The 288,358-nt window shown below is 44.4% G+C and overlaps 3 protein-coding genes, 1 long non-coding RNA gene and 1 pseudogene across 12 annotated transcripts in view; 3 read left to right on the forward strand and 2 right to left on the reverse strand.

Moving 5' to 3' along the window:
• Positions 1-3,045: 3,045 nt before the first annotated feature.
• Positions 3,046-59,197, reverse strand: EXD2 (exonuclease 3'-5' domain containing 2). Of its 3 annotated transcripts, none has more exons than XM_019733490.2 (9): positions 58,757-59,197; positions 29,523-29,902; positions 16,934-17,190; positions 12,801-12,927; positions 9,609-9,940; positions 8,525-8,631; positions 8,131-8,266; positions 6,771-7,127; positions 3,046-4,494 (listed from the first exon to the last, which is right to left on the reverse strand). In XM_019733490.2, exons 2-9 carry the CDS (start codon positions 29,853-29,855, stop codon positions 4,278-4,280), a joined length of 1,866 nt encoding a protein of 621 aa, XP_019589049.2. In that variant the 5' UTR covers positions 29,856-29,902; positions 58,757-59,197; the 3' UTR covers positions 3,046-4,277. The 3 variants fall into 3 exon arrangements, with proteins under 3 accessions (XP_019589049.2, XP_019589047.2, XP_019589048.2); XM_019733488.2 differs by lacking the exon at positions 58,757-59,197 and adding an exon at positions 39,155-39,254; XM_019733489.2 differs by lacking the exon at positions 58,757-59,197 and adding an exon at positions 31,033-31,120.
• Positions 59,198-59,300: 103 nt separating this feature from the next.
• DCAF5 (DDB1 and CUL4 associated factor 5) lies at positions 59,301-144,472 on the forward strand. 4 transcript variants are annotated; one of them, XM_019733487.2, is made up of 9 exons: positions 59,301-59,507; positions 83,726-83,869; positions 86,477-86,513; positions 87,525-87,664; positions 89,434-89,563; positions 108,128-108,341; positions 122,032-122,098; positions 133,775-133,902; positions 139,815-144,472. In XM_019733487.2, the coding sequence occupies exons 2-9, from the start codon at positions 83,758-83,760 to the stop codon at positions 141,579-141,581; spliced, it is 2,595 nt and encodes an 864-aa protein (XP_019589046.1). In that variant the 5' UTR covers positions 59,301-59,507; positions 83,726-83,757; the 3' UTR covers positions 141,582-144,472. The 4 variants fall into 4 exon arrangements, with proteins under 4 accessions (XP_019589046.1, XP_019589044.1, XP_019589045.1 ...); XM_019733485.2 differs by having other exon boundaries at positions 59,305-59,686; XM_019733486.2 differs by having other exon boundaries at positions 59,334-59,686; positions 87,528-87,664.
• Positions 80,198-81,035, reverse strand: LOC109448207 (developmental pluripotency-associated protein 2; annotated as a pseudogene).
• A 47,110-nt stretch (positions 144,473-191,582) lies between the features above and the next one.
• On the forward strand, positions 191,583-280,385 carry ACTN1 (actinin alpha 1). Of its 3 annotated transcripts, XM_019733475.2 has the most exons (22): positions 191,696-192,074; positions 238,701-238,815; positions 243,141-243,260; positions 249,748-249,834; positions 251,800-251,887; positions 252,448-252,526; positions 255,483-255,564; positions 257,015-257,100; positions 264,415-264,507; positions 265,845-266,075; positions 267,615-267,762; positions 270,778-270,928; positions 271,434-271,542; positions 272,009-272,149; positions 273,154-273,336; positions 273,643-273,777; positions 274,933-275,112; positions 275,817-275,963; positions 276,934-277,014; positions 277,499-277,564; positions 278,746-278,904; positions 279,172-279,905. In XM_019733475.2, the coding sequence occupies exons 1-22, from the start codon at positions 191,970-191,972 to the stop codon at positions 279,328-279,330; spliced, it is 2,745 nt and encodes a 914-aa protein (XP_019589034.1). In that variant the 5' UTR covers positions 191,696-191,969; the 3' UTR covers positions 279,331-279,905. The 3 variants fall into 3 exon arrangements, with proteins under 3 accessions (XP_019589035.1, XP_019589034.1, XP_019589036.1); XM_019733476.2 differs by lacking the exon at positions 277,499-277,564 and having other exon boundaries at positions 191,583-192,074; positions 279,172-280,385; XM_019733477.2 differs by lacking the exon at positions 276,934-277,014.
• Positions 280,386-286,303: 5,918 nt separating this feature from the next.
• LOC141570539 (uncharacterized) overlaps positions 286,304-288,358 on the forward strand; it is a 35,472-nt gene continuing 33,417 nt past the window's right edge. For both annotated transcript variants that reach the window (XR_012494629.1, XR_012494628.1), the window contains exon 1: positions 286,304-286,746. This is a non-coding gene — a long non-coding RNA (uncharacterized LOC141570539). The remainder of the gene's footprint in view (positions 286,747-288,358) is intronic.

Genomic DNA, 288,358 nt, shown 5'->3' on the forward strand with positions numbered 1-288,358 from the left:
TTTGAGGCTTATGCTGACACAAAGACAACAGGCTACCCATTTAGCAAGAGAGAAAAATTCAAAACTAATAATGAATAAGGAAGCTGGGGCTCAAAGCTCAAATGCTCTGAGTTCAATCTGGAGAGTATGCGATTAACTAGCTCCACTCAGTCCAGGCAGAGAAGCACCGTTCTAGGCAGTGCGCACCACAGTAGAAGAGGGTACAAGCCAGGGCACGTGAACTAGGTTCTTTGACATTCCCCCCTCCAGTGCAGAGAAAGTCAGTTCTTGGTTATCATTATCCCCCGTGACTACTCATTTGGTCCCGTTACCCACAGTGTCTAGGGACCTCCAACCAGAGTTGGCCACAGACAGAGCCAGTTAGGAGGAAACAATGGTCTAATCTACTTCCTACCTTTCCAAATAACATACTGGCATTTAAGCAACGGCCTTGGTGCCTCAAGCAAAGGCAGTGGCTAATGCATCTCCTAGTAGCTGGCGGAACAGGGACTTTTGCACAAGCAGGACATCTGGCTGCACGTCAGCCCTGCTCCGTCGCCTGATATGAAACTGTTCCAGGACTGGGGACAGGCAGAAGGTATTAGGCTCCAGCATGAGGAGGCAACTTGGTGAATACCTGCAAAATCTAGCTGAATTCTAAAATGAAAATATTTGGGGGATTACATATTCAGATTATTCAGATCAAGAGTTAATCATAACGAGAATCATTCTTATACCCTCTTTTAGCGCCCATCATCCCCCAAAACTTATTCTTACTGTATTCCTGAGGGATTAGGTACTTTAAAAATGAACACCTGAACAACAGAAAAGACAAATGATCAGAAAGAGGAATTCTTTTAAAACCTATAAACTAGCAAACTGAGAAACCATCTCCTTTAAAAGTAAAAAGTGATACCTCTCATGAAGACGAGACATAATGAAGAAAAAAAGAAAGAAAGGATAAATGAATGAATGAAAAACTCAGAGACAAGGTAAACTAAGAATTTAAATTATAGTCAAATGTTAGGGTCCCAAACTAACAGGCAGTATAGGAAGCTGAACAAAAGCTCTTTCTGCCTGCTGGGCTCCTAGGAGCCTAACAGGAGGAATTAAAATGGCTTTATTTCAACAGAACACATTTTGTCATCTGATCTCTATCTGCGACATGGGTAATAATAAGTAACTTATGGCTGCACTGGTAAGAGGGAAACAAATCCCTGACTATTGTGCTTTGTTCACTTTAGAATGGCAAATCACTAATTGCTTGTCCATTAGAAAAAAAAAAAGATCTGTCTGTAACTTTTATTTTAAAATAAAAAATGTTATTTTTAATTAAAAATTTTTTACATTTTTACTTTAAAATAAAGTTTTTCTACAAAAGACATTGACTATAAGGGGAAAATGAGGCAATAAAGGGTAGGACATAAAAGGGAAGCCGAGAAAAGACTCTGAGCCTACAAACATAACAATCAGAGCACATTCCAAGAGGTCCCTGCTATGACACTGTCTTCTCACTGCCACTCACATGGAAACTCAGCAAATGCACCGGGACATGAGCCACAGGGCTAACAAGAAGCATTACCGTGAGATGCACTCTTAAAGGTGCATCAGTTTGTACTCACTCCAGCAATGGGAGTTCCCTCCTCACCATCCAATTTCTAGGATTCTATTCTAGTAAAATGATTAAAGATATAGTCAAAGATTTATACACAAGAAAGTTTACCACAGTGTCACTGATATTAATTAACAAAGGACCTGAAATAACCAAAATTTTCAAGTGCAGGAATAGATCATTAAAGCAAGGTAAAGCCACTATGAATCTACTTTCAAAGATTTAAACACACAGTAAATAAATTACTGTGATACCATATTAAGTGAGGGGAAAACTAAGATACCAAGTTGTATATATGTATGACTCTCAATTTTGATTAAACATTATATAATGTGCTTTTTAAATTCTGAAAGGAAATTTATAAACATACCAGCAAAGGTCAGCTCCATTCTAGATAGAAGGAAGATGGATGATTTTGATTCTTTTTTTAGACTCATCTCCAATAAGCATACCTCACTTTGTATCAGAAAAAAACAATAAATATTTATTTTATAATATGCCTACTCTAAAATACCTCATTTGAAACAGTAATTGTCAGTCTTAGGGAAAGGCTGCTAAAGTCCAAGGTTAACACGTTGCGTACGGCAGGGTTTAAATCCCTCGTGAAGATTCTCGTGATCTGTACACAACGTGTTAACTCAGAGAACAAAAAGATTCAACTCTCCACAGTAACTCTTCAGGAAAGGCTGAGAAAGCTCATGTGCCACAGTCTAATATGTTTTTCTATCATGGCTGCTGGCTCTGTTACTGGGCTTTGCAGGAAGCTCTGTTGGAGAACCCATTCCTTCTTTCCACAGCAACCACTGGACCTTAAAAGACTTTTGTCTGTGTTTCTTACCTCCTAGCTCGAGGCTCATAAGAGAACAAAAGAGCCCTACTCCCTGTTTCAGAGGAAGAAGTTTTTCTTGTGAAGCTATCAAAATAATCCCAAATAAACTACGCAAAATGTGAACCATAAGTCATGAGTTATGTTCAGGAACCATGTATTTTAAAAGCCTCTTCTCAAGAATGAATATAAAACAAAAATCTCTGAGTGCCACCTTGTGGCCAGCCTACTACACGACCACCTAGCCCATCCCCATGGTTCTCCACCACTGGGCTCCATGCAATATGACCACAGACACACAGGCTCCTAATAACCTACTGCATTGAACATCCAGTCCCCAAAGTGGCTGGTACTATTCATTTTCAAGGATTTCTACTTTAGATCCCAGAAATGCCTGTTTGAGGAAAGTGGGAATAAAGGGGCAGAGAAACAAAATGCAGGATGTACACATGTATTTGTGGGCTGCTGTTGATGGGCCAAAGCTGCACTGAGTGCTACATATCCATCTGTGTGCACATACCATGGTACTGCCATGTGGCAGGGTCCTGTAGGATAAATATCTCCTCCCCGAAGAATATTTACCAATTTTATAAAGTTATGAAGAAAAAATTTTTACATTTACAATCAGTGAGTTTTGTGCTTAGAAGTTTTATTTATCAATGTTAGAGCAATCATTACCGACTTGGGCACAATTTCAATGCAGAACTCTTACTGGATTCTGGCCATAAAATTCTTTTTTAGTTTTTTAAGATCTTATAAAATAAGAAAGTTTTCCTAATACTTTAGAAAAAATACTAATCACCAGTAAATTGATTTCATGCTCAAAGTGGTGACCTCACATTTTCAAAGATAAAACACCACTGTTTTGAACATCTAAACATATTAATTCATCTCGGTGTCCTCTCATGTTACAACTTGACCAAATGACTCGGAGAGAATGAAGTGCTCCAAAGAGGTCAGTATGCAAATCTGAAGGGACCTGATACTGATTCTGAGAAAAGAGAATCTTCCTTTTGAAAGGGATTAAGCTAAAAAACCTTGCCATTCTGGGCAGGAGAATTGTAACAAGCAAACAATAAACAGTATGAAAGGGAAAGTTGAGCAAATTACCAAAATTCTCTTGGGAGATGGTGCTTATGCTTCTCACTGTCCCACCCAGATTGAAGGCCTATTTCCAGAAAAGGATCCCCCCAGTGTTCGGGTGGGCGTGTAGGGCAGGAAGTTGCTGCTTTGGTCCTGGACCTGTAAAGGGGAGCATTGTCAAGTGTATGTGAAATAAACTGAAATGATCCAGATGGGATAGATCCCAGGCAGGTAAGCTATGGGGAGAGCATTAAGCCAAAAGAATTATAATTATGAGATTGAACTGGAAAAACGAATCTGAACCGTTGTTCACCTCTCCAACCCTCTGGGAGAACTTACTCCCCCTCCTAACCTGATGGGATTGAAATACTTGACAACCAATTTGATATAAACCAACATACTGGACAGGGAACAAATGTATTAAAAACCTGACAGTCTTGACAAGTCACTTCAGGGAGAATCCTTCATTTACCATCTGCACAGGGAAAGTGGAAGAGAAAGAGTAAAATAAAGGCCACGGCCCCCCCTGTCCACAGAAATAAAAATAAAAGGGAGGAAAAAAGAAATTTCACCCTGCCTAACCCAAATTCAAAACTGTAAGCTCTCCTTAAAACAATGGCCTTGCTCCACGAGAAGCATCCTGGGATCAGTATGGGTTAGTATTCTGAGATGTGTCACCAGGCTTTGACAATTATCGATGTATTAAAACAGGAAGAGGTGACTTTTCAACCTTGATTTCAGCTTCCCAGCCGTCCGAACCTGGGAGGGGAGCAGCTATCACCACAGCTTGACAGGAAGGTCTTCCCCGTATTTCCGGAGCAGCTTCTGATGGTTGTGGTCCACTGACCACTGCTGGGGCAGGTGCTTGGGCTGCATGGAGTCCAGGAAGTGCTGACGCCAGCGGCTCTCCAGCTGCATGAGGGAGCGCAGCCCGCCCTGGCTATGACACTGCACCACCTTCAGCCCGTGAGGAACATAGTTGTCATTGGAAATCCTGCCAAGACACAAAATGCAAAGGGTCTGAGGGAAACGGTACAGGACGGTCTCACCGTGGGCTACAAGTGCTGTGGGCCCTGGGGCTTCCATAAGGGCACATGGGAGACTGCTAGACTCCTAACTGGTTGGTTACTTTAACGTTTTTAAAACATCCTCTTTCCCATATCTGCCTTTTAGAAAATATTCTGGGGGGTGGCCGGTTAGCTCAGTTGGTTAGCGTATGGTGCTGCTAACACCAAGGTTGCCGGTCCGTTCCCCGCATGGGCCACTGTGAGCTGCGCCCTCCTTAAAAAATAGAAACAAAAAGACAGTTTGGATATATTGCCTATAATCTGACAGAAGGCATGTGGGGATTGTGAGTTATACTTGTGGGAAAACCACCGCATGATGCTCAGCCCCTGCTGCAGGGGCCCTGCTGTCTGGCTGGTGGTGGGTGAAGAATGCTGGTCCTGTATTTACTCCAGGGTGCTCAGTTACCAACTCACTCTCCTTTTAAGTTATTCATCCTGAACCATACTCAGTACTTATGTGAGGCTGTTAAACCAGCCCACATGTGCCAGTTTTTCATAGCAGTGTAATAATATCTGAATGTAAAATGAAAGGTGGGACAGCCCTTTAGTGTCTTCCTTCTCACAAAAAGAATGCCAAACCACATCCATGAGAAATGTTTTGGTCACAAAGAAATGCTGCCGTGGTTGCTCGTTGTGCAGCTGGTGCTGGGGAAGAGGGAGACGAACCCTTGCCTCCTTCCCAACTACGCAGAGGCCTTAACAACTGCTCTGATACCAAGCGAACGGTGTGCTCACCTGCCGTGAATAGATTACCTTGCTCAAGGAAGCTCCCTGCCCCGCGGGCTCAGTTCCTCTCCTGGAAGCCCCACCTCACTCAGCCCTCCCTCCCAAGCCCCCACCAGTCTAGCAGTGTCAGTGCCTCTGGGTATCTTCAGACATTTTATTATTTAGCTCCTGCACATCCCACTAACTTGTCTATCTTTCCCCAACCAGCTGTTCTTCTCGGTCCTAGACATCAAGTGCAGCATCCTTCTATCCAAGTCAGCAAGAGGGATTTATTAGAAAGGTCAGTGGCTGAAAGGGGAAGATTTGCTCTGTTAGGAAATACATTTGGGATCTGGTTAAAGGAGCCAGTGTCATTCATCTCTAAGATGACCTTGGTAAGTTACTTAACTTTAACCTCAGGGTATCTACAACCTCGCAGAATGGTTATAAGGATAAAATATAGTAATAATTTTTTTTTTAAACTGAAAGATTTTTTTTAAAATGTAAGATATAATGTTAGCAGTTACCAGTTAGAAATCTAAATCCTACCTCAGAGGGTTGTTACAAGAAATAATCAAGATGATTTATATAAAGTTTATTAGCTTGGTTAGATTAGTGTATCTACAAATATTTGTTCAATAAATATTTACTGCTATTAATTAAGGTGCTTTGGTTTTTTGATAACAAAAATATTGTAGGCAACCAGCATCACTATCAGGGTTTTGTGAATTTATCAGTTCAGTTATTTCAACCCCTAGGACTACTGAAAAAAGTGAGAGCTGGGAAGCAAAACTATAGCAGAGAGCCCAGTTTTTATCATCTGAGCCATGGACGCATTCATTTCTCCAGATCATACACTTCTCATTTAGGAACACTGATATAAGTCACATGAATTCAACTGTGTACTCATGGAGAAGGCGGGAGAAAGCAAGGAAGGAAGGAAAAAGGAGAAAAGTCATTTAAATAGTAACAGCAATTCTGGCCAATATTCCATTCAGTGGGCCAGTATTCTGGAATGCAGGTGAGATAGGAAACATGAATCCATTGGTCTCAATTCCCACAGACCTGGCTAAGGTAAGAGACATAAAACCACATACACTGTACTTCAAGGGCAACGTGAGAGATTTGAGGGTATGTTTTGACTATTATTTTCATTTTATGTGCTGACTTGAGGATTTATTTCTGCACTGAATATATAAGGCACAACTCCACTGCATTTGAACTCTCCTGCTGGTCATGAAAATGACTGGACATAAGTATATGACCTTAAAGGGTCAAGGATAGAGGCAAGTCTCCCATGGAAAGGAAATTCTCAAATACATGGTTCTATCCCACCCCTGTGGTATTTTAAGCCATTAGATACTTATGGGAGAAGTCCGAGGTTATGCACGGCACCTGAGCGAACACCCCCTCCCTGGCAAGCATTCTCGCTAAGTAGTCAGGATTAATGTCACTGTTATGCCTCAATCCCTTCTCTGACCACAGCTGTCCCTTGTACCTGGTCTCCAGGCTGGCAGCCTCTTGAAGCATCTGCTCCGTGACCATGTCTGTGTTATAAAACTCTCGGAGTCCTTGCAGCAGCTCCTCCTCCCGACGAGCAGGCAGGCTCTCCGCGCTGAGCAGGGCCCTGGCCCCAGAACGCACGTGCCGGCGCTCAGGGTCTTCCAGGAGGCGCAAGCCCTCCTCAGAGCCAATGGGGGCCTGGCACTCCTTGGCCAGCTGCTGCTTCAGATGGTTGTCGTGGTGGTTGGAGATGGCGTGGCAGGACGTGCAGAGCAGCAGCACGTCATGGGAGTTGTGGTCCTTCATCTCAATGGGAAAGTGCTTCCGGTACTCATGTGGAACCACGTTCTTCCTGAGGAAGCCCGCCCAGAAGGCAGTGTCATTAGCATATGACACAGAACATACATGGAGCTCGCAGGAGGGCTACTGGGATTCTGATCTGGACCTAAATGTGACCACAAAGCCTTGGGCCCCACAACCCAACAGAGAGTACATAAAAACAATACTACCTATTCCCCTGTGGGCCCACCTGCCTACCTACCTGGGCCTTAGGTTCCCCTCTTCTTAAAGTGAGACTAGACTACCTGTTATCAGTCTTCAGGGGAAGGTCAGGGGTGGCAAAAACCTAATAACCTTTGAGAAGTTTGTGCTCCAGAAGGAAAAGTATCAGAGAAATGAAAAGAAAGTCGAATGGCCTTTAACATTTGGAAAACAACTGTCTCAAAGCATGTTGCACGTAACCTCTACTCCTGAAATTCTGGGAGCCTGGTGACCTGAAAAAGCCAATTTCCTCAGCTTGAATAATCCCTTACTCTAAGATTATTTCCCTGGTTCATCAGAGTCCATCATTATTTTCTAAGGAGAACTAAGCTCTCAGGAAAAACTCCTGGTAACCACAACTACTTATCTCACTTTGCAAGGGGAGAAAAAAGGAAAGTGAGTTACTTCACAGAAGTCCAGGAGGAAGCCTCGTCATATGGACACTTCGTGAACAGTACCAAAGATCAGAAAGCTTGTGAGCCACTCGGGGGGCGTATAAGGACAGAAAGGCAGCTTCTGAAGGAACTGGTCTCAGTTCCTTCACGAGCAAAAGGGAACCACTCTCTTTATGGCAAACTGTTACTGAGAAGAGTGCTGCAGACCAGAAAGTAAGAACTGGGCTCAGGAGAGGTGGGCACCACTAACACAAAGCCAGGCAGAATGTCAAAGCTCTCGGGGAAACGGAAATGTCCCGTAGGGACAAGTCTCTCAGCCAAAATGGGCAGATTCCAGCAAGGCCCCTTAGGGCTCTGCATGTGGCCACCCAGGCAATTTCCATGGAGGCAGACAATCAGGGCAGGCAACCCCACACTCACCGAATGTACGAGTCTTTCTTGCCACAAACTACACACAGGTTTTCTTTCACCATCAAGTAGTAGTCTCCTGGGGATTCAGGCCTTCCCGCAGGTTCAAACTGTAGCTTCACCACAAAAGGCTCTTCACTCACCAGCTCTATAGAAAAAATAAGTTTTCGTTAGGTGTGACTACTCACCTCTCCCCTGGGAAAGAAGTACCCCACCTTCATTGTTCTCAGCTCTGTCCTGGCAGACATCACTATTTCTGGATTTTCAATAGCCCCATCCCATGTGACTCCAGACCTCTGTCTGCCTTCTTCTACGCATCCATCCCTCTCTCTTATCTCACTCCCCACTCCTGCCAGAGCCCACATGCACCTAATTATAGATAAAATACGACAGCTGAATCTCAAACCTCCAATGCCTTTGTCCAGGTACCACTGAGCTTTTCTTCGATCACAAGTGCACAGGGGCTGTCCATCAGGAGCATGGAGAAAGCAGTTATCATAGAGGGGTGATTTTCTGCAGGGAAGGGAGAGAGAAATCTAAAACCGAAAGCTAACTATTGGTCCAAGAACCAGTTGCCTCCCATGGTTCTCTTCTGAGCGACCCAAGCTATTCTCAAGACTAGGGGCAAACATTACATTTACAGGGGGGAAGAGGCAAAAAACCATGTTAATTCCTCCATCTGCATTGGGCTAGGAAACAGAAATAAAAATGAATTAGTTTATACTTCTGGTTTTTATATTTATGGATTGGGACATTGAGGACTGAGTTGGGTAGTGTTACACGGTTCTATTATGAAAGCAAACAGGAACACAGCACCAAGAAAACTGTCCTACAGAGGAATCATTGGATTATACAAAGTAAATTAAAATTAAAGAACTTCAGTCTAAAGGGATGAGGGCTGCGTGCATTTATTTCTGGATCATACGCAATACTTGCTTCAATTTAATCATCCAATTCCTAAAGGCACTTTGCTACAGGGACCAAACTTCCACTCCAAAGCACTTATCAGTCATCTTTCTGCACTGGACCCGTAAGCTGTGTAATATTGGCTTAGAGCTGGATGCTATTTTAAATAGTCAAATACAAAATGAACAAGATGATGCACTTCTCCTGAAAAGTATGATGTACTTCATGTTATTTTCACAGCTATTCTGAAGCAAGCAGGAATAATAATTATACCCTCATTTATAATTGGAGAAAGTACCGGTCTAAGGTCAAATCAAGATCAGTGACAAAGCTAGGTTAAGCTCTCTTCATTTCCACTCCAACCATAAAAAAGTAAAAGAAAGAGAAAAAGAGAAAAACACACAAATAAATCAAAGGATAGCTCCACATGTCCTTGAAGGAAAGGAAAAACAAAATTAATCCCTGGAGAGCCTCTGCTGCCTTACCACATAAGCCTTCTCCCCAGACCCAAGGTGAGGCATCGCATGCGCCTTGTTGGAGGCCGGGCCTCTGACTCTTTACTAGACAGGGAACAACTCAGTTACCTGGCAGAATAGCCCACCCCCAGGGGCTTTCTTTTATGTTTTCTGGGGTCTCTCCCTTGGTGGTTGCCTGGCACCGTTACATCAATCTTAGACTTCTTATTTCTTGGCTTCTGCAAAGATTCTGTTGCTTCCCCATTAACCTCTTCTCCCAATCTGCTAATGTCTTTGCTTCGGAACGGGATGTCTACCACATCCTGGCATTTCTCCAAGACTTTTCTCCAGCCGATGAGGTCATCGTTTTCTTCTAAAGTTGAATTCCTAGAGAAAGGGTATCCAAGAAGATGGAGAAAGAGAGCCACTGAAATCTGGGCATCCCTGGCAGCATAAATTACCTGAAGAGAAAAGTCAGAGATCAGTGGAATCTGGAAGGCAAACCAGAGAGAGCAACTGCAAAGTCAAGCACAAAGATATAAACAATTTTAGTTCTAATTCAAGTCGTATAATACAATAACCTAGGCATCACGTACTTCTTAAAAACTTGTGGTTATGAAAAATTTCAAACTATACAAAAGTAAACCAAATAGTATGATCCCTATGTTTTCATGTTCCCTATGTTTTCAACTAAAATAGTTACAATAATGACTTAACTCTAAATGCTCAAAAATCCTAAAGTATATAAATCAGTGAAGTTTCTTTCTATCTACAGCCAAAACTGCTAGACAGATTTTCCTCCAGTTTGGGATAGGGTAGTTACCACAGGTCTGACAATTAGTATATGAACTTCACATTGGGGGTGCTTATCACCTAGAACAGCTGACACCAAGATTCATTAAGAGGCCCTACAGTGAAGTTCACTGCCATACCTCTTAATAAGATGTTGAAAACAAGGAAAACAAACAGTTTCAAACATGGGCCTCACATCAAAAGTCACAAGGGCCAGTTTCTGGAATTTATTTATTTAATAATGGTAAGTCATTCTCCCAAGCAACTGGTCACAGGGAAGCTGGTCATAAATAAAAGTAGTCAAAACTATAATTAATAGCTTTTCTCAACAAAGGCTATAAAGACTTTGATTTCTTTAATTCATTTCTAATAACCCAGCCTGGTAAACAATACTATTAGTAAGGATTTTTTAATGCTTTTAGAATAAAACAAGTTTGGATAACGTTTTCCACCTAGACCCAACAATCTATAATACATATCTAGCAGCAAGCTGTCTCCCATGGGAAAAGTACTTGAATGTGAAGAGTTCAGAGCACTTTTTAACAAATTATTTTCAAATGGTAAGGAAACCAAGGCCTTTTCAACAAATGGTACTGAACAACTGGATATCTACATACAAAAGAATGAAGCTGGACCCCTACCTCACATCACACGTAAAAATTAACTCAAAATGGATCATAAACCTAAGTGTACGAGCTAAAACGTAAGACTCTTAGAAGAAAACATAGGAGTAAATGAGTTGGGTTAGGCAATGATTTCTTAGATGTGACACCAAAAGCATGAGCAGTAAGAGAAAAAAAAATAGATAACTAGACCTCATCAAAATTAAAAATTTCTGTGCTTCAAACGACCACACCAAACCCAGATGTTGGGGTGGTGGGGTGGGATGAGACGTGGCTGCTAATGGGTATGGTGTTTCCTTTTGGGTGATGAAAATGTTCTGAAATTCGATTGTGAGGATGGCTGCACAACTCTGTAAATATACTAAAATCCATTGACTTGTACACTTTAAATAGGTGAGTTTTATTGTATGTAAATTATATTTCAGTAAAACTATTAAAAGGAAGAAAGGAAAGAAGGAATGAACAAATGATCCAAGGCACAAGGAAGTAACTTACTTAGGGTCACAGCAAAGCAGAAATAGCTGTAGAAACAAATTCAGATAATTTGATTACTAGAACTCTCTTCACAGGATACTAACCTTAAGATACTAACTATTGGTATCTCTTTCCATTAACAATGTTTTGGAAGGATGAATAAGTAAGTGGTAACCGACTCAGCAAGCAAGAGAAGGCTGAGACCTAGGCCTACAGGGGCTGGTAAGCTCAAAATCCAAAAATCAAATTAATTTGAGCCACAAAGAATGGTAACGCATAAGGAATGGGAGGCAGCAGGTATCTGTAAAAGCAAGGATACAAATAGGAGTGAAAACAGGAGGATAAGGTGAGACTCTTCATAAAGAACCCTTACAACTCCAGATATCCTCTTTTATACCACAGGGCCAGATAATTACTTCTTCTCTCAGGCAAAAGAGTAAACGTTTGTAGAACCCAAACTAAAATGAAATCAATTTATGTCAGGAAAAAAATGGAGCTGGCCAATGCAGTCACATTGAAGAAAACAAAAACTTAACATAAGTTGCAGGAATTTACAGTTCTCTTCAGAAATCAGCAGAGGTAGCCAGCCAATCCCCAAATGCCAAGTCTGTTCACACCATGTTTGGACTTCTTTGTTCCCTCTCTCAGCTACCCTGATTCAAACAAGGAAGAAGACCACTAGGCAACCAATCAGCTGAAATAGCCAAGTAACTTCTGCATATACCCCATAAAAACCCTTTAGTTTGTGAGCAACTAGGGACTCATTGCTCCCGTAGCCTTGAGTTTCTCGCCTTGCAGGTCAAAACCCTTGCAATAAACTCTTCTTTCTGCTCTGCTTTGTTTTACTCAATGTACAGGATTTGGTTTTTGACACGTTTAGGTCATACAAATGGTTAAATCACAGAGGATCAGGACCTAGTAATACCAAGCACAGTGAAAGTTGGAGGCAAAGTGTCACCTGAAAAAAAGGGGGATTATGGGAAAGTCTACGAACTGAATGGTGAGATTGCTAGTACCTTTCCCCACTCAGCTACCAAAATATAGGCTGTGGGGCTTCTACCTGTTGGGCACAAGACTAGAAGATCCATCTCTGGAGAAACTGAATAGCCTGAGAAAAAACTTATAGTTACTGACATATGATTGTAATCTATAATTACTGATAATAAAACCCACTAGTCCAAAAGCCTGGCCATGTGTGCCATACTCTCAATCCATTTTTTTTCATGTCAAATTTAAATATTATTTTCTGCAGTTTCTAAAATCTCATTAAGCATTATTATAGACCAGTCATCTTGGATATCATCGGACAATGTGTCTATTTTAAGGCATTTCTGCCCAATGCTTATATCATATTTGAGGATTAAAAATTTAAAAACAGTTACACTTCACAAGCAATGACTCTTCCATCCTTCACTACTCTGATAAGAAGTACCTGGTCCTCAGTAAGAGTCTCAGCATCCCAGTTGCTGCAACGAAGTACAAGGGACTTGTCAAGGGGAAAGTTCAAAATAGTCTCCGCGAGTGATTTCAGGCTAAGCCCATTACAGAGCAAATTGTTTCTACAAGAAATAAATAAAATCATGTATCAAAAATGGGAAAAGAACAAGAACTGGCAAATAAAAAAAACATGTAAATGGCCAATAAGCAGATGACAGATCATCTCACTAGACATCAAATAAGGTAAAATAAAAATTATACACAATTTTTTAATCTATTAGATTATATTCTTAAAATAACTATATCTAGTATTCGTGAAGCATGAAGAATCAGTCTAACCTAAAATTTGTGAACTGTATATTTTTATAACCTTTATTAAAAAGTTTAACAATGAATAGCAAAATTAAAATTTTGAACAAAAAATTCTGATTCAGCAATTCCCCTTCTAGGAATCCATCCTAAGGACAAATGGACATAAAACAATCTTCATTGTAGTGCTATTTATAGTAGTAAAACATTGGGAACAACCTAAATGTCCATCACTATAAGACTGGTTAAATATCCATGCAATTAAATTCCATACAGCTATTAAAAATAAGAATGTGGATCTACATTGATGTAAAAAGGTGTCCATGACATGTTAGTTAAGTAAAACAAGACTGTGAAAGAAAACATATGTTATGGTTCCTTTATGTTAATACCGTGTTTCCCCGAAAATAAGACCTATCCAGACAATCAGCTCTAATGCATCTTTTGGAGCAAAAATTAATATAAGACCCGGTCTTATTTTACTATAAGACCAGATCAATGTAATGTAATGTAATGTAATGTAATGTAATGTAATGTAATGAAATGTAATGTAATGAAATGTAAATGTAAATGTAAAGTAATGTAATGTAATGTAATGTAATGTAATATAATATAATATAATATAATACTGGGTCTTATATAAGGTCTTACTTTTGGGGAAACACGGTATATATACTACACAATACATTTGTGTATGCAATTCTAGGTATATGAGGGAGAAGAAGCACAGAGATAACTAGAAAGATATTAATCAAATGTTAGTGATACTGTGTTTCCCTGAAAATAAGACTTAGCCGGACCATCAGCTCTCATGCGTCTTTTGGAGCAAGAATATAAGACCCGGTCTTATATTAATTCTTGCTCCAAAAGACGCATGAGAGCTGATGGTCCGGCTAAGTCTTATTTTAGGAGAAACATGGTATTATCTCTGGGTGTGGGCCTTGAGGTGATTTGATACCTTCTTTATATTTTTCTATATTTGAGTCAGCTACTGTTGGTGTATTACTTTTCAAATTTGAAAAAAATGGTAAGGCTATTTTCACTGAGGGTGTGAAGGTACAATAAAACTAAATAACCTTTCTGCTCTTCAAACACTTTTTGATTAAAATAGCTGCAGGGTGGTGAAAAAGAAATTAATATGTCCGAGGATTGGAGATTCCAAACGACATAAATGTGAAATTAAGAACATATCCACCTACACAAGTGGAGCTGGCTTGCTGGTTACCAAGTGAGATACTAGAAGTTTTAGAGCAGGAAACTCGGAGGTGGAGGTTCATGTCTGTGTTACAACATGTAGGACTGCTCAGGTACTGTAGGAAGTGAAACCATTATGATGATGAAAAGGAAGTCTTTCCTTACAAGAACAAGCAATAAATTGATAGATTTCATCACCCCCAAAAGGAGCACTGACTAAAAAGTAAAAACAGGTCCAGATACACTTAGATAAAATACATAAGGTCTTGGTTCAATTAATGGAAATTAAGGATTTGGGTGAGACATAAAACTTTCTGTTGTTTATTAGAAAGCATAAAAGTAATGAGTGCTTATTATTAAAAATTCAGACGAGATAGCAGTATGATGGGTGAGAAGCGAAAGCCCTCCGCCCCACACTTCCACTCCTCAGGAATATGACCCTCCAGACTTTTTCTGCACAAATAACAAATGGTTCGATGGAGTAGATACTGTTTTCTGGCTTTTGTTTTGTTTTTTTGTTCTGCTACTTGCTCTATCACTCAATGTATCAGAGACCTCCTTCCATGTCAGTAAATACAATTGTACTTATTTCAAACTTTTTAACAGCTGTGTCATTATGCAAGCATGGATATTCCATAATTCTTGAAATCAATAGCCTCATTGAAGGACAGTACTTAATTTTTAGTTATTTAATTCCATTTAGGTCATTAGTCTTTTTTTAAATGTCATATTTGAGAAGGTTTCACATTGCTTGAGGATGAATTAAAAACAAGATGCCACCTTTGCCACTTCAAAGTTTCATTAGGAAAGACTCAAAAATCATATATAACAATCTCTATAATAAATCATTTTCAGTTAACATATAATAAAAATATAAAGAGCATGAAGAAAAGAAGACAGCATTACAAAAAAAAACCCCAAACAACAACCAAAAAACTGTGTCCCACCCCCACCCCCCCACAAAGAAAATTGAAAGTAGCAACTACTTTTGATCAACATCAGGAACAACCCATAATTAACTAACAGGGCTAAGTACAATTCTTGCACTAGAATGCTAAATTTCTTACACTATAATGTCAAAAAAAATTATTTTCACTACTGTGGTGTTCAATAACAAAATAATAATTTTTTAATTTTAATAAAATTTCATTAAAAAATGAAAGACCTGATAAATGCTTCATTCTTATTTTTAGAAAAGTTCACGATAATATTCAGCTTTGGCCAAATTCTTATTCTGACACTTGGCCATTCTGCATTTAGCCAGAAAACTCAGGGCACAATTTCTAGATATTCCTAGAGAGGACCGTAATTGCATGGAAAGAGACTGGGAAGGCCAAACCAATCAGATGATGATGGTGTGGAAGGTGATAGTGAAGATGATGGTAACAGGTGAAATTTACACAGCACTCTCTATGTCAAACACTATTTCTAAGTTCTTTATATAGTTTAACTCATTTAATCCTCACACCAATCCTATGAGGTGGGAACATTATTATCTCTACAGATGAGGAAACTAAGGAATAGTGAGGCTTGGTAACTTGCCAAGGGTCACACAGCTGGAAAGGGGCAGCGCTGGGATGCGCTGGGATTGGCGCCCACACAGTCAGCTCCAGAGTCAACTCTTAGCCACCTCTAGCAACAGAGTAACAGTGGCACTCCTGTGAGGAGGCAGTGCCAAAGGATGGAGAGCCTAACCGAAAGGTGGCTTCTGCTTTTATACTCCAAACACTTTTACAGAGTTCAACATTTTTCAGTATTTCCCTGTATTACTTGAAAAAAAATTTGATACTTTACTTATGAATTTTATTTACATAAGCCAAATTACTAAGCTAAAATAAAATTTCATTTTATACTAAAAAAATTACAATAAGCATAGATTTTAATCAGGCCTTTCCTTCATTTATCAAAACCTACAAACTTTTAATGGCAGTGTCATCTGAGGCAAGGAGACATGCTGCGTCAGTTCACATTATTAAACCGAGGACTTGGTAGGTATATACATGAGAAATTAATTGCGATTCCTTAAAAAAAAAAAGTTAGAATATCATTTCCATAGAAGTAGAATTCCAAGGGAAAGGCACATCTCTCTTCCTCTCAGTAAGGATTAGAGTTATCATCAATTTTAGCCTAAAGCAGAGTATGCAAATTCAAATACTTACCAGGAAGAGTCAGGACATGCTCATCTAAAGAGGACAGTGCTACCCAGCCAACTATTGCCATCTAGAACTATTGACCTAGTATAATCAAATCATCTAATTTTTCAAGAGAAGCCAGAAATACAGATTTTTACATTAAATTTTCTGGATTTAAACTAAAATTTCCCAAAAATATCATATTAAAAAAACAAAACCAAAAACATTTGCAGCCCTAATTTAGCCAGTGGGGTCATCAGTTTACAACCTATAGTTTATAGAGGCACCTTATTAATGTTTCATCTAAAAAGACCAAAACTACAGTTTTCTCAGAAGTTGGAATATTTCCTCACAAATTCAATCTGCATCTCAGAAGCCTCTAGGCTTGTAAAGAATTTCAGATGCTTCACTATTGATTCTCATTAATCTACAAATCTTGCTAAAATATTTGCCCGACAGCTAACAGCAATCCCAGCACTCGTACCAACCATACCTCTGCCTCATGGCTAGGTAGCGGACGTCCAGGCAGCCCTTAACTACAAGGCCATAATCCTGCAGAAGCTTGCTGGCATCTTCTGAACATCCAACTCCAACTTTTAAAATAGTGCCATCTGCCAAAATGTTCAATAACGTTTTTGGTAGTGTTTTTCCTCCACAGATCAGCTTGGGCAAGCGAACCAAGACACAGAAGCCACTTGGGGAGGCCATTTGAAGGAGTGACAGAGGACTGGCTTTGCCTTCCAAATTCACCTGCAACAGAGGAAAAAAACAGTTAACACCCTAGCACAGCACTAAGGACAACATGAAATTGGCAAAAAGCAAGTTTCAGAGATACACCCTCACCTTCCCACAAGGAGCAGCTGACCGGATTTTGGTTCAAATCTAAGGATCAGCCTGTGCTAACAAATGCAATGTACTCTGAAGCAGCAACTTAAACAAAGGTTACTGAGGGCCGAAACTCCAGGGCGTGCAATATGAGCAGTCCATAAATAGTGACCAGCTGACACAGAGGAGCGCTGGGACTCGTTGGCAGAGTCATGTAAAACATACAGGTTCTAAAAGGCTAAGGAAAAAAACAAACAAAAAAACCCAAAAACGCTAAGGAGCAGAGTGCCAAATGATAAACATACTCTTTTATTATCCAGACTCTAATGTACATGCCATTGACTTGACTCATTTACCTTATCATCACTGCCTCAAGATCCGATTTTTAAGAAGAGGTAGGAAATACAATACTATTATAAATAAGTGGTACCTGCCGATATAATAAATCCTGGTAGCACAAAGTGCTTTCTCAGCATCTTATGTCGTTTATAAAAGAAAAAGAAAAATGTATACTGAGCATAAGCTAGGATGCTTATATCTTAAGGATTGAAAATAACTTTATATATTAACTGTTCTAGCTTTAATCTTTTTGAGGTAATAGATAAGTTGTAGAAAATGCTAAAAACTAAGGAAGTTATTCCCAGAAAAATTAACACAAAATTCACATGAATTAAAGGCTCTGTAAAGCTATCCATGGACACCAGACTAAGTATGTGATAAATTCCAATCCTCATAGTTTTCAGGAGAGGAAATCTAAGGTCTACAGGTGAAGCAGTTTGCCTCAACATGAAGAGATAATGGCAAAATCAGGACCAGAACCTACATTTCCCAATCTTTAGAACAGTTGTTCTCAACCAAGATGTTTGTACCTCACCCTCAGGATTTTTGGCCATGCCAGGAGAAAGTTTTGGTTGTCACACCTTGGGGAAGAGTGCATTGGTATCTAGCAGTTAGAGGCCAGACTGCTGCTAAACAGCCTCAAGGTACAGGATGGCCCCTCACAACAAAGAATCTGTCCACAGCGTGAACAGTGGGCACCCTGCCTGTTCTAGGCAGTGCGGTTCTCTCACTACCACAGTATCAGCGTGCTAGGCATTGCACTCGGTGCCACCGTGAACGTAAAGTTATACAAGAAATGGAACATGCCTTAAGGATTACAGCCGTACAAGTGGAGTACAGTGCACACAAACTCACATCCTCAGAAATCGCGTGGTAAATACCAAAGGAGTGGTCCAAACAAAGTGTTACAAGTCATCAGGGGAGGGCTATTTCATTATGGAGTGAGTAAAATCACAGAGAGGAAATAGTCAAGATTACAAAGAACTGCTGTTAAAGACAAAATTCAGGAGGGCCCTTTGCCCTCGACTTCAACTTCAGTGCTAAGTAAAAGCCATGGTTTAATTCACAAAAGCCTTAGGATTTCCCTTCTCAGGCACTGCTTTGTTATCAGTGAGGGCTATTTCCGTATCCTCAAATTGAAGTATGCCAGCTTGATCTCTAATGTGTCTATTTCTTGGGGCTCAGCCAAGGTCAGAAAGACCTAAAAGAAACTGAATACTGGGTCCTCTTCTATAATTCATCCGATTGTGGCCAAATTGCCTTTTTTATTAATGAGTAATTCCCTCCCTCTGTAATACCAGCTTTCTCTAGGAAAAAGCTATAAATCTCCACTTCTAATATTTAGCACTGCTAATTTGACATAATACTGCAAATACCTAAGGCTGGATCTTTGTACATCTTTTCAATCAGGTTCCACTGTATAAAATACATTAAGTAAATACATAGGTGGACAGATACAGTAAGTTGTCTTTTTAATACTGTTTCTGGATTGTGTTTAAGGCCTAATGTATTATAATTAAGGTTTTGCCACTGGAAATCCAAGTGTTTATGATTCCAATAGGGACCAAATTTATAGTGAATGTATAACTGGAAGAATAATACTTGGAGCAGAGTCAACTTGGTTTAGGGGTGGTCAGTCAGCTCAGGTGGTTAGAGTGTGGTGCTAATAACATCAAGGTTGCCAGTTTGATCCCTGCTATGGGCCACTGTGAGCTGCGCCTTCCTTAAAAAAAATAAAATAATAGATATCTAGTCTTTATTTCTCATATTTTCCCCTTTTGCTTTCTAATGTTTGTTTCCCTTGATATCACTTACTATTTATGGAAAACAATGGAACCCTTGGCTTACCAATGTTATGTATAATAGGGAAAAAAAATGACGTTTTAATTTCATTAGAATTATTTAATCCAGTAGTTTCTGATTTTTTTTTTCTTTTGATCAGTCAACTCATATAAAAAATGTTTGGGACATACACAATATATATGCATATGTGTTTATAAATTATATACATGTAGTACTATACTAATGTGTTATACACATTATTAAATATACACAAAAGTAAAAATTTTAAATGAATGATGCCATCAATCATTCTAGACAAAATTTCTAACACTTTTTTCCATATTTCAGTGATTTACTTAGAGAACATTGGTTTGGAGATCCTCCGAGGGCCAGTGGAAAATCCATTTTAACTTCAGAAATCTTTTTTTTTTAAATAGAGCATTGCATATTTATTGTAGAAAACATACAATTATACAAAAAGAAAAATCATATCAAAACTCCACAACCCAGAAATAACCACTGTTAACATTCCACATTTTTTTCTTCCAGATTTTATTTCTTTGTATTTAAAAATATTTGTATTTTTACCTATTTGGGATTATATGCTATGTAGTATATTTTAATTTTTATATTTTATTTTCTCTATTACATTTTCTGTATGTGATACATAAAAGTGATATGACTTGTATGTAATTTACAAAGCATAAATAATATAATGAACACCTATGAAATTAATCTTTATGTAGGATTCCTAAAAGTCCAGAGCTGATAAAATTTTCTGGAAAAGCAACTGATTCTTTAAATAGCCCCACGATGGCAGTAAAGAGTAAAGAATGATCTGGTACCATGTTCTGGGCTCACACAGGTTAACTAGTGAGCATCCCTAGTCCGTGGTGTTTGTATATCAGTTAAATTTAGCCCATAGCTTTGAGACAGGAATTAGCTTGTCCTATCCAAGTGACAAAAGGAAGGCCCAATGAGGCTGGAAAGTAGGAAGAAGAATGGGAAGAGAACAGATGGACACAACATCAGGTATTGAGAGAGGCCAGAGCATGTAAGTCCTTAAGAACATGTAAGTAATTAAGACATCTCGGTTTTATTTGAAGCAATGGAAGGGTTTTAAGCAGAGGACTGACACGACCTGATTTACATTTTTGAAAGATCACTTTGGTTACTACATGGGGAAGGGACTGTAGGAGCACAAGAGTCCAAGCAAAGAGTCAGGAGGCTATTGCAAAGGTTCAGATGAGAGATACTTGAGGCTTGGACTAGGGAGGAAGTAGAAATGCAGAGAAGTAGATGGATGCAAAATCTATTTTAGAGATAGCACTGGTAATACTTCCTAAGTGGTAATAGAAGGAAAAGCGAGTGGACCTCAGATAATCCTGAAGCCTGGGCCTGCAGAAGGATACTCTTGGGAAAATGACCCTCACTTCATTCAATATTTATTGTACCAATTATTTGCTCCTGTTAAGCAAGGACGTCCATAGCCAGAAACTCCAGAAAAAAAATCAGGCCTTAGTCAGGGGCCAGAAACATATTTAACATCCATCCCTACATCCCCAGGAGAAAGGCAAAATAATAGCTTCTAAAAAAAAATGTCAGCATCCTCATTTTGTACAGGTGACTCATCCATAGTTGTATATCACCATAGGTAACTCAGGAGCATCTGGAAACTCATACCTCTTTCTGGTAGCATGCTGTGTTATTTCCTGGTTTCTATAACCACTTCTTTGAATTTCCATATATTTTGCAATTAAAGACACTTAATATACTATAACTATTAGGTTGGTGCAAGAGTAATTGCAGTTTTTGCAATTATTTTTAATCTTCAAAACCGCAATTACTTTTGCACCAACATAATACCTATTTGTGTCTAGACTTTCAATCATATCACTTCTGTTTGAAAACCCTTAGGTGGGAGGATATCTCCCTGATTTAAATCTTAAAGGTGGAGAAGACTAGGGGTAATACAGGTTTGGGAAGAAAAATCAAGAGTTCTGTTAAGAACATGTTACATCTGAGATGACTATTGGACATTCAAGGGGACATGTCAAGTAGGCCGGTGGATATTAAAGGCTGAAGTTCTACTTTTGAGAGTCATCAGCATATCAATTATATTTAAAACTATAAAATTAGATGAGATCACAAAAATTAAAAATAGAACTATCAGATGATCCAGCAATTCCACTTCTGGGTATTTATCCAAAGAAAATGAAAACACTAATTCGAAAAGATACATGCACCCCTATGTTCATTGCAGCATTATTTACAATAGCCAAGATATGGAAGCAAGGTGTCCATTAGCAGATGAATAGATAAAGAAGATGCCACAACACACACACACACACACACACACACACACACACACACACACACAAAGGAATATTAGTCAACAATAAACAAGAATAAAATCTTGCTGTTTGCGCCAACAGGGATGAACCTAAATAGTATTATGCTGAGTGAAATAAGTCAGACAGAGAACGACAAACACTGTATGATTTCACTTATATGTGGAATCTAAAAAATAACAACAACGACCAAAAAAACGATAAAACATAAACAGACTCACAGATACAGAGAATAAACCGATGGTTGCCAAAAGTGGGGGAAGGAGTTGGGGGATGGGTGAAAAATGTGAAGGGGAATAAGACATACAAATCCACTTATAAAATAAATAAGCCACAGAGATGTAAGGTACAGCACAGGGAATATAGTCAATAATATCATAACTGTGCATGATGACATCATAAGGTACATAAATATTGAGTCATTATGTTGTACACCTGAAACTCATATAATATTGTAGACCAATTAAACTTTAATTAAAAAAAATTTTTTTTAAACTGGTTCTCCAAAAAAAATAAATGAGATCACTTAGGAAAAAGAATGTAGATTACAGGATATAAATTAGTGGTCCATGGACCCATCTGCTGACCCATTGAAATGTTTACTTTTTGGTTTTTTGTCTCCATATATTTAAAAACTTGTGCCAGAATTTTGAAATTAGTGGAATTCACATTTTAAAATGTCTATATTCCAAGTTCTCCTTAAAGAACTGAACAATCTGGCAATACTTGGCTTGAACTGTATAGCAGCTTCCCCACTTATATAAGGTATGAATTCTCTAATTCACCGTAACATCTTCTCAACACTGAAGCCAACTGTCATTTTCCATGTATCATGGTATTTGTACACCACTATTTTTCTAGTACAAAGAAGTATTTATCAGGATCCGTGTCTCTATCAAAACTAGGGAAATGAAAGATAGACCATAGAGGCCTATGTTTAAAGACTAAAAGGGAGGAAGCATATTTCTTTATGAAACTTAAGAATATTCCTGTGCATTCAAAAATGTAATCATTCTACATATTCACTTACATTTCCTGTCTGGACTTTGCACGCATCTTAGTTTGTGATCCCCGAGGTAGATGGAGAAGAAACCGAGCCTGAGGCATGCCAACATTTAGATGTCAGGTAAAAGGGGGATCAGAAAGAGAAAAAGAGGAAAGAACATTAAGATAGGAGATAGGAAAGTGTGAGGGCATGAAAGCCAAGAAGAGAATGTCTTGTGTAGGGACTGGGCAGACGCTTTTGAGAGCTAGAATGAGTCCAAATAAGTGTCCACTGGATCGGAAAACAAGAAAGCCATCAACTTGATTAGTTTTAGTGGAGTAGTATGGTAGGGTGTCAGATGAAAATAGGTTGAAGAATAAATAGAGAACAGCAAATTGTACCCAAGCAACTAGAAGAAAATAAATAACAGAGAAAGAGCAGAAATCAATGAAATAGAGCCTACACAATAAAGAAGATCAACAAAGCCAGACGTTAGTTATTTGAAAAGACTAATAAAATTGATAAACCCATGGAAAGAGTAATCAAGAAAAAAAGAGAGAAGCACAAATAAGCAAGAATGTCAAGAATGAAAAAGAAGCCATCCCTACATATTCATCAGACAGAGGGAAAAAACTGGAAGATATCATAAATAAGTTTATGCCTATAATTTAAAATTTTGAGAAACCAGATTAAGATGAAAAATGTAATTTATCAAAACAGACATGAAGAAACATAAAATATGAATAGCCCAGAAACTGTATTTTGTATCCAGAATTCAAAACTTCCCTTAAAAGAACACTCCAGATGGCTTCACTAGGAGATTCTAATCAAACATTTAAGGAAAAAAGAATGACAATCTTACATAAACTGTTCCAGAGAACACAAAAATAAGTAATAGCTCTAACTCATGAGGCCAGCATAACTTTTTAATCAAAATCTGACAAGGTGATTTTTAGAAAGGAAAATGATGAGCCAATATCACTCACAAACACAGATTTTTTTTTAATCTTCTAAAAATCATTAGGAAAATGAATTCAGCAATGTATAAAAAGAATAAAACATCATGACAAAATTGGATTTATTCTAGGAATTCAAAAATCAGTGTATTTTGGGGCAGCCGGATGGCTCAGTTGGTTAGAGCTCAAGCTCTGAACAACAGGGTTGCCAGTTTGATTTCCACATGGGCCAGAGAGCTGCACCTTCCACAACTAGTTTGAAGACAACAAACTGACGCTGAGCTTCTGGAGGGGCGGTTGGATGGCTCAGTTGGTTAGAGCGCGAACTCTCAACAACAAGGTTGCCGGTTCAATGCCCGCATGGGATGGTGGGCTGTGCCCCCTGCAACTAAAGATTGAAAATGGCAACTGGACTTGGAGCTGAGCTGTGCCCTCCACAACTAGACTGAAGGACAATGACTTGGAGCAGAGGGGCCCTGGAGAAACACACTGTTCCCCAATATTCCCCAATAAAAAATAAATTTAAAAAAAATCAATGTATTTCACAACAGAATAAAGGAGAAAAACTACATAGTCATCTCAAGAAATGCAGAAAAAGCACTTGATAAAATTCAACAACCATTTATGATTTTTTTAAAAATCTCTTAACAAACCAAGAATAGAACTGAATGCATTTAATCTGGTAAAGGGATCTACAAACTAACCTATTGCCGATATATTCAATATGAAAATGTTGAAAGTTATCATTTTGAGACAGTGAAAGAGGCAGAGGGGCCTACTACTACCGGTATCGCCACTTCTAATGAGCTCTATATTGTGATCCTAGCCAGTACATCAAGACAAGAAAAGAAATAAAAATTGTAAAGACTGGAAAGAAATAAAATTGTTATTTCACAGATGATACAATAGTGTACATAGATATCCAAAAGAATCTACAAGTAATTAGAATTAATAAGTGAGTTTAGTAAGGCTTAATATAAGAGAAATATATAAAAACCAATTGCATTTCTATATATTAGAAACACAAATATTTTTAAGATTTCATTTATCATAGAATGAAAAATCACAGAAACTGTAAATCCATTAAGAATAATTAAAGATCTAAATAAATATTCTTAGATTAGAAAACTCAATATTGTAAAGAAGTCAATTCCCCACAAACTGATTTATTGATTCAATGCAATATTAATCAAACATCAAGAATTTTTTTTTGTCGATTCTAAAATTCCTGATTCTAAAATGTATAAGGAAATGCAAAGGACCAAGAATATTCAAGACATTCTAGAAAAAGAACAAGATGGCAAATCTTGCTGTCCCAGATATCAACAGTCATTATAAAACAACAGTACCTAAGACAGTTTGTAATCATTAGTGTAAGAATAGAAAAATAGACCATGGCAGAGTCCAGAAACAGATCTACTCATATACAGACTCTTGTTCTATTGTAAAGCAGCATTGCAAAGCAGTGAGAAAAGGTTTATCTTTTCAATTCATGGTGCTAGGATAACTGGATATCAATATGGGAGGGAAAAAAAATGAAACTTAACCCTACCTCACATCACACACACACACAATTCCAGGAGAACTGTAAATCTAATGTACAAGGTTAAAACCACAAAACTCCAAGAAAATAATATAGGAAAATATCTTCATGACTAGGGGTAGGATAAGACTTGTTAAACTACACTATATTGATCTTCTGATCATCAAAAGATAACCTTAAAAGAATGTAAAGGCAATTCACAGAATAGGAGAAGACATACACGATATACATTTAACTCACAAAGGGTTCATATCCACAATATATAAAGAACTCCTACAAATCAGTAAGAAAAAGACAACTCAATAGAAAAAGAGGCAAGAGACTTAAATAGGTACTCCATAAAAGAACATATCTAAATTACCAAGAAAATATAGAAAAGATGCTCATCTCATTAGTAATCAGGAATACGCAAATTAAAACTACAATGAAAAATTACTACACCCATCAGAATGACTAAAATTTCAAAATCTAACAGTACTGATGAAGATGCAAGAGAAAGGCAATTTTCATATAGTCTTGGTGGGAGGTTAAATTAGTAGAATCACTTCTGAAAACAGGTGGAAACAATGAGTATGCATACTCATGCACTACTGATGAGAGGGTAAATTGGTTAGAATCACCTTGGAAATAGTTTGGCATTATCTATAAAAGTTAAAGATATATATACAAACTTGACCCAGGATTCCACTCATAGATACACATGCCCAATAATAATGAGTGCATATATTCATTGCAGCATTCTTCGTAAGAGCCCCAAACTGTAAACAACCCAAATGTCCATCAATATTAGAAGAGATGAATAAATTGGGCTATACGAGTATTTATACAATGGACATGGCAATGAATCATAAAAAGAATACATACTTGATGATTTTTCATTTACATTAAATTTAAAAGCAGGCAAAAGTAAATTATAGTACATACTTGAGCAGTAAAAGTATAAAGAAAAACACGAAAGTAAATATCGTGAAATCAGGATAATAGCAACCTTTGGTGAGGGGGAGACAATGATTACAAGGGGAGCTTCTGGGCTACTAGCAATCTTCTGTTTCTAGATACACAGCTGTTCTCTTTAGATAAATCATTTCGCTGTTTTTGTTTCAGGCATTTTTCTAGATGTGTTTTATTTCACAATAAAAATGATTTTTAAAAAAGACTCAAAGGGCAAGTTAAGCAGCAGATTAGACAAAGCTAAAGAAAGAAAAATGGAACTATAAAGAGACCTGAAGAAATTATGCAGAATAAATCCAGAGAGACTAAGATGTGTTAAATATAAAAGAGCTGACCAGACATGCAGAATAGCATAAACGCTTGAGAGTACCGCTGATCAAATTCCAGCAAGAAAGGAGGAGGAGGAGGAAGAACAGAAGGAGGAAGAAGAGGCAGGGAAGAAGAAGAAACAGAAGAAAACACAAGGCAAAGACAATCTTCAAAGAGAATTTTTAAATTGATAAAAGATACTCATATCCTCATATGCAGATATCTCTCTGAATCCCAAGCTGGAAATACAGAAAGAAGACAAAGCCTGGTTTCATCATGGTGAATTTTAGAACCACAAACTCAAAGAGAAGATCTTAAAAGGAGCTACAAAAAATTAGATTACCTACCATGTTTTCCCAAAAATAAGACCAGCTGGACAATCAGCTCTAATGCATCTTTTGGAGCAAGAATTAATATAAGACCCAGTCTTATTTTACTATAAGACCGAGTCTTATATAATATACTATAAGACTGGGTCTTATATTAATTTTTGCTCCAAAAGATGCATTAGAGCTGACTGTCCGGCTAGGTCTTATTTTCGGGAAACACGGTATAATCAATCAACATTTAGACTGACTTTCAATAGCAAAAGAAGACAATGAAAAACTACCTTGAAAATGATAAGTTGTCAAACTAGAATTTCGCATCCAGCTTTCAAGATCAAGAGCAAAATAAGGACACTTTCAAAACAATAACACTGTTTATTATCAATGAGCCCTCAAGAAATGATCTTCTAAAGTGTGACCTTAAAGAAAATGACCCCAAAGGGTCTGAGATATAAAGAAAGATGAACAAAGATAAAGGTAAACACTTTGGTAAATGTAAACAAATACTGGCTGTAAAACCAGAGCAAACAAAATAACTAAACAAACACACAAATGTAAATGAAAGAGAAAGGGAAACAGAAATGGAAGAACAGTGAAAATAAGGATGGATGACTTTTTTATAAAGTTTTTCTGTGGCAGCAATCGGAGAAATGCAATCACTCCTGAAGCGAGATGTGGCATCCAGCGTGAATTCAATACACATCAAAAGCCAAAATGAGGGTGGGCCCGGTGGCTCAGGCGGTTAGAGCTCCAAGCTCCTAACTCCGAAGGCTGCCGGTTCGATTCCCACATGGGCCAGTGGGCTCTCAACCACAAGGTTGACAGTTCAATTCCTCAAGTCCCGCAAGGGATGGTGGGCAGCACCCCCTGCAACTAAAATTGAACACAGCACCTTGAGCTGAGCTGCCGCTGAGCTCCTGGATGACTCAGTTGGTTGGAGCGCATCCTCTCAACCACAAGGTTGCCGGTTCTACTCCCGCAAGGGATGGTGGGCTGTGCCCCCTGCAACTAGAAAACAGCAACTGAACCTGGAGCTGAGCTGTGCCCTCCACAACTAAGACTGAAAGGACAACAACTTGAAGCTGAATGGCACCCTCCACAACTAAGATTGAAAGGACAACAACTTGACTTGGAAAAAAGGCCTGAAAGTACACACTGTTCCCCAATAAAGTCCTATTCCCCTTCCCCCCCCCAAAAAAGAAAAAAAGCCAAACTGAAGTGGGTTTTGGATTATTTGCTACTTCAAATGTTCCATGCGTCTGCTATAGTAATTAAACATATTATTATTAGGCAACTGCTGTTACGAACTAGTCACTTCAGAACACCCTGTTGTTGCTGCAAATTATATTTCATTTAGTTGAAATAATCAAGGTATTTGGCAAATGTGAATTTTCCTAATCTACTAAAACTCACTGTTTACGAATGTTTTCTATTGTTGTTAGTGTAAATACCTCTAAAATGATATAGAAATTTGTAAAGATTTCTAAAATGATATAATTTCTTATGTAGAATAAAGTAAAGGTGCCCAGTCATTGCCTGATGGCTCAAGGTCATTGGTATAAACAACTACTATTGCTGATATAAGGAAATTCCCTCAGTAGCTAAGGTGTAAGGCCTTGTGTGACTATGAAACTTTTCCCACACTGTCAGGTATTCTCTTCTTGGTCATCATTGTGTTGGCATCTAGTAGTCCCTCCTACCAACCTTGATCCGATTTTGTGGCAGCTATTATGCTTCGGACCTCTTTTCATTGTATTTCCTGGTTCTTGGCTATCTAGAATATTCTAGATATCCACAAGACAAGTATCAGAGATGGCAAGGTATTAAAGTATGCTGAATTAACAAACGAGATACCACTGATTTATTCATATTTTTGGAATATCTTGTTTCAAGGAGATTAAAGTTCACTCTCTGAATCAGAATGACGGAAGAGTAGGCGTGCCATATTATCGTCATCACCACTATGCAACAACTACCCCAAAGTAACAGTCATTAGAAAAATTAACCAGATGGGTTAAGAAAGCCCTCTGCTCAAATGCTGGTTACCAGCTTCATGGCCTCGGGCAAGGAACTAACCGTTTTTATGCTTCCATTTTCTATCTATAAAAGTGAAAATAATAGTATCTCCCTACATAGAATTATTATGAGGATCTAAACTAAATGAAATGATGCAAACAAAACATCATAGTACCTGTCTTGGAGTAAACAATGTTTCAAATTTTAACTTTTTTTATTTTTAATCCAAACTTGTGTCTGGATTAAAATAGACTTTCTTAACTATCTTCTCCATAGCATCCTTATGAAAATATTATTTAAAATATCAACAGTAGCTAGTATTTAATGAGCACTTGCTACATGTTAAAATTGTGCTGAAGACTTTAGAGAGGCTATCTGAATCCTTAGCAAAGCCCTGAGAGGCAGACACCATTCCCCCTGTTATAAACAAGTACACTGAGGTTCAAATTACTTAAGTAGTTTGTCCAAGTTCACAGAAGGATGTGGTGAAAATAAAACTCATATAGATCTGACTCCAGAAGCTACGATTACAAGCACTCCCCTATCCTGAGAAGAGAGGCAATTTCTCCAGCTAAAATCTGCTTATAAGCAAGTTGAGAACAAGCTACTTCTCCTTTAATCTTAGCCTCTACCTGACTCGTCAAGGTCCCTAGCTGGAAAAGCAGAAAATATTTGTTTTATGTTTGCTTGTTAACTTACCCACTCACAGTCAATTCCCAGTACTGGAAAATCTTCTAACTGACTCCTAAGTAAGGGCTCGATTTGATCCCACTCTGCCTCCTGAGACACAGTCACCACCTTTGCTTCACGGATCCTCTCCTGCCACGAGGCTCTGGAAACACTGGAGTGTAGCTGGTCTTCTTCTGGAAGGGGCAGCTCTCTCCTGCCTGGAGCTTGCTGCTGCTGCTGCCACTGCTGGGTCCCTTGGCTCGTTTTTCTCCTCCGGCGCTGGATGCCTTTCCATAGGACAAACCCTCCCACAGCCACACCAAGAAGGGTGGTCACTGTCAAAGCCACTAAGTGTCTGGACATCTTCAACTCTGCTGCTGTTTAGGAACGCATATCACTAATCCCACAATCTGCAAAACAAATGGCAACAACATATTTACATACAAAATTTAAACCTATATGGAAACAAATTTTGCCCTAGAAAGTGTTCCATTTACATCCATGTTCCTACAAACTAAAAAATAATGGCTATAAAATGCCACATGAAACAGTGACATTTTAATTTTTTCACTTTTGTACATTCCATACTCCATCTCTACTTGCATTCAGGGCTCTCTTAATCATATAAAATTGTATCAAGGATAACAGAATAAACTAGACTCTCACTTCCATTTACTGCTATATTAGTGAGTAAATTTTAGTTAATGGATCTTCTTCAAGGTGTTTGCACTTTAAGCCTTCAATCTCTAATAGGTGAATGGAAACTTCTGCTTTTCAATAAAAATCTAATCATCAGCAAATTGGTGATGACATTTTTTTTTTTTAACTTTTCTGGAAGGTGTGGGCTGTGGGAGACAAAGCAAACAGGCTTGCGTAAACATGGGTTGTCTTGCTCCAGAAGTCTCAGTAGTTCTCCATAAAAACAGACCCAGATATTTAGGGTAAACTAGGGCCGTACAAAAGGGAAGCTAGGACTGGAAAAGAAAAATGAAAGAACAGAACCTAAACGGAGATCCAAGATGCTCAGGAGGAAGTTGAAAACTGAAATGTCTACAAGGTCAAGACAGGATAACATAAAAAAGTGAAGCAAGCCAAGCAAAAGAAAAGGGACACAGATGCCCTGTTAAATACAGATGTGTTACATAATGATGTTTTAGTCAATGACAAACTGCATATACAACAGTGGTCCCATACACAGTCCATTACAATGGAACTGAAAAATCCCTATCACTTAGTGACGTTGTAGCTGTCGTAATGTCATTACTCACGTTATTTGTGGTGATGCTGGTGTAAACAAACCTACTGCAACACCAGTCAAATAAAAGTATAGCACATACAGCCATGTACAGGATATAATACTTGATAATGATAATAAACAACTAAGTTACTGGTTTATGTATTTACTATATTGTGGTTTTTATTGTTATTTTAGAGCGTACAATTCAAGGGCCCTTTCTATGGTAATCCTGACAGACCTCTCTATCTGGTTTCTGACCTGGTTGGTCCCTACCTGAATACATCTAGGGACAGAGTTCATTACCTTAAGAGATAGCTTTTGCTGAAAAGTTCTTGCATTCTGTAAAAGTTCGCTACATAGAAATCGCTCTCTTTGATGTTCAGTCTGGTCTCTGAAATAACAAAAGTGTTTACTCCTTCCTGAGAGCTTGTGAAATATGTGAAAATAGCTCTTAGTACATTCTACTTAACCCAACCGGTCTTCCTGTGACCTAGTTTATAGACCACTCACCATTGCCTACATCTTTCTGAACAGCCCCAAGTTTGTTAATGCATCTCTTAAACTGTGACACTCAGGTCTGTATTCAGTACTTGAGACATGGTCTAATGGGTGTGGGTTACATGACACTATTACTTATTTTACCTATACTTTATGAATGCCTTATGAAAGAAGTTTTTGAGTAGTAGAATCACACTGATGGGTCATAGAAAACGTGTGGTAAATTAAAGTTCACTGATACCAAATCAAGTTCCCCGTTTTACAGATTTGAAATTTATATTTTGCACTTAAATCTAAAACTTTACTTTTCTTTCTTCTAAGTTTCATCTAATTTATTTCAGACAAATGTTGCATTCTTTGAGACCAATTTGCACCTTGACTGTGTCTCCCTTCTCAATTTAAACATGATGTTGTATAGAAAAGTGAAATTTTGTTTTCAAAGAAAATAACGTATTCTAACGTGTTTTTATTAAATCATTTTAAAATTTCTTTTTGCATATCATACTATCTCCACATTTAATAATATTAAAATAAGGTTAAATCAAATAACTTTAAAAAGCCCCAAAGTATTGATTTGCTTCCATTGAGAGGGGTTCCTTCAGACACGAAGTTTCCAGGCACACAGTCAGGTCCCTGATTTATTCTTTATTGTGTGCGGCCTGTGTAAAAGAAAGGCTTCAGAAAAATTGCAGGAGCAATCGGCGTACCTCCATATGAAGGAATTATTGGCAGTATTTAAAACATGTAATTCATTTTTTATTTGGAGAGGTTTTGTGTGGGTTTTTTCCCAGCCAAAGGATTGATTCAGCAAACAGGTAAGTAGCACTTTCAATAAGCCAGACATTATACTAGATTCTGGCTAAAAAGAGTTAAAAGGCACAATCTACTTTAAAAAATTTAGAATTTAGAACAGGAGGAATACGTGTAACGAACAAGTTCCAATAGAAGGAGATAAAACCAACACAGAAGCACACACAAGTACAGGGATGGCAAAGAGGAAAGAGTGGGGGTATTATTAAAAGCAACACTTGCTGAGAGAAATGATACCTGAGATTGATACTGGTAGTGAAAACTCAGCAAAAGTTCTCCAGGTACACAGGACAGATAGGAGAAGGGCATCCCAGGCAGAGAAATGTATGTGCAAGGATACAAAAAGCATGAAGCATCACGGTATAGGTGACAAAGCTCAAGCAAATTGAACATGTACACGTACTGTAAGAGTAAAATACTTACCGAATTTTGAAGACTTATTAAGAAAAAATGTAAAGATGTCTCATTAATAATTTCCATATTGATTTTTTTAAGGTGACCTTTTCTTATTGTACTAAAACATATAGAACACAAAATCTACTATTTTAACCATTTTTAAGTATAAATTCAGTGGCATTAACTATATTCATAATGTTGTGTAACTATCACCATTATCCATTTCCAGAACTTCTTTACCATTCCAAACAGAAACTCTGTACCCATTAAACAACAATCTCCCACTGTCCCCTCCTCCAAACCCCTGGTAACCTGCATTATACTTTCTATCTCTATGAATTCCATATTCGTTTTTTATATCTATGTTGAAATGATATTTTGGATATAAGGGTTAAATAAAACATGTTATTAAAATTAAGTTCACCTTGTTTCTTTTTATATTTTTAATGTGGCTACTAGAAGACTCTAAGTTATTTATGGGGCTCCCATATTTCTATTGGACAGTGCTATGCTAGAGCATAGTGTGCAAGTAAGATGACGCCAGAATGAGGAGACACAGGTCAAGTCATAAGGGGCCCTCCATCACCCTTAAGGTAAAACGCTCTAGGTAATAGAGCTATTAGCAGACTGATAGAGGGAGTAACAGGATCAGACTCATATTTCAAAGAGCACCATGATGGCAGTGTGGGTGCTACACTGGAGGAGGGCAAGGCTAGAGGCAGGAGACCTGTGAGAAGACTCAGAATAGTAGAGCCAAGATGGGAAAAAGATCCAAATCAGGGCAAAAGAAGGCAGAATGGAAAAGAACCACAGATCCTAACAGAATGGCTATTTTTTATTTCAAAACTACATAAAACCACAACCACATATACACCTATGTATAATCTCAACAAGAAATGTGCAAAATCAATATGAAGAAAAATAGAAAACTTTACTGAAGATATAGAAGACTGGAAGAGCAGCAATATATTATAGCAGCTATCACTTACAGGGCACGCACGCATCGTGTGCCAGGCACTTTACATGTATATATACTCATGTATACATTATTTATTTAATCCTTTAAACAACCCTTTGCAGAAGGTACTATAATTACCCTATTTTTTAATAAAGAGAAGGTTGTTTTACAGAATTACTCAAAATAATATATAAATTCAATGCGAACTTAATTTTTAAAAACTGAATTGACCATAAAGAAAGTGAAAAGACAACCCACAGGACGGGAAAAAATATGTGCAAATCATATATCTGGTAAGGACATGTATCTAGCATATATAAATAACTATTACAACTCAATAATAAAAAGGTAAATAAACCAATTAAAAATGGGCAAGGATCTGAACAGGTATTTCTTCAAAGAAGACATACAAATGGCCAATAAGCACATGAAAAGATGCTCAACATCATTAGCTATTAGGGAAATGAAATCAAAACCACAATGAGATATCACTTCACACCCTCTAGGATGGCTCTAATCAAAAAGGCAGATAATAAGTTCTGGCAATAATATAGAGAAATTAGAACTCTCATACATTGCTAGTGGAAATGTATAATAATGCAACTGCATTGGAAAACACTCTGGCAATTCCCCAGATGACTAAACATAGAGTTGCCATATGACCCAGCAATTATACTCTTAGGTATATACCCAAGAGGAATGAAAACATATGTCCACACAAAAGTTCACAGCAGCATTATTCATAATAGCCAAAAAGTAGAAACAACCCAAATGTCTATCAGCTGAGTAGTGGATAACATAATAGCATAGCCATAATGTCATGGGTTGTAATGTGTCCCCCAAAAAGATATGTTGAAATCCTAGCCCCTATTACCTATGAATGTGATATCATTTGGAAATAAGGTCTTTGCACAAGTAATCAAGTTAAAATGAGGTCATCCTGGAGTAGCACGGGCCTTTACTCCAATATAACTGGTACCCTACATGAAGGAGAGAGGAGACTCAGAGACAGACTCCCACAGAGAGAATTACAATATGAAGATAGACACTCAGGGAAGATGGCCATGTGGAGACAGAGGCAGAGATTGGAGTGAAGCAGCTGCAAGCCAAAAAAGGCCAAGGATTACCGGCAACCACCAGTCTCAGGAAGAGGCAAAAAGGATTCTCCTCTAATTCCTTCAGAGAGACCACTGTCCTGCTGACACCTTGCTTTTGGACTTTAAGCCTCCAGAACCGTGAGAGAATACAATTCTGTTATTTTAAGCTACCCAGATTGCATTACTGTAGCCCTAGGAAACAAATACACCATAGGATGGAATTTTATTCAGGAATAAAAAGGAATGCGTACTCATACATGCTACACAACATGGATAAACCTTGAAAACATGCTAGGTGAAAGAAGCTAGTCACAAAATATCACAAATTGTATGATTCCATTTATATGAAATATTCAGATCTAAAAAGGCAGAGAGATTATGGCCAGGTAATGGGGAGTGACTAACCGCCAATAGGTACGGGTTTCCTTTGGGGCTGAGAAAAATGTTCTAAAATTAGATTGTGGTGATGGCTGCACAACTGTGAATATACCAACAATCACTGAACTGTACACTGTAAACACTGAATTGAGAGAATTACATCCCAATAAAGCCACTTAGAAAAACTATTTGACAAGCTGATTCTAAAATTAATCTGGAAAAGAAATTGTAAGTCTAGCACCAAAATACTGTTTTTTAAATAATGAGTACATGAGCTGTTAAGTATATGATTTCCAATGAAATAATTTCCAATGATAATAATAATCATAAGGGAGCATTTCCCCTACTAGATATCAAAGTATAATATATATTTAGTACAGAATGTTGTGGTATTGGTCTTGCAAAATAGAAAATTAGACCATAAAATTTTTTTTTTTAATTCAACTTTATTGGGGTGACAATGGTTACATAGATTTCAGGTGTACGATTCTGTAATACATCATCTATATATCACATTGTGTGTTCACCACCCAGAGTCAGTTCTCTTTCCATCATCTTATATTGGATAGGCCGTAAAAACTTACTAAAAGTCAACCTAAAAATCTTATGTCCTAAGAATGCAGCTTGGTAACTGTCAGGTTGGAAGGTCCAAAATACGGTCAGATAGGAGTGTGGGCCAAATTCCATTTACAGCTAGGGTCCTACCAAACTGCTCCCAGCCCCCAAGGAAATTATACTCTAAAATTAAAATGGCTATTATGAGGAATGTTCCAACATAGAAAATAAAAATCACTTTAAAAGTTCACTTGAAAGTATGAGTTCCCAAATTGAGCAAACAGAATGAGATACCTATTTTAATTGGCATGTAGAAGATCACAAAGGTTTTAAAATTTCTAAGTAGCTTCACTGAAAGATTTATTTGAAAGGACTAATGATTAATTAAAAAGATAAAAGGTACCTAAGACAAAAGACCATAATACAGACTTGACTACGACTGTTCCACCCTATCATTTATAAAAAAGGAGTTCTATTAAATTGGCTTAAACACACAAGTGCTTGCATGAGAATTATCAAAAATATAACAGAAACTAACCCAAAAGCTTTTTCAGAATCACATGATCTGGGAAAATATTTCATATTAAAGCTGGTTTGAGTTTGGTTTGGATAAATTGGCATATCTTTAGAATCATCAGCATTAAATACTTTTACTCTACTTGGGATTATTAGTCAAATAAATTCATGTTATCTCTGTTGTGTGGACAAAGAAAGGGGTTCTATGGAAAGTAACGTCACAGTAATCTGATCATAAATCCCTAACTTGGAATTTGTGATCAGATTACTGTGTAAAGTCATGGTGGGTAGTCACACCCCCAGCTTTACTAAAAGGATTATCTTTGCCTTAAGTAAACCCAATCCATTGTTTCTGTGCATGTAGGTTAACTAACTCACCTTTGATGCCCCCTTTCAGACCCCTCCTTCTAAAGCCTGCAAGAGGTAACCCACCTTTCTTTCTCACACCTTCATGTAATCTTCCTTACTTCCCTCCTTAATCTCAAATGCATAAAAGAAACTGCAAAACTGTTATCCTGCGGAGCATTTGAGATCTTGCTCCCAAGCATATGTCATCAGTTTGTCTCAAATAAGCTCTTATAAAAAGTCTCTAAAAGAAAAACAGAGCGGGGCCAGCCTGGTGGCTCAGGCAGTTGGAGCTCCTAACTCCGAAGGCTGCTGGTTGGATTCCCACATGGGCCCAGTGGACTCTCGACCACAAGGTTGCCGGTTCGACTCCCACAAAGGATGGCGGGCTGCGCCCCCTGCAACTAGCAATGGCAACTGGACCTGGAGCTGAGCTGTGCCCTCCACAACTAAGACTGAAAGGACAACTTGAAGCTGAACAACACCCTCCACAACTAAGATCGAAAGGACAACTTGACTTGGAAAAAAAAAAGAAAAAGTCCTGGAAGTACACACTGTACCCCAATGAAGTCCTGTTCCCTTTCCCCAATAAAAAAAAACCTTAAAAAACAAAAAAAAGAAAGAGCAAAAGAACAAAGGGAGGAAGGAAAGGAGGACGGGAGAGGGAGGCAAGGAAGGAAAGCTTTGAAAGGAAGGGGAAAAACAAGGGAAGAAAGAAGGAAGGAGGGAGAGAGGGAGGGAGGGAGGGAGGGAGGGAGGGAGGGAGGGAGGGAGGGAGGGAGAAAATAAATTAGGCCATAGGACAGAAGAGTCCAGAAACAGACTTTTTGTGTGCGAGAAATCGGTACATGATAAATGTGGCATTTGAGACACATGGGTCAAGAATTGACTGAAAATTCAGAGTGACACTGTTTGGAAAATAATTACGCACATACCACACACACACAGGAACTGAAGAAAAACTCAAACATGTAAGAATTTAAAGGAGAAAATACAGTTATAAGAGAAAACCCTGCCCTGTCTCAGGGGAGAAGAGGGTTTTTCAACCTCAGCACTACTCACATTTTAGTCCAGAAAAATTCCTTGTTGTGGAGAGCTCTCCTGTACCTTGTAGGACGCACACCACCACCCCAATGGACAACCAAACAATGTCTCCTGACGTTGCCAAATGGCCCCTAGGTGGCAAACTACCACCCATTTGAGAACCACTGGGGGAGGAAATGACAGCCAGAAGATAACAAAATGCATACGTAAAAGATTGATACATTTAAATATCAAATTTAACACTTTGGTCCAACAAAGTTGCCATATGGCTAAAAGACAAGCAACAACTTGAAGAAGCACTAAGTTGGGAATAAATATTTAAAACTTATATAAATGACAAAAGGTTAATGTCCAGAATATATAAAACACTACTATATGTACAAAGACAACCCAATAGAAATGAGACATTTCTCAAAAGAGGAAATACAAATAGCCAACAATCAAGAAAAGATACTCAGTCTCACTAGTAACTAGTTTCATATTAAAATGTCCACAACCTCCTCCCACCCAGCAATTCCACCTGCAAGTTTCTATTCTTGAGACATGCGCACAGGGACTGTCGCATGTGGAAGGATTTTTCTATGCCACATTGTGTCTAACAGTGAAAAACTGTAAGCAATCTATGGGATCTCAGGTACTACGGAATCTTAGCATACTATGGATCTACACGTAGATCTCTATATATTGACAAAGAAAAAGTTCCAAGACCCATTTTTAAATACAAAAAAGTCGAGTAACTGAATAGGTACAATTTGCCGTATTTGAAAAATATGCATTTGTAAAAGTTTAACACGAATGTATCTTATACGTATAAACACATGTCAATAAGTGTAAAGAAAAAGAAATAGAAAAACACACCCCAAAAAGGTAACAGTTCTTTGCGGCAAGAAATAAAAGCAGGAAAAAATGGAGAGGTAAAGAGATAGGTCAAAGATGATCTATTTTGTTTAAATTTTTTACATGAATGTTTTACTAGATTTTATGCATGGACTACATCTGAAATTAATATAGAAGAATAAATGCATTTTTAAAACAAGCTCAAACTGACGAAAGTTAATCATTCCTTCCCCGTTAAACCTCTTTTCTCCCGCACTTCGCAATTCTGATAATTAACAAAACCTTTCAGTGCAGTTCCTTCTATCCTTGAAATACAACAACAAAAAAATACGGTATAATTTGGTATTTCAAAGGAGTGGATATCTAAGCGAAATCGTTTGCGTCCAATACATCAAAAGCTTATAAAGGTTTATTTTAATGAGCAGGTATCAATTTTGCAATAAATAATCATTAACGTTCTGGTTTTGATCTAGCTCAATGATGCGAAAAATAGAGGTGGCTCCCAGCAAGGCCCGAAACAGCGGGTGTGGCTGGGAGGAAAGGGGTGGTAACAGTGGGAGGCGGGGGCAGGTCCATACGAATCGAGGGGAGGGAACTGTAACTGGACGCGTGGGACACGCAGCGCTAAAGAGGCTGCTAGGTGCTGCGGCCGGCGCTTCTTTTTACTGGGTCAAGAAGCCATGAGGTCGGTAGATGCTCCTTAAGAGAGGAGACGGGGATTCAAGGGGGTTACCTGGGGGGCGGCGTGCGGGGTCGCGCACCTGGATGCTGAACCGCCCCCGCCGTGGGCGAGGGGTGAGAGGAGGCCCCGTCGAGGGGCGGGGAGAGGGGCAGGGCCAAGTCGGTCTGGGACTGCGGGGTTCTCGCAGTCGCCCCCGCACACAGTGACATCACCAGCTACACTACCCTTCTCGTCAGTCTGCACTGGAAACCCCCTCTGCCCATTGCACAAGCCAGGCGAAAGGCTCAGCAGCTCCTGATCCTTACTTACCTGCGGCCCCGTTCCCACCCGAACACCTGCAGCACCTCACACAGAAGAACTGGAACCTCTGCGGCCACCTGCTCGCATCCACCCGGATCCACTAGGGCCGATACAACTTCCGGTCCTGCGACGGGCTAAGAGGACGTAATCCTAGCTGGGGTGTATAAATGGGTGGCGCCATCTTGTACGGAAGATGTTGCCTCCCCAGTTTCTCCACTGCTGAACAAAGGGTCTCTTAAAATTTGAAAGGCTTAACGCCTCTTCAGAAAAGTGACGTTTTTGTTTTTATATTTGTTTCTGGGGTGGTGTTTTTGTTTGTTTTGGTTTTGGATTTAAAGGGAGAAACCTCTGGAACCCTCACAAATGCAATATGGGACATCTAATTGTCATTACTAATTAGCTTCAGTAGTGTTTTAATATTGCATTAATTTTTTTAACTGCTAAATGATGAAGGTAAATAGGAGAGAGACTTGTTGAAATAATGTATTACTCATTAGCAGTGCATTTTATACTATAGCCGTTATAATAATTTGCCATCTTTTATAACAATAACCACAGTACCTTCCGTTTATATTTAAAATTATTCTTTCAACCAGTCTTTATCAACAACTCTTATATATGAGGCAGCAAATGTATGCTATGTGCTATTATTTGTCATAGAATGTGTAAATCAGGGGGGGAATGAGATGTGCATAAACAATATGAGGTATAATAATAGCTGCCATTTGTTGACTGTGTGATCACAGTGTACTGGGAACTTTGCAAAGCATTTTACATATTTTATCTGATTTCATCTTCATAATAATCGAGACAATACTGTCATTAGTGCCATTTTACATGAAATTGAGAAAAGTTAAATTTATCAAGGTAGCAAAGCAAGTAAGCACTGGAGCTGGGAATCAAACCGCAGTATGTCAGATTGCAAAGCTTGTTACCCTCATCCTCTATATTGCCTCCATTACAGGAAAAAGGTTCCACTAGACAAGTACCCATAAGGGAAATTTCTGCCAGATGTAGGGGATTAACCCCTGCATTTTAATCTGTTCCATTCTGAAAGACATAAATAAAAAAGTAAAGAGTAAATGCAAATTAAAATCACTACGAGATACTATTACATACTCATCAAAAAGGCTGAAATGAAAAAGACAGACAATACCAAGTATTGGCAAGATTGTGGAGCAACCAGAACTCTAATATGTTACTGAAAGGAATACTTTGTTAAACCTTTTGGCAGTATCAGCTAAAGCTGAATATATGCATAGCCTTTGTCCTAACAATTTCACTTCTAGTTGTATACCCAACAGAAATATGCATATATGTTCACTCAAAGGACACGTATAAAAACATGCATACCCGTACTTTGTCCTAGCCCTAAACTGGAAACTACCCCAATATTCATGCTGTAAGAAGTCAATGTAATCATTACTCTTTGTGGAGTAATGACTCTGGAAGAGAACATGGAAGGCTCACGAAGAGCTGATAATGGTCTATTTTTTAACCTGGTTTACATGTGTGTTCAGGTTGCATATCTGTGGGCATATATACTTCAATAAAAAAAAAAATTTATGAAAGTAAAGGAGTGAAAAGTTTAGAAACCCAAAGAAGAAAAAGAACAGGAGAGAAGATAATAGCAGACAAACAAATGTCAATATAATTTTAGAAGACAAACTAGCTTAAAATGGCAGAATTTTGACAATTGAGGGATCCAATCAATAATGAACTACCTGGGTCCATAAGCAGTCACCCTACACTGAAGCCCAGTCAACAAGCCCCATCTGTGCATGAAGATTTTCCTGTCAGCTTGTTAGCACCTCACTCTTTGTCTTAGTCCATTCTGGCTGTTTATAACAAAATACCATTGACTTGGTGGCTTATAAACAACAGAAGTTTATTTCTTGTAGTTCTGGAGGCTGGGAAGTCCATGATCAAGGTGCTGACAGATTTATTGTCTGGTAAGTGGCTGCCTCCTGGTTTATAGACAGCTGTCTTTTCACTGTCCTCACTTGGCCAAATGGATAAAGAGCTCTCTTGGGCCTCTTTTATAAAGCACTAATCCCATTCATGATGGCTCCACTCTCATAACCTAATCACCCACCAAAGCCCCCACATCCTGATAACATTACATTGGGAGTTAGTTTTCAACATACGAATTTTGAGAGGACACAAAACCTTCAGTCTATGGCACTTAAATATGAAAAGATATCCAAGAATCACCAGTCATTGCAGGAACGTCTTCAACACCATTAATATTCCCTAAGGAACGTGTATAGAACTTTGCACCCAGCATTTTGAGAACACATACTTTTCAAACATACAAGGAAAACTTAAGAAAATTAATTTTGATTTAGGCCGTTGAGCAACTTTCTACAAGTTGCATAAAATTGCTCTCATACATGTCTCATTCTCTGACCATATTACAATTAAGTTAGAAACCAATAATAAAATGATTCTTTAAAAAACTCCATATATTTGGAGATTTAGAAAACATCTTAATGGGGGTGTCCAGTTAGCTCAGTTGGTTAGAGCGTGGTGCTAGTAACACCAAGGTCGCTGGTTTGATCCCCGCATGGGCCACTGTGAGCTGCGCCCTCCTTAAAAAAAATTATAAATAAACAAATAACATCTTAATAACAAAGATCAAAGAAAAATCCCAATGGAAATTTATAATATTAGATTTGAGAGGCAATAAAAATACTGTATATGAAAATTTATGACATAAAGGTAAATTAATAACCTCATATTCTCTTACACTAATAAATAAGAAAGACTAAAAGTTAATTATATAAGTGATCAGCTTAATATATTAGAAAAAAAGAATAAATCCAAAATAGTAGAAGATAAAGATCACAGAATAAATTTAAATAGAAAAAGATGCAATATAGATGGACAACAAAACTAAGATTAGATCTTTGAAAAGAGTAACAAAGAAACAAAGTCCTGTGAGATTGATTGAGATAAAAGAGAAATAGCAACAAATAAATATTAGGGCTAAAAAGGGGAACATCACAAAATAGAGCAGAGATTTAAGAAACAAGAAAATAATGATGAACAGCGTTATGCCAAAAAATTTGATGAGACAAGAGAATGAAAAGATAAGCCACAGACTGGGAGGAAATATCTGTAAAACACATATTTAATAAAGATTTGTTATCTAGACTATACAAAGAACTTTTGAAATTCAACAACCCAATTAAAGAGTGATCAAAAGATCTGAATAGACACTTCACCAAAAAAGATATATGATATCCAAATAAGCATATGAAAAGATGTTCAACATTACATATTATTAGGGAATTGCAAATTAAAACAAGATACCAGTATCTCATTCAATGGCTAAATCCTATTAGAACGGCTAAAATCCAAATACTGACAACACCAAATGCTGATGAGGATGTGGGGCAACAGGAACTTTCATTCATTGCTGGTGGGAATGCAAAATAGTCAGTTGTGAAAACATTTTGTCACTTTCTTACAAAGCTAAACATAGTTTTACTATATAATCCAGCAATCATATTCCTAGGTATTTATCCAAATGAGTTGAAAACAAGTCCACACAAAAACCTGTACACAAATGTTTATAGCAGCTTTAGTCATACATTGAAAGCAACCAAGATGTCCTTCAATAGGTGAAGGGATAACCAAATGCTCGTACATTCATATAATGGACTATTACTCAGCGATAAAAGGAAATGAGCTATCAAGCCACAAAAAGACATGGAGGGACCGACCTTAAATGTGTATTCCTAAGTGAAAGAAACCAGTCTGAGAAGGATACATATTGTATGATTCCAACTATATGACATTCTGGAAACGGAAAAACTATGGTGACAATGAAAAGATCAGTAGTTGCCAGGCGTTCCTAGAGAGGAAAAGAGGGATGCATAGGTGGGGCACAGGAGATTTTTAGGGCAGTAAAACTATTCTGTATGATATTGTAGTGGTGGACACATGACATTATGCATGTGTCAAAACCCACAGCACTGTGCAACACAGAGAAAACCCTAAAATAAACTATGGACTTTAGTTAGTAACAATGTATCGATATTGGTTCATCACTTGTAACAAAGGTACCACACCAGTGCAAGATGTTAATAAAAAGGGAAACTGCAGTGTTTTACCAAAAATAAGACCTAGCCGGACAATCAGCTCTAATGCATCTTTTGGAGCAAAAATTAATATAAGACCCAGTATTAATATTATATTTATATTATATTATTATTATATACCTGGTCTTACAGTAAACTAAGACAACTTAATGCCAAGCACTAGGACATCATGTACAGAAAATTCAAGAGGTGGCAGGAAATGCTAGTCGCCATTCTCTCCTTCTGCTCAGGGGGCATTTAAAAATTGCACTTAAAAATACATTTTTTTTTCTCCATTGGAAATAGAGATGACTATGTGACTGGCCAATGAGGTGTAAACAAAACTTGTATAAACAAAGTTTTTTGCAATAGACTTTTGGTAAAGTTCCAAAAAAGGGTGCAGACAACTGCCACAGGCCTTTTTTTGCCTTTCTGTCATCGCCCTTCCACTTATTTCTAAGACTAGGGCTTGATGGCTGGAGCTCAAACAGCTCTCTGGCACTGCAGTGGCACCCTGAAGATGGAAGCCAGGTGCTTAGGAAGGTGGAGTGGAGAGGTAAAGCTGCCTGCACCCTCTATGCCTTCTGTAGTTTCCATGCTAACCCTGAACTGCCTATCTCTGGACTTCTTTTACATAAGAACATAAACTAACTTTTTAGGCCACTTCAGGGAAGTCTGTTACTAGCAGTGGAACCCAGTCCCTAACTGATACAGGAAATGAAAGATATTACTAATAAATGCATGCCACATAGGTCAACTAAGACCTGTTGAGCAGAGTGCCCAACATTGAAGATAGACAATAAAGATTTTTAATATGGCACCCCTTATTGGATTTGTTTAATGTGTGGAAGATAAAGGTTAAAACTTAGAGGAACCACTAAATAGGCTCTTTCTGAAAAACCTGTTTCCTTCCATTGAAATGCTATCCATCTTTTCTGCCCACTGATCTCTTCTATAAACTTTCTAATATTAGGTACTCTACAGATTATAAAAATACGTAGCTATGCACTCAAGAAGCTTGCAAGCTAGTTGGAAACACAAAAAAGACTGTTAACAAGTGAGAAAAGGTGTTTTTTTTGGTGGTTTAGAGATATAGGGAACTTTTTTTTTTTTTCTCTTCAGGAGCTGGAATGAGACTACATCTTAGCAACAGAGTCTGTATTCATTTAGAAGAAATTCATTTAGGCTCCTTAGAATGAGCGTGAAACTCACACATTCCCAACGGGACAAGTTTACCTAACAATAGGGGTTGGAAGGCTGGTGAATCAGCATTCCTTTTGTTCTGCAGTGAGTGGTGTGATTTGGGGCTCAGCTGAATTGCTTTGTAGGGTAAAGGGGTGAGGATTTAAAAGATTTAGGGGAATCAATCAGAGGTAGAGGAGTCAGCAAAGCTCCAAACTTCCTGGGAGAAAGAGAAAGTCATCTCAGAGGAGACACTCTGGCGGAGAAAGACATGTTTAAAGTGTTTGGGGAGTTGAGCTGAAGTTCTTTGCTGTGGGTTATGTGTGTTATGTAATCTCATCTATTAGGTAAAGTTCAGCAAATTCTATATCATTCTCTAATACTTTTGTTCTAATAGATTCTTTGGAAGAATATGAATAGGTGTTACATTTTGCATCCAGGTTTGCTAGAGGAAAAGACAAAAGGTTATTTCTAGGCTTCCGAGAGCTGAGGGGAAAGGGTGGACTGTTGATGTGTAAGTCACAGAGAAAAGAGCACAGGAAGAGACTACCAGTTAAAGATGACGAACTGAACCACATGTAACTCCACTTCCTCCTGAAATTCCTCTAAAAAAATGGGAAAAACACAAAAGTTCAATGTAGAAAAGATACAGAAAAAAGACCACCCAAATGAGAAGAAACAAGCTATTTATTCAGAGCTTGCTACAGTAGGGAGTCACCCACCATCACTTGTGTTTGGCAAAGATTCAAAGGACTCAGAACAGTGGAAAAGCTTTATGGGGGGGCGGGGAGGGGGGTGGGGTGCAGGTCTTAGATATGCTGTGATTGGAGGTCATTGCAGTGGGGAAACCAGAGATGGGCTAACTAGAAGCCAGGCTTCTTATGTGATTTGATTGGCTTTCTCTGGTTGGTCCGGTGTTAAAAGTGGGAGCAAAATGTAAGGAAACTGATTTATTGACAAGGTCAGACTGTTCTGAGCTGATTGTCTTAGAGGTTGTGGTTTGGCTTCCCAAGCTGGTTGCTGCAGAGGTCATGAGTCAGAGTTCTACTGTCACATATGGTCTGGCCATTTTCTGTCTCTCAGAAAACAGAAGAGGAGATAAAAATCACACTTTGGAAGCTGCAAAACAAGACAGTGGGAACTGACTTTGCAGACTCATCATCTATCAAAGGACAGTCCTCTCAAGCCTGAAAGGTCCCAGAACACCACCAAAAGGCTCAAGAATGGGCAGAACCAGGTACTTCAAGAAGCAGAAGTAAATTTGGGACTAAACGCAGAGTAATTGATTAAAAGTCTATTTCAGAAGCAGTTAGACCACCAGATTTCCTCCCCAGTTCCTCCTGGCCCTTGCAGATGGCTTAAGATTGATTCCCTGGAAAGGGTAGAGGGTCCTTTGTCAGTTAAGGGTAGGGATACCAGACTGAAAACATGAGGATTCCGTGAAAATTGTTTACATTTGAGACTCCTGCCTTACTCTCTCACATCAGCAACCAATGTTAGAAGCTAAATGTTAAAGAAAAATTTTCAGATAATTCTGTTATGAGCATATATCAACATTTTGTTACTATCTTGCAACAAGGAAGAAGGCCTATTGTAGAATATAGGAGAAAGTGTGATCAGGAAATGGAAAGCGATGCATTGTTTTAAACATACCCTTCCCTCTTTTCAGAGTCTATGGGGTTTATGCCTTTTATTGTCTTTGAACTGTTTTATAATGCTGAAGAAATATAAGCTAGTTTGTAGAAAAATGATACTAATGCAAATGTTTTAATTATTGTCTTTCAACATGCAAATAAATTGTATCAGGTAAAGTTTCTATTGGCATCCCTCCCCACTCCTTCCCCATAAGCCAGCTTTGCATCTGTTAAGAATATTGATTTTAACATTTCTGATAGACTTAGATATTTGTCTAGTGTTTGGATTTTCCTTTGAACTGATTGGAATGTCTTTCCCACTTCCCTCATTAATTAATGAGTTGAATTAAATCTTTGACATGTATTAATTTCGTATCTGCATCTGAGTCATGATTTTCCTTGTTTTTAAGACTATCAGTCTTTAAGAAATCCAGTTCAAAAACTACTTTTGGTGCGGAGACTTGGGAGGAAAAGAGATTGGTTAGACAATCATTTTAGATACAAAGAAGGAAAGAATATTTAGTAAAAGTCACTACACTCTTAATTAAAAGGGGAGTGGGTGAGTAACTGGTTTCTCAGAAGTTTTAACCCCATTAGTTTTTTAGAATTTTGTGTAGGCTTTTATCAGAAATTCTAATTTCTTCAGAACTGTAAATTACATCATGCAGAAAGATTGCATCCCATTCCTAGTTTGGATTTTTTTCTTTTACAGGATTTTGATTCCCAAATATCTAGTCCAAAGCAGTGTCTCTAAATACCAACTATACCAATGCTACTCGAAGTTCTGGGTTGAGAGGAGAAAAGGATCTTGCTCTAGAATGTAAATCCGCATTCTGCTTCCTTCATTGAAAAAAATCTTCCTATAAAAATGTCAAAGGAACCAAAACTTGGTGCTTGCTGACACAGATTCTTTATGTTCTGGCACAAGCTTTTATTTTGTTGAGGGCTGACAAAAACAGTTTGCACAAAATGTGGCCTGTACCTAAAATGGAATATTATTCATCCTTAAAAAGGAATGAAATGATAATACATACACAACATGGATGGACCTTGAAGATTTATACTAAGTGAAATAAGCCAGACACAAAAGGACAAATAATGTATGATTCCACTTATATGAGTTAGCTAGAGAAGTCCAATTCATAAAGACTGTACTAGAATCATGGGGCCAGGGCTGGTGGAAGGCAGGGATGGGGAACTATTGTTCAATGGTGCAGTTTCAGTTTGCAGGGATAGAAAACTTCTAGAGATAGACAGTGATGATAGTTGCAAAACAATCTGAATGTACTTAATGCTACAGACTGTACACTTAAAAATGGTTAAAATGGTACATTTTAAGTTATACTTATCTATTTTACCACAATTGAGAAAATGATTAAAATAAATTTTATGTTATGTATATTTGCCACAATTTTTTAAAATTGCAGACTGGCTAGTCCAGAGACTGAGCTTTGAATTGCAGTATATTAGACTCCAGGTTTCTAAAATTAAATGTATCAACCCCAACAGATCTTTTCACATGCTACAAACTCGTTCCTCTCTACACCCCATCCCATATATATTCTACTTCTTTCTCCACTATTAATTTAGTTACCAATTCTAGAAACCTTTGAAATGCCCTAGACTCCTGCCTCTCCCTCATCCTTTTGGATGTACTCTGAACAATGACTAACTCAGCGGATTATAAAGACATTGTTCCTCCGTTTCAAACCCACCCATCTATATACACTGTTTTGTAGTGCTGAGGCTGGGTTTCTGCAATTCCCAGGTTTCCTTTACAAGGCTGGTTCTTTGTTAGGATCTGCAAATAGTGAGAGATCAGAGGCAGAAAGGAGGGAGAGGGACTTGCTCTTTCCTGTTTGCTTCCTGTTTCTATCAGTGTCACCCAGGCAACAGTTCTTCATGCCAGCAGCAGCAGTTGGTTCCAGCTTTGGCCTTCTTTACATATTCCCAGAATGAGCCTCATCACATTCCTCAGAGATACCAGTCCCAGCCAGCCAGCAACCCTCCTGACAGGTCTGAGTCCTAACACTGCAGGGCCCCCTCTGAGCTGCTGAGGTGCCCGAGTAAGTCAGCAGCATTCCTCCCGTAGGTCAGGGTTCCAGCTCTCTAGGACCCCTCCAAGGTTTGGTCCCAACAATCCCAACCTTGACCCTTCACTTCCCCATCCACTTTCAGTTTCTACTTCTTTGTTCCACTTTCCCTTTTCAATTCTCCAGTACCTGTCATAGCTCCACTAACTCTTTATATTAATTTTCTCAGTTAAGACAACTGCTATCCTTTCTGTTTCTTTATTGAATCCTGATTAATATAGAAATGGTCCTAAGAGTGTTTCTAGGAAACAGAATCTCAGATATAGGGTTTTGGGTTGATTTGGTCATATCCTTAAACTCAAATTCAATATTGAGCAACTTGTCAATGGGAAATGGGAGGTAGTGGCATCATAAATTGTTAGCTTATCACCTTTCGTCATTTGTGTTGAAGTGCTCACTAAAGCGAGTGCTTTGGAGCCATATTTGACAGTAATGGTGACTATCATAATTGTAGGTTGGGAAGGGCTGTATTTGAATTCACTGAAAAACTTACATAGAGAAATGGAAAGTTTCAGTCATTAAACATTCAGTTCAAGTCACAGAGAACAAAAGCTTCTATGAGAATCCCTTCTTTTTTGTATCTGCAGACTAATCTTGCTGAAAATCAAACATAAAATTTAATAGTGCATGTTTCAGAATTACAACATAAGTTGATTTCATCACCTTGCCAAACTCTTCAGTGAAATATAGGGCATTGATTGGGAAGGGTGTGACACTGAAACTTGGAATGGGGACATGTGGGTTCACTGAAACAAAGTTAAGATTCTAGAATGCCCAGATCTCTCGAAATCTTCAATATCAGTGGAAACAGCCCGCTATCCCTTGCTTAAGAGCCCTGTAAAAATAAAATGACCTGAAGGATGTCTATTTTCCTCAAGTTTCATTCCAACCACTCATTTTAACCTGTAGTTCAGGGTTTCTCACCATATTGGGCAGTGGGTAATTCTTTGTTGTGAGATGTCCTGTGCATTGTAAGATATTTAGCAGCACTTACTACCTAGCAAATACACACTTTAAATAAATAAAATATAAAGACATAGTTTGAAAGTAAATAGAGAAAGATATGCAAACAGTAAGCCTAAGAAAGTAGAGTGCCTGTATTAATATCAGATAAAGCAGATTTCAAGATAAAATGTACTACAGGAGATAAAAAGGGGCATTTTATAATAATAAAAGGGTAAATATAAATATATCAGAAGACATAACAATCATAAATGTGCATATACCTAATAATAAAGCTTCCCAATAAATATATAAGGCAAAAATTACAGAACTGAAAGGGAAATGGACAATTACACTATCATAATTGGAGATTTTAACATCCTTCTCTAGGCAATCAATAGTCCAATCAGGTAGGAAATCATCAAAGACACATAAGAACTGAACAATAATATACTAACTCCTTTGTCCTAGTTGATATTTATAAAACTCTCTGCCCAACAACTGCATGCTTTTCAAGTGCGAATGGTATGAACACCAGGAAAGACCATACATGTTAAGCCATAAAACAAATATTGACAAATTTTTAAACATTTCTGACAATGGAATTAAATTATAAATAACAATAAGATTCTAAGAAAACTCAAAATATCTGGAAATCAACCTACACACTTTTAAATAATCCACAAGTCAAAAAGTCACGACAAAATTTTTTTAATGAATCATAATGAAAACAAAGCATTTTGATATTTGTGGGATACACATAGAGCAATGCTTAGAGGAAAATTTATAGCTTTAAAAACATTTATAATAGGAAAGAAAGACCTAAAATTAGAAAAACAAGCACAAATAAGCCTAAGGAAAATAAAAGGAAATAATCAAGATAGGAGCAGAAATCAACAAAATAGGAAATGGGCAAAAATAGCTATAATCAATGAAAAATAAGAGCTATTTCTTTGAATTGATCAATAAAATCCACAAGCCTCTAGCCAGATTGATCAAGAAAAAAAGAGAGAAGACAAAAATTATCTCAGGAATTGAAAGTTGGCTTAACATTTGAAAATGAACCAGTGTAATTTACCTATATCATGCCTGCTTTACAGATGATTCTGCACCAAACAGAAAACATTGCTGAAGCATCATAGCCTCCAACAGGAGTGTCCTTCAAAGACAGTGGTGAAGCAAAATCCTCTCAGTGGGTAGATCTTCAAGAAATACATTTGGTTGTCCACTTTATTCTGAGAAATAGCCAGAAGCATAGAGCAACGCTGATTAATGGGCAGTTGCTAACAGTTTCATTGTATGGTTAGGACTTGGAAAGAATAGTGGCATTGGAAGATAAAAAGAAAGAAGGTATGGGGAAGAGACATGTGGATGGACCTCTCAAGTGGGCAGAATATCATATGTGACATTCCAATAAAAATGCTCACAAAAGGGCATCCACAGCAGAGGAGGTTCTCAGTTAGGCTGACAAGATGACATGTAGTATGAATATCACCTTCACCTCTTGAATCCAGACACAACACTGTTTGCTCAATGAGCTCAAGTACAATGTGGCCATCTTGCAGGGATGAAAACTATGCACAGACTCAATATTAATGTCCCTTTAATAAGTCTGACCTGGGTAAGTAAGTCCCTCAGTGAACCTAACATACCTATAATAAAGACTTACACTAGACCCTCAAAATGACATTCCCTGGGGGAAGCAGTCAGCCAATTGGTAGCAAGTTGCTTACACTGGACCCCTTACATCACAGAGGTAATAGCCATTTGTCCTTACTGGAATAGACATGTATTACGGGTATGGATTTCTCTTCCCTGCTCATATGGTGCTTCTGCCAGCACCACCATCCATGGACTTATCTACTGTAATGTTGTTCCATACAGTATTGCTTGTAATCGAGAAACGTGTTTCACTGTAAAAGAAGTGTGGCAATGGGCTCATGTCTGTGGGATTCATTGATGTTTCCATGTAACATTATTCAGAAGCAGCTGGCCTGATGCAATGCTGGACTAGCCTACTGATGGCTTGGTTCCAATGCCATCGTCAGTGAGGAGATAGCATCTTGAAAGATTGCGATTGTCTTACAAATTTCAATACATTCTTCAATATATAGTGCTGTTTCTTCTAGAGCCAGAATAAATTGATCCATGAATCAGGGGTTGGAAATGGAAGTGGCTTTTCTCTTTCTTACACCTAATAATCCACTTCAAGAATTTTTACTTCCCATCCCTGCAACTTTGAGTTATGATGGTTTGGAGGTCTTAGTTCTCTACAGAAAAATGTTTCATAACATTTTTGTAATGAAACATAACAGTATTTCTATTGCATGGGAAGTTGAGATGCCACTTAGTCATTTTGGGCTGTTTATGCCACAGAAAGGAATATTCAACTGGGTGAGGTGATTGACCCTAATTACCAAGGGAGAATTGAGTCTCTTACACAACAGGGACAGGTACCCAAGATTTTCTCTGGAAGCCAAGAGATTCTCTGGAAAGCCTCTGAGCACTTCTATATCGAATAGAAAAATTAATGGAAAATTAAAGCAACCAGAAAAAAGCAGGACCCTGAAGAGGATTTAGATCCTACAGGAATGAAAATTTGGTTCACCCCACCCAGCAAAGTACCCAGACCAGAAAAAGAGATTCTAGCAGAGGTCAAAGAAAATAATGAGTGGGTAGCGGAAGACAAGTTATAAATGTCAACTATGATCTGGTGACCACTTACAGAAATGAGCACAGTAACAGCTATGCATATTTTCTTCTAGCTTTTATGTGTGTACATCAAAAGAATCTCTCTCCTGACTCCCCTTGTTATTTCATGTAAGGATTGCTGGTGTTGGTTAATTTTATGATTTAGTCTTTTGGTTTCAACATATTCACAAAGATCTTGACTGCATATGAGAAGTAACTAACATGGCCCATATATGGATACTGTACCTATAACTCAGTGGCAAGCATTCTCCTGACTCAGGGCATTTGCACTTGCTATTTCCTGCTTGGAATGCCCTTCCCCGAGCTATCCATGAAGGCTTCTCCTTCTCCTCCTTTTAATCTTTATTCAAATGTCACTGTTTTTGGTGATGCTTTCTCTGACCACCCTATTTAAACCTCAATACACTTATCACCATCTAATTTATTGTATATTTTACTTGTTTACCTTACTGACTTTCTGTGCCCCCCTCCCTTTGGAAGGTAAGCTCCTTAAGGGCATGGGATATTATCCAGCTTGTTCACTGCTACGTCCCCAGTGCATAGAGAAATGTAGACACTCAAAAAATATTTCTCGACTATGGAACACTATGTTATGCAGGAGTTTAAGATAATGAGGTAGATCTATAAATACTAAACAAATTGTTATTCATGTTTTCCTCTCAGAAATTGGGGGAGAGTGTAAATATGGATTTTAACTTACTATCTAAGTTAAAAAATTTTTTTTTCAATGTTGGGAGACACTTGAACATGCTTGCCAACGTAGGAGAAAAGGCCAGTAGCATTGGAGTGGATTAATATACAGGAGGAAGAGGGGGTAATTGGTGGAACAACGTCCATGAGGAGATAACATGAGCTGGTTCCAGAGCACAGTGAAAGCACTGTCCTTGGACAAGAGTTTTGCATGGGGAGACGTGAAATTGAGGGAGTTCTCAACTGCTGGACTTCATGATCTTAGTGAAGCAGATGGGGAAGCTAGAGGCAAGGGTTTGCGGACTGTGCTCAATGTGTGAGGGTTTAGGAATGGTATCACGGTTATGTCAACAAAACTATTTTATTTAATCCTCACATCAGTCCTAAAGGTATTATTATCTCCACTTTAATATATTATTCCATTTTACAAACGTAGAAACAGAAGCACAAAGATTATATAATTTGCACAAGACTACACAGGCTGATGAATGATGGAACCATTCTGGGAAGTGCTATCTAACCCAAGTTACTGCACCTGTCAAGGCCTCACGTTCCTCAGCAATGAAGTGGAAATGGCCCAAGCTAACGCCTCCTCTAACGTAACAGTCCCCACAGTGGAGTAGGATGGGCACATCCAGGGTGTGCATGATGGTCCATTGGGATGTTAAAAGAAAATGTTAGATTTCTATTTTTTAAATCTAAACAAATTAAACAATGGACACCGGAGTCCTTATTTGGTCTGGACACCAGCTGGTTAAGGAGTCATTTTGGTATCTTGAGGGAGACATAGGAATTCCGCGTGTGGATTGTAATGGTGCTTGCTCATATTACATTTTTTGTGCTTAAGGGATGACGTCAATGTGTTCATTTTTTGTAGAAACAAGAAATTTATGAAGCAGAATCTTTATAATACAGTGGCCTATGATTAAATGGGGATCAATGACAGAGATTTTTGGCCTCACTCAGAGATTTGCTAGGCGTTTCCTGTCAGTATTAAAATAGTTGTCAGAACCTATAAATAACTTGTACTTTTACAAAAAGACAAGCATTTGAACTTTGCTGCCTTTTTCAATAATGATAATAAGGTGGCTGTCAGTAGTATGCTACTTTATAGATACTAAAAAACAGTGTTTTAAAACTGTTTCTTCAAGATAAAGTTAACAGTGTAATGAGTGAGAAAACTGCTTTTTGAAGCTATTGTACCAGGTGTCATCAAACAATACAGTGAATGTTTGAATAAAAAAAATTATTACAGTAAAAGACACATTGCCATTAATCCCTCTGAAAATATTCCCCCTTGCTTTGAACACACTTATTGCATTGTTCTTGCCACTTTCTGAAGCAGTTCTGGAAGTTCTCTTTCGTGAGTGTCTTTAGTAGTTGCACTGTTGTGGCTGCCTCGATGTCCTGAATAGATTCAAAACGTTTACCTTTCATGGTCGTTTTGACTTTGGGGAAGAGCCAGAAGTCGCATGGTGCCAGATCCGGTGAATATCATGGATGAGGACACACTGTAATGTTTTTATTTGACAGAAATTGCCGTACTAGAAGCTGTGTGTGATACGGAGCCTTTCCGTTGTGATCACAAAATACAGTGAATGCTGCTGCCGAGTGCCATCCAAAGGAAAGACAGGGATCTTCAATATGGGAAGTGTCTCTTCGAACCTTAGTAACAGTGTGTGACAAGTTTCAACTTGTTTGGTGCAGTTGACCTATGGTTGAGAGATGTGTTTTAAAGTGTGCCATAAATCACCCTCCATCATGACAATGCTCTGTGTCACACATCGCTTCTGGTATATGGCAATTTCTGTCAAATAAAAACATGACGGTGTGTCCTCATCCAACTTATTCACCAGATCTGGCACCATGTGACTTCTGGCTCTTCCCCAAAGTCAAAATGATTCAGGACATCAGGGGAGCCATGACAGTGCAACTAGACACTCAGGAAAGAAGACTTCCAGAACCGCTTCAGAAAGTGGCAAGAACGATAGGATAAGTGTGTTAGAAGCAAAAGGGTATATTTTGAGGGGGATTAATGGCAATGTGTCTTTTACTGTAATAATTTTTTTAAACATTCACTGTATTGTTTAATCACACCTCGTATCAAATGAATACTCCTGGCCATTGAAAATTTCTGTCCACTTCCACTCCATAAAGATGATTTCAAACTAGATTTCTTCACTCATCATGAAGAATTATGCATGGCAAACTTGAACCAAATGTCTGGAAAGTAAGTTGGAATGTGATTTGAAAATTCTGAATATAATATTCTGAATTCGCTATAATTACTGAATTCAATTGCTTCACAGCCTGGGTATTCACTTCAAGACCTGAGAAAAATGCTCCCTTAAAAAAAAAATGAGTTAGAAATAAAAACAGAAGGAAATTTGGGGACTTCAATCAAAAATATGTGGGAATTAAACAATACACTCTTAAATAACCACTTGTTCATGGAAGAATTCACAAGGAAAATTAGAAAACACCTTAAGATGAAGTGGATCTGAATAGACATTTCTCCAAAGAAGATATACAAATAGCCAATAAGGATATGGAAATATGCTCAACATCAGTAAGCCATCAGGAAATTGCAAATCAAAACCATAATGAGAAACCATTCACCCACTTGCATGGTTATAAGAAAAAGGACGGACAATAATAGGGATTGGTGAGAATATGGAAAACTTACATTGCTGGTAATAATGTAAAATGGTCAGCCGCTTGGCAAAGCAGCTGGAAGTGCCTCACAAAGTTAAACAGAGTTATCGCATAATCCAGCAATTCCCACTATCACCATGTTTCCCTGAAAATAAGACTTAACTGGAAAATAAGCCCTAGCATGGTTTTTCAGGATGACATCCCCTGAACATAAGCCCTTAATGCATCTTTTGGAGGAAAAATTAATAAAAGACCCGGTCTTAGTTTCAGGGAAACATGGTAGGTATATACATACCCAAGAGAAATGAAAACATATGTCCAAACAAAAACTTGTACACAAATGTTCATAGCAGCATCATTCACAATAGTCAAAAAATGGAAACAGTCCAAATGTCCATCAACTGATGAATAAATAAACAAAATGTGGTATATCCATACAATGGAATATAATTTAGTCTGGAAAAAATGGAGTACTGATACATGCTACAAGAATGAATCTTGCACACATTATGCTAAATGAAAGAAGCCAGACACAGGACCATATACTGTATGATTCCAGTATGAAAATATCCAGAACAGGCAAATCTATAGAGACAATAAGTGGATAAGTGATTGTCAGGGGCTAAAGGGAAGGAGGAATGGCGAGTGACTGCTAGTGTAAATGGGGTTTCTCTTTGGGGTGATGAAAGTGTTTTGGGATTAGATAGTGGTGACAGTTGCACTGAACTGTGACTTTCCACTGGTGAATTTTAGGGTACATCAATTATATCTGATAAAATTATTATAAAAAATGAAAGGACATATGTCCTATAGATCTTGTTAGAGGAATCTCTATTTCAATAGATCCGTTTTTCCCCCAAATTAAGATTGACTGCTGTCCATTTGAAATGACCAATAAATAATTCATCCTTTAAAATTCAAATGATGTTACAGTTAAGTTATATGTATATAATATGCATTATTTGTTTGAATTAATATCTCTTACCTATGAGTAGCAGTTTATTTCAAAGTTGAAACTATTTTTAAGTGAAAAATGAAATGTCTGAGCATGCTAAAATTTGGGAAATGTTTGAGAAGGGACTTATTATTTTCTTAGGGTTTTTTTTTTTAAACAAACAATTTCTAAAGTTTGAGCATTTCCTTAGCATCTAGTCAGTTTATAAAGATTCTTTACTCCTTCTCCAGTGATATCAGGGCCAAGCAAAATAGAAGTTGAAGAGTAAATGAATTTCTGAGAACGCTACATCTGATCAGTATGCAACCCTTGGTGAAGCAATTAAGTAAGGGTTCCCATGTTAAGTAATTTCCGTATCTTGGTTTTGTCGAAAATGAATTTTCAAAACAGTGTTACAAGCCTTCCAGAGTATAAATGTTAATATATGGATGTTTCTGGGCCTAGGTAAGAAAAATAGGAATTTTTCACTCTTCTCCCTCTTCCTCCACATATTCTATGCAGTGAAGAGATTACTCAGGAGTCCAATTCCATTTGCTATTTTTAAGCTAAGTACACTGGCCTTTCTAGTATAAATGCCTGTATCTGAAAGGCCATGCGCATATATATGGTCATTGAAGTTGATTAAATGTTTGTGTTATATAGTTATGTACAATATTATTAGTTTGCAATAAATAACCTAAGGGAGTATATTAAATTCTTAATAAGAGCAAATAGATACCATGGGGCTTGATCTCCTTAAGTTGGGTTATATTATAGGTAAGATTGCCAGATTTAACAAATACAAATACAGGATGCTTAGTTCAATATAAATTTCACATAAAATGCCCAGTTTACTATGAATCTAAAATTCACATTGAACTGGGCATCATGTATTTTTATCTGGCAACCTAATTATGGAAATAAAAAGAGAGAGGTTTTATGCACCCTCCTTACAAAAAGCTGCCCAGACTAGCTGTAGGATATAAGCAGACTGAGTGGTCCTACATTTCTGTCCTGGCTGGTCAGTGCAAGTTAAGGAACTTTCCAGCAAAATCTTAGAATTGGGCTGGCTGGCATGTGACCAGATACTGGTCTATTTTTAGGGAGAGGTAAATGGGGCAGTTATTCCAGAGACTGGGGAAAAGCAAGTCTCCTTTAAAGTTATGGAGAAGAGGTATGTGCTTAAGAGGGGAGAGGAAGGCGTGTCTTACATATTGACACACTAAAGGTCACTTCAACCACACCATTACTATGCCCATCTCCCCCAATCCATGCAAATAAGGTAGGTATAAAGGATGCCCTATTAATTGAAAGGAGCCAGAGGGCTCCACTTTTTAATGTGTGGGTTGAGTACATCAAGCAAAAAAACAGTGAGATGGGAAACTGGCCTTGAAATTGTCTCCACTAGAATGAAGCACAGATACCTCAAACTCAATACATCCACAACTGAAGTCATTACCTTCCTCTCCAAATTCCTCCCCACTCCTTAAGTTCATTCATGTACTCAGTGGCCACTAAGTTCCAGCATGCGCTGGCTCTGAACATATATCCATGAGCAGAACAGACATGGTCCCTATTCTCAGACAGCTTACAACAGAGTGGGGGACACTCTGATACAATCAGAAAAATAAATGATTAATTACATATTATGATATTGCTGTGAAGAAACGATGTTGGGTATACTACTAATCAAGCTGGTATACTACTACTCATCTTTATGGGGTTATTATAATGAATAAACACTATAAAGCATCCTGAGAATAAAATCCTTTTTAAAAAATCACTATATATCTTCCTATTTAGGGAAACAATATTCCATTTAAACCATAGTTTCTGGAGTCTAGTGAATTTGTCAACTTCAACAATATTTGTGATAATGTTGACTTTTAAATTAAACATTTACTTGCTTATTTATTAGTACAATTAATCTTGCCATTGTACAAAAAGCACAAGAAGGGGATTTTTCTTGATGGATGAACCTCTTCCGCTTTGTGCCCATCTTCTATGGCAGTGTACTCCACTGACTATGCCCTCTCTGGTACAGAGGATGTAATTCCTGTGAAATAGAATGGGCAAAACTGACACCTGCCTATTCTAGTAACTTATTACGGATGAATGACAGAAGATAGCTTCTAGGAAAAGTACTACAATACACTGAAAAGGGGGCCTTTTAGTGTATCTGGTAGAATTCCAAAGCACTTAACATCCAGTCAGTCACCTCACCGGGGTTAAGGCTGAGGTCCCTAGCCTATTGACCTGCAGCTACTTCTGGCCTGGAACCAGCTGCTGGTTAGCAGCTGTACAGCCTTAGAGCCCCACACGCAAGATCCTGAAGGGAAGCTCACCGCACCCAATTAAATTCCTATTTATGAAGGAAGCATATATTCCTATTTTCGAATAATGCTTCTTGTGCCTGGCAAATATACCTGGAACTAATGGACACAAGTGCTTTCTGCTTCTCTGAGTTTTCTGAACTCGGTTTTGGCGATTTTCGTCTCATTTCTTAATAATTCCTCACCCCACCCTCTTTTTCCCACATACTGCTCTATTATCTACCAGACGGAACAATTTAGCCTTTTTACTGAACGGCTGGAAGAATACAGCACTGAACGGGGCGGAGGGGAGGGGCAGTGTTAAAAATTTATTTGGCGAGATGCACCAACAAAATCCCCAGGCAACCTTACCCCAAGTGTCCAGTCCTAACTCCTGGTGTTCCCTTCCCTTGGACAGGGCTTGGGCGGCCCCAGGATGAGGCGAACTGAGGGAAGGCGGCCGGAGCCTCTGCCCGCCGTCCTCCCTCACTTCTTTGCCCCCTCGGGCTGCATTCTCCCCACGGAAAAAAAGGGCGGGGAGCCGAACTCGTCCCGGCGTTGGGCCTCCAAGCGGCGATGGACCGCGGGTCGCTGGGGGAGGAAGACGAGCCCACAGCCCCGTGGCCACTTTGATTGTTACGCGCATTCAACTTAACAGAGTGCAGCGTTCAGGGGGTGCAGCCGGACCTCGCGCCCGGAGGAGCTGCGGCAGAAAAGCCGAGCCGCCGCCGGCGGTCTCCAGGCCAGCCGCCCGCGGCGGGGGAGGGGCAGCCGCCGCCCGCGTTCTCCCAGCGCCCACGGCGGGCGGAAGGGCCGCGCATCGCGGAAGCCCGACCGCAGCTGGGGATCAGCTGCTGGAGGAGGCGGAGAAAAGAAGGGAGGAGCCTAAGGGGGAAGGGGAGGGAGGGGACCATCAGGAAGCCGCGAACGCCACCGAGTGTCTGCACACCTCGCTCCGTCTGCCATGGCTGGTTAAAGAACCATCCGGATCGCTGCGCGGGGGGAGGGTTGGGTGGGGGGAGCGCGGCAGCCGCGCGTGAGGCCGAGGGAGGGGCGGCGGCGCGAGCGGCGGCGGCGGCGGTTCCAGGATGAAGAGGAGAGCTGGCCTGGGGGGCAGCATGAGGTCAGTGGTGGGCTTCTTGTCCCAGCGGGGCTTGCATGGGGACCCCCTGCTCACTCAGGACTTTCAGAGGAGACGCCTGCGGGGCTGCAGAAACCTCTACAAGAAGGACCTCCTCGGCCACTTCGGCTGTGTCAATGCCATTGAATTCTCCAACAATGGAGGCCAGTGGCTGGTCTCAGGTAAATCAACCCCCTTCCCCTCCCCGCGCCTCCCGGCCCCTTTCCAACCTCCCCCTTTTGCTCTCCCTCGCCACCCTCCTCCTACCCTTCGTCCCCACCCCCTTCCTCCTCAACCCCCCTTCTGCGGTGGGAAGGTTTGGTGTCAAATTAAAACCATTGCAGGGGGAGGGAGGGAGGGAAAGGAGAGGATGTCTTCTAAAAAAAAAAAGACCCAAAATGGTTGACAGGTCCTTAACTCGCTTTATCCCAAGTATAAAGTGATCTCTCCGCTGACTGCCCCGAAAGTGTGGGTCGGGAGGGGGGCGAGGTTACCGCTTGACAAAGTTTGATGGGAAACTCTTCCTCCGCGTACTTTATAAGGTGCGGGGGGCATTTTTGGGGTTGGAGGGGCAGGAGGCCGAGGCGCGCCTGAGGCGAGGGGCAGCTCGAGCCCCAGTCGCCGGCGTCCTGGAAAGGGGCCTCGGGGTCTGGAGCCGGGCGGTGACAGGGCTGGCCTCCGGAGGGGTCGGGGTCTGCGACTCGGGGGCTGTCTGGGTGAGCGGAGGGGAGGTGACTGGCGGGCGGTGCCTGTTGGCCGCCCCCCTCCGCGCCCTTAAGGGCCCAGCTCCATCTCCTTCCGTTTGTTTTTATTATGGTTCAGGAGTGCAGAGCGCTTTGGAGGCTAAGGGGCCCCGGCATGAACTTGAATGCGCAACTTGTGTGGCAGGGGTTGGCGGGTGGGCGACCCCGGGAGACTTGTTGGCGGGAGCCCGGCTCCCGCACCCCCCTTCCCCGCGGCTGCCCTTGCAAGGTGGTCTTCGCGCCTCCTTCCTCTCGCCCAGCTGGGCTTGGTTGCCCCCGGGCTCCCCGACCAGTGTGGGGCAAGTGGCGAAATCGAGGCCGGGGCTCCGGCCGGGCTGTGTAGGCCTCGCTCTCCCCGGGGCTCCTAGCGACAGGCAGCTGAATCGATAGCCTATTGCTCCCCGGGAGGCTCGGGCCAGGCGGGCGGCGACAGCTGCCCGGGGGGAGGTGCGTCTGCTGCCCAAGGGGGTGCTCGCCGCCGCCGCCTTCCTCTTGGGGGTCGCGGGCCCGAGGCTGGCGAGTGGGGATGGGGGTACGCTTGGGGGCGGTTCCCCGAAACCTGGCTAAGGGGAGGAGGGCGAAGATGGGTGATCTGGCGTTCCCTCTCGCCTTCTGCCCTCCTTCGTCCCTTTGCCTACATTGAGAGGGAGGAAGGGGGAGCTCAGTGCTGGACGTGGCGCTTCGCTTCACCCAGGCGGTCCCCGAATGGTTTTCTAATTTACGTCAGTAGGCAGCTCGCCAGAAACTTCTGGGATCATGGCAAAGCATCGGTCTTCTTCACAAGTAACACTCGGAAGTGACACGGGGAGTGCAGTCCAATTTAGGGGTAGCAGAGATAAGACCTGTGTGATCATTTCACGATAGACCTTCTGGGGTTTCTCCACAACTGACTTGACTTTTCCACCCCAGATCGTTTTCTCTTTGATTAGGTAGATTTTGGCCCTAGATCATCCCCTGAAGAAACCTGATATTCCACTTCAAGGCATACCCCAAACAAAAGCTTCCTTCCCCCCACACCGCCAAAAAATTCCAAAGGCAAAATGGGGAAAGATCTCTTTAGAAGCTCCTAGTTTTTACTCCTACTGCTTCTGTGTTCATAATTCTGTCTCTTTCCCGTACAAGTAAACTCACCCTAGTGGGTGAGGGAATTCGGGGGGGGGGGGGTAGGGTACTCCTTTATAGACTGAACTAATCATAAATACAGCCATACATTGCCCAGTTTACCACATTTTTAATAAATCTCAGGTTTATTAAGATATAATTCACATGCCATACAACTCACCCATTCAAAGTCAACACGTTCTAAAAAACACAAAAAGTTGCCTCCATTTTTTGCCAGTTATCCTTGTTCAGGAACTTCCCCTGCCTTAAATGAACCCCACTTTCTCTAGTCTTGGCCAGTTTATTTCCTTTATCCTAATTTTAGTTTGTAGAAGCCGAGGTTCTTTCCACAGGGCAGGCCCTGGCAAACCTTTTGGGTCTAGGCACTGGTTTCCTTTTCTAAAAAGGTCTGAGTTGCCCCTCTCCATCAGTAGTTTCTGGGTTCCTGCCTTCGTTGCCCCTTATTCTTCCTTCTTCCCCTCACACTTCCTCTAGCTCACTTTGTCTTGTTTCCTTATCTATTCCTGCCCATGTTCCTAGTCCTTCCAGCTGGCTTTTCCACCCACCCCTCCAGTTAGCTTAGATAGACTTAGCTTTCCTTATTTGTTCCCCAACATAGAGTTTTGGTTAAAAGACTTTTTAGCTATTCACCTTCCATTATGAGTACAACTTATGCTAACAGAAAGTTCCTTCTGTTTGCTTCAGATAAGGAAGCCTCCTCTGGGAATCATAAATATAGCTTACCTTGTTAAAGCTAATTAAATTTTGTTCTGGGGAGTCTTTCAATAATCTTTACATGTTTAAAATGATTTAAGGTATCATGTTTACATTTTATCTATCATTGTCCTTCTTTAGCAGTTAACACCTGAGGGGAGGAGCACATAGTATTTTGAGGTTAATGCTGTCTATCCCTAATGCTTCACAGTAAGGTGGTGGGAGGCCAGGATCTAGGGTGGTAATGAAATTACTTTTATGCATTTTGTTTTTCTTGTATCTTGTCTGGATTGGTTAAAGCCTTCAGAAAGTGGTGATTAAAATGATTGTTCATAGTTTGTTCACTGTTTTCATTTCCTAATTGTTTGGGCAGGCTCACATTGCTTGTAACTGACACATACTATTTGATAGAATTAACTTAGACCTAGGGCAAAAATAATACTTGCATGATGCCTGTGGCCTTAAAAAAATGCTCTTTGTTAAGGATACATCATTGCTTTTTCGTTGTAACAGCTAGCCCCTTTTCCAGGGCACAATGAGGCCAGCAGATATTAAGAGTAAACCAGAGAAAATTAGGAAGGAGAAAACATGCTCTGCTGGGGAAATGAGATTGTAATAGCAACAAGTGGCAGAATGTTTTTTTGACATTTGAAAACATTAAAACATTTTAACCTAAGAAGTATTTTTCTTTGATCAGAAAAGGGCATTACTGTGATACCATGTAAGGCAGTGTGGTATAGCATACACAAGGTTAAAATCACTGCTGTGTCATTTAATGTGTGACCTTAGTCAAGTTGCTGAGCCTTCTGAATGTTTCCTGATCTATGCAATGGGAATACCAACACCTACCTGGAGGGCTGTTGTAAACTACATGGGTTTGAGTGAACATTATATACAAAGAACAGCTTACACCTGATACTTGCAGTCTCTTAGAATATTTATGCATGTTTGTTCTTTGAGAGATGAGGAACAATGTATGTTGAAATGCTGTTTACACGAGATCCCAACAACATTGAGTTTAATGTAGTATACATACGTATATATAGGGGATATCCTGGGTTTACCTTTTCCATCTTTCCATTGCCTGCTCTCCTCTTATGCTTCTCCTTTTCTCTAGATTGGAGTCCTTTATATGTTTACTTAAAAGTCTTTTTTTTTTTCCTTTGGGAAGAAGATGAACATCTTGGGATCTGATTGGGAGCCCAATCAGAATGTAGGCTCTGTGTGTATCTGACTTGGATTGTAACTCTGCCTTCTATTTATAACTGGGATAACTAGTCCTATTTCTATTTCACATGGGTCTGTGACTTTATTGATCATTGTAAGTATCCACAGTTGTATATAGAGATTAAGAGTGTGAACCCTGGAGTCTGGCTGCCTGGGGGTGAATATCCACTCAACTATCTGCTAACTGGGTTACCTTTAACCAAGTCAGTTATCCTCTCTGTCTGTTTCCTCATCCATATAATAAAGACAGTGATACCTCACAGGTATTACTGAATGAAATAACATTTGTAAAGTTCTTAGCACAAGGGCCTAGTCCACCCTGTTGCTCTGGTTGCTACTGCTGCTCCAACTGTTATTATTATTGTTTAATTTGAAGCTCACAAGAAACTTTTAGAGATTGACACCTGCCATCAACATTTAACATTTGTTGCACATGGCAAAGTACAATGTGAAAAATTGAGAAAGATCTCAATGAGGTGAACGGTTCAAATGCTTTGTGAATAAGTATTGTTATCAAAGCATATTTTTAAGTATCAAATAATAGCTATGATAATAACTACATGCTTTATTTGAACACATTAATTCATGGCCATTTTCTGCTGCCCAATCACTAGTTATATCCCTTTTTATGGAGTCTTTTTTTTGTAAGTAAATTTATCCAAGAACGTATTATCTATAGGTAAAGTGTTTGGCTGTAACCAGTTAAATAAAGTCTTGACTGTATTAAAACTTCTCATGTGTTTAATTAGAATGAATTTCTTGATCCAGTGGTGAGTTTATCAGGAGAAATATGGCCAGTGGTAGAGCAGATTTCACTTTGAAAAGTTTTCATAGTACATATATTTTGATAAGGTGATTAGGGAATCAATTCTTGGATTTTCTTTTGGGCTTTGCTCTTTACTGATAATTCATTGCTTTGGAGGTGTTAAGTTTTATTCTTTGGTCTATTTATTAGTTCAACAAAAGACAGGAGCTATGAGAAGACCAAAGATGATGAATCAGGTATAATCACACTCTCAGGAAGCTTGCATTTTAGGGGCATTTACTTCTCATTTGCAACAGTGCATGACCCTTTTTAATTTTTCTCCTCTGCTTTATGATACCCTAATAGATACTTGCTTTTCCCCAGGTTTACAGTTTAGTCCTCTTGGCTGTGCGCTTTAGTGGGTAAGAAAAAAGGCTCACAGAGATGGCCTTTGAGGACATTGCTATGATAAATTATAGAGATCATGTGATAAGGGTAAGGTAACATGGATATTTATAGATACATGTTATTTTTCCCACTTGTTCTTCAGTCAGCTAAGTGATAGCTATCAAAAATTGGCAAATTTAGAATTATGCCTGGGTTTGTCACTTCTACTTTAAAACAACCTAGTAAGATTTAATTGATGACCACCGGTTTCATTAGACATTATTAGCACATGCAAAAGTTGTCTTTGTATTCAGTATTGTTCAAAGGATCATCACTGACTTGACTTAACCAATGCATTTTTGATTACTAAGAGTTCCTAAGAGCTGAGGCCCTCAGTTACCGCATTGAAAGGACGGGTCAGCCCACTTGCAAGCGTGTGCTCATTTACTGATAATTGATAGGTTTGCTTGTCAAGGTACAGTTGGAATCATTTAGATCAGGGAAACTTTATTGACCAGTAAAACCTGAGACACAAATGGATACTGCTTTCTGAATTCTGATTTAAGAAGTGGATGCATTTATTTTCTCATGCATTAAGCACTTAACATTGCTAATAAACAGTGTCTAATTTTAATCTTTCTTTTTCATGGTTTTAAGAAGTAATTGCTTTTTTTATTGTTTAAGTCTGAATTTATAAACTCAAGGGTGGAATTAAAGACTTAAGGTAAAGGAACTAAAATCCTAATTCAAATGAAGATTATGTAGGTTAAGAAGGAATCAATTCTGTTTTCAATTTTTGGTGCCCCACATTATATTGTTTCTTATAATTAAAGAACTGAATGTCAATCTGTTAGGATTAACCCTTAGGTTATTGTGATAATATGAAATTACATTTCTTTTATACTTAATTCTCTGTCCTTTAAATTTCTTTTATTTTAAATTGTAAGGGTTAGGTTACTATTTGCTAAAGTGTGGACATGTAAGCTGATTTTAGGTGATCTTTGAATGAATATTTAAATTTTAGTAGTTACCGTGTTTCCCTGAAAATAAGACCTAGCCGGACCATCAGCTCTAATGCATCTTTTGGAGCAAAAATTAATATAAGAACTGGTCTTATGTTAATATAAGACCAGGTATAATAGAATATAATATAACACCTGGTAATATAATATAATGTAATATAATACCGGGTCTTATGTAATATAAGACCGGGACTTATATTAATTTTTGCTCCAAAAGACGCATTAGAGCTTATGGTCCAGATAGGTCTTATTTTCAGGGGAAACACGGTACATTTTTTATAGCGTTAGAAAAGTTAACTAGCATGTATAAAATATTTTTAATAGATTTATTGCTTAAGGTTAGGTTAAATTCTAAAAAGTCAATTTAAAGAAAAATAATGGTGAATATATTATGTGTATAAAGCAAAAATCAAAAGGTGATCAAGACTGAAGTGTGGAAATTATTGCATTTGGTAACCTTTTTTTTTTTTTTTTTTTTTATCTTTTCTTCCTCATTGAAGTGGAGAAAAAGAAAAGTGAGTTGTCCAGAGCTGCCCAGTTAGTCTTTGGCAATATGGTTTATTGCTCCCAGGCAGGTGCTCTTTAAGTTGCCTTTTTATATTTTTCTTTCCCTTTTCTTATAGGGCAGGCCAGTTTTTCCTGGATGTTTTCTAAAGAATTAAAAGCTGAATGTTAGCAGTTTCTGAGCACATATACAACTCTAGTTGCTCCTTATAGATAATAAATTGTGTTTCTGTGTTTTGCTGTAACGTTAACTTGTTTTCACAGAAGTATCTTACGTTTATTTTATTCATTAAAAGTATTTAATGAGAACATACTATGTATGCCTCTTTAATCTTAATAATTACTATAAGAATTATTTTTAACATTTATTTAGCATGTAATGTGTACCAGGCCCTCTGCTAAGCACTTGGGATGTTTTGTTTGCCACTTGGAAAATAGCCAGGTAACCTGTAATCTAAAAAGACAAGGGATTTGAAGGTTTTATATTAATTGTCATAACTAAGTGCCAAAGAATCAAGACAGGACATTGATAAATGACTGCCGAGGTTTCTATAAATGCAGAGAACAGGTAGGGCATTAGTGGAAAAAAATAGATATTACAATACATGGTTTCTGGTTAAAATGAAGTGAAATAATTCTAGGGATTAAAACAAGATTTCTATTATCTTGGCCTATTACCTTGGTCTTTGTAGAAAATTTGGTTCCCAAGGTTTTGTTCTTTTCAATTTTAATACTTACTACTCACCACAGCCAACATGCTGTAAGTTTCCTAAAACCTAACTCTCATTTTCTCACGTTCCCCGCTGATCCCTCAAAAATCTACAGTGCTCCCCAGTGTCCACCAAATTAAGCAGGAATACCTCACCTGACATTCAACTGAGACATTGCTTTTATAAAAAGAAATGTTTAACCGTAAAATAGCTAATATTTGATCATGTTATTCAGTTATCAAATACTATTTGGGGGAGTTTCATATATGTCAGGTGCATTTACAGACATGACCACCTCTAATACTTAAAAGCGTCTTTCCTACGATAGAGATAGTACTATTCTTATTTTATGTATGAGAAAACTGAGGCCAGAGAAGTTCTGTGCCATGTGAAAGCTCCTGTAGTTTGTGGTGGAGCTGCATTATAGCCTGGGCTGCAGGAGCTCTAAGGCATGCTGCTATTTGCTCTGAAATGTTTAGAATGTTATGTACATTTCAAAAGGACTTGACTTTTTTCCTACATTCTCATCTCTTGATGCTATCACTGATACTTTGCTAACTGCTTTTTACCCCTTTATGTGTAAACAGAGGAATGGGGTGAGGCTGGGGGGAAGGCTCAGTGGCTTGGAGCCAGTGAGTGCTGTTCAGGTCTTAGCTATAATACTCACCCCTCAAGCAGACCTCTCTCTCGGTGCTAGGAGTCACTTCACCTGGATTTTGGTCTTGGCAGTGATTTAAAGTCTCCCTTTTACACTTGGTGTGTTCCATGCTTGCTTACATAAACTATGTGACTAACTTTCCACTGATTTAAGTCACCTGCTTTAGTCTAAGTAGGGGGTAAATATATTCTGGTTCCCAGGTTGGTTCCTCTTCTCCATTCGCCCAGCTAAAATACAATATATATGTACTTACTGAGCCTGTAGTTGAGTTCAGTATTTGCCGAAAGCTTGCTGATTGAGTACGTTTGGCTGATTTCAGCCAACAGAAATATGTATGTTTCTTCCTAATTATACATGGGGAGAAAAATATCTATGCCTGGGGCACAGATGAATAATGTGGTTCAGAATAAAGTGCTTTTTGGAAGAAGGTTTAAACAACATAACATGGGATTATTTACCCAGAGAGCACTCACTGCTGAGCAATTTGTAAGCACTTTTCCACAGACACAGTATCATAAAGGAAAGTATGACTCCTAAACCAGATGATAAGCGTGTTTGATCCTTAATGAACTTGTATTCTTGCAAGTAAAATGTACTTCTGTCACCAGCATCTTTAACTCTGCTTGTGAAAATGAAGGCATTTCATTCCCAAGGTTATTCACTGATTGGGTGAACAAGGAGAGTTGCTCTGCATGTTCTGGTCTTGGATTCCACTTGCTCTTTACATCAATTTTCCTAAGTCAAGGATTTAGGGAAAGACGTGACAATAGTAGTTTGTCACTTTAGTTGTCTGCTCTTCCCATGTCTAAATATTCACACTTTCCTTGCCGCCTTCCTCACTCCTTGTACTTTGCAGTGTTGGATACGAGATTCTATCATGTACCTGTCAGGATACAGAGTTGATATGCACGGAAATGAAGAGAAGTGTATGTGCTCTGAGTACCATTCTTCCTATTGGGGCCAATTTTAAAATAGAAGTTATATTCCAGGGCTGAGGCATGTAGGAATCAACGAGAAAGTGGCATTTGAGGACAGTGACAGGTTTTTAATAGATCCCAGTAGCAGAGATGATGGTGGTGGAAAGGCAGATTCCCATCTTTCCTGTTACCTCTGCTGGGCCTCCTGCCAGTTGATAAGGTGAGGTAAGATTACTTTATATGGTTGATAAGGTAACTCTGTAGGTCTTCTGCCTGCCTTGCTGCCTGCTGGGGTCCTTTATCAGTAAAGTGACTATATATCCTGGTGTACTTGGGACTGTCCCAATTTCCCCATTGTCTGAGTACAATTATTGATGCTCCTTTCAATTCTTGAAAAGGTCCTAGTTTGAATGATTAGTCTATGGCCACTTACTCCTACTCATCAGAGCTGTCTGGTGCTCAGGCGAGACCAAAGCCCTAGTCTCTTCACTCCTCCCAGTCACCACTGAATGCCCCTGGTGGGAAAGCCTCCAACTTCCGTGCTCCCTGTGTCCAGGCTGTTAGCTGCCACCTTTGAGGTACTGGATTGCGCCTAAGAGGCAAGCGATTGGTTAGTTATTTGTCCCCTCCTTGTCTTCTTATTAGAAAGGGGTTGGGGGTGGGGTGGGGGGAGGCTATGACTGTTGGAAAATGTTAAGTCCAAAGGCTAATTACCCCTTCCTTTCGACATACCTTCTCTTATAGCTGTCGTTCTGCTGTTCACTTGTACATTCTTTTTTATTTTCTTAAGTTTTCCTGTGGGGTACTGTTTTTTGCAGAGTTGATTTTGAGGAAAGGCTTTTTGAGGAATGATTCTCCATTGAGTGGGGATTTTTTTCCTGAGGTATTTTTAACTAAAAGTGGGTATAATATTCATATTAAAACCATCCTACAGGCTTAGTTTTGTGGAGTATCTGTCCAGCACTAGAACACATTGAAGTAAAAGTTGGACCCCTCAAATGTATAGATTGGCCCTGAGAATGGTTTTCAGGAATTGTAGTTTTTCAGGTGTATGGCCAGTTGGCTCTAGAATATCTTTCATGTTGTGGAATGTCATCAATAAAGAAGTTTAAGAGATCTGGGTAGAGTCCTGATTTCACCATTCTCACTTGTGATCTTACGCTACTGATGTTCTGTCTCTGTAGAGTCATAGGCTTTTATTGCTGGAAATGACTAATGATCATCTAACTGAAGCCATTAATTTTACATAAAAGGACACAAGGAGCAAAGAGGTAAAGTGATTTGCCCAGCAGCTCACTACTTGTAAGTAGTAAATCAGGATTAAAATAGGGTCTTCTGGCCTGGTCCCCCAGCAGGGAAAGTCATGGGGTTCAGCGTTTGTAAACGAATTACTCAAAAGTGTTAAACTCTGTAGGTGGCTTACTTGGCCAGTACAGTACGTTCTATAGGCGGTTTCATTATCCCTGAACATGGTTGTTTTGATTAAGTTGGTGGTGCCCCATTATGTTACAGATGAGTAAGTAGAGATTTTCCAGGGTGGAGGCAGAGGGCCACTCTGGCTGGGTCTCCAGTTGTAATTCTTAGCCTGCCTATACTTCCTTACTTTGGAGAGTCTGTTTCCTTCTAAGAACATTACTCAGGAGGAGGAATTTTTTGCAAATCCAGATGCCTGTCAAAATCTTGTTACACAATTTCCCTCATGCTGAATTTCCATTCAAGTCTTATATCTAAATTCCAGTTGTATCTTTTGTGTTACTACTTAAGGCCAAGTGACTAATTGGAGCCTCAGAAGATTGTAATGTTTCTTTTTTTGTAGATGCTTGAACCATGTTTGATGGCCTAGTGCAGATATCTTATCAGTTGCTGCCATAGATGGCTGAGGCATGTGTTTTGCCTTAGACGTACTGGCAAGAGACAACTGAAGTTTGGCAACCAGCTTCAAGCAGCCCTTGATTTAGTTTCAGAGTCGACATCTCTGCTTATACCTGCTTGAGGGTGGGTATTGTTGTGTGCCTTCCTAGAAGGACCAGGAAAGCATTGGGGTCCACATTGGTTCAACCTTTTTAGAATTGCCCATAAAGAGAAAAGAAGGCTTTATTGTGTTGTTAATGTTCCTTATGCAAGGAATTTTGCGAAAGTCAGGCAGGCAGTGTTCTTAATTGAACAAACACTAACAAATCAGAAACTACACAGAATGAGTGAAGTGTATCTGTGGTATAATCAGGGAGCATATTGTCCAGGTTAGTTGTCTAGGGCAAAAGAAGAGGGACTGGACATAGAGACACGCTGTGGTCTGGACATTTATCACCCACTGCCTCAGTAAGTTCCTTGTAAAGCCTTACTGATGTGGAGGCCCTAAGAATCTGCGTTCCTCTAGCTCTGCATGAGGAGCTTTTTGTTCTTTGACATTTCACTAATTCCATACTTTACTACTGAGAATTTCCTGTTGAATCATACAAATCATCAGCATATAGCACTTAAAAGACAGGCTTCCCACTTATTCATAAATTTTAAAAATATGTACTAGTTATAGGAAACTTGGTAAATGAAGACATATTTAAAGAAGTATTCCACTTACTCAGGATGACCATTTTGGACACCTGGGACATATTTTAGTGTTTTCATATGCATATGTACATATTTCAAAAACAAAATTGGAATTAGGCCATCTCTGCTGTTCTGTAACTTTTACTTACATAATATTAACAGTTTTTCATATGTCATTGAAAAGCAGGGTTTCTCAACCTCAACAGTATTTACATTTTGGGCTGGATAATTTGCTATGGGGGCTGTCCCGTGCATTGCAGGATGTTAGCATTTCTGGCCTCTAACCAGTATATGCCAGAAGCATCTCGCCAGTTGTGACAACCGAAAATTTCTCTGGACATTACCCTAGGGGGCAAAATCATCCTCGTTGAGAACCACTGTTCTAAAGCAAAACTTCTCAAACTCTAGTCTCAGGACCTCTTTACATTCTTAAAAATCATTGAGGACCTCAAAGAATTTCAGTTTATGTAGGTCATATTTATTGATTTTTATTGTATTAGAATTTAAATCTGAGAAAGTTAAATTGATTTATTGAAGAATAGCAATAGTCTTTATATTAACATAATATTTTAATTAGAAATAACTTTTCCAGAATAAAAAAATAGTGAGAAGAGTAGCATTGTTAAGTTTTTCCAAATCTCTTCAATGTCATAGTACACATTAGGAAGACATTTACATTTAATCTGTTGTGAAATACTGGTTTAGCTGATGTATACGAAGGAAAGTAAGCCTTACACAGATATGCAGTTAGAAAAGAGGAAGAGTGTTTTAGTGCCTTATTGAATAACTGTGTATATTCTTCTTGGTACTCTATCAAAACTCAACAAGTAGGAGTTTCTTAAAGAATAATTGCAGTGTAGAATCTGAAATCATATCAGAAAACTTTTTATAGTCTATTCCATTAAAATCCATTAGTCTGCCTTTAAAGCTTTCCCCTCAGTTTGCTGGTTTCTCTTGAAAAAATGGAACATTGGGCAACTTGGAACCTACATTTCTCTATGGCAATAGCTGGCTGGAGCTGAGAAGTGGCTTGTCCTTTATAAAGGGTTGTGTATTCTTTTTTTTAGGAGGGGGGGAGAGTGGGGGTTGTGTATTCTTCAGTCTGCCAGTTTAATCTGGCAGCTTTCACTCATTTGCTTTGCTGTTTAGTCCCCATTGTATTTGAGAGGCTGGGTTATATGGTGGTAAGGAGCAGTCTCTGGAGCCAGATTACCTGGATTTGGATCCCAGTTTGTACTCTTGGTCACTGTACCTTCAGGTTGTTTAGCTTTTCTGTAGTTTCATCTGGATAATAAGGATAATACCTGCTTCATGGGGTTGTTAAAACGGTTAGAAGAGACCCATGCATTGTTTAATAATATCATGCATTGATCATTTGGAAATATTCATTCACTGACTTACGCAGATTTTCCAAATCTTAACATGTTTTATTATATATTTTAAGGAATCATATTTGTTAATATCACCACCAATGTCATCAGAAAAGTCTTTAAGTATTGGGAAATGACCGCTCTCACTGTGGTGAATACAAATTTTTCAAAATTCTTGTTTTCACTTGAGAGCTTGAATTTTATATCATTGGCTGCAAATACTGCCAGTTGTTTTCCTTGAAGTGACAAGTTCATCCTATTTGTTTTTGAGAAATTATCCACCAAATACCCAAGTCTGAAGAGCCATAGTTTGTCAGTTGTTTCAAGTAAAAATGGTATTCCATGAAAAGAGCAGCCAGTTCAGCTCACAATGCAAACCATCACACACATGCTCCACAAAATAACAGTTGTTCTTTGCTGCTCAGTGGAAGTGCTTTATGTGTACTTCCCATTTTATCATACAGAGTATTAAGATGTGTACTCCAGTTGGTTGAAATTTGATGAAATTATTTTTACAGCTTCATCCAGGACATTCCTAAGTTAAACTGACATTTGTTTTTTACTACCAGCAAGTGGCAGTTAAAGGATACACTAAAGACTAGTATAGTTTGTTGTACTGCTCTGATTAGCACTATGACACCAGTAGTTTTACAAACCACCATTGTTTTTGCACCATCAGTGCAATATGAACACAGTGAAGAAAGCAAATAACATTATAGTGTTATTGTGAAAATAGTTTCGACCTTGCAGCGCTCCTTGGGTTCATGGGACATCCTTTGAGAACAACTGTTCTAAAGCATGATATCCTGTCAAGGGCCTATATCAGAAGTTAACCAGTTCCCTTATTCTATTTATTTTTTACTTTTATCACAATTCTTGTAGCTAAACCTTAGTGAAAATTTGTTTTTTTACCTTAGAATTGTAGGAATGGGATTCTGGGTCAAAGGGCATAAATGTTTTTTTATACTATTTATAAAATATATTTGGTATATACAGAGGGTGCCAAAAAAATATATACACATTTTAAGAAAGGAAAACTATTAAAATTGTAATACTCAATATATACCGATAACAAAAGATGAATACAAGTCACGTTTGACTTCTGCATTTACAAGAGGTGCTCAAAGTGGTTACCATCAGCGTCCAGACCTTTCTGATTATGGCGAACACTGTTTGGTAGACTTAGACTTCCGTGGTGAGCGTGTAGACTGTCCCAGCACCACAGCAGAAGCAGCAGGACTCGTTGCTGAGCGAGGCCTCCCGGGTCTTCCCTTGTGCACATCGCACACAGCACCGTGCGTCTCAGACTTACCACGGATGCGTGCAGTGGTTAGGCCTGTTGGAGGTTCTCCACACTCACGCCTCCATGGTCGTTGTACTTCCACAACGTTGTCGAGTTTCAAATACCACCACAAAATGGTCTTGCGCTCCTCGAACGACCACCGTGCTTCCACCATTTTCTTTGACTGTCCTGCCCATTGCGTGGTGATGTTCTCATTCATTTAATGCCATCTTTTGAGCGAACGTCATACTACACATTGCTACCATAATTCAATCCAACTTCGAAAAGTAATACATAGATAATATCTCTTAAAATGTGGATACATTTTTTTGGCACCCCCGGTGTTTGCCTTCCAAAATGGTTGAATTAACTAATTTCTACTTGGACAATTTCTTATGACACTGTGTCATGGCTGTTTCTGGGCATCATTTAATCTTAATCTTGGCCAGTTCAGTCAGTACGTGAAAAATGGTATCATTCAACAATTTATTATTGCTTCAACTCTCATGTAACTGGCCTTGATTGTTAGTGAGTCTGAATATTTTTACCTTAGTTTTGGTCATTTTGTAGTCTTTCTTCAGGCTGATCACGCACAACTGCTTAGGTTGTAACTTTCTTTGTTAATATAGTCACATTCTCCTAGGTAATATCTTTTTGAGATTAATCCCTAGTTACCCTGTTTGCATTTGGGTATGTATCAAATATCAGCCTCAGATTTAGAGGTCCTCCCTTAGAGTGCTAGGTAGTAAAGGTCCCTAGTAAACTGTTCTCTAAATTTCACAAGTTTGAGCCGCACCTATTTGACTTTTGTCATATTTAAGGGGTAGCACCTATGCTATTACTTAACATTTTTTCTAGTTTGAAAGGAAACAATATAATATAATGTCTGAAATAATAGTTTTTAAAATTTTTGATTGAAGTACAGTCGACATGTATTAGTTTCCAGTGTACAACCTAGTGGTTTGACATTTATATACTTTACAATGTGATCGCCACACTAAGTCTAGCAACCATCCGTCACCATGTAAACTTATCACGATATTACTGACTATACTCCTTGTGCTGTACACTGCATCTCTGTGTCTTGTTTATTTTATGACTAGAAGTTTGAAACTCGTGTTCCCCTTTACCTTTTCCTCCCGTTCTCCACCCCCAAATCATGGGTTTTATGTACTAGTTTTCCCCCCCAATACACATTAAAATACATAATTGTTAAAACCACTGCTCTGTTGTCTGAAATCATCCAGTGGTCTCTGCTTACCACACTTAAGGAAGAGCAGGAGCTTTAGAATCAGACTTCTTGGATTTGAATTCCACTTTGCCTCCAACTGGTGATGTGCTCTTAGGTAGGTCAGTTTACCTTTTTGTGCCTCAGTTTCTTCTCTTGGGCGTCTTCCAACTCAACTCTGTGATTCTGGTGTAAGATATTTGTGGGTTCCTTTCTCTATTTCTGCTCAGGAATTAGACATTGTCTAGGTATTGGTGTGCTAGTTTAGTATTTAAAAACCTTAGCTCTGTTAAATTTCACTGCGACCAGTCACCTGATTTTAGAGAAACTGTTTTATTTCATGGGGTCCTAGCTGTCTAGTTAGGGTGTTGCTGCTGCTTTAATTCCTACTTTCCATTTAATGTAAAGTTTTTTAAGTTAGGAGTCAAGGCTTCCATCATTGAGGCAAGCCAGTGCCTCACTTTTCACATCTTTAAAATGGAGACAATGTTTATGCCCTGCTTACCTAATTAAAGATGTGGAAAAATGAGATAATAGATATATAAGTGTATTCAGCTTTCAGAACAAGAGTAATAGGTAAGGGAAGGGTATCAGCAGAAGTTAATGCCTGTAGGTATTATCCTTCCTGGGGCTACTTCTGTAGTGAAGAGCAAAATTCCTATAACACAACCTCATTGTATCTCTCCGTACTTGCCTGCACTTCCCTGAGTTAGTGAGTGCCATTGGACCCTAGTTTTGTGACCTTGGGCAAATCACCCACCCTTAACTTATCCGTGGGCCAAACATAGCCTTTACTGAAGCCTGTATTCAGCCCACAAAAATCAAGTTGCTGTCTGTCTTCTCTTGAAAAATTGGGAAAATTGACATCAAACCTGCCATTCCTTTATGACAATAACTGGCTAGAACTGAATAGTGTCTTGTCCTTTACAAAGGGTTGTGTATTCTTCAGTCTGCCCTTTAATCTGGCAGCTTTCACTCATTGGCTTTGCTGCTTAGTCCCCGTTGTGTTTGAGAGGCTGGGTTGTATGGTGGTAAGAAGCAGTTTCTGGAGCCAGATTACCTGGATTTGGATGCCAATTTGCACTCCTGTCACTGTACCTTCAGGTTATTTAGATTTTCTGTAGTTTCATCTGGATAATAAGGATAATACCTGCTTCATAGGTGGTTAAAATGGTTAAAAGAGCCCAGTGCATGTAAAACCCTTAGGATAGTCCCTGGCCCAGAGTAAATTTAGCTGATGTTAGCTATTGTTGTTCGAGTTCAAATAGCATAATAATTAGCTAACATTTATTTAGCTCTACTGTGTCACAGGTGATGGGCCACGCCTTCACACAGATCTAACTCATTAATCCCAACATAACACTATAAAATAGGTAGAGTTATTTTTTCCGTTTTGCAGATGAGGATACAATTTAGAGAGGTTACGTAACCTGCTTAAAGGTGCACAGCTAGTATGAGAGTTGAACCTAAACACCTGTGTCCTAAGCCTGTGGTTTTGAATGCTGTGCCGCCTCATGCTACATCTGCCTCTAAAATCTAATTGCAGAAGTGGCAGGCATGGGCAAGTAGAGATTAGTTCTCTTAATGTTTTTGTAAGTCATTTGAGGAGAGAATGCATATAAATATCCCAAATTTATGTATGACATTAGTTCCTTCTGGTAGTGAAATGTCAAACCAATGGGGGTAAACTGCAGGCAGCTGTTTTTGTCTGGGTGAAGTGAGTAGAAAAGTGGTAACTGAATTTCAGAGTAGCTAAGTATAAAATAATAAAGAAAAAGAACAGACTGCTTGTTGAGTGATGTGCTCCAAGATATTCAATAAGGACTTGAGAGTCATTTTAGGTTATTTGAAGGACAAAAAGGCCAGCAAACCTTTCATGCCCGTTAGGATAGCTATTATAAAAAATAATAATGAGTGTTGGTGAGGATGTAGAGAAATGGGAACCTTTATACATTGCTGATGAGAATGTAAAATGGCACAGCCACTGTGGAAAACAATGTGGCAGTTCCTAAGAAAATTAGACATTGAATTAACATATGATCCAGGAATTTCATTTTTGGGTAAATACCCAAAAATACCCAAAGGAATTGAAAGCAAGGCTCGAACAGATCTTTGTACACCCACATTCATAATAGCATTATTCACAATAGCCAAAAGGTGGGAGCAACCTAAGTATCCATCAACAGATGAGTGGGTAAACAAAATGTGGTATATACGTGCAATAGAATACTATTGAATCTTAAAAAGGAATGAAATTCTGGCACATACTACAGCATGGATAAACCTTGAAGATATTATGCTAAATGAAATATGCCAGTCATAAATGGACACATATTGTATGAGTCCATTCATGTGAAGTTCCTAGAGTAGCCAGATTCGTAGAGCCAGAAATGGTGTCTCTAGACGTAGAACGGTGGTTGCCAAGAAGGGGAGGAAGGTGGGAATGGAGAATTGTTATTTAATGAGTACAGAATTTCACTTTGGGAAGGTGAAAAGGTTTTGGAGATGAATGATGGTGGTTGCACAACCATGTGAAGACGTGAATGTACTTACTGCCGTGACACTCTGCAGTTAAATAAATAAAAAGCCAACGAAGTGCTAGGCATCTCCAGGAATTAAAATTGGAGACAAACTGGAAAATGCTGTTCTTCCTTGTGTAAAGCTGTGGAACATCCTCACTTGGAATCGTAAGGAATATTCTGGCCTCTGCACTTTGCTAGAGGGGTACAACTTGGTGTTCGTTTCCAGGCCTAGCTCCTTGGATTATTAGCAAGTCATGGTGGCTCTCCAATACTTATCTGGAAAAAGGGTCTATATACTCTACCTCATACGGAAAGATGGATATGAGTGAACTTCTATACAAATGTTAATTATTTTCACCTTTGGAAAAATAACAAAACAGACTTATTTCTCATTCACTGCTGTAGCTGGGCTGCGTAGCACAGGCTCTGCCTCTGTATCTCGATGCTTCCCTCTTAGGCTCAGGAGAGGTGTGTCCACACAAAAGAAGGTTTGACTTCACAGATGATGATTTCACACACGGAGAAGCAGGAATAAATGGGCTGAGAAGAAAGCAAGGCTGAATGATTTTCCTTTAGTCTTAGCAGGTTAAAAGAAAACAGAGCTAGCAATATAAAAAGGATATTAAGGAAAATTGCTGTTCCAAGAGGGTAACCTCTGTTAACCATTTTGCATCTGTCCTCCCATGTATTGATTTGTGTACATTTTTGTTTTATTAAAATGTCATGCTATTCATACACTTATGCTACCTAAAATAAGAGTTTGAAAGATTAGGACAAATGATACCTAAGAGAAACTAAGGTGTTTTGAAGGGTGTGTAAACTCGTATACATACTGGGCTAAGTGCTTTTATATGTATTATCTCGCTTAATACACACAACAACCCTGGGAGATGGTTGGTGTTTCTTCATTTTAGAGTCATACAATTGAACGAGAGAACTAGAATAACTCACTAAAGGACACCTGGATGGTAAAACCAGGATTTGAATCCAGACACTTATTACAGAGCCTCCACTCCTGTACCTTTATGTAGTACCGCCCTTGCTGCCTGTCAGAGATGAAATCCACAATGGACCTAATCCCGTTGTCCCATTTTTTTAAAGAAAATAATGTTCTGAATAGTTGATACAGTCACTAACACTTTATATCTTAGTGATAATTCCATGTCAGTACAGACAGAGCTGCCTCATGCTTTATTGGGGGGAGAGGAGACTGCATAATATAACATCTATGAACAATATGTTTTCTGCATTTTTTATTGTCGTAAAATATACATAACACAAAATTTGCCATTTTAACCATGTTAAAGTGTACAGTTCAGTGGCATTACGTACATTCACACTGTGTGCAACCATCACCACCATCCATCTCCAGAACTTTTCATCTTGCAAAACTGAAACACTGCACCCATTAAACAACTCCCCATTGTCCCTCTCCTCAGCCCCTGGCAGCCACCATTCTACTTTCTGTCACTAGGAACTTGACTACTCGAGGTACCTCGTAAGTGTAATCATACAGTATTTGTCCTTTTGTGTCGCTTATTTCACTGAACAATCATTTTAACCAGACTTCTGTTGATGCACGTTTAAGTGTTGTAGTTTTTACTCTTCAAACAATGTTGTGCTGCTGGAGCATTTGATTTCAGAGTGTTCTCTCAGTTCTGTCCGGTGCTTGGCTGACTTTCTGAGGAAATCCATGGCAAATTCTTTTCTTCCGTGCTTCAGCTTTTCTGGGCTATGAAATAAGAAGAATGCTAAATAGTAATTACTTTTGTTACAGTGGAGTGAGGACCTGCGTAGTTTCTGCTTATAACTCATGAATGCATTGGAAAAGAGTACTCTTTAAATATAAAAGATTTCTGTAACCACAAAGCTGCTGTCACACTGTGGTGGTAGTATGTTTTAGGATGAATTGGTGAGTTTGGGGCAGAATTAAATGAACCCTAAATGACCAGCATCAGAATAGCTGTGTTCTCTTGGGGTTCTCAGATGGGATGAAGCTAAGTTTTTTGTGAGGAAACCAGGCTTGTCCCTTGCCTGGCACTGGTGCTGAGGAGAAAGGCCTTGCTTTCTTAGGAGGTCCCTGTGCTTCCCCTGAGGTGCCCAAGAGGCTGGGCCCGACCCCACAAGCACCCACCTACCAGGCTCACCGAGCTGGCTGAAAGAGTCTTACTCTTTGCTGGGATTATTTGCAAGTCAGGCAGTCTGTATGTGGAACTATACAATAAATCTCTGCTTTTATTGAACTGACCCAGTGATTCACAGAGACAGAGCTATAGAGCTTTTTTCATGTTCTGAATGATTTATCCTTGCTTCACCTGCCCTCCTTTGCTTTGTGAGAGCAGAGATTTGGACACAGCTGTTTTGTTCCCTGTACTGGTTTCAAAGCAGCCCAAGCCCAACAATTTCAGATTATACTTCAGTTTGCACCCATTGTGTTTTTTGCCAACACATGGTTGAAAAGCATTGTCTTTGCACAGGGCTCTTAATACCTTGCCTAAGGAAATGTGGGAGAGATATTCACCTTATGTCTTCTGACACTAATCCTGAGGGCAAAGTAGAAGCAGGCCTTGCCACAGTGATCCTTTCTGCCTCGGTGATTCCAATCTCCATGAACATGGGCTGTCATCATCATGTTAGTTGCTAAGGACACTCCATTTAAATGATCCCAAGGCATTCAATGCACTCTACAATGACCATGCATTTTCAATTAATAACTATTTATTTGGCAAAATTAAATCATAAATGCCTAGAATGAATATTAAATATAATGCTGTCTGGGTGATGGGCAATATCCTTTGGTTGAGACTGAGTGCCTAGGTATAGATAACCTTTTCTGTGTGTGTGAGCTACCTATCCACCATTTATTCTTTATTAAGACATGGCCTATCCAAAGGAATGATGTGGCTGTGTTCAAACCAGGTTGTTTCTACTTCTTCATTGTAGTTCATCTTTCCATCATCCTCTTATTCCAATAAAATAAGAAATCCACTTCTGAAGTTCCTGAGTAATCTGCCCATCAGCTCTTCACACAATCAGGGCATAACGTATTATCTTCTAGGTCTGGGTATGTATGGGAAAGTGCAGGCCGGTAACAGGAAGAGAGAGGTCATCTTCTTAGGAGGCTCAGGCACCCACGCCTGACCTGCATAGAGCTGCAGGCGAACCCAACCCTCTCTGTCTGCCATGGACCACACACCACCTGACACCAGAGGGTTGCAGCAGAAAGTTCTCAGCAGAACTAGGAATGGGACATGAATTCACAGCCTTAGGTTGAGCGGCTCTTGCAGCAAATCTCATCCATGCTGCCAACATGGCTTCCCTGAGCTGAAGTTACCACTTCAACGCTATTGGTCATTTGCTCTCTCTCACTCATCTTACAACTTTTTTTACTCCTTGCCTTCTTGGTCACCATCTTGCATTTGTTTGAACTTGACTGCAGTGTGGCCTCCTGTAGTAAGTATTTCAGGAATGTTTTGTTTTTCTTCAGAGTAAGCAAGTTCCTTGAGCCTCAGATAAACGTCTATTTTCTTGCCATCGGTACTCAAATTAAATTGTTGGCACCAGTTCTGCAAAGGGTCCCAATGCACTTTATTAATTGAAGGCAAAATGGTTGGCAAGGGGAGCATTGGTTTTGGACAAGCTTTGAACTGTTCACTCGTCTGAGGAAGATAAACTTCATCATCTGTCCTAGGAATCTTCAGGTTGGCTTCTGAGATTGAAGAAAGGCTTGGTTCCATTTGATGTTCTTCATTAGATTCCTCACTAACCGAAACCAATGTGAGAATCACACTTTCTTCCTCTAATTCAACCTCAAAGTAATCCTTTTCGCTGCTATCAACATTTGAATTCGCCATTCCCAGGAACACTCAGAGAACAGCAAACCAGCACAGTTTAGGTTCCCTCCAGTTTACTCCTTTTAGCCTTTAGATAACCTTTTTATTAAACTTTTTTAAAAGCTGTTCCAGTTCAAGGAGGTGCTGCCTGGCATAGGTCTTAGTGAATAAATATCGAAGTGCCCTCGGTTATATGTATGTGCCATGAAGGTCCTAGCACATCCTGGACAGTCATGTTTTCTCTTTCTATCATGAATGTTAAATAAAACATCAATATATTTTAGTTTATGGAGATATTCAAGCATTCACCAAATTATACCCATCTACAACAATTGTGGTAGCGTACCCATCTACAATAATACTGTATTAATCACCTTTCCCCACTACCTTTTTTTCTGCAATAGTATAAAGGAAATTCCAGACATCCACCATTTCATCCACTTTAATATGCATCCCTAATTGATAAAGACCTTTTTCTTTTTAACATAATCATGATGCTGTTATTATACTTAAGAGATATAACAATATTTCCTTAATATCATTAAGTATTTAAACATAAAGGTAGATATTAATCAGATTTGACAAAATGTTGACTATTTGTTAAATTTACTTTCCAGTCCATTATTTTTTTAAAGAAACAAAACTTCACAGTTAACAATTGAAGTCTCCTTTTATGTATTATATGTGTGTTTATCCATAAATAATATGTGTTTTTTTGTATATTTAAAAATAGATACTTAATGTTATCCCTTATGTATCCTTATGAAATGTGCTTTTATTGCTTACCATTAGGTTTTTAAGATTTATTAATGTTGGTACATGTATCTCTAGTTCATTTTAATTGCTACATGGTGTGCCATTGGGTTTAGATTTCATTTGTATTCCAATGGAATTTATCAGTTATATATTGATGGATATTTATGTTGTCTACATTTTTTTGCTATTAGGAGCAATGATGCAGTGAACATTCTTGTATATTTTCTCATGCCACTTTGTAAGAACAGATCTAAATTATTTACATTTCCTGATTATTACAGAGGTTGAGATCCTCTGTAGCTATTGACTATTTGGGTTTCTTCTTCTGTGAGTTGTCATCTTTGCCCCTTTTCTAGTGGTTTTCAAAATTAATTTGTAGGAATTCTTTGTATATTCTAGATAATAAGCCATTATCAGTTTTGTACATTGCTGGACTCTTTATGGAACAGTCAGATTCATAGAAGCAGAAAATAGAACGGTAGTTCCCAGGGACAAAGGATGGTTACTGTTTACTGGGTACAGAGTTTTGGTTTAGAATGATGTGAAAGTTCTGGAGATGGATAGTGGTGATGGTGGTACAACCGTGCAAATATATGTAATGCCACTTAAAGATGGGTAAAGTGGTAAATTTTATGTTATATATAATATGTATATAATATGACATATGTGTATATATATATATATATATATATATATATATATATATATATATATGGTCCATTTTAAACAGCTTCTTTTGTAGCCATCCAGATATACAAATAAAAGCACAGATGTGCAAGTATAAGCATAATTTCCTTCAGTGTCTGCACTTTGGGGCCCTCATTAAGGTACTGGAGACCCTGCAGTGAACAAAACTGACAAGGTTCCTGCTGTCATGGAGCTTTTAAACAAATTGTTTTCCGTGAGTGGATGTTGGTACGCAAACTGATTTACAGCTCCTGTTCCCCTTAACAAAGACCTTTGGACGTCTTTACAAGTCAGGTCTCATAGATCTACTGGTTTAATGGTGCATGGTGTGCCTTGTGTGGATGTGCTGTAATTTGCGGCTGTTGTATTGAATGGAGGAGGCAAGACAGGGTGTAGAGCTTGCTATGGTTTGCTGCCTGGGTTTACTCCTGTTATAACTTAAATTTTTATTAGGCGTGTACTATAGGCTTGTTATAAAAAGTCAAACAGTGCCAAATATATGAAGTAAAAGTTAAAACCTTCCAACATGTCCCCTACATCTCTTTTCATCTTATTTCCTGGAAGTAGTAACCACTGTTAACTGTCTGTTATTCATCCTTCCAGACATTTCTAATGTATCTGCAAATATAAAGAATATATAGAACATATTCTCGTTCTCTGGGAGCTGCTCAAGCAGTGTGATGTTGCTCATTTAATTCAGACTGTTGAGAGTTACGCAGAGGAAAGAGCTGGACTGAGCTTCACGAGAGCCAAGTTCTATTAGGTCCTGCTACGGTGACAAGCAGGCAGTTCCTTAGTTGTCATGTGTATGGTGTCCCAGAATCGTGAGATCACATCAAGAACTAGTGTGCTACAAATGTTACTTGAAGTTCTTTGGTTGTAGGCACTAGAAACCAACTCAGGTTCTGTTAGATCCCACCCAAGAAGACATTAGTGGAAGGATTTTGGGTAGCAAGTCAAGAAATATGTAAACAACTGGGTCTCTGGAAAGTCAGAAACAGGGTGGCTTTGAGGGTGTCAGTATCAGTGATTATCCCTTTCCATTTCCGTATGTATGTTTAAGATTTATTCCTGGGGAAGAGTGGCCTGGAGGCCATGTGTCTACTGATGGTTAAGGGGGTAGAATCCTAGGTTTTTGTGCCCCATCAGAATCTCATTGAGGTGGGGAGATGCAATTTTAGGAAGGATGGGATTTAAGGCTGGCAAAATCAAGTGTCAGCGTTGACATGTCAGCTGTTTTAACCCTAGATTCTTACTCCCCTCTCAAGGAGGAGACGATCGCCGCGTTCTGCTGTGGCACATGGAACAAGCTATCCACTCTAGAGTCAAGCCCATACAACTGAAAGGAGAGCATCATTCCAACATTTTTTGCCTGGCTTTCAACAGTGGGAACACCAAAGTATTCTCTGGAGGTGAGAAGGGAGATTTCCACATTGGGAAATTCACTGTGACTGGATTTTACGTAAAGGAGTGCTAAAATAGCTCGTTATTTTTCTTCCTTTATTTCATTGAGCTGTGGAATTACTAGTTTTCCATAGCTTGCCTTCTCTGCATCACAGCAATTTAGACACAAGTATTAATGTCATCCATCTTTCTCTCCCTTCCCTTCACTTCCCTCTGTGTTCCCCCTCCCCCGCCCTTTCTCTCTTTCTCCCTCTCTCGCTCCCTCCCTCTCTCCCTGTTTCTCTTTTTTTTGGTAGAAAACTTTTCACATTGCAATCTGGTACACAGAAACACATATTTGAAGCAGTACTTTACCTTACTATGTGTGATACACTCTGATTTTTTTTTCCTATTCGGTTTCATTTTTGAAGATTTTAAAGGTTGTGACTCAAAGTGATGTCATGACCCATGGATGGCTCCTGTCTGCAAAACATTGTGTTAGGGTACAATTGGAAGGCCTTTGCTCGAGCCAGCTTCTTGATGATGGATTCCACCCACGACGCTCCTTTCTGACCACCAAAGTTCTGGCCCTGGCTTCTCTTCTGTACTGCACATTTCCCCACTGGATCTCTACCTATGTGTTCCAAAAGCAATTGAAATGCAACAGCTCTAAAACCAAGATTATTAGTTGTCCTCCCCTGCACAAATATTTCCTCTTATTCCCTGAATTCCCTTTCTCGGTTATTAGCACCATTCACCCAATTATTTAAGCTATTAGGTTTAAGAAACTGCTGACACTAAAGCATTTTCAACTTACAAAAATGACGCTTTCACATGGTTCAGCCTAATAGAAATCTGGAAGTCATCCCCACATCTGCCTTTCTTTCATTTACACATCCTGTTAGTCACCAGCGGGACATGAGAGCCTCCCATTCACCTTTTAGGTCTCTGTTCTCTTTCTATACCCACTGCCCTGACTCAGGCTCTCATCTTTGGCCTAGACTATTGCAGTGTCCTGTCATTTCTGCTCCCGGTCTCTAACCCTCCTTCTAATTTATTTCATATCCAAGTTTTCTTTTAAAGATAAAGTTTTACCCATGTGAACCTTTGACCCTACAGTGTCCACAGGATAAAGTCTAAACCCGTTTACCTCTCTGGCGTCCTCTCCCTCCCCCTGCATCTTGTACTCCAGCCATAAACCACTTGTCATGTTAGGTGCCCTTGTGCTTTTTGCTCATGCTATTCCTCCATGGGTCATGATTAGTTGTCCTGTCCTCACCAATCCTCCTAAGTCTGCCATTGGTAAGAGTTTTGAGTTACTTGAGTTTCTGTTCAAATGCCTCCTTCCCCGTAAAAACATTCTCCCTTTCTGCCATGTGCTTTCACCCTGCTCATGAAGAAAATAGTGGCTCCTGTATGGGTCCCCATTTTAAGCATATCAGTAGAAAAAGATAACCTGTTGTGTCACTATTATTATAGTTGTGTATGCAGTTGGGCTGTGAGTTTCTCAAAGGCTGGACAGAATCTTATTCTTCTCATCTCCCCAGCTCCTTGGCTGTGCCTGTTACCCAGAAGGCCTTAGTCTGGGTTTGATTTACGTGGTATGCACCCACAATAGAATTCATAGCCAGGGATTTAAGATGACCTGGGTCGCTGCTACTTTTGCTTTCTATTTAAATGACCATGGGTTATGCTTTCAGCATCAAGTGGGAAATTTTTTACTTTCTCTATTTTCATATTCAGGTTATTATTTTTTGGCTATATAAACTGTTTGAAGGCAGGACTATACATATCATGAATGTAGTATTTTTAGATTTCTTGATGGGATAAAGAAAAATGCAAGTTGTGAATAAAAACTTTTGCATCATTTAGAAGCACACAATCATCGTATTTTAATGCTATAAGAGATGATGAAGATGTGAAAAGTAGCAGACATTTATTGGGAGCTTATTAAGTGCTCAGCCCTATAATGAATGCTTTTACAAATGTGCTTTTATCCTCACAATAAACTTATGAAGTAGGTACAATTATTATACCTATTTTACAGGTAAAATACTGAGGCATAGAAAAGTTACAGATATTATTCCAGGTCTCACAGTTAATGAGTGTTTTGCTTAAAATAAAATAAAAGGCTAGCTTGAATTGATTTGCTCTTGATCATTTACTCTTTCCCTTAATGGCCATAGTTGTTTTTTTTGTTTTGTGGTGTGTTTTTTTGTTTGTTTTTTCATAATCCACTGGACAATACATTTTGGAAACTGTTACTATGTTATACCTAGTTGCAATTACGCTTTTTAAAATTGTCTAAAAGAATGTCCTATCCTTCTTAAATTATTTTTATAAACCTGTTTTCTAATTAACACTCCTTATTTGAATTAACGTTTACTTTATTCATATTGAATTTTCCCGGAATATCTTAAAATACCGTGTTTCCTCAAAAATAAGACCTAAATGGAAAATAAGGCCTAGCAGGATTTTTCAGGATGACATCCCCTGACCATAAGCCCTCATGCGTCTTTTAGAGCAAAACTTAATCTAAGACCCAGTCTTCTTTTTGGGGAAACACGGTGCTGCACTGTAATGTGGATAAGGATGCCTTTGTAGGAATGACCAGGTGTCTGCTTGTTTCCCTCCAGGAAATGATGAGCAGGTGATCCTCCATGACGTTGAAAGGTAAGTAGGTGGTTGGCATGTGAAGGTGATTGACTCTTGTTTTCATATGACGAGGGGCAAATACCGCTTTAGACCAGGATAGTTTTTGTTTTTTGAAGAAAATAACATGAAACCAGCTGTCCTTTTCTGAACAAGGTTCCTGTAACTGTTTTGAAATAAAATTTTTTTTAATTAAAGTTTATTGGGGTGACAATTGTTAGTAAAATTACATAAGTTTCAGGTGTACGATTCTGTATTACATCATCTATAAATCCCATTGTGTGTTCACCACCCAGAGTCAGTTCTCCTTCCATCACCAAGAAATAAAATTTTGATTAAAGAAAAAGATTTGCAAAGTTGGTATGAAATTATAGTTTTCAGGTGAAAATTTAAAGGGAGAATGGTAAGGGAAGGAAACATAATACTTAATAATAACAATAATAACTAATGTTTCTGTGCCAGCCACCATTCTAAGGGCTTTGTGTGTATTCATCAGTTTAACCCTCACAATAATTTTATGAGGTATATTGTTATGATCTCAGTCACAGATGAGGAAACCTCAGGTCAGGGGTGCTGGGATCTGAACTTGGCCTGACCTCAGAGCCCTTGCCATGCCAGGCTGTCAGAAGAGCCCTGTTCTGCCCAGCTAGCATCAGACGTGGCTGCTTCAAAGATTTCCCTTGCTTTTTTGGAATTCAAGCACCACCCCCAAAGCTATACACAAGCATATGCATTCTGTAGTAATTGAAAACACAAAACTTATCTGTCAAGTCACTTTTAAATATGCTCATTTAGTACAAAAAGCAAACTTACCATGAAATCTATTAAAAGTCTCTTCAATAGTACTTTTATTTTTTTACCTGAAAGTTGAATACCTACTTTTAAAGGAAATATAATATCCTTCAGGTTTAGCTAGGCTGACTTTCTCCTGGACACGAAAGGGAATCCTACCCTAGGAACTAGAGGGTTGGGCCTCTGTGCTGTTTGTTTGGATGTGTGTGCCTGTGTGCCTCTCTCTGCTCTGTCTCTCAGCAGTGAGACCTTGGATGTGTTTGCTCATGAAGATGCAGTATATGGCTTGTCAGTGAGTCCAGTGAATGACAACATTTTTGCCAGCTCCTCAGATGATGGCCGGGTTCTCATTTGGGACATCCGGGAGTCTCCCCATGGAGGTAGGGTCACTGTGCAAAAGGCTGTTGGATTGTGTTGAAGAGTTTTATGTCAAATTCGTTGTGGATCCAATTTATAACCTGAGTGACCTGGGTGGGAGGAATGTAAAGGGAGAGGAAACGCTCACATGGGGGCATAGATGTGTGTCTAGAGGTCCCACCCTACCCCTAAGTACTCAGAAGTGAGGTCCCTTGCCAATCCTCTCCAGCCACCTGGGACTCGCCACCAACACTTGTTCCTGTAGTAACACCAGTGTCTTGGTGTTTAGTGGCCCCCAGGAACAGAAGATGTGGTGCCTCATTTCGGAGGGTAGCAGGCAAGGGCCAGCTCAGTGCGTGGTTCTGACATGCACACATTCTTGGTTATTTACAGAGAGGGGGGTGTTACGCATTTTCTTGCATCCTAATTTCAGGCTTGTTATTTTGCTGAAAGAACCACAGAACCTCACCTTTACTGTGTATATGAATTTAAGATGATGGTAGATGTACTCTAGGCGGGGGTTGGGGATGGGATTATCTGGGTGACTTTGTCCTCCAGATGTGCTCTTTGAATCTCTGAAGAGTAAAATGAAGAATTGTTTTGTTGAATTTCTCTGAAGTTCTTCCGGAAATGCATCTTTTCAGCTCATTTCCTGTAGAGATTTTTCTTTGTAACTCTGCCTGTCTTCAAAAGCTCTTTTCTCCAGCACTAGCCTCAGTGCCACCCCCACCCCACCCCCACCCTGGGTACAGTTTTGTTGTGAGAGCGTACATAGAGTTATTTTCCTGCCTGCCTTGTCTGGCGGGATCTGGGTCTTTTTGATTATTCTGAGCATTTAACATGCTGCGCCGTGCTCAGTATTAAGGTTCATGCTCTAAGAGAAGCTTGTTCTTAGGGTTAGGCAGATAAGGTAGCTGCAAGCAGCGGCTGTGGCTGAGTCAACTAGTGCTTTGTAGGTGAAATTCTCCTTTGAACTACTTGCTGGCTGAGATGACTGAGTCCCCTTCTGCCCAGGGCCTGAGATGTATCACACATGGAAATTACAGACTGGGGAATGCTTTCTGCTGTTGCTTCTAAACAACTTCCACAGGAGTACATCCTCCCAGGTAGCAAGTAATTTCTTCCTCACCTGGAGCCAGCTAATATATGCAAAGGGCTGCAGGATTTCTAGATGAAGTTGATTAGGAGCTGGCTGGATGCAGGAAGTTCAAGTATTAGTTACCCCGTTTTTTAGTGTTGCAATACTGGGAATTAAATCATAAAATTCTAGACAGACCATTTTCTTTTCTGTGGGGAGCAATATGACGAGAAGGGATGCTACATTATTGTTTTTACTTGTGTTAATTTTTCTTATTGTTTTGCTTTGTCTTCATTAAATCTTTGTGTAGTTTTAAAATTTCTAATTTCTAAAACTAATAAATTTGGATTGAGATATAATAACCCTACCGGTAATTGGTCATGCATTTTTTTCAGCTCACGTGGAATTCGGTTTTACTTACTGTAAAACAGCTTACCTTCCCATTTCTGTTTTGTCTGAATAGATGCTATATTTGTATTTCTGAGTTATAGCTTACAGTTTATGTATGTTAAAGTTGCTTTTTTCTATGTTCAGAAAGTGTATGATAGGACTTGTTGGGACCTTGTGAGCAAGGGTGACCAAGCTGGGGTTCCAGCCCATTGGGGTGATTATTAAAGTGCGTGCTCCTCCTACTGCTTTCACGGTGGTGCTGGTCTGCCTGCTACTGGCCCCGAGATGCCCCAAATAGACTGATTGTAAGTTCTCTCTTCACAGAGCCCTTCTGCCTGGCAAACTATCCCTCCGCCTTTCACAGTGTCATGTTTAACCCTGTGGAGCCCAGGTTATTGGCCACAGCCAATTCAAAGGAAGGAGTGGGCCTCTGGGATATTCGAAAACCTCAGAGGTGAGTCTCCTTTATTCATAAGGTGTTAAAACTTTTCCCGCCTCAACTCTCAAGTAATGTGATCAGCCAGCAAAGTTTGCGAGAACTTCTTTGGCAGCTGATCGCAGTTGGACATCTCCTGACTTGTACCGGTGTCTGAAGCTCGGGGAGCCCTGTTCCCAAGGGACAGGCAGTACAAGGAGCCCACACTCCTTGCTGAGTAGGAGTCTGGCCTCCAGACAAGGCCAATTCCGGGCTGATATATGAAGAGTGAGCGCCTCCCTTCAGTACTGCCTTGTGTCTTCAGGCCCAGGTTTCCCCGATGCCTGGGAGATGTGCTGGGGAGTGGAGCGGGTGGGAGGGGAGATGCCAAACTCATGGGCACTGAACCAGGGATTCTTAACCCCAGGCTGGAAGGGTTCCCTAGATGGGCTTTGGGAAAACTGGGAACCTCAGAATCACATGGGAATTATATTGTGTATTCATTTAAGTGCATTTTTCTGAGAAGGGAGTTTGCTTTTTTTCAGTTTCTCAAAAGGACCAGTGACTAAAACAGTAAAGGTGAAGAGCCACTGCTCTACAGTGTTAGGAGCCTAATGTGTTTCCTCTTCTGTTTGCATTATTAAAAGACTACACTTAGGACCATCCTGAACTGATGGTATGAATCACTGAAGGGAATTTCAGGCATCATTAGGGACATGTGTGATGGTGGCAAGTAGGAGGCTCTTTCCTGTTCCTTAAATCCCATAAGGGAGGGACAGCCTTTTATGGCACCTGTACATAAAGCTGGCCTTGCTTTATGGAAGACTTACGTGCATTGCCAGCTCCTCTGGAAATTCTACGTGGAGGTAACCTCCCAGTTTTTAAAGCAATATTGCAGAAGAATATCATGGAAAGTAAGTGAGGTTACGATTTATTTCATGGGCCTCAGATGAAAGGGGCCATTTAAGTACAGAGGATTATCTTCGTTGGTGATTTTTAGTCTTAGCTAATTCTCTCCATGGTGCAGTCAGAGGGAGTTGGAACTATTGCAACAGATCTGTGTAGCCCAGAGGGGTGTCCCTGGTGTTGAGGGGGGCTCCCTGAGATTCCACAGGGCAGCAGAGATTTCTCCTGCTGTTTCTGTTGCATACACATCTGGCCCTTGCTTGTCCACACTGCTGAAATGCGTGTAGTGCAGACCCCTGCTGTGGCTTGGGGAGGCTCGTCTCTGCCTGTGTTGTCCTGTGTTCAGCTGCAGCATTCTCTGTCATTTCAGGCTCTTTAGGAACAACTGTTCTGCCTCATCCATACTTCAAAGGGCAGGATTTGGACTGATTATGCCAGCCTTCTCCCTACCTATCTCCCATACTTGCCGTTGTAATGAGTAGCTGGCAACTGGACACTGAGCTGTTCATCCCCAGTGGAAAGCTGAGTAGTTCATGATGTCAGAGTGTCTTGAGAGAAGAGGGGAGTTTAATGTTGTAATTCTCCTGGTCTCCCAGCAGGTTCCCACTGTGCGTTGTATTTGAGCTCTCCTCCCCTTTCCACTTGTCTCCTCACTTCATACGGCTTCTTTCTTTTTAAAAAATTCTCAGTCAGATTATTGTTTTATTTTTTCAAAGTAACATTTATTAGACTTAGGGCTTACTTCCAGAGAAGTGTAATGAAACAAAAAAAACAGTCTCATCTGCAGATCCTCTCTTACTTGTATGTTTTTTAAATATTTGCTCATCAGGATGGTTATTCTCCTTCCTGGTCTCTAGTCAATCTCTCCAAAGGTAAGAACCACAGTGAACAGCTTCTTACATATTTTTCCAGACATAATTTAATGCATAGAACAGCATGTATGTGTATACTTTAAAAATTTTCAACTAAAAGAACCATGTAATAATACCCACTCTTCTCAACTTCATTGTTCAATTAATAATATGTATTGGAGGTTTATTCATATCAACACTTACAGATCTAGCACATTCTTTTCATGGCTACATGTTATTCCATTTATATGATGCACCCAACAACCAGGACTTCTTGTTATCAGTTTGGGCCATAATAACCGTGCTGCATGGAACCCGGTTGCACACCTGTCTTGGCCTGCCTTTGCAGAAGTATTTGTAGGGAATCGCTGCATCAAAGGGTATACGTTTTTATATTTTTGATAAAAATTGTTAAATTATCCTGCTACCACCAAGGACTGCACTGATTTACAAACCCACCACCTGTGTATGAGACCGCATGTTTCTCCAGGCCCTCACCAACACTTAAACTGTTGCTAGTTTTATGGGGGAAAACATTATCTTCTTTTTCTGATTACTCCTTCAGTTATGGGTAAGGTTATGTTTCTTTGGTGATCAGTAGTTTTCAAAGTCCATATGGGAGAAGAGCCATCTCATAAAGCTGATTGGCATCTCGACTGGTTCCTGTCTGACGAAGGAGGCGGTTCCTGTCTGACGCCGGGGGCGCTAGGATGTCTTTCCTGTTTCTTTCAACTCTTCTGAGGTTCTATGTGGTTTTATGAATATGAGGCAGAAAGGAGGCTTGAAATATTCTTGGGGTCCAGTTCTTTATCCACTGGTGTTTTGGGATTAAATTATAGATCTTGTTTGACTTCTCTCAGTACAAGTTGGTATCGGGGAGGATGAGGAGCCTTTTGTCTTTTCCATGAAGGATTAATTACACTGATCTGCAGTAGATGATTTATCTCCTAAACACAGCTGCCTAGAAAACCCAACCCAGATCTTGGGGCAATTCTGAATCCCCTGGGAGGACAAGCCTGGAACTGGATGGGTCTATTTCAGGGATACTTAAAGTCGAGGGAAAGATTTTAGGGAATTTGTGAATCCCTCATAATTGTATGTAAAATTGTTCCTTATAATTGTAGGTAAAATTGTGTGTGTCTGTATCTGAATGAGCACACATGGCATTTTTTTCCTCAGGATGGGGGAAGAGTGCTTACTAGTTTCTCATAGAGATCCTTGACCCCCCAAGAGGATGAGTCATTTGGTGTTCTAAAGGTTCTAGATTTAGAGCTTACCGTGGTTCCTTAGCAGGCTAAGTGACTTCCAGCTTATAATAGCTTGAGCATGTGAATGAATTCTGGGCTTACTTGGGAGGCCTACTGGCCGCCTAGAAACAGATGTAATCACCATGGATCAATAAGGGGTCCTCATACCGAACGCTTTTTCCCCCTGACTTAACCTATGGTTATTCCATGCTGGGGTGGTTTCTCTGAGCTACCCCAAACCTAAGGTGTGCTTCTCTACTTTATCTTGCTGACCCATAGAAGTGTGAGCAGGCTCCTATTTTTCCTGCTGGTTTCCTGAAATGAGCTGATTAAAGGGCTGGCAGGTAGAATAAAATGTTAGCTCTAGAAGGGACTTTCGTTATCATCTGATCTGATTTTCTTATACGGAACTAGTCCAGAAAAGGGGAGGGAGAAGAATTTGATGGTTTAGAGTGTAGGACCTGAAGCCATGCGTCCTGGGTACAAATCCAGGCTGTTGACCTTAATAGCCACGCAATCTTGAGCAAGTTACTTCGCCTCTCAGTGCTTCATAATAACAAATAATAGCTAACATTTATTAAGCATTACTTGCCAGGGATAATGACAATTACATGAATAATTCCGTATTTAATCTTTATGATAGTCCTATGAAGTAGTTTCTATTACTCCTATTCTAAGGATAAGGAAATTAAGACACAGGGAGGCGAAATAACGTGTGTGTGTGTTTCATGTCCACCCCCCTTTTTAATCAGGGTCCCTGTACATTCTACTTTGTGCCTTCTTGCAGTAGAACTTGTTAGAATTCCTTTCAGATGTTTCTAATACAGACCTGTCCAACTCTGAAGTCTGAGTCCTTTAGACTTCCTGCCTCTAAAGTTAAACCGCTTTTCGCTGTCTCCTGGCCCAGCCCCTGTCTACATGCTGGCTTTCCAAGTTCTTGCTCTTCTAATAATGGAAACCTTCACGTACTATTTATTTTGCTGCAAAGCTTTAGAACAGAGATTGTAAGCCTGTTGCCCATAGGCCAGATTTAACCCACAGAGATATTTTGTTTGGCTTCTATGATGTAATAGTGTTTGGAAAGTTATACAGAAAAATCACAGTTTCTGATGTCTCTTGAACAGTCAAAAGATCTGATATCATTGGACCTTTATTTGCATATGACAGCAGGTAGCTGAAGCCGAATCATGAATTCCTCTTTAAACCTTTCGTGTATGTTAAGGGTCCCACCACTCCTTGATGTTGAATCCCAGGGTGCTTCCTTCATTTACATTATTTGCTTGGCCCTGTGTTCATTGGAGTTTGAAAGGTCTGCTTTAGGGATTTTAGGGGTACTCACTGGCCATAGGGTGGGGAAATTGAGTGTAAGTGACTGTATAAGAGAGAAAACTTCACATATGTAAGTGTACATTGCATTTGTGGGCAAGTTTGCACTTACTTCGTTTAGATTATTTCTCCTGATGTCTTCAAACCATCCTCTCCTTTGTCACTGCCAACATCCCAGTTATATCTTGGTTGGACGGGTGCAGTAGCTGAGATCCTCTGACATCAACAATGTTCAGGGAAAGTGAAGCTTACCCGCTGTTAACTCTCCTTATCTCACCCTTTTCATCGTCTGTTTTGCTGTCTGTTCACTTACCACCTCTCTCCCGTTTCATATGTTTAGTTTCTGTCAGAAACTGTTAGTTCTGTATCAGGTAACAGTGTCTTGCTTTGACAATGATAATAAAGAGTGTTCTTTCCCACTCTAACAAAACGAAGGCAAGCCAGGAATTCTTGTAAAGACTTGCCTTCCAAGATAGTGCTTTTATGTGTTGTGTAAATGACACATCTGAAAATGGGCAATGAGTGCAAATTTCTGTTATCAGAAAGAAATTGCTGTTAGGACCGTGCCTGGCTTTGGGGGCCTCTAGGGCAAATGTCTGTTCTGCAGGGCCTTCGCCACTCCAACTTCTGTAGAGACTAAATTAAGTGTAACTCCTTGCCTCCTGAACAATCCAGACAATCTTTGCCACATTGCATTTGAGGGGTGCTCATACTATTATACGGAAAATAGAGCCTGGGGTGCAACTTCAGAGGCTGGAAAAGGCACTCATGCGCTGATGTATTTTGAAACTTTAAGGAATAAGGCTCTCTGGACCTTGACTTCCTCCTCCTCAGAATGCAGGGCCATCAGGGTAGAAATGAAAGGTATGTATGAAAGAAACAAAACAGAAAATTGGATTTCATTCAAATTAAGAACTTTTGTTCATCAAGACACCACTAAGTGAAAAGATGAGCCAAAGAAGGAGCCATTATCTGGGGAAAAAATATTTATACATGTATTGAGCAAGAATTCATTCTATAATGTGCAAAGAAATGCAAATCAGTAAGTAAAAGACACAAAACTCAATTTTTAAAATGAGATATGTTGAATAGACACTTAAGAAAAGAAGATATCCAAATAGCCAATAAGCTTTTGAAATGTACTCAGCTTCATTACTCATGAGGGAAGTACAAGTTAAAACCACAATAAACTACTCCCTGAATGGTTAAAATTAAAGAGAGTAATAGTAGCAAGTGTTGACCGGGGTGTGGAGCAACTGAAACTCTCATGCGTTTTCGATAAGGGTAAATTGGTACAACCACTTGGGAAAACAATTTGTCAATGTTGAGTAAAACTAAACATAAGACTCCATGACCCAGCAGTCTCACTTAGGTATAGTTACGAGAAATGAGTACGTTTCCATCAAAGACATGTATAAGAATGTTCACAGATGCTTTATTCATAATAGCTCAAAGCTGAAAACAACCCAAATGTCCATTAAAGAAGAATGGATAAGTAAACTACAAAATAGCCATACAATAGAATATTAAACAGACATAAAAAAGAATGGACTATAAAAACGCACATTGACATGGATGAATCTCATAGCCACAATGTTGAATGAAAGAAGCCAGATACAAAAGAGCATAGGACTACTCCATTTGTACGCTGTTAAGAAACAGACAGGTTGTAGAAGTCATAATATTGGCTACCTCTCGGTAGAGTATTAACTTAGGAAGGCATGAGGGAAGTTTCTGAGGCTCTATATCTTTATCTGGGTAGTAGTTTCATGAGTGTATGCTTCTGTAAAAATTTATTGAGCTATATGCTTAGAATTAATGTGATCTGCAATATATTATATCTTAAAGTATATTTTTTAAAAAAGAATCCAAGGTCACTATTAGCTTCAAATGGGTATTTACCTCCTTCCCAACGATTCCAATTGTTGTAGCACTATCAATCCTTTAAGGAGCAGCTTGAAGGGAGAAAAGAGGGAGAGAAGAGAGTCAGGAGGACCCAGCAGTTTAGATGGTATTATAGAAAACCGCAAGAGGAAAGCTGGGGATCATTGCAGTTGTCAGAACGATTAGCTCTAATCAGAGGCCGTACCTTCTGTTCTGGTCAGCCACTCCTTCGTCTCTTCTCCCACTCACCCGTCTTTCCTGTCTGTGCGTACATGCACAGTACTCAGGCGAGTGTCCATCCACTGCAACCTGTAATAAAAGCTTGTTTCCTCCCTAAAACTGGATTCCTTTCTTAACTTCTTTGTTTTTATTAATGTCACTCTTATAATCATCCTGGCTGAAATCCCGGATCCCATTTGACTCTTGTCTCTTCGTCCCTCTGTTATAACCAGCTTTGCTCTGTGCCTGGCCACTATTTTCAGCTCTTAAAGCCCCTGCCCCATTTCAGGCCCATATCACTCTTTCCATAAGGTAATTACTGCACTGGCTTCTTAACTTGTCTCTTGCTTCTGGCATGGAGCACGTGTCCTTAACCATCACTTTTGCCATTATCCTACCTACCCAGGAGCTTTAGTGGCTTCTCGTTATTTTTTTTCATGGCCATATCCCCAGAACTTACTATGTGGGATGCTCCAAGAAAACGTTTTCTGGAATGACTGTATGATCTCATTTACTGGGTAAACTAAAACTCCTTAGGCAAGCAGTCTGCCCCTTCTCTGGTGCCAGTGTCCCTTCTTCCTTTGTATTCTTCTTCCACATACAAACACAAGAACACACTTTTTTCTGGATTTTTCTTTGCCTGTTCAAGTCCTAGTTAGCCCTCAAGGTCCAAGATCAAACGGTAACCCATCAGGGAAGACATCCTTGCCACATCTCCTTATTACATGCTCTTACTGCTTCCTTTATTCCCTGTGTCCCCCGCACCTAACAGTTTTGGCACAGAGTGTGTTGAATGAACGAAGCTTTCCCTTACGTGTAGAAGAAGGGATTGCTCTATATAGAGTCTCTATAAAGTACTGTGGTCTGTGGCATCCGTGTCACATGGCTCAGTCCTTGCTTTTGCCGTCATTGCTTATCTTTCATATGACTGTGTCCCATTATCCAGCTAGGACCAGTATTACGTCTTGCTTTCTTTCCTAGTGCCCAGAAATTGCTGCTCAGGACGGAGGCACTTGCCTAATCTGTACTATTACTTGTTATGTTTTTCTGTGGATTTTTAAGGGCCGTGTTTTATTCATCTTTAATCTCTAGTGCCTAGTGTAGTGCTTAGAATGTTACAGATTGTCAGTAAATATTGAATCAGTGCACAGTGTTTTACCCCCAAAAGTCTGTATTTACAAACTAGCTTTCTATCTTTAATGTTTTCTGGACCTGCCAATTCCCTGAGTGTAATGGCATGGATCAAAATGTTGTCTCTAAGGAATAAACCCTTAGAGGAGGTTGTAAGGGCTCTTGCTGGGCTTTGAAAGCCTGTCAGTTAGGTATGTCTGGGAACCAGGGATTCTGGTGAAGTCGCTTTCTAGCATTTAGGCCACAAGGTGGAGCTCTACAATCAGCTTTGTCCTCTGGAATTCACAAGGGCTTCCCTATCCTAAACCAGTGATTCTAAAACTTGAGAGGGCATCAGAATCACTTGGGGAGCTTGTTAAAGTGCCCTTTTCTGGAGCACAGACCCAGGGGATTGAATTGTTGATCTGGGTTGGGAATCTGCCATTTTTTAATAGATTCCCAGGTGTTTTAGCACTTCTGCTTATCATGTAAGATGGAAGCTGTGCTTATTCAGAGGTCCTTGTTGAACTTGCTACTGTGCTCATTCGGACCCAGGGTCTTTGGGCTTTAGGCCAGAGCTTCCCTGTGTCCATTCCTTCTCACCAAGCACAAACATAACAAAAGATTAGCTTCAGACCAGAGCAGCTGGGGAATGTCTGGTCAATGCCTGGGAGTTCTGCAAGTATGTACCAGTTCGTATCCTTTTAATACTCCCAAGTATTGTTATTGAGGAGGAGGTGATATCAAATCTCTAAATCAAGTAGACTTTATTATTTTAAAATCAAATCTTTTTTCTTTTTAAAAAACTTTTTATGGTAAAAGAAATTTCACATATAAAAGTAGAATAGTAAAATGAATTCCACTATAGCTGTCACCCAGCTTCAATAATTAACCCCAGGACAATCTTATTTATTCCTCATCTGTGACCTCCTTTCCCAATTATTTTGAATATATTTCCATATAACATTATATCATTTCCTCTGTAAATACTTTAATATGTATCTCTGAAAGTTAATTCTTTTTTTAAAATTTAGGTAAAATTCATATAACATGAAATTTACCATTTTTAAAGAGAATAATTTGGTGGCGCTTAGTACATTCACAGTGTTGTGCAACCATCACCTCTATCTAGTTCCAAAACGTTTTCATCGTAAACCCAGACCCATTAAGCAATTACTCCCCACAAGCTCCTGGCTCCCACTGATCTGCTCTCTGTCTCTATGGATTTACATGTTCTGGATATTTCATACATCGTATGAACTTCTGTGTGGCTTCTTTTGCTTAGCATAATGCTTTCGAGATTTATGCACATTACAGCAGTATTTCATTCCTTTCTATGGCTGAATAATAATTCTATTTTATGGCTGTACTATACCACATTTTATCTATTCATCCACTGATGGACATTTGAGTTGTTTCCACCTTTGCCTATTATGGACAATGCTACTAGTAATATTCATGAATAAGTATTTGTGTTAGTACCTGTTTTCAGTTCTTTTGGGTCTATAAGTAGGAGTAGAATTGCTGGATCATGTGGTAACCCTATGTTAAACTTTTTGAGGAACTGCCAATTTACTTTACATGAAAAGATAATCATTGCATATTTAATTAGTGTTTAAATTTCCTTGATTGTCTCATGACTGAATCGGTTTTTATGAATCAGGATTTAAATAAGGTTCATGTAAAGCAATTAGTTGATATGGCTTCTTAAGTGTCTTTTAATCTATAGGTACTCCCATCTCTCAATTTTTTGCTTGCAATTTATTTGTTAAATTGGATCTAACTGGATTATTTATCTTAATGGAATTTCTTGCATTTTACATTATACTGGTTGCATTCTTATACTGTCATTTAGTGTGTTCCCTCTGATTTTGTTCATAAATTGGTATTAGACTTAAGGGCTCTAACAGATTCGGGTTTGAATTTTTTTTGTGTGTGGTAACAAATATTTCATAGTGTTGTGTATATCCATCCATAAGGAAGCTAAATATGTCTAATTTTGTCTCTCCTTTTGTTTTAAAATACATTGACCAACTTCTTAGGTTAGCTTTTTAAAATAAAGGTAATGCTGGTGAAGATGTGTAGAAACTATATCACTCATACTTTGCTGGTGGGAATGTATAATAGTACAGCCACTCTGGGAAATAGTTTGGTAGTTCCTTTAGAAATTAAAAATGAACTTACCACATGACCCAGCAGTTTCACTCTTGCTCATTTATCCAAGAGAGACAAAAACTTATTTTCACATAGGAACTTGTGTATGAATGTTCATAGCAGCTTTATGCATACTAGCTAAAAGGTGGAAACTACCTATATGTCTTTCAGTGGGTGAATAGTTTTAAAAAACTGTGGTACATTTATACCACAGAATACTACTTAGCACTACAAATCAGTGAACTATTGATACATGCAACAATTTGGATGAACCTTAAGGGAATTATGCTGCCTGAGAAAGCGCATCTCAAAAGGATACTGCATGGTTCCATTTATGTAACATTCATGAAATAATACAGAGATGGAGAACAGATCAGTGGCTGCCAGGTGTTAAGATGGGAGTCAAGGGGGTGGATGTAGCTATAAAAGGGCAGTACGAGGGAGTCTTGCTGTGATGGTACAGATAAGTGTATTAATTGTGGTGGTTACATGCAGCTATACATGTGATGTGGTTGTTTGGAGCTACACACGCACATACGCACACAAATGAGTGCATATATAACTGACAAAATTTGAATCAGCTCTGTAGATTATATCAATGTAAATTTCTTGGTTTTGATATTGTATAATAGTTATGCAACATGGTGACATTGGGAGAGGCTTAGTAAAGGTGCAGAGGACCTTCTTGTGTATTTCTTTGAAACTTCCTCTGAATCTATAATTATTTCAAAATAAAAAGTTAAAAAACACACATAATACATAATGTTTTCCTTTTAAAACTGTCAATAAGGCTAAAGTCCCTCTGACTACCTCTTCCGGTCCTGGTGCCTTGCCCCCTCCTCTGGGGGTAATGAGTGTTAGGAGTTTATAGAATATGCTTCCAAAACTTTTTCTTTGCTTTTATATGCTTATACATGTATCCATAGAAAAATAATGTGGCATTGTATTTATATGCATATGTGTTTTTCACACAAATGTTGTATTACTATACAGTTATTCTACATTTTGACTTTTTCATTCATCAATATGTGTTGGGAATTTATCCATATATTAACATATCCAGATTTATTTTGTTTCTTTTGCCAGTTAAGAATTTGAGTCAGCTCTCTGACTCTCTGTTGAGCGTCAGCTGAGATTACTCCCAAAAGAGTCTCATAGCACGTGTTCCCCTGATTACAACACTATTCATGTTATAGAAGGAAACTGATGGTTTTCTTGTCCCTCATTAGTCCTTACGGGTGTCTTCTTCTCTTATTTCACCTTTGAACCCATGAGCCTAGCACAGTGCCTAGAATAGTTAGCAAGTATTCAATAAATGCATGCGTAAGTAAGTTACTGAACTTACAGGGAAAGGTGCAAAGTGAATGGCTCAGATGAAGACTCCTGGCCCTGAAGCAATGTCATCTGATGCTATTCTTTTTGCTGGTGGAATAATCTATCTTCTGAGTGTATTCTGTCAAATTTTGTTGAACCAAGGAGCAGAAAAATACTTGCTGGTCTTGTTTCTGCTGCTAATCTTTTGTGCAGTCAGGGCTAAGTCACGTAACCACTTAGGACCTTGGTCTCTTCCGTTGTGAAAGGAGAATAATGTTCCCCCCACTGCCTACTTTATAAAATTATTGTAAGGTTTCGATACACGTTGCGTACACATAAACATTTTGGATATTAAATTTAATGAAGAACTTGTTGCTTCTCCAAGGGGTATCTATTGTATAATTCTTTCAGTGAATTCTTCATAGTTTGAACTTTTTATTTTACAGTCACAGGTTTGACCACTTACATTTTATCTGTTGTTAGTCACATATTTTAGATAGGGACTTCTTATTACACTCTCAATAATCTTGGCTTCTTTTACCCATGAATTTACCTATGTATGGAAGACTTTCCAAGAACATTACTAATGTTTCTGGATTCTACATAAAATACTTTGTGTTTTGAATCTTTTTTTATTGCAATAATACAATTTTGCCATTTATGTATGGATGCTTTGGAAGTGGGGTGCTGGCTCTGCAGAAAGAAACTGAGTGTAGTTTCAGACCTAACCTGTTGACTGTGTCCAGTGCTAACCAAGGCCTGTTAGTACTTAGAAATCTATCAAAGGAGGGACATTATTTGCCTTCGTTGAGCAGGATGGTGAGGGTCACTGAAATTTTCAATCCTTTGAAAATTTTTTTTGACTGTTATTATATGAATTTAAAGTAATAATTTAATTTTAAATTTAGCACTTGTACCAGAATCCTGTGGGTCAGGATATTATTTGAAATTTCCATTAAGAACCTCTTTAAATTCCCTACTCTAATTTATTTCTCAAAGCTATCTTTGGTGGTCCCTAGTTAAAGAGGAAGTATGTATGAGATGGCATTTTAAAATAATGTATTTTCTTCATATTCATTGTAGAAAAACTTGGAAAATAAAATGAAAGGTATAAAAAAAATACCTAAATCCTGCAGTTTAATTAATGTATCTTTTTGTTGGTCTCAGTACATCCATCAGTCCGAATGTTTATCACTATCAGTTTTTAAGTATAATTGGGTAGGGCATGTATTCAAAACCTTTGGAATTCACTGGTCACTTTCTAAAACCTGATAGATGAATTTTTTTTTAACTTGCAATTGACCTAAAATTTCATTATTAATTTTCCTTTTGAACTTTCATTCCGTAAATTATATATAAGATATAATTAAGATACCTGATTACCAAACAAACTCTTCCTTCTTGTTGGCTGATTATTAGCAGGTAGGTGGATTTCACTCACTTGAAGGATGTGTGGCAGTGTCGCATGGAAAGGGGGAGACCTGGGTGGTCACTGGCAAATCATTTTACCTTCTGGACCAGTGAAAGGGTTCGGACTTGCATGATGTCCTTGCCTTTTCCTGTTTCTCTGATGTTACGCTGCTCTGCTGCTTGCCTCTCAAGATTAGGTTTTGTGGGTAGTCAGGAGCCATGTGAACCTTGGCGGTGCCTGTATTTTTTTGTGTGTTTTTTTTTATTTCCCTAAATCAGGGTTTTTCAAACTGCTGCTCATGATCCATTAGATCATGTATTCAGCAGCTATTGAATGCCTATTATGTGTCTGGCACTGGTTAAGCACTTGGGATAAGCAGGGAAAAAATACAAAACCTATTTGTCTAGCGGGAAAGGACAAATAAGAAACTAAATAAAATACATACAAATATATGGTGTATATGATGGTGATTCATGCAGTAGAGAAAAATAAAGCAGTCAAGGGAGACAGGGAGTATCGGGGAAGTTTTATTTTTGCACAGGGTGTCAGGAATAAAGAAGTGAATGAACCATGCTCCTATCTGGGGAGGAGTATCCCGGGCTGCAGGGTCTCCAGGTGCAAAGGGCCTACAGCAGAAGCATGCCTGATGTGTTCTAAGAACAGTAAGGAGGCATCGTGCAGGGTAAGGTAAGCTCTGGGAGGTAGAATCAGAGACATAAGGGATGAGTAAGGAGGGATTGTCTAGGGCCTTGTTGGCATTGGAAGGAATTTGGTTTTTACTCTGGTTGAAATGTGAAGCCACTGGATGATTTTCAGCAGAGGAATGATGTCATCTGACTCATAGGTCAGCATCCCTGGCTGTTCTGCTCAGGATAAACTGAAGCATGGGCCAAGAGTGGAGGCAAGAAGACGAGGTAGGAAGCTCTTTCAGTGATCCAGTAGGTCATGACATCAATTTAGATGTCACAAGTATTTGTTAAATAAAAATATAGAATAGAAAATCAGTGCATTGAATATAGTAGGTGGTAAGTATTGTTTAAGGAATTTATGCTAAGTAAGTGTGGGTGTACTGCGATGCAGTATAAAATGTACTTGTTACAAAGGGTTACTATATAAAAAGTTTGAAAGCCATTATTCTAAGACATTTATATTGCTGCCAACCAGAGGTGACTTTCATTTTCAGACACATTCTCAGTGAGTGGCTCCTGTATAAAACAGGCTATCTTCCTGTAGTTGTGTCTCATCAGTCAGCAGTTTGGTCTTCTCGACCAAACATTCCTTTATGTTCCCCTCCTCTCTTGTTTCTGCGTGACAGTTCTTAATAGAAGTTACCAAATTGCAATTTTTATTTTCAGACCCTCTTTTCCTTAGGCTTTTTCCCAGAGTTTGCCTCTTGCCTCTTTAACATTTCTCTTGCTTTGTGGCTTTGTACCCTAATAGTCAGCACACCCACCCCAGTTTCTTCTCCTGCCATCAGGGACTGCCTGTTTACCTGCATATATACCCACCCACTCCTACGCTGTTACTGTTGCTGTAGCAACCAGCATCTCAATTTCTTTCCTTCCCCCCTGCTTTTTTCTTTCCCCTGCCAACCACTATTCATTAAACGCTCCCTCCCCAGTTTTATACACTGTGAGGTCAGGGCTGATGCCAGCTAACGTTTTTCAGAAGGAAGGACCAGGAATAGTTTGAAGATGAAGATTAAATGGCCCCTTATGAAACCCCTCTATTTTGTGCAGCTTGGGGTGAAAGGGTTTTTGTTTTTTTTAATAAGCCAGGCCATCTTAACTGAGATGATTAACTGAGATGACTAAATGTCGAGTCCCTAACCCTGTGGAAAAGTCATGAGTGTTCTAGAACAAGTCTGTTATGGTACTGCCTCTTAACTTATTTTGAGGTCTTGGTTAGTTCTGTGTGGCTTTTGACATCTTTGGGCCAAAGACAAAAACTTGCTCTCTAAATCACTTCAGCTCTGGGCATGTCTCTGTTCTGGAAAAGGATGATGAAAAGCACTGCAATGAGTGTCATCCTTTGTAGAGGGACTGGATATGCCATTCGATGATCAGACACAAGTGTGTTCAATCACAGATCACAACATGTCTTTTTCAGGCTGGTTGTCCAACAGTTCTGGTTTCCTCTAGGCAAGTCTCAATCTTTGAAATGAGTATTATATTAGAAAAAACAAAAGAGAAAACCCAGCATCTCCTTCCAACTCACATAAAAGAAATCAGGGATTATTGCCCTCTGAACAGCACTTAAATGGAGCTGGTATGGGCTGAGACTCCATGAACTTGTTTACTTTTTACGTAATTCCAGTGTCCTCTAGGATTTGTCATAGTCTATGGGTTGTGTCATGGGAAGTACAAAATGTTCCGTATTCCTTATAGATCATCCTGTCGTAAAGCAGAAACTGGAGGGGAGAGATTTTCCCCCTCCTATAGGACCTTGGTTTTGCCTCTCAGGTCGTATGATACTAGCTCTGCCTGTGATTTGGAATAGCGGTGCCTTGTTTCCAAGCATTTCACAGGTCTTATGAAACGTTCACATAGGAATGAGGGGGAAATTCGTGCCAGTGGGCTTTGGAGAATATTGTTGGCACAATCCAGTCAATTACTTCATCATGGATTTATGGAAATCTAGGTTTATGGAGCCTGATCTGGGAACCTTTACTGCTCAGTCTTGTGCTTCTGGACAGGATAGTCCCAGACACTTTTCTGGAAACAGCCTCAGCTTGTTTCTCTTCTATTCCAAGGCTAAATACTTTTTTAAATGTTCTTTTCGCCCAACTTGAGCAATAAAGAAGTCCAACTGAGTATTACTGGAGGGCCAAAAAACCAGGAGACCACACCAGTGAAGAATATTTTCTTGATGTTCTGAGGTTCTCTTGCTTTTCACCCTGGGTCTTTTTTGTATGCTGACCTTTGGATCACCTCCCACCCCATTCATGTTTCATTTTGTGATAAACCCTTGGTTGAAGATAGGTTGGGAATAGATTTATTGCTTTTATTTTTTTATAGGTATATTTTGATTTGAACTCATTTTAACTTGTTGCTAGTTCTTTCAAGCTACTGTTCCTCTCATCTTGGTGTAATGATGGGCATTTCTCTGGAAGGGTCGAGACAGTGACATCTCCCTTATGGAGATCAGAATCCAGAAATCCAGTCAGGATTGAGGCGTTCTTGTTACATACAGGTATCCTCAGTTCTCCAAGTGAAAATGACAGACTTCTGTTCCTTCAAGGAATGTGTTGAGGACAGAAAAAAGTCCATTTCAGGCATTTTGGGTGGAGAGGAACTCTGATCTTAAAAGGAATTGGAATCCTTTCTACTAATAGGCATGGGCTATAAAAAGTGCCAAATAGTGTAGTTGGCTTTTCATTAGCCTCTGGTAATCTGCTTTCTCTACCTGGTTCCACCACCTCCAACGCCCCCATCCCAGTTCCAAAATGGAACTTAAAGTGGTTTAAAAGTCATACTCATCAGAATTATAATAATTTAGGTTGCTTGTTAAACTCAGATTCCTGGACCCACTTCCCAGATTGAATTAGAATATCTGGGGGTAGACTTTTAAAAAGAAAGTCCCAGATGATTTCTCATGCACATTACATTTAGAACCATAAATTACAGGATCTTTGACATTATGACTGTGAAGGCAAACTGCTTCTAAGCCTTTTCTTCCTACTGAACTAGATGCTTCCTCCGTGCTTACCATTCTCATCAGGAGGCGCCAGCTGTAGAGAACCCCCGCTGAGGTATTACCGTACACATAGCTCACTTTCGGGGTTTCTGGTGTCATTCCAATCCTCTGAAAGGAATTGAATTTTGTACTCAAACATGAAATATTCAGTTTTAGCTGCTGCTGTTTAGATAGCACCCTTAAACACTCTAGGAGCAAGAAGCCTACATGTCTACCCTCTCTGTGTGAGATAGGAGTTCTCTTCTCTGCCCAGAAGCATAGGCAAGACCAGTGTTAGTCACTCTCGGGAGACCACTGTAGAGTGGCCAGAGTGGGAGGGGCCCCGCTGCCCGTCCTGGGCAGACCCCTGCCGGCCTGACCAGAATCGACCGAGGAAGTTCCTCCTCACAGATGGAAAGGGTATTTGCCAGAGGCCCCGGCTTTCCTGTCAGGGACGGAGCTAATGCAAACCCCTGCTGCTATGGCTGGTGGGGCTGGCCAAATTTCTTTGTGTTGAGTCTTGTTTCCACCCCCAGCTCCTCTTCAGTCCTACAGATGCTGGTTTATTTGCACGTTCCATGCTGATCTTGGATTGAAAGCCTCTCCTTGTTTTTGAGCTCAGTGTTTAGATAACACCACATGCCTTTGGCAGCTAGGGCACCCTGTAAAGGAAATGCCTGGACTCTAACAGCCCCACTCATTCATTCTCTGTATGTGAGTGAGTGTGACCTGTGTTTAGGACCATTATAAGAACATTTCTCTGTAGGGGTTATTAATACTTGGGGTCTGCAGGGGTACCAGCGTTCTCCTTGATGTTTGGAGTCCTAAGGACAGTTTTCCAAGTCTCTTCTCTTTTTTGCCATTCCAGTAGTAAGAGAATTAAAGTCTGTTTTGCCCAACACTGGTTTCCACACATAACTGGAGTACCAGAGCATTCTTCCCTCTGGTGAGAAGACTTTTGGGCGACACAGGGCTGAGTGGCTAGTAGTGGTGCAGACTGTTTTTATAAGCAGGCCAGGTAGGCAGCCGCCTTTGCACTGTGATTTCAGGTGCTCTTTTCCCTGTGGGATATACCCTCCCTTATTCCCCTATCTTCCCCATCACTCTCTTGCCAAAAAGGAAAATGTGTTATTTTCTTTCAATATTAAATCTTTTCTGGTAGCATATAGCTCTTTAAATTTTCACTTGGTAAAATGCTGTTAAAACTTCTTCCTTAAAAATATTCCAGATAAATCTGCTAGATTCTAATTTAGGGATCTTGAGGCCCCTTTAAGCTCTACAATTCCCTAGAATTTATAACCTTTTTTTCCCTAAAACTACTAGGGCATTTCCGTTCCATGACAACAATTGTCTATATACGACAGAGTGAGTGATGTATAAACAGAGTGGCATTCATTTCTGCAGCATCTTTGATATACTTAACCTCACTTTCCTAGCAGTAATTCAGTGCTCTAAGAATCGAAGAAGGAAAAGTTGGTTATGACACAGACGGTGAGCAGTGATCATGATAAAATAGTGTCCAGATAATCGAGGATCGACTTCTAGCAGATAAAACACAACTATACACGTACACACTTTGTTCCTTAGTGCTGTATCACTGTGAATGTTCATGGCCATCGTAATCATTCTAAAATTGAAAATATCTTCTGAGTCATCAAAATAAATTATTTAGAACAACACTGTGACTTTTTTTTAAATATTACGAACAGTATAAAACTACAGAACAATAATAGGTGAACCAGAATGTACCACTCCCTAGTGAAACTGGATAAATGCAATTAGATATATTAACCAAACTATATTTCAAAGCTAAACATAAACTTGTTGGGAATTATAAAGGGAAACACGTCATCTTCCTTTTCCAATTGTTGTAGCTGTATGCTCTGCATTTAATTAAAATTTTTTCTTTAATATTTACTCTTGAGTCATGCCATATGGAATATAAAAATTCTCTGTGAACAGATTTAAAAATTGAAAACTAATGCTTAAGTAATAAAGTGATTATTGTTAAAAAAATATTCAGAATAAACTATAAAGTATCTGGTTTTCTTCCTAATGGTTCTTGAATCTCTTAATACAAAGGCCAAATATATCCCTAAGTATCACCCAGGATTAGCCAGGTGGACAGACACTGTTCACCTCCCAGGGTCTTGAGGAGCATCTAGTTGATTCTGTAATGAGCTCAGGTAAATAATCATTTTAATATGGCTTCTTTCCAGACGTTTGTGTTATCCTTTTCCTATAAATGTACTGGGATTTCACCTTTTGGAGACTGAAAAAGGGAACTGACGGCTTAAATAACTTGCTTTAATGTAATCAAGGAGCCGCTCCTATCTTCATTATTACCTTCTAGCCTACTGCGTAGAAATACCTTTCTTCTGAAATTCAGATGCCCAAGCTTGACAGGAGGTCCTGGGCACATGTTGTGAAGAAGTAAGTGCAGTGTGTTTTGCGGACTCTTATCCAGCCTGTCTCATGCCCAGTCCCTGTGCTTTGTGCCTTCCAGTTCTCTCCTACGTTACGGTGGCAACCTGTCCCTTCAAAGTGCCATGAGTGTGCGATTCAATAGCAATGGGACCCAGCTCCTGGCCCTGAGGCGTCGCCTGCCCCCTGTGCTCTATGACATCCACTCTCGCCTGCCTGTGTTCCAGTTTGACAATCAGGGTTACTTCAACTCTTGTACCATGAAAAGCTGCTGTTTTGCAGGAGATCGTGACCAGGTAAGTGCCTTCTGCCTCCTGTATCCCACACTAATGCTTTCTTCTCAAATTGCTCTTTCTGTATGGTCTTTATTTCTCCTTAGCTTCATGTCAGATAGAAACAATTGAGGGGAAACAGTAAGTGTCTGGGGATATCGTTCTGGCTTCATAGTGAGTGACTCCTTCAGAGCTGCCGTGAGTAATGTGAGGCACACATCATAAACCAGGGCTGGCCGCAGGATGGTTCTGAGCAGCCCAGCTCGGCCAAGTTGGTGAACAGATTTTCAGATTCTAAGAATGTGTCATTTCAAAAGAAAGGAGGGAGTCCATGAAAAATTAGCCTGCCAGAAAAAGAGAGGCTCTATTTTTTTCGGTATCAATAAAATTGAGTAATGAATGAAACACCCTAAGTACCATCAAGAGACATATATCCTGAATGGTCCCTTGGGATGGCATCTTTTTCTTGGATGAAAAGGGCTGAGCAACTTTGTTTGAGAGGAAGCCAGATGCTGACTTTTTCTTTTGATTGCCAGCAGCACAACTGGGAAGGAGAACCCAAGCTGTGAGTTTCCAGCCTTTCCACAGTCTCCCTGGGAATGGAGACACTGATGTTGACTTAGAGCTGGCAGTTTAAAAACATAGTGCGTTCTTGACTGTGTGCGTTGGCCATGGAAGTTGTGATGCGGGCATCAGTGAGGGGACCAATCATACTGGTCTGAGTAATCAAGCTGAACAAAGACAAAAAGATTGAGCAAAGAAACAAACATTTTTGTTTTCTTCTCAAACACAACAAGTCTTATTGTTACTTCACATTTAGATTGGTAAAAGACAAAGACAAACCTAATTCTCCTGCTAATGCTTCGTGTTCTCTTTGGGTCCATCAGCTGTCAAATTTTGACATGTAATTCTCACATGCTGCACTCCACCTCTTTAAAGTTATTTGTGGGCCATAGGGCATAAAAGAAACAGTTCTTTGAGAACTTGTAAAGTCCCTGCTATTTGAAGGCATAACTAGGACTCTTTTTCCTAGACTGAGGTTGCTAGAGGCCCCCCGTGTCATAGCATAAAGATTAGTATATGTAATAGGAGCACAATAAACGCTTGTTGAATTGAGTTGAATGTGAAAGAAACCGAGAAGGATCTTTTAAGTTGCCCAGGCTAGGGACTCCCCCTTTTTAAATAAAGAATAGATATCCAAATTCAGAATTTATGTTCAGGTTGGAATCCTAGGAGCTACTTAGCTGCGATCCACACGTGAAACCACTAGATGCCCTCAGTTATATAAGCATTGGGACTTAGAGAGGCCACAGTGCCTGAATGACCTTTTTTTATAGGCAATTTGTTTCTTGGGTAGGAAAAAGCAATTTCTAGAGATGGTCCGACTCCTGATAGAACAGATAATTGTCAGCTCTGCAGAACCTTGGTTTAGTTTCATTCAGCTGTGAAAATAACAACCAAGCCCCTCCTTTCTCGTCCTTCTTTCCTTTCTTTCCTGCTTTTATTGATCATCTTCTGTCAACAGCTTACGTAGGTATGAGATCCTTATTTCATTTAACAATAAAGAGTAGGCACTACATGTAATGGTTTGTTACGCTTTTTACCAGAAACATGGGCTCAGGAAAAGGTGAACAAGGTGAAGGAGAATAGATGTTGTGTTTTCCTTCGGTTCCTATATTAACAGCCAGAATGAGTCTGCACGGAGTCCTTAAAAGACTCAGAGTAAAGGCCTCCAGCCAATGTGTAGAGTACCTAGACCACGGTTTCTTAGCCTTGGCACTGTCAACGTTTTGCTCAGATAATTCTTGGTTTTGTGGGACTGTCCTATGCATCACAGGATAGTTATAGCATCCCTGGCCTCTCCCCACTAGACACCAGTGATGTCTCCCCCAGCCATCCCCCAGACAATGAAAAATGTCTCCAGATATTGCCACATGTCCCCAGGACGATGGGGAGGGGGTGGGGGGCATTGCCTCTGGTTGAGAACCTCTGTCCTCGATCCGTTTTCTCCAGACACACCGGGACAGACAGGTATTACCTTGAAAGTCTATTCATATTTCCCACACAGATTATCAAAAGTATATCACCTAGGGAATAGGAAGCACAGAGATTTATGTTTGCCTGTGTTGTTCATTCCTTGGGGACTATGAAATGTAGCCGATTTGTCATCGTCTTGTCTCAGTGCCTGGCACACAGTGGGAATACAATAAATATTTGTTGAAGTAAATCTTGAGTACGTTGGTTAACGTGTGGGTTTTAGTTATTGGGGCCTACAGCTTCTCTACCTGGAAATCAGGATTGGTAAGTACGGTTTTCCTGCTCAACTACTGAGGGCTTTACAGAGGATGAGTTAAATAATAGATTTTCAGTGAAACTAATCTACTGAGCTTGTACTTTTGAAGTGTGGCACAGGAGGCCAAACTTCATGCCTTGTTCCTGGAACATCTCTCTCAGATGTGATTTACAAGCTCTGACTTCCCACACTCAGGGCTAAAGCAGCAGCTGCCGCGCTTACAGTATTATCTGCAGGGCTGACATGTGTAGTCTTTGACTAGTCCAGACAGGATCTTTTTTGCTGCCTTCAAATTCCAAAGCTTACCCTTTCCTTATATCGGTCTTTATATTTGATCTTGTTCTTGTGTACTTTGAGAACGCCCACAGCCCGAAGCTCTGTGTTCTGGAACTCTTCATTTAGTCATAGGCTGGGTAACCATCCCAGAATTTCCATAATAGGAATGAACATGGTCAAGAAAAGCACTAAGTGACCCATCTATCTGAGACAGACTTCTGGCTTTCAATTATGGTGAGATAAGTCTGTCTACACAGATGGATGCAGAGTGTGCCAGAGAGCCTGTACTTCGTTTTAGACTGTCCTAGGTTCACTAGGTAATTCATTAGCTTCAAAATGAAATTAACATTTCAAGACATTGGACTCAGGGAATAAAGTGTGAAATAGGCTGAGCCTACTGTGTGTGTTCCCCATGCTCATTGCCACCACTGTATATAAATTCTAATTATAGAGCTACTAGAGATCATTTTGTATAAACCGTCCTTTTACAGATGGGAAAACTAAGGCTCAGAGAGGTTAGGTACACAAGTCAAGACATATTTGGGTTTGTACCAGAGCCAGGACTAGAACCCAGATTTTTGAGCTCTTAGTACAGACCATTTTTCACTATACAGTTGTAATAACTTAATGCCAACAGTGGAAAGGCAAGCAGCAAAAATGAGTGAATTGGGCTCGAAGTAAACAGTAGCAAGTTCTGGGGACTGGCCAACTGGAGAGCCCACCCTTGTAAATCTAAATGAATCCTGTCTGAAGCTTTGACTCAGCTTCAGTCCATTGCTGCCTTGAGGGCCTCTGGTTTTTTTCAAGGGAAGCCAGAAATAAAGATTTATATGTGAGGTGTCCTGATCTTTAAGTATTGCAACAAATTCATACTTTATTGTGTGGATAAAACAAATCTGTACACCACACCTATTCTGCTCTAGAGCCACCAGTTTGAAACCTCCGGTCTGCAGCAGAATGTTTTTCTCTCATGTTTAATTTCGTGGTCTGTCATTAATTCATAGGTCAGTAGAAATGAGTTCCTTTTTCCTGTCTTCTACTAAAACCCTTCCTAACTACATGCCTTTCTCCCCTCCCCTCCGTTGTTTAAAATAAGAAAGTAGATACTTATTGAGCATCTACTTATGCCAGATGCTGTGGTAGACACATTCACATGACTGCCAGACAGGACCCTCTCTGAGATTTGCATTCAGAGCCCTCTATACAATCTGTCTTCCCCACTTTTGGCGAAAAACACGTGGTTTCTTTATTTCTAGCATAATCTTATAATTCTTCAAGTTTAATAACTTCTGTCATCTGATAAGGTGACATAAGTGACATCAGATTGGTTGGGCATCAACAGAAACAATTAGCCCCCCCAAAGAGCCTTGAACTTTTCCTTTCCTTTTTATTTTTTTAGCCTGTCCACCTTTTAGGCTTACAGTATAGTGAGGAATCTTGCAATAAAACAGCATTTCCTCTTCTCAAGGCTGCCTGAATCCAAGGGTTCTCCTCCTTGCTTTCTTGTCATACTTAGATTTTTTTGTTTATCTTTCGTTTTCTCCTTGAAGCCTGACTGGGTACATTCTGTCTCCCAAGCTTCACCCCCCCACACCCCCAGCACCCCCCCACCCCCACCCCGTATTACTCACTGAGCCAATCTTTTAACAGGGTTAAAAAAGAAGGCCAATTTTCCACCTGCTAGCTTTTCTGGCACATGCTTGTAAAACAGCACTCGGCTTTTGTTCCCTTTCTTTCACAATTCCTTAAATGGCTCTCGTCCTAGATTATGAGAGTCCAACAGAGCAGCCCAAGGCTTCTGGGAAGTAAGTCTTTCAGGCTAACAGGAATGTGTTGCCCGCAAAGGGACAGTGTGATAATTTTAAAATCTTCTCTTGCTTTAGTCTCATCTAATGCCTGTACACTTGCTGAAAGTAGAATGAGGAAGGAAGGAGAAAGTATAATAAAGTTTTCTTGCAAGGGTTGGGCACTGGAATGTTTGAGCATTGGGATTGCTTTACACAGGTCTTTGTTTTAAACTTGATAGATGGCAAGGCCTCTGAAATCTTGATAATTAAATCATTCTGTCTCATTCCCTGGAGAAAAGAGCTGACTTGTACCCTGTGAATCCAACAGAATGGCCTTGAATATGTGGCCTGGCCTCAGACATTACATCACCACTCAACCTTTCTGTGTTGACATTATATGGGTATAGCAGAGGTGCAGGAATGTACCAGTAAGTGCACTCCAGGCCAGTGAGGCACCTTATAAAGTTAGAACTTTACTTTTTTCTGTAACTCCCTCTAGTCCTAATTAATCTCACTTGGGGGCCTGGCAACCCACGTGTTCTTCATCTGAAATAAAGGCACACTTTTAGTAGGGGGAGATTCGGCTCTTGGGTTCCATCCTAGGACTTGCTTTATGACTTCAGGCTAATTTCTTCTTATCTTTCTTTTATATCATATATTTTTAGCCCTTTAGCTTCTAAAGCACTTTCTTTTATATTAATCCTCCCAGCGACCTTTGGGTTTGTTTCATTGGACAGGTTTTATCCCCATGTGAAACTGAGGCCTAGAGAAGTTTGAAATGGCAGATCTAATCGGCAGCAGAAACAGGATTAGACTCAGTCTCTTGCCTGTGATTGTACCCTCTTCCTCTTAGGCATGCTGCCACCTGTGTTATACAGGTTAAGTGGTGATAGTACCTTCCATCGTCTGATGAAGAGGAGCTGAATACAGAATGTAGTGGCAGAGGGATTCCTTGTTGTGTGTATTATTTAGGTAAATATCAAGAGACTTTTTTTATAAAAAGAAGGTAGCTTGAAAATAACTGGTATATTAAATCAACTATTTATAACTCTCTGAATCCTGAACCCCTTTGAAAATCTAAAAGCTGCGAACATTCATTTCAGAAAAATGTATATATGCACATAGTTTTACGTATGATATTAAGTTGCGTACGGATCACGAGAATCTTCACGAGGGATTTAAACCCCGCCGTACGCAATGTGTTAAGGAGTTTATGGAATTCCTGAAACCCAGGGGTTTCAGGTATTAGCAATCCTGGATTAAGATTGCACTCATGGGTTATGTCATCTTTTAGTCCATTTGCTGATACAGTTTTAGAGCTTAGAAAGCTTAAAACACTCTGGAGTGTATGCAGGCCTGTTTGATATGGTCTGATTTATAATTGTTCAGCTGAAAAGGAACACTAGGGACCTGATTTCTTCTTAGGAACATATGAAATTGATTTGACCTGATGATACAACATGAGTTCACCTTTAATCTCTCGAGTTCCTGTCTAGGAGCCTGGGCTCTACTAAGAAATCCCTGGTGGATATTAATGAAGGGAACACAATATAACCTTTCCTGCTCTATCTGCCCCATCCTCCTTAGAGATTTAACTTTCGTAGCTTTGCCCCTTTTTCAGGTGCCTTCAAAAAAAGGAAAGTAATTTTCCTTCCTATGAATGGTTGAGACCTTTTTTGAATGAGGAGTATAAATACTCATGGGTAGATTGAAATGAGTGATGCCATCTCCCCACTTCCCACATATAAAAGCTGAGGCCCACAGAGGAGCGTTTGATTGCTGAAGGCCTTTGGGTTGATGCCCTCTCATCTTGCCCAGGTTTCCAAAAGAGTTTTGCCAAATAAAGATTCATCTTTAAGTAATGCAGCCTACTCTGTTACAAGCAGCTGCTGGAGATTTAGAGCATTTTTTAAAAATTTCCTCCCTACTGATTATTTGACTATTATTGGCTGTCTTTATGGAACGTTTCTTTATTAATAGAATTTTTCCTACTCAGAACCCCTAAAGGGTAGTCATTTTAATAAACTAGAGAATTCCAGGAGCCTAATGGAGCTAAAATGGCAAATGGTCCAAAATCAAGAATCAGGTAATTTCACATGCAAAAATATTGTGAATCTTATGGGTATGACTATTTGCATGCTTTTATTGGGAGCCAATGGAATTCTGTTTTCTCCTACCACAAATAAAATAATTCTATGCTTTGGCTATTTCCAAAGAAAAACTTCTCTGATTGCATTGGGTAGTATTTGTGGCATGAATTATGAATGATATAATCAAAGGTATATTATATACCAATTGGCAAACCTTTTTCTGGAAATAGTCTTCTGGAAAACACATCACAAAATTGTTCAATCACATTTTTTCCCCTTTTGACAAAAGGTCAGGGAGAAATAAGACCTGTGTTTGATTTAAATGTTAAATTGCAGTCTCTCTGCTGTTACTGATCTAGGCTAGAGAGCCATCTGGTTTTTCTGTCCTAGGCAGTACAGTTAATTAGACAGGCGTACCATTTACTGGAGAAAAATTAATCAATTACTATGGAAGGAGCCTCGGAGAGAACTATGTAAGTTGATCAGTACTCAGTGAATGGTAATTGATTGGTATGTTTCCTTCTCAATCAACAGATGTTGGAGAATATCAAATGCTGTACAAACATACGCACACACGTACACATACATATACATATATATATATATATAGAGAGAGAGAGAGAGAGAAATGGAAGGTCCTGTTAAGACATATTCTGGGTTATTAGAGAATATCAGATAGATGGCCTGTCTCCTGCCTTCTAGAACTTTTAATGTGTATTTTGTGTAGGGATGAGGAGCATTTTTTGTTTATATCCATATTTCTAAACCCAGTGAGGCCTTACAATATAATATACAGTTATCTGTATTCCAAAATTGTCCCTTTTTTGGTTTGTTTTAACCATTAAGATTTAAATAAAGGTGTTAGGGAGGGAGAAATAGTTGCTTTGCTTGAAGATGGCTAACAATTTTTTTCTCTAGTAAGCTGCTGTTTAGTAAACAGTTTTGCTGTGGCAGGCTACGTTTAGATCCTTCTTTGAACCTCAGGTTATTAAAAATATCTTGTGACTTGCGTGAGTCTACAAGAGTGGTTTGTGTAGTTAGAGGCATCGTCTTCTCTGGGTATTCAGCCAGCAAAGGTCTTGAGAGCATGTGTAATTCGAGAATGCTAAGAGTTGAAGAAAGGGGCAGGAGTTCCTGGAGTGGGTGCTGGGCCTTACAGCAGTCTACCAGAGAGTAGGGAGTGTTACCTGAGTGACTGTTTTTCATAATGGTTAATGAATGCATTGACAGAGGACATGTGGGCAAATGAAACAGTGACAAGTGCTAATTCTGTAAATTTTCTTTTTTTTTTTTTTTTTTTTTTTTTTTATGGTGGTGGTGGTGGTGGTGGTGGTGGTGGTGGTGGTGGTGGAGGTGGTGGCGGTGGCGGCCGCGGTCGTGGTTCCTTCTTGAAATCTATTGAGAGGAGTTGTTGCTCTGTCCCTATGGTTAAGTTAATGTCTCTATACTGACAGTGGGTTGGATAAAAAGATTAAAATGCACTGGCCTCAGGTTGACTCTGCGTAAAATGGCTGGGCTGCATCAAGATCAGTAAACAAACAGGATGGCTCTTAGACAGAATGAATAAACAGTGAGATGGGTCAGAGTGTGGCCAAGCTTTAACCTTTGTGGCCGCCTGGGGAGGATTATGGATGATGTGAATCCATGCAATAGCTTATGCTCATGTTTGCGTTGGTATCACTCATCTTACCCACAAAGCCAAATCAAAATTAAGTATGTCTTCCACTCTCCGATCTGAAGTAGCCTGTGGGTCTCCTACCTCCCCGCCCAACCCAGAGCATTTTGGGAAGTGGGGCTTCCGTTGCCTAGATAGTGGACACCTAAAACACTCTTTCTCCTTCCTTGGAGGCCTGCCCTGTTCGTCTCAGTTAAGATACAAGGTAAAAGACTCATATGAAGTGAGTTTTTAATTTGTCATTTACCCCTTACTGTTTAGAATGAGATCAAAGAAAAGACCTAAGAGAAGGTAATGAATTCTTCATATTCATGTCCCCACTAGGCTACAAACCTAACACCATCTTATTTAGTTTTTGCTTTTCTAAACCTGAACAGTAGCAATTTTTACATTTTTTCATGGGGGTGTTTTAAATGTGAATGTTGGTTGTGAAGTCCTACCGTGTTTCCCCAAAAATAAGACCTAGTCAGACAATCAGCTTTAATGTGTCTTTTGGAGCAAAAATTAATATAAGACCCGGTCTTATTTTACTATAAGACTGGGTCTAATATAATATAATATAATATAATATAATATAATATAATATAATACCCGGTATAATATAATACCAGGTATAATATAATACCAGGTCTTATATTAATTTTTGCTCCAAAACACGTATTAGAGCTGATTGTCCGGCTAGGTATTATTTTCGGGGAAACAGGGTACATCACAAAAGGGAATAAAAATATTAAACCTAGGAATTTTTGGCAACCATTTTTTTCTATTACGTTTCTATAGCTTACATACAGAGAGTGCCAAAAGAATGTATGCATATTTTAAGAAAGGAAAAACTTAAAATTGTAGTACTTAATATATACCGATAACAAAAAATGAATACAAGTCATGTGTATACATTTTTTTGGCATAAATACTGCCCGGTATTTATAAAGGGCAGTCTGCTGCTGAACCTTTCTGTTATCTATGCCAGAAGTCCTTTTCTCTAGGTCAGCTTCAGATTCAATACCAGCTTGCCTGGGTAAGAATGCGCAGATACTGTTTGAAATTAGATATCAAGATAAAAAGGAAAAGAGAGAAACTTATACCTCCAGTTTCACCACTTGAGGTGAAGTTCAATTTTCTGGTTAATTCAAATAATAATTGTGTTTCATAAATCTGGATATAATTATATACTTTGGGTTTCCTTTGGTAGTGATTAGTGTTGGCACTATTTGATCCTTGTTTTCTTGCTCCCTGTAACAAATATTTAAATATTTGTGAGATGGCTAATCAAGACTTGCAGTGTTCTGTCCTCTTGAGTGCTAATCATAGCAGGGCCACAATCACAGGCTCCAACTGGGGTCTAGGAGAAGACGAACCCTTCCAATACAGCTTTAGAAGAGAGAAATCTTTCCAACTGCTCTGATGATGTTAAATGTACCTCTGTACTCAGCCCACTAAAAATAATCTTTATTTCCACAAAGCTTTAAAAAGAAAGAAGGAAGAAAGGGAGGGCAGGAGGACAAAAGCGCTCTTTTGGCTACCTTGTATTTTAAAATAGCCCAGAACTCTGTCCCCTGTCTTGGAAGACTCATCTCCCAGATATCCACATAACTTGCTCTCTCATTTCCGTCAGGGCTCTGCTCAAAATGCCATTTTATCTGCAAGACCTGTGATCACCCTATATAAATGGAAATTAACCACCCCAGCACTCCCTATATACTCTAACCTGCTGTTTAATTTTTCTCTCTACCACCCCTGGACACATTACATATATATTTTTTTATTTTTCACAAGTACATATTCTTTTTAATTTTTTTTTCTACCCACTCTCCTCTCACATTATATATGTATATAATTCTTTTCCTCTTCCAACCCAATAAAATGTAAGCTCCATGAGGGTAGGAGCAGGGTCTTTTTTGATCAATTCTGTTTCTTTCCCTGGAACCGTGTCCAACCTATAGTCGATATTTGATAAATATTTGTTTAATGAATAAAGGGATGGGCTTATTTTTATTTCAGTCTCCCACAGTCAGCAGTATCCTAGGCAGCCAACTTTGAATGCTGGAAAGGGCCCAGCAGACAACTATGAAATGTCATAAATGAATTCCTCAGGGCAGTTTTGTGATTCTAGTGTGTGTGAACACTTAAATGGTTTGACTAGACGGCAGTGGGTCAAGACCCCCTCCTTGGAAATCATCCCGAGCCGTTCCCTTGTGGTGGTTCCAAGAGGAAGAGAGGGTCAGGAGTTGCCCTTATCCCTGAGAGGAAGCCTGTACATTGTACACATTTTCTATATATTTTAGGGGCTGTCATATTAAATCCAAGAGGCCTTAACTCCGTGGGAGTTTTCTTCCTTCTAAGGCAATCTTCTGAGTCAGCGTTCTGTCTGGAGTCCCCTTTTACCTTTCCGTGGCTCTTTCCCTGGTGAATAGCTGAACAAATTAGGAAAGCACAGATCCTTCACAACGAAATAGTAAAATCTCTCGTAAGCCCAGCCTTGGCTCACTCTTTTTTAATATTTATTTATTTATTTTCCCCTTCTTCCGCCTCCCCCACTCTGATTCAAGCCGTTGTTTCTCAGTCTAGTTGTGCAGGACACAGCTCCCTGGCCCAGGCTGGTATTATGAGCCTTGCACTACCCCCGCTGAGGCAGTCGGTTGCCAGTCGTTGGTCAGGCGCTCACAGCAGCTCACGGCAACTCATACCAGCTACTGGCCGCTCACGATGGCTGCTGGCCGCTCACGCCAACTGCCGGCCACCGACCACTCCTGACAGCACACAGTAGCCCATGGCTGCTCGCGATGGCTACCGGCCACTCACGCTGGCCACTGGCTGCTCCTGGCAGCACACGGTAGCCCATGGCAGCCCAGCAGCCCGCGGCAGCCCAGGGCAGCTCATGCTGACCTCTAGCAGCTCATGCCGACCTTCCAGCTGCTCACGGCATCCCAGCTCGAGGGAGCGCTGTTGGTCACAATCTTAGCTGTAGAGGGCGCAGCTCACTGGCCCATGTGGGAATCAAACCGGTGACCTCGGCGTTAGGAGTATAGCGCTCCAACCACCTGAGCCAGCATCAAGGAGTGAGCTAAGCCATGCTTCCTGTTCCTGTTAAAACAGTAGTCTACAAGAGCACCATCGCTTTATCTTGATGTCTTTTAGCTTTTTGTGTTACTTCTTTACATAAGGCTGGCTCAGTGCTCAAACCTATCTTGCCTTGCTTTTTTTGTGAATCACTGGGCACCTTGTTTCTCATAATGGCACCTAGTGATTTCTACTTTATCGCATGGTAGTTGTGTAACTACATGTGTATTTTCTACTTGATTTAAGCTCTTTGGGAACCCAGATATTACTTCACATATTTTTGTAAGCACCAGAGTACCTGGCACGCAGTGCTTGATTAGTTAGAATGAATCTTTCCTGCCAACTAGTAGGTAGTTAGGCCAAAATTACAGTGAGAAGAAAGCCCTTGGGCTTCTGCATTCCAACTTCCTAACTTGAACCAGTATAGTGTCATAAACTGCAGGGAATTACTTGGATAGACCCTAAAGTCAGGGCAATTAGGACTCATCTTTTCTGTTTTCTTTTTTTTAAGGCAGATTTTTATAGTTCAGTAGCATTAAGTACATTCACATTATTGTATAACCATCACCATTATCCGTCTCCAGAACCTTTTCATCTTCCCAAGCTGAGAGTCCATACCCATTAAGCAGTAGCTCCCCATTTCTTCCTCTCCCCCGCAGTCCTTGGCAACTACCATTCTTCCTTCTGTCTCTGAATTTGACTACTCTAGGTACCTCATGTAAGTTGAATCATACAATATTTGGCTTTCTGTATCTGGCTCATGTCCTTTAGCATAATGTCTTTAAGCTTCATCTATGTTGTGGCATGTAACAGAATTTGCTTTTTAAGGCTGAATAATATTCCATTGTATGTATAGACTACATTTTGTTTATCCATTCACCTATTGATGGACATTTGGGTTGTTTCCACTTTTTGGCTATTGTAAGCATTCTTCTATGAACATTGGTGTACAGATAGCTCAAGTTCCTGCTTTCAATTTGATATATGAAGATCAGACAATTAAGTTCACAAACTCATCCTAGAAAAAATGCTACATATGCTCCATACCTCATTGCTATGGTCACCTTCACTATGGTCACCTTCAAAGCACTCCCCTTGGGAAACTATGCATCGACGCCAGCGCCTAGTCCACCCTTCAAAGCAATTTTGGAACTCTTTTTCTGGAATGGCCAGCAGAGCTGTCGTCGTATTACTCTTGATGTCCTAAATGTCATCCAAATGTCTTCCTTTCAACATTTCCTTTATCTTCGGGTAAAGAAAGAAGTCATTGGGGGCCAGATCAGGTGAGTAGGGAGGGTGTTCCAATACAGTTATTTGTTTACTGGCTAAAAACTCCCTGTGAGCTGGTGCATTGTCGTGATGCAAGAGCCATGAATTGTTGGTGAAAAGTTCAGGTGGTCTAACCTTTTCAGGCAGCGTTTTCCGCACTTCCAAATAGTAAACTTGGTTAACTGTTTGTCCAGTTAGTACAAATTCGTAATGAATAATCCCCCTGATATCAAAAAAAGGTTAGTAACATCATTGCAACAAGTTTATGAATGTAATTGTCAGACCTCGTATACCTAAGAATGGAATTGCTGCGTCATATGCTAGTTCTGTGTTTAACTTTTGGAGGAACTGCCATACTGTGTTCCACAGTGGGTGCATCATTATACATTCCCACCAGCCATGTACAACTGTTCCAATTTCTCCACATCCTCACTAATACTTTTCTGTGTGGGGGGTTTGTTTGTGTTTTGTTTTGTTTTTATTTTTGGTAATAGTCATCCTAATAGGTGTGAAGTGGTATCTCATTGTGGTTGTGGTTTTGATTTTTATTTCCCTAGCAATTAGTGATGTTGAGCATCTTTTCATGTGCTTATTTGTCATTTGTTCTTTTATTTATTTGTTTTTTTAAATATTTTATTGGGGAAGGGGAACAGGACTTTATTGGGGAACAGTGTGTACTTCCAGGCCTTTTTTCCAAGTCAAGTTGTTGTCCTTTCAATCTTAGTTGTGGAGGGTGCCATTCAGCTTCAAGTTGTTGTCCTTTCAGTCTTAGTTGTGAAGGGTGCAGCTCAGCTCCAGGTCCAGTTGCCATTGCTAGTTGCAGGGGGCACAGCCCACCATCCCTTACGGGAGTTGAGGAGTCGAACTGGCAACCTTGTGGTTGAGAGCCCACTGGCCCATGTGGGAATCCAACCGGCAGCCTTTGGCATTAGGAGCACAGAGCTCCAACCGCCTGAGCCACCAGGCCAGCCCGCTTACTTGCCATTTGTATATTTTATTTGGAGAAATGTCTGGTCAAGTCCCTGCCGGTTGGTTGGTTGTTGCTGAGTTTTGGCCAGTGAGCCTTTTGATTTGCAAATACTGTTTTGTTTTGTTTTGTTTTTTGTTTTGCAAATACTTTCAAGAGGGTGTTTGCTGTGTGGTGCCTTATGAATATATCTCCATTTATCTTGTTTAGTTTAAAAAAGTCTTTCTCTGTATAAATAGATAGGTAGATATAGATATATTGTCAACATATAAATAATATGTTTTTTTATCCCAACAGTATATCCTTTCAGGCTCTGATGACTTCAACCTGTACATGTGGAGAATTCCTGCAGACCCAGAAGCAGGTGAGTGGACCTCTAGTGTGAACCTGCTGCCGTTTTGGCTCCATTGATTCTGGCATGTTGTGCCCTGAAAGGACAGATTGGTGGCAATAAGGAAGGTATTTCTCTTTCAACATAATAAGTTTATCAGAAAAGTGACCAAAAGAAATTTTAAGTGAAAATTAGAAGCCAGATTTAACTATAACCCTCAACTATAGCCATATCTGACATAGTGATGCTCAGCTTTTTTTTCTCCTAAGAACTTTTCTTTAGACTTCATAGACCTCCTTTATGTCCATTTCTCTCTCTCCTATTTCACACCTGGAATATTTTTATCTTGCTTTTACATAGTTTTCCTTTATTATCCATCTGCATGTTCCTGCTTATTCCTCCACAGATAGTTGTTAAGGCCTCTTTTCCCTTTGGCCTCCCTGGTGATATGAACCAAAGTGGGACTGTCTTTGTTGATGGACAGATGCACTCCTTGGGGTTTGGCTGACCTCAGACATTAAAGAAATTAGGAAGAAATATTTCTGCATTTGCTGTAGATATATTCTGGGAAAAAAAGCCTGCAGCTTTCTATAAATTTGGATCTAGGCCAGCTGAGGTTTCAAATAGCCTAGCTCATTCTTCATTCTTAATAATAGTGTCCTCACATGCTCAGTTACGTGTTACACCGGTTGCTTCCCACGGGTAGAAAAATGTGTATTTTTCATTCTCAGGACAGCTCAATATAGCCATCTGCTCTGGGTGATAGATACATCAAACTGGGAAATGGCCATTAGGAAAGTTATAGAAGACTATGTCAAGTGTCTTGCATGTGTCTAGTGCTCAGAATTTAGGGAAGTTGTTGGCTTGCCTATTGCTGAGTTAACAATATTGTTACCAAACATCTGCCTTTCGAAACTTGTTGAGGCCCACGTTTGGTGTAACTATCCTACTGCTGTGGTCTGCTTACCAAACCTGTTGTAAAAGGCCTTTCCCCCTTCTGGAATTTGGAAAGTATGATGAAGCAGCTTACCTTTTAAGCACAACCAAATAGGACAGCAGCATCTATCTGAACATAAAATGATGGTCTAGCACTAGAGGTAGTTCTGTATTAAGTCTCCTGCCCCCATAAATTTTAGATTGATTAGCAGAGACATAATCTTTGGGCCTAACTGTACCTTTTACCTGATCTTGAAAAGCTTTTAATTATTAAGTCAATATGACTTTAAAATAGAAAGTGGATCATCCCCCTTTCCCCAGGACTATTCTCTGGAATCTTTTTCATGGTTGTATGAACAGAGAAAGGGGAAAGAATTGGCAATAGTATTGTTGATTTTTTTCCTCTCCCTGTTAATTTCTATACTGACTTAGGAGTGTGGGCCACTGTTAGGTTGACTTTATAAGTAGAAAAAGGATGGATGGACAAGAAGAAACCTATTGTTTAGGAAAACTAAAAGACATATTAAAACAAAAAAACAGGCAAAACTAAAGTATATAGGAATGCACACTTGGATAAATAAAATTACTTTAAAATGCAGATAAGTGATTAATACAGAAGTCAGGGTAATGATTACTTTAAGGGGGCAGACGGGATTGTAATTGGAATGAGGCATATAGGGGCCTCTGAATGGCCAGAAAAAGTCCATTTGTTGCCCTGGGTGTTGGTTGTAAGGGTATTCACCTTATAAAACTTCATTAAGCTATAGTTTTTATACTGGTTTCCATCTTTTTAAAAACTCCTTAATTTAAAAATTAAGAAAAATTAGTTTATAACCATGGGTCAAAGAATAAATTACAAGAAATAATATTTTTTACCTGAATAAAAATAAAAACATGACAGAAAGGCATTTAAGTACTGCAAGGGTATTGGCCCAAATCAGGGGTGTACAAAATGTTCTGTTCACAAACCCACCCCCACAATCATTTTTTTGAGTTATAACTTGCATATAAAAAGTATGTATTAAAGTATACTTTTATTGAGGAATAATTTAAACCTCTAAGATGCCCACCATGACAGGGTGTTTGTTGCCCTAGGGTAACGCCAGTGATTAGAAAATCCTTCTGGAAGCTTTACTCTCTACCCCGATAGTCCTTTGAGTGGTGACTTATGAGAAGGGCCTTATTATGATTTTTCCTCCTTATAGCCTTTTACTCATTTGAAGGTAGCGCTCATGTCCCCTTCTAGAGCTCCTCCAGAGATAGCACCTGCGCTTATTTAGCAGTACCTCAAAGAAATGTCAGTTCCTTGGATGTACAGGTTTCTCTCCTTGGGATTTGTTCCACCTCTGTTTAAGGATTAACTGAATAAGTTCAACAGATGTAGTCTGACTAGACCAGAGAAAATCTTTGGCTTCCTGATATTACGTGTGCTACATGGTCTTTCAGAAAGTACACTCAGGATCACGTAAGCTGTTTTTGGAGGCCACAGAACCCACGGTCTACTCGTGCTTGGGGTTGGCTAGAAGCCCCATGGATTCCACATGGGCTGTGGTTGGTCCTGGATCCCCCATCCTTTACTTGGTTTTCTTTGTACACAAGCACAGGACCTTCTGATTATCTCTTGTTGGATCCCCTAACTGATAGTTGAGGGGTTTGTTTTCTCTGTGTTAACCCTCAGCATTACATCACCAGTCTATCACAGCAAATATGTCCCTTTGATCATCATCTTACACTGCGTGTGACTATAGTACCTTTTCCGATTATTTTTAGCAAACCTTGGCTTATTTGGGGACTCAGCCTTCCCGCCACTATTCTGACAACCCACCCACATTTTTCTTCCTTGTTCATATACTTCTTTTCCTATCCTTCCTTCGTTATTCTTTTTTCATTTCTTTTACTATTTTTATAGTTAAGTACTTATTATAAAAGTAATACAAGTACCTAAGTTTAAAAACAAATAATATCACAACGCTTATTTTTTCAAAAACTACCAACAGTTTCTTTTTCTTCCTATAGCATGCGCATAGTATTTTTGAATTTTCCATTTTGGACATTCTCTTTTGGCTTTCTACTATCGAAATCAGCTAGTTTCCCAGAATAGGACTCTTTGATCTCCTATCAGGAAGGTATTTGCCTGGCAGTTGAACTATGGCTCTAAGAGCCAGATAAGGGACTAGAGCTGTAGATCTCATATCTATACACAGATTTTCATTTAACCCCACCCCTAGCTGAGTCTGGTGTTCCCAGTCCAAAATCTCTTTCAGTTGTCATTCCCCAAGCCTCGCTTATGTGGGAAGGAGTAGTTTCCTGGCTGTGTGTACTGGGTGAGGAATGTGATGGTGAAATTGCTCTTTATACAGGCTTTCATCTAATCCTTTTTATAGTCCCACCCTTCAACCTGGCTTCAGGTATACATAGCACCTCTTTTTACTTTTTACATGTAATTCTCTATTTTTAAATGTTGGCAATTTGTAGTTCAGAAAACATTTGGCAAGGTTCAGCAATGCAAACATAACATATGAGGGCTAGATGCAATTCTTGGGTTCTAGCTTTGAATGCTTACATGACAAAAAGTCTGTCAGGAAATTTCTAATCTGACTGAAACAAATACGGAATGAAGCTGAGTTCACTCCCTCTATGCATTCCAGTTGAATGTAAGATACTACCATGTTTCCCCTAAAATAAGATCTAGCCAGACAATCAGGTCTAAGGCATCATTTGGAGCAAAAACTAATATAAGACCTGGTCTTATTTTACTATAATATAAGACCGGGTATCATATAATACAATACAATATAATATATAAATATCGCAATATAATATAATGTACCAGATCTTATTTTACTATAAGACACGGTCTTATATAATATATTATATAATTAATATAATATATAATAAATATAATATATACTGGGTCTCATATTAAGTTTTGCTCCAAAAGACTCATTAGAGCTGATTGTCCGGCTAGGTCTTTTTGGGGGAACACGGTAAGATAGGCCACTACGAGGAAGCTGGCTTGCCTTAATGGCATAATCAGATGACAAGCAATCAGCATTTATTGAATGCCTGCTGTGTGCTTCACAGTGCATGCCAAATGCTGAGAGTCTAGATGAAGAGAAGTCCTGAGTGTGAGCTAAATGCAAGAGCACCTTTTTCTTCACTCTTCTGTTCAGAAAGACGGACAATCGCAAACTCCAGAGATGAAATTTATTATATAAACAGCACTGACTTGAATTGGCTAAGTTATTCGCATCGTGCTTTCTGGTGGGCTTAGAAAATCATTTTGAGATATAAAATCTAAAACCTACCATAAAACTTGCTACCTGGCAAGATTAGGCTTGAGTTTTTAGTTGATGTCAAATAACAACTCATTTCTAAAAAACTTCTTTAAAAATTAGAGGAAGGATTGGGGTGGCTGGTAAGCTCAGTTGGTTAGAGTGTGGTGCTGATAACACCAAGGTTGCCGGTTCGATCCCCACATGGGCCACTGTGACCTGCGCCCTCCTTAAAAGAGTCAACTATGCCATTGTAGCATGAAAGCAATATGTAACCAATGACCATGGCTATTTCCCAATAAAATTTTTTTAAAAAGAAAATGACTTAAAAAAAACACAAAAATTAGAAGAAGGAACAGAACTGGGAATTTTGCTGTGGCAAAGAAAAAGCCCATCAGAATATGTTTTACACCTCTGAAGTACGTAGGAAGAGCATCTGTTTTTATGTGATAAATCTGAAAATAAAATAAATAGACCTGCAGTTACGTATTGAGTCAGTGTGGTGTATTGAAAGGAGCATTAGGCTTTAAAAATCATACCTGGTTTCAAGTCCAGTGCTGCCACTAACTAGCTAATTGAATGATTCATTCTAGGCAGGTTATATAACAGCAATTGTCTGAGCCTCAGTTTCTTCTGTAAAATTGCCTCTGCCCCCACCACCTCATGAGATGATTTAACAGTCTTAGAAGCTTTCTGAAAATTATGTGCTTTCAAATGTAAGACTTTGTTATTGCTATGTATAAAAAGATCAGTGCCCATAGATCCATAATTTCCAAAGCATTTGCTTCCTAGTAACTTAGGTACGGAAGTAATGGATTTGGCAACGTGTGTTGGAGGTAGTGTCTCTGGAAAATATTCATATTGCCTTCTCCTTCCCATTCCCCTAATTCTTGTTGGAAAGGGCTTTAGGGTTTTCACAGATTAAGTTGCTTCCCCTGAGATATGCCTCCACACTAAGACCTTACTATTTATGGAAAGAAGCATACTGTAATAGAGTTGGTAGGCCTGGGTTTAAATTCCTGATCCATTTGTCTTCTGGTTGGAGGCTTTGGAAAGATTGTTTAACCTTGCCAAACGTCTGTTTCTTTCTCTGTAAAGTAAGAATATTAACAATACAGAAAGAATAGTAATATCTACCTTCTTCAGGACATTAGGGGGGTACTCAGTAGCCACTCAATGACTGTCATTCCTCATTAAGAAAGCTTTCTGCCTTTTAACTTGGCTCTGAAAAACTCCTTAGAGACCAAGACATGGTACCCTCCTGAATGGTCGGTTAAATTGTTTTTGTATGAACGTTGCTCTTGACTCAGTAGTTTAAGAGGGGGGAAGTTATATGACAGATTTTCCCCTGAACGGAGGGAAAAACATGCAATTTCACTTGCCAAGTCCCGGCAGCCACCCGCACTGCCAGTAGGCCGATGAGGTAGGCTGGAAACAGCTGTAAATGCATTTTCATGAGCCTGCATATGTGTGCATGCTCTGTCTCCCCTCCTTCTTCTAGACATGTGTTCACTCTCAGAGAGTTGGGCCTGGGCACCTGCTTTTCCCTCCCATGTAATTGGAAGAACAACTGTTTTTAATTGGTCACAAGTAGTTGGTTGCAAACACATGTGAAGTACAGATGATGAAAGAAGAACTTAGCATAATTGACTTTTTTGTGAAATTAAGCATTGCTGTCTGTGGGGCTCTTTTGAGCTTTACTGACAGCACTGGCGGTCCCCATCTGGCTTTTCTTAGCTCTTAAGTGGTTTGTGAGCCCCAGGAGGCAGCCACTGTTCTTCCGGGCTTGTCAGTACCGTGGTTGATTTTCTCTTTAGGGCTGAAGCTTGGAGACCTTGGGAATGTGCACTCGGGCCTTTTGGAATTGCTAAGAGGTTGTTTAGGCAACTCTTAGATATAGCGCGGAAAAGAAGTCCCTTGTCTCTCATTGCAGTAAATGCTTAATTCTGCCAATGGAGTCAGGAATGATATAGATTAATTTCCTCAACAAGTACTTACGAAACGTCATATTGGTAGTTAATAGCTTTAGCCTTCTCCTGCAAGCCTTGTTCCAAAGAAAATGATGAGATTCACTTCAATTTGTTTACTTATGAGTATCCTTGGGTAAGACATTATTCAAAGCCCTGTGGGCCATTGAAACATAAACACTTTCTTGCCCTCAAAGAACTTCCAATCTAAAAGGGATGATAAAAGGGTGTGTATGTGCACACTCTAAATTTAAAAGTGGGTTCCAAGGCCCATTAAAAGGGTAAATAAGGAGGGCTTGAAGAGATTTGGGGTATCAGTAAAGTTTACATGGAATTAGCATTTCAGAGGACCCGGAAAGATAGGTAGGATTTTAGCCCCTTTATTTTTCTGCTCTTACTCTAGTAAAAAGGCTAAAACAAAGAAACATTCAAAATTGACAGCAGGAAGATAGAGAAAGAGAAACATGTTGGGTGATGGAACCCACTAATGGAGACTGGGTTCTTTTCTGCATGCTTGTGTTCCACAGTCTGATACACTCACATCGTTGCATTCATTCATCAAATATTTATTGAAAACCTACTCTATGCTAGGCACTGTTCTACAGGCTTGGGGTATAGCAGAGGAACAAAAGAGCGCTGCCAACATGTGGCTTACATTCTAGCGGGGAAAACAGGTAATGAAAAATAGACACAATAAATTATATAATATGTTTAAAAGGTTAGAAGTGCTATGGAAAAAGACAAAGTAGAGCAGAATAAGGGGGATAGGAAGAGTTATGGGGACATGCAAGTTTAGATAGGATGTTCAGTGTAGGCCTCATTGAGAAGGTCACGTTTGAGCAAAACCTCAAAGAGGTGAGGGAGTTAGCCATGCAGATATCTGGGGGAAGAGCATTTCAGGTAAAACCAGTGCAAAGGTTCTAAAGTGAAAATGTCAGGTGTGTTTGAGAAACAGCAAGGAAATCAATATGTTGAAGCACAGGGAGGGAGGGGGAGAGTCGTAGGAGTTGAAGTCATAGAGGTAAGTGGGGCACAGGGGTGACTAGTCATATAGGCTCTTACTGGAGTGAAATGGGGAGCCGTTAGAGAATTCTGAGCAGAGGAGTGATGTGATCTGACTTATTTTAATACTTCACTATAGCTGCTGAGTTGAGGATAGATGGTGGGAGTGGGTCTGCCAAGGCTAGAAATGAGAACTAGTAGGAGTCTCACATAATACAGGTGTGTGGTGATGATGGCTTGGACCAAGGTAATAAGGGTTGGAATCTAGATATATTTTCATGGTGAAAACCATCAGCATTTCCTGATAGATTAGCCTGCGGGCAGCTAGGGAGTGGTGGTGTCCTATTCTATGTAACCCCAAGTGCCATTGAGGACCACTTCCTAGCGTGATTGAAAGTTGCTCTTAGACTAAGGCATCAAGAAGTCTTGACCAGGTTGCTTTTAGCTTTTGAGTCAAAAGCATAGTCATTCTTGGAAAACTTTGTTGAAGTGAATTAAACAGAAGTAAAAGTTGGTGAGAAATAAAAGTGGTGTTCTGACCATTAAGGGGCCTGAGGGGACAAATCTCTGGCTGACTCTTGTGAAAAGATGAGCAAAAGTAAGGAGAGGGAAATGAGGACCTGTATACTTAGGTCCTTGTCTTCTCAGGGGGGACATTTGGCCCTGGCATTTCAGGGAGGTCTATTTCAGGTTTCTAAGCAAAGGGTTTTCTCTGAGTCCCTTCTGTTTCCTAAGATCCCCCTAAGGTAGTGAGTGCATCACTGATGCTGGAATGTTATGAGAGGCCCAATAATTTTCTTTCCTGAGGTCTTACAGTAGAATAGATGAGGTGATTTGTAGTCTTCCCCACCTCCCAGCATCCTTTCTGAACCAAAAGAAAGTGGAGGCAAGGGAAGTATCGCCTTGACTTACAAAAGAAACCCACAGAGTAGTGCCACATAATTGGCTGAGCCAGCCAAACCAGATGGCCCAAATGACCATTGGTTTGTACAGAACTGTAGAAACAAATGACAGTTCAAGGATGAGTGAGGTCCTTTTTCTTGGGTATATGCTATTTTATTCATTGTGATTAGGTCATGACTCTGCTCGGTAACCATGGGGTGAGGTTGATCCTCACCAGGCCCCTGGCCCTCAGTCTTAGAAATGACCCTCAGTCTTAGAAATCTTAGAGATTATTTAGGTTATATAATTCTTGGAAAAAATAATCCCTGCCAAATTCCTTCCAACTTGATTCTGCTATTGATGGGCAAGGTCTGGGTAGGTAATGGAGGAGAGGGAACCCCAAGCTCTTACTGGTACTGTCATTTTCTCTTTTTTTTTATACTGGCATTTTGACTTGAGCCATTTCAGGCTAAAGAAATCTATCTCTCTGAATTATTCACATCTCCAGTACTGATAAAAATTTAGTCTCTAAAAATCATTGTGTCTCAACTGTATAGTAACAGCTGTATTCAATCATCTGAGACCTGGAAACCAGGAAGGGGACTGTAGAGAACCTCTCTGAAGCCCCTTCATTGCTCTGATTCTGTGGACACAGCCCTGGTCACCTTAAACAAATGGTGGCAATAATTCATCCTGTAGCTGTTTACACCATCAGTCTTGGCTCCATTGAGTTTCTCTTCCTTTTCAGATTTCCTAGGTGCCAGTTGGGGTGGGGAAAAGGAGAAAAGACCTCGTATTAAAGTTACTGCCAAGAAGAAAAGCCAGATGAGGTCACAGTGCATGAAAGAACAAATAGAAACAGTTTTTCCATGGTCTGGAATTTTCAAGCATTGATACCCTTCAATTATTCTTCAGTTCCGAAAGTTACTGTAATTGTATTCCAAGTAACCTTTGACAAAAAGTTTGGTTTGGTCAATAAACTTTAGTTCTGTGGTAGCTGATTCTTTAAGACATGAGATCCTCTGTCTTCCTTTGATGGTGCTTATTCTAGAATTGCCCTCCCCTAAAACACTATCCATTTAACAAGTGCTTCCTAAGCACCTGCTTTGGTTTAGGCATTGTGCCCCAGGTTCTAGGTCTGCAGGAGATCCGGTTCTACTCTCATGGTCTATTCAATGTGTTACTGTGATGAAATGTCCTGTGGTGCTACTGTAGAGCTTGCACTCAGGATACTATATGGACAGTCTCCCTTTTCTCCCATCTACATTTAGGACTTGAAACCAACTTACATGATAACTGCCAGAAAGATTTAGAAATCAGTTGTGGGCTTCTAACTCCATTCCTATTCAAACCCTTTTCATTTCTTAAAGTCTACCAACATGAGGAAAAGGGTATTAGGCATTATAGCCAAATAGATCCTGGTTCAGATCCAGGTTCTGCCATTTACTGTAGCTCTATGACTTGAGAAGTCACTTAATTCTCTGAGTCACTTAAATTCCTTTTCTTGGAGGCAGTGGGATTAAATAAGAGATTGGTACGAGGCTTAACCCGAAGTTTCTTTGCTAGTGACCACCCCAGTGTGGGTACAGGTAGGAGTAGGGTGTTGGAAATGTACACTTCTGAAGAGATTGTCAGCAGGAATGCTATTTGTTGAATCAACCTTACATAGAAAAGAAACAAATCCAAAGGAACTCCTTCGGGATGGTGAGATCCCTGTTTTGGGACAACTGTTTTAGATTCCCATGGATCCCTTTTATTTTGACTAGACTCAGGTTACCTTTCCCTCCTCCCACTCCAACCTAGGAATGCAAGGCTCTCAGGATGCCTAGGGGTTTCCATCGTGACACCCTACCTCGGTGCTTAACCTTTCCTGATCCTTTTTCTCCATAAAAACGCACCAGTTCTATGTCCTAGTCACTCTCTTTTCCTTTATGGTTTATTAGCAAACTTGATGATGTTGGGCTGAGATATGAATGGCTTTAAATGTATTATCCATCCTGGATAATTCAAACATTAGTAATGTCAAATATGGGGGGAAATTTAGCAAAGGACATTTTTGTCATTCACCAGGTAGAGTAAGCACCTCGTGCTAGCTAAGTTGGCACCACCAAGACACAGATCAGTGCAGGCTGAAGCCTCTTGCTGTTATTAAAAAATATGTACATGCCAATAAAAAGGGATATCTTCCATGAGGCAAAAGAGTTGTGTCAGGAGGCGAAAAGCGAAGACAGCTTCTCTAAACTAGAGCCAGATTATTTCTGGAGAAGGGATGTTTGTTCTAGTCATATTCTTTCTAAACACTGAGACGACATGTTTGGAATGAATATTTGAACAAGGTGGAGTTGCAGTGAGATGGAGGCAGGTGGAGCCGAGACTGTACTTCATGCCCTAGTGGTGCCATGCTCCTGGTAGGGACTAAGAAGGTACTCATTGCTTAAATAAGTGAATGCTCATTTGTTTATATCTCAATGCATCATATTTGCCAGTTGGCCAAGGGCACAAGCTGTTAACAGATGGTTGCTCAGAGGTGACCTTGTTCAGAACTTGGGTGCATGTATTCTGTGTGAGTGTGATGCCCTTACCAGTGAAATTGAACCTTTGAGATTATCCCAAGTTCATAAATAATGACGTCTTTATGTTACAAGTTCCAGGCCTCTGGTACTTTTCTCAGTAATTAAAGAAGAAAGTTGGGGCAGCTGGTTAGCTCAGTTGGTTAGCTAGCGCACCATGCTCTTAACAGGTTGTCGGTTCAATCCCCACATGGGCCACTGTGAGCTGCGCCCTCCACAACTAGATTGAAACAACTACTTGACTTGAGCTGATGGGTCCTGGAAAAACACACTTAAATAAATGTTAGAAAGTTAAAAAAAAAAAGAAAAGAAAGGAAAAAAAACGAAAGCCTATAGGATGGTCTTTAAAATACAACTTCCTATCAATGGCCCTTTTTTTGGCTTCCAAAGTCAATTCCCTTTTAAATGTTGATTTTCGCTGTATCTGTGACCTCTTCATTTTAATCCATATATGGTGTCTTTAAGGCCCCCACTCTCTAATTCAGATCCTCAATACTTGGGCTCTGCTTCTTTCTTTATCCTAGTTCTCTCTGCTACCAGGGTAAGAAAAAAGATATATTTTTTTCCCTCCATTATTGTTGCAGTGGTTTTGTATGTTTGCTAGTTTTGTTTGCTATCTGCATCATAGAAATTGAGGGCAAATGGATCAGAGATATTTTTATACATTTAAGTAATTATATGCTCCTGGCTCAGCTGCCTAACTGTTCCCAAGTGGTTCGATCTCATTTTGCTCATGACTGGCCTTTTCTAAGGTAATACTTGGATTCTATCTTGGGGATCAAAAACTTGAGAAATGTTTTAAGTGGCTGTAGCTTCATTGACAATGGAATTATAGTGGGTGGGCGTGGGCAATGCTTAAAGGCTAAATAAAGACTCTTGGTAAGAGCACATATGCTGAGAGATATTTCATCTTACCTCTTTCCATAGCAACTTTATCTGTAAGATGAAGCTTTCTGCTGGTGGTATATAGTTAATAAAAGATCTTGGCTCCGGTTCAGAGCTGTTTGCCTGTCATTACTGGAATCGATTTGCTTTCATGCATTTCATCATTTGATTTTTGTTTCCTTGTCTTCCCAGGTGGCATTGGTAGGGTGGTCAACGGAGCCTTCATGGTGCTGAAAGGGCATCGGTCTATTGTTAACCAGGTCCGATTCAACCCCCACACCTACATGATCTGCTCGTCCGGTGTAGAAAAGATTATCAAGGTGAGGTACCTTCCCCTTCTGTCCTTTTAGAGAAATAGTGTAATTCACAGTTGTAAGAAACCAAAACAATGCATGTGGGACCTCATATAGCTAAATGTACGAAAGGTCTATCAAAATTCCCAATTATTTTGACATATTGCAAAATATTGAAAAATTGATATTAAAAAGAGTGATTTCAAATGCTCCTTTCAGGACCATTTTTGAAAATAGTCACTTGGCTTTGAAACTAGACGCTGTCTATATGTTGCTGTCCATTCCCAGTGGCCTTTGGTCTTGAGTCTGATGAATTCTACTTTCCAAACCTCATCTGGAGGTTAGGAAGCCACCATCCCCTCACTTATTCAGTGTGCCCTTTGCATTAATTGCTGTCCTAACATGGCACAGAGATAACAAGTGACTGCCAGAACCACAGCTAAATTGTCTCAGGACGTACCGAAAACCACTGCCTGTGGTCGTGCCTCAGGCTGCCTACACACGCGCATCAACTGCACAGCGACTGAATGAGCTTGACCCTGCCAGGGGGCATTTCTAGAGCCTCCAACAGAGAGACCCAGCCGGGCCTGTGTCCCTGCCAGGGGGCATTTCTAGAGCCTCCAACAGAGAGACCCAGCCGGGCCTGTGTCCCTGCCAAGGGGCATTTCTAGAGCCTCCAACAGAGAGCCCAGCCGGGCCTGTGCCGCAGAAGGATGTCCACTCCCCATCATTCACATTCCACTTGCAAGTAACTCTTTTGCACATTTGAGAAAATGAGGGTTTGGGGTAAATGATGAATTCTTGAGGACCCTGTGATAACTTGACTTTTAAGTAAAGATAGATGATATTCCCCTGCCCCCTAAAAGTTAAAACTCTTCCCCACCTCCCCAAAATGGCATTAGAAGAACATTCTAAATGGAGGGAATGGATATTTAATTATTTCACTGAACCTGAAGGAGCTTTCAAAGAGAAAAAGGCAAAAGTGGTTCATGATGATTTGATAGTTTTCATTTTCTTTTGTTCTTTACAAGAAAAACCCCACAAAACTATCCAGAGTTAACCAAGTTGTATCTGAGGCAGGGGAAGCTATCAGAAATGTAATGTTGGAGTATGGTCAGTATGCTTATTTGTCCGGTTCCAGCTTCCTTTAATTAGGTTGTGTTGGTCCTGTGGTTCAGGGCTGACTTGCATGATGGCACACATTTCCCCATAGGGCTAGAACAAAACTTATAGACCATATTTAGTGACTTTTTCTTTTTACAGATGGTGATATTTAGGTTATTAATGAACTATCTGGAGTTCATTACACAGCTAATTAGTGGTAAAGCCAGGCCAGGCCTGTTCTTTGTTCTCCCCAGTGTACTGCCACACTCAGAGTGCTCGGGGAAGGCAGCCGGCAGCCTGCTGCTCCTACTGGGTTTGATGGTCTCAGGAGCCCTGCACGCGGGCAGGCGCTGAAGGGCCTGGTCCCTCGCATCGCTTTCCCTTCTCCTTTCGCCTATGACTAATGGGTTGGCACGGGAGCACGTCCTCTCCAGGCCTGTTGACATCATTCTCTTTCTCAGAGAGCTGTGCTTGGGCATCTCCTTTAGAAAAGAGAGTCCTGCTTGGCTGTGCATTCTGGGATGCTTCTGTGCTGAGTCTTCCCAATTACTATTTAGTCAACTGGAGTCCTTACCCTAAAGGTCATAGGTTGGAAACTAGCCAAGTTCTCAGAGGAGAAAGAGAAGAAAATGTTTTCTCTGTGAGGTTATCCAGACTGAACTATGGAGCTTACTGCTTCCAGGTTTCAGTGGGGTCTGAATCCTGCCCCACCAGGGGGGCATGTTTAGCCATTTGAAACCTGAAATCAGTACAGTTTGTGCCCTTGAGCAGCTCTTTGAGCCTCTCTCCCCTCTGTCAAGTGAGGAATTAACCATGACTTGGCACCCAGGAGTGCCTTGTGAATTATCTGTGACTGTCAATTTCTAACTATTTTGATAAATGCCTTTCCTGCTTGCTATTTCAATGGCTCAAAGAACATCATCCTGCCATATTCTCGTCCAGCCGGACACCTGCTTTCTCTCCACCTCTCCCCCCTTCGCCTCACCTCCTCCCTGTCTTATCTTTTATGGTGCCGCTCTAGCCCAGAGCCGCCTCTATCCGCCCATAACAGGTCTCCTATCCCCCGAATGCTTGCACTTAGCAAAAGAGGGGGTCCATTTTGTAGTTAAACATAAGTGGGGGCAAGATGGGGCAAATACTGTCATTTTTCCTCGAAGGCCAATATTCATTTATTCACCTCGTGTGTGATAGTACCTGTGTGCCATTGTGCTAGGCACTACGAGGGGCACAAAGGTACAGAAAGGTAATGCAGGTCCCCCTAGGAATTGATGACCTGGTAGGAGAGACAAGAAATAAAGATAATGGAAAATGCAACAGGTACACAAGGGACAAAAAAAAAACCACAGTGCTATGGTGGAGGGGGAGATTCTTTTCCCATCTGGGGTAATCTCAGTGTATGTAATACTTGAACTAGATTTTGAAGAATAAAGACTGTAAAAGGAAGGAGAGGAGTAATATTAGAAGAACATTCTGAATGGAGGGAATGGATATTTATTTCATCGAATCGACAACTATTTATTAATTACCTACTGTGTTCCAAGCATTGTGCTGATGAATAAACGCTCAGAAACAGCAAAATGTAGGACCTGTTCAGAAAATGATCGTGTTTGACCAAAATGAAGAGCACAAAAAGGGAGGATTAAGATATAAGGCTGGGAGGTAGGCTGGGGGTAGGCCCAGACAGTCTTAGAAGCCAGAATGCAGTGTGAGCACCCTTGAGTAGCAATTTAGGTCCTAATCTGTGTAATTTTTCTTGGTAGATAGACACATTTCTAAATTTAGTTTAATGGTGCAAAAAGAAGAGGGGATTAGAGCTGCTACCTCAAGCATGTCATGGTCACTTGTCACTTAATTGCTTTCCATTCTGATGATGCTTGAATAAGAATTGAGCTGTATCCTTTTCCTCAGCAGCCTCTTGAACTAAACTTTCCACTGAACTTGGAGAGAGAGCTGTTCATCCTTCCTCTTTTTCTCATGAACCTGGCCCTAGGAGAAGGCATGTGTAGCTCCATTTAACATGGCACAGGAAGTTATATTTTCATTGCTTCACTTCTGAGTTGTTGACTTTCACTGTAAAGAAATAAACATGTTCACAAATGCTTGAATTTGATGTTTTATGGATGAGGACCAAGATAATAGGGACCATCCGTACTTCTGGTGTTCAAAAGTCTCTTTGAAGATGGGTCTAAAACTTTCTGGTTGAGGTATTCTGCTGCTAAATGCAAGAGACATCACCACAATTTATTGGTGCTTTGCTATAGGTTATGGAAATGATTCTCATTTCTACAGATGAGAAAAGAGACTTTCAAGGGTGAAGTCATTTGCTCAGGGCCATGTGAAGTGCATTTCCTACCTGTTCTACCTGCTTCCACAGCTCTACACTACAAGACCCTTGAGGCCAGACGACTGGCTGTCTGTGATGGGGGTTTTGTTTTACCCTGAATCTTAGGATTAGATGACACTCATCTATTGATTGCTTAGATGATTGAGCTGAGCTTCATCCAAGACCCCCAGCTAACTAGGACCGTAGTGGGAACCCATACGCAAGTCGCCTGCCTCTTGTTCCATTACTCCAAGCTTCAGGAATGAAAGTCTACCTCAGCTTAATATGTTCCAGAGCCCAAATAAAAGCTGGCTTTCAGTGTTATGGTTTTCATTCCTGAAGTGAAGACGTAGGGCCCCGGGTAGTAGATTAGAACCTAGAAACTGGCTTGTTACATAGTTGGACAAGCATCTCGCCATTAATATTCTTTTAACAAATTTTGAGTTTCTGTGAAGTCCATATAGACTTATCTTCATGATAGATCATGTGGTTAGTGACATTTTACTATTTCTAAACTGGAGGAGTTAGAGATTTGGCCCAGAATATACAATAAGACCCCAAAACATCCTAAGGGCTTTGCCTTTTGGACCCTTCATTTTCCTTCGTAAGCCACCAAACTTTATTCCCTTGGACATCTGTTTTCGGAGATAGTCTTGAGCTCGTTGCAGAAAGACATGTTTAAATGTTTCCCAAACATCGAGTCTCACAAGAATATGAAAATCTCTTCAGACAAATCCATTATTTTCTGCTACTTATTTCATGTTAAGTATATTCCAGTGTTTCTTACAAGTTGGTCCCCTCCACTTACTCATTCTTTGAGTGCTTGTTAAAAATGCAGAGCCCTTGGGGCAGCCAGTTAGCTCAGTTGGTTAGAGTGTAGTGCTCTTAACAACAAGGTTGCCCGTTTGATCCCCACATGGGCCACTGTCAGCTGTACCCTCCACAACTGGATGGAAACAACTACTTGACTTGGAGCTGATGGGTCCTGGAAAAATACACTTAAATAAATTAAAAGTTTTTTAAAATGCAGAGCCCTGGTACCTACCCATGACTATTGAATCAGAATTTCCAAGGGTGGGGCTCAGGAGTCAATGCTATAAATATTCTTCAGGTGATTCTTATGCATTCCAAAGTTTGAGAACACTCCCTTAAAACTGCCCTGGGTGAGATTAGGAAGCTGGAGAGAGGAGAACACTTGAGGAGTTGTGGGCGGGGAACACAGTTGAAGAAGGAATGAATCTGAGTTGGGAATTAGTTGGGAGAGAGCTAACCTAGAAGGTTTCTTCCACCCCCTTGAACTGGGGATCCTCCAAAGAGGTGCTACTACCAGGAGGTCACGTAAAGCACAGAGGGAACAGGCTTAAGGAAAGGACTCTCACAGGGAGGCGAATTTATCCTTGGAAAGCTTTGGGGAAATGAAGCCATTGTCTTGATAGAGAATAGGGAATGAGGAGCCACTGTTGTCTTGGTTGGGTGCCATCTAAAGATAGACACCAGCCTGTCAGGCAAGAAAATCGCCTGGAATTTCATGTGAGTTGCTATGGCTACCGGCTGATATAACCCAGCTTTTTTGTGCTGCTCTGTGGACCAGTCTGGCAGTCAGGTGAAGCTAATAGTTCTCATTTGCAGTGACAGCTTAATTACCTTGAACTTGATTTTTGCATAACTTATTCAACTTGTAAAATTGAGCCTTTGCCTTCAGATAGACCTGAGTTTGAATCCTATTTCAACCATCTTTGGCTGCGAGCCCATGTCTAGGCTAGGAGACCATGGAGTGGAGGGGTGTTAAGGGATTGGGCCGCTGTCTTGGGGCAGGGGTGTCCTCCCCATTCCTGCAGTGAGAGAAGAGTTGGGGAGCCAGCAGCTCCCTGGTTAAGAGAACCCAGTTTCCTGGGTAACTGATGCCTGCATGTCCAAGAGGGAACTGCAGTGTAGGCAGTTGGCTATTCTCATCAAGCTCCAGTAAGCAATTCCCATAAGTTAAAAATAGAAAATGTTGCAGTTGGGGAGAAGTGGAGTTACAGGCTGAAATATTAACTGTGGTGGAGGACTGACTGCTGGGTCTGTTTTCAGTTCAGCCAAGTGGTGCCCCCCTGCACAGCCTCAGTCCTCTGAGAGTGTTGGTCACGTTGGCCAATCTTTAAGTCCTGCTCAGTCCTCTGAGGTTGTGAAGGGGGTTATTGTAATTTCCATACTAATAGAGGGAGCTAAAGGGGGGCTGTGGGGGAAGTGGTGTATGATTATCCTGGGCTAGGAGACACGACTTAGGTCTCCTGACTAATGCTATGTCCTAGACCATGTTTCCCCCCCACATCTGACTCTAGAAGCCTGGGTTTCCCTGTGTGCCCCATATAATCCAGTCTGACAATGAATACATTTTTCAAGTTGGTTGGCAAGTCCTGGCTAACTGACAGGGAGGGTCTGGGGAAGTTCTGCCTTGGTGTTCTTATAGCCACCGCTTTAGATACTTTCCAGTCAGCTCTCATTGGTCTTGTTTTCACCCCATGTGCAGATCTGGAGCCCATACAAGCAGCCAGGATGTACCGGAGACCTGGACGGTCGAATCGAGGATGATTCCCGCTGCCTCTACACCCACGAAGAGTACATCAGCCTGGTGCTGAACAGCGGCAGTGGGCTGTCGCATGACTACGCCAACCAGTCGGTGCAGGAAGACCCCCGGATGATGGCCTTCTTTGACTCCCTGGTGCGCCGCGAGATCGAGGGCTGGAGCTCTGACTCCGACAGCGACCTGAGCGAGAGCACCATCCTCCAGCTTCACGCAGGGGTCAGCGAGCGCTCAGGCTATACCGACTCCGAGTCCTCGGCCTCGCTGCCGCGCTCCCCTCCGCCCACAGTGGACGAGTCTGCCGACAGCACCTTCCACCTGGGACCCCTACGGGTCACCACCACAAACGCAGTGGCGGCCACTCCGCCACCGCCCACGTGCGAGGATGCAGCCTCTCGCCAGCAGCGCATGTCAGCTCTGCGGCGCTACCAGGACAAACGCCTCCTGGCTCTTTCCAATGAGTCCGATTCTGAAGAAAACGCCTGTGAGGTTGAACTGGACACGGATCTCTTCCCCCGGCCACGGTCTCCCAGCCCCGAAGATGAGTCCAGCAGCTCTAGCAGCTCCAGCAGCTCCGAGGATGAGGAGGAACTGAATGAACGCCGAGCATCCACACGACAGCGGAACGCCATGCGGCGCCGACAGAAGACGCCCCGAGAAGAGAGGCCCAGCGCCCCACCCAAGCCCACCAACACCTACATTGGAGAAGACAACTATGATTATCCCCAGATCAAAGTAGATGACCTCTCCTCCTCCCCCACCTCCTCCCCTGAGCGGAGCACTTCTGCTCTGGAGATACAGCCAAGCCGGGCATCACCAACTTCCGACATAGAGTCAGTTGAGCGAAAGATTTACAAAGCTTACAAGTGGCTCCGCTACTCCTACATCTCCTACTCAAATAACAAAGATGGAGAGAGCTCCCTGGTGTCCGGGGAGGCCGATGAAGGGAGAGCCGGAACCAGCCACAAAGACAACGCAGCCCCTTCTTCCAGTAAGGAAGCCTGTCTAAGCACCTCCATGGCCCAGAGGAATCAGGACGTGCCCCCTGAAGGCCGCAGTAAGGATGCTTTTAAAGAAGGGACTTCTTCCAGAAATCCCAGCAGTGGCCCAGGCCATGAGCACAGCAGCCACTCTCGGGCAGAGGCACCAGAGGACACCTCTCAGGACACTAACAATGGTGGCTCTATGGAATATTCCTTTGAAACCAAGAAGCTCAATGGAAAGGCCCTGAGCAAGGGCCTGAGCAGCCGGGCTGAGGAGCCGCCCTCTCCTCCTGTCCCCAAGGCATCTGGCTCCACTCTCAGTAGCGAGTTTGGCAACTGTCCCAGGACCCAGTCTGATGACAGTGAAGAGAGGAGCCTTGAAACCATCTGTGCCAACCACAACAATGGACGCTTACACCCCCGCCTCCCTCATCCCCACAACAATGGACAAAACTTTGGGGAGCTGGAGGCAGTGGCCTGCTCTTCCCCAGGACATTCGGACACTGACCATAGCTTGTCCCTGACAGGGACACTACTACACAAAGATTGTTGTGGGTCTGAAATGGCCTGTGAGACCCCCAGTGCTGGAACGAGAGAGGACCCCGCTGACACCCCAGGCACAGACAACAACAGGGCTGTTCACAGCCATAGTGGCCTCAAAAGGCACCGAGTCGAATTGGAAGATACAGATTCAGAGAATTCCTCCTCAGAGAAGAAATTAAAAACATGATAAATGCAAAGGGAAAACAAAAAGCTACAAAAAGGAGCTTTACAAAAAAAAAAAAAATTTTAATCCTGTTTAGTGAACAAAGAGGAAAGGAAAAAAAAGTATTAAAGGCACATACAACTGGGGCCTAAATATTGTGTCTGCTGCTGCTCCCTTCTATTCAACAATGGGTCTGATGTGTAGCTGGCCATTGGCTTGTGCTGTGTTAAGAAAGGGAAAAAATCCAAGTGACTCCTTTCTAGTAAAATTTGGGCATAGTGTACCTGTGCGGATTCTGTTCAAGTAAACCCTTGTTGAGATGTTTTACTTGTTCTTGTGTGTGTGCGCTGGCACGCGTGAGCTCATTGTCTCAGACTTTTCTTTCAGTTCTCCATCAGAAAAGATCTTACGGATCTGTACTTTTTGCCATATCACCTTGTTTACATGCCATTGGTGTTCTGGTCTTAATGACGAGTGCCTGCTAGATCAGGTTGTGCTGCCAGTGAGTAGTGGATTGATGCTGAAAAACTGGAGAGGAAAATGGAAATAGGCCTTCAGCCCACTGGCAGTGCTGGAAAGGACATCATGGTTCCTTTCTTAAAGAAACCTTCCGTGTTTTCTCAGTAGCACTTCTGCATTGAGCATTTAATATAGACATTCTAAAAGCGGAGCATTTTTAATGCTAATGAGAGGGTAGCACTTAAGGTCAGATTCAAGAGAACATAGATCCCTGATAAATTTCACTGGTTGCAAATTGAACAGTGCTGCAACACATACTGTACGGAGGCCATAAAATATCACTAGTTGTGGGTAACACTTTAACCAGCTAGGTGCTTAGTTCATAAGAGGAGCTCAGAAGGCCTGCAGGCGCTTCCTTGGCCCCGTGTGATGGCGTCTAGGCATGTTGAAAGGAGGGGGAAAGACAGCTCTAACAAGATTTGTGCTCAAACTACTAAAGTGGATGTTGTCGCTGTGTTAAAAAGTGTAGTAAAGAGCAGAGTGTGGTTCTATATTAATTTAATTCAACCCAAAATGATTGGTGAGAATTGATGGGCCTGGCATCTTCCGTCAGGCTTCCAGTTGACAGAGCCTGTGGTGTTCTGACTAGATCTCGCAGAGATCTAACATTCTTATCGAGTAAGTCTCTTAGGAGGCCGAAGGCGTGGAGAGAGGAGTCAGTGGTTTAAGACTCCTGGCTCCTAGAAGAGACTTCGTTTTATTGAGGTAGATAAAGATTGAGAGGGGAAAAGACCAAGAGATTTTCAGCATTGCAATGTGGTTACAGTCACTTGGTTATCACTGAAGGGTTGTACAAGACAGGAAGACCTAGGAATGACCAAATAGCTTGTTGGCATAGATGTTATGAAAAGGCGGGACATACTGACAAGAAATGAGGAAGAGAAAAGAACACTACACCTTTCTTGAGCACAAAGGTGCTAGACAACTAGGAGCCCAGCCCGCAGGGTGTGGAGAGGACCCGGTGTGTGACTGGTGTGGCCTCACTAATCCTTTTAGCAGAGGACCTGTCCTACTGGAATGGGACCCAGGGGAAACAACCTGGAGGATGAGGATTTCGATGGATTTAGGCACTGGGGAGTGGGGTGGGGGTGGGGGGTTATTTATAAAAGGAAGGTTGTTAATCTAAGCCAAAAGGAGATACCATCTTGCTGAGCTTTGTGAAAGGAAATATGTGCCTGGTATGTGTGATGTGACTTGGGTGTGAAAACACTGTTTTAGGAGGAGGAGATGAAGGAGGTGAGTAGCAGTGGGGATGCTGACAATTTAACACCTGTGATCTCACTGGGGGAGTGGGAAAGCGATTCTGTAACCATTAGAATTACTTTGGATTTGTAATCAAAATGGTTCTATGGTTTGCCTTTGACTATTCACAGATAATTTGTAAATTCTGGTTTTATAAGCCCAAGTCATTTTACATTTGCTTTTCCAAAATTTATTAAATTGGAATTTTTTAATCCTTTATATACAAAAAAGACATAATCACTCAGTGTGTGTTTCTCTTCCCCTTCCTAGTCAGCATACCCAATCTTTTTGTTTTATTTAATCAGTAGGTAGCCTCTTCTGACTTCTCTAAGGACAATCCACATATCTTCCTGGAGAATAAAGTAAAGTTCCCTTGGGAACTAGCCAGTTGGTAGTTACCAAATGCAGAACTTGGCCTTTTCATGTTAAAAGGCTTCGTCTCATTTGGGTACTCAAAAGAGAAGTCAGAGTTCATTCTGGTTCAACTTTGTTTTTTGGTAAGGATGCCGTCCATTCTTGGTAGAGACTTCCTAGCACCCCGAGTTCAGCTTGTCAGGGGATAGGCCCCCCAGGTGCCCGCCCACAGCAGCGGCTGAGAAACGCTCGTTTCTGTAGCCCCTGCACTCTCATCTCCAGAAATCTCCTGTCTGTGATCGTGGTCCTGGAAACCTGGCCAGAACCACTGCCTGCCAGGGTCCCTTTACCTAAACCCTTGCAGAATTGAGGCTCCAACTTTGGAGGCACATTTAATCTCCAGATTCTTCCACAATAGGTGTTTTTACTGGCAGGACAGATGGCACTGCTTACATTAAGAGCTATTCAAAAGTGCCTCTTATGATTTTTTTCTGCATCCTGTACATAAAATTTTAAGTGGCCGGTCCAGATACATAAAGCCGTTTCTGTCCACTTTATTTTCCCCGTGGTTTTGCAAGTGAGCCCTATATCTCTAGGACAGCAAGTAAACGAGTTAAAAGCGTAGTTGGCTTGGGGCAAACAAAGGTTGCTACTGTGCTTGATTTACCAAGCCAGGAGTCCCTTGTTTGTCAAGGTGCCTTCCTCTGCTGAAGCCTTATCTCCTCAGAAACCCACCTCTGTCCCAGCAACACTAATTCTTCTCCTGTGTATGTGCAAATAAACCTGTTATTGACTTCTCACTGCTTCCTCTTCTCTTCCAGGAAAGACTTGGTTGCTTAGACAACTCTCCTTCATTTCTTTCCTGTTTTAATTCTCGTCTAGTTGGAAACTTGATTCAAAGCTACAACCAAAGACTAAAAGAAAAACTGGTACTCCACATCCATGCCAATGGTCATTGTCATTCTAGGTATTGGGACAAAGGTCACATCTGGACAACAAAATGGAGGGTAGGGGGAAATACCTGCTTGGTCTCCTTTACCAGGCTTAGACGGGCTCAGGATAGTGAGATTCTGGAATTGACCCTTTTATTAGTTGGAACTGAGGGAGTGATGCAGTGAAACGACATTACAAACAGCCTCCAAAGAACTTAGATTTTCTCATGTTTCCAAATATCAGATTGTTTTTCCTGCCGTCTCAGGCATGCATTGCAAACTTTTTTTCTTAAAAGAAAAGAAAAAACCTATCCTGCCTGTAAAGCTACCTCCTTCAGTTAACTGAAAATTTCTTGCCAACCAAGACTGTTGTGAGGAAACGAGACCCTCCAAAGGCAGACTGCCCTTCCCTTACGACCTGAGCAAGACACTGGTCAGGCGCCACGTTGAAATACTGAGGTGAAACAAGGCTCAGTGAGTCCAGACTTGCCCGTAGCAGCAGGATCGTGGCTTCAGACAACACGTGTGGTTGGTTCTCTCAGGTGGGATATTTCAGTCCAGTACTCATTTGTCCTTGAGTACTCAACCTGTAATGAAACAGCATGAATTCAAGTGCCTGAAAGTAGTTTTGAATTTTTTCAGTGCTTCCCACATGCAGCAGAAGAAAAATGGACCTGAAAAGGAAATCTGAGCCATTTGCACCTTAATTGCATTTCACTGTTAGGACAAAAGTGGTAAGGTGCCGCTCAGAATGGAGGCCTGCCTAGGGGCAGAGACACCACTGGGACCAGCATTGACCTGGCCGGGGACAGGCAGGAGGTTCCCAGTTTTCTTCACCTAACAGTTTACTGGAGCTATGCATAAGGGTCCTGCCGTGCTTACCTACAAGGCAGTCACATTGTAAGGAGATGGGACATCTAGCTTTTTGAATTACTGAAGTTGGGAAATGACTTCTTTCTGGAACCCAAAGCCATGAGCTAATGGAATATTCCAGCTGAGGTACAGAATGCTGCTTGCAAGTCTCCCTCTATCTGGCTTTGTTAATAACCCCACCAAGGCCAGAGAAAGGCATTAAAATGCTAAGATGTCAGGGTGCTTACCCAGGATTCTTATTCATGAGAGACATTCTTGTGGTTTAGGGAAGCTGGGAGGGAGGACATTGGGAGGGAAGGGGATTGGGAAGACTGCAATGGAAGAAATGAAATGCTAGGTAGAATCTGCAGCCTTCCAGATCCACAGAACTAGCATCGAACATGCCATGGATTGGCTTCTATAACACTTGGTCATCAAGTAAAACCCTTAACTTATAATAATGGACGTCAGTTAAAAGGCAGGGTTGATTTGGGAGAAATTCTCCTGTAGAATGCATCAACTCCATAGAATAGTGATCGTATGATGATCTGAACACCACACTTAAACATGTAGGTAAAACAGGTGAGTGTGGTTGGTGGGGATTGGCACAGGCTTTGACTTCCTAGGCTGGTTAGTGCCTATTTGGGGCTGACCAATCAGTGTTTTCTAACATTTCGAGTCTTTCCAAGACCCTGCCTTAAATTGTTAAGGCTAACTTCCGTTTTTTTCCTCTTCCCCCTGAGGGACCTGTGAGTGGGATGGAAATGGCATTGCACGAGCAAAAGAAGTGGATTCTATACTGGTTCTTCAGTGGAGTAGTTGCATGAGCCTCGGGCAAAGCACTCAAACTCTTGGAAACTGAAATACAGAGGTCCTCTGAACTCTAAAACCTGATTTTTTCCGTTCCGTGGGCTGTCGAGATGAGTTCTCATTCCTGAGACAGTTCCGCAGTGCCCACCAGCACCAGTCGGTGAGCCAGGATCTTTGGCAAGTGTATAACTGCTTAGAGGCTCAAGTCATCTGTAAAATGGGGAAAACAATGAATATATATAATACATAGTTTAGACCAGTACCTGATATATAGAAAGCGCTACTGTCTGCTTCATTAGCATATCATTTCTGCTCTTATTGTTTATTGATACCGATGTGCACACCACATAGAAGGCTTTTTTGGGTGGGATCCGCCAAAGAATATAGAAAGTAAGTTCTTCGGAGAAAGAATTTATTAATCTGAAATCACAGGACAAGAGTAACTTATCCCCATTATAGTGGACTTGACTGAATTTGGGGCCCAGGACACCACCTCCAGCTTGGGCAGCCAACTATCTATACAGGCTCAGAGCTGGGAGCATGAAGCCAAGCCTGGCTGACAGGCAGCCCAGATCCCTGCTTACGGCAGCAAGTCTGCAGTGGGTAGGGGAGGAGTGCAGACTTCCTGAAACTGGAGTCTCAGCGTGGCGGTGCTGGAGATGACCCAGACCTCAGGAGCCGGGACAGCAAAACTCGCTGGCCCTCCGAGCTGAAATTCTAAGCGGGCGTTGGGCCAACCCTAAAGAATCAGGAGAGTGGCAAGCCATGGAAATGCTCTGTGTTCATGCCAAAGAAAACTTCTGACCAGAGTTTTCCATGCAGGATTGTTTCGTGTACCCTGTGTCCCCAAAAATAAGACCTAGCCGGACATTCAGCGCTAATGCGTCTTTTGGAGCAAAAATTAATATAGACCCAGTCTTATATAATATAAACCAGGTCTTATATAATAATATAATATACAATACAATATAACATATAATATAGCATAATATAATATCGGGTCTTATATAACATAATATAATACTGGGTCTTATATTAATTTTTGCTCCGAAAGACATGTTAGAGCTAATTGTCTGGCTAGGTCTTATTTTCGGGGAAATGGTATGTATGTGTGTTAAATAGTTTATCACATCTGATTCAAGAAGCTAAACCATAAAAACAAACAAGCAAACACCAACAGAAGATGGAGCAGGCCAAGGGGAAAACGGTCAGAGTTCAGTCTCGGCCCACTACGCCCTGAGGACAGATCTGGACCAGACATCCCAGAGCACCTTCGTGGCACTTGGGGAGGGCAGGCAGAGAAATGTGAGAGAGGAAGGTTTTGAATTGCTGATGGAAAAGAGGCAATGGAATTATACTCAGGAGAACAAGCTTTTCAAATAAAACACATCTGCCAGAAGAGAAGCCAGAGCCAGGGTGGGGAGACTAGGCGGTCATGGAAGAGTTCAGGCTTAAATGAGCATTTCTGACTATCCTGAAGGAGGTGGATGGGGGTGGTTACCTGCATCATCCAGCCCAGCCCCCTCATTTTAGAGACAGAGCTGGCTTCTAAGGCTGGTGGTCTTCTCACATCTTGCTCTTCCTATATGTGGTTCTTTGATTGGGGAGAGGTGCTGACCTTGATCTCCCCACCCTCATCCAGCGTGATGCCAGGAGGGTTTCTGTTTACAATGTGTGCAGCAGTAGCAGGGGATTGAAAAAGGAGGCAGGGTTAAGAGGGAAAAGCCTTGTTCAAAGGGAAAAAGGGCCAGCTAAGCTTGGACCACTCTCACCTCCCAAAAAAATCAACACAAGGGCCAGTTATGCCGACTAACATGTGACTTGTCCCTGTACCTCTCAGCAACTCTGACCACTCCCAGGTTGCTGAGTGCCATCCTGGAGTTTCAGCAGGAGGACATGTCGATACATTTCTCTGAATGATGTTCAGAGAGGAGCAATCAACATGCTCGGAAACGGGAAGAAAAGGTAAAAGAGACGAGGGTGGGAACTGAGGTTGCCAGCTTTTAGGGACGCAGGGGCTCAAGAATGGAAGAAGACCTTTCAAGTTGTAAGCACCCAAGAACCAGAAGAGGAAGGAACAATATTAAGCGGAATCTGCCCCGTTGCTGGCCCAAGAAGACTGGTTCAAATCACTGTTCTTCTTGGCTATCGGGTCCTGGTAAGGTCTTTTTCCTAAACTAGCTGTGAGAAGCAGCTTTGAGCTCAGATCCCTTTATCTTTATCTCAGTTTTAAACTGAGGAAACTCTGAGCACTTTGTTCCTTAAGCAGCTGCCTGGGTTGGAATGCATGGGCAAGCGCTGCCAAGTTTAGCCTTCTGGGAAGGCTGGTCAGCGCCAATGTGACAGCCTTGGGCTGAACCCCAGTAGGTAGAACAGCTGGTGGAGACTCTGCCTCATTCCAGGTCTGGCAAACTGTAGGGGAGAGAGTTGGCACAAAGGCAAGTTTGTCCTCAGACCGGAGTCCAAACCCTACACGTCCCCCAGCTTGTCCTTCTGCAGAGAAACCCGTAAGGGTGTCCCAGGCTTGGGCTCCAGCTGAATCAGGGTGCTCTGTCAATTCCTCATGAGGCCAGTTGAGTCCAACCAGCAGCTACTGACTTCCTCTGTCTCCCCTCACTTGGGGTGCAGTCTGCAACCTCACTTCCTCCTAAGACTGGCAGGTATACTTGAGGTATCCCTGCAGGGTGGGGTTTGGGCCCCCTGCCTGCTAAATATCTACACTGTTTCTACCTCTTCATCCCTTAGGTTAACGTGTGAAATGAAGAATTCAGGAGAAAGCGAGTTCTTGAGTTCTGCTCAGGAGGGAGGGAAGAGGAGGGTTGCCTGGGCTGGTTGGTGCACTGGACCACAGGGGTGATGGGGAGCCAGGAGGAAGATGGCAGCCTGAAAAGGCAGGGGACCACTGGTGAGCGAGGCTCCGGGTCTCCTCTGGGAAGACGTCAAACCTTCACGATAGACTGGTAGTGTTAGAGCAGCAGGCCTGCGAGGCCAAGCTATGTCTTCCTTCAAGAGGATCCGCTGTTGCATCCAGTGAGCTCACTTAGACGTTGTTTTTAATTGGGATGGGCTCTTGTCATGTCGATGCAGGGCTAGGTCAAGGACTCGGCCACTTCAGCCACGGGTGCCTGTGGGACCAGGGGCAAGGCCTTGACAACCAGGAAGGAGACCTCTGGCCAGGCCCTTGCCGGGAGCAGCTGACCTCGTGGCTGCCTCTTCAGTTGCTAGACAGTAGACAGTACTCAAGCTCCAGGGTTCCCACCTTCAAAACCTAGAATAACAGGCAGCCTCTCTAAGAAGATCTAGGCACCCAAGGGCAGGACGACTCTGTCCTGCAGCCTGTGGAGCCTCGCCCCGGGGGTTGCCGTTCCCTCTGTGGTCTATTTGAGGGTATCTCCCAGATTGGGCAGCACGGCCTGCTCGGCTCTACACCACAGTCCTGCGAGCTCCATCAAGTGGAGCTCCCCGTCCAGGAAGGGAGGCATTGGAGCCCCTGGTTCTCCTTTATTCTCCCCCTGTCCCCATGCTGAGTGAATTATTGGCTGCCCCCACTCTTCCTTCCTTTCCCCTCTTCTGACCGTCCCGCAAGCCCCACAACCAGCCAGGCTCCGAAGCCCAGCTTGTTGCAAAGTCAGCGCTGCAGGGAAAACCTGAGCACAGTGCACTTCCGTGATTCACACACACTGAGCCGACAGTCGCTGGGACTTTCCTCCTCTCAGTCCTCAGCGTGACCTCAAGGCCTAGGACAGGTTCAGCAGCGCAGGTTCCCAGGCTGCTTCTGCTGTTGCGTCCTCCTCCCCCGAGGAGACGCTGTGGGCCCTGCTCTGTGAGGGGCAGTGGGATCAGGGTGAGAGTGAGAAGCAGCTTCTGCACCACCCCTGCTTTCTCATGACCAGACCCCCTTTTGCCCCTTCCTGTCCACTTCTGGGCATTTCTCTCCTGCTGCTGCTGCTTCCCTGCCATCCCTTCCTGGTGTCAAGGAATCTCCTTCCCTCATGCTGAGTAAGACCCCGGTCACCCTAGAACAGCAGCAGTAGTGAGTCAGGGAGGGATGGGGCACTTGCTGGGGTGGAAAGTGGGAGTCGGGGGTAGACTGGCATGGTAGAAAGAATGTAGCCTGGAAAGCCAGGCACTTAAATCTCTGCTTTGTGACATGGGACAGGTTTGGAACCTGAATTTCTTCATGTGCAAAGTTGAGGTGAGGCTTACCTTGCAGTGTTACCGTGTGGATTCATGAAAATGCATATAAATCAGCAGCACAGTGTCCAGCAGGCCACAGGCATTGCATGAAGACAGCTGCTGTTATTGTTGTCAGAATCATGTCTTCGCTCAGGCCCAGTGGCGGGGGGACGCTGGCCCCGTGTCCACGATGCTGGTATTAAGCAAAATGTTGAGGACAAGTGGAAGTAGGGAGTCCTGCTGACTTCTCCAAAGATGTCATCTTCTGCTGCTAATCTATTCCCTCTCAGCATTTGCGAGAAATCAGCACTGGAAACAAAGCTCGGTGTTGTGACATACTGACTTCTCATTTTATACTCAATCCTTCCAAATAAAGCCAGCCACGGAAGCTGCTCCACAGAGCTAGAATTTGAAAACCAGAAGCTGGTGAGGGGAAAGAAGTGCAATGGGTAGAAGGAGCACTTGGCACTCACAGCCACTGTGTCCCCTCTCTGCCCGCCGGGTGCTTCCAGTGACTTCCTGGGACTCCCGACAGAGCTTTGATCTGTCCAGCAGGAGTATGGCCTTCACTTTAAGAAAAGCCAACTACAAGAAATCCAAACTTAGGAGAAACCAAAATGAGGCCAAAGGGATTCACATCACATACAAACAGATTCTTTGCAGAAGACTTCGATGGTGCACATCTGTTGTGTAAAAAGAGGCACCCTTGGGTGTGGGGATGTAGGGTAACCTCAGAGCAAGGCCTTGAAATGAAACCACTCGTCTTCAGTAGACCCGCAGTGCTATGTTAACCCTGAGCTTTGCCAAGATGGTCAGCGGGCCCCACGTGCGGGAGCTTCCCCCAGGGAAGGGATTTATCAGGCTCCACTATCCGTAAGGACTTTTCTCTCTCTCTCTCGAAGTCACCTCAAATCAGAGGTAAAGATTCCCAGCTGATCATCTGAATCCTCCCTTTCCTCCCTGTTCCTTGGCGCTCCTGAGTGCTGGGGAGGGTTTCAGGAGCCAGGGGCCCCCCAGAAACTGTGTTTCTCTTCAGTTACAAAACACAAAAAAAATTGTCATTATAGGGTCACAGATCTTTGCACCCCAAGAACAAAGGAAAGTTTTGGAAACAGTAGTTTTTCTTCAAAATTTTAATCCACAACGGATAAAGAACCTCACTTTATGAGACCAGAATTTTTAAATGGCGTCAGTGTTCTAGAAACTTAGCAAAGTGATGTAAGACACGAAAGAAAAAGATAATGTCTATCTCCGTCCTTCAGTGGCCAGGGTGCATCTCAGTACTGGTGACCTGAGGCTTTGCAAACCTGCACGGGGAGTGTGTGTTTTGGCTATTATTTCTGTGTGGGGAAAAATGGATGGAAACAACAATTCTGCCTCCCCTTTGAGTCTCCAGTCTTGTTGCCCGTGGTCAGAGGAGACCATTCACAACCCCACACTACTCAAATAAGTATGCGGATATTCTATGTCCCAGCAATCCACTCCTGGACATATACTCTAAGCATTCTCCCCAGATCTGAAGGGGACATGTACTAGGACACCCACTCTGGGTTTATGGGTGCTGCCAGAGAAGTGGGGGCAATAAAGTATTCATCCCTGTGGGAGTGGATGTGCAATATGGTAGCAGCCCACCCCTGGGGTGGGGAGTGGGCATACAGCACTTGGCAGTAATGGATCAGATATACTACTCATGGCCACATAGAGGCATCCTAAAAACACAGTGCTGAGTGTAGAAAGTAAATCAGAATAACAACTATAACACAATCCCATGTAGTACATTAAAAATGCACGCACAAGAGAGTAATACACATTTATCACAAATACATCAAACAGGGATACACGTTACATACACTGCACCTGTTACCCATGTGGGAAGGAGAATGGGACATAAATAAACCAAGAAAAGAAAGGACCACACAAAAACTTGTACACGAATGTTCATGGCAGCGTTATTCATAATACTCAGAAGGTGGAAACGACTCAAATGTCCATCAACCGGATAAATGGATAAATAAAATGTGGTCTCTCCATGCAGTGGGGTATTATTTAACCACAAACAGGAATGAAATCTTGATTTGTGCTACGACATGGATGAACCTTTGAAGACATTACGCTACGTGAAAGAAGCTAGTCACAAAGGACCACGTATTGTGTGATTCCACTTACATGAAATGTCCAGAACAGGCAAATCTAAAGAAACAGAAAGTAGATAAAGGCTGCCTAGGGCTGAGGGGAGAGGGGGTTGGGGATAAATGGGAAGTGACTACTAATGGGTATAGGGATTCTTTTTGGGGTGATGAAAATGTGCTAAACTTAGATTGTAGTCATGGTTGTACAACTCAGTAAATACACTAAAAACCATTGTTGTAGACTTTAAATGGGTGAGTTTTGTGGTACGTGAATTATATCTCAATAAAGACATTTAAAAGAAACACAGAAGGGGGAGCACATGCCCATGTGGTTGCCCTGTGGTCCTTCCGCCTTGTGCTTCTGGTTTTCTATGGGAACTGGGTGAGGTTCACCTATCTTAACCCTGTCCATGTGTCATTGCCCTTCAATGGTGCACACTGGCCTCTGGCCCTTCCTGCTTAAAACAGCACTGGCCAAAGGCTCCCTGGAGCTGCTTCGAAGCTAACTCCAGGGCAGGACTGATGGGTTACAGGCTGCCCACTTCCTCCTGCAGATGAGGCTCACTGCCAGGCTGCCACAGTGGGTTTTCTCATAGTGGAAGTTGGAAGGGACATTCAGGGCCTTGGGTGTTCTGTTAACTAACCCTAAGTTTATTATCAGTCAACAGCGGGACTGTGAGAAGATATGTCTTTCCTTTCTGGCTATGTGACTTGCAAATGCTACTTCTCTGAGCCTCAGTTTCTCTCTCTCTGGGAAGTGGGCATAAAATTAACTAGAGCAGTTTGGGATAGTAAATGAAGTAATCTATGTCAAAATACCCAGCCCTGGTAGATGTTTGCTGAATCTGCCTCCCTCCAAAACCTAACATGCTCCTCCAAACAGACAACCAAAAGTACTAACACTTAAATTTCGCAAAATTAGTAGAAGAGTCCAGATCATGGGAAGTAAAGTCATCATCTTAATTGGGAGTCTATTATATGCCAGATACCATGTTGGGTGCTGGGAAACAAAGATGGATGGAACGATTTTGAGTCAGATATCTTGGGTGTACGTGACAGAAACCAAACTTAAACTAGCAGCAGCAAAAAAAAAAGGGGGGGGCATGGGAATGCAGTGACTCAGTAACTGAGCTGAGTTATTGGGACTTCTCCTTCTCTGCATCATTTTCTGTGGATGGGCTTCTACTCTATGGCTTCTGCTCTATGGATTCCTAACCCCCCTGGCTTACTGACTGAGGTGGGAGATGAGAAGAATCCTCCAGCAGATTCCTAATCTCCCTTCCTGTGGAAGCAGAGTGGGTATGTCCAGTGGTGGGACTACAATCGTTGGATGGAAATGACAGTGAAGCCAATTTCCTGTCAAGAATTCAGCATATTTAAGTCTTAAAGAAGTCTCTGCCCATTAGGAGGCCGGTGGTGGCAAGTGCCAGAAAATGCAGCTCAAACTGCTCAAATGATGATGGTGATGATCATACGGGCTCCCAACATAACAGAAGTTCTGTGGCAGAGCAGCCTTAGGATTTATCGGTGCTCGACCTCTTTCCTTGCAGTTCTCCCAGCTCTGCCTCCATGTGTGTCTGCTTTGTCTCTGGCTGGCTTCCTCCATCATTATCAGTCAGAGCAACGCACTGCCTCGTTTCCATCTGGGAATAGGACAAGAGGAGCTTCCTGCAGTCCCTGAAGGAAAGTCCAAAGGGTGGCTCTGCCTGGACCGCCATGGCCAGGGCAACGCCCATGACGACTCCTGAGGCCATGATAGTGAGATGCACTTTGATAAATCAGAGTCCACCTGGAAAAGCACAACTTGCCTCACAATGGGAGAGGGTGGAAGGGCACTGAGCAGGAACACGATGCCTCCACGGGCCACAGATCTCATCGACCGATGAGGAAACGGGGGCCAATGAACTACCAAGGCTCTACATCCAGTTCGTGGCAAATCTGAGAGCAGATATCACTGGTCTTGGCTACAGTTGGCTGCTTTTGAATCAATAATGGAATAGAAGGCCTTGAACAAACACCCATCATTAGGGAGATTCAAGCCAGGCAGGATGGCATCATAGCTATAAAAGGAATTACCACACTGATCCCCAAGGGAGCACAGAGGCCTCTGTTATTGGCGCTCCGTGGGAACAGCATGGAGATGAGACAAGTAATCCCAGGATGGGATGGTGGAGACAGGGCCCTGCAGCAGGGATGGGCTCATCCTGTCCATTTTCTTGGCTTTGTAACTTCCTGAGAGAGGCTCTGACTCCCCTCTGCCTTCCCCTCCTCCCTGCCCTGTTCCCAGGCTGAGGACAAGCTGAGGCTGGTAATTGTGTTAGTTCAGTTTCCTCCCTGACCCTGCCCTCCTCATAATCTGATTTTCAAAGGACGAGGGACGGCAGGGCCCAGGCTCAGGAAGAAATCCGCTCCCTTGTGTCTGTTGGGCCTGCTAATTTGATAGAACTACTTGCTGAGCTTCCACAGAACCCCCATTAGGAACAAATTTCATCTGATTCCCACAACCCTGGCCCTGGAGAGCACTCTAGGTCTCAGCCCAGAAGGAAATCCAGCTTCCAATTCAATTTCTGCATAAGGATATTAAGTCCTTATTATAATAATAGTAAGCAGAGGTTGAGCACCTACTATGTGTCAGATACAGCACCAGGTGCTTTATATTTGAAGACTCACTAGGTGTGCTGTGACCCTTGAATACACAGGTGCTCCAAGCAGGACTCTTAGCTAATGATCCCCTTTGTCACAGGAGTCTCCCTCCTTCTGAATGGCCTGGCCCTTGGGCCGGGGGCCCTTTGTAATCCTCAGAGTATCAGTGTTTCTAGAGCAAGATGGCTATCTGAGTATGAAGCAGGATCTGACCTAAGTCTCCTCTCCTCTCCACTTGGGATACACCATCACCATCCCACCCCATTGCCATGGTGACCACCAATGGCCGTGAACCCCATTCTAAAGCTCAGCCTGCCAAGCATCCTGGAAGGTATGTAGCAGGGTGGAAAGACACTGGGCCCTGGAGAGAAGCAGCTTTGCCACCTATTAGCTGTGCGACCTTAGACACGTTATCTAAGCTCTGAGCTGGGGCTTCCTCATCTAGGAAATGGCAATCGCATACCTTATAGGGCAGTGTGAGCATGAAATGAAGTAAAGGACATGCAAGCTAGTCTCCATTTCACTGTGTGGGATGTGAATTATGACTCAGCCCAGCTCAAGTATTTTCCCAGAGCCTGAGCCACCTCTGTGCCTGGCCCTCCACTTTGACTTTCTCCCCAGGAATCCCGGGGTGCTCACTGGGTTGGGCGGGTATAAGGAGCTTTGCCAGATTGCTCATCACATGGAAGCTGGGGTCACCTGCTTATTCTTTGAGGATCCCTGTCCCCATGGAGACAGGTAGACAACAAATAAGCGAGTGAATGTATAAAACACCATGTTGTGAAAGATGCTGTCTCCCAGTAGATAATCGGGGCGACTGCCGGACCCCCAGCTTCTGTAAACTGCAGCTTCATGTATTTTGTCCGGTTTTGTAGTTGTTTATGGTTGGGAGCAATTCCCATGACAGTTAATCCTTCCTGGACAGAAGCAAAACTTCTTGTTACTTCTACCTAGTTCTAGGAAAAAACTCCAGCTTTATTTCAGAATATTCTATATTTACTTCACTTAGTGTGATTATAATAACATAAAGCATATTTTATTAACGCTCAGAATTCATAAAAATGGAATTCTGAGAAAGTTTTTTGAACAAAATGGACATATCTAGAAAGACTGACCAGCTGAAACCCAGGGAAGAAGAAAGTCCAAGATGATGTGTGTTCTTATCTTCCGAGACACAGGGTTACAATGTTTGAGGAGCTACACTACCATGCTTTATCCCGTTCATTCTACCATAGACACGTCAGGGTAGCAGTAAAGGGTGTAGGTTTAGGCCCAGAGAGACTGGGTTTGCATCCAGCTGTGGACAGGGCGTACTTGTCTAATTGCAAAAACTGTCATATCCTTGAATGTAGGGTCTACATCCTTCTCATTTGGGGGGTTCCCCCAGTTCTTAGCTTACCCATATGGGGAAATGTACAAAAAATCCAATAAATTGAATTGTATTTCATTCAGTGAATCCTTGCTAAGGTGCTGATGACTGATGATATGTTGATGACGCCCTGTCCAAGGGACATATTTGCATTTGAGACATAGTCCCACCCCTTCCTGAAATGATCAATAGGGGAAATTTTTTGATCTGATAAACCAAATTATTTGGGCAAATTCAACAACTACATAACCACTAACCTATGGGTTATTCGAAGTGACAGGACCTACCTCTCCAGGTTGTTGTGAAGATTAAATGAAATAATACATTGATTCAACATATATTTCTTGAGCACACACTAGATACCAGGTACTGTTCTAGATACTTAGGATACAGCAAAGAACAAAACAAACAAAAATCTCCATATTCATAGAGCTTATGTGTTAGTAGAGGAAGACATAGAATAAGCATAATACATAAGTAAAATATGTGGTATATTCCATGGTATTATGTGCTACATTAAAAAATAAACCAAGTAAGGAGATGTAGAATATTAGGGAGTTCAGTTTTCAAACAAGGTAATTATAGACGACCTCACTGTACTTTAGTAAAGACGTAGGGAGGTGAGAGAGTGAAGCACACGGGTCTCTGGAGTAAGAGAGCTCCAGCCAGAGGGAACAGCAAGTGCAAAGGCCCTGAGGCAGGAGCATTTTGTGCAAAGGGATGGCATGATCTGACTGAACTTTAACAGGATCACCGTGTGTTTGCTGCTGTGTGGAGAATAAACAAAGAGAAGCAATATCTAATGCATGGACTCATCAGGACTGGGTTAGTTTCCAGGAACAGAAACCCATTCATGCTGTCTCAAGATAAAATAGTTGGGTCTAGGTGGTGGTTAATAGGACAGAAGGGAATCTGGATTTAGGAACCAGCAAGTCAGTTGGTGAAACCTCCTGCCATAGGTCTCAGGGGTCAGTTGTCTCTTACCTGCTCTTTCTGTGGATGAGCTTTCTTTGCTTGATGAGCACTGGAGTGAAGAGGAGCTCTCTTTCCCCAACAGTGGTACCCCCTCCCCTTTTCATAGGCCTGACTTACCACCATTAATTAAGACAAAAGCAACTCCTGATGGGTTCAAGTCTCAGCCTCTCCAAAGGTCCTCTATCTAATAACGATAAACTTTTTTCCATTTATGTCCATGTGTTACAGTTTTTAAGGCTGGAAAATGGCATATTCTAGGACGGCAGAAAGCATGATGGTAAACTGTGGTTCTGGAACCCAACGATTAGAGCTGAAATCCCAGTTCCACCACTTGTTAGCTCTGTAACGTTGGGAAAGTTACTTACCTCATTTACAAAAGCCATTTAATATGTTTGTTTGAATAGTTAATCCATGCACATGTATAACATTTAAATAATTATCCTCTCACCCCTGTCTCAGTAGCCATCAGTCCCCACACTGGAGTTCACTATAGTGATCAGTTTCTTACTTAACCTTTTGGAGCCTCAGTGTCCTCTTCTGTAAAATGGGAACAACAACACTTGCCCAGCTTCCCACCCAAAGCTTTTATAGAGATCAAATTAAATAGCACATGCGGAAGTGCTTCATTAGTAAGCTGTAGCGCCTACACAAATGGAAGGAGACTGTTTACATGAATCAGGGGCATGACTCTTGAATTTTCAGACTGGATGGAACATGTCACACCTTTAAATAACCAGAGTCCATCATGTGGTCCTCATTGAGCCCAGGTCTGGATTTTGTCGAGATGAAACAACAAGATTTGTGGAGTCTCCCATAATTTTTGGACTGTCAAAAATCCTACCTGTCTCAAATTCCAGCTCAGGTGTCACCTGTACTCAGAGACTTTCCCTGGTTCCCTATTCAGATCCCTCAGATGTGCTTGCTGTCTCTTTGGGGCCCACAGAATCTCCTAGATCTTTCTGAGCTGCAGGACGCCTTTCCCTTGTTTGCTGACATGTTGCATGTGGTGGAGTGAGCACAGCTTGGATAGTGGTGTCACCCCCCACGGGCTGTGTAACATGGACAAGGGATTTAGTCTCTAAACCTCAGTTTCCTCATCCACAGATTTTAGTTAATAACTTTACCTCCAATGCAGCACTTCTCAAACATTTGGTTTCAAGGCCCCTTGATTAAGGGCCACAAAGAACTCTTATTTATGCAGGTTATATCTATATATTATCCATATATTTATCATATTAAAAATAAAAACTGAAAAATTAAAACATATTTATTCATTCATTGAAAAGTAACAATAGCCAACCCATTATATGTTAAATAGTTATTTTTAATTTTAAAAGTTATTTGTATTTTCCAAAACAAAAACATTGAGAAGAATGACATTCTTTTACAGTTTTACAAATATTTTTAATAGAAGATAGCAGGATTCTCATGTTTGTTCTACAGTCAATCTGTCGAGATATGTAATTTTGGTTGAAGTATATGAAGACAATCCAACCTCACGCAGATAAGTGTCTGAAAAAGTATCTGAAAAAGGGAGGAGTTATTTTAGTAGCCCTTTCAAATTATTGTGAATATTCTTGTTTGACATTACACCAAAAATCAACGGGTGGTACTTTGTTAAAGAGCAACTGCAATGTGAAATCTGAAACTACTCAGTCATGTTTTCATATTCTGTCACATTAAAATCTATGGGTCTATCTTGTACTTTAAGTGGGCCTATTACCTGTGCATAATTTTGTAACTTTGTGTATTAGTCGTTTGGAAAGTATTATTTTACTTAGTATGCAAATCTTCCAAAAGTTGACACATTTCATTATCAACATAGAAAAATCACATGGCTAATATCACCACCAAAAAAAAAAAAAAAATATATATATATATATATAGATAGATAGATAGATAGATAATATATATATTATCACCATCAAATATATATACATCAAATATATATATAATATAAATAATCACCACCAAATATATATAGAATATAAATAATATAGATTATAAATAATATAGAATAATATAAATAATATAGAATAACACAAAACACTTAAGAATAATTTAAATGAAAGACATCTAAGACCTATGTACTAGCAATGATGGCACATTGCTGAGAGAAATTAAAGAACTAAATAAGTAGAGTGAAATACATGTTCATGGATTGAAAGAATTAATATTGTAAAGATGTCAATGTTCCTCAAATTCAATGTAATAGATTCAAATCAAAATCCCATCAGGATCAGCTGATTCTAAAGTTATATAGAAATGCAAAGGACCTATTATAGCCAAAATAATTTTGAAAAAGAAGAAAAAAATTGTAGAACTTAGCCTACCTGATTTAAGCCTTACGATAAAACTATGATAATCGAGACAGTGTAGTATTGGCAAATGTTGACAAATACATCAATGGAACAGTAGAGTCCAGAAACAGATTCACACAAAATGCTATCAATTGATTTTGACAAAGACATCGAGGCAATTCAGTGGGTAGAGGAACGTTGTATCAACAAATCGTGCTGTTACTCGTATAAAAAAATATGAACCTCAAACCCTAACGCATACCTTACACAAAAAGTAGTTCAAAATTAGTCACAAACTTCAACATGAGCGCTAAAACTCTAAAGCTTCTGAAAGAAAACATGGGAAACTATCTTCACAAGTATGGAGTAGGCAGATTATTTGGACAGAGCACAGAAAGCAATAACCATAAAAGAAAAAATTGATGAATTTCCCTCTCCTAGGAGAGTCCCAGCATCTCCCCACAGCTGCCAGGCTCTCCTGCTCCTCAAGGGGCCGACACACCCCACATGCTCCATGCAGAGCCCCCAGCCCTCCACTCCCATTACCACGATGTTTCCCCAAAACAGGACTTTGGAATCATTCACACAACTCTGGTCATAATTTACTCAACATTTCCCTTTAAAGCAACTCACCCCCTTTTACGTAAATCTGGTTCTACCTTCTTTAGCTTTGTCTTAAACAATCATTACTGTGAAATCTCTAGTTTGATAGGTAGGTCATTTTCTTCAATATTTATTAAAATAAATCCCTAACAATTAAGAATATTTTTAAATGTGTGAACAACCTAAAATTATTTCATGTACCACACTTTTTACATGTGCTTGGGAATATGTGTATGAACGTGTGTGAGCATGTATGTGTCTGCGTGTGTCTAATGGCGTATGTGAGCATAGGGGTCCATGTATGTGCCTGTGGGTGAGAGTGAGTATATGTGAGTGTGAATATGCATGTGAGTGTGAGTGATGATGAATACGAGTGTCAGAATGTGTTCCTGAGTGTACCTGAGTGTGTAGTGTGTGTGTGTTGGGACTGTCTACATAATGAGTCCCGGTGGGGGATGACCACCTCCACCTGCCCTCCAGCAATGAGCCCCACTCACCAGGAACCAGGCAGGGCAGAGGACAGGCGTGTGGGCCAGCAGCCCCCTCCCGTCACTTCCCTACTTGTTTATCCACAGGCCCTCAGAAGGGGAGGGAAGCCTGTCCTTGGCCAAGGGGGCACCTGGTTACAGCCAGCATCCTGGTAACCATCACCAGGGACTGAGAGTACTTCTGGGAACAGCAGCAGCCAGCAGGCGGGGGCAGGTCCTCTGCTGCTATATTTACAGGTCTGGATTTAGCACAGGACCTTGAGAGGAGGGACTGAGCTCCCAAGTTTTCAATATGTTCATTCCCCTGGCAACCTGATGCAAGGGATATTTTTCAGGAGCTCAGAGAGGCCAGGTAAATTGCTCTAGGATATTCAGAACCAGAGCAGGACCCAGCCTTCTGGCTCTTAGGTCAAGGGTTTTTGCACTATAGCACAGGCAGTACATGATTCCCAAAAGCCCTGTGCCAGCCATTCCCTGGACTTGAGAACCCCAGCAGGCATGCCAAGTGCCACTGATTTTATTGTGGCTGCTATCATATATGGGTCAGCCCCTGTAGTCTTAGCTAAGGAGTGCTTTTGTCCATTCCCATGCCAAACCCCTCAGCCAGGAAGCAGCTGTTCTCTTGGATTCAGAACACCAATCAGTGGGGTGAAACTCCACATACCCACTGGCACTCAAGGGCACTGACCAAACAGAATAGACTTCAGTTTGAGGGGCTGGGGCACATCCTGGAGGTGGAGGAGGGTCTTTGGGGGAAGGGCAGGGATAGCATTTGGGGGAGACTCGGGACTGTGACTAAACAACCAGGATGGAAGTATTTCAATATTGAAAGAATTCTGGCACATTCTGGCTGCACGTCAACCTTGTACAAAAGGATCCCTGTGTTTTCACTCTTCTCAGAGTAGAAGATGAAGTTCCTCTCTCTGTCCCTCCTCGGTCCCCTAACTGCGTGCATTAGGGACTGGGCCCTTTAGTGCCAGGCACAATCCTAGAGACTGAAGATATTAAAACCTGAACCCTTGCCTACACCCTAGTAGCTCCTGTCCTACTCTCCTAAGAGATATTCTCTCAGGAATCCAGCCCCAATCCTAGGTCACAGAGGTGCCAGGTTGGTGAGAGATAGTGTGCCCTGAGTGCCTGAGACCCATGTCACATGTTACCGTGTGGAGTCCTGAGTAGATGTGTTGTGCACACAGGTCACTCAGGCCGGCTCTAGAACTCAGCCCCACTACTCTCATTTAGGCCTCACAGAGGCAAATCCTTCCAGGAAATCTTTTCACTAAAGAGGCTTCACATTGAAAAGTGGAATAAACCGTGGCTGGCCCGGTGGCTCAGGTGGTTGGAGCTCCTGGCTCCTAACGCCGAGGTCGCCAGGTGCGCCCTCTACAGCTAAGATTGTGAACAACAGCTCTCGCTGGAACTGGGCTGCTGTGAGCAGCTGGAGGTTGGCATGCACTGCCATGGGCTACCGAGAGCTGCTGTATGCTGCCGAGGGCTAGTGTGTGCTGCCAGGAGCGGCTGGTAGCCAGTGCCAGCAAGAGCTGCCGTGAGCTGCTGTGAGTGGCTGACTGATGACCGGCGATCGACTGCCTCAGTCAGGGAGAGCACAAGGCTCAAAATATAAGCGTGGGCCAGTGAGCTGTGTCCTACACACACACAAGGCCAGTTCAGGGTGGAGGGTTATTGGAAGGACACAGATGGCTGCAGAAGGACCTATCTTCCTCTAATGCAGTAGTTCTCACATTTTAGTGAACAGAGTCATTCTAGGGGGTTGATAGTTAGGGTTATTTTAATATTAATTGGAGAACAACAAGAAATCTATCAAACTAGGGATTTCACAGAACTCTTCACGGCAGATCCTATGGGGGAGTGCTGGGCCCCACTGCTGGGACAAGGGGCTCCAGCCTTGTTCCCATCTTTGGGTTACTCCACTCTGAACTCAGTGTCCTGGGAGAGGGAACTGGAATGACAACCCCACCAAGACTGCCACAAGGAGAGATTCCCCCTAAAAGTGAGATCTGGGTTCTGCTTTCAAAAGGAGGGCAGACTATATACTGGGAAGGTGAATATCAGCAAACACCCCAGCTGGTTCAGGCAGGAGGAAACATGTTCTGTGGAAAGAGCATGGACTCTGGGGCCAGGGAGCTGTGGGTTATGACCACAGCCCTGGTACTTCTAGCCCTGTAACTGTGGATGTCCCCCACTTAAGACCCCACACAGACTTCCAGCTGCTCCTAGGAAAAAGGCCCAAATCCTTTCAAATCCTTCTTGTGATCTGGCCTGGATCTGAGCCATCCTTTCTCTCTGCAAAGTTCTCTGCCCCTCTCTTCTTCCTCTCTTCTGCATAGTTAATGCTTCCTCAGCCTTCAGACCTCACTCCAAGGCCTTACCTCACCTGGCTGAGGAATCCTGTATTAGCATTTTCCAGAGAAATTCTCTATCTATGTCATCTATATCTGTATCTACATCTATATCTATATCATCTATATATCTATAATCCATGGAGAGAGAGATTTTAAGGAGTTGTCTCACATGATTATGGGGGCTGCAAGTCCAAAATTCATTGGGCAGACTGGCAGTCTGGAATTTCAGGTAAGATTTCATATTGTAATCATGAGCCCAAAATCCACAGGGCAGCAGTTTGGAAACTCAGTCAAGGTTTCCACGTTGCAGTCTTGAGACAGAATTTATTCTTTTGAAACCTCAGCCTTTGCTCTTCAGGCTTTCAACTGAGTGGACGAGGCTCACCCACACTATGGAGGGTCATCTGCTTTACTTAAAATCCACCGATTGTAAATGTTAATCACATCTAAGAAGTACCTTCGTAGCAACAACTAGACTAGTGTTTGGCCAAACAACAGAGAACCATAGGCTAGCCACGCTGACACATAAAATTAACCATCACACTTTCCCTGACCTCTAGCGAAGATCAGCACCCCCTTGCCTCTTTCACTCCTTACTTACATGCTAGTCTAGGACTGTGTGCTTCTTCATAGAACTATGACACTTTCTAATATTATCTGCTTAGCTTTGCTGTTCTCCAGACTTTCTACCATTTGCCTAAGGTGTGAATATATATTATTTATTTCTCTCAAGACTCTGGGTGCTTAGTCAATCTGAAGCGTTCATTTTTCCTTCAATTTTGATTAATTCCCAGCCATTAGTTCTTCAGATGTCTCTCCTCCCCCATTCTCTTTCTATTCTCTTGGTATGCTAGCTAAGGTGTGCTAGATCTTGTCATTTTTCCCTCTATGTTTCTTAGCCATGGTTGCGTCCATATTTTTCTTCTCTTGTTTTTCTCACTGTGCTACTAGCAGAGTGATTTTTTCAGAAGTATCATCCAGTTTGTTAAATGTCTCTTTAGCTGTGTCTTACTCTCCTGTTCAAGTTATCAATTTTAGTAAATAATTTACTAAAACTGTAATTTTAATTCCTAGAACTTCTAGTTAGCTTGTTTTCCATCAATTTTCTTGTATTATCCTATTCTTTACTATTATTTATTGTCTTTAAAAAATTATTTATAATCACTTAAAATATTTATTTTATGTTTTAAGATTTTTCTATTATTTCCAATCCGTATGGGGTGAATTCTTCTGGGTGGTTTTGTTGTTTTATTTTTATTTGGTTTTTGTCTTATTTTGTTTTTGTGATTACTGATTATCTCTTATGGTAGTTTGTTTCCCTGTGTGGTTTGTAATTTTTGACTGGTGGTTGTTTTGCTATGTGATATCTGTGAGCCCTGAGTTGTAAAACTGTTCTTACAGAGTGCTTTGGGTTTTGCTTCTGTCAGGGCCCTAAGTTCTGTACTAACTTTCATGTTAACTTTTCAGCACGAGAGTCCTAGGACTGGTGGCATGCCAAGGGAGGGGGGTGTGGTAGGAGAAATCCATCTCTCTCCTCCATATGGGGCAGGCCTAGACCTTCCATCTTTCACAGGAACTTTTCTCCTACCCAAGCCCAGGGCAGTGAGGAAGTTATTTCTCCTGCTGCAGACCTGGTTGGTAGACTTTTTCCAGACCTTTTCCTTGATTAGGGCTCTTTTTAAGGCTCCAAGCCTTAAACGGAATAAATTCCAGCTCTCCTGCCTCAAACAGCCTGGGGCTGCCTCCTATATTTGCAGGGGCCTTAGAACTCTGGACTCCAGGTTTTAGGTCCTTTATCTAGTCAAAACCCTGTGAAGGCTTCTGGTTTTGAGTTCTAACAGTATCTCTGAAATGTGAGGGTTTTCCTTTCTTTTGAGCTCAGCTGTGTATTTTCAGTAAAAGATATGTTTATGCAGGATTTCTGTATGGTAGCAAGAGAGCGTTTTCTGAAATATCTCAATCTGGCATGTTGCCAAAAGTGTTCTGATCCATTGATCTGTATATTATCCAAGTAATAGTAAACTCCCCCACTAGATAGCAAACTCCGTGAGACAGGGACTGTGTTGACTTTTGCTTCCAAAAGAGGACTGAACATATGGTGGGAGCTCAATAAATATTTTTGAATGAATTAATGAAGATCCTCTCTCTGAGAACATTAGTATCGAATTCATACAGCTGTTGGGAGAACTTAGCAAGAGAAAGTATGTTGAATACTTGGTATATGCACAGAAGAAGTCCTACACTCTGAGCGCACCATGCTGAGGAAGCCCAAGCGAACCACGTGGAGATGTCTGACCAGCCCCAAGAGACACCATGCAGAGAAGAGCCAAGACCCAGATGTATGGCCCCCACTGAGTCATCCTGCCATCTCCAACTGTTCAAGCAACCCCAGATGAAGGCCCACAGTGAAGCAGAAGAAGAAGCCCTCCCCACTGTGCCCTGCCTGACTTTCCAAACCATGGAGTGTGAGCATAATGAAATGAGCGTAATAAAACATTTTTCCTCATGATAAAAACACAATTGGTATATGGTGGGAGCTCAGAGATGGCATCGATTATAATGATCATGTCTATTAAGGCCAAAGCTCGACCACCATGGTTTCCCTGTAATTCAGCTCCCACCCCTCCCCTCAGACGTTAGTCCTGGTCTAGGTGGCAGACAGCGTCTATGAGTGTGGCCTCCTGACACCTCCTCACAGTACAAAGGTCAGCTGCAGCATCCTGGTTTTAACCTGCACCCCAAGACCTGAATATGTATTGGCTAAAGTTGCCCCCCCACCACCCTCCGATTGATCCTGTCCTGTCTAGGGGTCCCTTACCATGCCATCACCAGTGATACCTTGTAGTGCCAGGATATTTCTCTATAAATCTCACATTTGAGAGGTTCTGGTGAGGAAAAATGCATTTAATAAGCAATCACTGATTTAGTTTTGCATTTTAATTAATCAAAGGCATTCCACTGCCAGGGCTTCCAAATCAGCATGAGGTGAGATAATTTTAGCCCAAAGCAAAGAAACATTTGAATCCGGCTGTGCAGCTTTTTCTGGGTGAATGCAGTGGCACCCTGCTCCCATTTCTAACCCAGGGATCTGAAGACTTCAAGTGAAACGTCCTGCCTGAAGGGACCCACTGCAGCAGCAGTGCCTTGCAAATTGGACCCAAGGAGGACACAAAGGGGCTTCCAAGCTGGCACTTGGGGGCAACCTCATAAACATTACAGACCCAAGAAACTAGTTGACAATGGTGAGAGGCAAGAAGGGAACTAACAAGGCTTATAATGGATTTATGTAGCCTCAGGAAACAGAATTTAAAATGGTGTGTGTGTGTGTGTGTGTGTGTGTGTGTGTGTGTGTGTGTGTGTGTTAACGTCTCCTTGGCATGTTGGAAGGTATGCTCAATCAATGAGGGGAAGTTTGAACTATGGACTGTAAATCATGATTGTGGGGACAGAGTCAGGAGAGCAGTTTCCAGGCTCTCAGCCTCACATGGAAAGGTGCTGGCTCGGGTAGTAGATGGCCATCAGCTGTGACTAGTTGGCCATCAGCTGTAACCAGTTAGCCATTAGCCACTAATATAACTGCTGTGGCTGGGCTAGTAGGAGCAGATTGCAGTTGGCAAGGGGTTGTTTGTTGGTTGGCAGAGAAGCAGATGGCGGGTTGCGCATCGTGTGGAACCTGCTTCCTGTGTCTCCAAACCAGCCTCCAGCGAGACTGTAGTGGTATGACTCCCCTACCTATGGCTCCGTGGGTGTTCTTTTTTGGCCTCACCGTGTCCTGTGTTCTTGTGCAGGGAGTGGGACTGGAGACCCTGCATTACAATGATACATATTAAACGCCTATTATATATCAGGGGCCCTATTTAACTTAATGCTCTTCCTCAAAACCTAACTGTGAGATTGTTACCATCCCCTACTTTACAAATGAAGAAACTGAGGCAGACGGATCTTCAGTAACTTGTTCAAAGTCATGTATCTAGTAGGTCAGTCTTGTCTGACTCCCAAGCCCAGTCTCAGGCCCCCAGGGGAGCTGCCGCTCCTGTGCGTGAGAAGTGAGCTTCAAGCATAGGTTCCCCATGTTGGCTGCTTGTTGGAGTCTCCTGGGGAGTTTTAAAAAATATTGATGCTTGGCGCCTACTGCCAGAGATTTTCATTAAATGCAGTATCAGGATTTGTAAGCACTCCCCCGGAGATTCTAAAATGCAGCCAAGGCTGAGTGCCACTGGCTTCCTGGGTACCAAGCCCCAAGTCCACCAAGGCCATTGACTGTAAAGGGCACTTGGCCTGACCATCCCCAGAATTAAGGAAAAGGCCAGAGAAGCCCAGAGCAGGAGCTTAGACTCAAAATCCAAGGTCTCTAACTGGGGCTGAGCCAGAGCCAAACTGGGAAAGAGGCACCAATAAGAACCTGACAATGATGACAAAGACAACACAATGGTGAGAATAATACTTTGTAACAACGTATTGTGCTGTACCAGGCACTCTACCTGCTTTACCTCACAGCAACGTTCCTCACAGCAATGCTGTGACATTGGTGCAGTCGTGAATGTCTCCATTTTATAAATGAGGACATTGAGGCACGGACAGGGCCAGTGGCCCGTTCAAGGCCACTCAGCGAGGCTGTTAGCCTGCATTCTTGACCCCTGGCTTCTCTATGCCACCTCTCCAATCCAGGGCTACTTCCAACTTTGGAGTCCCTGGCCCCCCTCAGAACTGTCCCACTACCACCAGACCCCTCGTGCCTGATTTGCACTGGGGGTGGGGGGAGTGGACAACAAAGGTGGGTGGGGAAATCCTGTCCCAAGCCCACTGGATCTCATAGTCTGGAAGGGGAGGTGAGGCAAGAGCACCCAGGCTCCTAGAGCAGGTGGAGTGAGCCAGGGCCTTGGATGGATGTGAGGTGGACACATGGAAACAGAAGCCAGGGAGGGTGTGTTTGGGACTCCCCATTAGCCTCTGGCTCATGGAGGGAGGCTAACCCTGAGCAGTCAGCGTCTAAGGTCCCCCCAGCCTTCATGGGCAAACACCTAGGCCTGTCTACCTGGGCCATGTTTCTGTCCCCACACAGCTCATGGAGGGAGGACAGGATAGCAGTTAAGACACACCTGAGTTCAAGGCCCAACTCAATTCTATGCATCTTCCTTCCTCACTTCCTTCCTCACCCATAACACATCGGGTTTGCTGGGCAGAATGAACCAACTTAGCCGGCCTGGCACAGGGTAGACACCCCCTCACTGGCAGCCATTTCTTCCCCTTACCCTGCACTTCATCACCAGAGCCCAGCGTGGCTGTCGAACCACTTCCCGAGCTCTGGCTTTCCAAGGCGAATGGAAACTCTGAGAGGGACCACGTCTCTTTGTATTTCCCCAGCAACGAGCAAGGGCCTGGCACTGGGCTCCTACGGAAACACCCGCCAGGCAGAATTGTTCACAGCTGGCAGCACAGCTAAATGACTCACCCCTCCCGGAGACATGCCCACGTTAACCCAGTGACCATTGCAGTCAGTGCTGTGCCTGAGCACTGGTAAGTCAGTGGTTCTCAGCCTGGGCTGCACAGGAGGCACCATGGGGGACAGTGCTGCGGGGCTGGGGGAATGGTTAAATCCTGAGACCCCAACACACCTAGACCAGCCAAATCAGGATCTCTGGGGCTGAGGCCCAGGCACCAGCATTTCTTACACCATCTCTTTCATGTCACTTGAGGGTCTTTTGTGTTAGAAGTCCAGAGTGTTCTTGTAAAATGCATGTTCCAGGCCTAGGCCCCAAACCAGATGATGCAGAGCTGGGGCATGGGCCCCGGGAGTCTATACCTTTAACCCCTTCCTGAGGCGTTTCTTTCTTGTTTGCTCTTTTTTCTTATTTTTCTCATTATTTTATTTGCATAGTCAGAGTAAGGATTTCTGCTACTTGGAGGAAACCAGTGTGACGGACGAGTACGCCCAGCACTCGGACGCACCTGGCCAGGGGCCAGCAGGCGGAGGTGGAGAGGCCTGGGAGAGACGAGGAGGGAGCTTTGCAGGCAGAGGGCTCATTCCCTGCAGGCCAGTCTTTGGATTCCTCTGTAGCAAAAAAGTTTTATTTTGCTATAACGAAAAAATGAAGAGTTACTCAGCCCTAACAACCTAGCACGTGTTTGTGGAGCTTGGTTGGATAGGGATCTAGGTTTTTCCTTTCTCCTGTCTTCTCCCTACCCCCAGGCTTTACAAGAAGCAACCCCCGTTCAGAATGTTTATGGAGACTTCTGGTGATCCCGCCCACTTGGCCAAGGGTATGTTTTGGTGGAAACTCTTAATGTTTCCATTGTCTGACTTGAAAGTATTAAATTATTCATCTTAGTTAAGTAAGGCCTAGGTGTTATTTTCACAAATACTCTCACCCGTGGATTTTCTTTACCTCTTCTTTGTTTTAGCAGCCAAGAAATGAAAAGGGTTTAGAGGGAGGTTAGATTGCCTGCCATACTGTACCTACCTCTGAAAGGCAGCCCTTCTTCTGGGAGAAATGACAGGCAGGAGTGCCCTAACCTGGCCAGACCTCCCACACAGACTTTCCTTAGGGTCCTGAAAGCCAGCAAGAACTGTTTCTTTGCAGAAGTAGCCTCCTGGGTTCCGTGATGAGTCAAATAACATCCCTTCCGTAGTAGGCCGGGTGGTGGTTTCATGAATGCTCATGTAGCCCCTCAACTGAGATGTACATTCTTACTGTGTGGCAGGCAGTTTGTGGGGAGAGAAAGCCAGTGTAGATGGGTGACCATAAGCGACCTCTCAGAGATGGTGACATTTGACCTGGGACTTGGACATCCAATCATGAACAAATCTAGGACAACAGGCTTCTGGACAGGAAACAACAAGGGTGAAGACTCATGTGGGAATGAGCTTGACTATTTCTAAGAAGGGAGGGAAGCCTAGGAGGTCTTTTCCTGGGATAAATTCCCACAGTGTGGTGACAGGACCAAAAGTTATAGACATTTTTATGACTCCTGATATGTATACATATATTAGGAAGGAATTTGTGTGTGTGTATGTATGTGTGTGTATTGTTTTCTTTTTTTTTAATCTTTTTTTTTATTGGGGAAGGGGTACAGGACTTTATTGAGGAACAGTGTGTACTTCTAGGCCTTTTTTCCAAGTCAAGTTGTTGTCCTTTCAGTCTTAGTTGTGGAGGGCGCAGCTCAGCTCCAGGTCCAGTTGCCGTTTCCTAGTTGCAGGGGGCGCAGCCCACCATCCCTTGCAGGAGTCAAACCGGCAACCTTGTGGTTGAGAGGACGTGCTCCAACCAACTGAGCCATCTGGGAGCTCAGCTGCAGCTCAGCTCAAGGTGCCATGTTCAATTTTAGTTGCAGGGGGCGGAGCCCACCATCCCTTGCGTGACTTGAGAAATTGAACTGGCGACCTTGTGGTTGAGAGCCCACTGGCCCATGTGAGAATCGAATGGGCAGCCTTCGGAGTTAGGAGCATGGAGCTCTAACCCCCTGAGCCACCAGGCCGGCCCTTGTATTGTTTTCTAAAATGAACATATATAAGATCATATGTCTGTATAATTAACAGTCATTATCCTTGGGGAGTGAGATCCAGAAGTTGGTAAGATGGGAAAAGGGACTTTAAAGTTTCCACCTGCTGCATGATTTGAATATTGTACCAAGAGTATGTATCATTTTCATAATTTAAAGTGACCTAATATTTTAGAACATTGGTAATAAGCAGGGTGGTAGATATAGTATTTTATTATTCTAAATATCATGTATTCATTATATAAATTTTATTGTATGTATGAAATATTTCATACTAAAAATCTGATATTTGTAAAAACGTATTAATTTATACAGCACCAGATAGCTCAAATTGTGACAGTTTCACCACATACACCCCAGGATTAACAATTATTACACTTTAAAATTTTGCTTCTTTTTTTGGGTTCAGGTTCTGGTTTGCTCTGATGTTAGAAAAGTTATTTTATCCTTGGTAGCTTTCAGTTTTTGGTCAAGTGGGAAGAAAGATGTGATCAACCTCTCAACTCACTAACAGAATTGTTCAGGAAATTAAATAAAATAGTAAATGGGAAAGCACTTCACATTTTAAAATGAAGTAGACTAGCACAGAAGAAAGAGAAAATTAGGAAGGAATTTTCATCTGGAATGGATTCCCCATTTATCCACATCTAGCTGAGGTCAGTGGTTTGTGGGTGCAGCCTTCCTAGGTCTCCCATTCGCCCTAATCTCTCCTTTCTCTAAATTCTGTCTCAGATGTTCTTCAACCTAAGGCTACACAATGTGACACTTTGTTTTGTATGCAATAGGGACAACCTCTCCCAGAGGAGTGTCCAGTGAAGCCATGATGTCCTGATGGTGGGATTTTAGGCGTTCGTGACCAGGTAGAGGAGAGGAGATAATTTGGGGGAAAGCGTGGTCTTTCCAGGTACTAAAATGACAGGAAGTTGGATGTGTTGGGAAGAGCTTCAAATTAGGCTTCGGAACAACTAGGTTTCAGTCTGGGTATTTCAATGACTACCTCTGAGCATGTCAAACCTCTTCACCTTCCTGATTTCAGTGTCTTGAGCTGTGGGGTTCAAGAAATGGGGCTACAAAATTTTCCCTGCCTCCTTCTGTATGGTATTTTAGGGATTTGGTGAACGAATGTACTTTAAAAAGCGTTGGCAATGATGAGGCTTTGTGGAAATATACTCTAATTACATAAAACCACCGAGATTCTTGGGGCCGTTTGTTACTGCAACACTACCTAGCCTATCCTGGCTAATGCACAATCTGAGTCTCAGTCTCCCCTTCTTTGGGAGAATAATATGTATTTCGTATAGTTGCAGTGAAGGTTTAATGAGAGAATGTGCGTCAAGCTCTTAGCTCAATGTTGGCTCACAGAAGGAACTCACTAAACGTTCGATTCTTGCCCTCCCCTAGCTAGATAATCATTTTTGGCAAAGGCAGACAAGGCCTGCTGACCAAACCTTCCCATGGTCCGAAGGGGCATAGCAATGAGATCAGTAGTTCCTGATGGAAGCAGGCCCACAGTCCTTATTAAGCAGCAGGTATTATGAGTTTTGTCTCTCCACACTTCCTGAGTCTTTCCACGTAAACCCTGAGGCGGTAATTTGAGGCTGTTGAGAGAAGTGGTACTGACAGCCCCTGACATTCCCCTTCCATCTGCAACGAGCTGTGGCAACTCCACTTTCCCCACCCCACTGCCACCAACTGGCCTCTGCTCTGCTGAGGGGAGAGCTGAATGTTTGGGTGAGGGGGAGCCTTCCTGCCTCATTTACCATGAACTGTCCCCTTGGTGCCAAGAAGCACAAAAACCAGAGGCATTCAGTAGGACCTCTGAACCTCACTTAGTCCATGCCTTGACTCGAATAACAACAGCATTTAAAAGATAAATACATAAAATAAAAAACAAAACTCTGAGCTGTGGGTGCCTTTTTTTTTAAAGTAAAGTTTAATGAAATGGTGGTGGTGTTAGAAGCAAAACTTGAAGATGAGAGCTCAATAGGGAGAAACAAAACCCCCATGGAAAAGCAGCTTTGCCTTGTTCTGATGGTTTAAAATGTGGTTCTGCATGGGGCGTCTGCAACCAAGCTGATACTTTTCCGCTGCATCAGGAAAGCAATTTCTTGAGTCCCACAGTGAGAGACAAAAGATGTTAAAGAGCCCTTATAAATTTAAATCAGGGCTATAGCATTATTTTCCAGAGCCGGTAACTCAAGATTGCTCACCTGGACACCTTCCCCTCCCCACCCCCACCTCCCCCCCACACCCCCCCAAACACACACACTTATCCAGTTATAGAGGACAGGATGGGACCTTAGAAATGCTTTTAGCCTAACCTTTGACCATTCAAAAGAAATTCAAGTCCATTTTCAAAGTCTAGGCCTGGCTGTGGGGGTGGGGGACTGGTCCTGTTTCAGTCCCTCTCCAGACCCACAGAAGCTGTGGCCAGGCTAGAGACCAGTTATCCCCGACAGACCGGGGAAATGGATTCCACTCCCAGCACTTCATCTTAACAGAAACAGATGACTTCTTTCTCTGAAATGGCGAGTGCCTCCAGAAATCCATCCTTGTCTCTTCTTTGTTCCAAAGCAAACACTTGTCTTGGCTTCTGCTCTCATGCCCAGACATGCTCTACGGGCGTGGAGCTCCTGAGCCAAGGACCTAGGACTTGAATGGAAATCAACAAACCTATGCGTGAGCTGTGACCACTGCTTTCATAACAGACATTCCAGGCTTACACATCCAGATAAGCTTTATCTCCTTCGAAACAGTCACCTAGGTAGGCTCCAGATTTACTTCAAGGGTGATAATAATAAGGTATCAACATTTATAGAGCATTTGCCAAACGTTAGGCTCTGTGCTAAGAGCTTTATAAGTATTTCCCATTTGACCTTCACAGCCTTATTCATAGATGAGGAAACTGAGGTTCAGGGACACTGAGTCTTGTCACTACTGGGTGATAAAGCTGGGAGTCAAACCCTGGCTCAAAGCTCTCCACACCAGCGTTAGAATGACTTTAGACCTTGGAATGAAAGTTGTCCTGTCAGATCCTGACAGATGGCATGAGGATTCACCTTCATGCAGGTCCAACCAGGGAAATCAGGAATTTTCACATTCCTTCCTTATGTCATTGAAATCTCACCACAGTGAGGCCTGTGGGTGATCCTCACAACTGGCTTAGGGAGGAAGGCAGGGCACTCAGAGAGGTTAAGGAAACTGTAGTAAGTGGCACTGCAACAACTTTTGGGATGGACTGAAGTTTTGGAAACAGCCAAAAGCTGTCTGGAGCAAAGGCTTCTAAACTAGGTAATTCATCCAGCTTGGCAAAATTAGGCATGTTAAATATAAATTTGCACAGACTAATATCTTGTGTGGTTCATAGGCTGATCATGAAGGCAATTCCAAAAGAGGAATTTCAGGCATGGTTAGAATTTTCTTCCTAGTCTGAAGCCAAATCTGCCTCCTTGTCATTTGCTCCCGTGCCTCCAATTCGAACTGTGGGGTCCCACAGAATTGGCCTCATCACTGCCCCACTCCATCCTAATATGCTTCATTACCTGGTTGCCCCGTCAGCAGATTAGAAGCAGCAAACTGGAAAAGATGGACATGCACTTTAGAATCACCTGGGACACTTATAATGTACCAATTTCCAAGTTCTACCACCAGAGAGTCTAATTTTTTGTTGTTGCTGTTTAAGAAGGGCGCAGCTCTCAGTGTTTCGATGCAGGAATCGAACTGGCGGCCTTGGTGTTATCAGCACCATGCTCTGACCAACTGAGCTAACCGACCACCCCAGAGAGTCTAATTTTATGTGTGTGGCTTAGGGCCTAGGCATGGTTGTTTTTGAAGTTCCTCAAGTGACTTTAGCCAGGGTTGAGAAACACTGTGTTTAGAGGAGAATTTAAATCCAGAGAGGCTAGGTAATTAGCCCAAGGTGTCACAGGAAACCCATCCCAGAGCTGGGCTTCAAGCCACCATCCACCTGCCCCTCACTTCCTATGGACACGCCTGCCCTCCTGACCCAAGTGGGGGTTCCTGAGCATGGGGTACCAGCAGGGACAGCAGGGGTCCACAGTCTCTGCAGTCTGCCCTGTCCGAAGGTGTGGCTGATCTCCCCCAACAATGGCGGATGCCTTGTGACAAAAGGCATCTACGTGGGATGTGCTGTCTGGAATGCTGGCAAGCTGGGTGTAGGAATGCTCCGGACTCCTGGGCACTGACTCTGCTCAGCCCCCGCAGGGGGACCTGGCGCTGGTGACGTGCCTTCGGGTCCAGAACTAAGAGAGGCCATGTTTGTGAGCATTATCTTGACTCGCACTTAGATTGTTAGAAGCACATTCTTTTGGAACCATGACATAAATCTTACGATAATAGGGTAAGAATTCCAACTTTCCAGTGAGATCCTACCTCCCAGGGATTGAGGCAGGAGCCCCTCCCTACCGCCGTCAGAACTCCGAGGGCCCAAGGAAGCTGGTGGAGTGACGCTGCCTTGCTTATGATAAGATTTTGAATCCTCCTCTGATTTCATCTAATCTAGCTTTATAGGGATTGTATGTGTCTGAGCATCGGCACCCATAATCTTTAGCTGGGGACATGAGGACGTGCTGGCCACCTGACCCTGGCACCGAGCCTGACAGGAATAACAGGTCTCAAGGGAGCCAGGCAGGGCTTGCCTCTACTGTGACTCCTTAGGGGAGAGTCCACGGATTGGCCAGGCCTTGCCTCCGTCCCCCTCTCTGTAGCCCTATGTTTCAGCCTTTCTCGTTATCTTTTTTTTTTTTTTAATTTTAAAGTTCCCCCAGATGCTGAGGTCTTGGCTCTCTGTTAGCTCTCTGCTATTGACAGAAACATTTATCTGGTTGCTGCTCCCCTTACCTTTTCTTCTCATGGTTGTCCCTATCCCATTCCCTCAGCTCAAGGATATACTTTACCTTGGAAACAACAGTGGGGGATTTCAGGTCAAAAACAAGGTACACGTGTAGTGATAATTCAGCTGACCACCACCATCTATACACATGAAAACAAATGAATTGCTTCCACTCATGCAAGTTCATTTGGTACATCCTCAAAATAACCTTGTGGGATGGTTAATTTTATGGGTCCTCTTCACTAGGCCACAGGTGCCCAGATATTTTGTCAAACATGATTCTGGGGGTTTCTGTGAAGGTGCTTCTGGATGAGGTCAACATTTCAGTCAGTAGACGGAGTGAAGCAGATGCCCTCCTTGACGGGGGTGGGCCTCATTCAATCAGTTGAAGGCCCGACTAGAACAAAAGGACGGACCCTCCTCTAAGTAAGAGATGACTCTTCCTGCCTGTTGGCCTTTAGACCGGTATGTTGGCTTTTTTCCTGCACTTGGACTTGAACTGAACTGAAACATTGGCCCTCCCTGGGTCTTGAGCCTGCCGGCCTTTGGAACTATACCATCAGCGTTCCTGGTTCACAGGCTTTCAGCCTCAGAATAGAACTACAGCATCAGCTCTCCTGAGTCTCCGGCTTGCCAACTTAGCCGGCAAATCTTAGGACCTGCCTGCCTCCATAATCAGGTAAAATAATTCCTTATAATAAATATCTTTCTCTATATACACCCTATTGGTTCTGTTTCTCTGAAGACCCTGACTAATCCCCTTGCCTCATAGATATTGCTAATATCCCCATTTTGCAGATGGAGAAACTGTCTCAAAGTCAAGACCGGCACCACCCACTCTAGTGTGCTCTGCCCTGCCCTCTCTCGCCGTGCTGTCTGGACCTTGCTCCTTCTAGCTCTGCTGTCTTTCCTTCCTTCCTTTCTGCCCAGGTTTTTGTGCATTCTGCAGCTCACCTTGTGCAGGTGGCAGCTTCATCTCCACTCCTTTCCCCACAGAGCCAGCATGTGCCTGGGTCCAGGATCTGTGATCCTTCCCTCGTTCATTCACAGGGAGTTGGGCAAATCAATATTCATGGGGAATTAAACACATTCAGTAGCTTTTCCTGGTGCAGCAATCACTTCCCTTTTAAAGAGTTGAGAATCTTTCAGAACACACATATTCATTCCATTTGGTTGTCAAGCCACATCATTGTTTTGGAGAAGAGGCTGTATTTCCCGGAGACTGGCTTTCTAATCTCCATTTCTTTCCCCACCTCTTTGCACATTCCTTCCTCACTCCAGATAATCTCCCCCTGCTTGCAGGTTTATTTCCAAAGCAATTCAGGCAAAGGTGTTTGGCGCACACATTTTGACCTGCTGTAGTTCCCAAAATGTTCTAGAGATACCTAGGGGGTAGGTTAGCTTCTGCTTGGCATATGCTGGGTAGTTCTGTTGTGACAGCCAACGCATTACGACTTTTAGGTGGTAGAAAGAAAGAAAGGACAAAGGAGAGGAAAGGAAACAAAGAAACCAAGAGCCCAACAACTAAGTTTACAGGTACGTCATGGTAATAGTTCTGCAAGAACAGCTTGTACTTGCTGATAACTCCACCTCAGGCCAAGCAGGAGCAGGAGGCACCAGCAACCACAGCAAGCCATGTACCAACTACAAGATTATATTTACTTAGGTTGTTTTTCCCCATCCTTAGTACTTGTAAACACTTCAACACATTTACTGTTAATAATTCTTCCTTCTGAGCATGTAGAGGCATAGGTAAGTGAAGGGACTTGCTCAGGATTACGGACTAAGGTGGGAGACGAGAAGAACTTTGAGGCCGAGCAAGGTCCTCTGTGAGGCTTCTCGCCAAGGATAGGACCTGGGAACATGGTCTTAAGCTGTGCCAAAATGGAGTTAGAGGGAATGTGGAGGAGGGCTTTCCAGAAGGCAGGAGTGTGGAAGAGGGACTCGAAGAAAAGGCTTGTGGGAGGGTGCCAGGAGGGCCATGAGGTAATGGTCCCAGAGTCCTTCAGCCCTCTGGTTAAAGAACCATTCAACCATGAACTATTATCTTGGCCATTATTTGTGTCTGTAATAACAGCCGTGACAATGGATGCTGCAAAGGTCAACCCAGGGGCTCCTCTTGCCTAATGCATTTAGGTAAGATTTGGAGGCGGAAATGAGCTGATGAAATCTGTTGTTGATCCAAGCACGTCTCAGCTGGCGGAGGCAGCAGAGGCCTGTGAGAAACTCCAGATGGACTTAATCTTCTCTGGGTCCCAGGCAAGGGTGGCAGCTAAAATTTAACTTGAACACATTCAAGGTAAGGCACATGGAGTGAAAGCTCATCGCAGCTTCTTTTGTGAGATGAAGAACCTGGTGTGGAGCCCAAGAGGTTGGGACCGGCCACAGAGAGTGGGCACTCACTCAGTTTATGACAGAGGCTTACCTTAGTCAGAGCAAGCAGTTTGTCATTTGTAGAGGGGCCCTGGGCTCTGGATTCCTGAGCAACAGATGGACCCACAGGGGTCTGGCCTGCCCCTTTCTGTCTGGAGTCACATCAAGCCCCACCAGGCATTGCTTAGTGAGATCTCAGCACCTCTATTTCTTCATCCTACATTAGAAAAGATGGCCCTGAGAGGTGGCGAGAACTGCCATGGTCATCCAGGTAGATGGAGGCTGAGCCAAGAACAGGAGCCGGGACCCTTGGCTTCTAGTTGGAGTATTTCCGTTCCATATTGTCTGTAGGCCTCATCCAACCATAGGCAGGTTCACAGCCCCCAGCTGGGGCTGGTGGGGGATGGAGAGTCAGTGGGACCACCCAGTTCTCGTTCACTCAGTTCACTTTAGTCAGCTGTCTAACAAATGCGTATTGAGCACTTAGTGTATCTCAGGCACTGTTGCAGGTGATGGATAAAGGCATGGAGTTTGGAGTCAGGCCTCAATCATTTAGTCCCTCTGAGCCTTGATTTCATCTGGAAAACGGGCAGCATTAATCCCTATGCTAACACATATAGTGAATACTCCATGGAAGGTGGCTATAAAGATGGGGGCCAGGCCCCCAAGAAGTTCTTGGTCTGGTCCTTGGGAGCCAGATTCATCAGTAACTATACTCAGTGTTTATAAACGAGGTGGTTTAGGAGCAGAGGAAAGAATACTACGGTGTACTAAAATTTGCTCCGTCCCTTACCAGCTGGAGGGCCGTAAGCATGTTCCCCAACCACTCTAGAGGAGCCTGAATGTTCTTATTTGTAAAATGGGACAATGTAAAGGGCCCGTATGTTCAAGCTTATGGGTTTATGCATTGGACACAATAAATATGAAGTGCCTGGTGCTCCGTAGGCAGCAATAAAGTAGCATCATCATTTTTGGGGGTGAGGTCTGAAAAACCCTCACAGCAGTGATGACATTTGAACTGGGTTTTGAGAGATGAGCAGAGCTTCACAGGGAGAAGTCAGAACAGCGTGGACCAAGGCATAGAGATGTGGAAATATGGCATATTCACGGAGGAGCAAGCAGCCTAGAGATTCTGAAGCAGGATTTAGTAGGAGAGTAGTAGAGAGGACTCTAGAAATAAGCTGTGATGGGCCATGTGCCGATATATATAGAAACTTGGGCTTTTGGACAATGAGGGCCATTGGAGATATTTAAGTTTAGCAAATTGGCAGTTAGAAGATATGCTTTGTTAGCACTTTTTTGGCTGCTGGTGTTTAATTTGTTTATTTGTTTTGCCAAGAGTCATGTAATAACAGCAATAATACTATCCTGATAAACTCCAGAATATTTGTCAGAACTCTTTCGGTTGCAAGTCACAGAAAACCAAATTCAGACTAATGGTGGTGGTTTTAAAATGTGTCCACAAATGCTGTGTTCCTCCTCACTTTGAGAGGTGGAGCCTGATTCCCTCCCCTTGAATGTAGGCTGGACTCAGCAACTCGCTTCCAACAAACAGCGTAAATGGAAATGACAATGGTCATAAATGGCACGTCTTACTACTGGATTGCTCATTTTGGGGGGAAGGCAGATGCCATGTTGTGAGGACACTCAACCTCTGGAGAGCTCACATGGCAAGGAGCTGAGGCCTCTGACCAACAGCCATACGGGCGAGCCATCATGAAAGCACATTTTTCAGGCCAGGGAGGCCTTCGGAGTCCTTGCTGATATCTAGGCTGAAATCCTATGAGAGACCCTGAGCCAAAACCATTCAGGTCACTCCTAAACCCCTGACCTACAGAAACTGTGAGTAATAAATGTGTTTTTTTCCAGCCACTAAGTTTTGCAGTAACTTATTATGCAGTAATAGATAACGAATACACCAGTTTATGCCAAAAAGGCGTGGATTAATTGGTGCACATAACTGAGAAGTCCAGAAGTGGTACAACTCGATGCAGGAGATCAAGGTCATAAGAAGCCATCAGGACTAAATTTCTCTTTATCTTTTAGATCTGCCCTCCTGTGCACTGGCTTTTTTCTCGGGTTCCACATGGTGGCTTCTGAAAGCTCCAGGCTCATATCAGCCTTACTACTGGGATCTCCAGAGGAAAAGACTATGTGCCTCTCTCCCAGGAGTGCCAGCAAGCAGCTCATTGTGTGTTATTCATTCTGATTAGGTCTCATGCCCATTCCTAAATCAATTGTTGTGCTCTGATTGGCCAGGCCCATCCTTTGCCCAGCCGTGGTTAGGGGTGGAGTCAACTCTCCTGGCAGCACCAGGACTGGGGCAGGGAAGGTGCCTCCCCAGAGGAAAATCAAGGTACAGTTGCCAGGATAGGAAATGGTTGCTGAGCAGTGAAACAACAGATATCTATTATACCCACGTTTGTATTGTATTTTTCCATGTGTCTCATGTGCTTCGTTTCGCACTAACTACCTGACCTCCTGGCTGTTCCTTTAATGTTTGTGCTCTTCATCTATTTAGGTCTTAAATGTTACCTTCTCAAGGAAGCCTTCCCTGAATACCCCATTTTAAAAATGTAATCACCCTCTATTTCTCCCCTGTGATATTATGATTTATAAGAAATATATATATTTGGTCTTTATGTGTGTTTCTGACACAGAATTCCTAAAACCCTTGGAATTTCCTAAATGATCAGAGTAATAAAGGTGTCTTGATAGTCACAAAAAACGCCGTGCAATCACACCTGAGTTTATGGTGATGAGGTGACTTTTAGGAAACACCTAAGGATGGGGGCTGGTTGCCAGGGGAGCCAACTATGTGATTGTATGGTCGGTCGGAACTTTCAGTCTCATCTCCCTGACCTCCAAGGAGGGAAGAGGTATTGGAGGTTGGAACAATGGCCAATTATTTAATCAGTCATTCCTACATATGTAATGATACTTCAATAAAAACCCCAAAGGACAGGGTTCGAAGAGCTTCCAGGTTGGTGAACATGTGGAGATTCCAGGAGAGTAATACCTTTCCCCATACCTCGCCCTATGCATCTCTTCCATCAGTCTGTTCCTTTTACAATAAACTAGTGATCTAGTAAGTAAAGTGTTTCTCCGAGTTTTGTGAGCTGCTCTAGCAAATTAATCAAACCCAAGGAGAGGGCGGTGGGAACTATCCATAGGTAGTCAGTGAGGAGCACAGGAAACAACCTAGACTTGCAATTGGCATCTGAAGTCTTATAAGACTGCGCCCTTAGTCTGTGGAATCTGATGCTATCTCTGGGTAGATAGTGTCAGAATTGAGTTGAGTTGTTGGATACCCAGCTGGTATCAGAGAATTGCATCGTGGTGATAGAAAACCTGCATGCCAGGTCCTCATACCCTCTGTTCCCCTTCCCTGCTTTATTTTTTCCCTAAACACTGTCATATTATTTTCCTCATTTATCTTATCAGTCTCTCCCATTGGAATGCAAGCTCCTCAGGGCAGGGATTTGTGTCCATTCTCATCACTGCTATACCGTCTGTCCCCAGAACAGTGCCTGGCGCACAGTAGGTACTTAATAAACAATGGTTGGATAAATGAATGAATGTTCACAGCCATCCTGTGGAGTAGGTGGATGAAGGTGATTCTCCTTCTGTTATAGATAAGGACAAGGAAACTCAAGAGAGAGATCCTGTTGGGAAAAAGGTTAAAAAGAAAAAAAAATTAATTGTTGAGTGCTAATGAGAAAACAGCAGAGGGAAAGTGAATGCATTATAATGTGTTCCCACCAGATGAAGGTTAAATGGTGCTCTGGTGTAGTCGTTCAAATAGAGAAAGTTGGAGAATTGAGTCATCGCCTGGCACGTGGTAATACAGGCATCCTGAGCTCAGAAGAGCCACCTGCTCCATCACAGTCAGAACTTAAATCATGCTGGGAGTAGCAGTTTACTTTCTGTAAATTGCAACAGTCACATTCAAACTAATATGGCTAGTTTGAATCTTACTAGTTTTATAGTTTCTTTTAGATAGAACTCGTTAAGCTTGTTTTGATTTTTGTTGTTGATTGTCAACCAAAAACCTTAAGTTTGTACCTAGTTTTATGTCTGTGCCCATTTAAGGAACATTAAAACAAAAACTAAGTAACTTAGTAAGACTTTGTGTCCTTTCTAAAGGAACTTGCTTAGTATCCAAGATTGAGAAACACTGTTTCGGAAGACCCTCTTGTCTTTGGAGGTAGGAAGGAGGAGCCTGAGAAAGATGTCAGAACAGGGCTCAGAGCTTAAAGATCATCTGGTGAGTCCAGCCCCCTGTCATTTTGTAGATGAAGAAACTGGGGCCCAAGGAGCTCAGGTGTCCTCACCCAGGTGTAAGGTAAGGACACCTGCTCCCAAAGCTGTCTCATCATGTCCATAGAAGTGACCTGGGCAGGCCTCTAGGATTGAGGTTCCTGTAGAAGATCAGTGGGACCCAGTTGCTAAGAGGAGGGGTGCTGGGGTTAATCAGACTCCCATGCAATTTACTCCTCCAGCCTGGAATCTGCCTGCCAGCTCCCAAAGTGGGGGTGGGGGTGTGGTGTGTGAAGTGGGGGAAGGGATTATCCTACTCAACAGTTATTTCCCAGCTGTGATTTGGGTGTTTTGCTCTGGTATTTACTGGGAACTAGAGACAGTGCCCTCCTTGGAGGGCTTATGTTGGGCAGCTTTTAGCCATGACTTTCTCTTGCTCACAGAACTGACCTCAGGCAGCTATCTGAGGTGGAGAATTCTGAGGGCTCTGCTTGGATTTGACCCCTAGAATTCGGGCAAGAGAGGTATGGAAAAAAAATGCAAAAGAAGGCACCAGACAGGCCAGAAGTTCCATCACCTGAGACCTAAGACCTGGGAGCTAGGCAGAGCAGGGGAACCAATGACACTTTTCTGCCTCCCCTGGCCAATGTTTTACTAGAGACCCTGCAAGAGAGCAACTGCCGGCTGTCTTTCCTCCCCTGACCAGCCCGTGGTGGGAGGGGCAGGAACTAGCCCAGAGACAAACAGTCTTTCACTGGTGCTGGTGGCTGAGAACTTAGGCCTGGTGAGGGCTGAGAACTGCTGGCTGGGACATATGAGGGAGAGGGCCAAATCAATTTCTCTAGCACTGGTTTCCTGGGAGGTCAGAGGATTTAGGAAATGTTTATGTGGATGGACTACGGCAAAGGACCGGTCTCCCAGGGCCTCCCATGGGTTGATAGGGAAACTGAGGCACAGAAATGGAATTTTACTAGTGCCATTTTTTTATTCAGCGAAGATCAAACTGAAGCACCTATTATGTTCCAGGCCCTATGTTAGGGTGTGTGGGGGGAAAAGATGGGTGAGGCCACATGGGGACAGTAGGAGATAAAATGTGGACAAAGGACTACAATAAAGCAGAGAATTCGTTAGAAAAAGAGATCAGTTAGAAAAGCTATAGGAGTTCCAGGGAAAGTGAGTTCATGAATTAGATTGCTGTTGAGACTGGGAACAAAACTGAGGTCTCTGGCCTTCTGAGCTAGAAACCCAAGAAACCTCGGTGATTTTCCCTCCCTCCTTTTCATCTTGTACAAATGCTGCCCTGCACTGAGCTCTTAGGAAGAGCCCACAGGGAGCCTAACTACCATTAGGCCGTAAGGTTAGAGGGTCAGGACACAATGGAGGAAATCCCCAGATCGCTGGGCTAGGATGTCCCTGGTGCTTTTAGTTTTCAGAATCCTGCAGATCCTACTTGTTTGTCTTTCCCCAAAGGGACTTACATGGTCAGTTACACTCAGGAGGGTAAGAAAAAGGAACGTATGAGCATTGAAGTGGTCTTCGGCATGCCAGGCAGTGGGCTGGCATTTTACATTCTTTATGTTATTATACATGTCAGTTCTATTCTCTTTTATTCCCTTAGACGGTGTGTGTCAGTAACTACCTGTGAGATGGATGTGTTCTAGCGGAGGAAGCCTGTGGTTTGGTCCAGCTGGATGAGCAGGTTTGGGAGGATCCAGGCTCTTCTGTGGGTCTCCTTGCATTCTGCCTGGTCCAGAGTCGATGCTCGGTAAGTACTCCCAGAACTCAGACATTCTCATTCCTCCTCCTTTCCCAGGGAAGTTGGGTCACCTACCCCAGAGCTGGGTTCTTTCAACCGCAAAGCACCTGTAGCTCTTTGGGTGACTCATCTCAGGCTGGACTGGGGCAGAAGCAGCTGCTGGAGTGCTGCTAATGGATTGGGCCAGAGTGTCCGAGCTGCTGCTGATGAGTCAGGAATTCCACGTTCTTTGAACAGCTTCAGAGCAAGGTCTGGTTGGTGGAAGGGACTTCAATATTCTCTTTCATCCCACAGTCTTGAGCAAACTGCTTGAGTCTCAGTTCACACCCTCTGGCCAGTAGAATGGCAAGATCTCTACCCACAGTCTTGGTTCCTTTGTCTTTGCACCCAGAGAAATCCAAAGATGGATAGAGAAAGGGCAATAAAGGCTGAGCCTCTGGGAAGAAAGAAGTCAGCATTGTTTCCAGAGGAAGGCTCCCATTTTTCTTCATGATCACACCTCATTCAGCTTTGGCTGCCCATGTGACCCCAGGGATTCTCTTTTTTTTTAAGAGCTGTTTTTCTTAAACGTTTTCTTGAGAAGTCATTTGAAATAGGCCTGCTCCAGCTTCCTGCCAAAGCAAACCAAACAGTCTCCCCAAATAGTCATTCATGGAATATATATTGAGCATCTCTGCCATCTATTCTAAGAGGGGCAAGACTACATCTCTTGTTCGCTCTTGCAGCTTTACTCTCCAGCCTGGTTCAGGGCATAGGTCAGTTGCTTGATAAATATTTGTCAAATAAGTTGGGAAAATTAATAAAACATGCATACCATTGTCTCTTATCTTAAGCAGCTAAAAAATTGAGACTCAATTGCTAATAGAATCAATGGCAACAGGAATGGGACTTATTTACTCAAATGCTCAATAAGCATATGAAAAGATAAACATCTCAATGGCTAAAATTTAAAAAAATAATAACAGTATGGGGTGGTGGGAAGATGTAGAGTAACTGAAATTCTCACACCCTGCTGCTTGGAGAGTAAATTGTTACAGTCAATTTGAAAAACTGTTTGGCAACATCTACCATATGAATGAAACATACCTACCATATGACCCAACAATTCCATTCCTAGGTATATATTCAAGAAAAATAAATGCATATGTTCACTAAAATCACACATAAAAATGTTCATGGCAGCTTTATTCATAGTAGCTCCAAACTGGAAACAATGCAAATGCCTGCCAATAGGAAGTGGATAAATTACTTAGGGTGTACTTATCAGTGGAACACTACACAGGGGAAAAAAAACAAACCCAAAATTAGTTACTAATACAAGCCACAACATAAATCTCATAGACGTGAAATTGAGTAAAAAATCCAGAAACCAAAGGGTGCATACTGCATAATTCCATTTATATGAAATTCAAAATTAAGCAAAAATAATCATTGGTGATAAGAGGCCAGAATAGTCGTTTCCTATGTGGAGTAGGAGTTATAGATTGGGAAGGGGCATGAGAAAACCTGAGGTGTTGGAAATATTTTATATGGGTGTAGAGACACGTAAAATTTCACTGAGCTTTATGCTTAAGATTAGTGTACTTGATTAATGCATTTTACATTTTAATTGGGGTATGTTATACCCCAATATAGAAAAAAGAAAGAATGGATGTTATAAATATGCATACACCTTAGTATCCCTAAAAAATTAACACATTTAGTAACTTTGTTTTCTAGAAGGTGGTTTTAAATGGAACTAGCATCACCAGATTGATGGCTCTGAGTGAGGCCCTGGATGGAAAGATTGGCCAATTCATCACCTCCGGTCCATTCCTCAGGGCCTCCTTCCTATTAAGAAGACAGCATCAGTTATTGCTTCAACCCGCTCTTCCCCTCTTCCCCTATACTAATGGACATCCTCCCCCATCCTTATTTCCCCCACCCTCAGAACACGAGGGGCTTTCTTCTCTCATTGTCCCATCCTTTAGCCTGTGTCCTTGAATCCACCTGGGCCTCTCTGCAAGAACTCTGTGCCATCCCTCAACTTTCTTTTACTTAGATTTTCAACCTTTTCCTTAACTGAATCCTTCCTCTCAGATTACAAACAGCTCGAGTTTCTCCTGTTCTTAAAAAAAATTCCTCTGGGCCGGCCCAGTGGCTCAGGCGGTTAGAGCTCCATGCTCCTAACTCCGAAGGCTGCTGGTTCGATTCCCACGTGGACCAGTGGGCTCTCAACCACAAGGCCGCCAGTTCAACTCCTCGAGTCTCGCAAGGGATGGTGGGCAGCGCCCCCTGCAACTAAAGATTGAACAGGGCACCTTGAGCTGAGCTGCCACTGAGCTCCCAGATGGCTCAGTTTGTTGGAGCGCATCCTCTCAACCACAAGGTTGCCGGTTCTACTCCCACAAGGGATGGTGGGCTGCGCCCCCTGCAACTAGCAACTGGAGCTGAGCTGCGCCCTCCACAACTAAGACTGAAAGGACAACAACTTGACTTGGATAAAAGTCCTGGAAGTACACACTGTTCCTCAATAAAGTCCTGTACCCCTTCCTCAATAAAATCTAAAAAAAAAAAAAAAAAAAGTTTAATAAAAAAAATAATCCTCCTTTGACCCCAGTTCTCCCTCTAGCTACTGCCCAATATTTCTTTGTCCCTTCTACTCTGTTCACTGTCTTCATTTATTTAGCTCTTAGTGTCTCTTAAACTCACAGCTTGGCCATGTTATTAAAATTCCATGGGCAAAAGTCACCACAAAATTTTCAACGGTCACATCCAAAGAACACTTTTTAGGTTTTATTTTCCAGACTTTTCTGATGTGTCTGATGTTGCCGATTCCTCTCTCTTTGAAACTTCACTCCTCTGACTTTCACAACACCATATGGTCCAGGTTTTCCATGTTCTGCTGACCGTTTCCTCTCTGTCTCGTTCAGGAGACCTAGTTCTTTACACTCCCTTTCTAAGTGCTGCTTTTCTGGGTTCTGTCCTTGGCCCTCTTCTCAGCTCAACTTAGTCATTCTTCATGGATGGCCTCATGGTGTCGGTACCAGCCACATGCAGGTGACTCTCAAATCTCTGTTTCCCCTGAGGTCAGGGCTATGCAGTCAACTGTCTGCTGGACAGCTGAATCTGGATATTCTCAGAGCACTTCAAGTTCAGTGTTCAAACTCAATCTGTGATTCCACTCTTAAACCTGAAATTCTTTGTCTCAGCTGGTTGTGCTTCCACCATTCACCAGATTGTCCAAACTAGAAACCCATGGTTAAAGCAGGGATTCTCAACCTCAGCACTGTTGATATTTTTGGCTGGATCCTTCTTTGTTGTGGGGAGATTGTTCTGCTCATGGTAGGATGTTCAGCAGTATCTCTGGGGACTGTCCAATGGGCGCCAATAGTAACCCACCAAGTGAGACAACCAAAAATGTCTCCACACATTTCCATATATCCCCTGGGAGGAGGTGTCAAACTATCCTAGGGTTGAGAACCACTGGATTAAAAGCATGGGTTTAGGAATCACATATACCTGTGTGACTTTTGGACTAGTTAGCTACATCTTGGAGACTTATTTGGTTTTCTCTGTAAGATGAAAACAATTCTCGCCTCATATATGGAGCTTATATAGGACAATATATTGAAATGCATGGTCTGTCTCATATTGGACATTTATTGAGAGCAACAAAGACCTTTCTCTCATCTTCACAAACTCCTTGGCCACTCATTTTTATCTTGGAAGTATTTCTTGTCTATGTATTCTTCTTCATTTGCTACAGACTCAATGTTGATGTCCCCCTTGAATTTACATGTTGAAATCCTAAACCCCAGTGTGATGGTATTAAGAGAGTGATTAGGTCATGAGAGCAGACCCCTCATGAATGGGATTAGTATCCTTATAAAAGAGACTCCAGAGAGCTCCCTGCCCCTTCTGCCACATGAGGACATAACACATGAGGACATATAAACCAGGAAGCAGGCTCTCACCAGACACTGAATCGGATCTTGGACTTCCCAGCCTCCAGAACTGTGAGAAACAATGTTGTTTAAGCTGCTCAGTCTCTGGTATTCTGTTATTGCAACCCAAATGGACTAAGACATCATTCCTGTTTGGATTATTGCAACAGCTTTGCAACTGATTGTCACAGCTTCCAGCCAGCCTTGTTCCCCTCAGATCTACACTTTACAGGACTGTCATGCAGGGTCTCTGGTCCCGCTCCCCACACCAGAACGCAGGATATGGTGAGGCCAAAAAGGAACCCCAACGGAGCCATGGATAGGGGAGTCATACCACTGTATTCTTGATGGCAGCTGGTTGAGACACAAAAGCAAACATCCTCCAGTACCCCAACAGGGTGTCCTGCTGCACCCCAGTCTTGCTGGAGGCCGGGCAAGACACAGGAAGTAAGATCACACGATCCGCAACCTGTCATCCATGCTTCTCTGCCTGCCAACCAACTAACCAACCAACCAACCAACCCACCCCCTAGCATAGCCACGGCAGTTATATTAGTGGCTAATGGCTAACTGATAACAGCTGATGGCCACCCAGCCACAGCGGATGGCCATCTGATTACAGCTGATGGCCATCTAATAACTGAGCTAGCACCTTTCCATGTGAGACCGAGAGCCTGGAAACTGCTTTCTGGAAGTCTGTCCCCACAAGGACATACAAGACCTTCATGGTCTGGCTGTTGCCCACCTCTCCAGCCCCATTTCTTGCCCCTCTTGGCCTTGAATTTCTAATCTAGCCACACTGAAATAGGAGGCATTCCTTTTATCCCATGCAGTTTTCTGCCCCCATATACAGAGGATGCCAAAAAATGCATACACTTTTTTTTCCCCCTTCTTCCGCCTCCCCCCGCCACTCTGGTTCAAGCTGTTGTTTCTCAGTCTAGTCGTGTAGGACACAGCTCCCAGGCTGGTATTATGAGCCTTGCGCTCCTCCCAGTTGAGGCAGTCGGTTGCCAGTCATTGGTCGGCTGCTGACAGCAGCTCACGCAACTTTCGCCAGCTGCCGGCCACTCACAATGGCTGCCAGCCACTCATGCTGGCCACCAGCCACTCATGGCAGCACACCGTAGCCCATGGCAGCACAGCAGCTCACGGCAGCCTAGCTACAGGGAGAGCCGTTGTTCACAATCTTAGCTGTAGAGGGCGCAGCTCACTGGCCCAAGTGGGAATCGAACCAGAGACCTCGACGTTAGGAGCACAGCGCTCCAACCACCTGAGCCACAGGGCGGGCCCCCATACCCATTTTAAGCAATGAAAAAAACTGTATTAAAATTGTAATACTCAATATATACCAATAACAAAAGATGAATACAAATCACATTTGATTTCTGCAATTACAAGTGGTACTCAAAGTGGTTACCATCAGCGTAATTTTGATAGTTTTTCTTTCTTAAAATGTGTATACTAGGGTTTCCAGGCAGGAATTCCCACCCGATCTTGGGAATTTTTTTCGCTTTTTCATTCCCAAATCCCAAGAAAAGTTGGTCGGGAAATCGGGAAAATAGTCTCCTTGAACCCAGGTGGTTGGTAGTATCGGCTGTCACTTTGTGTCAATGAATCATCCTGGAGAACAGAAAACAGTTTATATTTCGGGATTCGGGAATGGGAAAGTGAAAAAAATTCCTGAGAACGGGTGGGAATTCCCACCTGGAAACCCTAGTGTATACATTTTGTTTGGCACCCTCTGTATTAGCTCACACTGTTCCTTCTCTCTGGAATAACTTCCCACACTCCTCTTCATCTGGCTGATTCTTGCTCTTAAAGTCTCACTCGAATTTCACCTCCTTCAAAAAATTATACTTGGATCCTCCTTTCTTATGCTGGGATCAGTGCTCCTCCACTGCGCCTCCAGCGTCCCCTGGACAGATCTATCTCCTTGCATCTATCTCATTGTAGTGTATCTCCTGTCATCTATGTGTCTGTCTCTGCTGGGGTGCCTGGGGGCAGGGATTGTGTCTTGTTCATCTCTATGTACATATCATCTAGCACGTCCCCTGGCACACAGACAGTGCTCAGCAGATATTTATTGAGTGTACGAATGAATATAGCATCACCATTACCCTCTAGGTTAGGTTTTGAGCCATAGTTTAGAAATGGTTATACAATAGTCCATAAATCTGCTGTCTCTGTGGCTCAGAAGCAGGGCTTCCTCAGCCAGGGACTTGTGGCAGGCACAGAGCTGAGAGGTAACACTTGCATAAGCGTGTGAGGTCGACGGATGGTGCAGGGAGTGACACCACGGATATATCTGCTTACCACAGCATCAGCTGGCTCTTCTGAGAGTCAAAGGCACTTTCTTCACCTTGTCTATCTGTGGCCTTTCAAGTGTCCTAATTCGTGGCCCTTCCTGTCAGTGAACTTTTTCTTCTAACTGCTTTACTCACCTCTGGACTCACACACTTGCGTTTTTGCAATTGACTCAGCCATCCCCCAGGGCCCCAAATATAAAATAAGCACCACGGTGTGCATAACTATTGGAGGGCAATCTGCTTGCTGCTGTTCTCTAGTCCAGGGATCCCTCAGGGGAACCCACCAGGATGGGTCTGCCTCTTCCAGGCGTCTATCACTGCTGGAGCAGGTGTTTAGACCCTCCTCTTGCTAAGTCCCAGGAAGGAAACCCCGGCAGGCACTAAGAAGTTAGAGGTATTTAGTCAACCTTGCCTTCCTTCTTCTTCAATAACAATGCCTTTATTGGCATAAGGTTATGGGATTGGCTTGTGGAGTCCTGAGAACCTACCAAATCCCTTTTCAAATTCAACTCTTTGAGCCTCAGTCTCTCTGTCAGGTGTGTGTGAGTCGGGTGGAGGGGGAAGACGTGGAGGAGAAGGTAGATCACTCAGGGCCCTCCCTCCTAGTTGTCAGGATGCTGCCTGGGCGTGTATGAGGGTAGCTCCGCTCCCGCCACTTCGCGGAGGCCGGCAGGGGATCCCAGGAAGCTGGACGACCAAGCAGCCACCTGGGAAGCCCCGCCGCTGAGAGGTCCCCAGAGCCTGAAGGCGGGCGGGAAAACTGTGGCTTCAGAGCGCTGTAGGCTGACAAGAAACCTGGCCCGGGGAGGGCAGGGGTCGGCGGGATCCAACCAGACGGGTTTGGGGGGGCGGGGGGCGCGGCATAGTCAGGAAATTCCCAGGAAATTCCTTTCCATTCCCGCATTCCCCGCCCTTTCCTTGGGTGCGAACCTCTCCGAACCCTGAGAAAGAGAAAATGAAATATTTTTCGGGTTTCCGCTTGTCCCTTCTCCAGCTCCTCGCCACTTGGGTTTGGAGCGCGTGAGGGAGCGCAATAACGCCAGCGCGCCAGAGTTCAGGGCCTTCCCCGCGGGCGGGGAGCATGTCCAACCTCTGGCAGCTCCTGGGGCTCCGGAGCACGCTGCCGCTCGGTCCCCAGAGTACCCGGAGGCGTACCCCGACTTCGGTCCCGTTCAGCTTAAGCTGGTGTCACATGAGCCGCGGGGGAGTGGGAACCCGGGGAATGGGCGGGGGCGTGTGCGCCGGGAGGGGGCCGCCCAGTCCACCTATATGCGCCGCGGCCGGGCTGACGGATGCCAGGAATTCCCAATGAGAGGCGAAGGGGGGAAGTTTGGGCAACTCCGCCTGGCCAATGGAGAACCTCGGGAGGGCTCTGCCCCTTCCCCCCGCCCCCGCCCGCTTCGTTCCCGCAGCGCGAGTGTGTCCGCCCGGCTCAGTGTGCGTGGAGATTAGGTCTGAGCGCTCGCCCCGAGGCAGGCAGTCCGCAAGCACTAGCCGCCGCCGCAAGCAGCATCCTACGCGAGCAGCGCCGCGGCGGAACCGGGCGCAGGGGAGCTAGCCCGGCCCCGCCAGCCCAGCCCAGCCCGGCCTGACTCCCTCCCTACGCCGGGGCAGCAGCAGCCGCCGCCGCCGCCAGGAGAGAAGGTGGAGGAAGAAATACAGCCCCTAGCACGCGCGCACCGTCATGGACCATTATGATTCCCAGCAAACCAACGACTACATGCAGCCCGAAGAGGACTGGGATCGAGACCTGCTCCTGGACCCGGCCTGGGAGAAGCAGCAGAGAAAGGTCAGAATCTGTCCCAAACCGCCGCAGCCCCCCATCGGGGCCAGCTCCGTCCGCCTTGCTAGCGGCTCTGGGCTCGGAACGGGTTTCAGGCGTGCACCAGCGGGGGCGGGGATGCGCGGCCGCTGCTAGGTAGGGTGTTGGGTTACAGGCGCGGGGAGGAAGGGAGAGCGCCCAGCCGGAGCGCGGGGAGGTGGGGCCGCTGGCGGGCAGTTCCCCTTGGGGCTGGTGATCCAGGCCACCCGGCTGCCGCCGCACCATCCCCTCGTGGGCAGGGCGCGGGGGCGGTGCTCCACAGGCTGGGGCTGAATCCCCGGTTCGGTTGCTGCTGCTCAGGATCGATTTTCCTTTCCCTTCTCCGCCCCCTGGCCGCCTCTCCATATGGCGTGCGGTGGCAGCGTGCTCTCTGAGCCGCCCTGGGCTAGGTACCTGGAGGGAGCAAGCTGCACGGGACTCTGCGCCTCCCAGCCCGCAGACCGAGGGGAAAGCGGGCGCCAGAGAGATTGGCAGCCGCCTCTGGGTCGGCCTTAAGGTGGACCTGCTAGAGTGGGGCTGGGGCCGAGAAAACCCAGGGGTATACGCCGGCTCCCCAGCGGGCCCTGTGTGGGCGGGGTCAGGACGGCCAACCGTTTTATTGCTTAACTCGTGGTTTGTAGCTGCCTGCGGAGGTGGGCTTGCGTCTGCGTCCTGCCCCTCCGACCCCTGCTCATTCCTGAGAGAAGGGGAGTTTGGGCAACTTGATCTGAATTAAGGGGCTTCAGGGCAGAGGACTGTCTCCGAGGGTATTTGGGGTCAGTCACTGGGGATCACTGCTTAGCCACGGAGCCGCCTCCCAGGCTCCGTGTGCCGGGTGCGCACTCAGCCACACAGGCTAGGCTCGCAGCTGGCGATGGGACTCCGACACAGTGGCCAGTGGCAGGAAGAGGTCAGAAACCACTCTTATGGAGGGGGAGGGCGCCCCAACCCTCCCTTTGCTTCCTGCCTGCGCGGTGAGCTCTTGCCCCAGGCGGCCACGTACCCTGAACAACCCCCTCTTCCTCCTCCCCCGCTGCCCGCTCCCATCCGGTCCCTCCTCGTTCCATCCCTCCTCGCCCCACCCCCATCCCCCCCCCCCGCTGATCTGGGAATGGGGGGGGACAGGATGGCGCGTCCCTCTGGATAGTGCGGTTAGGGCTGGGCTTGAGGGAGAACGCTCATGTCCAAAAATGGTAACATTCATTCCCTTTTTTAAACTTAAAAGGGGGGGAGTTTAGGGAGCCGACTGAAGTTTTTTTTTTTTTTTTAGCCAAAGGCATCCTGTATTAGCTCACTCAGGAATCCTAAGCCCTTTTACTCACTTCATCAGACAAGCAGAGGTAATTTAAAACACACGCACAAAGGGCTTCCTCAAAGCCTGGCGTCCTGAGACCCTGGCCAGCTTCTGCTGGGCCCAGCCCTACACGGCAACATCGGAAGGTCTCTCTGCTTTGAGGTGACTTCTTCGAAATGTGGCAGTTGGTTAAGCACCCCTCCTCCTCTTCCTGTCGCCCCCCTCTGGGAGAACTGGGGGAGAGGTGTGACAGCCCCCCACTCACCTGCTTACTTCCTGGAACAGTTGGGCTGTTGGAGCAGAGTATGGAGTGGGCACTTGAGAGATTCCCCTGGGGACAACGCAGAGGGACTTTTTAAATAAATTTCAGGGTGAAACCTTCTTGAGAACAGATTTTGAATTGGACAAGATTGGTGGGATTAGGGTAGTGGATGTCTTGGGATCTTCCATGGAGAAGAGAAAAGAAGGAAATCCCTGTTAAATGAGCATGTACTGTGTGCCCAGGAGGGGTAGGAGTGACTGGACTGCCCAAGAATTAGGAATTAGACCCTTTTAAAGACTGGGAGGACTAAATGTTTGGGGAGCAGAAACTTACCTCCCCAGCACTGAGCACTGGACCTGAACATAGTATTATCGAATGAATGAATGTGTTATACTAAATGTAGTTTGGGAGAAAAATTATATTCCCTCTCTCCATATACCGGGGGGGCCAAAAAAATGTATGTACATTTTAAGGGATGTTATCTATGCTCAAGCAGTAGTTCCCCATAATCAGAAGTGTCTGGACGCTGATGGTAACCACTTTGAGCACCTCTTGTAATCGCAGAAGTCAAACGTGACTTGTATTCATCTTTTGTTATCAGTATATGTTACAATTCATACATTTTTTTCCTTAAAATGTGTATACTTTTTTTTTTTGGCCCACTCTGTATATTCATAAAGCTCTGGCCTGGGTGGTGTGGGTGTGCCCCAGGCCCCTGGGCAGCCAGGTGGGAACAGGGTCATTTGGGGAATTTGGTAATCTACGGGGCAAGCTCAACCGTTCAAGAGCTGGCATTGGCTGATGTGTGCCAGGCATTGTTCTAATCTCGTCACATATATTGTTTCACTTGTTACTACCAGCAGCTCTGTGAACCAGGCACACATGGGGATGAAGAAATTAGGGGCAGAGAGAGGAGGAAGTAACCAGCCTAGAGTCCCAGGCTAGTATGTGGTGGGGCTGGGATGCAGCCAGGTTTGGGGCAGGCATCTTCCCCTCCTTGTCCCTTGTTGGTGAGGGAGGCAGGAAAGCTGGACCTGGCATTCAGAGCCTGTCAGGATCTCTGGACCAAGGGGAGCCAACACCTACTTGGGTGGGGTCGGTGGAAGGGGCTGGCGGGACATGTCACAAGCTCCCGGCCTGACTCGGAAAATTTGGTCCAAAGTTTTTTTTTTTCTGCCATGAATTCTCTGTTACTTTGCATGGGCCTAGATTTCACCTAGTTCTCAGTGGGATATAAAGAAATGGTATTACATGTAGGGGATCAGACTTAAAGTAACTTGTTGCTTTTGACACCCTCCCTGCTGACCCTGGGAGGCAAGGATTGAGTGGGACCAGAACTGACAAGTGGACCAGAATCTATGTCAGACGGAAGCCGGAGAGTGAGTAAGTGAGAGGAATGGGGAAGAGACAGTGCAGTGGGATACAAAGTTCACTGGGTGGGAAGCAGAAGATCCTGTTTTTAGCCTTGGTGCAGCCATGACTATTTGTGAGACTTTGGGCAAGTCATTTCATTTTTCAGAACTCTGATTAGATCATTCAAAAAACACTTTTGGAGTATCTACTCTGTGCCAAGTACAGTTTGAGGTGCTGGGGATAAGAGGGCTGGCCAAGACAAGACGAAGTGTCTGTTCTTGTGGCACTTCCATTCTGTTTTCTCCTCTTGTAAAGGGGCTGCATTCCTGCCCTGCTCCCCCCCAGGGCTCTTACAGGGATAAGATCAAATGATGTGGTAAGAAGGACTTCCTTGGTGAATGGTGGGGCCTGATGCAGAGTAGGCAGCAGTCTGTGCAGGCAGGAGGCATGACTCAGGAACCTGCAGCGGTTGGCCGTGGCTTGTCCCTTCTTCAAAGAATGCTTCAGTGCAGAGTTCATCAGGCTGGACTCCCTGGCTCCAGACACAAAATGCAGTGGATTAGAGGAATTGACTGGCTTTCACAGTCTTCCTGACCTTCGAGGCTGAGCTCCAGTGCCACCTTTCCTAGGGGCAGTAGGTCTGAATGCCCATGTTTTTGGATTGACCATAGTCTCCAGTTTATTCCCCCACGAGGATCTTGCCCTTGTCTTTACATGTATGTGTGTGCTGATGTGCGGCCGGCTGGAGAGAACATAGACTTTGAGTAGCATCCTGACTCTACACTTTCAGACGTGTGACTTTGGGCAAGTTATTTAACCTCTGTCACCCTCCAATTCCTTACTTATAAAAAGGAGCTAAGACACCACTGTCCTATCCTCACCTTGCTGGGTTGACGGGAGAAGATATGTAAAATGGAATTGTCTGCTGTTAAATTTTACTCTCTCTTCTTAAATCCTGGAGGATCTGGTTTAATGTGTATTTCCACAGGTGTCAGCCCTGGGGGTTTTTCCATGTAGGAGTTTAATCAATATTTGTTGAGCCAACGGATGTTGAAACAGAGAAGTGGCCCTGGCAGGTGTAAGAATGTAGTTGTAAATAGGCCCAGATCCTGATTCTGCAGCCATGTCAAGCCAGGTTGTCAAGCCAGGTCGTGGGAAGAGAGGCCACGTTGTTTACACTTGCTGTTGGACTGCGTGACCATCGCAGGAGCTAAGCAAGACCACTGATTAAGGTGGAAGACTGCAAAGAGGGAGGCCTGCTGTAGGTGGGGAGGAGAGGGCCTCTGCCTGTCCTGAAGGTTAGGCCTCCTGAAGTCAGAGTGACGCCTGGCAGAAGTAAAACGAGAGAGGAGAGCATTGGCTCCAGCGTCCACCCTCACGCCCCTCGCCGTTCTGATCTTGCCTGCTTCCCCCCGTGCCAGTGCCCAGGGCGGCAGGGACCCAGCCCAGCCTCCCCTGGTCTCTGCCGAATCCCTACTGCCTAGTACAGAGTCAGACCTGCCGTAGGTGGTCAGGAAATAACGCTGAACAGTTGGGTAAATGGTGCCGTGCATGGTGCCCATCTCCTGGCTCGGGGGTGGGGGTGGGGGGGTGGAGATAGGGATGAAATGCTTTACATTCCACACAAACCACTCCATCCTGGAGCTGTATCTGCTTCAGCCTCTGCAGATAGACATGCTCTGGGCACACTGAATTCAAATCTCTGCCCGTCCACTGACAAGCTGTTTGATCCTGGCTAAGCCACTTGCCTGCTCTGTGCCTGAGGATAACAGTGGGGAAATGGAGACAGCAAGCATTCCTGCCTGATATAGTTGAGTGCCTGTTTAAACCAAGTAATGTATACATAGGGAATTTAGTATAGCACCTAGCTCACTAATGTCAACAATTTTGAGGAACCAGAGTTTCTATGGCCTTTACCCAATGTGCTTTGAGATAGGTGTAGTATACAAACCCACCTTAGAAAGAGCGAAGGTTGCCTAGGAATTTATGGGAGTTGTGTTGTCTTTGACCTCTGACCCTGAAGTCAGCTCTGGCTATTCAATGTCACTTGACCCCTCTGACTGCTTAGTCTCTTCACCTATACAGTGATGTAAAGTCCCTGCTCACCCTTTCCCTACTTCCTGGGTATCCAGGATGAAGAGATGAATGTTAAACTGCTTGTCAACTTGTTATAGGACAGGTGAAATGACCTCAAAATATGAATTTCCTCTAAAAGAGACAATCTGGGGTGTCTTCAGGACCTACTGTTAAGTAGCTGGGACATTTTTGCCCCCACCCTCCTCGTTACACCTCCCAGCAGCTTACCCAGCCCTGCTTTGCTCCAGGACCTGTTGCAGCTGCTTCCTTTCCAAAGCCTGTCCCATGTGGCTGCGCTGAGAACAGGTGTCTCACTGGTTGGTGAAGTGATTGACAAGGCCTGAAGGAGAGACCGACAGGGGCCTGGAGCATCGGGGCCAGCTGGCCCAGACCGGGCAGGCAGGCTGCTTCTGGCTGCCCTACGGCAGGTGTGAGAAGGCCTGGAGCTAATGAGATCCAGACTTTCCAGTTTTGAGTTTTGAGGAATGATGGGACCTCGAGGGGCTATTGGGGTCACTGGAGATGGACTTGTAGGAGTAAAAGGGTAGCAGGTTCCTGCAGGATTCTTGGTCACCAGCCTTTTCAAATGGAAAAGGAGGAAACTCATTTCCTGGTCTTACTTCGTGAAGACGAGCTGGAGACTGTTCCCAGTGGGTGAGGGTGGGGGTGGGAGGAGGCAGGACCTTGGGCCGACCTGAGTGTGACGAGGTCAGACCAAATGGGCCTCCTGTAGTTTGGGGTTTGTGGTTGGGATTTGGGCCTCCTATTTCCATCTTCTTGAGGAAGGCCTGGGGCTGGGCACCCGGCCAGTGTCCACAAACCATAAACCTGGCTCGAGGACTTGTCATACAAGACCTGGTGCCTCCTGTGGGTCTGGAGCGAGGGTGAGGCAGCACGAGCCTGAGACAGGACATCGTCACAGACCTGCTACTGTGTATCTCTAGGGAAGAGCGGGTGTCTCTGCTTCTCCTCCTTCCAGTCCCTTCGTAGTATGAGAACATTGACAATTTCTCCTTGTGGAGTCAACCAGTGAAGGTTGATTGAACCCCTCACTGGTATCAGATGCTCCACTCATGTGAGGTCGTGGAAATCATGGTTCAGGTGGAGCGGGAACCAGAAAGACACAAAAAAAGCACACCGGGCTGCGCCAATAATGGCCAGAAGTGTGGCTGAGACAAATGCCATGGTCACTGCAGGGCAGGAGCCTGCACTGTGGCCGGTGGTGGTGGAGACGGTGAAGGTGAACGGCTGGGGGCATTTGAGCGTCATCTCCAAGGATAGGCAGGATTTGAAGGTTCTGCTGGGGAGCCTCCCTTTCCTGGCAGCTGGGCTGTGTGTGTGCACGTGTGTAAAGGAGGGTAGGACAGGAGGGGAGAAGGCAGAAGCCTGGAAGGGCAGAGCAGTGGCATCAGCGGGTCATCCTGGCAGGGACTGCAAACTGCTGCAGGCTGGTGAATACCCCTCCTATGGTTCTTACTCATGGTCCTTTCCTATTCTCTTTGACCCTCCCAGAGCTGACCTCTCACCTTTCTGAGAGGCCAGACTGTTCGTACAGCTCACAGGTTGACCCTGGAGCCCCACACCTCAGTGCAGGTGTTGTTGGGACCATCTCAGCCATTTAACTACATGAGCTGCCCCATGTGTAAGCTGCCCAAGGTTTTCCTGGGAAGTGGTGTGCTGCTGAGGGGCAGTAGTGTGAGGGCATTGTCCCCACTGGCCCTGCTGCTATTGCCTCTGAGTGTGGTCAGTGGGCTTACATCTCTGTAGAAGGGCCCCTGAGCTGGCTGAGTTACTCACCAAGGATACTAGAGCAGTCCCGGAGCCCCAGCTCCCCAAAAGGTCATGGCTGAGAGGCCATGAGCAGAGGGAATCCCCTTAGCCTGGTTTCTTTGTCTTAGCCAGACTGGGTCACCCCAGTGGGACTCATGATTCAGTCCAGAGTTGTGTCTCCATCAGCCGAGGCATCAGCATCTTGCTAAGTACTAATTGTCTATACCTGGTCCTGACTGAGGCGAGGAACCTTGGGAATGGTGGGGGCAGGAGACCCAGCAAACCAGGGCTCAGAGCCACCCTGGAAGCCCACCTTCCTCTTAACACGTGATCAAGATTTCTCACTGGTTCTCAGGCTGCGCATCGTGTCCCAGAGTTCTTTTTCGGCAGGTGGGGGGTAAACATGGAGAGGGCTGGCCCGGCACGCTCTGCCCTGTCTCACTTGTTCTCCCCATGTTATGTCCTGCCTGGGGATTGTCTGGCAGAATCTCGATGTATGTGGCACCATGAGTCCCCAAAGCCACATACGCAACAGTCATGACCCCAACCTGTCCCCTCTGTGTGCCCATTCAGCCAGCCCAAATGGCGCCATGGGTTGCAGAGGGCATGGGTGGGAGTGGCAAGGCCTTCTTCCAGCTCCAGCCCTTTTCAGACAAATCAGCAAACACTTTGGCTGTCCCCGGCAGCCTGGGCAGGGTCATCCTCCCAGACCAGAGACAGGACAGGACTGGATTATTTTTTAAGTTAAATTCTTTTGCTCATAATAATGATAGCAGCTCACCCTTTCTGAGCACTTGCTAAGTATCAGGCACTGTCCTCAGAAGTCTACATGCATCAACACATCTGCTCTTGTGGGGTGGTTACGACTGTTACCCCATTTCAAAGATGAGAGAACTGGCTCAAAGCAGCCATATAACTTTTCCAAGATCACACAGCCAGCCAGAGGCAGAGCTGGGATCTGAGGCCAGACAATGTGGCTCTGGAGTTTGCCTCCTCACTACTTTGCTCTGCTGCTTAGAAAACTAATGCTCGCGTGTCTAGGAGTATTTAACAAAAGGCAAGCAAAACAAAACAAAACCCCGTGATGAAAACATTCTGGAATTAGAGAGTGGGGGTGGTTGGCAACCTTATGAATATACTAAAAACCATTGAATTGTATCCTTTAAACAGGTGACTTTTATGGTATAATAGTTATATCTCAAAAGACCCTCAGAAAATGCTAAGGGATATAAAGAAGGAAATGACAATTACCTGTCATCCCACCTCCCGGAGGTGAGCGCCTGCACAGGAGTTTCGGACACTCATCCATCCGCATCCCTCTTCCTCTCATTTGTGTCCCCTTCTTTCTCCTTCGCTCTTTACTCAAATGCCAAGGATCTGGGTTCCTGATGAGTGAGTGGGAGAGTGGAAGAGGAGAAAAATCAAGAAGAGCAGCTTTCATAAAAAGCATGATGTGGCCCTTTTCTTGGAAACTGCTGAAGAATAGATCACAGACAAGCAGAGACCAACAGAAGGCTGGGGTGGGGGAGGTGGGGGTGGACGTCCTCACTGGATGTCCGCACTGGACTTGCATCTATAAACCCTATTGGCTTGAGACCGCTTCTCACCTTCTGCCATCCCCAGGGTTAACAGGTTGGGGTCCAAGTAGGGCAGCTCTCCCCAGGGCCCTAGGCTAGGCTACGAGGGGAGAGGAGGGCCAGGGTCCTCCCCCAGGCAGCAGCTGCACCACTCAGGGGTTGCCTAGCAATAGTGGGAAAAGGTGACTTAGCCCACTACAGAGGCGGAGAATAAAAGGCAGCTGGGGATGGAACTCTGGAGTAGATGCAGAGGGTACTGTTACCCTGGAAACTGCCTGCTTGGTCCTTCCTTAGCTACCGCGGGCTACTGCTCCGCTGGGATCTGCTCTTCATGGAGAGGTTATGGGGTCCTCTCCAGACCTGTCACCCACAGGGTCAGGGGTGGGGACACAAAGAAACCCCTCTTGCACATGGCCTGTGTGTTAGCCATGTTCAGGCAGCGGCCTCACTTAATATTCACAACAGCCTTGTAAGGTCTGTGGTAAAATCACACTTCGTAGTTGAAGATCCTGAGCTTCGAGACGTAAAATGACAGGCTCACAGCTGCACAGCGAGAAAGGGCTGAGGATGAAGGTGCTGGACTCTTGGTGCTCAAAGGGAACCTCTCATTTTGATTGAAAGCATTTTACAAGCCCAAGATCTGGGAGGTGACACAAACACTGTCCACCTTCTGGGAACAGAGGAGAAGGTGAGAAAAGGAAAGGAGAGTTATCTGTTTTATATCAAACAACCAACCAACCAGTATTTATTAAGAACGTCTCGGTTCCCCAAATAAGTAAAAAGACTAATAGTTCACCCTGGTCAAAGGTTGCATGGTTCGGATTACCTCAGTCTGTCAAAAAACTCTTTGAGGAAGTCCTGTTATTTCCCTTGTTACAGACAGGGAAATTGAGGTTCAGAGAGGTAAAGGAAGTTGCCCAAGGTCGACCAGCTAGTAAGCCAGATGAGGAATGAACCTAGATAGAGTGACCTTGGCACTCATCTATTAACCAGAAGTACAGACACACCCTTGGCTAGTCTGGAATACATGTTTTAATTGAGAGACAAGGCTTACATAAATGAAATGGAACAACTTAAGATGGTGTATAATCGAGTACTCATTATGTGATTCATGATTTTTAACAATTATGCTTTCACATGTGGTTCTCTTTCCATTAATCACAATGAGCCGACTTGTGAGGTCCTATCCCTGTTTCGTAGACGGCATGTGAGGTTCAGAAGGGTTAAGTGCCTTTACCAGGGCCTCTCTCACAGCCAGAAATGGGTACAGTTGGTTTGGAATCTGGGTCTTTGACTGAAGGGTCTCTGAGGCTAAAGGGGTGTGAATGGGCATTTCTGAAATTCCTTTTCTTGGTTGAATACAGGTAGTGGAAGATTCTAGTTGTAGTTCTTCACATTTTCAGTAGGAGGAGTAATTCTCAGGAATAAACTCAAGTCCCCTGAGCCTGGAGGTCCCCCATGGCTTCCCTAGAGCTGACCCCTGCTTTTGGGGACAGGTTTCCCTGCTTTAAGATTCAACCACGTCCCCTCCTCTGCTGCTTGGGTTCCTTCAGTGTCACCTGCTCTTGTTGGTCCCTTTGTTTGGTCACCACAGGAACCTAACAGGCTTTGAACCAGGTAGCTGAGTGTTTATTTTGATTGTAAAAGCCTGTGCACATGAAACCCAAAGTTAGAGGTTCTTGCTTAAGCCTTGAGATGGTTAAGAAAGTTGGTGAGGGAAAGCTTAGGTTGGGGTGAGCAGCTCTGGCTTTAAGGTCTGGGCTGGGCCAGAGGGGACAGTGCCCTTCCTGACCTCTGGATTGGAACCTTGCCACCTGGGGTCTATATCCAAGGTCCCAGATGGTTCAGCTGAGGCTGGAGCCGTGATCCTAGGGGAAGGGAGCCTTTCCGACAAGTTACCTCCTCTACCTTGTTTTTCTGTTTCCTTGTTTTTCCTGTTTTGGGGTGGTTGGTGCTGTGAGGCTATTCAGGGGTGGTCACAGGCTTGTGATTTGAGACCAGGCCAGGGCTTGCAGGGGAGCATTTTTATGGGCCTGGAGATTTGTTTTTTAAAAGCCATCTGTAAAGCTGACGAAAACTGATGGGCATAGAATAGAGTGGTGCTCAGCTCTATTTTCAAATCATCTGTAGGTGAAGTGACACCAGGGGAGGGAACGTCGAGGTGGGTGGCCTCCTTCAGGCAGGTTTCCTAATGGAACTTGGCTTTCCATCTGGGAAGAGAGGCAGCAAGCCTTGCATGTGGGTGGGAGGGGGCTTGCTACAGTCAGACTCTATCTTTTCTCCTTATGTCCCATGTGGAAATGTCTACATGGAACAGCCTGTGGTTTGGGGCTTTTAATTCTCCTAAGTTCCAACACCAGGGAACAGGATCCTACCACCCCCCGTGTGAGGGCCCTGGGGGGTGGGGAGCCGGAGGGAAGGGCAGCAGCTTTGCTGAGGTCCCACTGTCACTATCTTAACCTCTGTGCCTGTCTGGGTCTGTGAGTGAGCGTGTGTGTATGCACGTGTGTGTGTGTGTGTGTGTGTGTGTGTGTGTGTGTGTGTGTGTGTGTAGCTCTGAGAAGCCCCTCTGTTGTTTTTGGCTGCTACCTTGACTTTGACAGAGGAGTGGCTCCCTTTCAAACACCGCAGACATCCTCCAGATAATATATAATGGCACTTTCCAGTAGAGTTCCCGATATTTCGGAAAGGCCTTTCTTTCCAGGAACCCAAAGTGCTTTTGCAGACTTGGCCCTGGGAGCTGGAGGAGGTGGCTCATGAATCCCGCTTTCCCGGAGCAGGGGAAGCAGGGCCAGACCCCTGGTTTCCTGCCCTTCGTCCCTTGTTTGGGACTGTTTGGAGCATTCTTCACATGCACGAAGCCCTGAGGCCTCTCTTTAGAAATTTGGATAATTTCCCAAACTTTAGCCCCAGTGACAGCCACCTTCTTTTTTTTTAAGTTAAGTAATAGTACATTTAGAGGTTCATTGTACATAATCAGCTTTTTAAAAAATTAAGGAATGTTGCACTGGAGTCTCAGTTCAGTGGGCTTATCTGGAACCCCTTTACTGGGGCTGCTTGGCATGGGCAGGGAGGCCACAGTGGGGCCAAGAGGTTCCTGGCTGGGGGACCTGCCCCCATTCCCCTTCCACAGAGCTGCTGGCTCAGGAGAAGGCCCAACTGAGACCCTCTTGTGGCCCAGGGAATATGTCTTGGAATATGGAGCCAAGCATCCATCCCCTACTACGGACTAACCTGGTACTGCACTATGGGCCAGGCGTGTTTCTAAGTGTTTCCCAGATATTAATTCCTTTAATCCTCACAACACCCTTATAAGATGGTTTAGCTGGAGGTAAGGAAGTTTAGAAAGACCTGCGAAGGCTCAGATGGTTGCAGCCATTATTTCCAGGTTTTCTTCTCTTGAGTCCAGTTCACAAAGACCATAAACATTATAGATAGAGTTGAGGCCCCTGCAGTCTTCTCCTTAATACCATTCCTTTCCCTCACTGCAATTCACTGCTATCCAGTTTGGTGTTTTCATTCCTGAGCGTACATTTACACAGTTCCTGCTTGTATCGTTGTGTTTCTGTGCCTGTTTAAGACTTTATGTAAATGGGATCATATGCAAAATCTCCCTGTGCACCGTGCCTGTCTGCGCGCACCTCTCCCAGGCCCTCGAACTGGAGACTCACCCAGCGCCCCGTTTCGTGGATGAGTGTCCTGGATGAGACGGCTGAGGCCTGGAGGGGCTGGAGGACTTGAGGGACTTACTTGCCCAGGTCACACAGCTGCTCACAGGTGGCAGGGGGGCTAGCAGTCCGGCTTCCTGCCTCTGTGGGTGGTGCTCTATACTCTGTTGGAGTTCAAAGACTTGCTGGTATTTGATGAGGGAGGGCAGGAGAAGTCAGTCTCAGTTTCTTTTCTTTCCTCCTGGGAGTTTTTTGGCATCGGGCTCTCTCCTCACCTGGGGGCAGCTGCACTCTTGCCCACTGTCCTCTTTTCCTGGGGCTCCAAGAGTCAGGTTTTTAGGGACTCAACATCACATTGCCCTCCTTTCTCCTCTCAGGGTAGCAGCTGTGCTTTTATTGCTTCTTGGTGAAGCAAATATGCAGTGACAGAAAGCTACTGTGAATGTATTTGGGAATGCTTCTAAATGAATTTCTATTTCACATCTCCCAGTGGCATCTTGGAGCGTTTGGAAGTTTGTCGTTCTCTGCACATAGAGTTTTGGAAGAGGCCAGAGGAAGGGAGGCACAGCTGAGCCGCTCTTGGCTAGGCCCCAGGGGCAGCCAGTGGGATTCCAGTTATGTCGCCCTGTCCCTGCCTGGTTTCCTGGCTCTGGCCTTTTCTTCCTTCTCCCCTGGCTCTGGGCCACTCAGCCCTTGCCTCGTTCACTTAGTGCCCGGGTAGAGGATGGGCCGGAGAGAGCTGGAAAGGACAGACGTGTTGGCAGCCTCATCGCACTTGCTTTGGCCACTGTTGTGAAACTCTTGGCTCTGAAGACATTTGGAGGGTTCTCAGGGGATGTCACTGCTCTATGAGTGACTTGGGGCCCTTGGATGATTGAAGGCGGGTTTGTGGGGGTCTCCTGGGGCCCACTAGTAATGGGTCTGTTATCTGGGGCTCTTGGAGGCTGTGCTACTGGGATCTGCACACACTCATGCCACCTCATCCCAAGCAGCTCTCTGGCCTAATAATGCGGAAAGGACAGCCTCTCTGCACCTTCTCTTCTCCTAAATGCCACCCCGCAAGGTCCCAACAGAAAGGAAGCAGAAGGCAGGTGGACCAGGGTCCCGCTGGACCCCACAGACTGGCTAGCTGGAGGGTCCAGAGGTTCTGTCTGGTTCCACAACCGCTGGATGCTATGGCTAAAGAAAAAAGGCTGCTGTCGTCTCACACTCCAGAGAACCCTCAGTGCTGGGGCTGGAAGGAGAAGGAAAACAAATGTCCAGGTTTTACTTCCTCTGAGGCCCCTGAACCCACATAAGAGGACCAGAAACTCCCTAAGATTTTCTGAAATAAGGGCCCCTGCCAAATGCAATAAGGCAGGGAGCAGAGGGATGGGTCAGCATGGCCAGTACCTCGGGAGAGGAATCTCAAGTGGGCTTCAGGCCCAAGGAGGAAAAACTGCAGCTGGACTGCCTAATAGGGAACTGGGGGCCTGTGCTGGCTCTGCCACCCAGCAATCAGACAACTGGGGAAGGGGTGCCAAGAGGTGTGGCAGGCTCAGATCCCATCCCAAGTACAAGGCCGGCAGCTCCCCTGGCCTCCAGCCTCCTGCTGACTCCAGGGCACACCTCTGAGGCCAAGGAACCAGCCCCTGCTCTGGGTCTTGGGCTCAGCCCCATCACTGGAGTGGTCCTGGGTAACTCGGATGGTTGTCACCCAGCATCTGCCGGAGGGTCTCCTGCTGGACTGTGGCTGCCACCCCCTTGCCAAAGGCACTCACCAGCACCATTCAGCACATCCAGTATTTGGTGAGTGCCTACTATGTGCCAGCGGGAGGCTCCTGAGAAGACACCGTTGCTCAGGATGTAGAACCACATCTACTCCCCAAGACTGGGCCCCCTAAATAGAGAAAGAACGCAGCTTTTACTTATTTGGAGGAGAGGGAGAGGAGGTGCAGGTAGAAAATACCAGCAAAGTCAGTCTGGCTGAAGATCTCTCTAGTAGCTTGCAAAAAACAGCCCCAGTTCCTTACCCTGCCTGTAACTCTGAAGTGCCCTCTCACTTGTTAAAAACGTAAATGCTCAGGTCCCGCCCCAGACCTACTGAATGACAGACTGAAGAGGGGGCCCCACAATCAGTGTTTTAACAAGCCCTCCAGGTCATTCTGATACATGTTCAAGGTTGACAACCAGTCCTGTCCCCTGGGAACAGGGAGAATGATTATGCATTATATGCCAGGGCTGCAGAAGACCTGGGGTCTTGTCTTAGAGCTGCTCATAGCTACTGTGCGATGTTGGACACATCACACCTGATCCTCACCTATAAAATGAGGGGGCTGGGTGATGGGTTGGTGGTAGGTGCTCTGTTGTAAATGTCTTATTTGGGTTATTGCATGGAGATGGCCTCTAGGGTTGGGTCCATGCCAACATTCTACATTTCTGTCCTCTTGGCAGGAGTTAAGCACTTCTTCAGGTGACCTTGAGGTTGATCTCAGGGTTTCCCAGCCTGGCTCTGAAGCTAACTATTCTGCTAACACACAGGCTCTTATCTTTAGGAGTCTTCTGTGTCCTCAGCTTTCAGGAATTAGTCCCTGCCCTCTAGGGAGGGTGTGGGTGGGCCAGGTAAATGAGCTTCCCTTATGGACCCAGAAGTGCTCTGTGCAGCCTCTCCCCCCCCCCCCCCACACACACACACAAACACACACATTCTCTTACTCTGGAATGCCTGCTGGGGTGGCCAAGTGGGAAGCCAGGTGCCTGGGGAAGGGAGAGTGGGGAAGTCCTTGTTTGGGGATGGTGAAGGTCCGTTAGATCTGTATTCTAGCCTGGAAGCTCCAGGTGTGATGGGGGTGGAACGGGGGTGTATGGGAGTAGTAGCTCAGGAGAAGTGGGGAGAGCACCTCTGCCCACTGGACCATTCATAGTTGGTTCTTTGTGTAGGCTTGGCTGCCCTGCAGGTCTTGTGTGAGGGAGGTGGCCTGCCTGTGGGCTCAGTGGGTAGGAGAAATTCCAGCCAGAGCCAGGGAGCAAGGATTTCAGCCTGGAATCTGCCCAAGGCACTGGTGTCAATAGGCAGGCCTGTTTTTTCACTTTGTTTACTCCCAGAATCCAGCTCTGTTGGTTCTCTCCCTTGTAAAAGTTTAAAGAAATCAAATCCTAGAATGCCTGAGCCAGAAGGGACCTATACTGTCACCTGACCCTCCCCGCCTAGGGGAAGAGACAGGTCCATAGTGGTGATCTGACTTTCCAAGTACATCCTGCATGAGTTCATTCCTTGTGGGGCTGGTTTTCGTAAGGACTGTTTATTCTGGGCACATGTAAACCATCTTCCACAAGTCATCCTTGTGGGTGGGCTCCAGAACACCTGTTAACAGACAGGCAGGGCGAGCCTCTGTGCTCTCAAGGCAGATGGAGCTGCTGGGGTTCTGGCTAGTGTGTGGGTGGTCAAGTTCAGGTGAATTTTACACATGCCAGCAGCTGTACTCTGCCAGGTTGGAAGTGGTGATGGACAGGCGGGCCCTTTGCATAGCTGCCATCGCTCTCATATGTTCCTGGGACTGGCTCCTGATTTTGCAGTTGAGGAGGGGAGCAAGGATGAGCCAGAGGGACAAGTGGTGGTAGAGTTGGTGACGTTAGTGATCTTAACAGCGAACACTTATTATCACACACCCAGCTGTGTGCTGAATCCATTATCAACCAATCGTCGTAAGGACCCTATGAAGTATAAAGTATATCACATTTTCATTTCCACTCTACAGAAGACGCTGAGGATTATTGAAATTAAATAGTTTGCCCTAATCCACACAGGTCTTGAGTGGCACTGTGGCCTGTGAACGCAGGACTGCCTGGCCAGACGCCTAACCACTCGTAACCGCTGCCCTGGCTGCCTCCTCTCTCAGGACACTGGAGAAGGGAAGCCCCTCACTAGAGATGGAGCCAGGTCTCCATCCTCCCGGGGCCCCAAATACCTCTCTCTCGACACATATTCCTGCGCATTACTGAGGAATCAGGTAGGAAGTGGTGTCTCTCTGGTCTCTGACACTGCAGGTCCAAGAGCTGTGATGAGCAATGGAAGTAGGGGCAGCTCAGGGCCACATTGAGGCTTTTTATTCCTCTTCCGTACTTCTCTTTGCCCTCCTCCTCTCTTCTTCTTGTCTGCTCTTTTTCCGTCTTGCTTGGCAGCGGCACCCCAGGCACTGGCCGTCCCCAGGGATGGTCTTGCGATGAGCCGCTGCTGGGCCTAACCTCTGGGGAGGGGTGGCTTTCCCTGCCTTCCTGGGAATGCAGCCGTGCTGGCCTTGCCTCAGCTGGGTCACTTCTTGGCTGTGTCAAGGTTGGGCTGCCCCTGAGTCCACAGAGGTGCTCCAGGCCTCCACCCTCGGACACAGCCACGGTCGTGTTTCCCCTGCTTTGTTGCAGGCTCTGCACTGGCTGTTTCACATACACCCTCTTATTTCATCCCCACAAGGTGGGAAGTATTAACCCTATGTAAAGGTGAGGGAGTCAGAACCTTGAGAAGATCAAGAACGCACTGAGCGGCTGGCCCGATGGCTCAGGCGGTTGGAGCTCCGTGCTCCTAACTCTGAAGGCTGCTGGCTCGATTCCCACATGGGCCAGTGGGCTCTCAACCACAAGGTTGCTAGTTCAATTCCTCGAGTCCCACAAGGGATGGTGGGCTCCGCTCTCTGCAACTAAGATCAAACACGGCACCTTGACCTGAGCTGCCGCTGAGCTCCCGGATGGCTCAATTGGTTGGAGCGCGTCCTCTCAACCATAAGGTTGCCGGTTTGACTCCCACAAGGGATGGTGGGCTGCGCCCCCTGCAACTAGCAGTGGCAGCTGGACCTGGAGCTGAGCTATGTGCCTGGCACTGTCCTTAGCTTTTTGTATCTAAGCACTGGGACAAGGACTTTCCCATATAATCCTCACAATAATCCCGTGACGTGGGCACTAGTATCCCCATTTTATGGATGAAAAAACAGACCAAGGGACGTTTAGTAATTGGTCCAAGGTCTTACAGCTAGTAAGTGGCAGAGCAAGGATTGGAATCCAAGAATTGCCAGTCATTAAGACCATAATTCCCTTGAGGTCAGGGGCCTCCATGTGGCCTTTATTTCTATCCCCAGAGCTGGCCTAGCACCTGATGCTGGGTGGGCTCTAGGAAAAGTTGTAAAGATGGAATGAAGGGCAGTTGGATCCTGCCCTTGGAGGGAAAGTTGCCTTTAAGTTGCAGCTACCCAGCATGGTTTCCTGTGCGTGTGTGACATTGACAGCAGCCATGAGGCCCACCATCTACCCCCCTTTGCTTCCTGCAGCCACCTACTGAATGGAGGGGTGGCCCTGTGTATGGGGAGACTACAAGTGTAGGGGGAGTAGCCAGGGCTGGGAAGACAAGCCCAGGAGACACTGTCCGAAGTCCCTCATTAGCTATTCATTCCTCTGCGGAGGTCAGCATGGCACAAGTACCATTCGGTGTTTAATTTCCAGGGAGGGATAAGGTAGCAAATAATGTAGAATTTAATAAAGTTATCATTTCATGGGGGGCGGGGGGTTGTTTCTTATTTCTCTCTTTATCCACGATGCCTGGCATGTGGTAGGCACTTAAGAAATGTTAGTTGCATGAATGAATGAATTAAAAAAACACACTTATGGAAAATTCAAGCACAGGAGTAGAGAATAGTGTAATGAATCTCCATGTACCCATTACCCAGCTTCAACAATTAGCAGTGGAACCTGCCTGTCCTATTCAGCCATCTGGTTTATTTTATAGGGAGATTAGCGTGCTAGCGTGCTAGGAACTTCTCAAGTGAAAAAGGACAAACAGATTAAATGATAATATAGTACTAAGAAAAACTCACCCTTATGTCAACCACGGTGCCAGTGTTCACCTGAAGGTGTGAACTAATTGCACTCAGTACCTGGCCAGGGGCAGTGTGCTTCTGCCCCAGGGTAGCAGGAAAGTTTCGGTCACGAGGTCAGCAGACACTGAGATGCTCAAAATTGGACCCTGGGCTGAAGGCACTGCAGCAATAATTCATCCACTCCATTCCCATTTACCGTGCATCTTTTTTTTTGTTAAATGACATCTCAATTATAAGACAAAGTGCAGAGAACAGTAAAACCAATACCCATCTGCCTGCCACTCAGATTTAGCAAATATTAAACACTGGCTCTTTCTAGATCAGAACCAGATGCGTGATCCCTGCCTCTGAAGAGGCCAGTAGGTGAGAGACCATGAACTGGCATTTCCCTGTCGTGTTCAAAGATGTCATATCCCATATAGTGAAGGGACTCCAAGGAAGGCCCCAGTCCACCTTGGATTGGAGGAGACAGGTAAGACTTCCTGGAGGAGGTGATGATGTGAGCTAAAATTTGAATCTGGACTATGTAAGAGTGAGTCAGGCAAGGGTGTTGGGTGGTAAAGGATGGGGGAGGTGGGCCAGGCAAAGAGTGTGACCAAAGGAAAGGCATGAAACAGAGAGTGTTAGGTTCTGGGAAGGGAGGAGTAAGAGATGAGTGTGAAGGAGTGGGCAGGGAGCCAGCTGGAGAGAAGGAGGCCTGGGGGTGGGTGACAGTGAGTATAGGGTGAATCAGTGGAGGGACAGACAAGTTTGGGCCATTTTGGGGGCATTAGTGGCCTCTGGACTTGTCTTGAGTCCTGCTCAGTGCTCTGCTGTCTGAACTGGACATTGTGAGTTGAGAGGATTAGAGACCAGTGTAATTCCATGGAGAGAGTGGGAAGGTGGGAACCATGTCAGAGGAATATTGAAGGAACCTGGCCCTTTAGAGAAGGCTCTAGAAGAGGGACTGTGCTGGGTTTGCCGTGTTGGTAGGCTCACAGGGGAGAAGTGGGACTTGATGGGAATTGGGTGGAGGTGGACTCTAGCTCAGAATTTCTCATAGTCAAACTTTCCACAGAAGGACTGAAATGTGAGGTCGTGAGTTTCCTGGTCTTTTTTTCTTTTTGGCTGTATTGGAGCTTTTTTTAATATACAATATCCTTTGTCTCATAACCTTTTAAAAATATTTAAAATTTTTTTCAATTACAGTTGACATAAAATATATTATGTAGTTTCAGGTGTACCGTCTAGTTGATTAGACATTTATATAACTTACGAAGATGAGTTTCCTGGTCTTGCATGGCTTTAGGTAGACTCAAGGTACTGAAGCAGGTGGAGGGAGGTGAGTTCTACCTTGGCTGGACTTCAGGGCCCTTCCTTACTCTGTGTTCTAAGGGTTGAGGCTGGGAGAGGGTGGGTTAAGTGACCCGTGGGCACTTAAATGACCCGTGGTGCTTCAAGGAAGGTGGCTGTGGAGGAGGTGCTGGCCCATTGCCATGGGAACTATCTCTGCTGTGGGTTTTATTTGGAGGGAATCTCTGGAAGGGAATGAGCTCACTCCACCTGCGAGGTGATGAGTCAGCCTGCCTCTGAAGTCCTCCTTGCTATCCAGGGCTATCCAGGAAGTTGAGTGGCAGCTCCTGCCTCTACTCCTCCTTGGACCACTGATACTTCTCTGCTCATGTGGGCTGTTGTCATTAGAGAGGAGATGGGGCAGTAGAGGCAGCCTCCAGCCATTCTGGCAGCCCTGGGGATCCTGACTCCAGGGGAGGTAGGAGGAAGCCTCTAGTCCAGTTGGCCAAACCCTCAGCAGGGCTCATATGGACGGGCACCCACAACAACCGTGCTGGGCCTGGGGCTTGTACTCCCGTGAGCTGGACGGACACTGAGGATGTGATTTCAGGTGTGCTGAGGGTTTTGAATATCTATCAGTCAGGCTTGGGGGTAATTACTTGGGGTGGAGGAGGAAAGTTTCCTGGAGGGAGTGGCGTTTGATCTGACACAGGAAGGCTGAGGGGTCACTCATTTGCGAATCAAATCCTAGGCATTTGGAGGTGTGGGGTCATGGCTCCTGGCTCCTGCCCTCCCACCTCCAGCCTTGTGTCTAGGTATCCAATTCTGTTCTTGTGAGGGAATGCTCAGAACATGTCCACTGACTGAAGGGCATGGCAAGAATCTCAGACAGCTGTGATTTCAGGGCACCAGGCATCTTCCCCAAGACTCCAAGAAATGCAGACCACTCACTGGGATCCAGTTCCTAAGGATCCAAATGGGGGCTGGTAGCCTGTCCCCTCCCTCTCAGTGTGGCAGCCTGGGGGATGACATTGGAAAGGCCAGGTAACTACTTTTCTAGCTTCTGTTTGCCTATGAGGTATGATCAAACAATACAGTGAATGTTTAAATAAAAGAAAATTTGTTACAGTAAAAAACACATTGTCCTTAATCCCCCTCAAAATCCACCCCCCCCTTGCTTCAAAGACACTTATCCCATAGTTCTTGCCACTTTCTGAAGCAGTTCTGGAAATCCTCTTTTGTGAGTGTCTTTAGTTGTGCTGTTGTGGCTGCCTCAATGTCCTGAATCATTATGACTTTGGGGAAGAGCCAGAAGTCGCATGGTGCCAGATCTGGTGAACAAGGTGGATGAGGACACACTGTAATGTTTTTATTTGACAGAAATTGGTGTATACCAAAAGCAATGTGTGACATGAGTGTTATCATGATGGAGGATGATTTACGGCACAACTTTAAAACACACCTTCTCTCAACCGTAGCTCACACCCGACTCCACCGAACAAGTGGAAACTTGTCACACTGTTACTAAGGTTCAGCACACCACTTCCTGTGTTGAAGATCCCTGCCTTTCCATTGGATGGCCCTCGGCAGCATCATTCACCGTATCTTTTGATCACAAAGGAAAGGCTCTGTCTCACATTGCTTCTGGTACAGCAATTTCTGTCAAAATAAAAGCATTACGGTGTGTCCTCATGCACCTTATTCATCAGCTCTGGCACCATATGACTTCTGGCTCTTCCCCAAAGTCAAAATGACCATGAAAGGTAAATGTTTTGAATCGATTCAGGACGTAGAGGCAGCCATGACAGTGTAATTAAAGACACTCACGAAAGAAGACTTCCAGAACTGCTTCAGAAAGTGCGAAGAATGATAGGATAAGTATGTTCGAAGTGAGGAGGAATATTTTGAGGGGGATTAATGGCAATGTGTCTTTTACTATAATACATTTTTTTAAAATGTAAACATTCCCTGTATGTTTTGGTCACACCTCGTGCTTGCTTAACCCACATGGGCCTCTTTCCATTTGAGAAGATAAACAACTTCAAGTAGGAAAAATGACCATTTTAACCCTTTTACCTAAACACAACTACTTATATTTTCAGAAACCTGTTTTTGTTTTTATCCTCATGCTTGCATTATTTTGGTAGTGGTAATCAAAGTATATATACAGAATGTAGTTCTGCTTTTTCATTTCCTCACTTGGCATTTTATCGAAGACTTTTTTTTCTTATATAGCCACACAGCCTTTATGTTCCTTCCCTGGAGAAAGTGAGATCCAAGTATAGAGATTGTTTCATGAATATATATTTATTTGTACTTTCCTGCCTCTTTCCAAAAAAGCATTTGAGGAGAGCACATTAAAAGGTTCGTGTATAACAGAGTTTTAAATTAAAGTTAGAAAATCTGGAACTTTGTCAGGGTGGGGGTGCGGTAATTGAGAAAACGATGTTAAAGGAGGTTAGTTTTTGTAAGTCAGCACTGACCCTAGTTCTGAGCTTTCTGGCAGCCAAAACAAAAGGGGAAACTGGAATTATCATAGGTTTATCTCCTAATCAGTTCATGAGAAAGAGATACTTTTTTTGTGTGTGTGTTTTTCTGGAACTTGTTTTTATTTTATTATTATTATTATTTAAATTAGTTTCAGGTGTACAAAACTGTGTAATAGACATTTATACCCCTCACTGAGTGATAACCCCCCTCCCCAATCTACTACCCCTCTGACATCATATATAACTGTTACAGTTCCACTGACTCTATTCCTTATGCTGTCCTCCATATCCTGTGAAAAAATATTTATATATATAAAATTATAGTTGACATTCATTATTATTCAGCTTCAGCTTCAGGGGTACAGTGCAGTGGTCAGGCATCTACACCATCCATGAAGTGGTCTCCCTAATGAGACAAGTGTCTGTCGGATACCCTACAAAATCTTTACAACATCATTGATTATATTCCACAAACTGTCTTTCGTATCCCTGTGGCAATCTTGTGGTTACCGATTGTGAGACACGTTTTGAAAATACCGAATGCCGAGGGCTTTTCCATTTTAGGAGAGCAGTACAGTGGATGCTGCTGTCAGTGTTAGTTTCATGGAGCCCACAGAGACCTTTTTTGTGTAATGGTTCTTAAATCAACCTGCAGTAGAGCCAAAGGCACGGTGTTAAATCACACTTGCATGAAGGCCTTTCTGTGGGGAGCTGAAGAATAAAATCTCGTTTTACTGTTGCTAGAGGTTCAGCCCAAGCCAGGCCTCAGTCCTTGGAGATGCTCAGCAGCCTTTCCTGGAGACTCTCCCTTGCACTTGTCTGACAGGAGCTGGAGAGCAGTCTGGATTCCTGGGCCTGTGTTCAGAGGTTTTCTGAGGCCTTGACTGAGGAGAGAACGGTTTGCTTTTGGTGCTGGGCACGTGAGGGCAGGGCCAAAGCTTAGCAGGTTTGTTAGGCCCACTCTACCTTCTCAGAAGGAAGGCCGGCGAGGCCAAAGCTGCCTTCTGGAAGTACTTTTGGATCTGCTGTGTCTCCGCAAGGGGCTCCTGGCCTCAGGGAAGGAAACGGTGTGCCAGTCAGGGCTGGGCCTGGGCCTGGCACCTTTACGGCTGCCTCACTCCTCAGCCGGGGGACACTCTCCTCTTAATTCTCCCATTATTAGGCATTTTCGTAGTTTCCAGGTTTGGGCTATCATAGATAACTCCTCTGTAAATGTTCCTGTCATGTGGACCTTTTCCTGCATTTTAGGATAATATCTCAGAGCTGAATGAATCCGTCAAAGGAGATGATTGTTTCTGTGAGTACTTTTACATATGAATCTAGTTGCCTTTATAAGACAGACTAGCTTATTGTGCCACCAGCAATACATAGCCTATTGTTTTTTAACTAATTAAAGAGAAAAATAATATTTATTGTGGACAATTTGGAACATGTAGCAAAGTACAGAGAAGAAAAGAAAGATGACCTGAAATTCTACCCCCCATAGCGCATGGAGATGTTGGTTTGGTGCATGGCTGCAGTGAACCTGTGGCCTCTTGTCAGGCCCGGGTTTGAGCTGGGCAGTCCCATTAGTGACTGTCCCCAGGCCCCCCTCTCTACCTGGCAGGGGGTCCTCAATTTTCTTTTGACCCCAAATATCTTCTCAGCCATTGGTCGACTGGCTGCGGGCTTACGTGTCAAAAGTTCTGAAGGCCTCATTAACATTTTACTCTACTGCTAGATACGTGGGAGGTGGTTCAGAAACTGTCAGGATTGACATATTTGGGGGGGAAATGTGAAATAGTATGACCCACTGGCAACGTAGCAGATTCCTCAGTAGCTACCCAGGCCAGGCAAGATCTAAGGAGCACAGATATCAGCTGACGCGCGTCGATGGGAGAAGTGGTCAACAAGTGGAATCTGTGTCTGAGAAGATTTTGCCCAGACCTGCCTCCTGACCACATTCCCCAAGTTCCTGTCTGTCTGTGAGGCTCATCGGAAGAGCCAGGGTGTTTGGTAAAATTGAAGGGAAGTGGGAGAAGTCATAAATGAGAACCTAAACCTGTCGTCTCCGCACCCAGCTCTCACTTCCCCCACGTCACTTCTCTCAACCAAACATTTCACGGTTCAAGTGATGCTCTGCTCTGCCCCCACCTTAAGGAGGAAGCCTCCACGGTGGGAGAGACCACTTCCTGTGCTGGCTGGGCCCTTACTGAACTCTTGACCAGGGTGCTGGTTCTGGGCTGAGGGTTGCTGGCATCCCCAACCCACAGTGTTACTTCTGTCACTGGGCAGCTCCACTGTCACTTGAGCAGTTAAGTGCCTGATTGAATTTCGCCGGTGCTGGGATGGGAAGATGAAATTGGATTGTTTCTGGAATGACATGACTTCTAATAGGGACTAGGAACTCTAAAAGCCAACTAAAGATTTCTTAGGTGGCTTCAAAAGCCAAAATGGGTGAATACATTGGGAGTGCTTGGTGCTGTGCACACATTCGTAACACACCTGGATGTTTGTGTCATTTTCAATAAGTAGGAGATGATGCACAAAGCATTCCTTTCTCCTGCAGCTCTGGCCCTCCCATAGAGTTTGGTGGGATTTGTGCAGGTCTATAGCTGGAGGCCCACAGGTGGTTCTCGGGGGAGGAAGAGATGATACTTAAATGATAGCATCTTGGAGTTACCCAAACCCCTACCCACACGTGGAACTCTCAGGCTCTCATGGGGGTGCACCTAAAGGATGCTTGCTTTCCCTAGTGCTGAGTGTCCTGTGGCCAGCCCATCTGACATGGTTGGCGACAGTTTTCCAGTGTTCAGGGGCTGTGGATGATCAGCACTTTGGAGCCATGGAATTCATCCGAGAGAATCTTGGTGTTGGGACATTTCCTTGGGGGCAGTGAAGAAGGAAGCCACTGGAATGTCTCAGCTGCTGTTTGGGTTGTTTGGGTAAATAGCTCCCTGTCGGCTCCAGCTTGTGGCCATGTGGACGGGCTGGGATTGATTTGTTCTGTCTGGTTTGTGAGACACTCCCCACCGGAAAACCACAATGAACTTTAAAGGCTGGTCCAATTAAGATTCATGGTAATTGAGAGAGAGTGAGGGATTCCCAAGGAGACAGTGACTTGTGCCTTGCTCTGTGAAGGAGAGGTCCCTTTGCTATGAGAAGTGGACACAGGTGGCAATTAAGGGCCTCCTGTTTATACCTTATTAAATGATCACCTGTTCCAGGTGACCACAACTTCCCTGAAGGTATTCTGGTTCCCACCCTCTACCACCCAAGTGGAGAATTTCACTCTGAGGCCATATTCCCTGAAGGTTGGTTTGGTCTATAGTCCATCTAGGGTTCAGGTACAAATTGTAGTCTTCAGGGCCTTGCCCAGACCTGATGAACCAAATGTTCTGGATTCGGAGCCCAGGAAGCTGCATTTCTAGCAAGCTCCCTCTAGATAATGCTAGAAACCTCAGTGAAGGATTACCTGGGGAATATTGTTGCTTCAGTCTGAATGGTAGGAGTTCAGCTAAACAAACTCAACGCCTTCACTCTTACTCATTCTTCCTCTAGGATGTTCCACATAGACTTATACCATAAATTCACTAGCCCCCCCAAATGTGAACCAAATATCTATTCTGGACTCCAAACCCCCATTATATAGAGAGAAAGTAAATAAAGAAAAGAAAAATATATTCTTGCTTTGCTGACGTAAATCGTATTTGGCTTTGGAGCAGGTGGGCCAGTGGACTATTTGCCAGGCTGCTTTAAAGCAGTGTTGCAGCCATATTACACTTACTCAGCCTGGGCATTCTGAGGGCCATCCGTATCAGACAGGCAGCCCACCCTGCCCACTAGTCCCTCAGCCTGCGCAGTGGGCCTTCCCTGCCGCCAAGCACAAACGTGTGTGTCCTGCAGTGACTTACCAGCTCTGTTGTTTGGTTTCCTGTGGAGACTGGGCTTTTCATCATCCTGTATCCTGCCTCGCCCTGCTCTCCTCCCTGTCCCACCTTAGCGACCTCTGATCCTCTCGTCTTAGTTGAGCCAAATGCTGACTGTGGGCTGTTGTCTGTGTCCTAGCTTTCATCCAGACAGTGAGACAACAGGGGTTTGGGTTGGCTCTGGACTTGGTGAATGCCTCCTCATTGTCCTGATACTAGGTCATTTCAGCCTAGGGGTCTGCCAGCACAGTGTGTTTTGCTGACACAGACTCAAACTGCCCCTTGGAGACAGGAGCCCAGGCAATAGGCAATTCCCTAATGACTCCACAGCTCCGGGGTCATTTTGTGGGATCTAGGTCAAGAAACCCTCAGGCTGCCTCTCTGCTGAGTGGGAGTTTCTCAGGGGAGATACGACACTGTGGGGACCTCTCGGTGTAGAAGGGGAGCAGGAACCTCAAATGGTGGGAGATTGAGATCAGGGGAGCCACATGTCCATCAGATTGGACCAGGCTGGCAGGATTGGTATAGAGGGGGTGGGACTTGGAGCTAAGGTTTAAGACAAAGGATTCCCAGAGTGCAGAACCTGGAGACCCAGAGGAGATGAAATCTTCCAGTCAATGCAACTTAACTGAGAAACAATTTTTAAAAGGAATACAGAATTCCTAGCAGGGCAAGGTTCTAGTTGAACAAGTGGATGTGCTGGTTTCTGAAGTGTGGCCGGCTCGTTTATGTAGCAAAAGCTTTGAAAGTGTCCATACCCTTCGGCCTGGTGTTCTACCCCCCAGGATTGTGTCCTAAGGAAATTGTCCAACTGGAACCAAGAAATGCTTAAGAATATTCTCTGTGCAATCGATAAGAGCAAAACTTGGGGGAATGCTTTTATGTCTAACTAACATTAGGGGAGGAATTTAACAAACCATCCTGATATGTGATAGTAGTAGAACATTTTTTTCAGCCTTTAAATGACATTTAGGAAGATTATACAGGAATGAAATATTCACTAGACTATTCAAAGTAGAACACTATATAGTATGTTCATTGTGAGCTGCTGCAACTGTAAAACGAGTGTAAACAGGGAGATATGCAATAATATGCAAAAATGACAATGGCTGTGTTGAGGTTGTAAGAGTAAATACTTTTTAAGAAAAAAATAGTATTTAAATTTTATAGCAAGTCAGGGAATTTCTATCTGAAGCACCATCTCTCTCCAGTATTTTTTTGCTGTCACCACACCTGTCCCTTTGCTTGAGTAACGGCAGCTCCGTGAGATTTAACTGTCTATCCTGAGCACTTCAGTGTGTGTGCTGTACACTGTGGGCCCTGCAGAGTGCACCGAGTGTGTAAGATGTGGTCCCCTGAGCTTAAGGGCAGGGAGGAGACAAGATATGCTTGTGCTGGGCAAGCTGATTCATGCTGGGTACTGAGGTGCGGCCCTGGCATGGGTGGGGGGCATGGGAAGGTGATGAGAAGAGGTGGGTAGGTAGTCTGGGCCTTCAGCAGGGTTGGGAGGATCCATAGGTCCAGGAGAGCTTTCAGGACAGGGGAGCAACCAGCCTGGCAGCTCGGAAGCCTGGAAAGCCCAGCAGAGTCCAGTTCTCTTAAGACGGGCTGTTGTCCACATCATCATAGCTTTGAATGAGAACAGAGTTAAATGAGGTGCCTGTGATTCACCCCATTTTCTAGAGACTGGAAACTCAAGTCCAGGAAATAAAGTCTGTTGGGCATCTTCAGGGTCCCCCTGGGACAGAGGTGGTGCACAGCCCCGCTCCCTGTGGGTTGGCTGCTTTCCATTTGCAAGCCCTACACTCACCCTCTCAGGGGCCAATCCCCAGGTGCTGGAACCATCCCTGTGGTCCCTTTTGGGCTCTTGGTGGAGGAGCAGCGTTCCTTCTCCTGTGACCTTTCCTTGTAAATCTGTCCCTGGCCCTCGTGGGTACCAGGCGCTCCTGGGGGGCCGCCCCATCCACAAATGCCATTTGGTGACTTTGACATTTTGTTTAAGTGGGGATGTGATTGAGAGTGTGTGAGGGTGAGAACTAGAGGCACTGGCTCTTTAAGGCTTGGCCTTCAAGTGAATTCTGGCAGAGGAGACACTGAATGTTTAATTTTAGGGCCAGGAGGGGGTGGGGGAAAGTCCCTCTAGCATCTGGTTTGTGTTAAGTCCTTCCCTTCAGAAAAGGGCTGTGTTTATGGTTCAAATGTGGCAGGGATGGGGCTGGAGGGGCGCCGCTTTCCCCTACTAGGCAGTGATGCTCAGGGAATGCCCGAAGCTTCCTTCTGCTCCTCCAACCCCATCCCAAGCTAAATGGTTCCAACTCTGAGAAAAGTGTGACATCCATTTTATCCCTGAAATTAAAGCAGATGTTTGCCTTCAGACGGCCTCCAGCAGCTGGGCCTTGCCAGGCCGGGCTCCATTCCGGAGTCGCAGGGCTCCCCGCGTCAGCTGTCTGTCAGCTGGGCTTGTCTGACATCCATGGGGTCCTGGATCACAGGCCTCCCCACCATGATCCTGGGGTTGAGGGCTTGTATCCCAGAGATGCCCGGGCTGTCAGAGCTAGAAGGCCCTGCAGAGACCAGACCCAGTCCCCTCTTGACAGATAAGGACCTGAGGCCCAGAGGGCTGGAGAAGCTGGTCCAAGGTCACACAACAAATCAGCAGCAAAGTCAGGATTCAAACCACACTTTCCTGACTCTCAGTTGGGTTTGGTGCTCTTTTCAGGGCCCCCGTATGGCTTTCCCTCTGCCTGCTGTTTGTATTTCCCTTCAGGGCTAGCCTTGGAGACGGGGTGGGATGGCAGGTCTTGAAACTCGGTGACAACGTTCAGGAGGCCATGAGTGCTTCACCATCTGGGCTGACTCACTGCTGTTTCCTGGCACTAGCATAGTCCCTGGTATAATGCAAGGGCTTAGAAAATACTGAATGAGTGAATGACGAGGTAGCTTGGCCTCAGGGTTGGGTGCTGCTGTTCCAGTTAGAAGCATTGTATTTCCCTCTGAGTCTCTGTACTGAAACTCTCTGTTCCAAGGCCATGTCCTGTCTTCTCCAGCCCTTCCTCAGTTCTGCACATCACCAAACGCCTCCAGAAGCCTGGAAATTTAGAACTGAAAGGAGCCTTTGGTAGCAAAGGTTTCATCCCCTTCAAGTTACAGATGAGGAAACTGAGGCAAGGCCACAGAGCTAGTCAGTGGGAACATAGGACCAGAGCCCAAGTCTATATCTCTCCTGGGGTGTTCACGGTGGGAATGGAGGGTAGAAAGAGGAAAGGCTCATCTTGTCCTTTGTGACTCTCCCATCCTGTGGCTTCCTCAATCAGGTAAGCTGTTTTGTCTGCCTTTGTCTCCGCTCTAGCTTCCTCTCCCTCTGCAGTGGAGGATGGTGGGGTGCTTTCACCAGAGCTGTCTGGGGGTAAAGACTGGGCATGTAGCGATTGGGCCAAGTCATTCCCTTGTGCCTTCCTAGAAAGGGAACTAGGGCAAGCTGGCTCATTTCCTCCCGTGGAAACCAAAGCTGTAGTCATCCTGGAATAAGAGTCCCGGAAGGGACCTCCAGTCAGTCACCCATTGCCTCTGGTTCTCGGGGGCACTTCCCTCATGCCATTTCCACTAAGGGTGGTGGGCCAGGGAAGGCCCTGTGCAGTATAGCTGGCCCTCCTCCAAGTCTGTCTTTACTGCTTTGGGAGGGGTTGTTTCTTGTCCTTCTGCAGGGCAGGCTGCTGCTAGTGGCAAGGTATCAAGTGATAGCATTGCCCCGTTCTATGCAGGGAATTCTTAAATACGCTCATGAGTCATGATGTGAACCATTTTTGGTTTATAGGTCTTCAATGTCTTTTTGTTTTATTACGAAAATATGACATGCTCATGGTAGAAAAAATAAAGATAAACATTTTTCCACAGGTAACATGGTGATGTTTCTGTGCCACACATAAAGTTTTATATATTTCATCTATGGAAAAAGACACATAACATGAAAGTTACCATTTTAACCATTTTTAAGTGTATGGTTCACTGGTGTTAAGTCCATTTACATTGCTGTGCAACTATCACCACCATCACCTCCAGAACTCTTTTTTTCTTTTAATTTTAGGTAGCTTTTTTTTTTTTGTAATTTATGGGCGAGGCATTGGTTACTAAAATTATATAGGTTTCAAGTGTACATTTTTATAATACATCATCCATATATTGTATTATGTTTTCAGAACTCTTTTCATCTTGCAAAACTGTACCCATTAAACAACTCCCCATTCCCACCTCCCCCAGCCCCTGCCTACTACCATCATACTACTTACTTTTTCTTCTCTGTGAATTTGACTGCTTTCGGTACCTCATTAAAGTGGAATCATGCAATATTTGTCCTTCCGTGACTGGCTTATTTCACTTAGCATAATGTTCAGGATTCATCCATGTTGTAGCATGTGAGACTTTCTTTCCTTTTTAAGACAGAATAATATTCATTGTATGGCTAGACCACAGTTTGTTTATCCATTCATCCGGTGATGAACATTTGGATTGGTTCCACTTTTTGGCTATTGTGCATAACGCTGCTGTGAACATGAGTGAACAAATATCTGTTTGAGTCCTTGCTTTCAGTTCTTTTCCGTATATACCCAGAAGCAGAATTGCTCTGTTTTATGAATTTACTGATTGTGCCTCAGGCACTTTGAGACCCCAAGGCAGGGGTGATAGGTCAGCAGAGGGCCCTGGACACCATCCTTCCTTCCTCCCGCCCCAGGCTCGTTGAGCCTGCCACAGTAGCTGCAGGCAGAGGTGGGTGGGCTGGCCAGCTGGGTCACCGCGGGTGTGCTGTGTCCAGTATTGGCTGCAGCACAGCTCTGGGGAAGTCTGGAACAGCTGAGCTAATGAGAAGCTCTGGCATCTTTTGATGGAGAGTCTTTTGGGGCCAGGTCCCCGCCTTCCTCCTGCTGCAGACCCTGGGAAGGGGGCTGCCACTTCCTGGGCACCCTGGGGAGGAGCCAGGGACCCCAGAGCCAGCTGGCCCTACTCTCCCCATTGGCTTGTTTCCTCCCCCAGTTCTTCCTGTCCCAGGCTGTTTCTCTCCTAGCGGCTCTCCCAGAGGGTTTGTGTGTGACAGATTTTTGGCCAGTGAGTTACAGACACTAATGCAAAACTAGCTTCCTTTGGCGAGCAGGGTCTCCTCTCTGATTCCTGCTCTCACCAAGTCTGCTGTACCCAAAGTCGACCACTGTCTCAAGTTGGGCCCCCAAATATGGCTGTACCCCAGCGCCCTGGGCAGAACAAAGTGGTTTCTGCCTGCTGGCTGGTGTGGACCTCCACCATGAGCGGTGTCGCTGGTCCCCTGCAGGGATCTGTACAGCGTTCCCTGCTGGGTGCTCCGCCTTTGCCTCACTGGCGAGGTGGCAAGTTACCTGTGAGCTCGATCGTGGCTCCTTGAGAGGAGAATGTGTCTTGTTCTGGGAGTGGCTGGTCTTGTACCCTGTACTTAGCAGATGCTGAGAGAGAGAGAGAGAGAGAGAGAGAGAGAGAGAGAGAGAGAGAGAGAGGAAGCAGTGAAAATAAACTGGGATTTGAATGTATACAAATATCGAATCATTATGTTGTACACCTGAAACAAATATAATGTAATATGTCAATTATACCTCAGTTAAAAAAATAATTTGAGATTTGGTGTGAGGGAACTCTGGGTTTTTGGTCTGGGGCCTTCTCTTTGCCACTCTAGGGCATCAGTGTTTCCATCTCTCAAATGGGGATCAAAGTCGTCTTCTTAAACTTATTGTGAAGCGCAAATGTGATAACAAGAGTAATGTGCTTAGTAAATAAGTGTCACTAAATGTCAGTTGTTGTCATTATTGTGCCCTCGAAGTGGGAGAGGAGACACCAGTCACCAAGTGTGGGCAAGGACTCTGCAGGAAAATGAGGTTTTGGGACCGCCATGGCCCTTTTTCCCTACTTCTCAGTTATCCTGTCCCAGGCCAAGATCTTTGTGGAGAGGCTGGGTGACGGGAGGAAGGGGCTGGGTGCTACTGTCTGGCTGGGTGGCAGCAGCTTCCTCTGCAGGAGGAAATTGCTTCCTCTCCAGGGAGATGGGAGTTGCCGAACTCTGCCGAGTTCATGGAGCCCGCTGCTGCTCTCTAAGCAGGAGTTACATGTTGCAGGGAAGAGGGAGTCTGGGAACTTCATTCCAGGTGCAGTGTGTTCTCACATCTCAGCACCATTCCCTGCCAGGCCCTCTCGGATCCCCTCACTCCAGCACCAGGGGTTCTGGCTCAGAACTCGCCCCTGCCCTGGGTTGCTGTATGACTATTTCTTAGGTGGGTCCTAGCTGCCTTTGTAGATTCCAGGTTGCAGGGTCCCTGTCTCCCTCACATTTGGGGACAGAAAACAGCAGCCCCCATCTCCATGTAGCAGAGTGCCCCTTTCTCCTGCAGGGTAGGATGATTGGGACCACCATGCATGGGTCATATTCAGGCTCGGGGGAGGGTAGTCCTTCTTGGAGTTGCCTTCTTTCTGCCTCACCTTGCAGGAGAGACCATCTTGCACAGGCTGCAAGGTGTTGGAAAGAGCCTAGCTTTGACTCCTGCAGTCCTGGGGTGGAGGCACGCTGTGCCATCTTACTAGCTGTGTCCTTGAACGGGCCCCTATTCTGAGCCTGTTTCTTCGTCTATAAAAAGAAGACAGTCTATCTTATCTTGCAGGATCATTGCCAGGACTAAATGAGATGATGGATAAAAAACACGCAGGTTGGCACCCTGCACCTGGTGGGCTCTCTGAGTGGGGCAGGTGTTGTTATTTTGTGTGTGTGCACAAAGCCAAGGAACGCTCTTAGCAAACCCTCTTTCCCTTCTCCAAACAGAAGTGAGATGATAAAGACTTCCTGTACATTTCTGGAGCTCAGAGTTACCCAAACTTGCCTGATCAATAGAATTCACTTGGAGTACTTGTTACTTGTTAAAATACCAATGGGGCCCCTCCCCAGAACTGAACCAGAATGGTGCTGGTTGGGGTGGGATCTGTATTTTCAACATGTTTTTAAACATGCCAGTTTGGGAAGTGTTGCTTCCCTTAGATTGCTCTCCCAGTGGTTGTATCATGTGATCTTCCCAAGAGCCCACTGAGGCAAGTGTGAGGCAGGTACGGCCCCACATAGTAAAGTGGGACCCCTCAGAGGTGAGACTATGATGCTTTGATCCCTTGTGGTGGAACCAGAATTAGAATTCGGATCTCCCAGTGCTGTGTATCCATTCTGCCTGCAAACATTCTACTAGAGTATGGGAAAGGTGGAGGATGGAGAGAGATGGGGCGACAGGAAGGAGGTGAGGACCAAGGCTGTGGTGGTGGCGTAGAGGGAAGAATTGGGCCCTTCTGCTGCCCATTTCAGGAGGTCTGCAGGCTAGGAAGCTGCAGGGAACAGGTGCTGGGATGTTGGGGTGGAGCCCTGACCCCCTGGGATGCTTCCCCAGGTGTGCCTTCTAAAAACCAGGGCCCAAAAAAAAACCTCACTCTTGCCCAAAACCCCCCAGGAAGAATGTCCCACTGCTTGTGAGGCACTGTTCTCCCCCCAATCCATGGATTGTTCTCCCTTGAATAAAGACCATCAAACTCATTACTAAAAAAAATAAAAAATAAAAAAATAAAAATAAAAACCAGGGCCCAGGTTAGCGTGGCAAGCCTTGGGCTTCTTCCCAGAGCCACTGGGAAGTGGGTATCAGCATGTAAGGAGGTTTGGGTGGTGGGGTGGGCCAGGTGGACAGGGCAGTTGGTGGAGACCTAAAGTCCTGTGGGCAGGTAGCAGCCACTTTTCCCTCCATCCCTCCTTTTATGGTTAGAAGTACAGGCAGGGCTGGCTCCTTTGCTCAGACAGTGGGAGGCAGAGTGGCAAGTGAGGCATAGGTACTTCAGGGTCAGCAGGCCATGCCACTGCCTTGCTTGCTTCCTTATTCCCAAGGTCAGCGTGGTCCATTAAAAGAAAACCCTTTAGGTCCTCTGCACACCACCACCCTTTCCGGTCTCCTCTAAGAGGCTGTTAATGATGAGTTCAACCTGATTTTCTACCGGTTTTGGTGGAGAGGCTAGGGGAGGCAGAAGGGAGGCACTGGAATTGCTCCATTAGGGCCTTCCAAGCCCAGGGTTGTCTGCTCTAGTTTTACCTGCGGAGCTTCAGGAGCTGCCTCTGCTGGACCCCACCCCCAGCAGGTGATCTGACTGGACTGGGGTGAAATGCGCTGGAGGGCAGTGACAGTAGAGGAGCCCACTCTGCGCTGGTGCATATGACCTGCTGTTGGGCCCTTGGAACGGTCAGCAGAGAGGAGGGAGCAAGGAGGTTCAGACTGAGCAAGTCTGTGGTTAGAAGCATGGGGCTCTTCCATCTACTCTGTGTGACCTTGAGTTACTTTGTGAACTTCTCTGTGTCTCAGTTTTCTCATTTGTAGAATGGGATTAATGATAGTACCTACATCATAGGGTAGTTGGGAGAATTAATTAGTCTGAAGTCCTTCTGCTTCAAATTAGCTTGTCAGGCTGAGGACTATGAACCTTCTTTGGTAACCATGGTGAGCTGCTACAGGTGTCTGGGCGGGTGGGGGATTGTGGGGTGGAAAGCTGTGTTTCAGTGGATGACACCTTCACCCATTCATTCATCTGTTGGCTCAGGTCTAAAATATGGGTGTGACCTCCGATCATTCCCTGAGTATCTCTTGTATCTACCCACTTCTCTGTTTCCACCAACACCAGCCTGGTCTAAGCCACCTTGCTCTCTTGCCTAGACCTTGGCATGGTCTCCTAATTGGTCTCTGCTGCCATTCTTGTCACCTCTGATCTATCACCTCTTCGCATTGTAATTAGGAGTTTTTTTCCAAGATGCAGGTGTAATTATGTATAAACTAACATCTGATTCCTACACCCACCAACCCTCAGCTGAAATCAAATGAAACCTGTTTGGTGGCTTCCATTGTTCTCAGGAGAAACCATACTAACATCTTGCAGGAGCCCCACGCCTCTGCCGCCTGCTGACCTCCCGCCTCGGGCACCCCTCTCCTCTCCTCCTGCACCAGCCCCAGGGCGATTTTCCAGTAATCTGAGTAGGCCATATTCCCATCTCCCTGGGGCCTTTGAAACTTTGTTTCCTCTGTTTGGGGGGGCACCCAAACAGATCATCCCTGACCCCACACATGTGCACAGGGTGACTGTGTGTCTTGGTTTGCACCTGTTGTCTGATGTAATTATCAATAGTACCTTCTGTTATTTTCAAGTGCCCTGATTTGGATGATAAATTATGTAGTCCCCCTTCACATATATCATCTTTTCATCTAATTAAAATTCCTCAGCTTTAAAAATTCCCTGACCTCCTCAGGGCAGTGGAGACACACACACACACACACACACACACACACACACACACACACCCCTCCTCTGGACCTGGTTACGGCCCTGTTTTAGTCTCATGCCTTCTGGAATTTTTCCTGTTTGCATTTAAACTCAGTTTGCAAATATATATTCATGTATATGAGTCTTTGATTAACGTTTGTCAACCCTGTCAGACTACAGGCTCCTTGATTTAGGGACTGTGTCTTTATTTGACCATCATGTGACCCCAATTTCTGACACAGTCAGTGCTCAATAAGTATTGAATGAATGAAGGAACGAATGAATGAATCTGGCTCCAGCTCACTGGCAGGTGTAGTCTGGAGCCTGGGTGAGTCAGAAACATCTGCAGTGGCCTCCTGTGAGGAAAGCTGCTGACATTGGGGCAATCCAAGCCCAATCAAACCGGTTGCCCACACTCTGGCATACACCCCCCGCAACTTGGCTGCCCTTTTAATTATTCGTGGTCTCTCTCAATGAGCTTTGTGTTCAGAAAGCCAGAAGAGACCAGAGTTCAAACTCTCTTTTGACCTAAGGAGACTGAGAACTTAGAAGAAAAACCTGCTTGGCCCATTCTGCATCCCTAGGGAACCACAAGGTACAGGACCTTCTCCTGGGGCTGCATGTGAGCGCTGGGGGTTGTTCTCAGCCCATGTCCTGGGCTGCCCCTACCCTCACCCCTCCGGTCCAGGCCCAAGAACCGCCTGGGGGCAGCTGTGCAGGTCCCCGTGTGGCTCTGTAGTATGGTGGGCAGAGGTGGGTGGTTGAGGTGGGTGGTGCTGGCTGATTCCTTATTAGTCCCCGGCCTGAGTGAAGTGGGAATGTTTACCTGGAAGAGCCTCAGCCCTCAGGATAATGGGAAGGGCTTTGGCTTTGGTGTTCTGTCCCCAGTTCGAATCTCAGTTCTGCCTCTCAGAACTGTGTGACTGGGAAGGTTGCTTAACGCCTCTGACCCTGTTTCCTCCTCTAACACAGGATTGTTGGGTGGATTTGCTGAGATGGCACATGCCTCACCAAGTGGTAGTAGGCAACATCTTTAAGCGACTCCAGGATCTTATTCCTTCTCTCCTTCCCTCCCCTTGGCTCCCAGAGGTTCACAGCCTTCAGTGTCTCCATCTTGACATTGACGACGTACCACTTTACTTTCCTCTGGAACGAGGTTGGGGGAGGCTGTGGCCCCCTCTCCCACTGCTCAGTTTCTGAGGTTAAGCCCGGTGCTGGGGGACAGAGCGAGTGTGGATCTCTGAGCTTCGAGGATGGCTGTGAATACACTCACACACAGACAGAAGCCCCATCCCAGCAGAGTTGGAGTGTCCCGGCCAGATCTGCCTGTAGCTGCACTTTTTCCCACCCTTCCACAAATGTGGAAGTTTCTACAGATACTTTTCTGTTCCTCAACCTCCTGCTCCCTGCTGCCGATCCCCTCATCACAGCCCTGTCCCTCAAGCTGGGCTGGCCACACTGAGGGGTTGGCTGGCTGCCTGGCCAGCAGGCCTCTGCTGGCCTGCAGATGCCCCAGATTGCTGACAGGTCTAATGAATGGGCTGGAAGGGCAGTGATGGCAGTCGGCTGGGACCTGCGTGGGGTTTTCCATGGCCCACAGTTCTCCATGACTCCTTAATAAAGGGTTTTTGGGGTTTCTGTGCTGCTTTATAATGTGCTGATCTGTGCTTGTGTTGTGGGAAAAGAAACTTTTCCTGGACCTCAGATGAAGAAAATTGACTTAATTAGGCCTCCTCCGTTCATGACCCACTGTCATCACAGGTAGTTTAATTCTTGAGCCCCCACCATGTCAACTATTGTGTTACTGAATTCTTACTACAATCCCAGGAGGGGTGGATTTTATCATTCCCATTTTACAGATGAGACTGTCGAGGCTTCAAGCTGTAAAGTTGAGGGTCATATCTCAACTACATGGAGGAGTCAAGTTAGGCGCTTTAGTCAGCCAGACCACAGATTCTCCATATTTTATGAATATCAGGCTGGGCCAAATCCTTGTTCTCTGGGGAAGTTCTCGGTAGAGTTGAGTGGCCCACAGCTCTCAGCATCTCTGCCAAAAAAACCAAATGACCTCATTTTTGGGTGGCTTTTCCTTCTTTGGGGAAGGAATGTGTGGGCCATTCCTGTGAACTGTGGCCCTCGAAACCTGTGTGATGTCAGACTTGCGAGGGCTGGAGTCAGACTCCAGACATGGGGGAGGTGTTTATCGACCAGGACCATACTTGGGGACAGCAGCAGGGAGCAGGCTGTTCACACACTGTCCTCCAGAGCAGGATGTCACTCTGCTGCAGGGTGTTGTGAAGTGTGCCAGGGAGGAGCTACCTGGACTTTGATGGTGAAACAGAAGCCCTGGGGCTTGACCTGCTCTTCAGAGTAACCTGGCTGGGGAAGCAGCAACAAGGCCAGTGGCACCTAAAGCTCACAATTCAGGCCAGGCTCAGGTGTTACATATGGCCAAAGATGAGACCACACCCACCCACTCATCTCAGCTTGCTTACCGTCCACTGTTCAGTAGCTGAGTAGCTCAGTTACTTTTAGTACATGGAACGGCGGGCAACAGTCCAGGGCCTGCCTTTGAGACCAGTATCTGGCCAGTGGGCTAAACAAATGGGTGCAAAAACAAAACAAACAAACAAATAAAATCCTTTATAACAGGCTTAGTGGGGTCCTGGAATATTTTAGTTTTTTTTTTAATAACTTTGAGATTTAATTCATATACCATGCAATGCACCCATATAAATTATACAATGTAATGATTTTCAGTGTAGTCATAGATTACGTGCAACCATAACTGCAGTCAAGTTTAGATCATTTTCATCAAAAAGAAACCCCATACCCCTTAGCTGTCACCCCCTTATGTCCCCTGCCCCAGCCCTAAGCGACCACTGCTCAACTTTCTGTCTCTAGATACATTTTTGGTTTTTTAAATACCAAGTGAACACTTAATCTGTGTTTGGCCGTGGGCTAAGGTCCTCGAGTTAGCCCACCCAACCCTCCCTCACTGCAACCGCATAGAATAGACGCTCCTTTTTGGCTTTGTCTTACTGATGTGGAAGCGAGGCTCAGTGAGTCTGGGATCGCAAAGGCCGTAGTTGACAGAACCTGGGATGGCTGGACCTTTGCTGAAGGGCTCTTTGGTCCCTCGAGAGGCCAGGCTGTAGATGGTGGCAGATTGGTGGGGTTAGCTGACTCTCATTGGCCAGGAGCTAAGTGGACAGCCCATGTTTCTTCAGGGGATCACACACCACTTGACTTTTAAAACTACTCTGAATCCTCTCAGGAGCCCGCAGGTTCTACCTGCACTGGCAGGAAGTTGTTGAGCTGCTGAGGCAGCAGCCTGCCTTCTGAGGGCCTTCAGAGGAAGGGGCGGTGCCTGGGCCTCACGGCGGCTGGGAGCCCTCTCCCACTGGGCATGTTCATTAGGTCAGACTAATTTTCAGAACCCTTTCTCTGTAATGCCTCCCAGATCGAGCCATTGGGACCACTGCTCCTTGGCCTTAGCTGCTCTCTGGGTATCTCGTGCTGTGTCTCTTGAAATGGGCTGCAGGGGAACATCAACCAGGAAATGCACAGGCCCCCTGCTCCTCTCCCGGCACCCTGGCTGGGAGGCTGGTCCCAGGGTTTCCTCATCAGGAGGGTAAAAATAAGAGGACCTTTTTCTTTCCAACCTGTAGAGCTCTGTGAATGATTAACTTTGATTCAATAGAAAGAGAAGGGGAAGTGAGGGCAGGATGACAGCGGGCATTAATTGGGCTCCTACTCAGGCCTGGGCATCTTGCTGGATGTTTTGCATTTATTGTGCCCTCATCTTGACAACCACCATGCAAAGTAATGATATTTTGTATCCCCACTTATCTGATGAAGCAGCTGAGGCCTACACAAGTTAGTTAAGGCCACACAGCCAGTGAATGACAGAATGTTTTTTAAGCATCTGTTGTAGACACAGCACCAGACTGTCCAAGTACATAAGATCTAATTTGGTCCTCTCTAATGCTATGTTGTCGTAAGTGGTGTTATACCCATTTTACAGATGGGCATTCTGAGGCTGAGATTAAGAATTCTGTCCAAAGAGACAGCTAATGAGAGGTGGAGGCTGGGACTGAAGCCCCAGCTCTGTCGGGTTCCAAAGTTCAACTCCTTCGGGTGCCTCCAGTTGCCTGCACTCTGAATTTCTAAGACCCCAGCATTCACATAGCTTGGGGGGCAAGCTGTTAGATGCTTTTTCTGAGCAGAGGAAACTGCCTGGTGGTTCTCAACTTTTTCAGCAACCACTCCCAGGTGGGTGAAAAGTAAATAGATCTGGGTGGGGATGTCTTCAGAACTCTGCTTTTCATCTGTGAGTGAACCAGCTGACAGCTTGCTTTGAAAGGCTGGCAGCCAGCCCCTGATAAGTTAACCAGATACTCCTGTTTACGTTACCAGAACACTGGGCATCTGAGATCACTTCTGGCTGGTCTTTGCTTAGACAAACCACCCAGTGCCCACGCCCTGGCCACACTGGCTGCATGTGGGGTCAGAGGGACTGCATGGTGGCCCAGGGGAGAAAGAATGCTCCCTGGTTGCTCCCCCTGGCTGCTCCACAGTGACCTCCCCACCACAGATGCTGCAGAGAACTCAATCTAGCCCGGCCCTCTCTAGGGACCCTGGCCTGATGCTCGCACACCCGGCCAACAGCGGCAGAGGAGGGGCAGGCTCTGACTGGCAGCCAGGGCAGGGCACCCGCCAGGAAGGGCTGGGGGGAGCTGATTTTTTACTTATTGAGCTTAGATCAGGGCCCTGGTTGCTCTACTCCAGGTAGGGGAAGGCCATGCGATGTGAAGTCAGCTTTTAAGGGAGGACTTGTACCACCTTCAAGAGGCTCAGAAATTTAGTTTTGGTTTTTCTGGGACCACTTGGCCAGAGGGCACTGTCCCTCATCTTCCCCCACAGTTAACAGTTGGTGTCTAACTGTTGAGGTGGACGTGTGTGTCCACGATTGTGCCTTATCCTCGGGTCCCGGTTCCTAATTCTGACTTTCTTTATAATGTTTTACACTGATAAGGCACTTGAAAGTTTTTCAGAACCCTTTCTCTGTGTAATTTCTTAGTTAATTCTCTTACTAATTCCTTTAAATAGGTGAGATCATTTCTTCCCTTTTTATCTTCTTCTTGTGCTTTATTTTGGAAATAACTGTTTTTTTCCCCTCTGATAATACATGAGCACTAACCCCCCCCTCCCCCCCAAAAAAATTCCCAGAGAAATGGAAAGTCCCCTCTATCCCATCTCAGAGGTCTGACTTAACAGAAAAATGTACACACTTCCGGATGGACTTTTCTTACATTTGCATAGCTTTTTTTTTAAAGGTAATGACTGCACATGTTATAAAATTCAAAAGAAACAAAGGGATATTCTGTGAAAAGCCAGTGTCCTTCCTTCCTCTGTCATGAACGTCCTAGCTTCCCTCTCTGGAGACAGCCAGGTTCCAGGTCCTCCTATGTCCTTCCAGGGTTATTGTGGCAAAGAGCTTTTAGAGCCCATCCAGTAAACTAATAACAGGTGTCTGGTTGTGACAGGGGAGCTGGCAGTCGAAGGGCTGAACCACTGATCGTGCTTTGAATCCGTTGAGATGAAGCTGTCCCTGTGGAATTTATTGGCCTCTTTGACATAGAGAGCCCACCAATCAAAATCAGCCCTGCCCAGGAAGGCAAGATCTTCCCCAGGTGCTCTATTTGGTTGTTTTCTTTTTAATTAGGTGCACTGTGATGGGGAAAGTTGCTGGATTCCAGCCTGCAAGGGACTCCTTTGGGGTTACATAGATGGAAGGGGTTGAAGTGACTTAACTGAGGTCACACACATGCCCGGCTGAGCCAGGGCAGGGCCCAGGGTCCCTGGCCTCTGTTCTGTGCACAGTAACTCCCCTGGCAGTGTCTCGATCCCAGGGGAGCCGGAGGATAGGATATGCCGGAGGGGTGTGGTCCGCACATGAGCCTGGTGGCCGGGTGGAGTGGCCCTGCTGCCCACTACCGCCCCTGTCTCATTTGGCTGCAGATGGGTTCTCTTGTTTACTCTGCTGTAAATACAGTACAATAGAGAAAGCACCTTTGTCAGTGGAGACTTCTCTGGTGAGGTCAGCCGTGAGTGCACAGCCTGGATTGTGCCCTGTGTTGAGTCATCATCAAAAAGGAGAGCACTCGCAGGGGACAAGGGTCAGGAGCAGATCGCTATCCAACCACATTGGCAGATGCCAGGGCAAGGAAGGCAGAAAACAGCCATCCACACTTCCATGATTGGAGCACACACACTGTATTTGGATGTGCTTTGTTTCCGTCGATTTCTCATGTGTGGCTGCTCACATCGTTTTATACCCACAGTACATACAATTTTGTGTCCTGCTTTTTAGTTGATTACATATATACCTTTTTTCCACAATAATATATAATTTCAGAACCCATCATTGTGGCCGTGGAATGTTCCATTAAGTGGATGAACCGTATTTATTTAGCTAATACTTTATTAATATAAGACGGGGCTATTTCTGATTTTTTTTTCCCCTCTCAAACTATGCTGGCAAGAACATTTTCGTGCTCACAGCCTTTTCTTTATTTAGCATTATTTACCCAGGATAGTGTCCCAGCTTTGGGCTGAGGGTTTATGCCCATTTTTAGTTCCTTTGCTGAGTTGCCTTCCATAGGAGTGGTACCATATCAGCCTGCCCACTGTGACATGTGGGCTTTGTTGCATTACCTACCCTGCAATGGGAATTAACAGAAAGTTGGTTTTGCAAATGTAATAAGTGAAATTTGGTGCCTTTGTTTTCATTCACAGAGCATGGCGGTGTGGCACGTGGCACGTGGCACGTGGCGCCGTCCCTGGTGACAAGTGTAGGTCCTTGATCAGGCCCAGATGAGGGAAGCCCCCACCACCCACCCCTGGAAGTCCTTGCAGCTTTTGCTACCAGATGCCCAGGTGGCTGATGTCAGCCCTGGTCTTGGGGAGTGTTAACTGTGCTGGGCTCAGCTGTCTGCGGAGTGTTGTTTTCACACTCCAGACATTCCTGCGTGTGTAACTTTTTTTGTTAGACTTAGAAAGAGTTCCTGTTTCCCACTGTAGACCCTGTGAGTCTTGCCGACCTCTTTTTGGGAGCTTGTGTGGGATATCTTATTTTTAAGTTGTACCAGATTTTAAAAACCAGGGGATTCACATAAAAGTCCAGATTTCTGGCCTCCTCTTCATTGGTGGTCTGGTAGCCGAGGGCCCATTTTGCCATGTGGAGCCAAGGAGAGGCTATTCCCGTCCCCTCACCACCCTGCCCTGATACCGAGGCTGTGTTTCAGTTGTCATTTATCAGCTTGTGCACTTGGAACCATTTTCTCCCGAGTGGAAAAACAAAGGATAGCCCGAGAAGGCCACTGTTTCAAGAAAAATGCATGGGCATACATGGGGTTGAAGACTACTAATCAGTCTTACGTTCTTTCTTACACTTGCTCCTTTTGCTCATTTATTAAACCTCTTTGTGCCTTCATTTCCTCGTCTGTAAAATGGGGCCAATAATAGCACCTGCCTCATAGTGTTGTGAAGATTAAATGAGTCAAAGGGGGTCAGGCACTCAGAGGAGAGTCTAACACATAGTAAGTACTCAATAGATGTTAGCTGCTATTATTATCATTATTATTACTACTGTTATCTCTGGCATATGTGTTTATGTCCTCTAGACTAGGTTCTCAACTGGGGATGATTTTTGGTTGTCACAACTTGAGATGAGGGGATGTTACAGCATCTAGTGGGTAGGGTCCAGGGGTACCGCTAAACATCGTATGACGCATAGGACAGCCTCCCCTAACAAACAAGTAACCAACCAAAATGTTAGTAGTATTTTGGGGTTGAGAAATCCTGCTCAGATATTTAAGTGTGTGACTCTTGGTCTGAATGAACTCTTCAAACACACTTCTAAACCAACTTTTTAAGGGCTGCCTTGGGCTCTTGAATTATCAGAATTATAAGGGACCTTACTTAGCTCAGTGCCGCCCCTCCCAGGTGAGGGGCTTGAATCCTTTCCCAGCACCCTCGCCAAGCACATGCCTTTGGCAAGTAACACACTGTTCTTTATCACGTCGAACTCTAGTTTTCCTGCAGCCACTGTCCTTCATCCTAATAATAGTAGCTACCATTTATTGAGCATTATGTGTGGTTGATTATGCTTAGCGCTTACTTGCCTGTGTGTTGTGGCATTGATGTTTACCACCCTTTGAAGCGCGTTCTGTTATTATACCCATCTTGCAGGTGTGTAGAGATTGATGGTTAAAGAGCTGAAGTTGCTTGCCCAGGGCCACTCGGGCAGAGCTGGGCCTGGCTGCAGGTCAGTTTCGCTCTAGAATCCACATTCCTCACCATTGGTGTGTGCTTCCTGCCTTGTTCTGCTTGGGAATGTGCCCAACAAAAAGCTGTTGGCTTTCCCTCCTGGCAGGACCCCTGGGCACTGCTGAGGGAGAGGTCCCTTCTCTGTCATAATGTGGGAGCTCGAACTTCAAGACCAAGGCCTGCCCTGCGCCCAAGGAGAGTCTGTGCAGCGAGCATGGAAGCCGTGTTCCTGACACTCTCCTCTCCCCTCTTTGTGCTGCATTAGCCTCCTCTGCTGGGGGTCCACAGGGCTACTGTCAAGATCCCAGGCTTTCTGCACCCCTAACCACAATTTTAGCCCTCTCCCATGACCCATCAGCACCAGTTCAAAAAAAAAAAGATTTTTCTCAGACACACAGGCGTCGTCTTGAAAACACCATGAGCGCTTGCAGGGGTGGAACCCACGACAGTTTGGTGGTCTGCGAGCGCAGAGGGCCAGGTCCTCCAAGACCCTCGGAAAAACAGGGGGGCTAGTTTTTCTCCTCTTTTATTGGGTACTTTCCAAGTGGCAAGCACTTCATAAATATTTCTAGTTAATTCTCCTGGCTTTTACAAAGTGCTGTCACTATCCCTATTTACTGTTTAGGAAACTGAGGCTTAGGGAGGTTAATCTGAAGGTCATGCAGCTGGTAAATAGTGGATCTGAGCGTTGAACCCACATCTAGTGCGCCCAAAAGTGCATGTTCTTAATCACCGAGTTGCTTCCACTGTTTCCCCCTTAAGCCTGAGCTTTGAGATAGGTGCTGCTTTGGGGGAAACTTTCCTATTTGAGAGGTGCTCAGAGGCCCCTTTAAGGCCATCACCTGTGGGAGATGGGGATGAGACCTTTGGAGTTTTAACAAAGCCCAGTCCCTGCGTCCTCAGAGTGGGGGTTTGTATGGGAGACCTGAGCAAACACGGGTGTGGTTCTGTCTCCCAGGGCTCTGAGTCCAGCTTCCCCAGGAAATGGGGCAGGTTGCTTTCAACAGTACTTTTCCTCTTGCAAAGCACTATGTTTTTACAAAAGAGGCCTCTTCCTCCTTCCTGGCACCCCAACCCCCATCCAGAACTGGGTGGTAAACAGTGAGGTTCCCCAGTCCCTAACTGTGGGGGTGCAGGCGATTCCCAGCAGGACCCTGGCCACACTGGACCTGAGACCAGCCCTTTGAGTTCCTGGGGCAATCCTCGACCCCTCGAGTCCCCAGGCAGAGGCTGAGTGTGGGCCTGGAAGAGAGATGAGAGCAAGGTGCTGTGACAATACAAGATAGTCGTGAATGAAAAGAGCCCCTCCTTCCCCCATGAATGTACAGTGTGATGACACCTGACCAAAGTGTGTATGTGGATAGATGACAGCTGGGAGAGAATACGGACCCACAAAAACTGAAATATATTTATTTTAAAGATGTAGAAGCTTTTTAATATTTTTTATGCAACAACAACAAAAGTTATAACAAAATGAAATAAAAGCCAAATGTACCCTCTCTTGCCAGGTTTGTGATGCCAGCACTATAGGCCCTCTTTCTTGCCCTGATGCATTCCCTTTCCTCTGAGCTGTCTTCCCCAGGGTCCCTGAGAGCTGTCTGACCCTCCTGCCCTTATGCCATTCAGCAAGCACTTCCCGCATGTACAGGTGGATCTTCCAGGACTCTCCCACTTGGTTACTTGCTCTTTAACCAGTTGCCCAATCTTTATATCCACTAGAACGTTCACTGCACAGATCAGGGGCTTTTTGATGTTTTGTTCACTTCTGTGTCCCTGACTCTGTGTCCTGGGACTCTAGGGAGAACACTGTGTCCGTCCCAGTGTGGAGGTGTGGAGCTGAAAAGTGGCCAGGCAAGGACCAAGCAGTGGGATGCAGGCAATGATAGCATGGGTGCAGGATGCTGTGTACTCTGTGCCCCAAACCACACATGGAGGGTGGCTGTCAGGAAGGCTTCCTGGAGAAGGTGATATATTTTAGCCCTATCTTGGAAGATGAGTGTGAGTTAGCCAAGTGTGATATAGAGGACATTCCAAGCTGAGGAATCAGTATATGTCCCCTGCTCACCCCCAATCTCTGTGCCAGTCTTCCCAAAACTTTGAGACAGCACTCACACCTCTCTTCTCTGTCATGGAAATGGGCTGGCCTACTGAGTAGAGATGTGTTTGTAGGGACAGAGAAGTATCTTGTGTGGGTAAGTTCCTAGTGAGACATGATTTAAAGATGAGGCCCAAAATTGGGGGTGTCATAATGCTGCCCCCTTCTCCCCACCTGCATGGATTGACATCTCCCCTTCTTGCTGACAGTCTCTTCAGTTCTTGGTTCTTAACCTACACAGTCATTTCTTTTCCCCAATAATCAGTGGTGTGGCATTCATACCTTCTCCTGCCCATTCGTTGCCACTTCACTTTGGAGTTCCCCAGGGCAGGAGGAAGTGGTGCTGGGGGTCATGAGTCTGGTGACCTTTTTGAGGAGGGCGGTATTTCTAGTGTGGCTGCTACTGTTATGATGAATAGTGCATGGCTCACCATTGCAACTTCAAGGGCAGGTGGGCAGAGAGCTGACTGGTCCTGCTGTCGGGGGACTGAACATTGGCTCTTGTGCCCCCATGTAGTTGAGTGTCATTTGGTGCAGAGAAGTGTGGAGTTGCCGAGCAGTGGGTTGGATCTGAAGTAGGAAGGCACTTCTCTCCGTTTCCCGTGGAATGTGACAGCTGGAGAGAGACACTTGTCCAAGTTGTAGACGGGCATGTGAAATTTAAGTGCACACGTGTTTCTCATGTTTGTTGAATCATCTGGTTCCTTGTTTGAGCCGCCAGCGGGTGCTGTTGGCACAGGACAGCTTAGTTGATAGCCTGCCTGCTCATCTGCTTAATATACCTAGAAAAAGCTTCAATTCGCTGTTCTCCTCCCACAGACTAGAATATTCCAGTATTGATGGTCTTTCATTAATCTCCTTACGTTCCCTTTCTGGAATTCTTCCTCATACTTTTGCAGCTTAAGGTGCCTCTATCCCCACCCCAAACACACAGACATACACATTCGAGTACTTACCTTTTTCGCTCCTTATCCTGACACTGTGCCTCTGAACTGTCTCCTTAACAAAACTGGTCATTGCTTTCCTTTAGCTAGCTGCAAAGTGGGCAAGGATTTAATGAACTATTTAGCCTTAAGGTGATAGTAAAGATTGAAATTAAACCTTAAAACCTAAGGTAAATTGCTGGCACTTCTAAACGTGTTGTGGGGATGTTTTCGGAAGGTTGGGAGGGTAGGCGTCATCCAGGCCACGGGTGCTCACCCAGGCTTTATCCAGAACGACTGGAAAGCTGGTGTAAGGCAGGTGGGTCCCAGGACCCATTGAGGCCCCTGTGCGGTCCTCAGAGACCATGTGACTTGGGGGAAACCTGACCGCTTGCTCTCATTTCCTTTGCCCAGACCTTCACAGCCTGGTGCAACTCCCACCTCCGCAAGGCGGGGACACAGATCGAGAACATCGAGGAGGACTTCCGGGACGGCCTGAAGCTCATGCTGCTGCTGGAGGTCATCTCAGGTGAGGTGGGCCGCTGGCCTCGCGAGTGCCCGGTGCGCGGGGCCACCCTGGCCCAGGAAAAGGTGCTGCCACTTGGGGAATGCCGCCCTAGCACGTGGGCTGCTCCTCTCTTGTTGGTCATGGCTAGCTTTGGGTCTCTTGAAAGAAGTTGGGGGTGACATGGGTGAATTCATATGAGGAGACTGGGTTTGGTCCTGGCTCTGCTGCTGACCATCCATTTGTCCTTGGACAAGTCCCTGCCCTTCTGCCTCAGTGTCCTCTTTTGCAAAAAGAGGGGGTTTGAAAGATGGTCTCCCGGGTCCCTTCTCCAAAATGCTAGGATTCTGTGGTCATGAGTGCAACCATGGCTGACCATCTCCAAACCTTGGCTCCACTACTACCTATGTGCCTATATTCACACCATCCTAGTCTCTTATCCATCCCCTTGCTTGGAATTTAGATACCCAGATATCTGAAGGGACAGCTCCCCTGAATGCACACTCACCTTTCCTCCACTACCCTTTAAAAGGAGGCAGTCCTTAGTATTCTCGCCTTGGTTTGTTCCTGGGGCAATCTTAGCTGCTCTCTTCACTTTACCTTCCACCGTGGTGCCAGTGAGTCCCAGATCAAGTCTCAGTTCAGCCTTCTACCTTGAGCTCCTCTTAAATTCTGAACCACACTGAGCATCTCCACCCAAATGTCTCCCAGAGTCCACGCAGTGTGTCCAAACTGTGCTTACCATTCCCAGCCCCAGCAAACCTCTTTTTCTTCCTGTGGTCTTCGTCTTATTCCCCAAAACCTAAGTTAGGAATCATAGGCAGCTCTGCCTCTGCTCTTCTTCTCAACTTGGCTTTCAAGTTTTATACATTTTATCTTCTCCTCTCATCCTTCTGTTACCTTGGCTACCGTGGTGTCAGTGTGGGCCCGTGTCAACTACAGACGTCTTCGATCACCTCCCAGCTTATCCCTTCCCACTGGCAGTCCATCATACACACTGCAGCCAGAGGGTCCATGCACCAGCCCAAATATGGTTGCACTGTTCCCTACTGGAAACCCTTCGGCGCCGCCCCAGGGCTTTGAGCCTGCAGCCCACATTCCTTAGTATTTGAGCCTGCAGCCCACATTCCTTAGCATAGCTTGCAGAATCCTTTGTGAGCTGGCACCTGCTTTGTTTTCAACCAGATATTCCCCACAAGGCCTCAAACCTCAGACCTGTCACACTGGAGACATGCAGCCCTCCCAGATGACATGCTCTCTGTACTTCATGCTTTTGTACAAGCTCTAACTGCCTTTTTTACCCCAATACTTTTTGTCTGTTTCCCTTTCAGGTGAAATCTGTGATGTGTGGGAGGTTGGGTTTGTATGTGTTTGTAGCAGGTGGTAAAATACACATAACATAAAATGTACTGTTTTTAAGTGTACAGCTCTGTGGCATTAAGTGCATTCACATTGTTGTGCAGTTATCACCACTACCCGTCTCCAGAACTGTTCATCTTCCCAAACCGAAACAAAACTCCACATTTATTAACCACTAACTCCCCATTCCTCCCTCCCCCCAACCCCCTGACAGCTACCATCTACTTTCTGTGTTGATGAATGTGACTACTCTAGAAACCTCATATACGGTGTTTCCCCAAAAATAAGACCTAACCGGAAAATAAGCCCTAGCATGATTTTTCAGGATGAGATCCCCTGAACATAACCCCTAATGCGTATTTTGGAGCAAACCTTAATATAAGACCAGGTCTTATTTTCGGGGAAACACGGTAAGTGGAATCATACAGTGTTTATCCTTTTGTGACTGGCTTATTTCACTTAGCATAATATCTTCCAGTTTCATCCATGTTGTAACGTGCATCAGAATTTCTTTTTTAGGCTGAGTAATACTCCATTGTATGTCCGTGCCACATTTTGTTCATTCATCATGGATTACAACTTGGGGTGCTTCCACCTCTTGGCTGTTGTAGATAATGTTGCTGTGAACATGGCTGTATGAATATCTGTTTGTGTTTCTACTTGAGTTTCTGCTTTCAGTTCTTTTGGGTGTATATTTAGAAGTGGAATTGCTGGATCATATAGTAATACCATGTTCAAGGTTTTTAGGAACTGGTTTTCTCTAACTGCCTTTTAGAGTATCCTTCCCAAATGCCTCCCCCAACATTTCTTCATTTAAATAAATAAATCTGGCATTCTTTTTCATTCTTCAAATTAAGCTCAGGGGTTTCTTTCAAGAAAGCTTCCCTGAACCCCCTCCTTTTGAGTAGCTGCCCTCCTCTGGGCTCCAATAACACCCCATTAATTCCTCTATTGTGTCATTTGCCACATGGTTTAATCATTTTGACCCACTTCTTTTCTTCCCTACTCCATGCTGAGGTCCTTTTGGCAGGGATGGTCTCTTCTCTATGTCCCAAGTGCTTGGAACTGTCCTTGCCACGTAGGTGACCCTCAACAAATGTTAAAGTAACCGATTGCCCAACCTGGGCTTTTCTGCATAACCAGCAGTGCGTTCCCATGTAACGACCAGCTTGCGCCCAAGGGGGACCTGTGCATGTCTGTGAAGCGGGCTCATCTCTTTCTTGGGGCTGGGGAGATCAAGTCACTGAAATGTTGACTTTTCCTCCTTGAGCATCTCTGGAGATGGGTATGATGACAGGAGAAGGAAGGGGACGCTGCCTATAGAGATCCTCGAAGAATGGTCCCTGGACCACCCACACCAGAATCAGAAACCCCCTCCAGCCCTACTAAATCAGAAATGTAGGAGGCAGGGAAAGGGGGCTGGACATCTGAAGGTAGCAGTTTCTCTAACTGGTTTTGTGCTGGGCGAAGTTTGAAAACCCTGGCCTTGCCACTTCCACAGTCCTTGTAGAGAAGTCTCGTTCCAGTCAGTGTGCATGGCGGGTGGGCTGGCTGGGAACTCAGACCCAGCAAGACCCGTGGACTGGGGCAGTGGTGGGAGTTGCCTTGGTGGGGGTAGGAGGGGACACACATGGCACTGTCTCCATCCTTTGGGAGGGAGCCTCTGTAGCATCTCATCTGCTCGGGGATGGTGGGGTGCCTTGCTGGAGAGGCAAGGCAGCAGCCACAGCCTTGGGAGAGCCAGAAGTGGAAAGTCTTGATTTAATAATAAAAACCCAGCTGTTCCTCCCTGGGAGCTGCCAGGCCAAATTGCATCTGTGGCAGGAAGTCTGTTCTCTAAAAGCTGGGGGACTGGGAGGCCTGGAGCCCTGTCAGGCAGACCTAATATTCCTGGGGGAGGGAGACTGGGCTATGGGTCCAGAGACCATGGCAGGTGCAAGAATCCTGAGTTTCAGGTTCTAGGGTGATGTTTCTCAGTCTTTTGGGATGCCTGAGCTCTTAGAGATTCTAAAAGCTGTGTGTTCTTTCTCCAGGTGTGTTGCACATAAAATTCTTTCACATAATTTCAGGAGGTTTCTGGATGCCTCTGTACTGGGATAAAAGTGTTCTTAATGGGATGTTTGGAGAACCAGCCCCCCTACCCATTTCCTGTTTCCTTGCAGCTTCTGGCTCTGAAACCTGAGTAGCAGAAGCTCCCACTAGGAAGGTGGAGGTGGGAGTGGGGGGGTTGACTTGGAGCTGAGCCAAGGGTGCCCCCAGGAGGCAGTAACTGGACAAAGAGCCCTGGTTCTTAACCGAAAGAGGGATGCTGTGGGCAGCTCCATTTCAACACACAAGGAACTGTTTCAAAATACTCTCGCGTGACCCACACCCCTTTTCAGGCCCAACAGCCTAGACTGAAAGGAGTTCAGGGCCTTTGCACGTGCTGTTCCTTCTGCCTCGCTCACCATTTCTTATCTCTGGAGATGGGTATGATGACAGGAGAAGGAAGGGGGGGATGCTTCCTGGCTGCCCTTCCCCTCAGCGGCTTTCCCTGACCACTCTGAAACTCCTCATCCTCCTAGCTGCCCTCCTCTTCTGCTGCCTCTTTTTAAGCAGTTCTTTGAAGCATTTATCCTTCGTGGCATTTGTATATATTTATTTGTGTGTTTCTCTATTGACGGTCTCTCTCCTTCTGGACCATAAGTGCATGAAGGCAGCAAACTGTTTGGTTCATCCCCATATTCCTAGCGCCCAGCGAAGTCCCTGACACACATCAGGGGCTTTGTACAGGATTGCTGAGTGGATGCAAGCTGTTTAGATGTGAGACGTGGGAGAAATCAAGGCAGGGTAGGCCTCTCATTCCCTGCCAGGGTGGCATTTCCCCGCACCAAAATTGCACGTGTGTGCCCGTCTAAGCTGTGCCCTGGGTAAGGGTGTTGTGAGAGCAGCCCTGGCTCCTGGATAATAGCATCTTACTTTCCCTTTCCCTGTTCTCGGTCTGTATTCAGGTGAACGCCTGGCCAAGCCGGAGAGAGGCAAAATGAGGGTGCACAAGATCTCCAATGTCAATAAGGCCCTGGACTTCATAGCCAGCAAGGGGGTCAAGCTGGTGTCCATTGGAGCCGAAGGTAAGGCCTGCCCACTGGCTGCCCCTCGGAGCCTGAGTTTCTGGTTCCCTGGGCCTTTTCTACCCCAACCCCTGACCCCTGGGCCCACACATGCCTGAGGGCATTTGGAAATGGGGCTCCTAGCACCTCCATCTGGTCAACCTGTGGATTCTTCATGTAACAACAGCACTTCCCATTCTGTCTCAGCCTCCCCCACTTGTCAGCCCCACCCCTGGAAAGCCAAGGCCCACTTCCTGGTCCACACCTGGGCACGCCTCAGCCAATCCCAGCACTGTGCACAGTGCCACTTCCCTCATCCACAGCCCGGGCTTTGCTGTGGTCTGCCGAGAGGGTGCCAACACCAGTGGGTGGAGGGTGGAGGCTGCCCTGAGGCTCTGTGGAGCCCCAGAAAGACTGATGTGCACAAGCCTTTGGGAACAATCTTAATAGCATTTCCCTTCAGAGTAGATTCTTGGCTCTTCTTCCTTCAGTTAAAAAAAAAAAAAATTGTGAAAGCTCAGTTTAAACTATTATTACCATGTTCTTAATGGTTAAAAGGAGGTAGCACTGCTTCTGCGTTCACAGATGGCCCTGAAGGATTTGGGGAGGGTCGAGGCGATTAGAACAGAATGCCATCGCTAGGCCCCGCCAGGACTGGTCCCATGGATTCAGCAAGTATTTATTGGGTACCTGCTGTCTGCCAGAGATGGAAAGATGAGTTAAGACATCGCCTCCATTCATTCTTTCCTTCCTTCACTGATAATATAACCATGGTTGTGATTACTGTGAGCACTTCCTGTGTGGCAGGTACTGTTTTGAAGCCCTTTACTCCAGTGATCTCGATTAATCCACACAGCATCCCTAGGAGGAGCATTTCATGAAAAGTAAACGGATGCCTGATGAGCTCCAGTAACTTTTTCAAGTTCCCATCCTCAATAAGTAGCAAAACCAGAACTCAAATCTGGATCTGCGTGACACCAGAGAAATGCCCCTGGGTGGCCTTTCCTTGAAGAGGGTGGGCCCTTGCTCCAGTAAATCTGTAGAGCAGGTCTCTTCACTGGTTGATAACTTTCAAGTCTCTCCTCTTTTTTTCTAGAAATTGAGCGATTTTATGTTGCTACATCAAACTCGAGAAACTTGAGCACAGGGGTCTGCAAACCACAGTCCATGGGGTCAAATCTCACCCATGTGGGGTTTTGTAGATATTGGAACTCAGCCACACCATTTGTTTACACATCATCATGGCTGCCTTCCTGCTAGGACGGCAGAGTTGAGTAGTTGGGACAGAGACCATATGGCCTACAAAGCCAAAAATATTTCCTATCAGGCTCTTTGCAAAAAAAGTTTGCTGACCCTGCCTTATCAGGAACTCAGGCTGGTGCTTGAGGCAGTCATGGGTGGGCCTCATACGTTCCAGGACCCCTCAGCTGTGAGGCAGAGACCATGTCTTCTACACCCTTGTGGCCCCAGCTCCTAGCAGCTTGGTGCACATAGTAGGTACTCAGTAAATATTTGAAGGCCACATAGCAGGGTAGTACTTTGGTTTGTGAGTGGAAGAATATCCTCTGTCTCTTAAGAAGAACAAAAGAATAGTTTGTTCTATTAGGGACAAGTAAAGACTTGGTAGAAAAAGTTTCAACTAAGCAGGGATGGGAAGCCAAAGAAATGGCCACTCGGGTAGGTGGTCGGGTGCGAGCTCCGATGCCCTCTGACGCAGGGAAGTATGGGATGTGTGAGGTGGGCCAGGGGTCAGCAGTAGGGATGGGTGGGGACTGTGGAGAACTAGGGAGAGAGCACGTCCTCCCAAGCGGGCAGCTGCCAAATAGATCTAACCAATTGTATGGGAATACAGGTCCAGCATTGCTGTATCTTCCACTTTTTCAAAAGAAGCCAGAAATCCGGATTTTTAGAAAGGAAAATTTAACAACCACCTAAGAAAAAAAAATTTTTTAAAGACTTTGAGCACCCAAGAGGAGGAGGGAAAGGAAAGGAGGGAGAGACTAGCCCGCGCTGAGTTCCAGATCTGTGCCTGGCCAGACAGGATGCTCCATGTGGTTGTCCCCTTCTCCTGGAAGCAGACCTGTAGGATGAGGACCACCAGCCACATTTCACAGTCAAGGAAACAGGGTCAGCAGAGTTGCTGGAATGACAGCATGAAGTGTGGTTGAGCATAGGCTCTGGGCCAGACTGTTTCCATGTGGCAGAGCCAGGATTGATTCCAGGGGTTCGGGCTCCAGAGTCGAGGTCTAATCCTGTTGCCATCACCCCCAGGCATTGCTGCCTCTCCTGCAGGGGCACAGGACAGAACTTCCATGTGTAATTTTCCTCAGCTGTGACGTGGCGGGTCAGGTTGGCCGTGGTTGCTTCAGCAGAGGCGTGAGGAGCAAAGACATAAACTCTAACCACCACCTCTAATCAATTAGCTGGCCCTGGTTTTCCAGTTCCTTTCACATGGGACTCGCTGCTCCAAAGTTTTCAAAAGGCTCCTTTAAAATGAGGTAGTCCTGGCTGCCAGTGCTTTAGGCTGAGTCTTCTGTCTTGCAGTCGCTTCTCTCATTTCAAGCTGAGCACCCAGATCGTGCCGGATGGTCTCTCTGCTGATCCAGGAAACTAGATGAACCTCCACCTGGGTTTTGTGTATTTTAATGAAATGGAGTTTGCTGCTGTAGCCTATAAAATAAAACGCATCAGAGCGGATCACCTGCAAGGACTAGACTCTCTGATCGACGCTTTGGGCAGACCAATTGTGGACAACATGAAGAACCTTCGGGAATGGACTGGGGGCTCTGGGGAGGGCATATGTTTCCTGTCCCCAAAGATGTTCAGGTGGAGGCTGGAGGCAAGGAATTTCCGTATCTTGGGCAGGGGTTAGTATAGATCCTTCAGATTGCCTGTACTGTCCTTGATTCTAGAATGTCTAGAGCCATGGTATTGGGGGTTAACTTGAGTGAGTAGTTGGGATTTAACCAGGTAAGAGGACCCAAGCAGGATTTTGTTATTTTTAGCACTTTGGGCAGGAAAGTGTGATGGTTCTGGGTGCCAAGAGCCTGGGGGTGGTCACGATGGTTTAGTATCTGTCCTCCAGATAGAGAGGGGGCGGTGGTCTGGGAGCTGGTGACCCCAGGGGTCTAGTTTCTGTCCTGAGGGATTTCTTCAGCATCATTCATTCTGCTGTTTGAATACTGCACAGATGACTGTGACCCTAGGGGGCTGAGTGGGGTGAAGGGAGAAGCAGGTTCTGAAGAAACACAGGATACAAACAGCTTCATAGCTACTGTAGACCAGGAATAGCAAAAACATGGCCCCACTTCTTCCCACACCCAGCAGGTTGTTAATCTGTCTTCATGGTTTATCCCACAGGGCCGAGTTGTGGCCTTGGGACCTTCCTTTTGGACCCAGCATTCCTGGCAGCCCCCTGACATAAAGCCGCCTGTGAGATGGGGCACCCCTGCTCCAAACAGAGATCCTGGGGAAAGGATCTGTCTTTCTGGGGCAGGATACACGCTGATGGTGGGCGGGAGTCAGTCAGGTGGGCGCTGGGGCTGGGGCGGTACACAGGGTGTTCACTGAACACACCCCTCTCTTTGCCTGTGCTTGGCTCCTCTGTTTTCTGGAATGAATCTGCTTCTTTGGTATGAGTAAGAATTCAGTACTAAAAACCCCTGGGGGGTTTCTGGGGAAGAAAGAGGAGAGGAGTAAATAGGCAAGACCCAAGAAAGAAGCTTCCTTGTCCTCATTAGCGCTGGGAAGTCACCAAGCTCAAGGCCAGCTTCTTGGAGGCCCAGGAATTTGGCTGTCACAAGTGGGGCAGTGTGTGTGGGACGCCGGGGTAGGGTGGGGAGGGGGGATAGGCGCTCCACTCCTGGAAAGGCCAAGTGGCAGCATTACCACCGGTGCTTTTCCTAGACTTTAAACAAATTTCCCCTTGTATTCAAAATGCTGTTCATAAAATTTTGTATCTGGTTTTTCTACTTTCCATATTACTGTGTAAATTTTTCCAAGTCATCAGAAGCTCATGAACATAATTTTAATGGCTGTGTTCATTGTCTGTTGGACACATCTGTGCTCTGTTCCAGACCTGGGTCCTTCCTGTTACATTGTCAGGGCTGACAGGCTGGCGTTACCTCTGCCCCTTCACCCATGTGTGGTTAGTGTCCTCCAGTGTCCGTTCGTTCGTTCATTCATTCATTCGTTCATTCATTTGTTCATTCATTCATTCAACAAATGTTGATGGAAGGCTTTCTCTGTGCCCGACACTGCGCTGGACTCGAAGCAGTGATGCAAAACAGAAGAAATTGCCCGCATGGAGCGTATGTTCTAGAAGGAGGAGAGAGAAAATACACACATACATATGTCAGATGGAAAGAAATAAATTGAGTAGGAAAGCTGTCAAGGAAGGACTCAATGAGAAGGTGAAGGCTAAGTGGAGACAGGAGGAAGGTGAGGGACAAGCCATGTGATTGTGCAGGGAGGGGGAGCTGCAGAGGCCCTGGGACTAGAGGGCGTTCAAGAGGCCCCGCCGTCCATGGACTTTGGCTCTGAGTGAGGTGGGATGCTATGGAGGTTTTGAGCAGAGGGGTGACTAGGTCTGGGGATTTACTCCATCACACCTTGTACTTTGCACATTCACCTGGCTTCCAATTTGGGGGTCATGATAAGGAACCTTACAACAAGCACCGTTATACAGTAGCAGAGTAGCCTTACTCTGCGTTTCACATGTTTGCTAGAGATAGATTCCTAGAGGTAGAATTTTACTTTCAAAAAGATAAACAGCTTTAAGATGCTTGTTTCCTGTTGCCGAATTATTTCCCAGAAAGTTTTTTCTTTTTTTTCTAAAGCCAATGTCCACTTCTAGCCACGGTGTGGTCGTCTTGTTACCATCAAGATACATGTTTACTTTTTTCTTTTTAACTTTGCTAATTTAATCACTGGGAAAACAGTGCGTTATTTCTTTAATTACAAGCGAAATTGAATATCCTTATGAATGGGTTACTTCCATTTTATGTTTTGTGAAGTGTCTACTCATGTCTTTTGCCTATTATGAATTTAAGGTTTTTTTCCTTAGGCTTTTACATAAACTCTTTAAAAATTACAGATGTGAAACCATTGGAAGTTACAAATCAAAGGGCACTTTAAAAATCTCAGACGTCTGTGAAGTGAGTGTTCACTGATTAACTGACTCGACTCCCCCCAGCGTGCTCTGCAAAGTGCAGGCTGGCTGTTTTACTGGTTCGGGAAAATAGTTGTGTGCTGCTACAGCTCCCTGTGTCTCTAACCCAGCTCTCTGACTCGGGTCTGGCCCTCACTGGTGTCTGGGGCTCTGGCAGGGGCATTTAAGCCCCCCATGTAAGCAGGAAGATTTATATCCTGCCCCATGTCCAAAGTGGACACTGCCCCTCCTTTGCTCTGCACCCCAGTGCTTGCTTAGCAGTGTCCCCCGTCTCCCAAGTAGCAGCAGTGGTGCTCTGTACCTCGTTGGCCATACAGCAGCATGCAGTTTTGCCTTCCCTTCTGAGGAAGGGAATGAGACTTTAGGGTATAATTTCCTTAATGGAATCCACTCTATTTTAAGGGGTTTGTGGGAAGCAAACCCTAGCAGACGTGGGCTCAGGAAACCAGGAGTCCCTGGAAGTTGCCCCTTATGTTTCTATTGCGTCTCCCCTAAAAGCTAATGTTGCAAGTAGAAAAAAAAAAAGATATTCTTTGGGTGCCTAACTCTTAACTGAGAGTACCACAGGGCCAGGTTACCATGTCCTGGTCTGGAAGCAGGTCAGGGTTAAAGAGTCTACACTTGACTGTCACCTGCTCAGCCCCTAAGACCACAAATGACTCCATGTCTTGGGCTCCTCCTTAGTACAGAAAAAAAAAAAAATTCATAGAATTTGTAGCATTTTTTTAAAGTCTGAAAAGTACTGCTTAGACTGAATTTAATGGGGTATCTTAGTTGTGATTTGAAACTGCTTGATTTTTTTTTTTTTTTAATTAAAAAATACCCAACTAATGGCATTATGAAGTTGATGTGTGAGTTAGTGGATCTTTCAAGATGGCAGTTTACAAAACTTTCTGAGGTTGCTTGCTTTCTGTTGCCTGTATTGGTTTTCCAGGTGTGGATGGCTATGTTGGCAGCTACAACTATCCAAATATCCCCAGCTCACAGAGTTGCCAGAACATTTGTGATGGTTTAGAAATCCTCCCACTCTTTGTCAGGCTGGTAGACACCACTTAGGGTTTAAGACACCTTCTCTGTTGCCTTTCCTAATGTACCCAGTAGAAGTGACCACACATGCCTTATACTCCAGGATACTATCCTGTGCAGGACACTCCCAGATCTTCTCACCTCTGTCATGTAATTATAGTAACTTTAAAAAACACACTGACTTCCCCCAGAAGTAGAGCTGTGTGGTCTTTGTCTCCCTTCATGGTGCACAGAGTGACGTGGGCACTCAGGGAATGTTACCTCTGTCCCGGCTAAGACCCATCCTAACGTGTCATGCTGCTGTTTCTGTAGAAATTGTGGATGGGAACGTGAAAATGACCCTGGGCATGATCTGGACCATCATCCTCCGCTTTGCCATCCAGGACATCTCTGTGGAAGGTAGGTCTTCTGCTCTGTCGTTATGTCCCAAAGCCCCCACTTCTCCACGCCTCCACCATTCACGTCTTCCTCCCTGGGCTCCGCCTGGGGAGCTCTCAGACCTGGGCGACAGGGCTTGACTGTGGGCTACATCCTGAGCCTAATGAATTAAAAAGAAAACCTTTTTTCTTTTTAATTAGTTTCAGGTGTACAAAACAATGTAATGGGTAGACATTTATAGCCATATCCTGAACTTTTGATCCATTGCTGGCATCTGTCCTGCCTCCTAGTCTGTAAAGAAGTAAGAGCTGTTTCCAGTGCTGGTTTCCACAGGCGTGTTGGCCCCAGGGAAACACCCCCACTTCGAGAAAGCCCATGGTTGCTGTGGATAAGTGTATTGGAAACCCCACCTGGCTTTTGGGTTGTTAAATCGGAAAGGGTAGGGGAATAGCAACGGAGAGACTGCGGGGAGGGCTAGCAGACCCCATGTCCTCCACTTTGCTCCCATAACACCCTCTGGTGGCCACTTTGCAGATATGCAAATGGTCAGGTCAGTGGTCTCTAAACTTTTGTTTCCACACTCCAGCAACTTTTGAGCTGATGTGTGTATTTATTTTGTCATAAATTATATTTATGTATTGCTGTGCATATTATAAAACACATATACCAAAACAAATTTTAAGAAGAGATAGAGATAATATTTTTTAAATACTTTTAATTCATTTTAATGGCCCATAAATCTTAAAAAGATTTTTATTCAAAGTAACTTTTTAATGAGAATGATGTGGGTTAAATTGCTTTGTTATGGGGGTGGCCGGTTAGTTCAGTTGCTAGAGCATGGTGCAAGGTTGCCGGTTCGATCCCTGCGTGGGCCACTGTGAGCTGTGCCCTCCTTTAAAAATTTTTTTTAAATAAATAAATAGCTTTGTTATGGAAATCTTCGTGATACAGTGATGTGAAGGTCTGTTTGGTTCATAAATACTTGGTATTTAGGACAGAAGTAGTTAAAAAGTTGCCCACAGTAGTCACTTAGGGCATGGTTCTTGTTAGTGATGGTATTGATGTAAATCCATTTTTTAAATAGCCTTCTTGATGAGTTTCATTCTTTTGGGCAGACTTCTTGTCAGCTCTGATTAAATTGTTAGTGTTTTCATATATAGCAGCTGGTGAAGAACTTGAGCTAAGAGTATTAGCTTTGCTGGTTTTTTCATTGGTTGTGCTTTGAATTATTATATTATCTTTGTAGGAACTGTTTAATGTCATTTTAAAGTCCCTTTTATGAATTGAAAGTAAACGAGATCATCCAGGAAGCCACTTCGCTGGGTGGTACCATAACCTGTAATTCACAGGTGTGAACACATGGGGGCAGTGCCGTTTGCAGCCCTCCTGTGCTGGCAGCTCCCTGGGACCCCTCAGATACCTGTCTGTCTTACAGATGTGTGTCCATTCCAGACACACAGCAACGCTGTTGATCCATGCATTAAATGTAAGGAAACCTTACTTTTTAGAAGAACACTACATCTGCATAGGAGTCCTAATGCTTTCTTCCCTCACAGCTGCGTGCACTCCACAAAGCCCATATACCCCTCTCCGGAGAGTCCTACACTTTAGATTTCATAGACCAGTCAAACCTTCCTCCCCAAAATGGCCACCTGACAAAGGTTGCAGCTTATTTTGTATTGTTACCATTTCTTGAATAAAAGGAGAGTGACAGGGAGATAGTCAGACCATTATCTCAGTATTTCAATATGCAACATGGCTAGCTCTGAAAAGCTTCTAGCTTACTTTTATGTTGATCTGGTAATTTCTCAACCTTTGTTAAGGAAACAGACTTGATACCCTGGTGGCAGCAGGGTTGGAAGCTAGGGGTCTTTGTGTGGACCTCCTGTGTGAAAGAGCTCGGACCCTGTGGTCTAAGGAGTCAGCGGCCCTCCCGCCACGGAGGCAGTCCACTGACCTCTCTGCCTGTCGTCCCCTTTCCCACAGAGACTTCGGCGAAGGAAGGGCTGCTCTTGTGGTGTCAGAGAAAGACAGCCCCTTATAAAAACGTCAACATCCAGAACTTCCACATAAGGTGAGTGGTGGGGGCTGAGGGGCTCTTATAGAACCTTGGCTGCCTCCCCCCAAAGTCCCCAGGCCTCTTGACTGGGTCATTCTCAGCTCTAGAACAGAGCACAGGCCCTTGGGGAAGAAGTCGCTTTTCATGGGAAGGGAGTGCTACGGACCCTTTGCTGCCCTCTCTCGCTCCCAGTGGTGTCGCGGACACAGCTACTGCCTCACACACCTCTCGTTGATGCTTGGCCTACTGGGGAACCCCCCAAGGAAAGTGTCCGAGAAGTTCCAGCCTGGGGCTCCAGAACAGAGCAGACAGGGCCATGGCCTTGGTGGAGGACAGAGTGGGATGTGGCAGTTGTATCTCAACTTGCCAGGACCCCCAAAGTCTTGACCCCAGTGCCTGGAGATGTGGCAGGATGAAATGTTCCGTCCCCTTCTCCTGTCTCCTGTCTCCTGCTCTGAAGGGTTCGGTTCCCTGTCCATTTCCGGGTAAAAGAAGACCCCTGCTTCGTTCTTTGTCTGTAGTTAGTGCTTGGGCCCACTCACCAGCTTATTCCACCTTCTCTTTCCCCTGGGCAGCTGGAAGGATGGCCTCGGCTTCTGTGCCTTGATTCACCGACACCGGCCTGAGCTGATTGACTACGGGAAGCTGCGGAAGGTATGTGCCATTATCTCACCACCCACTGCCAGCTCCTGGCCGCTGGTCCCGGGTGGGTGGGAGTGGGCCCCGTGTACTGAGAGCCCACAGCCCAGGGTGAGGGGGGTCAGTCTCCTTAGATTAGCCAAGAAGACAGCCTGTCCCGAAGCAAGAGAAAAACACCTTCACTGTTAGGAATACCTTAGTACCGTATATGCACAGCGTGTGTACTTGCCCACACGCACAGCCCACCAGGAACATATGGAACCACTGCAGCAATTTTGTTAGGGTGGTGGAATAATTTTCTGGGTTTTGTAAGGAGGATATATTACTTTCCTAATTTAGAGTATTGCATATTCTTAGAGGCATTTATTCTAGCCTTGTCTGAGACTCACTGTGCAGTCCTGGGCAGGTTCCCACCATGGATTTGGTTTCCCTTGTTGCTGAAGTTTGGATGCAGGATTTTCTTTTGCTGCTGCTTGATTTCATTTATGCTTTGGCATGCGGCTGTGGGGGGATTTTTCTTGAATGCATGTGTCTTGAGCAGCAGACCAGGAGTGGGGAGCTGTGTTCCTAGCCTTGTGGTGGTTCGTGGTGTCCGGGCTGGTTAAAGGACGCTGGCCTAGACCCTGGAGGCTGTACTCACCCCATCTTCCCTCTCAGCGCATCCTGTGCCTTGGCCACATGGCATGGGCATCTTGGGAGAAGCCACCCTTGAACCCCTCCTTATGCCCCCCTAGTTGATGATTTAGAGCTCGGGTTGGAATGTTGCCTGTCTGCTCGAATCTCTTGGCAAGGCAGCTCCACTTGACCTTGATACTTAGAGAGCACAGTGTTCAGTGAAGACCTCCACCTTGCCTGTGCCCCTACAAAGGACCTCTGCTGCTTTTCAGTGGCCAAGTGAGCCTTGATATTCCCAGTGTGGGAGCTGCTGTAACAACTCGTGGTGGCATCAGGCCCTCTGTTTCCAGGGTGTGGGGAAATGAACCGCCAAAAAGCGTTTGTGAGGGAGGAAAGGAGCAGATTCCCATCCCCTCCTGTCACCCTAAGCTGGGCCAGAATCCTGAGGCCTCTGCCCCCCGGGAAGGGCCTACCTTCTGAAGGAGAGGAGGCTACTGCCTGGCCCTGCTCATGTGCAGGTGTGTATGGATGGGGGCAGCCCTTCCCAAGCTAGTCTCTTGGGGTGAGAGGGCCCCAGCTCTCTTAATTCAGCTGCTGTGCAGAGAAAAAAATTAGTGTGAGAACCCCCTAACCACCTGAAAGTTTTGTAGCCAAATCAAGCAGGACAAGGGCCAGAAATGCCAGAGGTGGCGACTTTTTCTTTTTAAAGGCATTGTCACATCTCCCTTAACTGTTCTGCTGAAGCGCTTTGGTGACAGGTGTGCCTGTGTCTGTGTCCCTGTGTGGGTGTGCTGGGGTGGCAGCTGCCAGTTATCTACGGCTGTTCCCCACCCCCATATAAAGTGGGGCCCCTACTGACTGGCTCTCCAGTCCCTCCCCCCATTCCACAGACTCCAGGCTCCTCTGCCACATGGGAGTTGAGAGTCTAGGGGCCTTTGTCTGATACCCGGCCAGCTCTCTCCCCACCCTCCTTCCTTCTCTGTGTTTTTTCGTTTCTCCCTGTTTCAATGTGTCTGTCTCCCCATTTCTTTAATTCAATAGCATCAATAAAATGCAGCCAAAAACCTAGCCCAGACCTGGTCCCACTGACCTGTGGGTACTTTCCAGAAAGCACAGGGTGCCAGGACACAGGGGAGAGCCGCGGGGCTCTGCCTGGGAAGTTCTTCCTTTGCACACCAGCCTGAGGTGGGCGTGGGGGCCTGGGCATCACGTGGGGCAGGTGGGTATGATGTAGCTGGGGCCTGAGGACTGCTCAGGGTCTGGGATGGAAATGACCTTCCCTGTTTGGCAGTGTTTTTTATTCTGGAAGCTGTTGGAAACTTTCCTAGAAGGACTCCACCTTCTCTATTTGAGCAATTTCTTCCTGAAAGCATCCCAGATGAATGTTATTTATCTTTTGGTAGTCTGCGATTCTCACCTTAGCAAATGGAGAAACTCAGTCCTGGGCTGACGAGACCAGCTTGCTTTAGGTTAGTTTGGGGAGCCAAGAATAGAGTGGAAAGTCCAGCAAGGAGCTCCCCCCACTAAGTTGTGATTTTTTCCACGTTAAAAAAATTTTTTGTTTAAATTGTGGTGAAGTACGCATAACATAAAATTGTACCATTTTAGCCATTTTTAAACGTACAGGTCAGTGGCAGTAAGTACATTTGCAGTGGTGGGCAACCATCACCACCATCCATCTCCAGAACTCTTTTCATTTTGCAAAACTGAGCCATATGATAATTCTATGTTTAGCTTTTTGAGGAACTTCTGTACTATTTTCCACAGCGGCTACGCCATTTTAACAAGCCCACCAACAGTTCATAAGGGTTCCAGTTTCTTCACATCCTCACCAATCCTCAATAAGTTTTCTTGAGAAAGTAGCAGAAATCAGAATAGTCAGAAGGCTGTGGAGCCCCAAAATTTCACGGAATGTGAGCACCAAAGGGGCTGGAGAGCTCCTAGGCCAACTCTTGATTAACAGATGAGGAAACTGATGTCAGATTACTTACCAGTCCCACTGACTGAGGATAGAGCTGAAACCAGAAGCCAAGACTGACAGCACCCTGGCCAGTGTCCTGTTCTCACACGCATTTCTTAGCAATTCTTTCTTGGGCTGTAGGCTGGTATTCTTCACCCCATTTCTCTGACAAAGAAACTGAGGCTTGAGGAGGCAAGATGGCTTTTTAAACCCCCAGCCAACCAGCCCTTCTTGCAGTGAGGCCAGCTTTCTACTCCCAGAGCTGGCTCCTGAGGACCTAACATGAGAGGGGCTGTAGTAGTCCTCTCTGACACCAAGAATTGGTGATCACCCAGTTGGGGGTAGCCAGTGACTTGTCATACCTCTCACTAACAACCCTTTCCTCCTGTTCCCTAGGATGACCCACTCACAAATTTGAACACGGCCTTTGATGTGGCAGAGAAATACCTGGACATCCCCAAGATGTTGGATGCTGAAGGTAAAGGCGCTTTCCTTTTGGGCCTCCCGCTCTTCCCCCATCTGCCACCCAGTAGCCAAGAAGGGTGGGTCCCAGCAGCCTGGAGCGGGAAGGGAGAAGACCTGGGCTCTGGGATCCCATTGGTGGAGCCTTGGGGATCCAACTGTCTGTAAGGGATTCCACAGTTCCCTGAGTTTTGGAGGGAGAGGTGATAGCTGGTGCTGAAAGGACTGGGGGGCTGTTTCTGCATAGCTGCTTGAGGGTGGATCTTGTCTTTGTCTTGGAGTTGGTAACAGGTGCTGGGGTGGAGCATGGTGTTCCTTTGTTGTTGTAGGGTAAGGGCAAACATCTTTTTCCCCTGCCCTCCTTGGTTTTCCAGCTGGGGCCCTGCAGATTAGGCTGACAAAAAACAGATGAACAAGAGAAAAGCAAACAGAAGTTTATTAACATGTGTGTCATACGTACACAGGGGAGTTTACAGTGATGAGTGACTTCGGGGAGTGGTTAGAATTTGGGGTGTAGATACACACCTAGCTTCGTAAGAGAAGGGGAGGGGAAGAACTGGCTCTTTTACAAAAGCAAAAGACTTTCTGGAAAGATGAATGGACCCTTCAGAGACTAGATGGGAGAGGTGATAGTTTGTAACAGTAGCTGTCTGTGTGCAAGGCCATTTTCAAACACACAAAAGTAGAGACAAAAGTATAATACCCGTCATCCAGATATAACAGTTACTGAGATTTTTGTCCCACTTTTTGTCTTTCCCCTTTTTTTATTATTAGTTTCAGGTATGCAAAACAACATAGTGATTAGACATTTGCACACCTCACAAATTGACAACCCAACAAGTCTACTACCCATCTGACACCATACATAGCTATTACAATACCCCTTTTTTGTTTTGTTTTTTGTTGAAATATTTTAAAGCAAATCCCAGATATCACAGCCTCTCACTGCTACATACTTCAGACTATATACCTTTAAAATAGGGATATTTTCTTAGACAACCATAAAGCAATATTTCCACCTTGCAAATTGACGGTAATTCCTTGATACATCCACTACCCAGTTCATATTAAATTTCCCCAGTTGTTTCTTTTTAGAGTTAGTTGGTTTTAATCATGATGCAAACAAGGTCTGCACCTGGCATTTAGTTGTTATTTTTCTTGTCTTTTCTAATCTGTAGCATTTTTCCTCCCTCGACCCCTTTTATTCCTGCCATTGAACTTGTTGCGGAAACTGGGCCAGCTGTCCCATGGAATGTGTCTTGTTCTGGGTTTGTCTGCTTCCTTGGGGCCCCATTTCACTCTTTCCTCTGCCTCTCATATTCCCGTCAGGGGAAGTTGATGCCAGAAGCTGGTTAAGATTCAGGCGCAGCATTTTGGCAAGAAGACTTGGAGGTTCTGCGAGCATCACGTCAGGAGGTATTTCATGTGTGCACCAGCTGGCTTTAACTCCAGATTTTTCTTGACAGACATCGTTGGGACTGCCCGACCGGATGAGAAAGCCATCATGACTTACGTGTCTAGCTTCTACCATGCCTTCTCTGGAGCCCAGAAGGTACTGGAAGCCCCTGCTCCTTCCTTGCCCAGCACACCTCATGCCGGACCCCAAACCATGCCCTCCCGCCCACCCCCGCCTCTCCCTGGCGACAGGGTCTGGATGGTCTGTCTCTTTGGTAGAGTTAGCCCCTGGTGCCAATGTGGCATGTTGTGCTTACCCAACTCCTTTCCTACCCTGCACCTCTGCTCTTTCTCTCATCTTCCTCTACTGTCTCTGAGAAAATCGGCCAAGAGCTCACCGTCAGAGACCCAGACCACTGTCTTAAGCAGGAAGGGCTGCATTGGTGAAATGAGCCAGGGGTGGCTCTGGAAGGCACAGTGGGCAGCGGCCCCTGTGTGCCCACCTCCGCTGGCGCTTTAGGCTTTATCAGAGCTGCAGGGCTTCCTCTAGGGAGGCTGATCGGGGAGGTAGCTCCTATCTTCACTGACCTATTTTGCAAAGGTATCATGAAGCCCCCAGATTTCTCCTGCTCATGGACATGAGTTAGCAAATCTGTGCACTGCCTCTTTGGTGGCTTTGGTGTCTTCTCCTATATCCTGCCTGGGATCCCCACGTGGGGTCACTCTGCACTCTGTATTCCTAGACATAAGCACAACCCCTTCGAAGGAAGAAGGGAGGGGGTGGGCAGCTGTGAGCCCCTTCAAGGGTCCAGGCCCAGTTTTGCTCAGGGAGGCCTGAGGTTAAAGTCCAATTCTGTCTGTTCCACACTATACAAGGGTATCACAACTCAGGGGTATCCATCGTTCACACTGCAGACCTGGAAGATTTGAATGGTTTCCCTTACCAAGCTTAGCTCAGGCAGCAGAAGCCCCTGCCAGGTTCCCCTCACAGGCAGGACCCCAGAAGCACAACATCCAGGTTGTCATGAAGACAGGGCCACAGGCATGGCCTTCATAGCTTTGGGCTGTGGACCTGTCATGTGTGCAGGCAAATTTCCCACCCTCGGCATGACGTCTGGGTGCCCTGTCTTGAAATGCATGATGGGCGTGCTCCCCTCACCGCTCTCCCCCTGCCCAGCCTGCCCCTGATGCGCTCTCTCCTTCCTTGTCTCAGACTGTGCTCTCTCCTACCCCACCCCATTTCTCCTCCCACCATCTCATTTTTCCTCTTTCTGCCCATTTCCTCATTTCTGTCTGTCCATCTTGTGTTTGCTCTGTCCACTGTGGCTGTTTTGGTTTATTCTGTGCCGCTGCTGCCTACTTTCTCCTCTCAACCTCTTCTCCTTCTCTGTGCAGATGTGTAGGCACGCTAAGGCCGGATGGGAAGGCCATGTGACCTAATGTTTCATGTCACTGCCACGCCTTCTCGGGTACGCAGAAGGTGAGCTTTCCCTCAGCCTCGCCCACTCTCCCTGCCACCCTCTGCCCATCTCTGCATCCTCCCTGGATACTCCAGCAGCAATCTGGGGGCTGCAGGCCCTGGAATGAGAGCAGGGACCAGAGATACCCCTTTTCCTCTTGCAGGAAGACAGGATGCTTGAAGGTGCCCAAGAACCCCAGCGTCCCTGTCCCTACACAAGGGGGATAGTGGATATCACAAACGGGAAAGAAGCTTGCGGTCTCAGCTATTTCCCTGGACCCTGAGTCGAGAGCCTTTATCCCAAGCAGCAGAGCTCGTGGCTATGCTTCCTCACTATTCCCATAAATATCCAGCCTCCTTCACTTCTTTCTCTTCCTCCTTTCTGCTTAAGCAAGACCATCCTCTCAAATAACCCAGTAGCTAGGGCAGGGAGAAGTCCTGCCTTCTGCTTGGTGTTCAGGTGGGAGGCTCAGAGCCCTGACTCATCCTTCCAACCAGTCCCGCCATGGACAGTGGTGCAGGTTGCACACTATACAAGGGTGCCCTGTGTGCACCACAGACAATGAAGATTTGAATATTTATTACTAAAACCCTGCAGATGGCAGTAAAAATGTCTTCTAACATAATCAGTATGATAACTTTTCAGCAGAAGTGCCTTGAGGAAGAGGTGCCTTTAAAAAATTACACAAAGGCACCCTGTGGGCTAGTGGCAGCCCTATTCCTGGCCTGGATGGGCACTCAAGGCCTTCTTCACCTTGCTTCCAGGCCTCATTGGCACTGACTGAGATAGAGCAGCCCGACCTGGAGGCCCCCTTATAGGTGTCCCGGCCCTCCCAGGATACCCAGCTTCTTTCAGACCCTTTCAACCTCTTCTCTGGCCTGCCCCTTGCTTCTTCTTTCTCTTTGTCCCACCTCTGCTGCTGCTCTCTCTTGTCAACTTCTTCTGGCCCCTCTTACACCCACCTTTTCGCCAGGATGTGAGCAGCACCATCTACTTGCCTCGGTGGGCTCCCAGCCTGATAACCATAGATGGTCCGCTTGCCAATGTCCATGGCTCGGCTGAGCTCTCTGCTGTGGTTTCCTCTCTTTCCAACTCTCCTTCCTATTTCTCTTCTCCTTCAGGGGTTCTGTCCTGGGCTTCATGCCTGATGACACTGGCCTTCCCTGACTCTGAAGCTTTCCCTGTGTCCTGGCTGATGACAATGCTCGGAAGGGAGTGTGTGTGCGCGTGCATGCATGTGTGTGTGCGTGTGTAGCAGCCTGCTTTTCTGCCCCCCAAATCTCATACCACCTCCCCCCATGCCCTCTTCCCTCTCACTCATCCCTGTTGCAACCATTTCATGCTCCTTTTGTCCACATCTGAGGACAAGGTCACCAGTCAGTTAGGGGGAGGGGAGGGAAGGTGGGTGTTCTCTCATGTCCTGGCTCAGGGGCCTCACCCAGAGTTGCCCCTAATCACTTCTAAGGATTCAGGCAACTCCTTACAGCTAAGCAGGCCAGTGGGAGTGGAATCTTCTCCCTCTCCGGTGGAAGAAGGAGGGTTCTTTCAGACTCACACATTCTTCTTGTCTTAACTATCTCTATGTTTGGAGCCAATGAGAGGAAGTCTTCTGAAACCCATGCCCAGGGCCCTCTGTCCCCTGCAACTGTCTTTCTCTTGTCAAGCCTTAAACAGTGGAAGTAGAAATGCATGCATGCATGCACATATATGTACATGTGTGTGTGCCTATGTAGCAGTACGTGTACCCACACAGGCCAGTGGCACTCAAGTGTGCGTGATTGATTTTCCTAGTCAGATAAGGACTGACTTTTGTTTGACCCATTGGTTTTGGTTCCAGTTCTTTCTCAGCTCTCCTCTCCCCTCCTCTTCCCCTATAGGGATTTAGAATGGGCAGAGAGCAACCAAATTTTGTTGATGCAATTTGTAAAGCTTTAAAGTTCATGGTCATGGTCTATTGGGAACTGTTTCTGAGAAACAACCCTTGAAGGCATGAACTGGCTCTGCTGTGGGTGTTTCTGGATGCTTTTAGCAGGACATGGTGCTGTTTACATTCTCCAATTGCCTGTCAGTCACTTTTGTGAATCTTCTAAGGGAAAGAAACCCTGTCCCTGTCCTCACGGACTTCGTGGTCCATCTGGGAAAACCCTTAAGCAAAGAATTCGATGGCTGCTGTCTAGCCAATGCTCTGCTCTGCTGAGCAGGGGAGGGCAGGCCACAGGGCTGCAGGACTCCAGGCTTTCTTGAGTAGGAAACACTATAGCTTGAGGGTCTTAAGGGTTGAATAGGGGCCCGCTAGTGAAAGGCTCAGGGAGGGCTGGGAAGGGCAGCCAGTGCTGTGGCAGACTGTGGTCACCGCTTGTGACAGAGGACTGCCTGCAAGAGAAGAGCAAGTCAGTGCTAGCTGGGTCTCATCCCAGTGCCTGGGGCAGGGAGTACTGGCAGGAACCAGAGACAGCAGCGGGGGACAGAGCTGAGCCGCCATGTGGTCAGCCCCATTGGTCGGGAGTGGGGGGGATCCTCACTGGAAGGGACACCAAGGCTGGGTGGTGACTTGGGAGGAAGGAAATAGGTGATTCTAGTTAGATTTGGGAAATTTTTGACTGAAAATATCGATGAGGTCTTTGTGGCATTCATGTGAATTTGTGGGTTGTGGGTGGCCATGGTGTGTCATTTGGCCACATTTTGGATGTTTGATGTCACCTTGAGGATGGCTCCTCTCCAGACTCTCCCTGTGTCAGCTAATGTGATGCCGATATTAGCTTGGGATAGCTGAGAGTTTCATTTGGGAATCTAAGTATTTCAGAAATAACAGTCCATGCTTTTTTAAAATAACACTAAAACCAAACATATTGTTCTGTGTTAGGTTGTAAAATAGTACAACTTAAAGTAGGTCATGGAAATAGAAACCAAGGAAAGGTGAACGCAAATTTTACAAGTCTTTTCCTTTGGCACTTGGAAGTAATCAATTTGCCTTTTTCTGTAAAATACTTTCTCAGCCCCTTGTAATCTGTCCTTACATCCCTTACCTCATGCGAATTCTATCGCCATCAGAAGGAGCTGGGCGTCCTGGCTCTGCTTTTTGGGTTCCAGAGCCGCCCATCTCGTCTTGTAGGAATAGCCTGAAGCCAGGACTCTGAAGTTGTTTCAATTTCTGAGTTCCTCTCGGGGAATGAATGTTTCCTCCCATAGAACAAATCTCTCCTTTGAGCTTCTGATCTAAAGCCATCTCTTTATGACTGGGTGGTGCTGGGTGCCTCTCTCCTAAATCTCCCATAGGGCCTGGGGTTCCGGTAGCCACGAGAGAAAAAGCTTAAAAGCCAGGCAATTGGGCTGATAGGGGTTGGTCCATGTCCCACCCTCAGGAGTCTTGTCTGCCTTCCACTCCAGGGTTATGTCCTGGAGGCCTTAACGAGCTTGTCCTTCCAAGGCTGATCTCGCTGCCTCCTGGGCTGGGGTTGGTGGGTGACTGAACCCTTTTCTGTAAAGGGACTGATGTGGAAGCCAGGGTAACTCATCACCTCGCAGGCTTCTGCAGGGGGCGTCTGCCTGCCTGTGGGAGGGAGGTGAGCAGTGAGAGCAAGGGTCAAGGTGCTGAGGACTCTGCCTATGGTTTTTCTCAGCCAAGTCTGGATTCCAGGATCCTGCTTCCTGGAAGTGGTGGGAGCTGGCTGTCCCTCGAGGAGGAGGCAACCCTGATGGAGTTTGCAGATAGGCCGTTGCCTTTTCTAAAGAAAGCCCTCTTTTGTTCCATGATGGCCATGCTTTATTTCCAAAGACAGATGTTTTGGTTATAATGATCAGTTTTCTTAGTCTCTCCTGGCGAGGCCAGCCGGGGAGAGGGCAGGCTGAGAGGCTGGGCTTGGGAAAGAGGTTGGTCTTTATGAAAAGTCCCCAGGAAGCCCATGCGGTAACTCCCTCAGACTTCGTCCAAAAGGACCCCCTTTGACCCTGGAATAGCCAACAGGCTCTGAGGGATGGGCAAGACCCCTCAGACCCATAGGACGTATGCCCTAAAATGCTATGAATACAGGCGTCAGTCAGTCCACCAATCTGATAAATTGATACACAAATCAAAGTTCATGACTCCTGAGCCCAGGATTTCAAGACGAAGCAGGAGGAGAACAAGGTTAAGGAGGGCGCTTTACCCGTGACCCACCACAGTGGCCGCTGCTTGCCTGTCACCGTGGCCACCTTGCCCACTGATTCATACCCTCTTGGTCAGCACGTTGGGCAGGGGTCTTTGCAGCCACCCCACGCTCTTCCATAAATGTCAGCACCGATTACTGCGTTGGCCTCCCTTGCGTCCCCTGTCCTGGCCTTCAAGTGGCCCCAATGACTTCAGCCGCCTCGTGGGACACTTCGGCCTGGTTCTCATGACCCTGTTTTTTCCGGGGCCCCACATCTTCTGGGACAGGCTCCAGGAAGGAATTTCCCTGCTTGTCACCTCTTGGGATTCCCCGTGGTTACTTGTTTCTCCAAAGGAAGGATGATCACCCAGGAGTTCTGTGTGAAGTGGCCATGCCATTGCTGGCACAGAGTTGAGTTGGGGGGCAGAGGATGAGGGTCTAAGGATGTGACTCCTTGTCTCGGTTTTGTGAGACCTGGGACTTCAAGTTTACATCTCAGAGGGCCCTTAGCTCCTCCAGCCGTTTCCATAGTTCATCTGCTGGAGGCCCAACCTCTCTGATACCATAACCTGGTGGGTACAGTCTCTTGACTTTGAGCTTGAAAAGAGCATATTTATGATGATCTCATTCTGCACACACATACTTCCCAGCACAGGCACCCACAAATCATGTGGTTTGGTGGGTGTATGTCCTATTTGAAAAGTGCTGCAAGGAAAAAGCATTTACATTTTCTTAGTCATTCCTCCCCAATCCAAATTCCTTCCTCATTCTCAGGTAGTTCTTTCTTATGCCTAGCCTCAGTCTGCCTTGCTGCAGTTGAAACCCATTTTGTCTTGTTCATTAACCAGTTGTGAGGTCCCATCTTTCTACCCCTTGAGCCTTTGTCATCCTTTGTCATCTGCAGGGTCAGTCTTCTCTAGGGCCCCAAGATGTGTACCTGTCTTCTCACAGGGATTATCTGTCTTCCTTTCTACCCCAGAACCCCCCAAAATGCTTTGAGTTCCCTTCCTTTGGAGTTGGGTTTGGATGTGCACAAAAACACACCAGAGTGAAGTGGCTTAGGAACACCGGGCCCCTGCTGGCCTTAGGTGCACAGTTCCCTCCACAGCCGGCTGGAGAAGGCAGCATCTCCCTGGGGTTTCTGGGCCTTTGTATCTGGTTACCATTCAGTCCTCTTTCAGTTTTTCTGGCTGCTGAGGCCCGCCTTGGGTGTCTGTGTGCCCAGCTCTCAGTGCATGACGTGTGCTTCGCTTCCCCAGAGGTGCCCGTGCTGACTTCTTGGGGCATCCTGCTCATGCTGGGTTGATCCTTAATTCTTGCCGTTTGTGCAGTAACAGGTTCCTCGGTTTTCTCTAACGCGCTTCACATTTTGAGCCAGGAGCCTTGAGAGATTCTGCAGGGATCTTGAGAGGCCCCACTGCTTCTCAGTCAGCACTTATTCCAAGACTCCCAGATTTGAATTCCTACATCTCCAAGATTCTGGCAAACCCAGCCTGAGATCCTGAGCCGTGGGAGTCCCAGGGCTTCCACTTGGAATTCCAGGGTGGGCATGAAATCAACTCGCCACCTGACCTGAACCTTTTGATTATATCAGTCATTGGATTAGTTTCTTCCCAACGTGTGTCAGGTCTCAAACTCAAGCCCTTCTCCAGGGGTCTGGTTCAGCCACCAAGACTTCTGTTGGGCCCCACTTATGTAAGGGACCTAGCCTGGGCTGGCAAAGACGATGGTGAGGAGGAGCGAGGAGGATGTGAATTCAAAGCCTCGGAAGCTGCCTTCCAGCCATCCGGAGCTGCAGGGGTGGGAGGGGGCTTTGTTGGAGCAGGTGAGTACCAGGTGCCCTGGCTGCTGGTGGCTGACCGGGACCCTCTGTCTTTTTGCTAGGCGGAGACAGCAGCCAATCGTATCTGTAAGGTGTTGGCCGTCAACCAGGAGAATGAGCAGCTCATGGAAGACTACGAGAAGCTGGCCAGCGATGTGGGTACCCCGGGTTCCCCTGGCCCCAGCAAGGCCCTGTCACCCCACCCAACAGGAAAGGGAGCCCCAGAACCTGTACCTCCAAATCCGTCCCTGGGGCATAGTCCCAGTCTGGGTGTCGTCCACGATCCCAGCACAGGTGACCCGGGGCAGCTTTGGTCCCGCTCTGGCCCTCCCAGAAGGTAGAGAGGCGAGTCAGGGGCCAGTGTCTGGGCTTCAGAGAGCTGAGTTCCAGGCTTTGTCTGTCGTCAACAGTGAGCCTGGGAAATCCCGTCACCTCTCTGGGTCTTGGTTTTATCACTTATCAAGTGCGAGTTGAGTCAAGGGATCTAAGAGGCCTGATGTACTGTTCTGTGAGTTTCATGTAAACCAGAAAAGGAGTATGTCTGGTTCTGAGAGGGCATGAACCAGGGGTATTTCAGTGCTGGCTCAGGCTAGCTTGGGGGCTGGGCCCACCCAGGGGACAGGATGGGACCGGGCTGGGTTTGCTGGCTGCCATTGCCCACATTTGGATTAAGCCTCCATCTGCTTCTTCCTTAAAAGAATTCAGCTTTCTGAGCAGTTGAGCCTGGCCTCTTGGTGGATCTGCCATCTAGCATAGTAAACCCAAGTTCTGGAACCCAAGTGCCTGAGTTTAACCCCAGCTCTACCATTCTATCTGGGTCACCTTGGCAAGTCACGTAACTTCATAGTGCCATGGTTACCGCCTCTGTAACCTGGGGGAGGGTCACGGCACTGAACCCCATAGGGTTCCTGTGATTGCACAGATGAGCTAGTGGGGTGCCATGCTTGGCACCTTGCAGGTGACTAATATTCTTATCATCACTTCCGCTCCTTCATCACCTCATCGGGGAAAACAATCCAGGCTGTCTCTTGCCTGTCCCCAAAAGCCAGCTGCTTATCTTTTGAATCAAAGACCACATTCTAGAATCCTAGAAGGTCAGGTGGCAAGGACCTCAGGGAACAACTGTTAACCCTGTCCCTGGTATAAATGAGGAAACTGAGTCCCAGCCAGGTGGTAGACATAGAACTAGAACTCGGGCCTTAGTCGAGCCCTCTTCCCACCCTGTCTGGTTCTTCCCCTAGCAGAGCAGGAAGGCTGAATGATGCTGGCTGTGAGTCGATGTACCCCAGTGGCCAGGCTTCATGAAGCCTGTGGTTCTCAGAAGGAACACCCTGGGACCTGGCCTCGTGGCCTGGGCATGCCCTCGGGTGGTAGTTGGGAAGGAGTGTGTGGTCAGGAGAGACGCCCCCTGCCACTTCCCGGCTGTTGGAAGAGGGAAGCTGGCCCTTGTCATCCCTCCCAGCATCTTTACACCCCACCCCACCCCCACCAGCTGCTGGAGTGGATCCGCCGTACCATCCCGTGGCTGGAGAACCGGGTACCCGAGAATACCATGCACGCCATGCAGCAGAAGCTGGAGGACTTCCGTGACTACCGGCGCCTGCACAAGCCGCCCAAGGTGCAGGAGAAGTGCCAGCTAGAGATCAACTTCAACACGCTGCAGACCAAGCTGCGCCTCAGCAACCGGCCCGCCTTCATGCCTTCCGAGGGCAGGATGGTCTCGGTGAGCCCAGCGGGCCAGCCTGGGCCCCCGCCAGGTCTGCCACCATCCCTGAGCTGCTCCAGGGCAGTGCCGTTTTCCTCTATGTGCGTACACTGCCCCAGACGTCATTTCTTCCTCACCCCCAGGCTCCAGCCCACACTCAGCTGTGGGCTGGCTCCTCTCTCCTGACGTTCTGGTTCACATATTGAACCCAACAGGGCATAGTTCAGTAGCGATAAAGATAATTTGTACTTCCGTGGAATCTTGTTTAAGCACTTAAATTTTATTACTTAAACAAGTAACAGATTTTTGTGGTAGGGAACTTCTAAGATACAAATAAGCAAAATACAGAAACTAGAAATTATTTATAATCTTACTACCCAGTATCACCTTCAAATTTTTTGCGGGTGTGGTGGGGAGATTCTTTTAGTCTTTCTATACAACTTTTAAGCAAATTCTAAAGCATGTTTTATTTAATAAGCTGCTTTAAAAAAATTAACATCATATTGTGACTACCTTTCCATGTCACTAAATACTCTTCATGTCACTTTTTATGTTATTCCTCCGTACCCTCTCTTCAGGATTGGGGGAGAAATTTTATGAGCCAGAGAAACATACCCAAGGAAATTTTAAAATTCACCAGGATAGAGCTTTTGCTCTTTCAAATGGAGAATGGAAAAACCTGGGCATATGAGGCAGGCATGAGACAGAACAGGTGAAATGTGCAAACAGCACTGGAGGGAGGCAGGTTCCCCGGGGAATCTGGAGGAGAGAAAAAAGGCCCTGGACACTGTGTATGCAGTTTGGACAATTGTAGTCCTTTTATAGGTTCCAGGCTGAAATAGCAGCTTTTCGGTGGCCAGAACCACTGTTTTGCTAGGCAGAGGGTGCCCTGTGCACATTAGAGAAAGTACCCTCCCTTGGGCAGATGCAGCCTGACCCCTGGCAGACAGTGGGGACCAAGTTGGGGACTTGGGGGCCATGCAGGCCAGGTTCAGCCTGTCACTGCCCAGCCAGGTACACTTGTGCTGTAGGGGGTGGCCCTATTGGTGGCTTCCTATCTGAAGAGCTGTGTCTGAAGAGCATGTCACTGTCCTCAGACTCTTAGCTGACTCTACCAGGCCAGGGTCCCCGAAGGCTCTAGGCTACCTCCCAGTGCTGGTGAGCAGATGCAGATATGTGGGGAGGTGGGGAGGCCCCCATGCCTGCTTGCTTTGTTCAGTTCATTGCTCTCTGTACCTGGCTGGCGCTACAAGCTCTATAAGTGGTTAGAATCCTGTTAGAAATCAGTCCTGGGGCAGCACAGGGCCTTGGACTCTTTCCCCATAAGGCTGGAACCCCAAAGCTGCATAGCTGGGTGGCCCATATGAACTTGGGCCCCACTCTGCCTAGGTGGCCTGTGCTCAAGAGCCCAGGAAAATACCCATGGGGTTGGGTGGGTATAGCTGGGGATGGCCAAGATGGGAAAGAGTCTCCTCCTGGGAGGCATGGAGTAGCTGTGGGGGTCTCAGGGGCTGAGGCCCACGCCCGGCCCTGACCTGACACCTCCTATCCCCACAGGACATCAACAATGCCTGGGGCTGCCTGGAGCAGGCAGAGAAGGGCTATGAGGAATGGCTGCTGAATGAGATCCGGAGGCTGGAGCGGCTCGACCACCTGGCGGAGAAGTTCCGGCAGAAGGCCTCCATCCACGAGGCCTGGACGGACGGTAATGCTAGCTGCCTCCTGGCTTCCGGAAGGTTCTGGCTTTCATGCGCCCACCCCGCCCAACCCAGCTACCAGCACCAATCTTTCTTTTGCTTTTTGTTAGTTTTGTTTTCTCTTACTAGTTTTTTGACATTAGGTAAGTTCATTAGCCTTTTGGTTGCCTCACTTTTCTCATCTGTAATGTGGGGATAATATCAATTTCATAGGTTTATAAGAATGAAATGAGTTAGTACATAGAAAGCCCTGAGACGAGTTCCTGGTGTAGCACACGCTCTGTACGTGTTAACTGCTGATCGTCCTGGTCACCACACTGATTTCTACTTCCCTGAATCAGTTATGTTGGGGTTCGAATCCTGCCACCTAGAAGCAGTATAAACTTGGACGAGTGACTTAACCCCCAGGTCTCATTTCCTCATCTGTACCATGCAGATGATGTGGTGCTTTCCTGTATTAGTTTCCTAGGGCTGCCATAACAAGTTATCGTAAACTGGGTGGCTTAACACAACAGAAACATATTCTATCACAGTTCGGGAGGCTGGAAGTCCTAAATTGAGTGACAGCAGGGTTGGCTCCTCCTGGAGGCTTTGAGAAGGAGGCCATCTCATGCTTCCTCCCAGCGACTGGTTGCCAGCAGTCCTGGGCATTCCCTGGCTTGTCTCTCTCCAGTCTCTGCCTTTGTTGTCACAGCTGCTTCTCTCTGTGTCTCTGTGACTGAATCTCTTTTTTCTAATGGAAATACCAGACATTGGAATTAGGGCCCACCCTAATCCATTATGAATTCATCTTAACCAATCACATCTACAAAGACCCTATTTCCAAATACAGTCAGATGCTGAAGTTCTGGGTAGATGTGAATTTTGGGGGGACGCTATTCAACCCAGTACACCTCCCCATAGGGCTGCAGTAGGCTTAAATGTGATAGTACATTTAATGCTTAGTTGAGTGTCCAGCATCTCGGAAGTACTCCGGAAATGGTTGCCCTGGGTACTTTTCCTCCACTGCCTTCCTACTTCTGTTTCTGGCCTCCAGTTAAGAGAAGCAGAGCCCTTGCCTTAGCACGTGTGTGTCTCCATTACTCTGACCTGGAGGCACTTGGACTATGTCTGGTATCTGCTTATTGGCAGGAAAGGTTAACTCCAAAGAGAGAAAAATCATACCTGGAATAGTGTCTTCATCAGAACCTTGGCCGGGCTGGAGAGGGGAACGGGGCTGCCCAAATCTTAGGGCCCTGCATCCATTTCAGCTGGAGCTCCTGGGACAGACCCCATTGACTGGTGGAGCTCAATGCCCTGTGGCTTCTCTACTCAGCTCTGTCATGCTCTTCACACCTTAGGCTGAAGATGAATAGCGATGGCCACCTCCTACGGCCACTTGGGAGTGGCTTGGCTTGGTAGGAGATAGGAGTCCGCTGGACTCAGACAGGGGCCTGGGTTTAGCTCTCCATTGTAAGTACATATGCTGGGCTTCGTACACAGTGATAGGAGATTGTTGCCCGCCTTCCACTGTGCATGTACTCGTATGGAGTTATTTATCCTGGTGTGGGTGGTGCAGAGTGGCAGGGGGATGATGGAGGTTGTACCGATTCACCCACATACTTCTATCATGTCCTCTCTGGGGCCAAGGAACAGCTCACAGCAAGGTACAGAGTAGGGATTACCCTGCTGTCCACTTGCCAACCACCAGCAAGGGCATGAGTGGCACTGGCATTGCCAGCAATAGATGCCGGCACAACCTCTGACAGAAGCGGTCTGGCCACATGCATTCATGCCTAACAATGTTATTGCCTGCTAACCCGGGAACTCCATTTCTTAAGACTGTCTAAAGAATTAATCCTAAACATGGGGAGAAGTCTCATGTCTGAAGATGTTTGCAGTGAGACCATCTACGGTAGTGCAAGCTGAGGGGCCAGATTGCCCACAGTAAGGCGGCGAGTGTTTACACCAGTGACAGAATGCTTTGCAGCTGTCAGAGGGGCACATATGAAGACTGTAGAGCCGAAGTAGAAACTCTGATGATACGCTGCTGAATATTTTAAAAGCAGGAAACATAATTTATATATACCCTGTGGTTTTACCACCACATCCACATAAGGAAAGACTGAAAAGGAGTAGATATGCAGGCACTTCTGTAATTTTTTTATGTTGTATTATTATTCTGACTTAAAGAGTAGAGGGAAGGAAAGAAATGTCATATTGGGCACAGAACCTCAGCCTCGAAGCCCCGCCTTCATTTACAGAGAGGGGCTGAGCATCCATGATGGGTGCAAACACGGGGTAGGGGTGCAAACACGGGGATGGGCGTGCACACACGGGGAGGGCATGCAAGAAGGCCATGTAGGCCTCTTTCCTGTGCAAGTCACTTCACAAGGCGACTGTTGACTATCATCTAACAACAGTCTCCCAGAGGTCATATTTATCTCATCCCATTTTCCTCCCAGGAAATAGAAACCCAAGAAATGTAAGCCCTGCCCACCCATGAAGAGATAGGGCAGTGTACCTGATGGTTGGAGAAGGCTCTGGCCATTGATGGATGTTGTGTAGAGTGCCCTGGACACACTGAGTAATTGAGAGGAGGGGTCCCTGCAGGGCTGATGGGGGCTAGCAACAATAAGAAGAGAAACTGAAGATGGAGTACCCCTGACTGCTTGGCTTGTTTTTTCCTGGTTATACCACAGGGCGTAGATCCTTGTTTCCTGCTGTTCCTAAAGTTAGTGTCATACGCCATACATCCCCCATAGTCCCACGTAGCCTTGTAGTGTGTAACCACTTCTGATGCTGCCATATGTGCCCCATGGAGAATAGTAACTTTCCTGGCCCAACCCCGCTGGTGGATGTTCTGGTCGCACATCTGCTTTCTCTGTAGATGATTGGACATTGTACGGTGGGCATCTCCTTGGGATATACCCCTGGAAGTGGAGCCTCTGGGGCCCTGAGGGGTGGATGGTCAGTTCAGGAAGATGGGGCCTCCCTTCAGCCTCCAGCTTCAGCTCAGCCTTGTACCATCTTTCCGAATCCAGGCAAAGAGCTCATGCTGCGGCAGAAGGATTATGAGACGGCCACCCTTTCAGAGATCAAGGCCCTGCTCAAGAAACATGAGGCCTTTGAGAGTGACCTTGCTGCCCACCAGGACCGTGTGGAGCAGATTGCCGCCATTGCACAGGAGCTCAAGTAAGTGCGGCCTGCCAAAGGCCGGCGCTGCTATGGGAGATGGATGTGTGACCCTGATAAGTGAGGAGGGTGGGTACAGCCCAGTGCCTTGGCAGGAAGGTTGTCAATACAGAAGGCGAAGAATGTTCCTCCAGGTGGGGAATGAGCCCATGACCCCTCCTGTCACAGGCCTTCGGTCCTTACCTGTAACCAGTGCAGCACTAGAGATTGACCAAGTCTTGGCTCTGAGCTCTCACTGCCTCGGTAGCTCCCTGATGTTGAACATCAGGTCAAGACTGACAGTGCCTCCAACCAAGGTTGAGGTGGGGACACTTGGAAAGGACTGGCCTTCTTGGCCTCCTCCCAGTGGTCCGAGAGTTGGGGACTTGGGAGAGGCACCTGGAAGGTCATGATGAAGGGAGCGCACCTGACCTTCCAGCACCACTAGTGCCCCCAGCCTCAGGAATTGGAGAGCAGGCCGTAGAGGTAGCCTGGGCCACCTGACTCTTTGTCTCTTCCTTCCCAGTGAGCTGGACTATTACGATTCACCCAGTGTCAATGCCCGGTGCCAAAAGATCTGTGACCAGTGGGACAATCTGGGGGCCCTAACCCAGAAGCGGAGAGAAGCCCTGGAGGTGAGGGTCCCCACGAGAGATGGAGGCCTGCTGCCAGCAGCTCTCTGTGCCCCTTTCTGCTTCATGACTCTGCTGTGGGTCAAAAGGCTCCACTGGGTCCCCTAGACCTTCCCCAGCTCTGGCCTTAGTGTTGAAGGCTCACATTGGCACTGGATTTGGGCTTTGCTCTGTGGAGATGCTTCCTCTCTTGCCCTAATCATATCATTGCCCTGGTTTAGTGCACATAGCCCAACCCCAGACATCTGAACACTTTCCTGATTCTAATGTGGGGTAGTCCGTACACTCCAACTAAAGAACCAGTGGCCCAGAGAGCTTGTTCTTTCTGTCTGAATTAGTCTGGTGTTTCCAGACCTGGAACCCTTGGGGCTGGCCAGGAGGATCGTGGAGGCTCTTGGAGGAAGGGGAGGAATTCTGGATATGACTCTGCTAAACATCTCCCTACCCGCACCCCATTTGGCACTTCCAGCGGACAGAGAAATTACTGGAGACCATTGACGAGCTGTATTTGGAGTACGCCAAGCGGGCCGCGCCCTTCAACAACTGGATGGAGGGCGCCATGGAGGACCTGCAGGACACCTTTATCGTGCACACCATCGAGGAGATCCAGGTGTGCTGCAAGCCCCTCAACCCTGGAGGCCGGCTCCCCCACGGTTATCCTCGGCCAGTCCCACTCCTATAGCCCTGCCCCTGTGGGGAAGAGGACTAGGGACAGCATCCCAAGGCTATTATAGATTCAAAACCTTTGCATTTTGCTTATTTTGATTAGGTAATATATGCACTTGCCATAAAATCTAAAAGGTGAAAAGAATGTGCAATAAGTTCTTGCTCCTACCCCTTGTCCCCCAGCCCCCAATGCCCCTCCCCAGAGGTAAGCACTGTCTCTGCATATGCGAGCAAATCTAATTATTTATTTTTTAAACTTTATTGGAGAACACTGGGGGACAGTGTGTTTCTCCAAGGCCCATCAACTCCAAGTCGTTGTCCTTCAATCTAGTTGTGGAGGGTGCAGCTCAGCTCCAAGTCCAGTCGCCATTTTCAATCTTTAGTTGCAGGGACCACAGCCCACCATCCCATGCGGGCTTGAACTGGCAACCCTGTTGTTAAGAACTCGCGCTCTAATCAACTGAGCCATCCTGCCCTCCCCAATATATTTATTTATTAATACGTTCTCCACACCCTTTTTTACACAAAAAGTAGTTTTTATTATCTACTATATCTTGAACCTTTAACAGTTATCTTGGAGCTTGTTTCATATCAATATACAGCTTCCTTATTCTTTTATACAGCTGCAGAATGTTAAATTGAAAGGGTTTTGCAAAGCGCTGAGGAGGTCACCTGGAGCAGGCCTCAGGGCACCCCTTGTTCCTGACCTGACTGTGGGGTGGTGAATGCCCCAGGGTTGCTGCAACTTCACCAGCGCCGAGCATGAAACTATTGCTTTGATGGCTTTGCCTTCACCTTCCCATGGCCAGCCCTGCCTTCCTGGTTCTTAGCTATGAGAATCCTTGGTTGACGCCTCCAGGTCTCTGGGGGCCCTTCCACCCATCTTGCCCATGGAGGCACCAGCCCCTCCAGTCACAGTGCTTCTCCTGCATCCTCATCTCCGTCCAGGGACTGACCACAGCCCATGAGCAGTTCAAGGCCACCCTCCCCGACGCCGACAAGGAGCGCTTGGCCATCCTGGGCATCCACAATGAGGTGTCCAAGATTGTCCAGACCTATCACGTCAACATGGCGGGCACCAACCCCTACACAACCATCACGCCTCAGGAGATCAATGGCAAATGGGACCATGTGAGTCCAAAGGCTGGGTGGGGCGTTGGCTGGGCCATTGGAAGTTTCATAAGGGTAGGGATTTGTGTCCCTTTTTTGGTTGATTGATTTGTATTGATTTCTTTCTTTTTTCTTTTTGTCACATAGTCAATACTCATTATCCGTCAAGATAATAAATGACCTGCATTTCTAGAGCAGGTCAATGTCTTCACTCCTGTTCTGTTACTGACTGGCGCCTTCCCTTCATGGGTTCTCTGTTTCCTCATCTGACGTACCGGGCAGATGGCTGGCCCCACCGCCAATGTCCCTTGATTGTTCCTGCCCCAGGTGCGGCAGCTGGTGCCTCGGAGGGACCAGGCCCTGACGGAGGAGCATGCCCGCCAACAGCACAATGAGAAGCTACGCAAACAGTTCGGCGCACAGGCCAATGTCATCGGGCCCTGGATCCAGACCAAGATGGAGGTGGGTCTCATTGTGGGAGGCAGGGATGGGGCTTCCACCCCTTCCCAGCGCCATCACAGACGGACAGGCTTGCTTTGTCCCATCCCAGGCAGGACCCATGGAGGACTGTTGGTCCTGAGCCCATGAGTACTCTGCTCCCCTACAGAGGGTGTGGAGCTCATGCGGGGAAGCCTGCAGGCTGATCCCACTCTCTGGCTTGGGAGCAAAGACCTACATAGGGACACCACTGAAGAGCCACATGAGAAAGTCCCACAGAGGGATCAGCGCCTGGGTTGCTGACTCAGCTTACCCTTATGGCTTATCTGGCTGACCAAGTCTCTGTTCCTCCATTACCACTGCTCCTGAGCAGTGAGTTTGGTCAAAGACGAGGATCTTCCCAGAGACAGAACTGAACCTTGGGAAGCGTGGGACATTTTGCTGGATTGTGTGGGCCAGATGGCAGGGGGCTGTAGATCAGGGAAGGGACATCTCTTGGGTGTCCCTCTGGGTTCCTTGAGGGCAGAGCCTAGGTTGAGTTCGTGTTTGTGTCTCCCCTGCACCCCACCCCCCATCTGCTTGGCAACTTGTTTGTAGTAGGTACTGAGGAAATATTTGCTGGATTGAATTGAGTGCATAGAAAGTGCTTTCACAAAAACGTTTGTTTACATGGATGGAGGGCAGACAGAAATAAGGGTTAGACCTGGCCCATGGAGACAGGTGGGTTGAGCTGGGCCAAGGCAGGCATCCTAGTTGCAGAACTGTAGGATCATGGCCACTGAGGAGGTAAGTCAGGTGCACTGAGGCCGTGAGGACCTGGCTCAGTGGGCACAGCCAGGGTCCCTGAGATGAGCGGTGGTCAGGAATAAGCTTAGGAAGGGAGTTTGAATAGCAAGCAGAGATTAGGTTAGCAGCTGAGCTTACATCCCCTTTCTGACAGGAGGTGTTTCATCCAGTGGTCACAATGCTTGTTACACACCTCTATGATGCTATTTCCATACCAAAGAGCCCCCACGCTGAATGTGTGTAGCTCCAGGCTTACTAATTACCCGATGGGCTCCCTGGTGCTAGGGTGGGAGCCGAGAATCATCTGAGGGGTTGACCAATGATATGGGGGCCCCAGTCTCCACCCCAGGAGCACAGTGGGGTCTGACAAGGGTCTCCTTCCTGGGTGAGCAGGAGATAGGGAGGATCTCCATCGAGATGCACGGGACCCTGGAGGACCAACTGAGCCACCTGCGGCAGTATGAGAAGAGCATTGTCAACTACAAGCCCAAGATTGACCAGCTGGAGGGTGACCACCAGCTCATCCAGGAGGCACTCATCTTTGACAACAAGCACACCAACTACACCATGGAGGTGGGTGGTACGGCCTTGCTTCTCTGGGGAGGAAGCCCCACTGCTCCCCCACCTGGGTCGGGGCAGGGGCCTGGCTATCATCTTCCAAGGAAACTGGCCATAGATTCTTGCTTTGAAGTGAGGCGGTACTCACTTCTCCTCACCCCAGGAGTTCTGGGTCTTTAATCCTCAATGTCTTCTGGATTTCCCAAGGAGCTTGTTGGCATACAGATTTTCGGAATTTGATTTACTGGGTCTGGGGTGGGGCTCAGGACTCTAAATGTTTAATAATCACCCCAGTGGTACTGATGCCCGTGGTCTCCAAACGCTGGCTTAGGCACCTACATTCGAAACAACTACTTGTTTTGACCTTGAAGGCATATGTGTGTGGTTATAGAGTTGGATGTTCAGAGAATCACTCAATTTTTTGTCCTTTAATCTTCCACTACCAAATTTGCCCTCCTCCTAACCTGACCCATGCTGGCAGTTCTGATCTCTGCTCTCCCAGGCAGAGGTGACCACCCTGCCCGTGCTTCCCTCATCATCCTCTGGGTCCTCTGCCCTGGTACATTGTCCTGGTTCCCCTGCCTCTGAAACTGTGAATCTGGGTGGAAGGCAAGGTTTGATTCCTTTGACCATTGGGTGGTCAGGGGAAGGAGTGGACAAGGGCAGCCTGGGCCCAGGCCTGTGGCCCCTATGCTGACAGGCCCCTTGCCCACTCCCAGCACATCCGCGTGGGGTGGGAGCAGCTCCTCACCACCATCGCCAGGACCATCAACGAGGTGGAGAACCAGATCCTGACCCGGGACGCCAAGGGCATCAGCCAGGAGCAGATGAATGAGTTCCGGGCCTCCTTCAACCACTTTGACCGGGTGAGAGACCCACTCCCTGCACTGGCTTCAAGCAGCCCCCTGCCCCAGGGCCCTGGAGGGCACTGCCCAAGGGTGTGGGCAGCTATGCCAGACCCAGTTCCTGGGCAGGTGAGGAGGAAGAAGGAGAGGGAGGAGCTGCCATCAGCCTTCCCTGACCCTGTCCTGCACGATGCTGGCCTTGGAAAGCCAGTCCTGGTATCCCATGAGCCTCTCTGCTTTCCTGGAAAGAGCTCATTGTGGGTGGAGAGAGAACCCCTGACCCCTGCTCTCCTACCGTGAGTCATCAGTCCTTGGGAGCAAGGCCACCATAGCCTCTAGTGAAGGCTTTTGGCCCCTAGCTGTGGGGACTGTCCTTTGCCTATGCCTCAGGACAGAGGAGCAGAAGCTCCCTCCTATCCCACCCCACCCCTGGGACAGCCTTTGGAATACTCTGCGGGATGTTAGAGTTGTCAGCTGGGTTCTCATCCAGCTCTGGCACAGGCCAGGTTTTACATGGGTGCCCCTCCCAGTGCCCTGGGGCTTTGGGGTGACCACATAGGGTGGGAGAGAGCATGGGGTTAGATGCTGCCCACCACCCTGCCTGCTTCACTGCCCTCCTGGTCCCTGACTGGGTGAAGCCCACCTGGAAGCTGGGGTGGGGCATCAGGCTGGGTGTGGGCTGGGCACATCTGGGGGCTTCTCACCCCCATGGCTCACTGTGCTCCCTTCTGGCCTGCTTCCCAGAGCAGGGTTTCGTGTGCCAGGGAGAGGGCACCCATGGGACCACGTCCATGTGTCTAACTGTGTGCACTTTTATTTCCCTTCCTCCCCTACCCCATCCACTATTCCACCCTCTTCATCCGCATGCCTGTGTCCCTGTGTCTCCCCACACGTGCTACCCTTTCCCCCGGGGCATGGCCCATCCCCTCCCCTCACGGCCTCCACCTCCCTGGCACCGCATGGCTCGCTGCCTGGCGCACGGCGGCCCCAGGATCACTCCGGCACGCTGGGTCCCGAGGAGTTCAAAGCCTGCCTCATCAGCTTGGGTTATGATATTGGCAACGACCCCCAGGTACTTGCCTCCTGCATGGAGCACGCTCAGGGCTGGCATCCGGGGCGAGAAATAACGCGTTTCTCCTTTTTCTCTTCTCTCTGTCTGTCTGGATCTCCCTGTCCCCCCTTTCCTGTGGGCCGTGGGGCTCCTCGTCTTCTGCTGTCCCCACCTGGCTCTTCCTCCCGCTACTCCGACTTGTGACTCTGCTCTCGGTTGTCTTTCGTGGGAACCTGCTCCGTGCCTGCCTTCCTCTCTCCTTGCCGTTCTCCATACTGTGGACGGACTTTTGCATCTCCCTGCTCTGTCTTCCCTCCTTCCTGTGGACATTTTCCCCGGTTGTGTATTTACATCTACTCCTATGTTCCTTGGCCCTTCCTGACCCTGAAACCATACACCTCATCCTCCCCTCTGGCCCTCTGTGCCCTGTCTTCCTGGCCCCGGGCCGGCCCTTTTTCATTCCACCTCTGACCCTCCTCGTGTCTTGGTGCCACTGCCCCCACAGAAGAAGATAGGCATGATGGACACAGATGATTTCCGCGCCTGCCTTATCTCCATGGGTTATAACATGGTAATGTAAACCCCACCCTCTGTCCTGGTGTGGAGCAGCCAGCTGGCCACAGAGGCCACGTCCTAGCCGTGGAGTCTGGAGGCCCTCAGGCGAGGGGCTGCCCTCCCCAGCAGCCTCAAGGTTGTGGTCCTTACAAGATGGTGCCTTGAAGGCAGAGCCTAGCTGCAGGGCCTGTGTGTCCTGGAGGCCTGGCCTTCTCACCCCAGTCTGTGCCAGTTTATCTTCGGTATTTACTGTGGAGACAGGCTTTCTCACTCCTACCATGGACAGCTGGGTTGGCCCACGGCTGGTAGGATGCACTGGTGGTTTGGACATTCTCGGTTTGGATTGGCTTGTACAAGGCGGGGAGATTTCTTACCATTCCCCTGGTAGTGGCTCCAGCCAAGCCTGCCATCCTGTGCCATTGCCCCAGGCTCCTCCCCAACCTTCTCAGCTGCCTGGCCTCATGCAGGCCTTCTGAACAGTACACACGCCTTAGCTGGGCAGCCAGGTGACTCCTGGGCCATGGTGCAAAGTGCAGAGCTCCTGGACAGTCCAGCGCAGGGGCGAGAGCACGGGTTCTAGGAGTAGTTAACCCAGAAGTAAATCTCAGCTCTGCCATCACCAGCTTGGGGGCCAGGATGAGGTGAGAACTGTTGTAAGGGTTAAACGAAGGAACCTACATGAGTGCTGTGCACTTGGCTGGCACATGGAAAGTGGGGAGAGCACAGGCTGTGGAGCCAGACTGCCCAAGTTCAAATCCCAGCTCTGCTACCTACTGGCTGTGTGACCTTGGGCAAGTCGCTAAGCCTGTCTGGGCCTCAGGCTTCTCATCTGATGGAAATAATAAATACCTAAATTGTATGGTTATGGTGAGGGTTACGTAAATTAAAATATACACAGCGCTTAGAATAGTGTCTGGTAAGCAATATATGCTGTGTGTTGTCTTATTACCAGCATTTTCATAACTTGCTCCAAGAGGAGCCCAGGCATTTGTAGGGGGTGGGAAGCTCTGAGTCGGGTCTTCACTGGTGGGTGTTGCTGTCATACCCTCAGGACGACCCAGGTTAGGTCAGGGGTTGCTGTGCCCTCTAACAGCCACAGGCCACTCTGAGCCCCCAGGGGCTTCAGGTCCCTCTGAGAAATTCCCAGCAGGCTGTGGCTCAGAGGCTGACAGGCCTGGGCTTGGCTCTTCTCTCCAGGGAGAGGCAGAATTTGCCCGCATCATGAGCATTGTGGACCCCAACCGCTTAGGGGTAGTGACATTCCAGGCCTTCATCGACTTTATGTCCCGTGAGACAGCTGACACAGATACAGCAGACCAAGTCATGGCTTCCTTCAAGATCCTGGCTGGCGACAAGGTATGTTTGCTATGGTGTGGGTGGCGAGCTGGGTTGGTAGGCACAGGTTGGGCTGGGATGTGGAGGGGAGATTGTGAACACTTAACATCACCCTTCATACAGGGTCCCGCAGGGCCCCACTGTATGCAGGTATACATATGTACGTGGGGTGTGTGTGTGTCCGTGTCTAGAAGTCCTAGGAGGGGGCTGGAATGTGGGACAGTGCAGTTCACAGCTGCTGGGCTTTGCAGCTGTCCTGACTGGCTGTCCTGACCACTCTCTCCGCAGAACTACATCACGGTGGACGAGCTGCGCCGGGAGCTGCCACCTGACCAGGCTGAGTACTGCATCGCGCGAATGGCCCCCTACACCGGCCCTGACGCCGTACCCGGTGCTCTGGACTACATGTCCTTCTCCACGGCGCTCTACGGCGAGAGTGACCTCTAACCCCTCTAACCCGCCCAGCCAGTCCTACACCCTTGCCCCCTGCGCCCTGCCCGTGCGAGCCCCGCCCTGCGCCTCCGCTGTCTCCTCTCTCCCGCTCGGGTTCTGCACTCAGCCTCCAACAGGGCGAGCTGGGACCCACGCGGCATCGAGCCTCCCTGCCCGCCAAGTGACAGTTTACAAATTATTTTCTGCAAAAAAGAAAAGAAAAAAAGTTACGTTAAAAAAGTGAAAAACAAAAAAAATGCATATTTTATTATAGAAAAAGTATTTTTTTCTCCACCAGACTTAAATGGAAAAGAGGAAGAATTAACTATTTGCACCGAAATGTTTTGTTTTGTTGTGACATAGGAAAATAATCAAGCACAATGTTTTATTCCATCCTTTTTATCAATTTTTTTTTTCTATCTGTTCCATCTGCTGTATTCATTTCTCCAATCTCATGTCCACCTTGATGTGGGAGTGGGGGGGGTAGGGGTGGGTGTAATCTTGTCAAAAGGCACATTGGTGCATGTGTTTGCTAGCTCACTTGTCCATGAAAATATTTTATGATATTAAAGAAAATCTTTTGAAATGGCTGTTTTTTAAGGAAGAGCATTTATGTCGCTTGTCTCATTTTTAAGTTCAGAGGTGTGATTAGCCTCTTCATCAGCACACGCTTTTTTTTTTTTTTCTTTTTAATTTTAATATTGCCTATTATTAAAAATGGTCAGGACAGAATTGGTATTGCTTGGCACAGGCCATATTAAAGCAGCAACGATCCCATGGCTTGCTCCTTGCTTGCTGTTTCACAGACATGTGTGTGGGTTCAAGGATGGTTGGGGCACCCGGACATCCCCCCTAATATGTTTTTGACCCTGACACATTCAATCTTCTTGCTCTTCAGTTTCTTTGTTTTAAAAAGGGAAAGGTGGTTTCCTCAGAAGGCTCTTCTGAATTGAAAATAAGGTCGTGGATGGTTAAGGTCCTAGATGGTTAAGTCCCACCTTGGTTTGTTTTTCCGTAACATCAAATAGTTCTGTGATAACTTGGTAATAAACACACTTTCTTTCAAATGACTTATACCCTTTTTTTTTTTTTTTAAGTGAGTTCTTTTATTTTTGCCACAGGGGACAAATTGAGTTGTCTCAGTAAAAGTTATCTCACCTTTTACTATTGAAGATGTCCCATAGACAGCAGCTATCCAGCATCACCTGGGAGCTTCTTGGAAATACAGACTCTTAGGCCCGCCCCCGGCCTTCTGAATCATTTTAACAATATCCCAGGGGATCTGTGTGCAAACTGTAGCTTCTCCTGTTTTTCCTCCTTACCTGTCTCTCCTCCCTGAGGCTCTTTTACTCAAAGTGCAGGCAATGAAGACTGTCAAAGATAGCATGGATAATAACAGCACAGTGGATTACAGAAATGGAAGTTAGCAACGGAAGCCGTAGATCTGTATTCCATAGTTTAGTGTGGTGGTGACAGGGAGTTGGGTCTATGGAGCCTGACTGCCAGAGTTCAAATCTATGACTGCCATTTCCAAAACGGGTAAATTGCACTATTGTTCTCTCACGTATTAGGTGGGGATAACAGTGCTATTGGAAAGTCAATGCAATAACAAACACATAGAGCTCCTAGGGTAGTAGTACAAATAAATGTTAGCTGTGGTCAATCTTATTTTAAATTTCAAGGGATTGGATTGAAGGATCTGTTAGAAAGAGAACTCTTAACATGATATGTCACCTCATTTAAGAGGACTAAGACTGAAGCAGAACTTACTGAACTGGGGCCAGCGATGACAGTCGGTACAGGGTCCTCTGGTTTCAGACTGAGTTCAGTAAGTGTCTGGAATACCTGCTGCCCTGGGAAAGAGGGTCCAGGTCAGGGGGCTGCTCAGGAGAAGGACACCGGTGAGGGGGCGAGGAATGTTGGCATTTACTTTAAGAAGCATTCCTGTAGGTATTACCAGTAGCTGGTAAAAGGTCCAGTAAATGTTCACCATGGGTCTGCTGTGGCTGCAGCTCCGTGGGGAACACCATGGAACAAGGCGCAAACCTGGTCTCAGAGAGTCAGTTTTGTGAAACAGGCCAATACACAAGATCCCTTGTTTTAGCTATTTACATGCAAGCCTAACCAAGAGGTCACAGTGTTATAGGACTTGAGGAGAGGGGGAAATGGTTCCAACCAGAAAGTTTCCCAAAAGCGCAAGCGCTTTTAACATGCCTCAGTTTCCAGAAGTACCAGTATGATCTGCTTCCTTATCAGAGCTCACTTTAAAAAAAAACCTCATCATTTGAACAAAAGTGAGTTTACCAAGTTATTCTACAACCTTAAGAGAAATGCCCTTGTTTGAGTTGCTCAATGTTAAGGGCACTTATATGTGTGCAAATAACAATGATTAAATTAATTTCAATTTGTTAAAGAGGTGAAAATTAAAAAATCTATTTCTTAAGCTTTTAAGGGCATCATGTACATCTTGCTATATTGATAATGTAACTTTTTCTGTAAAAATAACTTGTGCTTGTCCTAAGCATGCATACATTTAACAGATTAAATCCTCCCAATTAACCCCATTTGCAAACTTCGTTAAATGCCTTTTAATATTTTAAACCTATTTCCAAGTTTTAATAATTCTTTCCAGGACATCAGCCTCCCAACTCAGGCAGATTCAAATCCAAGCAACAAAACTCTTGCTTAGCACAAAGCAATTGAAATACTGTGTTTCCCTGAAAATAAGACCTAGCCCGGCAATCAGCTCTAATGTGTCTCTTGGAGCAAAATTAATTCAAAATAAGACCTGGTCTTATTTTATTATAAGACCCGGTTTTATATAATATAATAATAATATAATTCATATAATACCAGGTCTTGTATTAATTTTTGCTCCAAAAGATGCATTAGAGCTGATGGTCCGGCTAGGTCTTATTTTTGGGGAAACAAAGTATTATAAGTGTAGTAATCAACTTCTCTGGAGCAGTTCAAAGCCTCTCAAAGTTTGCTAACAATTCTCTTACACCTCCAAAATTAAAATCGCACATCTAATTTTAATTACACATTTCAGATGAAAACCACAATGCTAATATATGCCAGCTTCTATGACGTGTTCAAGCACCCTAAATTAATCCACACTGTCATGATTTGTACAAAACTGCTGAACACACCAAAATATTAATACTAAGGGTCTGATTCACTCCATTTATTTAGTTCCAAATGGGATTTCAAGTCCCCTCACTACTTGGTGGTTTTGGAGTCAAGGCTTCAGGATCGTGATACGCTGTATATCACTTGGAGATTCTAAACCAGGACACAAGATGAGGTGCTCACACACATCCAGGGTGATTCCACCCAAGGCACATGTGAACTCATGGCATGGGTTCTCATAGTCAGATACTGTCCCCACGCTCATGCTTTCTCCATCTGGCATTGGTTTTGCAGCCCATTGCATTGCTCACCCTTTGAATGTCTTTTGGATTTTGCCCTTGCCCAGCTTTCATCGTAACCTATTCCAACGTACTTTACATGATTGGGTAAATGGAATTCTCCATCCTGACCCAGGTGGCTGTTGATTGTTCCTGCATCAATGGGATAAATTCATTGCATCTCTTTCCTGCCTGTGTGGAACGTGCTTTGCTTTTCTATTTTCGTCTGCCTCTGCCTATCCGTGTATAGGGACTTGGTTGACACCCTCATGAGGGCCAACTACAAAATAGTTCCTCTGTCTGGCCTGTTAGCCTTTTAGCAAAATCCTAATGACCATTCTAGGTACCAGGCCTGTCCCAGGAATGTGCTGTGTGCTCCATCACTGGGCCAGCGCAGAGCTGTCCCCTGGACCTGGGATCAGTGCTTGGAGAGTACAGTCACCAGGCTGAGTGAGTTACCAGGACTGACATACAGGACTTTCCTAGCCTAAAAGGAGAGATTGGATGGAGGCTTTGTCAGCTCTCTGGCCTATGCAGGCCTTCTGGTGCTTAGTGTAGAGATGTCCACAAGTGGTGTGAGTCGGGCGGGGAGCACCTCTGAGCTGTCCAACCAAAACAGCCAGCGACGAGGGCCTGCCTTTCAGTGAGAGGAAAGAAATACAACCTCTTCCGACATCAGTACCCTTCAAGAGAGACGTGGATTTAAGCGTGCCCTGCCACTTACTAGCTGGGCAAATGACCTCCCCAAATGGGGTGGATAATGCTATTTCTTCCTGTGCCTGGCATGTGGTAGGTATTTTGTAAGTGGCAGTAAGTCTTAATACAGTTTTTAAAAGATCAGCTGTGGTTTGTTGTGCTATTTTAAATATGCTTAAAGAAAAAGGCCTGACTGTAGAAAAATACCATTCAGGGGAGTCCTCCACCAGTCTCTAAGCTCTGGTGGGCTGGATAGTGAGCCCCACAAGATGTCCTAATCCTGGAACATGTGATTTTGTTACTTTACATGGCAAATGGGACTTTGCAGATAGAATGAAGTTAAGGCTCTTGAGGTGGAGAGATTATTCTGGATTATCTGAGTGTGCCCTTATAAGAGGAAGGCCTAGTGCCAGAGGAGAAGTGATGATGAAAGCAGACATTGGAATGACGTGAAGCCACAAGCCAAGAATTTGGGCAGTGTCTAGCAGCTGGAAAAGGCAAGGAAACGGATTCTCTCCTTGAACTTCCAGAAGGAACGCAGCAGCCCTGCTGACGCATTTTGAATCTCTGACCTTTGGAACTAGAAGATAATAAATTTGTGTTATTTTAAGCCATTGCGTTTGTGGTAATTTCTTACAGCAGCGGTCGGAAACTAGTACATGCTTTGTTGTCCATTTCTCTGGTGAGCCTGGCTGCCTCACTGATACCAGCGTCCCATGTTACAGGCTTGAGGCTTTGGAGAAATCGCCCAGTTTCAAAGACCTGAGCTTGCAACATTGGCCCTGGCAAGGCTGCCTTAGCTGCTAGACCAGAGCCCCTAGCCCTAAAAATGCCAGTCCACAGAGGAGGGGGATGGATGCTGCAGAGCTCTGAAACCCCAAAAGGGCCGGAATGATGGCCCAGTAGGAGGTTGGTGGGCTGGTTAACTCAACGGGTTAGTGGCACTGGACTGAAGGGCTGACTGCTGTGGGTGGGCTTCCTCCCTGAATGGAGTAGATGAGTTCACATGGAGAAGGTCCCCAAAGTCACAGGCTGCTTCCTCACCCCAGACTAGGCCAAATTTAGGGGGACAGAACGGGTAACTGAGCAGTAGCACTGCCACCAAAAACCCCAAAGGACCCCATCTCTATGCAGTGCCCGAAAGAATGGCACTAGACACATAACCAGCCCCTCTCACACCTGGCATCAGGCAAACCTGTACGTCAGCTAGAAGCACACATTGAGGTCAAGAGGGTCCAAAGTTTACAAGACCGCCTGATAGGGTCCTTTAGCTAAACCATAGCTCCAGAAGTCAATCTGACCATCAGGACTTTCAAAGTCCCAAGAGTGGTGGGGAAGCGCCTGTCTGAAATGCAGTTAGGACCTGAGCAAACACAGCTAAGATGGTGCAGTAACACGGACCAAATAACCAGCTTCTAGACAAAACAAATAAGGCTTCAGGGTGTCTCCCTGAACCCCGGAGCTAGATGGCATCCCAGCTTTGGGTATAGACCAGCTGCAGGAACTGGAAAGCCCTCGGGGAACCTGAGAGCTGCTTTCTGTCCATCTTATCTCGGCTCCTCCCTATGTATCAGCTTCACTGCTCTCCAGAGCCCAGCTTTCTCTGGTCACTCATGACCCCTGTGATGGGAAGAGGCCAACCTCACAGTGCCCCAATGTTTACGTTTCCTCTACACAAGAGGTCAGTCCCAATTCCAAGTTTGCAGGAGCCACTTGGCCCAGCCTGGCCTGGTCTGACACGATGTTGAGGCTGAGGCCATTGCTCAGAGGCTACCATGTTTCCTCGAAAAGAAGACCTAGCCAGACAATCAGTTCTAATGTGTCTTTTGGAGCAAAAATTAAATATAAGACCCAGTGTTATGTTAGATAAGACCTGGTCTTATTTTATTATAAGACCAGGTCTTATATTAATTTTTGCTCCAAAAGATGCATTAGAGCTGATTGTCCAGCTAGGTCTTTTCGGGGAAACACGGTAGGTGGGACAGATAACCCAAAAGGGGGCCTGATAAGGACTACCTCAATTCACCCTCAATTTTCGCATCTCTGAGACTGGGATGCTTCACAGCCAATCGCAATTAATGGTGACTTAGCAGGTGGCAGTCATGACTTAGTGTTATTGCCTCACCATTTGATATAGGAATGCGAATCCCGGTTTTGTCTCAAATTACCATTAACACCTTCTAGTAAGATCAAACACCAGATCAAAGCCTGAAGAATGGGTATGCAGATGGAAAATCAATTGTGGAGCCCCACACCCAATCCTCACACAGTACTAGAGCACTCAGACCCACTGGCTGGAGAATATATTCCTGCTGCTGCGTTAAGAAGGGAACACCAAGTGTGCAAGGAGGGGCTGCCACCTCTCTGGGCTGCCTCCAGGTTTCTTCAGGTGCAGCCAGCAGGTGGCAGGCAGGGTGAGAAAATAGGGAGCTTCCTGTGTATCTGTGGGAGGAGTGGGGAGTCCTGGTGGTCAGGCGTGTGGGCACTCAGAAGACTGTCATTGGGCACCTGTAGGAGGCCCCAGGTTTAGGAACAAAAATTCTCATTTTATAATTCAAGGCAATGAGAAAATAGGGTTCTTTATGTAAAACTTGTCTTTATAGGTTATATTTTAGAACACTTTTATTCACTAAGGGCTGCCTGGAGTAGGGTGGATGTAAATGGAATCCTGGGGCAAAGCAACTAACCAAGAGTCCAGTAAGCCCCCATTATGGCTTCCCACCTTCCCCTTCCCCACACAGCTACCAGAAAATGCTGCTTTTCAGAAAGCTGGTCTTATAATAAGCTAGGTGGATGCTGCCCTCCAGTGGTCAAATGTGTCCTTACAGCGTTTCCCAGAGAGGACCAGGGAGTAACCAGAGCCCTCACCCACCTGCCTTCAATTTGCCCTGCTCCCAACAGGTCCCAGCTGGCTTATTCCTGAGGTGGTGAGGGGCCTTGATCTGTGCCACCGAGGGACAGCAGAAGCAACCAGGCACATTTGGAAGGAGAAAAACAATGGCTGACGTTGAACCCTTGATGTTGGGGACCTCTGCATTGTCTGGCAAGGGTCACAGAGTGAGTGCAGGATGGTAAGTGCCCCCGCTGCCGGGCACAGGCTTGAGTGAGGGTTTGCTGGACCTATGGAGCAGCTGCCCCAGGTGTCACTAGGGTAGCATCAACCCAGCTGATTCCTGGGAAAGGCCCTGTGGGAAAGTTGAGGTGCTATAACAGGCCGATTGGGAGCCAAGTCCTGGTGACCGTGGGGCTGCTTTTGAGGGAAGCCCACAGAGAGCAAATAAATCAGGACAGGACACGTACTCTGCATGGAAGAGATCCCGTACAGGTAAGTCCAGGGTTTGCTTAGGGGACTGGAGGAACCAGAGCAGCATGAAAACTCTGAGTCAGGCTGGGTGGGGGCAGCCAGCCTCCTTGCGATCTGCAGCAGCCAGCTGAAGTCCTGGCCAGCCTAACGGCTGCGTAAGGGCACTCAGGGAGGTGGGAAAGTCTTCTGGGGCAGTGGCCACAGGCCTGATGGCTTCCCAGGCCCAAGGCCTTAAGCGTCTTGGGGACCTCTGCCTAGACCCAGTGATTTGGGTGGAAAGCAGACCCTGTGAGTCTCAACCCTGCTTTGTGGATTGAGGACTGAGCCCTCATGGCTGAGTGGGGGAAGGGTTGACTGCACTAGGCTCTGAGAGGCCCAGAGGAAAATACGCTGCCAGCTCCTCCACCCTGAAATGGCCTAGGTGTGTGAAGGGGCGTGGGGGGCAGCGTGGACAAGCCACTGGGGTGGAAGGATGGAGCTGTGAACAGTGTATTTCCAGCTTCTGCTTTACATGTGGTGGTGTATGTATGGCCTTTGGCAGTTGCCAAACCTTTTAAGCTTTACATGGGGTCTAAACCCTGGAGCCACCTGGCCCTGGAGGGCGAGGGGAAGGGTTGGTGGCTGACCTAGCTGCTCTTGCACAGACAGTGGGTCCCTAAGTAGGAGGCTGGCGGGCAAGATGATGCTTGCTTTGCTTCCCAAAACCAATAAGATTGCTTTCCCACTCCCCATCCCTCAGGACCAGGGGGCTCCCCTCACTCCCACACCCCATAGTGCTTCTTTCTTTAGTGTCTGCCCCCCTTACACTTTATACCATTTTGTATTGTCTGATAATTTTTTTTTTGCATGAAGCAAGTGTTATTTTTATAATTATATGTAACACAATTTGCATTTGGGAAAAACTACAAATTAGAGAATCTTCAGGAACACAGGCTAACTCAACTAGAACAATAACTTCATTTAAAGGGGGATCAAATATATGGTGATGGAAGGAGAACTGACTCTGGGTGGTGAACACACAATGGGATTTATAGATGATGTAATACAGAATTGTACACCTGAAATCTATGTAATTTTACTAACAATTGTCATCCCAATAAATTTAAAAAAATAAAAATAAAAATAACTTTATTTAAAAGAAATGTGTTCTCACAGATTTCTAAGAAAACATCCCAGAACCCAGTTTGAGAAAATCCTAACTTGGAAAGTTAAGGTCTTAATGTAAAATGTCTTTTAAATGTGAAATATTGGTATAAAAATGTCACCTTTAAAACTTGTAAAAAAATCTTCAGATTACTTATTGAAATAAACACAAAACTTAAAAATGCTCATAGGATTTTTGGTTCCCGAGTACAAACAGATGTAAGGGCCCCAGTCTGAAAGTGAAACATGTATGGATGGATACAAGGTAGATCCTGAGAGCTTTGTCTTTCTTGGTGTGCCTAAACCTTGCTCACTAAGAAATATTAATACAAAGTATCACCAACAATTGCATGAGAAGAATTCGCAGGTGATGGCATGCAGGAGTGCTCAAAATGTAAGCCCCAAATAGGGTATAAAGGAAATCATAGGCTTGTGTAGAGGAGAAAAAATGTCTTTCCTTCTACCCTTCTAAGTTCTGGACTGGGCCCTG

This window comes from Rhinolophus sinicus, linkage group LG03 (assembly GCF_036562045.2).
Source record: "Rhinolophus sinicus isolate RSC01 linkage group LG03, ASM3656204v1, whole genome shotgun sequence".
In the NCBI taxonomy this organism is placed as follows: Eukaryota; Metazoa; Chordata; class Mammalia; order Chiroptera; family Rhinolophidae; genus Rhinolophus; species Rhinolophus sinicus.

Excerpts from the sequence above, each read along its gene's own strand:
- EXD2 (XM_019733490.2), bottom strand. The coding sequence starts at position 29,855 with ATGTCCAGACACTTAGTGGCTTTGACAGTGACCACCCTTCTTGGTGTG. Across the intron at positions 12,928-16,933 it reads TACCTAGCCATGAGGCAGAG|AAACAATTTGCTCTGTAATG; the intron begins GTATGGTTGGTA and ends TATTTCTTGTAG. Across the intron at positions 9,941-12,800 it reads AGACTCTTACTGAGGACCAG|GTAATTTATGCTGCCAGGGA; the intron begins GTACTTCTTATC and ends TTTTCTCTTCAG.
- DCAF5 (XM_019733485.2), top strand. The coding sequence starts at position 59,473 with ATGAAGAGGAGAGCTGGCCTGGGGGGCAGCATGAGGTCAGTGGTGGGC. Across the intron at positions 59,687-83,725 it reads AGGCCAGTGGCTGGTCTCAG|GAGGAGACGATCGCCGCGTT; the intron begins GTAAATCAACCC and ends TCCCCTCTCAAG. Across the intron at positions 83,870-86,476 it reads CACCAAAGTATTCTCTGGAG|GAAATGATGAGCAGGTGATC; the intron begins GTGAGAAGGGAG and ends GTTTCCCTCCAG.
- ACTN1 (XM_019733475.2), top strand. The coding sequence starts at position 191,970 with ATGGACCATTATGATTCCCAGCAAACCAACGACTACATGCAGCCCGAA. Across the intron at positions 270,929-271,433 it reads GCCATTGCACAGGAGCTCAA|TGAGCTGGACTATTACGATT; the intron begins GTAAGTGCGGCC and ends CTTCCTTCCCAG. Across the intron at positions 277,565-278,745 it reads TCTCCATGGGTTATAACATG|GGAGAGGCAGAATTTGCCCG; the intron begins GTAATGTAAACC and ends TCTTCTCTCCAG.